Genomic DNA, 277,747 nt, shown 5'->3' with positions numbered 1-277,747 from the left:
CTCCAAAGGCAGAGGTCCACAGCTTCACTCCGGAGAGCAGGCTCTGCTGCTCCGCGTGCACCCTGGGCTCCTGCTCTGCGCAGAGGAGCGCGGTGGCCATGAGGGCTGATGACTCCCAGAACACGCAGCGTGGCGGCCCATCACGGCCATGGAGGCTCCCTCTGAAATCCCCCAAACCCTTTTAACATGTAACATGTTTTCCAGAATTCCCAAACATGTATGGCAGGAGCAGTCTACTTTTGGGGAGATTTCCTCAAAAGTTCAAGGTGGACTGGACTGGCTCTGTCTGCCCCTCCAAATTCTGGTCACCACCACCGCCGCTGCTGCCACTGCCATCTCGGTTCTCTCCTGAACACCTTTCCCACACAGTTTGTTTTCCAGAATTCCCGAGCATGTGCAGCAGTAGCAGTAAACCTTCAAGGATATATCTTTAAAATTATGAGGTGGATTGAATTGAATCTCTGCCTCTACCAAATACTGACCACCGCTGCCGCTGCCACAGCCATCTCGGTTCTCTTCTGAGCACCTTATTTACACAGCATGTTGTCCCAAGTTCCCGAGCATGTGCGGTGGTAGCATTCTACCTTTGGGTGATTTATTCAAAAGATCAAAGTGGATTGAATCAGATCTCTGCCTGTCCTGAATACTGACCGCTGCCATTACCACTGCTTCAACCATCTCCATTCTCTCCCAAACACTTTTCCCACACCGCATGGTGTCCAGAATTCCTGAGCATGCATGGCGGTAGCATTCTACCTTTGGGGCAATTTCTTCAGAAGGTCAGGGTGGGTTGGATCAGATCTCTGCCTCTCCAAAATACTAGCCTCCACAGCCACCGCCGCCACCGCCACCACAGCCTTCCTCCCGGTTCTCCACTGAGCTCCTTCCTTACAGAGTATGATGTCCAGAATTCTTAAGCATGTGCGGCAGGAGAAGTCACCCTTCGCGGGGATTTTTTCCCAAAAGTTCCAGGTGAACTGAATAGGATTTGTCTGCATCTCCCGAATCCTGGCTGCCGCCGCCACCATCTTAGCCCCTCTCCAATATATATATTTTTTTTAATAGAGAAGACAGTATGTGTGTTTTGAAGAGGTTGTGGGATCAAGCACTCAGCAGCAATGAATTTTATCTCCCCTCTAAGAGCGGAGGCCCACAGCCTCCCCGCGTAGAGCAGGATCTGCTGTTCCGAGTGCAACGTGAACCCCAGTGCAGCACAGAGGAGTGTGGCGGCCAGGCACGCCGAGATCCCCAGGACATGCTGCTCGGCTTCCCGTCTCGCGCTGCTGGGCTCCCTCCACCACGGCCGGATCATTTTTCTTACAAGGTATGTTGTTAAGAGTTCCCAGCATGCGCGGCTGAAGCGGTCTTTTCTCTAATCCCTTCTGGGATGTTCTTCCAAAAATCACTTTTCTTGTGTGGTGGGCGCCTCCTTGTCATCTGGCTTCTAATTCTGCCGATATCCACCCTCTGTGTATTCGAGATGGGAAGTCACGGCTGGAAATGTCTCCTTAAGTTGTCCCAATCAGATATTAAACCAAAATCTGGTGTCCAGGGCTTCTCCGAGGAATGAGTGTTCTTTTCGGCAGCCGCCATCTTGACCGATCTCCTCTGAGGTTGCTTATAAACCTGCCATCCTCCTGTCTTAGCTTCCCAAGTACTGAGATTACAGTTGTTCACCACCAAGCCTAGCTCAAAACATTTTTTGTTTGGTATCTTCTTTACAATCCATTAATCTCCTCACCAAAAATAAATAAATACAACTTTCCTTGATTTCCGCTCTAACTGGTTTTGCATCCTCTTTCACCGAGAAAAGAGAAGGAATTAGGAGAAAATGCCTACCGACCTTAGCTATATGTCTTCATTATTATTATAATGCCAGCTGGGCGAGGCGGCACACTCCTGTAACCCTCGTTCCTGGGAGATGAAGGAAGGAGAATAGCAGGTCCAAGGACAAGCTCGGCAAGGTAGGTGAATCTCAGCAATGCACCTGTGGCATTGATCCCATTTCAAAACAAAAAATAGGAAGGGCCGGGAGCGTAGCTCAGAGATCAAATGTCCCCGAGTTCAATCACTAAACCACTAAACAATAACAAAATAATAATTTTGTTGGGGGTTGATACTGGGGTTCCTGGAAGCCCTTCTACCTCCGGGCTACACTCCCAGACCTATTTTAACATTTTTATTTGGAAACAGGGTCTCCTAAGCCAGCGCGCGCGGCTGGCTTCGAACCTGCGCGATCCTCCTGTCTCTGCCTCCCAAGCACGGGGATGACAAGCGTGCGCCACCACGCCTGGCACAAAATAATAATTTTTTAAAGAGTTAAAGCCTAGTGTGGTGATACATGCCTGTAATGTTAGTATTTGAGAAGCGGAGGCAGGAGGATTGCAGGTTCAAAGCCGGCCTCAGCTGCTCAGCAACACCCTCAAAGGCTTGAGACCCTGATTCAAAATAAAAACTAAGAGGGCTGAGGGTATAGTTCAGAGGTAGAATACCCCTGGGTTCTATCTCTAGTAATGTCTACACACACACACACACACACACACACACACACACACACACACCATGACTCTAGTATACATACAGACTAATCATTTATTCAATATTTACTAACTAGCCGGCGTGGTGGCGCACGCTTGTAATCCTAACACTTGGGAGGCTGAGACCAGAGGATCGCGGTTCGTGGACAGCCTCTGCTACTTAGTGAGGCCCTCCGCAACTCAGTGAGACCCTGTTTAAAAAATAAAGAATAGCCGGGCGTGGTGGCGCACGCTTGTAATCCCAGCATTTCCGGAGGCTGAGACTGGAAGATCGCGGTTTGTGGACAGCCTTAGCTACTTAGTGAGGCCCTCCGCAACTTAGTGAGACCCGGTTTCAAAATAAAGAATAAAAATTAGGGCGGGGGGTGTAGCTCGGAGGTCAAATGCCCCTGGGTTCCATCCCCAGACCCACAAATAAATAAATAAATTAATTAATTAATTAAAATAAAAAATCAGGCTGGGGGGTGTAGCACAGAGGTAGAATGCTCGTAAGGTCCATCCCCAACACCACACACACACACACACACACACACACAAGAAAAATCAATCAAAGATAGAAAAAAAAAATCAGGTGATTCCCAGGGGATCTGAGACTCAGCGCAGCACCACAATAAACAGAGACCCAGTAACCTGCTTCCTATTTCCAATTTTGATTTACTCGTTCATTTATTTATTTTTCTGCCGTCCGAGGGATTAAACCAGGGGCACTCTACCACTGAGCAACACCGCCGGCTGTTTATATTTTTATTTTGAAACACAGTCTTGCTAAATTGCCCAGCCTGGCCTGGAACGTGTCATCCTCCTGCCTGGGCCGGAATAGCTGCAATTACAGGAACGCGCCACCACACCCAGCCGGAGTCACTTTTCTTGCCAAGATTTCGATTCGTGGCGGTTCCCATATACCTTGCTGTCCACACCGTCATTAAAAGCCAACTTCCCGTCCCTGGAGTAACGTCCTGCCCGCCTTTTCTGGAGCCGGTGGTGGGGAGGGCCTCAGGCATGAGAGGCAGGCCCGTGTCCCCTGAGCCCACCCCTCTTAGATCCGACCCACTCTGCCTTCGCAAGCATGTGTATCTGACGATTCTTTTTCTTTTCTTTTTTGGTAGTACTGGGGACTGGACCCAGATACACCCCCAGCCCGGTTTATTTTTTATTTTGAAACAAGTCTCTCAACGTCGTTGAGTCGCTGAGGCTGGCCTGGCATCTGTGATCCTCCCGTGGCAGCCTCTCCAAGCGCTGGGATTACAGATGGACAGTATTGTGCCTGGCGACCAATTTATCTTTTTTTATTTTTTTTTATTTTTTGGTGGTACTGGGGTTCCTGGAAGCCCTTCTACCTCCGGGCTACACTCCCAGACCTATTTTATATTTTTGAAACAGGGTCTCTTATGCCAGCGCGGCTGGCTTCGAACAGCGCGATCCTCCTGTCTCCGCCTCCCAAGCGCGGGGATTACAAGCGTGCGCCACCACGCCCGGCTTTTTTTTTACGTTTTTGAGAGAAGGTCTCACTATATTGTCCAGACTGGCCTTGAACTTCTGCCTCAGCCTCTGAGTAGCTGGGACAACAGGCTGGCATCACTGCCTAGTAAGATTTCCCTTCCTTTCGTAGTTTGTTGGTTTTTCATAATCAAGGGGCTAGATTTTATTAAATGCTTTTTCTGAAAGCCGGGCGTGGTGGCGCACGCTTGTAATCCCCGCGCTTGGGAGGCTGAGACAGGAGGATCGCACAGGTTCGAAGCCAGCCTCAGCTACTTAGTGAGGCTCTCAGCAACTTAGTGAGACCCTGTTTCCAAATAAAGTATAAAATAGGTCTGGGAGTATAGCCGGGAGGTAGAAAGCCTCTGGGTTCAACCCCAGTACCACCAAAAAAAAAAAAAAAAAAAAAAAAAAAAATTGGGTTAAAAATGACAACTAACGCCAGGCACGAAGGACCCAAGTCATAGCCCAGGCATCATCAAGGGTCATTCTCGTGAAGATGACAATCCACCTGCCGTGTCCACGCGGATGGAGAATGAAGAGGGACTCAACAGACAAACAGGACAGGAGTTGTGGGGAGAAGTAATGGAACGCTGCTTCCAGGAAATGCGGGAAGAGGAAGAAGACCAAGAGTGGTTCATTCTAGCCTGGGATCGCCCACAAGCCACGGCCCGAACCCAAGACCAGTTTAACGGTCTCGTTATCGGGGATGGCTCTTCTCTGGAAGATCCTGTGGTCCAAGGCGATCTGAATGCAAACGCAAAGGAGTTAGTTCCTGAGGCAAAGCACTAAAATATTTGAGTAGACGGAGCCTCTTTTGGCGGATGCGGCCTCAGCTCCGCACTGTGAGGCCGCATCAGAGACGGGGTGCAAACGCTCTCTCCTGCCGCGGGCTTACGCTCACGCGTCGCCAAAGTCCTTGTTAGTCTTGCATGTTAAATAAAAGTGCTGAGCCGGGCGTGGCGGCGCACGCTGGTCATCCCCGCGCTTGGGAGGCGGAGACAGGAGGATGGCGCAGGTGTGAAGCCAGCCCGCTGGCTTAAGAGACCCTGTTTCCAAATTTTATTTATTTATTTATTTATTTATTTATTTATTTATTTTGGTGGTACTGGGGGTGGAACCCAGGGGCTTTCTACCTCCCGGCTACACTCCCAGACCTATTTTATATTTTATTTGGAAACAGGGTCTCACTAAGTTGCCGAGAGCCTCACTGAGTAGCCGAGGCTGGCTTCGAACCCGTGCGATTCTCCTGTCTCCGCCTCTCAAGCGCGGGGATTACAAGCGTGCGCCACCACGCCCGGCTTGTTTCCAAATTTTAAAAAAGTATAAAAATAGGTCTGGGAGTGTAGCCCGGAGGCGGAAGGGTTTCCAGGAACCCCAGTACCACCAAAAAATAAACAAAAACAAAACCTCATATTTAACTAGGTTAAGCTGCCGTACGTGTTCAGTGTGAATAGCGTTTAAGTTGAAAATATCGTAAAAAAAATTACATTTTTTCAAATATTAAAAAAAAAGAACTGAAAAGAATTGGGTCTTGGGGACTCTGTCTTTTGCCTACTTTATTTTAGTTTAGTTGTGTGTGTGTGTGTGTGTGTGTGTGTGTGTGTGTGTGTGTGTTTTACTGGGGGTGGAACCCAGAGGCTTTCTACCTCCGGCTACACCACCAGACCTATTTTATATATTGGGAAACAGGGTCTCACTAAGTAGCTTAGAGCCTCACTCAGTAGCTGAGGCTGGCTTCGAACCTGCGCGATCCTCCAGTCTCCGCCTCCCAAGCGCGGGGATGACAAGCGTGCGCCGATTTTAAGTCCATAATTTGAGCGGTTATCTCGAGGCTGGCGAATCGTCCGGGGTGCTGGGCTCCAATCCCCTGGGACATGCATCTGCCCGCTCTGATCACCCTGGGGTGCATTTACTCCATCTGTCCTGCGGGAGGGGCCGAGGTTGGTTTTAATTCCCACACATCTAAGAGGCCCCGTATCTCGTGAACGTTCCCATGTTTTGTTCCTTTCGCGGATTGTTTATTTTCACTCTTTCCTTCCTAGGCCTTCAGCCCCAGCTGCCTGATTTTTCCAGCGCTTCCCTCCGCTCTGAGGGGGTGACCCGGGGGGGGGGGGGGGGGGCGACCCTGCCTACTGCGGCCGGAGCCGGCGCTCTAACCGCGCGGCCAGCAGGGGGCGCTGCTGCAGCGCTGCGCGGACTGCGGGGACGCGGAGACCCGGGGAGGCGAGTCCTGCGCACAGCGGAGGGTCTGATCTGTTCCCTCGCCTGTGGGCCCCTGCTGGGCCTCCCCAGGGGACGCCAGGCTGCGGCCCTCCCTGCTGCCCCTGAGACACAGGAGGGGCCAGGCCTCACTGCCATTGTGTCCTGGCAGGGGACCACTGGGTAAACAATGTCCAGTGTCACTTGGGTAAACAATGTCAAGCGCTTCCCCGGTTCTCAGCCGGCAGCACAGTCCTGGGCCTGGCGCCCGGCCCGTGCGTGACCCCGGCTGGGGCTCAGCTCCCTCCGCTGAGAAATGGGGATAATAATAGAATGTCTTCCCTGGCCACCAGGGCTTCGGGCCAAGATGGAGAGAGGACAATCGGGCTCCTCTGCTTGGAGTGTGGGGCGGGGTCTCTAACCTTCCTGCAGCCTATGGGGGGGCTTCTCCCAGGCAGAGGAGGAGGAGGGCAGTCCTGCCAGGGGCCAGCGCCCCGCTGGCGGTGTGCAAGGACAGGGGATGAGGCCCCAGGAGAGCCACAGACCCTCTTGGTTCTGCCCGGGAGCCTGTACATGGCGCCCCGAGGCGGACAGACGCGGGTTGGTAGAGCTGCTGGGAAGGGGGTGCTGGCTCTCCTGGGGTCACAGGGAGTTGGCTGGAGATCCCAGCACTTCCGGAGTCTTGGGCAGAGGCCCAAGTCACCTGCCCTGTGACACACACACAGGGTGTCGTCCAGCACAGGGCCTGGCCAGGACGAGGTGCCGGGCAGCCGAGGCCTGAGAGCACGTGGCATTGACCTGTGCGCTGAGACCGCAGCCCCGCGCTCTTGGGCTGCGTGTGGGCAGCACTTCACAGTTAGCAAAGTGTCTCCCTCTTTTTTTTTATTTTTTATTTTATTTTTGTACTGAGGATTGAACCTGTGGGCATTCTACCTCTGACCTTTTTTTTTTTTTTTTTTTTTTGCGGGTCTGGGGATCGAACTCAGGGGCATTCAACCTCCGAGCTATACCCTCTGCCCTGTTTTTTATTCTTTATTTTGAAACAGGGTCTCACTAAGTTACCGAGTGCCTCACTAAGTAGCTGAGGCTGTCCGCGAACTGCGATCCTCCAGCCTTAGCCTCCCGAATGCTGGGATTACAATCGTGGGCCACCACACCTGGCTATATAGTCCTAATTTTTAGTTTCTAGTTTGACACAGGTGCTAGCTAATTGCTGAGGCTGGCCTTGAACCTGCGCTCCTCCTGTCTCAGCCTCCCAAGCCCTGGGATGACTGGTGTGTGCCACCATGCTCGGCTTCCATTCTCTGTTTTAGGTAGAAAGGCCTGTGGGCCTCTGCCATGGCTGATCTGATGCCGGAACTCAGCTCCCCTCCTAAGGCCGCGCCTCCGTCTCTGCAGAGCACCACCTCGTGCGCCCGCCCGCCTGCGGTCTGGGTCTGGTCACCTGGGCTCCTGTGGCAGCTCCCTGGCTGAGCTTCCTGGGTGCAGCGCACACCCCGCTGCAGAGTAAGGTAACCGTAGCTCATGTGTCCACCCGGGTCTGCCAGAAAGACAGCCGCAGGTTGGTAGAGCCCGCTGGGGAAGGGGGTGCAGGCGCTCCTGGGGTCACAGGAGTCGGCCTGAGATCCCAGCACTTCCCGAGTCACCTGCCCTGTGACGCAGGGACGGCCTAGCTCATCCTGGGTGCTTCCCGCCCCCAGGCTGGCTTCTCTCATGGCGAGCAGTTCACCAGGCATGGGTTGAAAAGTATTTGTTGCCCACGCTGGGATGGGCTAGAACATCCGAGCATGACCAACCGTGAGTGGGAGAGGAGAGACCGCGCCAGGGAGAGCTAAGGGGAGGTGTGGAGAATCGGACCAGGGCTGAGCCGGTGCCCCGGGATGGCGGCTGAGTTTTTGGACCCAGGGCCACCGTGGGAAGACAAGACGAGAAAACGCAGCCCCTGTGTCCAGTAAAACGTCAGGCATCCAGCCAGACGTGGTGGCGCACACTTGTCATCCTAGCACTTGGGAGGCTGAGACAGGAGGATCGCAGGTTCACAGCCAGCCTCGGCTCCTTAGTGAGGCCTTCTGCAACTCGGTGAGATCCTGTTTCAAAATAAAGGATAGCCGGGCGTGGTGACACACGCTTGTCATCCCAGCAGTTGGGAGGCTGAGACAGGAGGATGGCGGTTCGAGGACAGCCTCAGCTACTTAGCGAGGCCCTTTACAACTCAGTGAGACCCTGTTTCAAAATAAAGAATAAAAAATAGGGCTGGAGGTGTAGCTCAGAGGTAGAATGGCCCTGGGTTCCATCCCCAGTAATACAGATAATAAATAAATTAATAAATAAATAAATAATAAAAAATAGGGCTCGGGTGTAGCTCAGAGGTAGAATGCCCCTGAGTTCAATCTCCAGTACTGAAAAAAAAAAAAAATCAGTCATCCCACCTTGACCCCCAGGGTTCCCCAAGGCTCGTTTTTGATGATATTGGCAAGGAGAGGAGTCACGGGAGGCCCTGGGGACCGTCATTGTGGTGATGGGCACGCTGGCGCTCACCAGGCCTTTGGGTCAGAAGTGGAGCAGGGCACTCGGGGCTGCTCTCAAAGCATCCCTACGACGGTCACCTCTTGTCTCAGTTGTAAAAAACTCAAGTAGCCGTGTGTGTGTGTGTGTGTGTGTGTGTGTGTGTGTGTGTGTGTGTGTGTGACTAGGGATTAAACCGAGGGACATTCTACCTGTGAGCTATGTCCTCAGCCCTATTTTATTTTATTACTTATCTCACTAGTTGCTGGGGTTGTCCTTAGACCTGCAATCTTCCTGTCTCAGCCTCCCAAGTACTGAGATTACAGGTGTGCATCACCGCATCTGGCTCAAGTAGCCACTTTTTTTTTTTTTTTTTTGTACCTGGGATGAAACCCAGGGGCTTTCTACCTCCGGGCTACACTCCCAGACCTATTTTTATATTTTATTAGAAACAGGGTCTCACTAAGTTGCTGAGAGCCTCACTAAGTAGCTGAGGCTGGCTTCGAACCTGTGCCTCCCATGCGCTGGGATTACAGGCACGTGCCACCACGCCCGGCTAAATAGCCACTTTTAAGAAGTTCACTAGTGAGGCAGTCGCTGGCCTGAGATTGCCTTCTGGGGGCGTCTGCCTGATGTCAGGGGCTGACTGTGGACTGGCAATGTCATGAACTTATCCTTTCAAAGGCTTTGCCCTTCGTGGAATCTGGGTCTGCTGGGCTGAACTGTAGCGTTCCTCTTGGGCGTTCTAGAGGGCCGTGATTTTCTTGTGACCCTCGGTCAGTGGTGGGAGTTGGTAGGTTTGGGTCTGCTTGCTTGGAGATCTTCCACCAGACAGGTGTAAAAAGTCTTGACGGTCCTCTGAGTTAGAGTTCCATCCCAGGCCCCAGAGTGGTCTGGCTTGATTGCCTGGGTCAGGCACGTGGCCACTGTCTCAGGAGTGATGGTATCGTCTGGTACAATCCGTTTTCCTGTAGGAGACAAAACTTTTCCTAGGATCAGCATGACGTCTTCCCAAGTCTAACAAAAATTGGGCCTAAGTTTAAGAATCTGTCTATGTATTTATCAGGGTCATCTGAGAACTGTTCCAAGTATATATTTTATTTCTCTGATACCCTTGAAGGAAAATGGCATGTGTACTTTTCTGGTACCAAACTCTGAATCAGATTTCTGTAGAAGCAACAGGCAGAAGGACCAGGGCCTGGAGGGGACAGGGTCTCAGCAGAGGCAGAGGAATCTGACACGGGCCACAGCGACCAGGCAAGATGTGTGGAATTAAAACAAACCCCAGCCCCTTCCGCAGGGCCCAATTCAGGACAGATGAACCCGGGCGTAATCAAAGCAGGAGGCAGAAGAGGGTCCCAGGAGATTAGCACCCACCACCCCAGAAGAGTCAAGGCCACCAGCCCACAAGATAAGCCCGAATGAAGGATTGAATTTGGCAAAAGACATTGAGCCCCTTAGACCCAGTACTAACCAGTCACAAAAGAACAGAGGGAAACAGACAGGAGGGGCCAGAGCTGCCCCTGGGGGCTCCCCACTGCCCCCAACAGAGCCCCTGCCCAGCGCATCTCGGCCCTTCTCAATACCATTCATTTTTTCTTTTCTTTTCTTTCTTTCTTTTATTTTTATTTTTATTTTTTTCGGTACTGGTGATGTAACCCAGGGGCATTATATCTCTGAGTTTCACCTCCAGCCCTATTTTTTATTCTTTATTTGGAAACAAGGTCTCACTGAGTTGCAGAGGGCCTCACTATGTAGCTGAGTCTGGCCATGAACTTGTGATCCTCCTGTCTCAGCCTCCCAAGTACTGGGATTACAAGCGTGCACCAACACATTGGTTCGAGGACAGCCTCAACAAGAAGTGAGACTCTGAGTAACCTAGTGAGACCCTGTTTCAAAACAAAAATAAAATAGAGCTGTGATGTAGATTGGAGGTAGAATGTGTCTTGATTCAATCCCAAGTACCAAAAAGTAAGAAAGGAAAGGAAAGGAAATACTCTTAAGATTTACAATAACATTCAGGTCTATTAAATGGGCTTCTAAATTGTTGGTATTTAGTAAAACAATATTTGTTTGGGGGCCTTTACTAAAGACAAAAAATCTGGTCGATATATAATTTTATATACAGTGTGTGTGTGTGTGTGTGTGTGTGTGTGTGTGTTGCTGGAGAATGAACCCAGGGGCATTCTACCTCTGAGCTAGACTCCCAGCCTTAGTTTTTATTTATTTATTTATTTATTTATTTATTTATTTATTTATTTTGGTGGTACTGGGGGTGGAACCCAGAGGCTTTCTACCTCTGGGCTATACTTCCAGACCCATTTTATATTTTATTTGGAAACAGGGTCTCACTAGGTTGCTGAGAGCCTCACTAAGTAGCTGAGGCTGGCTTCGAACCAGCACGATCCTCCTGTCTCAGCCTCCCAAGCGCGGGGATTACAAGCGTGCGCCACCACGCCCGGCCTTTATTTTTTATTTTGAAACAAGCTCTCACTAAGTTGCGGCGGGCCTCACTAAGCTGCTGAGGCTGGCCGCGAACCTGTGATCCTCCTGTCTCCGCCTCCCAAGTGCTGACATTGCAAGTGGGCACCGGCCGGGCGTGGCGGCGCACGCTTGTAATGCCCGCGCTTGGGAGGCGGAGACAGGAGGATCGCGCTGGTTCGAAGCCAGCCGCGCTGGCGTAAGAGACCCTGTTTCCAAATAAAATCTATAAAATAGGTCTGGGAGTATAGCCCGGGCGTATAGGGCTTCCAGGAACCCCAGTACCACCAAAAACAACAACAACAACAACAACAACAAAACAAGTGAGCACCACCATACCTGGCTCTCTATACAAAATTTATACATTGCTTTGATGGGGGCAACTATCCATTATCTTACCTGAAGCACCCAAAAATATCAGAGACACCGTCAGACCAGTGTAACGATCCTGAACAATCTTTAGCTATACAACTGCATGGATCGGGTCTGGGGATGGAACCCGGGGGCATTCTACCTCCAAGCTACATCCTCAGCCCCATTTTTTATTCTTTATATTGAAACAGGGGCTCAGTGAGTTGCAGAGGGCCTCACTAAGTACCTGAGGCTGTCCTCGAACCCGGACCCTCCTGTTCTCAGTCTCCCAAATGCCGGGATTACAAGCGTGCGCCACCATGCCCGGCTTTGCATGGAAATTCTTTAAACCCCTAGGGAAAGAGGCCAGACCGGGCCGGTACTGGGATCACAGCGCTGCCGAGCACTGGGCTGCGTATCCTGAGCCTCGTCCTCTTATAACTGGCCACCGTCCTTGGAGAACCGGACACAGACCGACTTGGGACATTTCCCTTGGGAGGCCAAGGGACGCCAGGGCAGCAGGAGTGGACGCGGCGAAGGAGAATGGGGTTCACGTTCCCGACCTAGAGGACGCCTCAGGGTGTCAGTGAGAGAAATCAAAAAGATGCTTTGAATTTTTTTGTCTTTCGATGAGGAACTCCCCATCTGCCAAGGGTACTGGCACCCCATTAGATGGTATCTTTCTTTTTTTTTTTTTTTTGGTGGTACTGGGGTTCCTGGAAGCCCTTCTACCTCCGGGCTACACTCCCAGACCTATTTTTACATTTTTATTTGGAAACAGGGTCTCCTAAGCCAGCGTGCGTGGCTGGCTTCGAACCTGCGCGATCCTCCTGTCTCCGCCTCCCAAGCGCGGGGATGACAAGCGTGCGCACCACGCCCGGCTAAATTAGATGGTACCTTAAGGATCGGGGGCTATGTTGACTCCCAGACACGAAAGAGAAAATGCCTACTCTTTTTCCGGGCCCAAGCTCGGTAATAGAGATTAAAGGCCCAGCAGGATGGCCACCGGACCATATACAAACGGTGGCACTCTCTCCCAGCTGCATCTGTTTTGCAGGAGAGTAAAGGGTCTGAGTTTGTGTTAAGGAAAACTCCATAGCTGTGCCAGCGAGGTAAGTCAGCTGTGGACCTTCTGGCTCCACTGATGGACGTAAATATGCCACACCGCCAGAACCCGAGACCCAATAAATAAACAACTATTATTTTGTTTGGGATTTTTATAGTGTGTGTGCACGCACATGTGTTTTACTGGGGATTGAATTCAGGGACAGTCTACCTCCAAACTACACCCCCAAAGATTTTCTTTTCTTTTCTTTTTACTTTTTTCAATTGAAACAGGGTCTCACTAGGTTGCTAGGAACCTCACATGTTGCTGAGGCTGCCCTCGAACCTGTGATCCTCCACTCTTAGCCTCCTAAGTACTGAGATTACAGGTGTGCACACCACATCCTGCGTGCTGTAGTGTATCTGGCGTCCTATTTATCTGTAACCACAAACGTGCCTACATCCGAGGGGCTTCTGAAACACAAGAAGGGAACACTTTACCAAGCTGACGGCACATAGCAAGAGCCGGTAACGGCGATAGCGTTTCCGGTTTTTATTGTGTATTCCTAATTGTATTATGACTGTCTTCTCTATGAAAAGTCACAAACAGGCTTGGTTTTGTTCCTGATAATTCTGGGGGTTTTTTGTTTTGTTTGTTTGTTTGTTTGTTTGATCTTGAGGGTCTGGGGATGGAACCCAGGGGCATTCGACCTCCGAGCTCACCCCCTGCCCTACTTTTTATTCTTTATTTTGAAACCGGGTCTCACTGAGTTGCAGAGGGCCTCACTAAGTAGCTGAGGCTGTCCACGAACCGCGATCCTCCTATCTCAGCCTCCCAAATGCTGGGATTACAAGCATACGCCACCAGGCCCGGAGATAGTTCTGTTTTATGTTTTCTCATAAACCTCTAACTGCTGGGCTGGGAGTGGTGGTACGTGCTTCTTTTTTCTCTTTTCATTTTTTCTTTTTCTTTTTCTTTCTTTCTTTTTTCTTTTTCTTTGGTACTGGGAATTGAACCTAGAGACATTCTACCTCCAAGCACAGCCCCCACCCTGATATGTGTGTGTGTGTGTGTGTGTGTGTGTGTGTGTGTGTGTTGCTAGGGATTGAACTCAGAGGCGTTCTACTTCCGAGTTATACCCCCAGTCCTATTTTTTTATTCTTTATTTTGAAACAGAGTCTCAGTTGCAGATAGCTTAAGGGAAATTTTTAAATATTTAACTGAATAAAAATGCAAATACAACATAATAAAACTATGGAAAGCACCTGAAAGTAGTTAGAGGACAGCACCTCTCAGCAACAGAGTCAACACTGGCTTGAGGTACCTCCCTGTGGCAATAAATTTCTGTGTGGTCAATGAGCTCACAGTTAAAAGTTCAGGCAAAATAAAGAAAAAGAAAAAAAAAGTCAGGCCATTTTCAGTTCTGTCTGGCCAATTACTGGTACTTTCTTTTTGCGTGTGTGGGGTACTGAGGATTGAAGCCAAGGACAGTTTACCTCTGAGCTGTACCTCAGCCCTTTTTATTAGTTTTGTTTTGAAACAAGGTCTTGCTAGGTTGCTGAGAGTCTAACTACTTGGTGAGGCTGGCCTCGAACCTGCCATCTTCCTGTCTCAGCCTCCCAAATGCCAGAATGACAAGCGTGCGCCACCACACCCGGCTCCACCTGGCCCCTTCCGAGGACAGCTGCAAAGCCGGTGCTCACAGCAGCCCCCACCCTAGCGCCCCACGCCGACCAAACCCGGGGGGAGGCTGGCCTGGGAGCTCCCCAGACAAGGATGCTGCGAGTTCCCACCGTTATGATGATTTTCGGCAACCATTCCGGTATTTCAGATTTTTACATGCCTCGATATTCAGAGTGCTAAAAGGGTTTTTTTTTCTTTCTTTCTTTCTTTTTTTCCGGCTTAATAGTTGCCTTTCCAGGAAGATGTCACCTCCTCACCCTGCCATTACTGGAATCGCCACCGTGCCATCCTCAATGAATAGCTGATGAATAAATGCGAGGCCGTTGCGATGTGTCTTCTGCCTCTGCTGAAGGGTCTCATCAGAAATGACCCGTTACCGCCGGGCGCGGTGGCCCATGCCCCGGCCCCCACACAGGTGCTGATGCAGGCCTGGTTCAGGTTTCCCTGGTAACGATTCCGTCCCTCAGGTTCCCTGGGTCTCGGGCAGGAGCTGAGGGGCGAGACGTGCCCGGCCAGGCTCCGGGGACGAGGGTGGCGAGGGAGAGAGACGGGCAGTCGCTCTCACTGACCCAGGCTCTGTGCCACCGAGCCGGTTCCAGGCTGTCTCGGAGGGGCTCGTGTGCCAAGCTTCCTGTGAACATGATGGATTGTTTTCAGGAAAAACCCCAGTGCTCACACCAGGGCCTCCCGGGACCCTCCGTCCTGCCCCCCTTCCCCCGGAGTTAGCTGGCCAGGACACGGGCTGGACGGTCCAGAATGTCTATTTTTAGGGAGTTTGGACACTGCTGGCAAGGGTGTGAATAGAGATAACTTCTTTGAAGGTCAAATTGGCGACAGCCATCGAAATGTAAAATGTGCCTGAGACACGGCATTTCATTTATGCAGATTTGGTTTCAAATATACTTTTCTTCACCGAAGCAAAAAAACCTTACAAATCCTCAAAATGACCATCCATAATTATTATGGTAAGCCAGGCACAGTAGGATATGACGTAATCCCAGTACTGGAGAGGCTGAGACCAGAGGATCGCAGGTGTGAGGCCACCCTCAGCAACTAAGTGAGGCTCTCAGCCTGGCGTGGTGGCGCACGCTTGTCATCCCCCACTTGGGAGGCGGAGACAGGAGGATCGCGCAGGCTCAAAGCCAGCCGCGCTGGCATAAGAGACCCTGTTTCCAAATAGAAATATAAAAATAGCCGGGTGTGGTGCCGCACACTTGTAATCCCCGCGCTTGGGAGGCTGAGACAGGAGGATCGCACGGGTTCGAAGCCAGCCTCAGCTACTTAGTGAGGCTCTCAGAAACTTAGTGAGACCCTGTTTCCAAATAAAATATAAAAAAGGTCTGGGAGTATAGCCCGGAGGTAGAAAGCCCCTGGGTTCCACCCCTAGTACCACCAAAAAAAAAATATATATATATATATGTGTGTGTGTGTGTGTGTGTGTGTGTGTGTGTGTGTGTAGCCCGGAGGTAGAAGGGCTTCCAGGAACCCCAATACCACCAAAAAAAATAATAATAAAATAAGTGAGGCTCTCAGCAACCTAGCGAGACCATGTGTATGCATGTGTTGTACTAGGGATTGAACCCAGAGGCATTCTACCTCTGAGCTAATACCCCCACCACCCTATTTTATTTTTATTTTCTGAAACAGGGTCTCACTAAATTGACGAGTGTCTCACTACCTGCTGAGGCTGTCCTTGAACATGGAATCCTTCTGTCTCCCTTATACTGGTATTACAGCCATGCACCACCACACTCAGTTGACCTTGTTTCTCAATAAAATGTAAAAAGAAGCCGGGCGTGGTGGCGCGCGCTTGTAATCCAGCATTTGGGAGGCTGAGACCGGAGGATCCGCAGTCTCAGTGAGACCCTGTTTCAAGATAAAGAATACAAAATATACCTGTGGGTGTAGCTTGGAGGTAGAATGCCCCTGGGTGCCATCCCCAGTACCACGCACACACACACACACACACACACACACACAAGGTAACATTATGAAGCTGGGTGTGGTGGTACAGGCCAGGAATCCCAGTACTTGTGAGGCTGAGACCGGAGGATGGAAAGTTTTAGGCCAGTCTCAGCAATGTGGCGAGTCACTTAACAACGTACTCAGACCCTGTCTCAAAATAAAATAAAAGGGCTGGGAATAGTTCAGTGGTAGAGGGTTCCATCTCTAGTACTGAAGAAAAAAAGAAAAAGACATAAAAGAAAGCCAGGCATCACGGAGCATGCCCATAATTCCAATGCTCGGGAGGCCGTGACGGGGGATCGTAGGTTTGAGGACAGCCTCAGCTAGTAGTGAAACTCTCATCAGTCTAATGAGACCTTCACCAACCTAGGAAGATTCAAAATAAATACAAATAAAATAGGTTTGGAGATGTAGCTCAGAGATAGAAGGCCCCTGGGCTCAATCCCCAGAAACACACACACACACACACACACACACACACACACACACACACACACACGTTGGGAGTATAGCTCAGAGATAGAATGACCTGTGTTTACCAGAACCAAAAAAAAAAAAAAGAAAAGAAAAGAAAAAAGAAACATTACAAGCCAAAGTCATGAAATCAAATTGAAGGAAACAAAAAGGAAACATAATATTTTTTTGAAACTGATGCACATAGAATGGATATGCACATTTGCATATTTACAACCCTGGGTCCTGGCGGGCAGGCGGTGTACAGCTATAGTTCCAGCTACTTGCTACACTAAGATGGGAGGATCATTTGAACTCAGTAGTTTGAGACCAGCCTGGGCCACGCAGGGAGACCCCCATCGCAAAATAAAATCCTAAATAAATCAGACGTGGTGGCGCTCACCTATGATACCAGTACTTGAGAGGCTGAGATAGGAGGATCCAGGGTTCAAGGAAATCTCAGCAATGTAGGAAGACCCAGCAACCTAAGGAGACTTTGCTTTGAAACAAAAAAAATCAAAGAATTGGGGATGTAGCTTGGAGATAGACTGCCCCTGGGTTCCATCCCAGAACCACAAAGTAAATAAATAAATAAAAACTCTGATTCTTACAATATCACAATTGCCCAATTTATTTATTTATTTTTATTTTTATTTTTGGTGGTACTGGGATTCCTGGAAGCCCTTCTACCTCCGGGCTACACTCCCAGACCTATATTATATTTTTGAAACAGGGTCTCCGAAGCCAGCGCGTCTGGCTTCGAACCTGCGCAATCCTCAGCCTCCCAAGTGTGGGGATGACAAGCGTGCGCACCGCGCCCGGCCAATTGCCCAATTTATAACATATTAGTATTGTTGCGTCTAGGGTGGCTTCCTGGTTTCCTGGGAGTTTAAGGTTGCCTTTCTTTTTTTTTTTTTTTTTTTCTTCCTTTTTAACTGAATTCAAGTTCTTACATACACATGCAACACTTTCAGTATGTCATGAAGAGTAATCAAAGCCACGTGTGGTGGCTCATGCCTGTAATCCCAGTACTTGGGAGGGTGAGTTAGGGGGATTGCAGGTCTGAGACCAGCCTCGCAGCAATTTAATGAGATTCTATTTATTTATCTACTTATTTATTTACTTACTTATTTATTTATTGGTACTGAGGATGGAACCCAGGGGCATTCTACCTCCGAGCTACATCCCCTGCCCTATTTTTTATTCTTTTTTTTGGAAACGGGGTCTCACTGAGTTGCGGAAAACTTCACTAAGTAGCTGAGGCTGTCCGTGAACCGCCATCCTCGGGTCTCGGCCTCCCAAATGCTGGGATTACAATCATGCACCACCATGTCCAGCTAGTGAGATTCTATTTTTAAAACCAAAAATAAAAAGGGCTGGGGGTGTAGTTCAGAGGCAGAACACCTCTGGATTCAATCCTCAGGAACACACACACACACACACACACACACCCCGAGATTTTAAGTGGACCCCTCCTGCACCACTGGACCTTGTCAGACCCTGTCATCCCTTCCTCCAGGGCCCCCATAAACCTAGGGCAGGACCAGTCTCTTAGCCTGGCATCAGACTGCAGGCACGCTCCCTAACAGCTAGGGCTTAACCCCTCATGCCTACAAAGAAGAACAGCACCACTCATCAAGGCTGAGCCGTGCAGGGAGGGCTTTGAACTGGGTCTCCCCTCCAGCCAGAACTAAATGCTCCATGCCTGAGGTGCCACAGCCCCAGGGTGCCACCTGCCCCGCTAGCAAGGACAGGGCAGTCCTCCTCCCGCCGCTCTTGGGGGGTCTGGGAGCCCCCCAGGACCTGGCCAACCTGCAGACAAAGCGGGTTGGGCTCCAGCTGCAGCCCCCAACCCTCTCCTTCCTCACAGGACCCGCTGGCTGGGAAGGATCCGGAATCAGGAATCGCCGGGTAGCTGCAAAGGCCAAAGGTCAGACAGGGGTTTCCGGCCCACCCCTGGGAACTTCCTCCTTCCAGACCCAGCACCCCACCTCCCCCCGGGCGGAGGAGCCGAGCCTGGCCCTGGAAGACCCCTCCCCGCTCTCGGTGCCAACGCCCTCAGCCCTCCCTCCCAGGCCAACGACCGCAAGGGACTGTGGCCCCTGCCCACCCTCAGCCCCGTCCCTCCCTCCGCAGCCTGAGACCCACCGGGCCGGGGAAGTCTGGCTCCTTGTGCCCCCAGACTGGGGGCTGTGTGTGCCCGGGCCTGGGTCCCATCCATCTTGGGGAACCCCAGCACACACAACCTGGGGCAAACAAAGAAATGATACCAAAAACTTTCCCCGGAGCTCCTGGGGGCAACGCTTTTCCTGAATCCATAGCTCCTCCATCCCGAAGACCCCCTCCATGCCCGCCTGGGGTTTTGCCACCATCCGCCACCAAAGGCCCTCAGGGGCTTTTGTGTTTCTTGTTTGTTTTGTTGTGGTGGGGGGGCCCTATTTTTGTTGTGGTGGGGGGCCCTATTTTTTTATTTTTCTCTTTAAAACAGGGTCTCATTAGGTTGCTGCAAGTCTTGCTAAGTTGCTGAGGCTGGCCTCCACCTTGCGATCTTCCTGTCTCAGCCTCCCTAATACCAGGATTATTACAGGCATCTGCCACCGAGCCAGCCCCGGTGGTTTTGTTTTGTTTTGTTTTGTTTTGTGTTTTGTGGTACTGAAGATGGAACCCAGGGGCATTCTACCTCTGAGCTACACCTCCAGCCCTATTTTTTTATTCTTTATTTTGAAACAGGGTCTCACTGAGTCGCAAAGGGCCTCACTAAGTAGCTGAGGCTGGCTTTGAACCTGCGCAATCCTCCTGTCTCAGCCTCCCAAATGCTGGGATTACAGGCGTGCGCCACCATACCGAGCTTCCAGTGCGGTTTTGAGCAGCAGGAAGAAGGAAGCTCAGCCTCCCCTATCCACGCTCCCTCTGTGCCATCTCATAGGACCCCGTGATAAAGAGAATAATAATAAGCCGGGCGTGGTGGCTCACGCTTGTCATCCCAGCATTCGGGAGGCTGAGACCGGAGGATCGCGGTTCGTGGCCAGCCTCAGCTACTTGTGAGGCCCTCTGCAACTCCGTGAGACCCTGTTTCAAAATAAAGAATAAAAAATCAGGCTGGGGGTGTCGCTCGGAGGTAGAATGCCCCTGGGTTCCATCCCCAGCACCACACACACACACACACACACACACACACACACACACACACAATAACAATGGCAAATGCTACTCGTGGCTGCCCGCCAGCCTTCTGGCCACAGGATAACCAGGCACTGAGCACACCGCATCTCGCTGGGAGGGAAACTGAGGCACGGGTGGCAAGGCGGTCCACGAGGCCGAGCGGATTGCTTCCACTTTTTGTACTGCTGCTTCTAGGGTCCTCTGTGCACCCCCACAAGCCACCAATTCACGGATGGTTTAGGACTGGCACTGCCACCCTCCCCAGACGGGCCTCCCGAGGCCCTCGGTGCCACCTCCAGGCCTACGACCCCCCAGTTTGGTGCTTTGAGTGTCTGGGCTCATTTCATCCGCACCACCCCGGCGAAGCACACAGTGGAGGGGGGGCTGTGGGACTGAACCCAGAGGCGTCCACCTCAGCCCTGTTTTATTCTTTATTTTGAAGCAGGTCTTGCTGGGTTGCAGAGAGTCTTACTAAATTGCTGAGGCTGTCCTTGAACCCGAGACCCTCCTGTTTCAGTCTCCCGAGTGCAGGGATTCAGGCAGAGACCACGACGCCCAGACACACAGGTTTGTAGCCCCTGTGGGGAGCTAAGTCCCGCTCTGGAGCTGGCACTGTGGGAGGGGCGTCCTCGCCCCCCCCTCGCCTCAGCCACGGGCCTGGGGTGCCTAAGTGAGATAATGCTTTTTTTGTTTTGCTTTTGTGGTGCTGGGGGTTAAACCCAGGGGCATTCTGCCTCTGAGCTACATCCCCAGCCCTATTTTACTTTTTCTTTTTTACTTTTTCTTTATCTATTTATTTATTTTTATGTTTCTAGGCACTGAACTCAGAGGCATTCTACCTCCAAGAACACCCCCAAACCCTATTTTTGTGGGAGGTCCTGGGGATTGAACCCAGGGGCATTCTACCTCTGAGCTACACCTCCAGCCCTACTTTTTTATTCTTTATTTTGAAACAGGGGCTCACTGAGTCACAAAGGGCCTCACTAAGCAGCCGAGCCTATCTGCAAACCAAGATCCTGCAGGTCTCAGCCTCCCGGAAGAACGCTGGGATTAAAAGCGGGCGCCATAGCCGGGCGTGGTGGCGCACGCTTGTCATCCCCGCGCTTGGGAGGCGGAGACAGGAGGATCGCGCAGGTTCGAAGCCAGCCGCGCGCCTGGCTTAGGAGACCCTGTTTCCAAATAAAAATGTAAAAATAGGTCTGGGAGTGTAGCCCGGAGGTAGAAGGGCTTCCAGGAACCCCAGTACCACACACATACACAAAAAAAGCGTGCGCCACCACGCCCAGCTTTATTTCCATTTCTCTTTTTTACTTTTTATCTATTTATTCATTTTTGTGGTTCTAGGCATTGAACTCAGGGCACAGTCTACCTCCAAGCGACACCCCCGGCCCTATTTTATTCCTTTTACTTTTTATTTATCTATTTCTTTATTTTGGTGGTTCTAGGAACTGAACTCAGGGGCATTCTACCTCCAAGCGACACCACCACACCCCCCCCCCCCATCAGCCCCGTTTTATTTTAACTTCGAAACAGGGTCTCGCTAGAATCGATGAGCCTCACTACTTGCCAAGGCTGCCCTCGAACCTGCGATCCTCAGGTCTCAGCCTCCCACATCCTGGGATGGCGGGCCAGTGCCTCCACCGCGCCAAGCCTAAGCCAGGTCCCTTTACAACCAGAGCTGATCACAGCGCCGGGCGCCGAGCCCAGGCCCTGGGGGGGAAACTGAGGCTCGCAGGAAGCCCGGCGCTAATCAGGCCCTGCAGCTGCCCGCCCCGCCCGCGCCGCCCTGGTGGGAGTGTTGTGATAACCCGCAGCCCCCGTTTCCTCCCGGCCAGGAAGGAGCCGGGCAGGGGAAGTATTCAGAGGGGTAATATAAACACTCCCCTGGCCGGCGAGGAGCGCGAGATGGGGCTGGCCATGGAGCGCGGCGCCTACGCGCGCGCGGGGGACGCGCCCCGCGGCTGCTGGTACTACCTGCGCTACTTCTTCCTCTTCGTCTCGCTCATCCAGTTCCTCATCATCCTGGGCCTGGTGCTCTTCATGGTGTACGGGAACCTGCACGTGGGCACCGAGTCCAACCTGCAGGCCACCGAGCGCCGCGCCGAGGGCCTGTACAGCCAGGTGCAGGGGCTGTCGGCGGCGCACGCCAACCTCACCAAGGAGCTCAACCTCACCTCGCGCACCCGCGACAACATCATGCAGATGCTGCTGAGCGCCCGCCGCGAGCTGGACCGCATCAACGCCAGCTTCCGCCAGTGCCAGGGCGACCGGGTGAGCCAGGCCCCGCCCGGCCTCAGTTTCCCCACGTGCGGCCCAGGGGGCGCCGCCCAGGGGCGCTTTATCTCCCCGGGCGCCACCACTCCCCAGCCCCTTTTATTATTATTATTATTATTATTATTATTATTATTATTATTATCATTATTTTATTTTGGATCAAGGTCTGGCCAAGTTACGGCCCCCGACACCCTCCGGTCTCAGACTCCCAATTCCTGTGATTAGGTGTTAGCTGCTGTACCCGTCCGAGGGTGCCTTTGCTTTTTTTTTATTTTTTATTTTTGTGGTGGTACTGAAGGTGGAACCCAGAGGCTTTCTACCTCCGGGCTCTACTCCCAGACCTTTTTTATATTTTATTTGGAAACAGGGTCTCACGGAGTCACTGAGAGCCTCACTCAGTAGCTGAGGCTGACTTCGAACCCGTGCGGTCCTCCTGTGTCTCAAGCGTGCGCCACCCACGCCCGGCTGCTTTATAAATATAAGCCCATGCAATATTTGAAACACAGGACTGAAATTAAATATATATATATATATGTGTGTGTATATATATATATACATATACATATATATATTTGTGTAATCTCAGCACTTGGGAGACTGAGACAGGAGGATTCCGGGTTCCAGGCCAGCCTCAGAAACTTGGTGGGGCCCTCAGGAGCTTAGCAGGACCCTGTTTCAAAATAAAAAAATAAAATAGGGCTGGGGGTGTAGCTCAGAGGTAGAACGACCCTGGGCTTAATTCCCAGTACCCAACAAAATTATTTGTTACCTGTCTTAGTCTATTTTCTGGTACTATTGCAAAATACCTGAGACCAGGTAATTTATAAAGAACAGAGATTTAATCGGAGTATGGTGAGACACGCCTGCCATCCTCGCTACTTGGGAGGACGGTGAGTTTGAAGCCAGCCCCAGCAACTTAGGGTGCCCTCGCCAACTTGGTAAGACCTTGCTTCAAAATACAAACGAATAGGGCTGAGGTGTAGCTTGGTGGTAGAATGCCCTGGTTCAATATCCAGTATCACAAATATAAAGAAATCAGTCAAAGAATAGGGTTTATTTGGGAAATGGTGGCACATGCCTATAATCCTGGCTACTTTGGAGGCTTAAGCAGGAAGATCGCAAACATGAAGCCAGCCTGAGGAACTTGGTAAGACTCTGATTCAAAAATAAACTTTCAAGGCAGGCATGATGGCGCACGCTTGGAATCCCCGCTCTCAGGAGGCTGAGACAGAAGGGTCGCGGGTTCACAGCCAGCCTCAGCTAGTCAGTGAAGCTCTCCGCAACTTAGTGAGACCCTGTTCCAAAAGAATAAAAAAAAAAAAAAATAGGGCTGAGGGTTTAGCTTAGAGGTAGAATGCCCCTGGGTTCCATCCCTAGTATCGCTAGTACAAAAAAAAAAAAAAAAAAAAAGTCAGCCCCAGCAACTTGGTAAGGCTCCCAGCAACTTAGCAGACCCTGTTTCCAAATAAAAAATAAAATAGGGGCCGGGTGTGGTGGTGCACGCTTCTAATTCCAGCATTTGGGAGGCAGAGACTGGAGGATTGTGGTTCACGGACAGTCTCAGCTACTTGGCGAGGCCCTTCGCAACTCAGCGAGACCCTGTTTCAAAAATAAAAAGACCCGGGCGTGGTGGCGCACGCTTGTAATCCCCGCGCTTGTGAGGCAGAGACAGGAGGATCGGGCAGGGTTGAAGCCAGCCGTGCGTGCTGGCTTAGGAGACCCTGTTTCCAAATAAAAATGTAAAAATAGGTCTGGGAGTGTAGCCCGGAGGTAGAAGGGCTTCCAGGAACCCCAGTACCACCAAAAAAAAAAAAAATTAAATAAATAAATAAATAAATAAATAAATAAATAAATAAAAATAAAAATAAATAAAAAGAGATAGAATGCCCCTGGGTTCTATCCCCAGTACAAAAAAAAACCAAAAAACAAAAAACCCAGAACTGGGTGTGTAGTCTGGAGGTAGAAGGCCTCTAGGTTCCATCCCCAGTGCCACAAAAATAGATAAATAAAATAAATTTTCAAAGGGCTGGGGGTGTAGAGCAGTGGTAGAATGCTTGCCTAGAACATGCGAACCCCTGGGTTCATCCCCAGCACCAAAAATAAAAAGAGACGGAGGTCCTGTTTCGCTCTCAGCTCTGCGGGCCGGAGAGTCCAACCTGCCGCTCTTGGGTTAGCATGGCGCAGGGCATCCCGTGGCCAGAGCACACCTGCAGAGAGCTCGACCGCACAGCAAAGCCACCCGCAGTAACCTACTAACCCGTTAGTCCATTGGCGTGGGCAGAGCTCCTGGCCCTCAGCACCTCAGGAAGGTCCTGCTGCCCAACATGGCGGCCTGGGGGCCACATTTCGAGCAGGTGGAGATGGGGGCACGTTCCGCCTCGTCTGTGTGGGATTACAGTGCAGCCGGGCATTCTGCGTGTGCGCCGGCAGCCCCAGCCCGGGACTTAACATCATAAAGCTCAAGACGTGGCAGCCAGGGCGCCCGAGAGAACAGGCAGAAGACAGTCAGTCCCTTCTTTCTCAGTCACCCCGTGTAAACGAGGGTGTTGGTTAGCGTTTGCCGAGCACACTGGAAGCTGTCTTCCAGCCCTAGCACCTCCAAATCATGCCGCTAACAGTATATTGGAATGGATGGCCTTTGTCTTCCGCTCGTGTGTGCTTAGAAACATCTACACCTGTAAACCCCAGTACTTGGGGGGCTGAGACAGGAGGACTGAGGGCTCCGGATGAGCCTCAGCAATTTAGCCAGACTCTCAGCCACCCGGCAAGACCCCATTTCAAACCAAGGGCGGGGTGGGGGGAGACCGCCTGGTGGTACACGCTGGTAATGCCAGTACTTAGGAGACTGACACGGGAGGATCGCAGGTTCACAGCCAGCCTCAGCAACTTGTGAGGCCCTCTGCAACTTAGTGAGACCCTGTTTTTTTGTTTTTTTTGTTTGTTTGTTTGTTTTTGTGGTACTGGGTGTGGGACTCAGGGGCTTTTCTACTTCTGGGCTATATTCCCAGACCTATTTTATATTTTATTTGGAAACAGGGTCTCACTAGGTTGCTGAGAGCCTCACTAAGTAGCTGAGGCTGACATCGAACCTGTGTGATCCTCCTGTCTCAGCCTCCCAAGCGCGGGGATTACAAGCGTGCGCCACCACGCTCAGCTTGTGAGACCCTGTTTTAAAATAAAGAATGAAAAATAGAATATAGGAGCTGGGAGTGTAGCTCAGAGGTAGAATGTCCCTGGGTTCAAATGTCCCTAGTACCACACACACACACACAACACACACACACACACACACACACACACACACACACACACGGCTGGGGGTGTAGCTCAGAGGTAGAATGCTTCTAGGTTCAGTCCCCCAGTAGAAAGAAAGAGAGAGAGAGAGAGAGATCTGGAAGTTGAACACAGGGAGGTGGAGAGTTGTTGTTGTTGTTGTTGTTGTTGTTGTTGTTGTTGTTTTGTGGGTCTGGGGATGGAACCCAGGGGCATTCGACCTCGAGCTACATCCCCTGCCCTATTTTTTATACTTTATTTTGAAACTGGGTCTCGCTGAGTTGCAGAGGGCCTCACTAAGTAGCTGAGGCTGTCCGCGAACCGCGATCCTCCCGTCTCAGCCTCCCGAGTGCTGGGATTACAAGCGTGCGCCATCGTGCCCGGCTAGGTGGGGAGTTTTGTAACCTTTCAGAGAAAGGAAGACGGGTTGAGAGGCAGGGGCAGGTGGCATCTGGGGACCGTCGCAGCCACAGATGGGGTCTCGTGGGCACTGCTGCCCCCAGGCCACGTCAAACACGCTGGAAAGTTCCCCTGTGATCTCTGGGGCCACCTCCTCTGGGGGTCCCCAACCTGGACACACCACAGGGAGGTGGCAGTGGGGATGGGAGTCCCTGCCTGGGAGCCCGGGTGAGGACAACCTCACGGTAGGTATCTGATTGGGCTGGAACTGGGTCTAGAGAGAATCCCCCCCCCAAGCCCTGATGGCCCGGCCACCCACCCACCCCTCCGAAGTGACACGCGCGGCTGCTGAGCTCTGCCCAGCCTCCTTCCTCTGCCCCCGGGGCATGGCCATGTCCCCCCAAAGACCCACAGCTGGCGTGGAACCCTCGGGCCCCCTGGTTGGGGCTCTGCCTCCCCGTGGACCCTGGGGCTGGGCAGGTCTCCTCACACCCTGAGAATGGAACGGGGCTCCCTTGAGGCCCCTAAAATGGGGTGAGTCCTGTCTCCCCTCAGACTCCAAGGATAGGGCTGTCGCCCTCCCCAGAACCCTAAGGCTGCTGTGTTCCCCGGGAGAAGCTCAGGGCAGGACACTGTCCCTCCCCTGAGACCCCAGAGCCTGGCATGGCTGCCTCACACTCCCAGGATGGAACAACACCCCAGAAGAGAGCGGGTGCCCCAGGCCCTCCGCAGGCCGAGCGCCCCCTCCCACCCGCAGTTCCTGGGAATTGGCCCATTAGGATTTTCCAGGATGTGCACGGCGTCCGGTCTAGGACCATTAAGTTTAGACATGCACGCCCCCGCAGCCTGCACAGCCCTGTTCCAGACCGAGATGCGGGGGCCCAGAAACCCAGATTCTTAATTTCATCTTATTTATTAATTGGTGCTGGGGACGGAGCTCAGAGCCCCCGCACATGCTAAACACGTGCTCCACCACCAAGCCGCGTCCTGCTTCTCATACCAGACATTTAAACCCTTAAAACTTGAAAAGCAGAACTTTTCTTTTTTTTTGTTGAGGTGACAAATACTTTTTTTTTTTTGGCAGTACTGGGGATGGAATCCAGGGGCATTCTACCTCCGACCTACACCCCAGCCCTATTTTTTTATTTTTTATTCTTTTTTTTTTTTTTTTTTTTTGTATGTGTGTGGTCCTGGGGGTGGAACCCAGGGGCTTTCTACCTCTGGGCTACACTCCCAGACATATTGTATACTTATTTGGAAACAGGGTCTCACTAAGTTGCCGAGAGCCTCACTAAGTAGCTGAGGCTGGCTTCGAACCCGAGCGATCCTCCTGTCTCAGCCTCCCAAGCGCGGGGATTACAAGCGTGCGCCACCACGCCCGGCTCCTTTATTTTTTGTTTTGAAATAGGGCCTTGCTAGGTTGCTGAGTCTTGCTACATTGCCAAGGCTGGTCTCAAACCCGTGATCCTCCTGACTCAGCCTCTCAAGAACTGAGATGGCAGGGGTGTGCCCCCGCACTGGACTAACTTAACAAGAGCAGTCTCACTGTGCAATCCATCTCTGAAGCTTAGTTCTCCTTTCTTTTTTTTTTTTTTGGCACTAAAGATTGATCCAGGGGCAGTCTATCTCCAAGCTACACCTGTAGTCCTAATTTCTATTCTGTATTTTGAAACAGCGTCTCACTAAGTTCCGGAGGGCCTCACTAAGTAGCTGAGGCTGGCCGTGAACCTGTGCGATCGATCCTCCTGGCTCAGCCTCCCACGTACATGCTTCCTGTCTATTTTATTTATTTATTTATTTATTTATTTATTTATTTATTTATTTATTTATTTTGGTGGTACCGGGGATGGAACTTTTCTACCTCCAGGCTATACTCCAAGACCTATTTTTATATTTTCTATTTGGAAACAGGGTCTCTTAAACCAGGGAGGCTGGCTTTGAACCTTCATGATCCCCCTGTCTCCACCTCCCAAGCGCGGGGGTTACAAGCGGGCGCCACCATGCCCGGCGCTATTTTATTTATATATTTATTTATTTATTTATTTATTTATTTATTTATTTTTGGCACTGAGGGTGGAACACAGGGGCTTTTTACCTCCGGGCTATACTCTCAGATCTATTTTATACTTTATTTGGAAACAGGGTCTCACTGAATTGCTGAGAGCCTCACTCAGTAGCTGAGGCTGGCTTCGAACCTGTGCGATCCTCCTGTCTCAGCCTCTCAAGCGCGAGGATTACAAGCGTGCGCCACCACGCCCGGCTGGCACGGGCTATTGAACCTTGGCGCACTCTACCCCTGAACTACACACCCAGCCCTTTTTATTTTTTTGTTTGGAAATAGAGTCTTGCTAGGCTGGTGGGATTCTTGCTAAACTGCTGAGGCTGGGCTGGAACCTTCCATCCTCCCATCTCAGCCTCCCAAGGACTGGGATTACAGGCGTGCGCCCCCAGGCCCAGGGCCTCCCCCCATAACGGAGAGTCCAGGGGCCCAATCTGGGCCCGCGCAGCCTCGGGGGTGGTGCTGAGCTCGGCCCTCGTCCCCGTGCCCGCGCAGGTCGTCTATGCCAACAATGAGAAGTACATGGCCGCCATCATCCTGAGCGAGAAGCAGTGTCAGGAGCAGCTGAAGGAGGCCAACAAGAGCTGCAGCGGTGAGCACTCGGCCGGGATGGGGCGGGGAGGGGCGCGGACTCCCCGCACAGTGCTCCCAGCGGCTCCTGACTCGCTGGGTCTCCCGCTCCTGCAGCCTCGCTGCTCATGTGGACGCAGAAAGCCAAGACGCTGGAGCTGGAGCTGGCCAAGGACAAGGCCGTCTGTGCCAAGGACAGGGAGGCCCTGCAGCTGGCCCGGCGCACGGCGGAGGAGCAGCTGGCCGAGTGCGGCCGGGCGCGCGCGCAGCACCAGTGGGAGCAGCAGCTGGCCGAGCAGCGGCTGCAGAAGGTGCAGGCGCTGTGCCTCCCGCTGGACAAGGACAAGTTCGAGGCCGACCTGCGCAACCTGTGGCGGGACTCCATCATCCCGCGCAGCCTGGACACGCTGGGCTACGGCCTGGGCTACCACCCCATGGGCTCGGAGCTGGCCGCCGTCCGCAGGACCTGCGACCACATGCCCAGCCTCATGAGCGCCAAGGTGGACGAGCTGGCCCGGACCCTGCGCATGGACATCGAGCACGTGGCCCGCGAGAACCAGGACCTGCAGCGCCAGAAGCTGGAGGCTGAGCAGGGGCTGAGGGCCGCGCAGGAGGCCAAAGAGAAGGCGGGGAAGGAGGCCCAGGCCCGCGAGGCCGGCCTCCAGGAGCAGTGCGCCAAGCAGACGCAGCTGGCGCTGGAGGAGAAGGCGGCCCTGCGGAAGGAGCGCGACGGGCTGGCCAAGGAGCTGGAGGAGAGGAAGCGCGAGGTGGAACAGCTGAAAATGCGGCTGGACGTGGGCAGCGCCTCCCTGGACACCTGCCTCAAGGCCAAGGTGCGAGACATGAACGGGATGGGACGGGACGGGATGAGGATGGGACTGGATGAGGATGGGACGGGATGGGACGGGACGGGATGAGGATGGGCGTAGGGAAAGGGTGTCAGGGAAAGACTAGAGAGGGCGGGAGCCCTTGTGGGGAAACACACCCGACACTCCCAGCGGGCGTGGGAGGCTGAGGCAGGAGGATGGCACGTTAGAGGCCGGCCAGGGCAACTTTGTGAGACCCTGTCTTCGAAGAAGATAAAGAGGGCTCGATTTTGTAAGACCCTCAGTGGCTTAGCAAGAGCCTGGTTCCAAAGAAAAAAGAAAAAGAGCCGAAGTTAGGTGTGGTGGTGCACGCCTGCGACGCCCGACTTGGGAGGCTGGGGCAGGGGATGATCGCAGGCGCAAAGCCAGCCTCAGCAGGTAATGGAGACCTCACCAGCTCGGCCAGGCCCTGGCTCAAAAAATTAAAAGAAGGACAAAGGGCTGAGAGTGTAGCTTAGAGGTAAGATGCCCCAGGGCTCAATCCCAGTAGCAAAAATTTAAAAATTATACAGACGCCTCAGTCTACGCCTCGGAAATGGGTGTCGTTCCGGGTCCAGTCCAAAACTGGCACGGTGCCCCTTGGGATCGGATTGCAGGGGTCGATTCACAGCCGGCTCTAGATTTCGCGCGTCTGGGGGCTCAGGGGTGGCGTTCCGGCTCGGGACGCAGTGGGCTGAAGGGGCAGCTCAGCTCTGTCTGGAGGGCCGGGGACGTGGGCGGTCGGTCAGCGGGAGCCATGGTCGGCGCTATAGGAGACTGAGGAACCGGCTTCACAGAGTGCTGGTCCCTGGTGTCCACAGGTCATCTGAAGGCTGGTGGAGACGCGGGGGGTGCTCGCGCCCTTCCTCAAGGGCCTTCCGCCTGCCCTGGCAGGAGCTTGGAGACCCAGGCCGCCAGGGGACAGAGGAGGACCCCCGCTCCCGGGGTTACAGCAACCTGACACTTTCTTCCCACAGTCCCAGTTGATGCCTCTGCCGAGACCCATGGGCCCGGCTCCCCAGCCCCAGCCCCAGCCCCTCGGTGAGTGACAGAGGGGGGCCAGAAGCGGGGAGGGGTCCTTCCCACCGTGCACCCCAGCCCTGCTCGCCCAGCCTCCGGGGGCTGCAGTCATGCCAGACCCCTCCTCTCTCTGCAGATCCCGCCGTCCTGGAGGAATTCAAGAGGAGGATCCTGGAGTCCCAGCGGCCCCCTGCGGGCCCCGCGATCCCGGCCAGGTGAGGCGCTGGGCAGCCCCGAGGGAGTCCCAGGACGTGGCGGAGGCAGGGCCGGGCTCGGCCCATCTCCCCCCAGCTGCGTTCACTGAGGACCCGCTGCAGGCCAGGGCCAGCGTCTTCGGGACGCTCACGGGGTACGCGGCAGCGAGTCGTGACCCCAAAAGCCGAGAGCCCTCAACGGTTAGGTGCTTGCTGTGAGCTCCGCACAGCTTGACCGGGTCAGCTTACTCATCCTCACGACCAGGTGGACGGATGAGCTAGAGTCGCCTACACAGGGAAGCGAGACGCAGACAGGGCGTGCGCTGCGCCCAGGGAGCACAGCCAGGGAGCGGCCAGGCTGCAGCATGGTCACCACGCTCTGGAGGGGAGGCGGCGTGGCCGTGGCAAGGGCGGGGAGCTGAGTTCAGGCAGCAGATCAGCCATGGCAGAGGCCCACAGGCCTGTCTCCGTAAAATGGGAGAATGGAAGCCGAGCGTGGTGGCACACACCGGCAATCCCAGGGCTTGGGAGGCTGAGACAGGAGGAGCGCAGGTTCAAGGCCAGCCTCAGCAACTTAGCTAGACCCTGTTTCAAAATAAAAACTAAACTAGCCGGGCGTGGTGGCGCACGCTTGTAATCCCAGGGCTTGGGAGGGCTGAACCAGGAGGATCACACGGGTTCGAAGCCAGCCTCAGCTACTTAGTGAGGCTCTCAGCAACTCAGACCCTTTTTCCAAATAAATTCTAAAATAGGGCTGGAGATATAGCCCGGAGGTAAAAAAAAAAAAAAAAAGCCCCTGGGTTCTACCCCCAGTACCACAGAAAATAAAGAAAGAATACAAATTAGGGCTGGGGGTGTAGCTCGGAGGTGGAATACCCCTGATTTCCATGGCTAGACCCACACAAAAAAATAAATACTAAAAAATAGGACTAAGTGGCCGGGCGTGGTGGTGCACGCTTGTAATCCTCGCGCTTGGGAGGCAGAGACAGGAGGATCGCGCAGGTTCGAAGCTAGCTGCGCGCGCTGGCTTAGGAGACCCTGTTTCCAAATAAAAATGAGTGTAGCCCGGAGATAGAAGGGCTTCCAGGAACCCCAGTACCACCAAAAAAAAAAAAAAAAAAAAAAAAAAAAAGGACTAAGTGTATCTCAGAGGTAGAATGCCCCCAGGTTCAATTCCCACTTTTAAAAAAAAGAGGGAGACACTTTGCTAACTGTGAAGTGCTGCCCACACGCAGCCCAAGAGCGCGGGGCTGCGGTCTCAGCGCACAGGTCAATGCCACGTGCTCTCAGGCCTCGGCTGCCCGGCACCTCGTCCTGGCCAGGCCCTGTGCTGGACGACACCCTGTGTGTGCGTCACAGGGCAGGTGACTTGGGCCTCTGCCCAAGACTCCGGAAGTGCTGGGATCTCCAGCCAACTCCCTGTGACCCCAGGAGAGCCAGCACCCCCTTCCCAGCAGCTCTACCAACCCGCGTCTGTCCGCCTCGGGGCGCCATGTACAGGCTCCCGGGCAGAACCAAGAGGGTCTGTGGCTCTCCTGGGGCCTCATCCCCTGTCCTTGCACACCGCCAGCGGGGCGCTGGCCCCTGGCAGGACTGCCCTCCTCCTCCTCTGCCTGGGAGAAGCCCCCCCATAGGCTGCAGGAAGGTTAGAGACCCCGCCCCACACTCCAAGCAGAGGAGCCCGATTGTCCTCTCTCCATCTTGGCCCGAAGCCCTGGTGGCCAGGGAAGACATTCTATTATTATCCCCATTTCTCAGCGGAGGGAGCTGAGCCCCAGCCGGGGTCACGCACGGGCCGGGCGCCAGGCCCAGGACTGTGCTGCCGGCTGAGAACCGGGGAAGCGCTTGACATTGTTTACCCAAGTGACACTGGACATTGTTTACCCAGTGGTCCCCTGCCAGGACACAATGGCAGTGAGGCCTGGCCCCTCCTGTGTCTCAGGGGCAGCAGGGAGGGCCGCAGCCTGGCGTCCCCTGGGGAGGCCCAGCAGGGGCCCACAGGCCCATCTGGGTTCCAGCGACTTCTTTAGAAACACGGGGTGCCGGTGACTGGGCAGGGACCTCACCACACTGGCCGGTGCCAACCCCTGAGCTTGCCCACCCCTTTTATTTTATTTTAGTACTGGAGATCGAACCTAGGAGCATTCTACCTCTGATCTACACCCCCGGTTCTTTGGTCTCACTACGTTGCTGAAGCTATCCTCAAATCTGAAAAACTTCTCAGCCTCCCAAGTACTGGAATTACAAATGACAAGAACCATACCTGGGTTTTATTTAATTTATTTACTTATTTATTTATTTACTTATTTATTTACTTACTTATTTATTTATTTATTTATTTTGCAGTACTAGGGATGGAACCCAGGGGCACTGACCTCCAAGATACATCCCCTGCCCTATTTTTTATTCTTTTTATTTTGAAACAGTGCCTAAGTAGCTGAGGCTGTTGCTAACCACCATCCTCCAGTCTCAGCCTCCCAAATGCTGGGATGACAAGCCTGTGCCACCAAACCCAGCTCCTATTTTTTATTCTTTATTTGGAAACAAGGTCTCACTGAGTTGCAAAGGGCCTCACTGAGCGGCTGAGGCTGGCCGCAAACCGTGACCCTCCGGTCTCAGTTTCCCAAATGCTGGGGTTACAAGCATGCACCACCAGGCCCAACTTTTTTATTTTATTTTGAGGCAGAGTCTCACTAGGTCAGCCAGGTTGGCCTCCAACTTACACATCCAAATGTGTTTTTTTCTCTTTTTTGGTGCTGAGAATGGAACCCAGGGTCACTCTACCTCCAAGCTATACCCACAGCCCTTTTAATTTTGAAACCGAGTATCACTAAGTTCCTGAGGCTGGCCTTGAACCTGCAATCCTCCTACCTCAGCCTCCCAAGTACTGAGATGCCACCCCCAGTCCACCTGCACTCATGGCACAGTGCTGGGCGTGGTCCTAGGTGTTGGGACCAGGGAGAACAAGACACAGAGAGCTCTGTGCTGCGGGGCTTGTAGTCTGTGGAGATGATACGCAAGAGGACCCCGTGTCCTTCCAGGGCCCCGTGGAAATGGGCGAGAAGGGACGGGGTGGGTGGGGAGAGGAGGCTGGACCCCTTCGTGGGAAACAGCATGGGTTTCGCCAAGGAGATGCTGTTTGACCAGAGACCTGGAGGAGGCAGGAGGATGCTGGGAAGGCTTAGGCACTGGGTGGGAGGCACAGCCCTTGCAAAGGCCCTGAGGCTGGGCAGCTCCGGGGAAGCGAAGATGGAGGACAAGGGAGAGAGGGTGGCTGGCTAGCAGTGGCTGAAGGAGGCTGGTCAAGAAGCCGCTGGATGAGTCCTGGTGGAGATGGGGCCTGGGAGGAAGGGGGACCAGCGCCGGCCAAGGAACCTGAGGCCCTGGGGCCCCAGGGAAGGGAGGGAAGGAAGGGAGGGCCAGCGGAAGCGGGACTTGGCTGCAGCCCCTTCCTCCCCCATCAGGAAGCAGCCTCAGCACCGACCCCTGACCCTGGGAGGACCTTGCCAGGCCTGGCGGGGGAGGGGCGCCGGGCAGATGACCGGGCTGGGCAGCAGCCCCGGCTCCTGGAGCTGCTGGACTCTAGTGGGTCTAGAGCAACCGTGGGGCCGCCTGGCCGAGGCCGAGGGGCAGTACTTGGGAGGCCGGGCCTGGAGGCTCGGGCTTTGGCTTGAGGGAACTGGGGAGCCATGGAGGGTGTGTAAACTGAGGTCAGGCTCACTAGGAAACTCTTCTGGGGCTGGGCATGGCGCTGCAGGCCTATGACCTCAGTGACTCGGGAGGCTGAGGCAGGAGGATCATAAGTTTGAGGCCAGCCTGGGCAACTTTGACCTTGTCTAAAATAGAAAGAAAGAAGCCGGGCGTGGTGGCGCACGCTTGTAATCCCAGCACTGGGGAGGCTGAGACCGGAGGATCGAGGTTTGCTGACAGCCTCAGCTACTTAGTGAGGCCCTCTGCAACTCAGTGAGACCCGGTTTCAAAATAAGGATTAAAAAATAGGGCTGGGGGTGTAGCTCGGAGATAGACTGCCCCTGGGTTTTCCCCCAGTACCGCAAGAGAGAGAGGGAGAGGGAGAGGAGAAAGGAGAGAGGAGAGAGAGAAGAGAGAGAGAGAGAGAGCAAGTTGGGCGCAGTGATGCACCTGTAATCCCAGCTCATGAGAGATTCAAGACCCTCTTTCAGAATGCGAAGGGTGCCGGGCGTGGTGGCGCACGCTTGTAACCCCGCGCTTGGGAGGCTGAGACAGGAGGATGGCGCAGGTTCGAAGCCAGCCTCAGCTACTTAGTGAGGCTCTCAGCAACTTAGTGAGACCCTGTTTCAAAATAAAGTATAAAATAGGTCTGGGGGTATAGCCCAGAGGTAGAAAAGGCCCTGGGTTCTACCCCCAGTACCACCAAAAAAAAAAAAAAAAAAGGGCTAGGGGTGTCACTCAGAAGCAGAACACCCCGGGTTCATCCCCAGTACCAAATTAACTAAACAAAAATGTAAAGGGCGGGATGTGTCCCAGTGGTAAAACACCCCGGGTTCAATCTCTAAGCCCAAAAGGGAGAAGACTGTTCAGTGGTGAGTGAGGGCCGGCGGGAGGCTGGCTAGGAAGGAGCTCCGGGGCCTCCCTGGGGAGCGGCCTGGACCTCAGTCTCTTCCTACATAATGGAGAGGGGGGTCCCCGAGCTACCCATCCTGGTGCTCGGTGAGTGGGGGCTCCCAGGGCGCTGAGCCCCACAGGAGAGGGGGTGTTGAGGGGCAGCCGGGGTGCTCAGGACGCGACTCCTGGCTGAGGGCCGGGGTCTCACCGTGTGCCTCTGACCCCTGTGTTTTTCTCTTCCCGCCCTAGTGGCTGAGGAGGCCGCGGCCAGGACCAGACCAGAGTGAGCGCCCGACACCCCCGCCGTCCCGCCCCGAGGCTCCCGCGACCATCACCCTTAACAGAGTCCATGGTGCCGTGACACGCAGACACACCGCTGACGATCACACGCGGATGGACATGGAGACGCTGCGCCCGCGTTGCACACCTCCCTTTACACACACGTTCTGCCCAGCCCCCCCAGGGCGCCGCATCCCCCGGGTCCCACAGGCCAAGGCACCCACAGCGCAGCCTGGTGTCCGCCATCCTCCCTCCTCCAACTTCCTTATCTCCCGGGGCCTGGCCCAGGAGGTGAGAACAGGAAGCTATTGGCCTCCACCCCGATGAGAGTTTCCAGGCCCCCCGCCTTTGAGAGTTTCCAGGCCTATCTGGTCCAGGGATGATGGTCCCCACTGCCACCACGTAGCCACCCTCCTTCCCCCCACACACCCGGCCTGCCTCGGGCCTGTCAAGCTATTAGTGCCACCTAATAAATGTTAGCTAACACTTCAAGGATGCCCGCTTTGTGATTTTAGCTTTGGGGAGGCACCACCTTGGCCGGGCACGGTGGTGCAGGCCTGTAATCGCAGGTTCAAGAAAAGCCTTAGCAATGTGGGGAGCTTCTCAGCAACCCAGCAAGACCCTGTTTCAAAAGAAAAAGAAAAGAAAGAAGAAAAAAGAAAAGGCACCATCTAACCAGGGTGGTGGTACACACCTGTCATCCCGGTACTTGGGAGGCTGAGACAGGAGGATCACAAGTTTGGCGCCAGCCTCAGTGACTTAGCGAGACTGTTTAAAAAAAAAAAAAAAAAAAAAAAAAATATATATATATATATATATATATATATATATATATATATATATATATAATGGACCAGGGGGGCAGCTTGGAGGTCAGAAACAGCCCTGGGTTCAATCCTCAGTAACACACACACACACACACACACACACACACACACACACACAACCTGTCCAAGGGAAAGCAAAACCTAGCAAGACGATTACTAGGAAGCTGGAGACCTCCCCTGGGCTCCAGGACCTTCACCCCACTCACAAATGGAGGCCCGGCCTCTGTGAGAGGAGAAGCCTGGGAAATCAGAGCCGCGAGGGGACAGAGTCCTGCCTGAGACTGCCCCTGTCCAACTGGGTCTTATATATAGGATGGCCGTGGGCAGCTCTGCTGCTCCTAGGATCGCAAAGAATTCCGGGGTTCTAACAATAATTGGCCAAACAAAACCAAAAAACCCAGAAAGCAAACCACAGGGCTAGTCCTCTCGAGAATCTCCCCAGGAGGAAATCACACGGGCCCCAGGCCATTTGTCCTGTTTTGCTTTTATGGCATGAAGGGACGCCCGGCCGGGCGTGGTGGCGCACGCTTGTGATCCCAGTTCGTGGGAGGCTGAGACAGGAGGGTCACAGGTTCAAAGCCAGCCTCAGCTCCTTAGTGAGGCTCTGGGCAATTTAGTGAGACCCTGTTTCCAAAAAGTATTTAAAAAGCCGGGCGTGGTGGCACAGGCTTGTAATCCCAGCATTTGGGAGGCTGAGACCAGAGAATCCCGGTTCGCGGTCAGCCTCAGCTACTTAGTGAGGCCCTCTGCAACTCAGTGAGACCCGGTTTCAAAATAAATAGAAATAGGGCTGGGGGTGTAGCTCGGAGGTCAAATGCCCCTGGGTTCCATCCCCAGACCTGCAAAAAAAAGTATTTAAAAAACTAGGTTTGGGAGTATAGCCCGGAGGTAGAAAGCCCCTGGGTTCCACCCCACTACCACCAAAAAAATAAAAAATTAAGGATGAACCAGACATGGTGTCACACGTCCGTAATTCCAGCACTTGGGAGGCTCCAGGCTGGCCTCAGTAACTTAGCAAGGCCCTCAACAATTTAGCAAGACCCTGTTTCCAAATTTAAAAAAATAAAATAAAATAGGGCTTGGGGTATATCTCGGAGGCAGAACGTCCCTGGGTGTTCCATCTCCAGTAATAAACACGCACGTACACCCCCCCCCACAAATCCTTTATCGGAGCCCCCATTCCTGGGGCTTTATTCCTAAGAAGGAAAAACTCCAGGAAATCAAGCAGCGGGCCAGGGAGGGGTCTAAACGCTGTGGCTCAGAACCTCAGCTCATTCCCAGCGCCCCCTGGGACCCTGCCCAGGGAAGGATGAGTCACGGAGCCGGCTGGCAGCCCCGTCTGCAGGGACAAAGGAGCGATATTTCCGGGATACGGAAACCTGGGGCGAGAGACGTCCCTGCAGGAAACACTCGGCTGGGGCTGGGGCTCCGCCAAGCTGGCCAGGGGGTCAGCGGGGCCAGGCCGCCCAGACGGGGCCTGCGGGCCGGCCCCGTGGAAAGGGAGACACACACCCAGCCTGCCGCTCGCGGAGCCCCTGTGCGTGCCGGAGGACACGGTGCCCCCCACTCCCAGGGACCCAGGAGGCCTGACCTGGGCTCCAGAGTAACTCGCTGGGCCTTGGCTCATCTGCTTGCAGCCTCTCTTTTGCTTCCGAGAAACGGGTATAATCGCGGTCATTTTATGTATGTATTTTTATTATTTATTTATTATTATGTTTGAGGTACTGGGGATGGAAGCCAGGGGCATTCTACCTCCAAGCTACAACCCCAGCCCTATTTTTGATTCTTGATTTTTTTTTTTTTTTTTTGAGGTACTGGGGGTGGAACCCAGAGGCTTCCTACCTCCAGGCTATACTCCCAGACCTTTTTAATATTTTATTTGGAAACAGGGTCTCACTAGATTGCTGAGAGCCTCACTAAGTAGCTGAGGCTGGCTTCGAACCCGTGCGATCCTCCTGTCTCAGCCTCCCGAGCGCGGGGATTACAAGCGTGCGCCACCACGCCCGGCATTGATTCTTGATTTTGAAACAGGGTCTCACTAAGTTGCAGAGGGCCTCGCTAAGTAGATGAGGCTGTCGCGGAAGCCGTGATGCTCCGGTCTCAGCCTCCCAAGCACCATACCCGGCTAATCATGAGAATTCTAAAGTCAGATGTACAGTGCTCGTTTACAATCTCAGCTACTTGGGAGGCAGAGGCAGGAGGATCACTGGAGTCCAGGAGCTTGAGGCCAGCCTGAACATCACAGCCAGACCCCATCTCAAAAACAGATTTAAAAAGCTGGGCGTGGTGGCGCACACTTGTAATCCCAGCATTTGGGAGACCGAGGCAGGAGAATCCAGGCTCCCGGCCAGCCTCGGTTACTTAGTGAGGACCTCAGCAACTTACTGAGACCCTGTTTCAAAATAAAGAATAAAATTGGGCCAGGGATATAGCTCAAAGGTAATATGCCCCTGGGTTCAATCTTCAATACTGCAAATAAATAAATAAATAAATTTTAAAAAAGGGCTGAGGGTGTAGCTCAGTGATGAATGCCCCAAGAGCCGCGCCTACTGCTCATACACTCCTCAAGACTCCCGTTATCCCTGAAACAAAGTCTAGCTCCTCGGCCTTCTGTGTGTGTGTGTGTGTGTGTGTGTGTGTGTGTGTGTGTGTTTGTGCATGTGCGCACTGGGCATTGAACTCAGGGGCATTCTACCTCTGAGCTACACTCCCAGCCCTCCTGTATTTTTTTTTTTTTTTGGTGGTACTGGGGGTGGAATCCAGAGGCTTTCTACCTCTGGGTTATACTCCCAGACCTTTTTTTTATATTTTATTTGGAAACAGGGTCTCACCAAATTGCTGAGAGCCTCACCAAGCAGCTGAGGCTGGCTTCGAACCCATGCGATCCTCCTGTCTCAGCCTCCCAAGCGCGGGGATTACAAGCGTGCGCTACCACGCCCGGTCTCCTGTATTTTTTATTTGGAAACAGGGTCTTAAGTTGCTGAGGCTGGCTGCAAACCTGCGATCCTCCTGTCTCCCCAGTACTGGGAGTACAAGTGTGCGCCACCACGCCTGGCTGGGTCCTTAACTTTTTTATAACCTCCCCCAACCACACACACACACACACACACACACAATGCAAGCCTTGCCTCTAGGTTTCCTGAATATTTAATTCTCTAGCTTAAGACTCGCCAAACTATCATGTGGGCAATCTACCTCTGAGCTATACCTCCAGCCCTATTTTTTATTCTTTTTGTGTGTGTGTGGTACTGGGGATGAAACTTAGAGGCATTCTACATACAAGCCACACCCCCCAGCTCTCTCTTTTATTATTTTGAAACACAGTTTCACTGACTTGCAAAGGGCTTCACTAAGTAGCTGAGGCTGTCCATGAACTGAGATCCCCCGATCTCAGCCTCCCAAATGCTGGGATTACAAGCATGTGCCACCACGCCCAGTTTTTATTCTTTATTTTGAAACAGGGTCTTGCTAGGTTGCTGAGAGCCTCACTAAGTAGCTGCGGCTGGGCACAAACCTTCGATCCTCCTGTCTCAGTCTCCCAAGTACTGGGATTACAAGTAAGTATATGCCATAACACCTGGCCAGAATTCCTTTATTCTTGCGGGATGAACGCCCGTTTCTCTAAGGCCTACTGCCAGAGACGCCTCCTCCAGGCGGCCCTCCTTCCTTCCTCAGATCCAGCCCCTCCTCTCTCCTAGGGCCCCCATATGGCCCCTGGCGCTCTCCAGCCCTTGCCCTGGAGTCCGGTGTTGCTCGCCTGTCCAAGAGGGACAGCATCAGCTGAATGCCCAGCATGCAGCCACCGGCAGACCCCTGACCCTGAGTCCCAGCCGCCAGGGGAGCTGCTGACTCTTTGGGGATTTCCTACGACCTCTATAAATAACCCCCACGCTGCTTCCCACAAGACGCCTCACCCTTCTTGGAAAAAAAGGAACCGTAGCCAAGGACCTCAGACCAGCTGTGTGCCAGGGCCCTGTGTTGGGTGGGGGTGGTGGGTCAGGTATCCTACCCTGGAGCAGCCAGCCCACCCGTGCCCAAGCGCCACGCATGCGCCTCCTGGGGGCCCACCAGACCCTCCCCACATTGAGCTCAGCACCATTTAACCTAGTTTTGTTTTTTTTTTTTTTCGCGGTACCCAGGGGCATTCTACCTCTGAGCTATACCCCCCCAGCCCTATTTTTTATTCTTTCTTTCTTCCTTTCTTTCTTTATTTTTGCGGGTTTGGGGGTGGAACCCAGGGGCAGTCGACCTCTGAGCTACACCCCCTGCCCTATTTTTTTATTCTTTATTTTGAAACCGGGTCTCACTGAGTTGCAGAGGGCCTCACTATGTAGTAGCTGAGGCTGTCCGCGAACCGCGATCCTCTCTCTGGTCTCAGCCTCCCGAATGCTGGGATTACAAGCGTGCACTACCACGCCTGGCTTATTCTTTATTTTGAAACAGGGTTTCACTGCACTCCCTCTCCCCCAGCCAGGATCCTTTTTTTTTTTTTTTGTACTGGGCTGGAACTCAGAGCCACTCTACCTCCAAGCCCTATATATGTTTTTATTTTTATTTGTTTTTTTTTTTTTTTGGGTGATACTGGCGTTCCTGGAAGCCCTTCTACCTCCGGACTACACTCCCAGACCTATTTTATATTTTTTATTTGGAAACAGGGTCTCTTAAGCCAGCAAGGCTGGCTGCGAACCAGCGCAATCCTCCTGTCTCCGCCTCCCAAGTGCGGGGATTACAAGCATGCGCCACCACGCCTGGCATTATATATATATATATATATATATATATATATATATATATATATATATTTTTTTTTTTTTTTAATTCTTCATTTTGAAACAGGGTCTCACTGAGTCACAAAGGGCCTCACTAAGAAACTGTGGCTGTCCGGGAACCACGACCCCCCTGTCTCTTCCTCCTGAATGCTGGGATTACAAGCGTAGGCCAACAAGCCCAGCTCAGCCCAGGATCCTTGTTACTGCTTTTCTTCTGGTCCTCGGTCACTTATCTGAAAAGTGGGTGCAGCCGGTGGTACTTGGAGGCTGAAACAGGAGGATCACAGAACAGCTTCCCCTGCCCCAGATGGGTGTTTGGGACCTTTTTTCCTGTCCTACAAGGTCTCAGCCAGAGAGTTTGAATCTTCCGCTGTTAGAGATAGTTTCCCTGGTTCTGCCACAGTTCACACCTGGGTAGAGGGGCGTTAGTTATTAGCCTTGTCTGTGCCCGCAGACTCCAGGTAGAGGCCAGGCACTGGAGGCGATGCAGGGCGGCTAGAGCCTCTTCTTGGGGCGTGGCGCCCTCTGCTGGCCGGTCGTCGCTACATCAGGCTCCGAGAACTCTCCAGAGACTGCAATTCAGAGTCCTCATCCTCCAGGCCCCCGCTCTGCGGTGGCCCAGCCTGGCTGGTCACTGTCCCCGCATCACGCCCCGTCTCTCTGGCCTGAGAATCTCTGCACGCACTGTGCCCTCGGCCCGCGATGCTTTCCCCAGCCCTCTCCAAAGGGCCCAGATCACACCCGCCCCGCCAACACCAGGTCCCTACCAGGTCAGGTCTCCGTGGCAAGTGGCCATCAAACCTCAAACCTCAAAGCAATGAGCCACAACTGCCTGGTCACAAGGGCAGGAGCAGCCGGGCATGGTGGCGCACACCTGTAATCCCCGTACTTGGGAGGCTGAGACGGGAGGACTGCACTTTGAAGCCAGCCTCAGCAACTGAGTGAGGCTCTCACAGCAGTGTGTGTGTGTGTGCGTGTGTGTGCGTGTGTGTGTGTGTGTGAGTGTGTGTGTGGTGCTGGGGATTGAACCCAGGAGGATTTTACCTCTGAGTTACACCCCAGCCTGAGTTTTTGTTCTTTATTTTCAAACAGGGTCTCACTAAATTGCAGAGGGCCTCACTAAGTAGCTGAGGCTGGACTTGAACCTGGATCCTCCTGTCTCAGCCTCCCCAAGTACTGGGATTACAAGCGTGCGCCCCCACACTCAGTTTAGCAATTTATTTTTATTTATTGACACTGGGGATGGAACCCAGGGACCTTCTACATCCGGGCTACATCTCAGACTTATTTTATTATTTGGAAACAAGGTCTCACCTAGTTGCTAAGAGCCTCACTAAGTTGCGGAAGCTGGCTTCAATCCTGTGATCCTCTGATCTCAGCCTCCAAAGTACTGGGATTACAAGCGTGCGCCACCACACCGGGCGGCGCTGAGCAATTTAGCAAAACCCTGTTTCAAAATATAAAAGAAGCCGGGCGTGGTGGCGCACGCTTGTAATCCCTGCGCTTGGGAGGCGGAGACAGGAGGATCGCGTAGGTTCGAAGCCAGCCGCGCTGGCTTAGGAGACCCTGTTTCCAAAAAAAAAAAAAAAAAATAGGTCTGGGAGTGTAACCTGAAGGTAGAAGGGCTTCCAGGAACCCCAGTACCACCAAAAAAATTAATAATAATAATAATAATAATAATAATAATAATAATAATGGGAAAGAAAAGAAAAGAAGTCTGGAGGTGTAGCCTGGAGGTAGAAGACCCCTGGGTTCCATCTCCAGTACCACAATAAATAACAGATAAAAATAACAAATTAAATAAAAAAAAATAAAAATAGGGCTGGGGGTGCACCTCAGAGGTGGACTGTCCCTGAGTTCCATCCCCAGTGCCAAAAAACAAACAACACAATCAAACAATGCGTCTCAAGATTTATGCTAACAAAAACCAATGACAACTTAGAGAGCCGCAGCCATCACACAATTTCTCTACAAGAGGCTCCTGCTGGGCGTGGCGGTGCACGCCTGTGATCCCCGGCACTTGGGAGGCTGAGACAGGAGGATCCGGGTTTGAAGCCAGCCTCAGCTACTTAGTGAGGCTCTCAGCAACTTAGTGAGACCCTGTTTCCAAATAAAGTATAAAATATGTCTGGGAGCGTAGCCCGGAGGTAGAAAGCCCCTGGGTTCCACCCCCGGTACCACACACAAAAAATAAATAAAAATAAAAAGAGACTCCTGCCGGGCTGGGTGCAGCTCAGTGAGAAAATAAAGGCTTAGCAATGCAGAAGGCCCTGGTCACACCCAACACCAACCAACCAACCAACCAGACAAAACAAAAAACCTGTATTCGGCTGATAGGTGCATCCCCACTGTGCAAACACGTAGAGAAAGTTCTAGAAGTGTGCTGTTAAGCTGTGACCTGGAGAGGGGAAGGGCGATCCCCACGCTGAAAGACACTGGATCATCTTATCTTTCACCTGCCTTTGATATTTGCAAAATAAACCAAAGCTCCCAGAGCCGGGGGTGCTGCCCTGGGCTTCGTCGGGGAAAAAAAGAAAATAAAATGAAGATGAAAGGACGACCCCGGGACCTTCTTAGCCCTGCGCGGGCCCTGGCTCACAGCCCAGCACTGGGGCAAGGGCGCTCCATCCAGCACTCCCGGCCGAGATCCCCTCGGGGCTGCAGGAGGCAGCGACTTGGGCCGCCCCGCGGGAGGGCACCCTCCTGGGCTCCGGCCGCTCACTTGCCCACGCAGAAGTCCCGGAAGATGATGTCCAGGACCTCCTCGGTGCCCCCTCCACCCGCGAGCAGCGCCAGGTGCCTCCGGGCGACGCGCAGGGCCTCCGCCGCCAGGGCCAGGTCTCTCGCCGGCGCGAAGTGGCCCAGGGCGTCCAGGCAGCCCTGGAGGTGATGCTGGTGCCTGGCGCGCGTCAGCAGGGGCGGCCCGGTGGACGGGTCCCCGCACCTGCCGGCGATAAGGCGCACGCTCTGCCTCTGCCTTGCCACCACCCGTTTGGTTTGGTGATACTGGGGCTCGAACCCGGGGTCTACCTCCGCCGAGCTACACCCTCAGCCCTTTTAATTTCGTGGTGGCGCAAGCTGGTAATCCCAGTGCTTGGAGGCAGAGACAAGAGGATCGCGAGTTCAAGGCCAGCCTCAGCTACTTAAGTGAGTCCCTCCACACTTAGTGAGACCCTGTTTCAAATAAAGAATAAAAAATAGGGCTGGGGTGTATCTCGGAGGTAGAATGCCTCTGGGTTCAATCCCTAGTACCTCAAAAAAAAAAAAAATAGGGCTGGGGGTGTAGCTCAGAGGTTCAATGTCTAGTAACACACACACACACACACACACACACACGAACACACATGAGTGGTCTGTGCATGTGTGCCTCTACCATCTATCACCTTGTATTCATTAAGATGTATGACTAAGCCGGGCATGGGGGCGAACGCTTGTAATCCCAGCATTCAGGAGGCTGAGACCGGAGGATCGTGGTTCGCAGACAGCCTCAGCTACTTAGGCCCTTTGCAACTCACTGAGACCTGGCTTCAAAATAATGAATAAAAAAATAGGCCAGAGGGTGTAGCTTGGGGCCAAATGCCCCTGGGTTCCATCCCCAGACCCACAAAAAAAAAAAAAAAAAAAAAGAAAAGAAAAAAAAAAGATGGATGACTACAATGCACCAATAAAAGAAAAAAAGAAACAGGGTCTCTAAGTTGTTGAGGGTCTCACTAAATTGCAGAGGCTAGCCTCGAACCTGTGATCTTCCTATCTCAGCCTCTCAAGCCTACAGGAGTAGGCCACCATACCCGGCAGCAACCACTTTCTGAAGGGGGTGAGATTGCACCCATTGGGCAGATACAGAAACAGGCGGGGGGTGGGGTGGGTCTGAGGCCTAAGCCAGGGGTTCAGCCTCTACGGGAACGTGGGTCACCGGACGCGGCACATGGACTCACAGTGTGGCCAGCTCCTTCTGCAGAGCCCCCAGGAGGCCGTCCAGGCCCTCCCGGGTCAGGCAGGACAGCAGCAGGTGCGGGGGCAGGCCAGGCCCGGGGCTCGCGGCCTCGGGGGGTAACAGGTCGCACTTATTCAGTACGAGCAGGAGGCGCTGGCCGCCATTGGGGTTCCCGGCCCCCAGGCGAGCTACCACCGTGTCCAGGAAGCTGCAGGTGGCGGGAGAGGCCAGGTCAGAGGAGTCCAGCACGGCAAGGATGAGGTCCGCTTGCTCCAACCTGCGGGCGCAGGGAGAAGCTGATGGCTGGCCAATGAAGACAGAGCAATGGGGTAACTGGGCGGAGCAAACACGAGGGGCGTGGCGGAACAGGGGCGGGGCATAGCCATCAGAAATAACCGCTGAACCTCCCCCCCATTGAGGGAGCTTAGCAGCCTTTTTTTTTTTTTTTTCCCCCCTTGGTACTGGGGATTGAACCCAGGGTTATTCTACCTTCGGGCTATACCTCCAGCCATATTTTTGTTTGTTTAAAATCAGGGTCTCACTGAGTTGCGGAGGGCCTCACTAAGTAGCTGAGGCTGTCCGCGAACCGCGATCCTCCAGTCTCAGCCTCCCAAATGCTGGGATTACAAACGTGCGGTACCACGCCCCTTTTTTTTTTTTTTTTTTAAACAGGATCTCACTAGGTTGATGACTCTCACTATTTGCGAGGCTGCCCTCGAACCTGTGATCCTCCTATCTCAGTCTCCCAGGTACTGGGATTATTTCAAGTGTGTGCCACCATGCGCGGCCCTGCAGCCTTTTCTGATTGAAGAAAAATGCAAAATACATGCTACAAGAAAAGGCAGAGGAAGGCCGGCACCCCCAAGGCCCGGCCCGCAGCCCCACCTCTCACGGGCTCGCCGCACGCCCTCCTGCTCCACGGGCCCCACGCCATCCCGCAACCCCGCGGTGTCGCTCAGCAACGCAGGGAACCCGGCCAGGTCCACGGGGGTCTCCAGCACGTCACGAGTGGTCCCTGGCTCTGGGGACACGATGGACACAGGCTTCCGGGCTGGAGATGAGAGGGGCGGGGCAGAAGAGAAATCGCCTCCTCCAGGCTCCACCCCCGCGGTCCCACAGAGGTTTCTTTTCTCTTCCTTTCTTTTTCTTTCTTTTTTTTTTTTTTTAAGAATTTTTATTTTTTTGCGGGTCTAGGGATGGAATCCAGGGGCATTTGACCTCTGAGCTACACCCCCTGCCCTATTTTTTATTCTTTATTTTTGAAACCAGGTCTCACTGAGTTGCGGAGGGCCTCACTTAGTAGCTGAGGCTGTCCGCGAACCGCGATCCTCCAGTCTCAGCCTCCCGAATGCTGGGATTACAAGCGTGCGCCACCACACTCGGCTCTCTTCCTTCCTTCCTTTCTTTTTTTTTTTTTTTTTTTTTTTTGGTACTGGGGATGGAACTCAGAAGCATTATACCTCCGAGCTACACCCCTAGCGCTATTTCTTATTTTTTTTTTTTTTAATTTTGAGACAGGGTCGCACTGAGTTGCAGAGAGCTTCACTTAGTAGCTGAGGCTGTCCGCGAACCGCGATCCCCCTGTCTCAGCCTCCCAAGTACTGGGATTCCAAGCGCGTGGCTCCAGCGTGGTTTCTCGGGCGCCAGCCCCTCCCCCTGACCTCAGGGCCGTCCCGGCTCTTGGCCCGCCCCGCCGCCCTCCACTCACTAAGCAGGTTCACGAGGCTGCTCTTGCCCGCGTTGGGGGGCCCGGTGACCACCACATGCGCCCCCGAGCGCAGCCGCTGCCCACGCCGGGCGTCGCGCAGGTGCGCCCGCAGCGCCGCCTCCAGCGCCCGCACGTCGCGGTCCGCTGTGGATGGGAAGGCGGGCGGAGGGGGGCGAGTCAGGGCTGTAGGGGGCAGACCCCAGCCCCCTTTCCACCCCGGCGGCCCACCTTGCTCCAGGACGCCCTCCTCCAGGTTGTCATCCTCCCCGAAGTCGATATAGGCCTCCACATGGGCCAGGGCCTGGGGCGAGGGAGAAGCGACTGCGTGAACCCCCAACCCACCCTCTCGCGTGCCCGGCCCGTCTAAGGGCAGGGGCCGTTCAGAGACCAGGAGACTCCCGGCGGTCCGGAGGATGATGGAGGGGCGGAGGGCTCGCCCGCAGGGATGGGCAGAGGGATGGGCGGACAGTGTCTTTGCCTTGGTGAGGGTCTCCGTCCAGCCGCGGCAAAGCTGGCCCAGCTCCCCGTCCAGCTGCCTCAAGGCCTGCCGCCGCTGCGCCTCGGTCTCCGCGTGGATCAGATCCGCCAGCCCCTCCACCTCGGTCAGGCTCAGCTTCCCGCGAGCGAAGGCGCGCCTGGTGAACTCGCCGGCCTGGGCGGGCCGCAGCCCGGGCACGCTGCCTGTGGGACGGGTCCTGAGCACGCGGGCCACCGGCAGCCCCCCCCCCCCCCGGGCCGAGACTCACCCAGCGCCTGCAGGACGCCGCTCACCACGGCGGGGCCCCCGTGCACGTGGAGCTCCACGCAGTCCTCGCCCGTGAAACTCCGGGGACCTCGTGTGGCCAAGAGACAGAATCAGGCGCCCGCTCGGGCCGGGCGGGCTCCGGGAGGGGAGGCGCCGCAGGGAGGCTGGGCCCCGGGCCCTCACCTGGAAACCACAGCACCAGCGCGCGGTCCAGCGGCTCCCCCGAGCGGGGGTCGCTGAGCAGACGCAGGCAGGCGCGGCGGGCGGGGGGCAGGGCCCGGGGCGCCGTGAGGCTCCGCAGGGCGAGGCTGCTGGCCGGGCCGCTGGCTCGGATCACGGCGACGCCGCAGCGCCCTTGGCCTGAGCTCAGTGCGAAGATGGTGGTCCCAGAGCCAAGGGCCGGGGATTCGCTGCTCCGGCGCCTGCAGGGTCTGGGGCGGGAGGGTCAGGTGAGCTCGATCCTAGGGGAGACGGACCGAGGGCTGGGGGGCCGCGAGGTGTCCCTGGTGGGGGTCTGCGGCTGGGGGGGCACAGGTTGGAGAGTGTGAGGCCAGAGGGCGTAAAGTGACCCAGACGCCGGCACCGCGGCGGGGGATAGACAGCTGGAAGAACCCGGGCGACAGTTCCGCGGTAGAGAACTGGGCCCCCAGAACCGATGGAGGGGGTTGGGGGCCCAAGCAGCGACCCTTGCTGACACATCCCTTCTGCGGGACAGCCCCACCTGTGAGGCCCGCGTGCCGCCCGGGCCACCAGGGTGCACAGCCCCCGCCACATGGATTCACCACTTGCAGCCCGCCTGCCAGGCCTTCCTTCCCAGCTTCAAGTCCGGGCAGGAGGCCCCGCCCACCCGACGCCACGACTGGCGAGGCATTTCACGATTCTCCACTACCATTGGGCCACCTAAGAGACGTCCCGCCTACCATCTGAAGACCTTTATCCCCATTGGTCGACCCAAGGGAAAAGGGGAGGGGAAGCCTTGGAGTAGGTGCACCGCAATGATATTTCCCCCCCGGGAACCTTCGACGGAGTTTTAAGGTCCTAGCGCGGAAAGAATCTGAGACAATAGAAATGAAGGGTGGAAGGGAGGAGAGGGCTTGGAATAAAGGAGAGCGGTGGGAACGGCCGCGGGGCCCGGGTTCGAGTCCTTTATCTCCCACCTGACCACCTCGGAAGCTTGAGCGAGTCCAGAACCTCGATGCGCTCAGGCTTCCCGTGCACACAGGGGGCTACGCCTCCCCGCGCCAGGCAGGGCCCGGAAGCCCAGGGCATCTCGGAGCCTGCCAGGGAGGAGTTCCGGGATCCCTGGCCCTGGACCAGGGAAAGTCTCCCCGCCGTTCCCCCAGCTCCGCGGCCTCCCCTCGTTTGACAAACGTCCTCCAGGCGCAGGGCCGAGCCCCTCCTCGGGGAGCCTCCAGCAGACCCGCACGCGGGCGTCTGGGAGGCGGCCATCAGGTTACCCCAGGACAGCGCCGGGCGCCCGAGGAGGCGCGGCCGGAGCGAGGCCAGGCGCGGTGGGCGGGGCCTCGGCGGCCGGGGCGCGGTGGGCGGGGCCTCGGCGGCCCGGGCGCGGTGGGCGGGGCCTCGGCAGCGCCGATTCTCTGGTTCTTGACCTGAGCGGGCGGGCGACGCCATCTGTGCTTGGAACAATCTGTTTTGCGCGCTAGAGCTCTAATTCCCTCGTGCCCCGCCCTGCGCAACTTCTTCCTCTGTACAATAGGAACGAGCGATGACATTCTCCGTTTCTGGTGATTTTAGTTTATAAGAAGTATGTAAGCCGGGCGTGGGGGCGCACGCTTGTAATCCCAGCATTCGGGAGGCTGAGACAGGAGGCTCGCGGTTCGCAGGCAGGCAGCCTCGGCTACTTAGTGAGGCTCTTTACAATTCAATGAGGCTCTGTTTCAAAATAAACAAAAAATAGGGATGAGAGTGTAGCTTGGGGGTGGAATGCCTCTGTGTTCCATCCGCAGTACTGCAAAATAATAATAATAATAATAAGTAAATATAAAAATAAAAAAGAGGAGCCGGGCGTGGTGGCGCACGCTTGTAATCCCCACGCTTGGGAGGCGGAGACAGGAGGATGGCACAGGTTCAAAGCCAGCCTCGGCTACTTAGTGAGACTCAGCAACTTAGTGAGACCCTGTTTCCAAATAAAAAAGTATAAAATAGGTCTGGGAATATAGGCCGGAGGTAGAAAAGCCTCTGGGTTCCACCCCCAGTACCACACACACACAAAGAGGACATCCGGTTAAATGTGAAGTGTGTGTGTGTGTGTGTGTGTGTGTGTGTGTGTGTGTTACTGGTGATTGAACTCGGGGACATTCTGCCTCTGAGCTACACCCTCAGCCCTATTCTTAATTTTTATTTTAAAACAGGGTCTCGCGAGGTTGATGAGAGTCTCACTGCTTGCAGAAGCTGTCCTTGAACCTGCTATCCTCCTGTCTCAGCCTCCCAAGTACTGGGATTACCAGCGTGTGTCATCATGGCGGGCTCTGAGACTATTTATTTTCTAAACTTGACACTGTTATTGGATTCCCCTCGCAGGGGGTTACCTCCTGAAGGGAGTCAAGGTTAAATGGGAGAAGAGGGTGTGGGCAGTGACTTAGGCAGTCCAACAGCACGTGCAAAGGGCCTGAGGTAGCACCTGCTATATTATTTAGTCCCCTCCCTGTTGGGGCGGTGGAGCTATTGTTCCCAGGAATCGGCCCCATCCAGGCCCGCCCCTTCCCAGCGTCCAATCACGCCCACCTTCGATTCCGCAGTTGGGAAACTGCGGCTCGCAGGAGTCGCGGAGACGGTGGGCGCCCCCATCCCAGGGCGCGGACCCGGACCGAGCCGGAAAACCGCGCGGGCGGCGACCCGAACCAGCGCGGGCGGGCGGGCTCGGGCCCCGGGTGACGCGCCGGCGGCGGCGGAGGATCCCGGCTGGACGCGGGCGGCGCCGAGCAGCAGCGCTGGGCCGCGAGGACGGCGCGCGGCGGCCTTTGTCTCCTCCTCCGCCGCGGCCCCGGCGCCCGCGCCCCGCAGCCCCTGCCCTGCCCCGGCCATGGCCGAGCCGGCCCCGGGCGCCGGGGGCGCGTCCCTGGAGGGGGAGCGCGGCAAGAGGCCGCCGCCCGAGGGCGAGCCCGCGGCCGCCGCGGCGGGAGTGCTGGGTGCGCGGGGCCCCGGGGTGCGGGCGCGGGCGCGGGCGGGGGCCGGCCGGGCGATCGCGCGCTGCGGGACGGCCGCGGGCGGGGGTCCCTGGGCGGGGGTCCCCGCCGGGCGCGGACACGCCCCTCCCGGGCCCGAGCCCCCGCAGCCGGGCGGGGGTCCCGGCGGGGCGGGGCTGCGCGAGCCGCTCCTGGGATGACCGCGGCCCGGGTTCGGATCCCGGCGCGGCGGGGTGACCTTGGGTGCGTGGCTTGGCCGGCCCCGGCCTCAGTTTCCTCGCCTGGAGCCGCGCCGGCCCCGGGACGGCCCTCGGCCGCCGGCGAGCGCGCCATGACCGCGGCCCGGGAGGCGGAGCCGGGCTCGGGACGGGGGGGGGGGGCTGGCAGGGAGGCCGGGGGAGGGGCGCCCCTGCCGGAGGCCCCGCGCGGTCGTCCGGAGAGGGGCCCGGCCGGCGCTGCAGGCCCCCGCTGGCGCCTCGGGGGGCCCGACCCTGACCGGCCGCCCCCCGCCCACCCCCCAGACAAGCTGTTCGGGAAGCGGCTGCTGCAGGCGGGCCGCTACCTGGTGTCGCACAAGGCGTGGATGAAGACGGTGCCCACGGAGGACTGCGACGTGCTGATGACGTTCCCAGGTACCCGCGCCGGGGCCCGGAGGACCCCCGCGACCCCCGCCGGGACGCGCCGCGAGCCCGGGCCCCCCCGGCCAGAGCCATCGGTCCCTGTGCGCTTCGTTGGCAGACACCACCGACGACCACACGCTGCTCTGGCTGCTGAACCACATCCGCGTGGGCATCCCCGAGCTCATCGTGCAGGTCCGCCACCACCGCCGCACGCGTGCCTACGCCTTCTTCGTCACCGCCACCTACGAGAGGCGAGTCCCGGGCCTCGGCCGCCGCGCCCCGCGCGGGCCCTCGGGGCGGCGGGGAGGGGGCCGGGCCCGCGGCGAGCCGCCTCCCTGCCTCCGCAGCCTCCTCCGCGGGGCGGACGAGCTGGGCCTGCGCAAGGCCGTGAAGGCCGAGTTCGGCGGGGGCACCCGCGGCTTCTCGTGCGAAGAGGACTTCATTTATGAGAACGTGGAGAGCGAGCTGCGCTTCTTCACCTCCCAGGTGAGCCCCGGTGTGCCCCCGGGGCGCGGCGCGGGCCCGCGGACCGCCGCTCAGGGCGCGCCCTCTCCCCCACAGGAGCGCCAGAGCATCATCCGCTTCTGGCTGCAGAACCTGCGCGCCAAGCCGGGCGAAGCGCTGCACAACGTGCGCTTCCTGGAGGACCAGCCAATCAGTGAGCGAGGCGGGCCGACACGCCAATCACAGGCAGAGAGTTGGGTGGTGCTCTCAGCGGACTGCCTATGGGCGTAGGGGGGCGGGGCCTAGACGACACCTGGCGGGGATTAGTCAAGAGTTGGGCGTGGCCTCCGGGGCCGGAGTGTTGGAAGGGGCGTGGCCTTTGAGAAGGGGCGGGGCTTGTGCCCTGGGTCCCGGCTGGGCCTTTTCTGGGACAGGACCATGGACAGCGCTCCAAGTACTGTTTGGTGAGGCCCCAACCTTGGTTTCCCATCTAGGATTCTAGACATCAAAAATTTGTTCACCCTCTAGCCGGGCGTGGTGGCGCTGGCTTGTGATCCCAGCATTCGGGAGGCTGAGACCAGAGGATCCAGTTCGCGGACAGCCTCAGCTACTTAGTGAGGTCCTCTGCAACTCAGTGAGACCTGGTTTCAAAATAAAGAATAAAAAAATAGGGCAGGGGTGTAGCTCGGAGGTCGAATACTCCTGGGTTCCATCCTCGTACCCGCAAAAAAAAAAAAAAAAAAAATTGTTAACCTGACACCAGCGTTGAACCATTCGAGGCCAAATGGCTTTATTTAAAAAAGGTTCTCTGGGCCGGGCGTGGTGGCGCACGCTTGTAATCCCCGCGCTTGGGAGGCGGAGACAGGAGGATCGCGCAGGTTCGTAGTCAGCCTCGCTGGCTTAAGAGACCCTGTTTCCAAGTAAATAAAAAATATAAAATTATAAAATAGGTCTGGGAGTGTAGCCTGGAGGTAGAAGGGTTTCCAGGAACCCCAGTACCACCAAAAAAAAAAAAAAAAAAAAAAGGTTCTCTGCCAGGCGTTGTGGCACATGCCTGCAATCCTAATACTTGAGTCTTAAACGGGAGGACTGCAAGTTCAAGGCCAGACTCAGCAACTTAGTGAAGCCCTCAGCAAATTAGCAAGATCCTGTCTCCAAATAAAAAATGGAGAAAGGGGTTAGGGGTGTGCATCATAGGTACAATGCCCCTGGGTTCAATCCCCAGTATCAAAATAATGATAGTAATAAAATAAATTAAAATGTGGCTTGCCATGGGGCCGCACCTTCCCCTGTACTTCCCAAATTCTTTCTTTTTTTGTAGTGCTGGGGATGGAACCCAGGGGCATTTTACGTCCCAGCTACACCCCCAGCCATATTTTTATTCTTTATTCTGAAAAAGGGTCTCACTGAGTTACAAAGGGCCTCAGTAAAGTAGTAGCTGAGGCTGTCCAAGAACCACAATCCTCCTGTCTCAGCCTCCCAAATGCTGGGATTATAAGCATGAGCCACCATGCCTGGCTCAGCAAATTTTTTCTTTCTTTTTTCTTTCTTTCTTTTTTTTTTTTTTTGTGTGTGTGTGTGTGGTACTGGGGGTGGAACCCAGAGACATTATACCTTCAAGCTACACTCCCATCCCTATTTTATTTTTGTTTTGAAACAAGGTCTCACTAGGTTGATGAGAGTCTCACTACTTGCTGAGGCTGTCCTCGAACCTGTGATCCTCCTCTCTCAGCCTCCTAAGTACTGGGATTTACCAGCGTGTGCCGCCACGCCCGGCTTGGCACCTCCCAAATTCTGAAGGACAATTAGATATTCTGCCCATCCAGACCTCCTCCTCTGGGAAGCGCCTCTGCGGGCTTGACAGCAGCTCCCGCCAAGGGAGGTGAGGCGGTTGGGGCACACAGGGCAGGGAGGGGATCGCTCACGCTCCTCCTCCCGCAGTCCCGGAGCTGGCTGCCCGCGGGATCATCCAGCAGGTATTCCCTGTCCACGAGCAGCGTATCCTGAACCGCCTCATGAAGTCGTGGGTGCAGGCCGTGTGTGAAAACCAGCCTCTAGGTGCGGCCCTGGTGGAGGGTGGGGCGGCATCCCCGAAGCAGGTGGAGGTGACTGGGACCCCCGCCCCGCCCTGTCTCCCTGCAGATGATATCTGTGACTACTTCGGTGTGAAGATTGCCATGTACTTTGCCTGGCTGGGCTTCTACACATCAGCAATGGTGTACCCAGCTGTCTTCGGCTCTGTCTTATACACGTTCACAGAGGCTGATCAGGTACAGGCGGGGGCTGGCCAGGGCTTCCTAGGGGCCAGGCACACCCTCCCCCCTGGGCCGAGTAAAGGCTCAGCTTTCCTCCGCTACCGCAGACGAGCCGGGACGTGTCCTGCGTGGTCTTTGCTCTCTTCAACGTGATCTGGTCGACGCTGTTCCTGGAGGAGTGGAAGCGGAGGGGAGCAGAGCTGGCCTACAAGTGGGGGACCCTTGACGCCCCCGGGGAGGCTGTGGAGGAGCCACGGCCCCAGTTCAGGGTCAGTTGGGCGCTGAGCCCACCTGGAATTCGGAGAACCCGGGGAAGGAGAGAGAGTCCACAGGGAGGTGTTAAATAGCGTCAGGAAGGAGAACGTGTCAGGCCAGGACGGTGAGGCTGAGGCAGGAGGATCACGGGGTTGGGGGCCAGCCTCAGCAACCTAGCAAGACCCTCGGCAGCTTAGCAAGCTCCTGTTTCAAAATAAAAAATAGGGCCGGGGCGTGGTGGCGCGCGCTTGTAACCCCAGCATCTGGGAGGTTGCAACAGGAAGGTTGTGGTTTGTGGCCAGCCTCAGCTACTTAGTGAGGCCCTTTGCAACTCAGTGAGACCCTGTTTCAAAATAAAGAATAAAGTGCCGGGCGTGGTGGCGCACGCTTGTCATCCCCGCGCTTGGGAGGCTGAGACAGGAGGATCGCACGGGTTCGAAGCCAGCCTCAGCTACTGAGTGAGGCTCTCAGCAACTTAGTGAGACCCTGTTTCCAAATAAAATAGAAAATTGGTCTGGGAGTACAACCCGGAGGTAGAAAGCCTCTGGGTTCCACCTCCAGGACCACAAAAAAAAAAAAAAAAAAAGAAAGAAAGAAAAAAAAAAATAGGTACGGGGGTGTATTTCAGAGATAGACTGCCCCTTGGGTTCAACCCCTGATAGCAGAAAGAGAGGTGAGGGGAGGGGTATGCGCCGAGGGGGAGGGGCGGGAGGCCGGGTTGGAGGCTCTGAGGAGGATGCGCGGGGCGCCCCTCGGGTCTCCCGCGGACCCCTCCCCCTCCATCCTCCAGGGCGTGCGCCGCATCAGCCCGGTGACGCGGGCCGAGGAGTTCTACTACCCGCCCTGGAAGCGCCTGCTCTTCCAGCTGCTCGTCAGCCTGCCCCTGTGCCTGACCTGCCTCGCCTGCGTCTTCCTGCTCATGCTCGGCTGCTTCCAGCTGCAGGTGACCCCCGGCCCCGGCCCCGGCCCCGCCCCCCGGGGGCCCCCCAGGCCCCGGCCCCGCCCAGGTCCTGCCCAACCTCCCCCTGCAGGAGCTGGTGCTGAGCGTGAAGGGCCTGCCGCGCCTCGTCCGCTTCCTGCCCAAGGTCGTGCTGGCCCTGCTGGTCAGCGTGAGCGCCGAGGGCTACAAGAAGCTGGCCGTGTGGCTCAACGACATGGGTAGGCCCGCCGCGCGGGGAGGGCCGCTGGGGAGCCCCTGCCTCCTGCCCAGAGCGGCCCTCACTGGCTCCTCGGCCCCTAGAGAACTACCGGCTGGAGAGCGCCTATGAGAAGCACCTCATCATCAAGGTCGTGCTGGTGAGCGGCCATCGCGCAGGGGTTGGGGGCGGGCTGGGGGGGGCGGGGTGGGCACGGCCCGTGCTGACACCCCCCCCCCCCAGTTCCAGTTCGTCAACTCCTACCTGAGCCTCTTCTACATCGGCTTCTACCTCAAGGACATGGAGCGGCTGAAGGAGGTGAGACCCCTCCCGGGGCGGCCGGGCGGACCTGTGTCGGGGGCCGCGGGCTCCCAGCCCCTCCCCCTCCTCCATCCTTCTCTCCTTTCTGTCCGTCTGTTCGTCCTCTCTGCCTGTCGCCCCCCCCATCTGTCCGTCCACCTGTCCGTCGGTCCCTCCACAGCTCCTGCTCGTCCTGTCCCTGTCCCAGAGCCTCGAGCGGCAGCTGCGGGCAGTGCTGGTCCCGCTCGCGGCCCTGCGATTCCGCCTGCTCCTCCTCTCCCTCCGGGGCCTCCTGCTCGCGGCCCGGGCCAAAGTACGGGCAGGTGGCGAGCCCGCAGGGCCTCGCCAGGGTGGGCAGCATGGGCACACCGGCTCAGGTGCATGCTGGAGAGAGCAGGCTGGCTCCAGTGATGCCGGGGCCTCTGCAGGCTGCAGCCCGCGCCTGGAGCCTGGCCGCCTGCGCTGCGGGGCCTGCCGCTGCTCGTGGCAGGTGGACGGTGGCCGAGCGCTGGGGCCTCCTCGGCGTCGGGGACACACACGGAGGGCAGCGTTACCCTGGAGGGTCGCCCCCGCCCCCCACACAGCCTCTCTGCGCCCTCCCGCCCCCAGATGCTGGCCACGCTGCTCATCACCCGCCAGTTCCTCCAGAACCTGCGCGAGGTCCTGCAGCCGCACCTGTACCGCAGGCTGGGCCGGGGCGAGCTGGGGCTGCGGGCCATCTGGGAGCTGGCCCGGGCCCTGCTCGGCCTGCTCAGCCTCCGGCGCCCCGCGCCCCGCCGCCTCCAGCCCCAGGCCGACGAGGGCAGTGGCGGAGGTGGGGGCCGCAGGTGTCTCAGCGGGGGCTGCGGGGCACCCGAGGAGGAAGAAGAGACCACCGTAGAGCGGAGGCCTGGGGGCGAAGGTGGGGAGGTGGGGGACGGGGCTCGCGGGGGCAAAGAGGACGAGGAGGAGGAAGAAGAGGAGGAGGAGGAGGAAGAGGACGATGAGGAAGGCGAGGACGGGGGCCTCCTGGACTGTGGACTCCGACTGAAGAAGGTCAGCTTCGCCGAGAGGGGGGCCGGGCGGCGGAGGCCCGGCCCAAGCCCAGAGGCCCTCCTGGAGGAGGGGAGCCCCACCATGGTGGAGAAGGGGCTGGAGCCTGGCGTGTTCACCCTGGCCGAGGAAGACGATGAGGCTGAGGGTCCTCCTGGCAGCCCGGAGCGGGAGCCCCCCACCATCCTGCTGCGCCGGGCGGGGGGCGAGGGCCGAGACCCGGATGGAGGCCCGGACGCCGAGCCCAGCTCTGCGGACTCCGCGGGAAGGCAGAAGCGGCAGAACCGGTCGTCTTGGATCGACCCTCCGGAGGAGGAGCACTCGCCGCAGCTCACGCAGGCGGAGCTGGAAAGCTGTATGAAGAAGTACGAGGTGAGGGGCGTGGCTCGTGGGCGTGGCCGGAGGGCATGTCGGTGGGCGTGGTTTCCGGGTGTGGCCTCGCTGCCCTGCACCTGTGGGGTTTGTGGGCGTGGCCTCTGAGGGCGTGGTCTGGCGGCATTGCGTCGGAGGGCGTGGTCTGCAGCCTAGGCTTGGGTGGTGTGGGCGTGGCCTCCGAGGGCGTGGTCTAGCGGGCATCGCGTCGGAGGGCGTGGTCTGCAGCCTAGGCTTGGGTGGTGTGGGCGTGGCCTCAGAGGGCTCACGTTGTTCTTGAACCCAGGCCCCAGGACGAAGAAGATGGTGCCTGTGTCTTGGCTGGGAATACAAAACAGGGAGCCTAAGATGAAAGCCCAGCCTGATGGGGAGGCCCTTGGCCTTGCCGGGTTTGAGGGCAGTGTTCTGCAGGCAGGCTTGCGCATAAAGGGGTCCGAGGGGGGTGGTCCGAGGCGAAGGCGCCCGGCCTGACGCCCGCCCGCCCGCAGGACACCTTCCAGGACTACCAGGAGATGTTCGTGCAGTTCGGCTACGTCGTGCTCTTCTCGTCCGCCTTCCCGCTGGCTGCGCTGTGCGCCCTCATCAACAACCTGATCGAAATCCGCAGCGACGCCTTCAAGCTGTGCACCGGCCTGCAGCGGCCCTTCGGCCAGCGCGTCGAGAGCATCGGCCAGTGGCAGGTGGGGCGGGGAGGGACCGAGGGCCAGCGGGGGGGGGGGGGGCGGGGAGGGACCGAGGGCCGGCTGGGGGGACGGGGCGGACCCCGCCCGAGCCTGCCCTCCGCTTCCCGTAGAAGGTCATGGAGGCCATGGGCGTGCTGGCCATCGTGGTGAACTGCTACCTCATCGGCCAGTGCGGGCAGCTGCAACGCCTCTTCCCCTGGCTGAGCCCGGAGGCCGCCATCGTGTCCGTGGTGGTGCTGGAGGTGGGCTGGCGTCCCGCGGGGGAGCCGGGTGGAGCGAGGGCGTCCCCAGGGCCTGCAGCCTCCTCTGTCCCCCGTAGCACTTTGCTCTGCTCCTCAAGTACCTCATCCATGTGGCCATCCCCGACATCCCAGGCTGGGTGGCCGAGGAGATGGCCAAGCTTGAGTACCAGCGACGAGAGGCCTTCAAGGTACCTGGCGGGCCTGGGTGAGCTCCTTGGCTGGTGGGGTTTCCTTGGTGTAGGGTGTCAGATCTCTGTGGCCAGATCCTTAGCATGAGGGGAGAGGAGAAGATGCACGGAGCCTGGAATAGCACAGCGGCCCCTCCAGCCCCTGGGTTCTGAACCCGAGGACTGCGCCTGCTGGAAGCCATAGTATTAAAAATTAAATTGCAGTCCACGCTGGGCGTGGTGGCGCAGGCTTGTAATCCCAGCACTTGGGAGGCTGAGACAGGAGGATCGGGCAGGTTCGAAGCCATCCTCAGCTACTTAATGAGGCTCTCAGCAACTTAGTGAGACCCTGTTTCCAAATAAAGTATAAAATAGGTCTGGGAGTATAGCCCGGAGGTAGAGAAGCCCCTCAGTTCTAACCCCAGTACCACAAAAAAATAATAATAGTAAATGAATAAATCGCAGCCCAATGTGGTACGCACCTGTCATCTCAGTACTGGAGGCTGAGACGGGAGGATCACAGGCTGGAGGCAGGCCTCAGCAACTTAGCGAGACCCTGTTATAAAACAAAGAATAAAAAAGGCCAGGCATGGTGACCTATGCTTGTAATCCCAGTACTTAGGAGGCTGAGACAGGAGGATTGTACATGTTCGAAGCCAGCCTCAGCTATTTAGTGAGGCCCTTGCAAACTCAGTGAGACCCTGTTTCAAAATCAAGAATAAAGAATAGGGTTAGGGGTGTAGCTCAGAGGTAGAATACCCCTGGGTTCCACCCCCAGCAACACAACACACACACACACACACACACACACACACACACACACACACACACACACAGAGTTTATATCTATACCTAACACATGTAGACATTTTTTCTTTAGTTCTTGTTTTTGTGGTTCTGAAGCCTGAATCAGGGCCAGTCTGCCTTTTTATTTATTTTGATTTGAAACAAGGTCTTACTATGTTGTTCAGGCTACATGTGTTGGGGGGGGGATGCCATACGGAGATTGAACCCAAGGGCATTCTACCTCTGAGCTACACCCCCCAGCCCTCTTTTATTTTTCCAATTTTTATTTATTTATCTGTTTATTTTTGTGGTACTGAGGATGGAACCCAGGGGCCATTCTACCTCCGAGCTACACCCCCAACCCTATTTTTATTCTTTATTTTGAATCAGGGTCTCACCGAGTTGCAGAGGGCCTCACTAAGTAGCTGAGGCTGTCCACGGACCGCGATCCTCCGGTCTCAGCCTCCTGAATGCTGGGATTACAAGCGTGCGCCACCACGCCCGGCCAGCCCTCTTTTATTTTCATTTTTTATTTTGAAATAGGGTTTCGGCAAGTTGCATGGGGCCTCAGTAAGCTACTGAGGCTGGCCTCCGACCTGCAATCCTCCTGTCTCAGCTTCCCAAGTAAGGGGATTGCAGGCATGCACCACCATGCCCAGCTCCAGGCTGGCTTTGAACTTCTACGCTCAAGGGATCCTTCTGCCTCGGCCTCCTAAGCAGCTGGGCCACGGGCAGATGCCACCATGCCCAGCTCAGACTTACTTAGTGTGGTGTATCAACCATTTACATAGCATGTGCATTATTCAGATATCCCAAATCTTCTAGACACGAATTCCCGTGAATGGTAAGACACAGCAGCACATTTACATTGTATCAGGTGTCCTAGGGTGCACACTGGCTCCGTGAAAATCCTGAACCATTTTATCTGAGGGCGTGAGCCTGGATTTTGGTGTCTGCAGGAGTCCTGGAAGCCATCTCCCTGGGATGCTGAGCCATGACTATAATCAGCGCCCTCAGAGGGCTGGTCCCTTCCACATTCTTGGTGGGATCCAGCAGCATGCTCTGAGGATATTCAGGCATGCACCTGCAGCCCGGCAGCTCGCTCATCCGGGCTAGGGACACAGCTGGTGCTTCCCGGGAAAGGGCCCAGCTCTCTGGAGTTCCTCCGGAGGCCTTTGGATATGGCGCTTCCCTGGAAGAGGGGAAGGTTTCATTTATTTGTTTATTATTATTGTTATTATTAGTGGTACTGGGGTTCCTGGAAACCCTTCTACCTCCGGGCTACACTCCCAGACCTATTTTTTTATATGTATATATTTTATTTGGAAACAGGGTCTCTTAAGCCAGCGCGGCTGGCTTCGAACCTGCGTGATCCTCCTGTCTCCGCCTCCCAAGCGCAGGGATGACAAGCGGGCGCCACCACGCCCGGCAAGGTTTCATATCTGTGTTGTCCAAGCGGCCCCCAGATACAGCTGGAGAACCAGCACTTTGAAATGAGCTGGGACACCTGAGGAATTCATTTTTATTTTATTGGAATTTTTTTTCAGTACTGAGGATGGAACCTGCGAGCTATACTCTCAGCCTTTTTTTTTTTTTTTTGGTGGGTCTGGGATGGAACCCAGAGGCATCTGACCTCCGAGCTACACCCCCTGCCCAATTTTTTTTTTATTCTTTATTTTGAAACAGGGTCTCACTGAGTTGCGGAGGGCCTCACTAAGTAGCTGAGGCTGTCCACCAACTGCGATCCTCAGGTCTCAGCCTCCCGAATGCTGGGTTTACAGGTGTGCGCCGGCATGCCGGAATCCCTATTTCCCTGTTACATTTTAACTAATGTTACATTTAACTAACGGGTGGCCCACGCCTTTCATCCCAGGTCTCGGGAGGCCGAGGCAGGAGGGCTGTAGGTTTGGAGTCAGCCGTAGCTTAGTGAGACCCTCGGTAGGACCTTGTTCTCGAAGCAGAGGCCAGCCCCCAGTATCTGCCTGCACCCTCCTGGTGCCGAGACCCCGTCGGCTCGCGGCCGGGGACAGGTGGTGGTGGCCGGGGCCGCGGGCGGACGCCCACTCGCCCTCTGCCCGCAGAGACACGAGCGCCAGGCCCAGCACCGCTTCCAGCAGCAGCAGCGGCGGCGGCGCGAGGAGGAGGAGCGGCAGCGCCACGCGGAGCAGCACGCGCGGCGGGAGCGCGAGGCGGGCGGCCGCGAGGAGGCGCGGCCCGACGGCCCGGGGCTGGACGGCGCGGCCGAGAGGCCGGCGGCCAAGGCCAAGGGCGGCGCGGCCGGGCCGGGGCCCGAGCGGCCCAAGCGCCCCGGCTCGCTGCTGGCGCCCAACAACGTGCTCAGGCTGCGGCAGATGATCCCGCTGCAGGGCCGCCTGCTGGCCGCCGCGCCCCCCGCCCGCGCGCCCGCGCCCCCCGCCGCCGACACGCGCCTGCCCGCCTTCCTCAGCTTCAGGTTCCTCAAGGCGCCCGAGGCGCGGGCCGAGCGCAGCCACTCGCCGCCCAAGGCCTTCCACGCCGCCAAGCTCTTCCCCTTCGCCGGCCGCGCCGACGCCAACGGGCCGCGGCTGGACGGCGCCCCCGCGGGCGGCGGCCGCGCCCGGGAGGAGGCGGCGGAGGAGCCCGAGGGGCCGCGGCCCGACGAGGACGGCCCAGGTCACCGGCCTTAGCGCGGGCGGGGGCGCCCCGGGCGGACCCGCCCCCTCTATGCAGAGCCGCCGGCCTCCCGAGCCGGCCGCCCCCGAGCCGGGAGGGGGCGCGGGCCCGGGGCGGGGCCCGGCCCGGAACCGCCGCTCTCGCCTCCGCAGGGACCGCGCCCCGCGCCCGCCGCAGCCGGAGCCCCGCGCCGCCGCCCCGGCCCCCGACGCCGCCCGCCGGCTGCTGGCAGTGGGACGCGCCCTGGGGCTGCGGGGCCGACGGCGCCGCCCCGCGCCCCGCCCCGGCCGCCGACTGCCCGCCCTGCGCCCTGGCCGGGCCCCCGCCCGCCCCGCAGACCCTGGCCGGCGGCGCCAGCTTCTACAGCCTCCCGCCGCCCGCCCCCGAGCCCGCCGCGGCCCCCCAGCCCTCGCCCAGCCCCAGCCCCCAGGCCGCGTGCTGGCCCGGCGGCTGGCACTAGCCCCCGCCCGCCTCCCTCCATCTGCAATACCAGTCGTTCAGGGGGTGCGGCCCGGGACACACCTCCAGCCACAGCCCCAGTATTGGCCGCCCTCCCGGGGGGGCCCTCTGCCGTTTTCCTTTCCACCAAGACGGGGCAAGGAAAGGAGACCCAAAACCCAATAGAACACACAGAATAGGCAATTATTTATTTGTTTTTAATTTATTTTGTCATATTTTTGTAAAACGGCAGAAATGCAATAAAAAGTATATTTCAACAGCGCCCGAGGTCAGCGTGGAGGGGCGCGGTGGGCCCTGCCACGGGCTGGCTGGGCCCTGGGGGCTCCCTGGCGGGCCGGGCAGACCTTGGCTTCAGCCACCCAGACTAGGGAAGGAGCCTCCAGGTGAGGGGCTCCCATGGGCCTCAGCCCGGGGTGGGGGTGGGGGTGGGGACAGCAGGAGGTTGGCGCAGCTGGGTGGGGAGGGGGCACTTCCTGGCACAGTTGCCTCCCAGGAAGCCGACTGGGAAGCCAGGGCGGAGACAGAACACGGGATATGGAAACTGGAAGGCACCCAGAGCCGCCATGTCCAGAGGACCGTGCATTGGGTGGGGAGGGGGGTGACCAGAACAGACATGGGCTGGCACCAGGGTGTGGCCGGGACGTCCCACCATGGGCAGAGGGGACACTGGGGCTTGCTGAGGCGACTTGGGCTGGAGCCACGGCCTGTCAGAGGCCAGCGTGTCCCTGGAGGGGGACAAGAATGGCCCCCTACAGATGCTGGCTGAGCCTGGGGTGGGCGCTGGCTTGAAGGGGCACTTCAGGGGTCGCTGGAGGCAGGGTGGCCTGAGGCAGAGGAGTGGGCATTTGTAAAGGCCAGGACTGAGGTGGGGTCAGAGGGCCAGGTCCTGGGGTGGTGGGAGCCCCGGGGGCTGGGCACAGGGGAGGCCAAGAAGCCTGGGCGGGCACAGCCAGAGGACCAACCCGGCGGCTGCGCACTTCACAGCACAGGAGACGAGCAGCGCCTCCTAGCAGGATTCGAAGGGCTTGCGACATGGAGGACGGGGAGTCTGCCAGGCTCCGCCTCCCTGGAACTGAGCCCAGCCCACGCCCAACTCCACCGTTACCCCTGCATCTTCTGTGCCCCTCCCCAGCGGCCCACCCCACAGTGCAGGGGTCTGTGTGGCCTACTGCGGGCTCTGCCACTCCCGCCAGCCCACCGAGCAGGGCCCCGGGAAGGAGCCCCACTGCGCCCTCCTGAGCTCTGGACCGCCCCCAGCATCGGCCCCAGCACCGCTGCTGTCCCCAGCCACGGACCCTCTGTCCAGAGCCCAAACTGCCCTCCATCCTAAGCTCAGTCCCAGACCTGGACTGGCAGGTGGAGGCCCCTAGAGTGGCTGCAGGTCACACTGACTGACCCAGGGCACGGGGGACACCTGCCAAACGCCATCTCTGCTGCTGGGAACCAGAGCTGCAGCCACCCGCTGCCGCCACCTCCTGGCTGGTGGCAGGGCTGCTGGGCCAGGCTCCAGCCTGCTGCCACAGTGTCCGTGGGCTGAAGGGTCCTGGAGGGCACCGGGGGGCTGAGGCCGGGGCTGTCCACTCGGGTCTTGGCCTTGGGCGCGCTGGGCTCAGGCGAGTCAGGTCCCGGCCCCGCGCTCCTCTGGGTGGCGCAGGATGTCTCGGGGCTCCGTCCTCCTGGCCGCGGCGAGCCGAGCAAGGACGCGAGGTCGAGTAGGAAAGATCCTTTATTGGGGCGGACACGGAGGGCTAGTCCATGATAAAATGCCTTGAGAGGAAGGTCGTAGGGCCGCCGCTCCCCTGCCCCACTCAGCCCGAGTCTGGGCAAGGGACAGATCCCAGGGCCCGGCGCCTGCCTGCGGGGAGGACGAGGCTGCCCGCCCGCCGCCCGCCCTGCCGGCACCACAGGCCCGGCTCCAGACTCTCGGGCACCGTGGCCCAAGGGGCGGGCGCTGGGCAGGGGAGGGAGAACAGCGTTTTTAAAAAGCATCTACTGACATCACACTACTGGGTCTGACGTCCCCTTTAACCAACGCTCGATACATGTTACAGCATAAATAAAAACTCAAGGAAAAATAAATACATCGCTCCTCTGGGGCAGGGAAGGCGAGGGCGGGGCGGCGGGGCGCTTACGGCGGGCGGGGCGGCGCGGCGCGTGTCCTAGGTGTCCTCGTGCATGTCGGGGCTGTCGGTGCGCGCCACCTTGCGCGGCGGGGCGGAGCTCTCGCCCTCCAGCTCTGCCTGCTCCTGCTCCCTCTTCTTGGCAGCGTTCTGGGGGGAGGGTGCGTTCTGGGTGAGTCTGCGCCTGCGCGGGCGGCCCCCCAGGGCGCGCACCTCGGGGACCCAGCAAGCCAGGGCCCTCAGTGCTAGCTGGGGAGAGGCGGCGGCCGGGGGCTGGGCCTGCGCCGGCCCTCCCAGCTCTACTCGACATGGCGGGTGAACAGACCACATTACTGAACGAGGTGTAGACCTCCATCACGAGAGGTGGCAGGGCAGGAGAGCAGAGGCTGAGGACGACCCTCCACTACCTTTGCACCCTTTCCTGTGACCTGGAGTTTAGTCATGTGTACCTTCTACCATAAAAAGGAAACTGAGCCGAGCACGGTGGCGCACGCCCGGAATGCCAGGGCTTGGAAGACTCAGAAGGGCCGACTGCGGGTTCAAGGCCAGCCTCAGCAACCTAGCGAGGCTCTCGGCAACTTAATGAGACCGTGATTCCAAATTAAAAAACAACGAAAAACAGCTTGGAGATACAATGCTCCTGAACACCTCCAAAAAAAAAAAAAACACAAGAACAAGAGACCCTAGGCTCTGGCGCAGCTCTGGTAGAGCCTCCTTTCCTTACCCAACACCTCACACAAGAAAAGGAAAAGAAAAGGAAAAGAAAGAAAGGAAAGGGAAGAAGGCAGGCAAGATCCTAGAGATTCTGGAACACACCTATGCAAACCCACAAAGGGGCAGCAAAACATCAAACAAAATCAGTCACCCAACGCGAGGGCCGCGGGAAGCCTCAGCGCGACACGGCCCAGCCTCCACCTCCCGCCTCCCCAACGGCACCACCCGAGGGCAACCTTGCTACCAGCATGCTCCTCCTCTATCCCCCGGCAAACTCCTCCTGGCAAACTCCTCCTCGCCCCTCCAGGCCCCCAGGAGGCCCGCCGGCACATCTCCCCCTGGCCCGGCACGCCGCCCCTCACCTTTTTGTCCCATTGCTGATGTAGGTAGCGCAAGAGGATGTTGGTCTTCTCGGTCACAATGACTGAGGAGAGAGAACATGTCAGTCAGGGCGGCGGGGGGCCACGACCCTCGGCCTGGCGCTGCCCCACCTGGCGCCCACTGTCTCCGCCTGGCGGCCTCGCGGGGACTCCAGGTGAGCTCCCCAGGGAAATGCCAGACACTGCTCCCGCTGAGCACGCAGCCGCCACCGCGCCGGGTGGGAACACGGCGGCAGCTTGTGCCCAGGGACGGGGCACCAGCCCACACAGCGCAGCCCAGGCTGCTGGTGGGCAACGCCTTTGTTAACTTGTTTGTTTTTGGTGCTGAGGACTGAACTCAGGGGCCTTCTACCTCCCAGGGCACCCACACACCCACAGCCCCTCCCTGTTCTTTTTTGTTTTTGCAGCACTGCGGATGGAACCCGGGGGCATTCTACCTCCGGGCTCCACCCCAGTCCTACTCTTTATTTTGAAATAGTCTCGCTAGGTTTCAGAGGCCGCACCAAGCGGCGGAGCTGCGATCCTGTCTCAACCTCCCAAGTACTGGGATGGCAGGCGTGCAGCACTGCGCGCAGACACGGCGGTGACAGCCTTGCCGAGGGCCTGTGGTTGAGCCCAGAGGCGTCCCCGAGCGGCACCCCGACCTCTGTGCGCCTCTTGTTCACACGCAGGGCCCCACTGTCCGCTGCTGAGCATCTCAGTATGCTGCTATTTTCTTCTCTTAGCCTCCCAAATATTGGGATTACAGGCATGTGCCACCAAACCAGGAGGGAGTGATGCCTTTTAAATTTTGGGGTGTGTGTGTGTGTGTGTGTGTGTGTGTGTGTGTGTGTGTGCGCATGATACTGAAGAATGAACACAGGGGCATTCTACCTCTGAGCTACAGCATTACCCCCCCCCCTTTTTTTTTTGGTGGTACTGGGGATGGAACCCAGGGGCCTTCTTCCTCCAAGCTACGCTCCCAGACCTATTTTATATTTTATTGGAAACAGGGTCTCTTAAGCCAGCTGAGGCTGGCTTCGAACCTGCACAATCCTCCTGTTTCAGCCTCCCAAGCGCGGGGATTACAAGCGTGCACCACCACACCCGGCTAGTGCTGCCCGGCTAGTCTTGGTAGGTTGCCAAGAGTCTAGCTAAATTGCTGAGACTGGCTTTGAACCTATGATCTCCTGTCTCGTCCTCCCAAGTACTAGAATTACAAGTATATGCCTCTATGCCTGGCTTGGACTGATGCCTTTTTAAGAGTTAAAATACAAATAAGAAGCCGGGCGTGGTGGCGCACACTTGTAATCCCTGCGCTTGGGAGGCTGAGACAGGAGGATCGCACAGGTTCGAAGCCAACCTCAGCTACTGAGTGTGGCTCTCAGCAACTCAGTGAGACCCTGTTTCCAAATAAAATATAAAATAGGTCTGGGAGGGTAGCCCAGAGGTAGAAAGCCTCTGGATTCCACCCCCAGCACCACACACAAAAGTAACAACAAAAAAGAGCTGGGCCTCTGAAACTTAGTGAAACCCTGTTTCAAAAATAAAGAATAGCCAGGCATGGTGGTACACGCTTGTAATCCCAGCATTTGGGAGGCGAGACGGGAGTATCACAGGTTCACAGACAGCCTCAGCTACTTACTGAGGCCTTATGCAACTCAGTGAGACCCTGTTTCAAAATAAAAAATAAAAAACAGGACTGGGGGTGCAGCTGGCAGTAGAATGCCCCTGGGTTCTATCCCCAGTATTACAAAAATAAAAATTAAATAAAAAATAGGGCTGGGGGTGTAGCTTGGAAGTAGAATGTTCCTGGTTTCAATCTTCAATACCACACACACACACACCAGCACCAGCCTTCTCACTGCACAGAGCCCCCAGGCCCTGCGGCCTTCTCCCTGTCCCACGGAGGTCGCAGGACCTGAGGACAGTAGGGAAGGGCAAGGCTAAGGGCACAGGCAAAGGCCCCCCCCAGGCCCCTGCAGGGCTCTGGATGCCAACATGTGGAAATCAGGAGCACCCAAAGTAAGCCAAGTTCCCACTGCCCCCAAGGGCAGGAGACAGGCCTCTGCGTTTGCGCCCCGTCCAGATCCTCCAAATCACCTCCCGCACGCACCTCCTTCAGCTCCAGCCCCAGCCCCAGCCGAGCAACCAGACTGCAAACCTGCGCCTGGTCTCAGGCCAGGCCAGGCCGCCCCGCCCCTCAGCCGGGACAGACCCGCAGGCCCACTTACTCTGCTCTGACGGGTACTCCCTCGTGGGCAGGTAGACTGAGGGGCGGCGGTTCTGCGGGGGTTGGGAAAAAGGCGGGTTAGCGTGGGCTGGCCTGGCACCCCTCCCTGGCTCAGCGCCCCCCTCACACACACCCAAAGACACAAGGGCATGGGGGCTGGCTCGGAGGGGGGCCTCAGCTCCCCAGGATCACCTGTGGGGTGCCCGGGGCCCTGGCAGCCCACACACTCACCGACGCTTTGCACACGGAGTCAGCATGAAATCGACTAAAATTGCTTTTGTTGTAGACGGGCAATCCTTTCAAAAAATCTGCCTAGAAGACACAGAAGACTGCTGTGAACAGCGGCCAGCGCCTGCGGGAGCAGCTTTCAGGTGACTCCTGGTTTTCTCTACTTTTCTGCTCAGAGCTGCCCACCCACTGTGTCCTGTCCTGACCACACGAAAGGCAAGTATGTGCTCTCCTGGGGTCTTCGGGACAGTCCACAGCAGGGACAAGGTGGGGAAACTGAGGCCCAAAGAATACTGCACGAGTAAGCAGCAGAGAGGGAGTCAGCCCAGGCCCCCCACAGCCCTGGTAAGGCAGCAACCTGCCAGGACGTGGGGCCCGCTGGCCTTGCCCCTCCAACCTCGCCACAGAGCCCTGAGGCAGAGGACCATCTGCTGACCCCAAGAACACCCTGGCCGCTGTCATAGCAACCTGGAGTGGGGAACAGGAGAAACCAGGAAATCTGAATTTCAATGTGTAATCTCCTTATTTTCTTTTTCTTTCTTTTTTTTCTTTTTTGTAGCTTTAGGGATGAAACCCAGGGCCTTGAACATTCTATCTAGCATTCTACCACCAGGCCACACCTCGGCCCCAAATACACAGGTGCAGCACTCCACCTGTTTCTGCAGCGCTGGGCTGGAACCCAGGCCATCCTGCAGGTGGAGGGTGCGATCAGGGACAGCACCCCAGCCACACCGCAGCCACACCCCCCAGCCACACCGCAGCCACACCCCCAAGCCAAGCCCCAGCCACGCCCCAGTCGGGATCCACAGGCTTCTAAAGCTGACTCCGCATTTTCAAAAACATTATGTTATGCCGGGCGTGGTGGCGCGTGCTTACAATTACAGCATTTGGGAGGCTGAGACAGGAGGATCACGGTTCGCAGACAGCCTCAGTTACTTAGCCAGGCCCTTTGCAATGCAGTGAGACCCTGTTTCAAAATAAAGAATAAGATAGTCATGGTGGCACATGCTTGTAATCCCCGTGCTTGGGAGCCTGAGACAGGAGGATCGCGCAGGTTCGACAGGAGGATCGCGCAGGTTCGAAGCCAGCCTCAGCTACTTAGTGAGGCTCTCAGCAACTTAGTGAGACCCTGTTTCCAAAAAAAATGTAAAACAGGTCTGGGAAGCTGGGCGTGGTGGCGCACGCTTGTAATCCCCGCGCTTGGGAGGCTAAGACAGGAGGATCGCACAGGTCCGAAGCCAGCCTCAGCTACTGAGTGAGGCTCTCAGCAACTTAGTGAGACCCTGTTTCCAAATAAAATATAAAAAAGATCTGGGAGTGTAGCCCGGAGGTAGAAAGCCTCTGGGTTCCACCCCCAGTACCACCAATTAAAAAAAAAAAAAGAAAAAAAACAGGTCTGGGAATATAACCTGAAGGTAGAAAAGCCCCTGAGTTCCACCTGCAGTACCACAATAAAGAAAGAAAGAAAGAAAGAAAGAAAGAAAGAAAGAAAGAAAGAAAGAAAGAAAAGAAATAGGGCTGGGGGTATCACTCAGAGGTAGAATGCCTCTGGGTTCCATCCAGTACCACAAAATAAATAAATAAATAAATAAATAATAAAAAATAGGACTGGAGCCGAGTGTGGTGGTGCACGCTTGTAATCCCCGCACTTAGGCTAAGACAGGAGGATCCCAATTCGAGGACAGCCTTAGTTACTTGGTGAGGCCCTTTGCAACTCAGTGAGACCATGTTTCAAAATAAAGAATAAAAGCCGGGCATGGTGGTGCACGCTTGTAATCCCCGTACTTGGGATGCGGAGACAGGAGGATCATGCAAGTTTGAAGCCAGCCTCAGCTGGCTTAAGAGACCCTGTTTCCAAATAAAATATAAAATAGGTCTGGGAGTGTAGCCCAGAGGAAGAAGGCCCCTGGGTTCCATCCCCAGTACCACAAAAAAAATTTTTTTTAATAAAATAAAGAATAAAGCCGGGCGTGGTGCACACGCTTGTAATCTCAGCACTTGGGAGGCTGAGACAGGAGGATTGCACAGGTTCAAAGCCAGCCTCAGCTACTTAGTGAGGCCATCTGCAACTTAAGTGAGCCCGTTTCCAAATAAAGTATAAAATAGGTCTGGGAGTATAGCCTGGAGCTAGAAAAGCCCCTGGGTTCTACCCCCAGTACCATAAAAAATAAATAAATAAATAAATTAATTAATTAAAAGAATAATCCGAGCATGGTGGTGCACATTTGTAATCCCAGCATTTGGAAGGCTGAGACAAAAGGATTGCAGTTAGGCCCTTTGCAACTTAGTGATACCCTGTTTCAAAAAAATTTTTTTAAACCCAGGCATGGTGGTGCACTCTTGTAATCCCCGTGCTTGGGAGGCGGAGACAGGAGGATCGCGCAGGTTCAAAGCCAGCCTCAGCTGGGTTACGAGACCCTGTTTCCAAATAAAAAAGTATAAAAATAGGTCTGGGAGTGTAGCCCAGAAGTAGAAGGGTTTCCAGGAACCCTGGTACCACCAAAAAATAAAAAATAAAAAATAAAAACAGTAAAATAAAAACAAAGAATAAAAAAAAATATATGGCTGGGGGTGTAGCTGAGATGTAGAATGCCCCTGAATTCCATTCCCAGTAAAGCAAAAAAAAAAAAAAAAAAAAATAGGACTGGGGGTATGAGGTAGAATGCTCCTGGGTTCAACTCCCAGTACTACCAAAAAAAAAAAAAAAAAAAATAGAAATAGAGAGAGAACCTCATGTTGTACCACAATAAACAGGTTGCGACCGGTCAGCTCAGGGTGGCTTCTAGGGCCCTGCCCAGGAAGCCGGCCACAGGATGTCCCGAGCCCGTCAGGAGAGCGCCTGGCACGGAGCAGCTGCCTCTGCTGCTTGGGACTCCGGAGTGTGATGTCTGCATGTGGTCACACATGCCACCTAGCCAGGAAGGAGGGGGCATCTCCCCATCCCAAGGCCAGGAGACTGAGGCCGTGAGGTCATCGGCGACTCATCCCAGGTCACTGAGTCTCAGGTTTGCCCAGCCTTAGAGATGGGCCCAACACTCAAGGGCTCGTGCCCCTGCCAGCTCCTGGGCAAGACCCAGTGCTCTCACCCGCAGGGGTCAGCTAAAGCCACCTCAGCAAGTGGTTGAGGTGGCCTCCCATCATCCTCTGGGGCAGGCAGGAGTAGCCAGGCCCTCTCCCTGAGGCCAGCTCCTCCTCTGCCGGCCCCAGTGATCCCTGAGCTGGACCGGTCAGCTGGGAAGCTGGAATGTGGCTGGGCAGGCTCCCCCTTCCCACCCAGGAGACTACCTCCATGTCTACACGACCTGCCGCCCCAGGGCCAGCTACAAGTCCTGCAACCCTGCCTCCTCCCCACCCCAGAAACCCTGCCTGGCTCATCCCCGATGGCGAGGCCCACCTCATCCACGCTCAGAGGTTTCTTCAGCCCCTGTTCAGTGGCACGCCCCGGCCAGGTTCCAAGACACTGGGCCAGCCCGACAGCCTGCCCTGGCCTGGGGAGAGCCCACCACACACAGACCGTGGGTGGGGGTCAGACAACCTGGGTGTGCATGGAATGGCTGTGAGGCGCAGGACAGTGGGGGGCGGAGGGGACTGCCCAGAGGAGTGATCCAGGAGGGACCCTATCTCTGCACAGCCCCCTCTTCCTACTACACCCCGCTCCTCCTTACACACCGCCAGCTCCAACCCTTCCTATCCCTTCCCTGACCCCTACCTCCTGCCCCAGTGAGAGCATCTGTCTACACCCCCTGTGGACAGGGTGGACAGGGTGGGGCAGGCTCAGCCTGGGCTCCAGGTGGCTCACAGCTGCAGAACACAGGAGTTCTGCACTCTATCCCACGCCCCTCCCGCTGGCGACCCGGCCTCCCGTGACCCAAGGCTCGCGCCACGCGGCCCCAGCGGCAGCAGCCTGTCTGCGCTGAATAGATGCAAGGAGACCAGCGGGCCCCACTTCCTGTCAGGCAAGCTGGAAAACAAGGCCTCAGGACACAGGGGACAAGTTCTCCCTGCAGCCTGACAGGCCCTGAGGCCATCGGCAAGCACTCCTGAACACCTGTGTCCCTGTCTCTGGGGGGGCAGCCCACCAGTGACCCAAACGGACAGTAAAAAGAAATGGTGCCTCCTGCAGTGAGGAAGGGCACTGCAGGCAGAGGAGCAGAGGTGCAAAGGCCCTGGGGCACTGGACCTTGTGAGGAAGTGGAAAAGTGGCTAAAACTGACAGAGGGGAGGGCTGAGGGGGCTGGAGGTGAGGTCACAGAGGTGGGCAGAGGATGTGAAGGTGGAGAGCGGGAGCTGGATTACAACAGGAAGCCTCAGGGGAGTTTTATAAATTAGAGAGTGGTACAACCTAATTTATGTTCTTTAAAAAGTCCTGATTGTAGGAGAAATAAACACTGGCAAGGGGCTGGGATAGAGGTCAGGAGACGAGGGAGGGGCCAGGGCAGGCATCCAGGCAGGAGGCGGCCGACCCTGGACTGGGGAGGAGGGCCATGCAGGGATTGAGGATGTCGGAAGACAGAGGCGGCGGGGGCCTCTCCCACTCTGGCTGCGGGTGGAGGTTGCAGAGATGGATCAAGAATGACAACAGGCTTAGGGAGGGTACACCAGGCGCCCACCTCCCCGCTCCTCCCTCTCCAGCGCTTCTCCCCTTTGCATCTCAAGGGCTGCAGGTCGGGGGCTGGGGGAAGGGGGCCTGGCCTCAGGGCTGGGGAGGGACCTCGGCCCCACTGAGGCGGGGCCACCACCCCTGTTTACAGTGGGGGGGGACCCCAAAGAACTGCAAGGCCCAAGCCCCAGGATGAGTGAATGGCCCAGAAGGGACTTTAAGCTCCCAGAATCCAGCTGGGATCACGCCCCACTGAGATGAGGGGACAGCCGGAGGGCGTGTCGCCACCCCAAGTTCCAGTGCAGGTGTTGAACGTTCCCTGTCCTAAGCACTTAAACACGGCAGTTCCCGAAACTGCCGCGACCCTGAGAGGTCCGACCACCGACACCCTCCCGTAACACCTCAGGGAGGCCCCGGGGCCAGGAGAGGTGGAAGCGGACCCTCGTGGGGGCTAGTGGGGGAGGCCAGAGCCCTGGGGAGCGGGGCAGCCGGCGATGTCGCACTTCCTACGGCGACAAAGCCCCCTCCCCCCCTGGACGCCCAGACCTGCCTTCCGAACCCTCCCACCCGGGGAAGTCGAGGCCCGCAGCCCCCAGAATCAGGCCGGGGCCGAGGGTCTCTGGAGACCCCACCCCAGCCCGAGCGATTTCCGGGGGGAAGCCGCGACCCGGAAATGAATGAGTTGTCAGGGCCTGGAAGCCCACAGAGGGTCAGGGGTCGGAGAAGGCGCCGCGATGAGGTGGGCTGGAAGCTCAGGGCGGGGTGGGGGGCCGGAGGTCACAGGTCAGGGAGGGGCGGGGACAGAGGGGCCGAGCAGGGCGGCGAGGGCCTCGGGAGAGGCCAGAGGTAGGTGGTCCCGAGGCACCATTTTGTCGTGGAGAAGGGAAGCGCGGGCCCGGAGGCTGTCCTCACCATCTTCAGGGTCCTCCGTCGCTGCCTCAGGCGCCGCCGCCGCCGCCGCTGCCGCCACCACAGGCGCCTTAGCAGCCGCCGCCGCACAGTAACTTCCAGCCGCCGCGCAGCTCACACTGATGGCGCCAGCGCCCGCCGTCATTGGTCCACACCCTAGCCCCGCCCCATAATATAGAGCCCATCCGCGTCTCTATTGGCCGCACCCCGAGGACTCGCACGCCCATTGGTTGACACGCCTCCTCCTTCACAGTCAAGTTCGGTGGACAAAGCAAAACCCCGCCCGGGGCTCGGGAGGGGAGGAAAAGACACCCGGAAGTGGGCGGGTGCTGCGCTCGCAAAGCCTCTTGGGAACTGTAGTTCGCAGCTCCCGGAGGCCCCGCAGGTCGCTCCTCTTACTGGAGTTAACTGCGCTTTTTCCTAGGGTGTCTCGTGAGGTTGCCACAGCAGTCCCGCAAGATGGGGACCCAAACACTCCTAGGTTCCTCCCCATGGTCTCAACTTAAGACGGTTCCCGCACTAAATGCTTGAATTACCTTGTGTGTGGCACTAGGGATTGAACTCAGGGGCATTCTACCTGTGAACTACACTTCCAGGCCTATTTTATTTTTTATTTTGACACATGATCTCATTAAGCCACAGAGGGCCTCGCTAAATTGCTGAGCCTACCTCCGAACCACACCTCCCCAGCCCTATATTTTAGTCTTTTTTTTTTTTTTTTTTTTTTGAGGGTCTGGGGATGGAACCCAGAGGCATTTGGCCTCCAAGGTATACCCCTGCCCAATTTTTTTTTTTTATTCTTTACTTTGAAACAGGGTCTCACTGAGTTGCAGAGGGCCTCACTTAGTAGCTGAGGCTGTCCGCGAACCGCGATCCTCCGGTCTCAGCTTCCCAAATGCTGGGATTACAAGCGTGCGCCACCACGCCCGGCTGAAATCTACTTCAAAATAAAGAATAAAAACAGGGCTGGGGGTGTAGATGGAGGTAGAAGGCTCCTGGGTTCAATCCCCAGTATTTCAGGGGTTAAAAAAAAAAAAGCAAATTAGTGCCGCTTTTTTCCCAAATACCTGATCCTGCTGGCAGGGTGCAAATCCACTTACCCTACTAGTCAGATGGGTCCATCAAGGCAAGGAATGGGCACCCAGCACATAGCAAGCAGTCGATAAATTGTCAATAAATGGACCCGTTGTGGTGGCACACTCCTGTAATCCCAGTGCTTGGGAGGCTGACATAAAATGACTGCAGGCTGGAGGCCAGCCTTAGCAATTTAGTGAGACCCTTTTACAAAAACTAAAAGGAGTTGGGGGTTATAGCTTAGAAGTAGAATGCCCTAGCCGGGCGTGGTGGTGCACACTTGTCATCCCCGCGCTCGGGAGGCTGAGACAGGAGGATCGCACAGGTTCGAAGCCAGCCTCAGCTACTTAGTGAGACTCTCAACAACTTAGTGAGACCCTGTTTCCAAATAAAGTCTAAAAAAATAGGTCCGGGAGTATAGCCTGGAGGTAGAAAGCCCCTGGGTTCCACTCCTAGTACCACACACAGACACACACACAGACTCACACAGACACACACACACACAAGCTAGTAAGTGGATGCTAATAAGTATTCTATTATTTCAACAACAGAGAAAGAAAAGGAAAGCCTCTTTTTTCAAGAAGCCCAATGAGCCTTAAGTTAAAAAGTTAAAGCTTTACCCAAGCAGCAGGTCCCCACAGCCCTCCCAGGCCTCTAAATAATGACAAATAACACAGTGGAAATCTGGACATTTAATGAGAATTAAGAAGTCGCTGGTAATTTGGGGGATAGGGTACGTTTTGTGATTATGTTTAAAGGGTCCTTATCTTGAGGAGACATTCTTAAATATTCACACAGGAAATCATCGGAAGCGTAAGATCCGTTTGGAAATAACTCAGGACGGGCCTGGACGGCTGGGGCCAGCGCTGCCCACCGGGCACACGGGCAGGCGTCTTGGAATTCTGCGGACGATGGCAGGTGTTTGAAATTCTTCAGAGTTCAGGAGCACAGCAAGAGGCTCGGCAAAGTCGGACGGCCGCTCCCCCAGGGCAGTCCCACTCGACTCCTGCCCTCGGGCCACCCCAGGACGCCGGTGCCGGTGTCTTGCCCGAGGCCGGCCCAGGCGGGGAGGGCTGCTCAGTGGCTCAGCGACTTGCGGCCCTTGAGCATGCGCCGCAGGACGACCTGGACGCCGGCCGGCGTGCTCAGGCGCCGGATCCAGCCGTGCTTGCGCTTGCGTTTGATGTTGCTGGGCTGATACTCGTTCCCGCGCGCCTTGCCACGAGCCTGCTGCAGGGAGGGGAGGCCCCAGGCGTCTGGAAGACCCAGCCAGACCCGGGGCTGGAACCACCTGCGGGGGTGGGGGGACCGGGAGAGGCGGTAAGAAAGGTCGGAGGGGCGCTGTGCGGCCTCGGCGCAGCGCTCGACCTCTCTGAGCCTTGGCTTCCCGAACCGCACTAGCAGAGCCTGGCTTGCAAAAAGCGCTGCTGCCTAGGTGCTCAAAGCTGGTTGCAGAAAGCGCTGCACCTGGCGCCAGTCCCCGAAGCCGCCCTTATCTCCAGGCTTCAAGAAGGAGTCCCCTAAGGACTCACCTGCCACCCAGCAGCGCCGCCGATCTACCGGCGGGGCGCAACAGGGATCCCGCCAAAGCAGCCATGCCCGGCTGCGGGTCACGCAATCTCGGCAGCCGGAGAACTTCGCAGCTGCGGAGCAAAGGCTTCTGGGAAGTGTAGTTTCTCCTCGGCCAATCAGCTTCGCCGTGGGCTGCTCCCGGACCTGCACTTCCGCGCCTGCGCACCATAAGTCTGACCGTTCGAGCCCGCATGACGGTGTAATTCTTCCCGTCCACCAGCAGGTGGCAGGCTAGTGGTGCCTCCTCAATTTGCGCGTGCGTACAAGACACTGTGTCCTGAGCGCTGCTGGGAGTAGTAGCGGTCCCTTCTGCTGTCTACCGGCAGAGGGCGCCCCCGAGTGGCGGTGGTGCGGCTGGCTGGTCTAACTCGGCAGGAGCCGGGCAGATGGTAGCACAGCTGGTTGGCAGCTTTTCTCTGGTCCAAGCCAAGTCTCCGCCCCTTGGCGGGGAGCCCAGGCGGCCTAAGCCCCAGCTACCTGGGTGTCCTTGAGGTAGTCCCTGCCCCTCTCCCGGCTTCAGTTTCTCAATCTGTAACGCTCTTGGATTGCAAGTTTGCCTTTGGTGATTTAGCATCCTGCCTGGCCCTAGAGGAATTTTCCTGATATTCAAATCTGAAATTTTCTCCCGCTCACACACCTTCTTTGGCTCCCTATTGCCCCAGGGGAAATACCCAGCTCCTCCTGGAAGCACGCAAAGCCCTCAACGCGGATGCGTCCTAAACTTGGGACATTCCACTTCTGAGCCATACCCCAGCCCTATTTTTATTGCTTTCTTTTAAACAAGATCTCACTAAGTTGCAGAGGCTGGCTGCGAACCTGTGATCCTCTGTCTCTGCCTGCCAAGTACTGGGATTACAAGCGTGTACCACCATGCTCGGCTCCCCCGGTCCCTTTCAAATCCGGTCCTTCGGGCCCTCTCCCTTTCTCTGCCCTCACCCTACCTGAGGGGTTTTTCCCCGAAGCTCGGGGAGCCCCCAAGAGCCAAGGCCGAGGCTGAGTCCCTAGAAGAGCATATCCCCATCTGGGGCGAGCCCAGCGGGACGTATGGGTGCCCGTGGCTGAATGAATGAACGGCGCCGTGTCCCAGGAGAGCCCTGAGTGGGCCGGAGTGGGTGGCTGGATCTAATCCAGCCCTGGCAGCAACTCCAGGGGATGGGAACCCGCAAGCTTAAGAGGCGTTAACCCCTTGTCTTCCGAAGCCCATCGGGCAGGCAACCCAAGCACGATGACCGTGCCAGCGAGTGCGGAGCGCTGACTCTACACGCCGGGCATCCGATGAATTCTTTGCCCACAGAGCAATTCCCCGAGGTCAAGGCCGGTGCACAGAAGTACCAAGGTTACCATCAGCAAAGGGCAGAAGCTGGATGTGAGCCCCGGACTCTGGGTCCCGAGCTGTCCTGGGGCTACGTGGGCTCAGCGGGGACCACGGAGCAGGGCGGCCGCCTCTGGCCGCCAGCCCCTCCTCAGCCCCGGCTGCTGTCCCTGGTTAAGCTGGCCAAGTGTGCAATTCCCATTCCCTAAAAACATCCAGGCTTTGGAATCACACAGCTGTCGGCTCAAATCCCAGCCTCGCCTCCGGCTTGACCTCTGTGAGCCTCAGTTTCCCCGCTCGCAATTGCCACAATGTGGGACCCTCTGATCCTAGAACGCAAAGGTCGACACACGGGGAGGGACATGGGGGCTCCCTCTGCAAGGGCAGGGCAGTTGGGCGGCAGGGGCCGTCTAGAGAGAAGGCCCGGGCTGCCCCCGCCCGGGAACCCCGCAGTGTCAGGGATGCAAACCCTCCTCCCCGGCCGGGCCCAATCCCTCCTCCCACCCCCCGGAGCCTCTGAAAGAGGAGGGGCTGTTGATCCCAGGGCCCGCCCTGTCCCGGAGCCACGGCCTCTGATTGGACACCTAACTAGGCCAGGTCGGCTCGCACCTGCGATAGGCCGAGATGCCCGCCCATCCTGGCGAGGTCCCGCCTTCCAGGGGGAGGGGCTTAAAGGGCGGGCGGGTTAGGTGGCCGCGGGATGCCCCGGTGCTGACCGCCCCCGGCCCGCGCCGGCCCGCGTCGACGCCCCGGCCCGACCCCGCGCCACCATGTAAACGGTGCCCACGGCGGACGCTGGCTTCCCCGCCCGGGACCCCTCCGCCCCGCCCCGGGCCCTCGGCCCTCGATGAGGTGAGCGGGTAGTGGGCCCCGGGCGGGGGGCTTCGAGGCCTCGGGGCCCAACACCCGGAGGGGGGTCCGCAGAGCCCGCCTTTCGGGCTCCTAGGAAGCCACGGAGCCCTAGCGGCCTCGACCTCGCCGCAAGGATGACGGCGCCCCAGGGACTGGGGCCGGGCGCAGGGGAGGGGGGCCGGTGCGGCGCATTTGAGCCGCCCTCTTTAATCGGGGTTAGGGCCCCCGTCGAGGTGGGGACCGCGGCCGGCTCCCCGCCCAGGATATCCCGGGGCCACCGCGGGCCGAATCCGGGCTTGCGTTAGCCCAGCAGCACCCGGGCTGCGGACGGGGAATGGGCTGGTCCCCTCCCCAGGCCCAAGACAATGGGGGTGCGCTGCGCGGGTATCCCCTGGAGTTATGTAACCGCGGCTGGTTGCCATGGACACGGGGTGGGGGGAGGTGGCCCAGGCAGCGGGATGGAGGCCCGGAGGCCCCCAGCCAGACCCTGGCCTTCATCCTCACCCTCAATCCCTGGCTCCTGTGGCCGACCCCAGAGCCCAGGGGCCAGCAGAGGGGGCGGGGCGCAGCTTCCTCCCGGAGAGCGGGGCCTCCTGCTCCTCAGCTAGACACAGGCCCAGCCGAGCCGGGCCTGGGGGGCTGGGGAAGGCCCTCTGGGGCTGAGTCCCCAGCCCTCTTCCCGGGGGCTTCTTCTGGAGCTGAAACTGCAGAGCAGAGGTCTGAGAAGGGGTTCCCTGGAGACCTGCGCCCTCTCAAAGGCCCTCGGAGGCCCTTGGCATGTGTGAATTAATGAAAAATGCGTTCAGGCATGCAAGGTGGATGGATGGATGGACGGACGGACGGTCCTAGTGGGCCCCAGCGGGTATAAAACAGCTAGTGGTGAAGGATGTCCTCAGGGCTGGCCCCTGAGCCACAGCGCCCCCTCCTCCGGGAAGCCCCCCAGGTGGAGTCCCTACTCCACCACCGTCCTGAGGCACGAATCGCAGGCAGGTCATGGGGCGCCTCCACCCCAGCTAGGCAGAGCATCCCTCCCGGCCTGGCTTCCCCACCCACTGCGGGGCAGGGTGGGGGGACAGGGTGGGCCCCCCCCCGCGTGGATGGCCCCCCCGAGCCGGCTGCTCCTCCCCTGCACAGGAAACACCATGCTGACCGGGGTGACCGACGGCTTCTTCTGCTGCCTGCTGGGCACGCCCCCCAACGCCGTGGGGCCGCTGGAGAGCGTGGAGTCCAGCGACGGCTACACCTTCGTGGAGGTCAAGCCCGGCCGCGTGCTGCGGGTGAAGCACGCGGGCCCCGCGCCGGACCCCACCCCGCCGGCCCCGGCCCCGGCCCTGGACGCCGCGCAGGGGGACAGGTCCGGCCTGGTGCGCTGCCAGCGCCGGATCACCGTGTACCGCAGCGGGCGCCTGCTGGTGGAGAACCTGGGCCGGGCGCCCCGCGATGAGCTGCTGCAGGGGCAGAACGGCGCCGGGGAGCCGCCGGCCGCCCTGGAGGTGGAGCTGGCCGAGCCCGCGAGCGGCGAGGCCCGGCCCAAGGCGGGCAGCGGCGGCCGGCGCAGGCGCGCCCGGCGCCCCAAGAGAACCATTCACATAGACTGCGAAAAGCGCATCACCAGCTGCAAAGGCGCCCAGGGCGACGTGGTGCTCTTCTTCATCCACGGCGTGGGCGGCTCCCTGGCCATCTGGAAGGAGCAGCTGGACTTCTTTGTGCGCCTAGGCTACGAGGTGGTGGCGCCCGACCTGGCCGGCCACGGGGCCAGCTCCGCGCCCCAGGTGGCGGCCGCCTACACCTTCTACGCGCTGGCCGAAGACATGCGGGCCATCTTCAAGCGCTACGCCAAGAAACGCAACGTGCTCATCGGGCACTCCTACGGGTGAGCAGCCTGGCCCCGCCCGGGCCAGCGGCAGGCGCCCCATCCCGCAGGCCGGGTGCCCTGCCTCCGGGTGCCCTGCCTCCGGGTGGGCGCAGTGGTTAGCGCGGCCCAACATGCCTGAGGCCCAGGGTTCCATCCCTAACGCTGCGAACGAGAAAAACGTTCCCCTGTGCCATCTGCAAGCAGCCGGGTGTAAGGATGCCCACCTGCGATGCCAGCAACCTCGGGAGGCAGAGGGAGGAGGATGGCAGTTCAAGGCCAGCCTGGGCAAATTAGCAGACCTTGTCTTAAAAAGCAAAAAATCTGTCAGCCGGGCGTGGTGGCGCACGCTCGTCATCCCAGCACTCGGGAGGCTGAGACCGGAGGATCGCGGTTCACAGACAGCCTCAGCTACTTAGGGAGACCTCTGCAACTCAGTGAGACCCTGTTTCAAAAGAAAGAATAAAAAAATAGGGCAGGGGGTGTGGCTCGGAGGTCAAATGCCCCTGGGTTCCATCCCCAGGCCCCCCCCCCAAAAAAAAAGGAAAAAAAAATCTGTAATGAGACAGAGACGCTACCATCACTCCCACTGTTCACACCGCTTTAGTCTTCTATTTTTACTAATTTTTACTACTTGGTACTAGGGATTGGGCCCAAGACGACTTGACCATTTGAACTACTGACACAGTGGCTAGAATGACAGGTCACTCTTCACATCTTTCACGAATACTTGGTTTATTTTACAATGCTCATCACACGCCCATCCTTCTCTAACTAAGCCACTGGCCAGATAGCACTTGGTTACCTGAGGCAAAGCGGTCTCCGCGGGTCACCTAGGTGCAGGGTCGCGGTCACAGCCGTTGTTGATGGCCGAGGTGCAGATGCTCGAGGTCCGGGGAGTCAGACGGGGATGAACCCGACTAGAGGAATCGTCCGGCAGCTACCAGAGGAATGTTTCCTTCTGGCTGGGCTAACTTCCAGCCTCTTAGACAGCTGGGTCAGAGCCGCCCATCTAGCCATTTGCTAGGTCTTATACACCCTAGGTTGATGTCACTGATCGCGCAGGCTCGTTGCTTGGACCGTCGTCTTGTTTTCCCAGCTGTTTCATCGTATGGACATATGTCCAGCATGTGCGTCCAGTTGTCCCATCCTGCAGATGTGTGCCGGGGCGTGTGTCCATTAATTTGTCTTGGGCACGTCAGTTACATCCTTCTTCTGCCTCATCTTCTTTGCATATCTGGCCAGTCCACCTATCCCTATGCTATACCTATATCCTGACATATATTTCATAGACTCACAACATTTTTTTTTTTTTTTGGTGGTACTGTGGTTCCTGGAAACTCTTCTACTTCCGGGCTACACTCCCAGACCTGTTTTTATACTGTTTTACTTGGAAACAGGGTCTCTTAAGCCAGCACGGCTGGCTTCGAACCTACGCGATCCTCCTGTCTCCGCCTCCCAAGCACGGGGATTACAAGAGTGCGCCATCACGCCTGGCTTTTTAAAAAATTTTTTTGAAACAGGGTATCACTAAGTTGCAAAGGGCCTAACTGCAATCCTCCTGTCTCAGCCTTCCAAATGCCTGGATTACAAATGTGTGCCACCATGCCCAGAGTATTCTTTTAATTTTTTTTTTATTTTTTTGTGGTACTGGGGGTAGAACCCAGGGGCTTTTCTAGCTCCAGGCTATACTCCCAGACATATTTTATACTTTATTTGGAAACGGGCTCACTAAGTTGCAGAGGGCCTCACTAAGTAGCTGAGGCTGGCTTTGAACCTGCCCGATCCTCCTGTCTCAGCCTCCCAAGTGCTGGGATTACAAGCGTGTGCACCACGCCAGCCTTTATTCTTTATTTTGAAACAGGGTTTCACTAAGTAGCAGAGGGCCTCACTGAGTAGCCAAGGCTGTCCACAAACTGAGATCCTCCAGTCTCAGCCTCCCAAGAACTGGGATTACAAGCGTGCACCACACACACATTGTAGCCCATCTATTTTTTACTTTGAGAAGGCTTGCCAAGTTGCCCAGACTGGCCTTAAGCTTACAATCCTCCTGCCTCAGTCTCCCAAGTACTAAGATTACATGTGTGCGCCACTATGCCTGACCCTCTTAAATATATTTTTAGCTTTTTTATTAACAACCAGGCCTAGTGGCACATGCTTGTAATCCTAGCATTTGGGAGGCTGAGACCTGAGGATCGTGGTTAATGGACAGCCTCAGCTAGTTAGTGAGGCCCTTTGCACCTCAGTGAGACCCTGTTTCAAAATAAAGAATAAAAAATAGGGCTGGGGTATTGCTCGGAGGTAGAATGCCCCTGGGTTCCATCCCTGGTATCACAAAAAAAAAAAAAAAAAAAATGTGTAAGGGTTCCATCCTCAGCTCCTCAGTGCAAAAAAAAAGTTAGCCAGGCGTGGTGGCACATGCTGGTAATCCCAACATTTGGGAGGCTGAGACAGGAGGATCCAGGTTCATGGGCAGCCTTAGCTACTTAGTGAGGCCCTCTGCACCTTAGGGAGACCCTGTTTCAAAATAAATAGGAAAGCTGGGCGTGGTAGCACACACTTGTAAACCCTGTGCTTGGGAGGCTGAGACAGGAGGGTAGCACAGGTTCAAAGCCAGCCTCAGCTACTGAGTGAGGCTCTCAGCAACTTAGTGAGACCCTGTTTCCAAATAAAGTATAAAATAGATCTGGGAGTATAGCCTGGAGGTAGAAAACCCCCTGGGTTCCACCCCTAGTACCACAAAAAAAAAAAAAAAATGGGGCTAGGAGTGTATCTCAGACATAGAATGCCCCTGGGTTCCAACCCCAGTACAAAAAAAAAAAAAAAAAGGAAGCTGGGCAGGTGCTGCACACCTAGAATCCCAGTACTTGGGAGGCTGAGACAGGAGGAGAGCAGTTTGAAAGACAGCCTCAGCTACTTAGGGAGATCCTGTTTTAGAATAAAATATAAAAAGGGATGGGGTTGTAGCTCAGAGGTAGAATGACCCTTGATTCAATCCCTGGTAGAAAGAAAAGAAAGAGAGAGAGAGAGGGGGGGGGGGCTCAGAGTATAGCTCGGTGGTAGGCGCCCTGGGCTCAATCCACTAAGACACAGAGGGGCTGCGGTGTAGTTCAGGGATTAGTTTTCCCATCGGGCGTCAGGCCCTGAGTTCCGTCCCTAGCACTGCAAAACAAACAAACAACATATGACGAAAACTGCTTTGGGAACTGGAGCTTCCTTCTTCCTTCACTATGTCGGCGGTGCTGCGGATGAAACCCCGGGCCATTCTACCTCTGAGCCACACCCCCAGCCCTATTTTATTTTTTATTCGGAAACAAGGTCTTGCCAAGTTGAGGTGAGCCTCACCGAGTTGCGGGCCCTGGCTGCACATCCTCCCGTCTCAGCCTCCTAAGGACTGGGGTCACCGGCGAGCGTCACTGTGCCCGGCCAGGCGGTCACTGCACGGCCCCGGCAGGCAGGCAGCACCTCGCCAGGGTGGCGGAATGCTCTGGCGGGATGCTGGCAGCCTCCTGGCCTCCGCCCGCCGGCTGCCGGCTGCTGGCAGCATCACCAGTGTCGCTGATCACAACCATCGCGCCTCTTCAGGTCCCGAGTGGGCTGAATCACCCCCGCAGGAAACCACTTCCTTAAGCTAGTTTCAAAATGTGGCTGCTCCGGAGATCCTGTGCAGTGGGCCGGGCTAATTGGATTCCCCTAAATCCTGCCATCAAGGCGTGGCGTGCTGGGAGTCACGGTACCACCGGCATTTACCAGGAGCTCACTCCGTGGAAGGGCCGGTCCTGAGCCCAAACACCGTAGGGTGGACAGTCTCTTCTTTACCCAGGAGGAGAGGTTAGATGTGTCAGCAGCCAGGCTGGGAACCACTCTGGTAGAGATCAAAGCCCATGCAATTAGATAAGAACAGAAGGAATTTTTTGCTTGTTTGTTCCGTACTGGGGATTGAACCCAGGGGCAGGCAACCTTGGAACTACACCCCCAGCCCATTTTATTTATTTATTTAATTTATTTATTTATTTATTTATTTATTTTGGTGCTACTGGGGGTGGAACCCAGAGACTTTCTACCTCCAGGCTATACTCCCAGACCTTTTTTTATATTTTATTTGGAAACACAGTCTCACTAAGTTGCCGAGAGCCTCACTAAGTAGCCGAGGCTGGCTTCGAACCCGTGCGATCCTCCTGTCTCAGCCTCCCAAGCGCGGGGATTCCGAGCGTGCGCCACCACGCCCAGCTTTATTTTTGTTTTGGAACAGGGTCTCACTAGGTTAATGAGAGTCTCAAGACTTGCTGAGCCTGTCCTCAAAGCAGAGGTCCGCCTGTCTCAGCCTCCCATGAACTGGGATTACAAGCGTGTGCCGCCACACCCAGCAGAAATAAGTTATGTGAGTATTCAAAACAAAAGCCAGGTGAAGCCAGGCGGTGGCAGAGGTGGCCGGTCTGATTGGTGTGTATGACAGCGTCGCCCACAGTTGATGATGTGATGAAATGCCACTCTGATTACATGAGCACCCACCTGTAGTAGTTCCTATGACCCACAACAGGGTAAGGAGGTCAGTACAGTAACTGCCTCACACGTGGGGAGGATGAAGTTCAGAGAGGGCAAGTAATTTGCCAGAGGGCACCCGGGAAGTGAGCTACTTACTGCTGCTTGTCTTCCTCTTTGCTGGGGTAGAACTCAGGGACCTGTGTATGAGGGCCTGTTCTGCTGCTGAGCCACACCTTGGTACCAGAAAGCCTTTTGCTCTCTTTTAATTTTTTTTTTTTTGGAAGATTTAAAGAAGTTTATTAGAAAGATAGAAATACAGAAAATAGAAATACAGCCCCATGCCAAAATGGCATGGGGGGTGATTTGAATACACCTCTCTTTTAATTTTTAAAAATTATTATCATTTTAATTTTTTTTTTTTTTGCAGGTCTGGGGATGGAACCCCGGGGCATTTGACCTCTGAACTACACCTCCTGCCCTAATTTTTTTTATTCATTATTTTCAAACCGGGTCTCACTGAGTTGCAGAGAGCCTCACTAATTAGCTGAGGCTGTCCGCGAACTGCGATCCTCCGGTCTCAGCCTCCCGAATGCTGGGATTACAAGTGTGCGCCGCCATGCCCGGCTCATTTTAATTTTCTTAATTGGGGATGGAACCCAGGGGCATTCGACCTCTGAGCTACACCCCTACCCTATTTATTTTTCTTTATTTGGAAACAGGGTCTCACTGAGTTGCAGAGGGCCTCACTAAGTAGCTGAGGCTGTCCATGAACCCTGATCCTCTTGTCTCGGCCTCCCGAATGCTGGGATTACAAGTGTGCAGCACCACAACCGGAATGTGTTCTCTCTCTCTCCGTACTGAGGATTGGACCCGGTTTTTATTTGTTACAGCGTCTCACTAAGTTGCTGGGGCTGCTCTAGAACTTCCAACCCTCCTGTCTCAACCTCCCAAGCACTAGGATCACAGGCCTACAACACCATGCTCAGCCAGAAAGCCGTGTGTGTGTGTGTGTGTGTGTGTGTGTGTGTGTGTGTGTTTGTGTGTGTGTGTGGCACTGGGGATTGAACCCAGGGGCATCCTACCTCTGAGCTGCACCCCTAGCTCTTTTTAGTTTTTATTTGCTTATTTATTTATTCGTGTGTGTGTGTGTGTTACTGGGGATGGAACCCAGGAGCATTCTACCTCCAAGCTATACCCCCAGCCCTATTTTTTATTCTTTATTTTATTTATTTTTTTGGTGGTACTGGGGATGGAACCCAGAGGCATTCTACCTCTGGGCAATACTCCCAGACCTTTTTTCTATTTTATTTGGAAACAGGGTCTCACTAAGTTGCTGAGAGCCTCACTAAGCAGCTGAGGCTGGCTTCGAACCTGCGCGATCCTCCTGTCTCAGCCTCCCAAGCGCGGGGATTACAAGCGTGCGCCACCACGCCCAGCTATTCTTTATTTTTATTTATTTATTTATTTATTTATTTATTTATTTATTTATTTTTTGCGGGTCTGGGGATGGAACCCAGGGGCATTCAACCTCCGAGCTACACCTCCTGCCCTATTTTTTATTCTTTATTTTGAAACCAGGTCTCACTGAGTTGCAAAGAGCCTCACTAAGTAGCTGAGGCTGTCCGCGAACCACGATCCTCCGGTCTCAGCCTCCCAAATGCTGGGATTATATTCTTTATTTTTTGAAACACGGTCTCACTGAGTTGTAGAGGGCCTCACTAAGTAGCTGAGGCTGCCTGCAGACCACAGTCCTACTGTCTCAGCCTCCCGAATGCTGGCATGCGTGGCCCTTTTTATTTTTATATGGAAACAGGGTCTTGCTGTTTTCATATAAAATATATATGAGAGTCCAATACTTGCTGAGGCTGTCCTTGAACCTGTGATCCTCCTGTCTCAGCCCCCTAAATACTGGGATTACAAGATTGTGCCACCATGCCTGGCTTCCTTATTTATTTACTAAACCCAGGGCATTCTAACTTCAAGCTACACCTCCAGCCATATGTTATTTTTTATTTGGAAGCAGGGTCTCATTGAGTTGCAGAGGGCCTTACAGCCTCCCGAGTACTGGGATTATAAGTTTGTGCCACCATACCCAGTTTAGAAAACCTTTTCTTATTGTTAGGGCCTGGTAGTAAATTTTTTTTGGTTTACAGGCTGTACAGTCTCTGTTGGAACTTCACAACTCTGCTGGTGTAGCATAAAAATAGCCAAGCATTGCCTATGTTCCAGCAAAACTTGATTTACAAAATACAAGAGCATTAGCCGGGGGTGCTGGCGCACACTTGTAATCCCAGCATTTGGGAGGCTGAGACCTGAGGATCACGGTACGTGGACAGCCTCAGCTACTTAAGTGAGGCCCTCTGCAACTCAGTGAGATCCAGTTTCAAAATAAAGAATAAAAAGTAGGGCAGAGGGTGTAGCTCGGAGGTCAAAGGCCCCTGGGTTCCATCCTCAGACCCGCAAAAAAAAAAAAAAAAAAAAAAAAAAAGCATTTGGGAGGCTGAGACTGGAGGATCGCTGTTCAAAGACAGCCTCAGCTCCTACTTAGGCCCTTTGCAACTCAGTGAGACCCTATTTCAAAATAAAGAAAGAATAAAAAATAGGGCAGGGGGTGTAGCTCAGAGGTCAAATGCCACTGGGTTCCATCCCCAGTACCAAAAAAAAAAAAAAAAGAAAAGAAAAAGCCAGAGGTGATGATGTACGCCTGTAGTCCCAGTACTTGAGGGGCTGAGACAGGAGGATCCCAAGTTCGAGGACAGCCTCAGCAAGTAGTGAGATTCATCAACCTAGCAAGACCCTGTTTCCAAATAAGAAATAAAAAGCCTCTGGGCATGGTGGCACACACTTGTAATCCCAGCATTCGGGAGGCTGAGACCTGAGGATCACGGTACGTGGACAGCCTCAGCTACTTAGTGAGGCCCTCTGCAACTTAGTGAGACCCTGTTTCAAAATAAAGAATAAAAAATAGGGCAGGGGGTGTAGCTGGGAAGTCCAATGCCTCTGGGTTCCATCCCCGGACCTGCCAAAGCCAAAGGCTGAGTGTGTCACTCGGAGGTAGAACAACCCTGGGTTTAATCACCAGTACCAGAAAACAAGTGACCTCTGATACTCAAATCTTACAAGGCCCGGGTGCCACAGCCCATCAGGTGCCGGGCCTCCGGGAGTCTAGGGGGGCTCCCCGGCCGACCGTGCCCTGCTGAACGCCCCCCACCCCGCCCGCAGCGTGTCGTTCTGCACGTTCCTGGCGCACGAGTACCCGGACCTGGTGCACAAGGTGATCATGATCAACGGCGGGGGCCCCACGGCGCTGGAGCCCAGCATCTGCTCCATCTTCAACATGCCGGCCTGCATCCTGCACTGCCTGTCGCCCTGCCTGGCCTGGAGCTTCCTCAAGTGAGTGTCGCGGCCCCGGCGGGGAGGGCGGCTGCGGCGACGCCCCCCCGCCGCACGAGGCTCCGACCGCCTCGTCCCCCTCCCCGCCAGGGCCGGGTTTGCGCGCCAAGGGGCCAAGGAGAAGCAGCTGCTGAAGGAGGGCAATGCGTTCAACGTGTCGTCCTTCGTGCTGCGGGCCATGATGAGCGGCCAGTACTGGCCCGAGGGCGACGAGGTCTACCACGCCGAGCTCACGGTGCCCGTGCTGCTGGTGCACGGCATGCACGACAAGTTCGTGCCGGTGGAGGAGGACCAGCGCATGGCCGAGGTAGGAGAGGACCCGCAGGGCGGCCGCACCTGCGCGACTCCCGCCCCCACCTGCTTCGGGGGTGGGGCGAGCCGGCGGGGGCGGGGCCTGTAGGGGCGGGGCGAGCCGACGGGCCCGCCTAGAGGTGGTGTCTCTCGTGGGGTGTGGCCTCTCGTGGGCGTGGCCACACAGTGCTTGTGATAGGCTTGTCTCTGGGTGGGCGTGGCTTCTGGGTGGGTGCGGCCTCTAGATGGACCTAGTCGGTCTCACCAGCCCTCCCCGGTATCGCACGCTTGGAACCCCAGTACTTGGGAAGCTGAGACAGGAGGATTGCGCTGGTTCGCGGCCAGTCTCAGCTACTTAGTCAGACCCTGTTTCAAAATGAAGAAAAAAATAGGGCAGGGGTGTAGCTCGGAGGTTGAATGCCCCTGGGCACAGTTCCCAGTACCGCAAAAAGGGGGGGCTGAGTGTAGCTTGGAGATAGAATGCCCCTGGATTCACCCTAGTACAAAAGAAAGGAAGGAATGATGGGTCGGGGCTCCCCTGGACAGGTGTTAGTGATTATGCACAGTCCCCTCTGCATGCAAGAAGACTCCTGGAAGCTGAGGTCTGTGGAAGCTTCCAACACTAGTTACACAGTATCTAGAGGTTCCAAAGGAAGGACCCCGGAACCCTTAGCACTGAGGATAATTGTGGACTGGCCGTTTCGGGGCTCCGTAGGGGGCACTCGGAAGGATGGAGAGACATTTCCAGGGGACGGACGTGGCGTCCTTTGGGTGGAGCCCAGGGATGCGGCTCAGCGTCCTGCGCGGCCCTCACCGCGAGGCACGACCCGAGGCCCAAACGCTAGTATGGCTGAGGTTGGGAAGGAAGGCCTACTCCGCACATAGGTGGGCGCGCACGAAATGCCGAATGAATGAATGAGTGGCTCAGGAGGGGAGGTGCCCGGGCGGCCTGGCCCGCGCCCAGCCCCGCCTGTCCCCGCAGATCCTGCTCCTGGCCTTCCTGAAACTCATCGACGAGGGCAGCCACATGGTCATGCTGGAGTGCCCCGAGACGGTCAACACGCTGCTGCACGAGTTCCTGCTCTGGGAGCCGGAGCCCTCGCCCAAGGCTCTGCCCGAGCCCCAGCCCGCGCCTCCGGAGGAGAAGAAGTAGCCCCGGGGCGCGGGGCAGCGCTGGGTGAGCAGATCCACGGCGGGAGGAGCCGGAGCCCGCGCCCGGCCCGCGCGGCCACCTGATTGGGCCGCTCGCGGTGGGCGGGGCCGGGCGGGCCACGCCCCCGGGCTGGCGGGCGGGGCGCGGCTTTGGAGGGAGCCCGGTGGACGCCGGGCTCTCGGCTGCCGTCCTGCGGAGCCCACCGGTGTTTCGGGGCCGCGGCCAGGACCCCAACGGAGGATGACCTTGTACAGGACCCCTTCCCCTCTCCAACGCCACAACCGAGGCAGGCCCCCCACCCCGCTCTCTGTCTTCCGTGTCGGCTGTGCTTGATCCCGGAACCCCCAAGCCCCGCGGGGACCCTCGGGGGTCCCGTCCCATTGCCCGAGAACATCCCCCCCATTCCTTGGCGCTGGGAGCTGTCGTTGCCCAAGGGGGGGGGAGGAGGGGCTGGGGAGGGGCTGGCGCCACCGAACCTGCACATCTCAACCTGTGACTCAATAAAAGTGACAATCGTGTCTCCGGACCCGCGGGTCGCCGCATGCTCGTGGGCCCTCGCGAGCCTGCCCCACCCACCCCCAGGGCCGAGCTTGAGAACATGGAGGGGCGGCGAGGCATGGAGACGTTTTCTTTTCCCAGTACGGGGGATGGAACCCAGGGGCATCCTACCTCTGAGCTACGCCCCCAGACCTTTTTGTCGTTGTTCATTATTTTAAAACAAGGTTTCACTGAGTTGAAAAGCACCGCACTACGTAGCTGAGGCTGGCTGTGAACCTGCGATCCTCCCGTCCCGGCCTCCCAAGAACTGGGATTACAAGTGTGTGCCACCACACGGGGTTCGGGGGACCTTTCTGACTGCCACACGGGGTCTGGGGGTGTGGGAGACTCAATGGCTTCTAAGAGGTCCAGGCTCAACACCCTACAGTGCACACAGGTGGTGCATAATCTGCCTTCGGGAGGCTGAGACAGGAGGATTATAGGTTCGTCAGCCTCTGCAACTCAGCGAGAACTTTTTTCTTTTTCGCAGCACTGGAGATTGAACTAGGGCCGTTCTACCTCTGAGCTATGCCCTCAGCCCTAATTTTTTATTCTTTATTTTGAAACAGGGCCTCACTAAATAGCTGAGGCTGGCCCTGAACCTGTGATCCTCCTGTCTCAGCCTCCCAAGTACTGGGATTACCAATCTGCTACCTCACCCAGCTAGGGAGATATATTTCTGCAAATAGAACCGGCAAGCACAGGGCACAGGCCACCCCATGGCAAAGCAGTGCAGCCCCAGATGTCATTAAAGCTGAGCTCAGAAAAGCCTGGCAGAGGGACCTCACCGCACTGGCTCAAGGTCCAACGCTCTTCATCCCAGGGACCTGTGAGGCCGAGGCAGGATGATCACAAGTTCGAGGCCAGCCTGGGAATTTAGTGAGACCCTGGCTAAAAGTAAAATATTGCAGGGTGTCCTGGGTTTGGCCCCTAGTGCCGAAAAAAACCCGTTTGAGTTCCTTTCCAGTAATTCGTAATTACATTGTGGATTTATCAGACTTGGCGTTTGGAGTCCTCTGGGTTTTTTGTTTGTTTTGCAGTACCAGAGATCTAACCCCAGGGGGCTACTTGAGCTACACCCCCCAGCCCTATTGTCTTCTTAATTCTCTTTAATTTGGGAGGGGGGGGCCTGGGGATAGAACCCAGGCGCCTTCAAGCTACACCCTCTGCCCAATTTTTTATTCTTTATTTTAAAACAGGGCCTCACTAAGTAGCTGAGGCTGACCTCGAACCACGACCTTCCTGTCTCAGCCTCCCAAATGCTGGGATTACAAGCGTGCGCCACCACGCCCGGCTTTTTTTTTTTTTTTTTTTTTTTTTTTGCGGTACTAGAGATGAAACCCAGGGGCATTTTACCACTGTGAACCGCAATCCTCCTGTCTCAGCTTTCACCACGCCTAGTTCTCTGTTTTTGAATGGGAAAAAAACAAGCTCCGGAAGCGGCTTCAGCAGCTCGATTATAAGCGGTGGAGCCCAGATCCTCCTGAGGCCAAGCCCCTCATTACAAGATCAGCACTGCCTGCCACCCAGAAATCCCAAACAGGTGGAAATCCCTGCAGAGCGCAGCCCGCCCCCTGCGGGACCAGGTTGGCTGAGCCGCGATGACGGGCAGGTGCGGAAGCCAATGAGGCAGCAGATCTCCCCAAGCCTGGGAACCTCCTGAGCTAGCCCTCTGGAGAAGCCACTTCTAGAAATTTAAAGGAGCCCTCCTCACACTCCCCAAAGGGACCGGCGACAGCACCGCGAGACCGTCTCACCAGGATGGCAGCTTGGCATTTACTGACGCTCTGGGCATTTGAAAACGGTCGGAAGTTGCATAGCACCGCTGGAAATTGGGGTTCCTCTCCCATTGGAGAGCGGGGCGACAGGTTCAGAGAGGCAACGCAAGGAGGCCCGGGTTGCACAGCAGCTGAGAGGGGCTGGCTTCTAACACCTGCACGACGACCTCTGCGGGCACATCTCCAGGCAGCTGGTCCCCTCAGAGCGCGCCCACAATGACAGACCTCAGGCTGCGCTCATGGTTCACTTGGGGAAACTGAGGCTCGTGCAAGTTACTAGCATGAGGCCCCCTGGCTGGCTCTGGAGCTGGGCGCAATCGCGTGGGGATCTGAGGGAGTTCATCCCGCAGTGCGGCCCCCACCCCCTGCATCTGGGAGATAAAGGGGCACTCGGTCCACACAGGAACCACCAAATGCCCAAGCACCGAGTGTTCCGAAGCACCTTCTGGCTCCCCACTTGCATTCCCTCCCCGGTGGGGAGCTCACTATCCCTCCAGCAGAAACATCTGCAGCCCGGTGTGGTGGTGCACACCTGAAATCTCAGTAACTGGGAGGCCGAGACAGGAGGATTGCAGCTTCGAGGACAGCCCCAGCAACTCAGGGAGACTTTCAGCAACCCAGGGAGACCTTGTTTCAAGATAAATAATAAAAGGCCTGGGGGAGCCGGGCGCGGTGGCGCACGCTTGTCATCCCAGCATTCGGGAGGCTGAGACCGGAGGATCGCGGTTCGCGGACAGCCTCAGCTACTTAGTGAGGCCCCCCCGCAACTCAGACCCTGTTTCAAAATAAAGAATAAAAAATTGGGCAGGGGGGTGTAGCTCGGAGGTCAAATGCCTCTGGGTTCTATCCCCAGACCCACAAAAAAAAAAAGGGGGGGGGGTTGGGGTTATGGCTCAGAGGTGGACTGCTCCTGGGTTCCATCCTCAGTACCACAAAAAATGTTCTTCCTCAGCCTGAGAGGGGGCTCTGTTGTGGTGCTGCACACACACACACACACCGCACACAAACACGGTACACACACGTGCTACACACACACACACCGCACACAAACATGGTACACACATGGTACACACACACACACACACACACACACACACACTTCTGAAGCCAGATATGGGGACGCTCTGCACCTGGCAGCTGGGAGAGTCCAACACCCTCATCTCCAGCCAGGCAGGTGGGTCCATCCTCTGCCGCTCAGCCCCGGGCCTGGATGTCCTGAGGCCGCAGCTCCCGCTCGCCCTCTGCCAGGAAGACTAGAAGGGCGCGGTGCAACAGGTGCACCCCCAGGCGTCGGCGCCGCGCCGGCGGCCAGCCAGCCACCACTCCGTAGTAGTGCCCTTGTTTCTTGTTGGTCAGCGTCCGGAGCCCTGGAGGGATCGACAGTGGGGTCACAGAGGCAGCTTTGGGGTGCCCCTTCACCAGCAGAAGTGTGTGAAAGCAAACCCAACACCGTAAGCCAGGCACCCACCTAGGGCGTCCACAAGGCACGCCTCCCGCGTGTACGCCTCCACAGGCACCACATGCTGGAAGCAGTGAAGAGATACGACGCCGCGGCCACTGTCCCAGATGTCCAAGATCCGGCGGACCTTGGGGCAGGCCTGGGGGCCGGGGCGGTCAGAGATCTGCCCCCAAGCCCCTCCTGCCTCTCCCTGCTCATGGCCCGGCTCCCCCTCCAGACCTGACCCCTGTCCTCACACCTCTTTTCTTGGCCGTCTGCGGCAGCCAATGGCCTCCCAGAGGTGGACGTCTGGCCGGGCACGAGTCCCCTTGCCCACGTAGAAGATGGCACGCACGAAAATCTGAAGGCATTCAGCCCGGGTCAGGGAGAAGGCTCGGGCTGGCAGGTCCTGAGTCTCCCTGCATGGAGGGGCTGGCTCAGGACAAGACCAGTGGCTAGTGGCCCCAGGGCCAGTCCCCAGTCACAGAACAACCTGGACCCGCACCCAGTCTCTCCTACTCTGTAGGACCAGAGAAGGGGGGCTCCATCCCAGGGATACCCAGGAGCTTGAGCTGGGTGTGATCGCCTTTTATAGGGAAATTGATAAACCGGGCATGGTGGCACATACCTGTCATCCCAGTACTTGGGAGGCTGAGACAAGAGGATCAGAAGTTCAAGGCCAGCCTCAGTGACTTAGTAAGACCCTGTTTCAAAATCATAATTTAGCCAGGCATGTTGGCTCATGCTTGTCATCCCCGCGCTTGGGAGGCAGAGACAGGAGGATCGCGCAGGTTCGAAGCCAGCCGCGCGCGCTGGCTTAGGAGACCCTATTTCCAAATAAAAATGTAAAAATGGGTCTGGGAGTGTAGCCTGGAGGTAGAAGGGCTTCCAGGAACCCCAGTACCACCAAAAAAAAAAAAAAAAATTAAAAGAAGGGCTAAGGGTGTAACTCAGAGAGATAGAATACCCCTGAGTTCCATCTCTAGCCTCAGAGACGGCAGTCCCTGTCCTAAGGACACACAGCAAATACGAACCAACCTCCAAATTTTCTTTCTTTCTTTTTTCTTTTTTTTTTGGTGGTACTGGGGGTGGAACCCAGAGGCTTTCTACCTCCAGGCTATACTCCCAGACCTATTTTGTATTTTACTTGGAAACAGGGTCTCACTAAGTTGCTGAGAGCCTCACTAAGTAGCTGAGGCTGGCTTCAACCCGTGCGATCCTCCTGTCTCAGCCTCCCAAGCGTGGAGATTACAAGCGTGCGCCATCACGCCCGGCTCTTTTTTTTTTTTTTTTTCCTAAAAAAATCCAGGGGCTTTTTTACCTCCGGGCTATACTCCCAGCCCTATTTTATACTTTATTTGGAAACAGGGTCTCACTAAGTAGCTGAGGCCGAACCTGTGTAATCCTCCTGTCTCAGCCTCCCAAGGGCTGGGATTACAAGCGTGCGCCACCACGCTCGGCTATCAACCCCCAGATCTTCTAGCTTCGATTTCAGGGTGTTTCCTGCGGCGAGTACCTGGGGTCCAGCAGCAGGTATGTGAAGCAAGACTTCACGACCCCCTCCCGCCACCTCTTCGTGGGATCTGGTCGCTGGAATTGCTGGGCCAGCGCATCCTCGTCTGCCTGGGAATCTGGAATACGGCCGGTCCGCAGGGCCTCAGCCAGTTCTGGGCTGTGCCCTGAAAAGTCCGAGGCTGGGAGGTAAAACTGGGTCAGGCGGGGCAGAGGAAGAGAAGACTCTTGGAATTCCCAGGAGGTAGGTGCAGGCCGGATTCTCCAGAAAATTCTGAGAGCTCCCTGGACTCGGGGTGCCTGGGAGACACTTACCAAGAGCTTCCTGGGCTTCTCGAAGACGCCGGAGATAGTGCTTCCGTGTGAAGGGGGTGACGGGGCCCGGGCTCTCGCCATGTGCTCTGAGCGCCTGCAGCAGCTCCAGGTCAGACTCGACAGAGACCGGCAGGTGCTGGCAAGAGACAGGGTCCCGGCCCTCGGAGCCCCTCTCCTCGCCCTGTGTCTCCTGGAGGGCTGCCGGGCCACTGTCTCGGGACGTCTGGGCATCTGCCGGGCGGTGGTGGTTGGGGGATCCTAGCGGTGGCCCCAGTGGGTCTGGGAGGGTTGTGAAGGAGGCGGTGCCTGGGGGGGTCAGAGTCAGGGCCCGCAAACGGGCGCTCAGCCCTGCCGCCCCGCACGCCAGCCCCGCTCCGTGAGGCCGCCCTGCCGCAAGGCTTGCTGTCCTCTCAGCAGGATGGACACCAGCCACGGACTGCGAAAATGACCCGGCCCGGGGAGCAGCATCCAGGGCTGGGTCCTCTGATTCAGAAGCCTCAACTGCAGTAACGAAGGAGGAATCGGAGGTGCAGTCCCGGCCCCCCACCGGGAACTCGGAGTTCCCATGCTTATTTGCAATTTCAGGGGGGCTGGGGGGGCCGGGGCCATGCTTCAGGACCTCGTCCCTGCTGTCGGCTCTGCCCGGCTCGGTGTCTAGTGCTGGGGAATCGAGTGTTTCATCCAGAGGCCCCTGGCCACCTGAGCCCAGAAAATAGAGGGAGAGACAGGGATGGAAACAGGGTCAGAAAGAGAAGGGAGACTGGAGCCAGGCACACCTGCTCAAATCCCAGTAATAAGGAGGCTGAGACAGGAGGATCACAGGTTCAAGGCCAGCCTCAGCACTTAGCAAGACCCTCTTTCAAAATAAAAACTAAAACCGGAAGTGGTGGCACATGCCTGTAATCCCAGTACTTGGGAGGCTGACACAGGAGTATCATAGGTTCAAGGACAGCCTCCAGCCTCCGCAATTTAGGGAGGCCCTCCACAACCTAGTGGGACCCTGTAAATAAAATAGGGCTGCGCCAGGCCTGGTGGTACACACTTGTAATCCTAGTACTTGGGGCTGAGATAGGAGGGCAGGATTGAGGATAGCCTCAGCTACTTAGTGAGGCTCTTAGCAACCTAGTGAGACCCTGTTTCCAAATAAGAAATACAATTGGTCTGGGGGGTGGAGCTTGGAGGTAGAATGCCCCCGGGTTCAATTCTCAGCACCACAAAAGTAAACCGGGCATGGTGGCACATGCCTGTAATCCCAGTACTTGGGAGGCGGAGACAGGAGGACCATAGGGCTGAAGATGTAGAGAGTTAGAATCAAGCCTAGGCTAAGCCGGGCGTGGTGGCGCACACTTGTCATCCCCGCGCTTGGGAGGCGGAGACAGGAGGATCGCGCAGGTTCGAAGCCAGCCTCAGCTGGTTTAAGAGACCCTGTTTCCAAATAAAAAATAAAATAGGTAGCCGGGCGTGGTGGCGCACGCTTGTAGTCCCCGGCTTGGGAGGCGGAGACAGGAGGATCGTGCAGGTTCGAAGCCGAACTGGCTTAAGAGACCCTGTTTCCAAAAAAAAAAAAAAAAAAAAAAAAAAAAACTATAAAATAGATCTGGGAGTGTAGCCCGGAGGTAGAAGGGCTTCCAGAAACCCCAGTACCACAAAAAAACAAAAACAAAAACAAAAGAATCAACCCTGGGCTCAAACCCCAGCACCAAAAGGAAAAAGAAAAAAAGAAAAAAGAAAAAGTCAAAGAAAGGAGGCCAGGGTCCAAAGGAGAATGCAGAGAACCGGCCAGAAACAGAGGCTAAGATACAGACCCAAAGCCCGGCGTGGTGGGCACGCTTGTCATCCCAGCATTCGGGAGGCTGAGACCGGAGGAACGGTTCGCGGACAGCCTCAGCTACATAGTGAGGCCCTCTGCAACTCAGTGAGACCCGGTTTCAAAATAAAGAATAAAAAATAGGGCAGGGGGTGTAGCTCGGAGGTCAAGTGCCCCTGGGTTCCACCCCCAGACCCGCAAAAGAAAAAAAAAAAAAAAAAAACCAGCAGGTGTGTCTGTGCGTGCGTCCCTAGGGGAGGGAGTGGTCCTCTGGTCACAGGATATAGCTGGTGGTACAGGGACCCCGAGGCGGTGCCCTCTAGAAGCCACCTGCGGGTAAGCCCACTCACCGCCCGGCCCCGGCTCCGCGGCCTCGCCCCCCGCTCGGGTCTGCTCCTCCAGCTCCCGCAGGGCGCGGGCACAGTCCAGGTGCCCCTGCTGCAGCGCCAGGTCCACGGGCCGCAGTCCGTCCTGCGGAGGCGGTCAGCAGGGGCGCCCAGGCGCTCCCCCCTCGGGACCCGCCCCATCCAGCCCCGCAGCGGCCCCACCTGGTCGCGCAGCGCGGGGTCCGCTCCTCGGCTCAGCAGCAGCTCCAGGCCGCCGCGGCAGCCCCAGGAGGCGGCCACGTGCAGCGGCGTCAGCGCCTCGGCCGACCTGGGGCGGGGGCGCCAGAGGGGTCACCAGAGACCCCGCCTCCGTCCGCGCAGGGACCTCGATCGCGGCTGGGACGCGGGGCCTCGGACCCCAGACTCCCGACCCAGAACCCCAACCTCTGCCGCGGAACCCTTGGGGCTGCCAGGCCGGGGTCCCGCCGTGGCCCTCGCGCGATCTGGAGCCCAGCCCCACTCCTGGGCCCTCGGGCTCCCCCCAGGACCCCGGGGCTCGCCTCACCGGGCATTGGGGTCCCCGCCTCACCGAGCATTGGGGTCCCCGCCTCACCGAGCATTGGGGTCCCCGCCTTGGCGCAGCAGGGTCCCGAGGCAGAGCAGCCCGCGCGGGTGTCGGGCGCCGGCCGCCAGGTGCATGGCCGCCGCGCCATCCTCCAGCACCAGGTTGGGGTCCGCGCCCCGCCGCAGGAGCTCCTCCACCGCGCTGCAGACAGAGGGTCAGAGCCGGCCCGGCCGCCCCCGGCCGCCCCGCCCCCGGGCCCCGCCCTCACCGCGGCTCCCGCTCCCGCAGCGCCGCCCGCAGCCGCCGGGCCAGGCGGAGCTCCGCGCCCATATCCAGGCGCGCCGGGCCCCGCCGCCGCCCCTCCGATTTCAAGTTTCCCGCGGCGCCTGGTGCGCACGCGCGGCCCCGCCCCCCCCCCCCCCCGGGCCTGCAGGCTCGGTGTCCGCGGCGCCCACGACACCCACTGAGCGCGCTCGGGCAGGGCTGGGGACACAGATAAGGCCTCGGGCGGGCGTCCGGTGGGTGTGCCGCTCTCACCCCAAAACCAGGAGGGACGCCCCTGCTGGGGAGGGCGGGGCTGCGACCTGGGACTCAGCGCAGGCCCCCGCCCTGGGAGACGCTGCTGGAAGCGCTGCAGGCTTGTTTTGTCCTTGTTTTGGAGGTACTGGGGACTTAACCCAGGGTGAGCTGCCTCTGAGCTGAGCTATACCCCAGCCTTTTTTTTTTTTTTTTTTGGTGGTACTGGGGGTGGAACCCAGAGGCTTTCTACCTCCGGGCTATACTACCAGACCTATTTTATATTTTATTTGGAAACAGGGTCTCACTAAGTTGCTGACGCTGGCTTTGCACCTGCACAATTCTCCTGTCTCAGCCTCCCAAGCACGGGATTACAAAAGTTTGCCACCACGCTGGACTTACCCCAGCCCTTTTTATTTTTAGTGGTCCTGGGGATGGAACCAAGAGGCTGGAGGATCGTAGGCTGGAGGCCGGCCTCAGCAACTGAGTGAGACTTTTGGCAATTTAGGAGAAACCCCGTTTCAAAATAAGAGCTGGGCTACAGCTCAGGAGATGCCCCTGGTGTCAGAGAGGACGGAGGACTGTGCGTCCCCCTTTTTTTCTGTGGCACTGGGGATCAAACCCAGAGGCATTCTACTCTGGGCCAAACCCCCAGACTGATTTTATTTCTTATTTGAAAACAGGGCCTCACTAAGTCGAGGGGGTGCTCATTAAATTGTCGAGGCTAGCTTCGAACCTGTGACCCTCCTGACTCAGCCTCCCAAGCCTGGGATGGCAAGCATGTGCCAGCACGCCCGGCCTGTGCACCCCCTCCTTTGCTCCATGTGAGGGGGGTCCGCCACTCGCAATCAGCACGACCCCAGTGAACATGAAGTGTTGGCCACCTGGATTAGGGATTCTCCGATATTTATTTTGATGACAAAAATCATAAGAAAGAACAAAAATGACAATTGAGAAGCCAGGAGCGGGTGAGGGCTGGGGGCCATGGTGGGTGAGTGCCCAGAGCTCCTGGGAGGCCGGCTGGAACCCTGGGTTTCTTCCCCGGCCCCCCAGTTAGTTGCCCCAGGTGCCTCCTGGAACCCCTAGGGGTCCCGCAGGGCTCACTTTGAGAACTGGCCGGCCCAGGGCGGGTCACACAGTGGCCTCCACCTCGGAGGCCTCGTCGTCCTCCAGCAGGCTGTAGGAGGCATGGCCCTGGCAGGGCCGCTGCAGCGGGTGGGCCAGCAGCTTGGCCATGCAGTTGTGCAGCTCGAGGGCCGGCCCGGCCAAGGCCACCTCGTACTTGTAGCTGGTCCCCTTGGTGTCCAGGCTGCCCATGAAGGCGAACATGTCCTGTGGGGGGCAGCGCGGGGCTGGGGACGCAGGGCCACACAGACACACAGACACACAGACACAGACACAGATACACAGGCACACAGACACACACACACACACACACACACACACACACACACACACACACACACGGCCAAGGGGAGCCAGCCAGAGAGCCGCAGGCATCCACCCCGCAAACCTTCCCTGAGACCCGCCTGGTACATATGGGGCAGACACATCCCCAGCCCACAGGCTCGGCCTTCTTGGGGCACCAGGAAGACTCCCCAGGAGGAACTTTTTTTTCTTGCAGTGCTGGGGATGGAACCCAGGGGCATTCTGCCTCTGAGCTACACCCTCTGCCCTATTTTTGAGTTTTTATTTTGAAACAGGGTCTCACTGAGTTACAAAGGGCCTCACTAAGTAGCTGAGGCTAGACTGTCCTCTAACCGCCATCCTCCTGTCTCAGCCTCCCAGACGATGGGATTACAAGCGTGCGCCACCACGCCTGGGTTTTCTTCCTTTGGTACTGAGGATTGAACCAGGGGCATCCTACCTCTGAGCTACACCGCTAGCCATATTATACATTCTTTATTTTGAAACAGGGTCTCACTAAATTGTGGAGGGCCTCGCTAAGTAGCTGAGGCTGGCTGCAAACCTGCGATCCTCCTGTCTCAGCCTCCCAAGTACTGGGATTACAAGCGTGCGCCACCACGCCCAGTTCTTTTTATTCTTAATTTTAAACAGGGCCTAAGTAGCTGAGGTTGGCCAAGAACCTCCAGTCCTGTCCTCAGGCTCCCAAGTTCTGGGATTACAAATTGCACCACCACGACTGGCTCAGGGAGAGATTTTGACTTGGGTATTGAAGAACGAGTAGGAGCTGGTCTCAATTCCCGATTCATAGATAAACTGAGCAGAGAAGCAGCCCCATGGCCGGTGTGGGGCTGGGCTGTGCGGGGCGCAGAGCTTCGAGGCAGGGAGGGAGGCGGGGTCCAAGCAGAGGGCCGCACTCAGGAAGAAGCACGGAACTCTGGGCCAAATGGGCAGGCCCCCAGGCCCCCAGCCCCGCGTCTCTCCCGCGGTCACCCAGCTCACAGCGCACGCGTGGGAAACGTTTGTTGAGTGAGTGAGTGACCGCTCCCGCAGGACCAGGGCGGGGCGGCCAAGGGCAGTGGGGTGGGGCCTCTCACCTTCCAGCTGGTCTCGTCCTCCTTCTCCTCGGCGCCATTGTGGATGTACACGACATCGAAGAAGAAATACGGGCATTGTAACATTTTCTACGGGAAGAGCACACCGCCGGTGGGGTCCCGTCCCTGGCCTGACCACAGCCCGGCTCCTCCCCGGCCTGGGGCTCCCCAGCCGCCCGCACCTTCATGGGCTCGGTCGGGGAGAACTGCGGCTGGCGCGGCGGGCGGCTGTACACCAGGATGGCGCGCACCACGTAGGGCGGCGGGATGGTCTGCACGTTCTCCGTGACCGGGAGCTCCGTCTTCTGCTGGCTACGTGGACCAGAGCAGGGCGGCGGACACTGGGGCCGGGGTTCCGCCTCCGGGGCCCGCCCCGTGCGTCCTCGAAGCCAGCACCTCCCCGTCCCCTGCGCCAGGGCCCCTTTCTACCAAGGAGTGTCCAGGGTGTGTCTGAACCCCGGCCAGGTGGCGCACACTTGTAATCCCAGAATTCGAGACAGGAGGATCGCGGTTCGCGGCCAGCCTCAGCTACTTGGTGAGGCCCTTGGCAACTCAGTGAGACCCTATTTCATGTTTCAAAATAAAGCATAAAAAATAGGGCAGGGAGTGCAGCTCAGAGGTAGAATGTCCCTGAGTTCCAGCCCCAGTACCGCCAACAAAAACAAAACAAAAAAAAGGACATGTCTTTAGGAAGAGCACCTTGGCCACCATGTAGACAGCTAGAGGCCGAATCGCCTGGCGGCCTCGGGAGGGTCCTGGGAAGGGCGGCGCGGCCCTGGAGGGGCACTGGGATGAGCGTGTGGACAAGACAGAGACCGCAAACCCGGGGAGTCCCGGCTGCGCAGAGCGGGAGGAGGCAAGAGGCCACCCCGACTCCCTCAGCCTCAGCGCTGCCATCACGCTGGGACCCACCTGCCTGGCGGAGCGCGCCGCCCTGCCGGGGCTGCTACAGTGGGACCGCTCCGGGGTGTGTGGCACTGCGGGGCCAGCCCAGGGCATTCTTCCTCTGACCTCGACCCCCGCCCCATTTATTTATTTGTGTGTGCGTGTGCGTGTGTGTGTGTGTGTGGTACTGGGGATGGAAGCCAAAGGCATTCTACGTCTCAGCTGTATCTTCAGCCCTATTTTAATTTATTTATTTTTTGTTTGCGGTACTGGGGATGGAACCCAGGGGCATTCTACCTCCGAGCTAAACCCCCAGCCCTATTTTTATCATTTTGAAACAGGGTCTCACTGTTTGCAAACCTGCGATCCTCCAGTCTCTGCCTCCAGAATGCTGGGATTACAAGCCTGCACCACCACGCCTGGTTTTTATTTTGAAACAGAGTCTAATTGCAGGGGCCTCACAGAGTTGAGGCTGCCACAAACCTGCGATCCTCCTGCCTCGGCCTCTCAAGGGCTGGGATGACAGGCGTGCGCCACCACGGCTGGCTTAAATTTCTTTTAAGTTTTGAGACAGGGTGTCACTGAGCTGCCCAGGCCGGCCTCCAACTTGGCATCCTCCTGCTTCCGCCTCGAGCCCCTGGGAGGCTCTTCCCCTCCACAGACAGCTCTGCTTCTCCGCAGCACTAGTGACAGAACCCAGGGCCTCATTCCTGCCAGGCCATCGCCCCAGAGCACGCACGGGGGCAACTTACATGAGGCTGAAGAGGCCTTCCAGATCTGGCGGGGTGCTAAGGAGAAGGCGGGCGACAGGCACGTGTGGGCAGGGCTGCGGCTTTCCCAGGAGAGCCGGCACCTGAGGCAGGCTGTGTGGCCCCGGCCTCCTCGCTTGCGCTCTCTGGGCTTCCCTTTCCTCTGGGCACAGATCACCGCACAGGGTGTGGGCACCGGACCCCTCCAGACCCTGGTGTCTGAAGCTCCTGTCTCCCACAGGGTTGGGCCTCTCCTTCCCACAGAAGAGCCTGGGGGGCTCCGTGCCCTCCCCACTCGCCAAGGACCCCCTTCCTCATTCACAGAGACCATGTTCCACCTGGGTCACACCTGACCCGTTAACATAAACGTGTCAGCCAGGCAGGGTGGTGCACGCTTGTAATCTCAGCACTTAGGAGGCTGAGACAGGATTTTCAGTTTGTGGACAGCCTCAGCTACTTAGTGAGGCCCTTTGCAACTCAGTGAGACCATTTCAAAATAAAAAGAAAAACCCACGCGTGGTGGCGCAGGCTTGTAATTCCAGCACTGGGGAGGTTGAGACAGGAGGAACGCGGTTTGTGGCCAGCCTCAGCTACTTAGTGAGGCTCTCTGCAACTTAGTGAGACCCAGTTTCAAAATAAACAATCAAAAATAGGGCAGGGGGTATAGCTCAGAGGTCAAACACCTCTGGGTTCTATCCCCAGACCTGCAAAAAAAAAAAAAAATTTAAATAAAAAACTGGGGTGGGGATTGGGTAGGGGCTAACTGGGAGATGTGTACATGTATGTCTACACAAGTTTTTAGCCCACTATGATGTATGAATACAGTGTACCAATTAAAAACCTGAAAAAAAAAGAAAAAAAAGTTAAAAATTAAAAAAGGAAAAGAATAATAATAGGGCTGGGGGGTGTAGTTCCAAGGTAGAATGCCCCTAGGTTCTATCCCTAGTACTGAAAAAAAAAAAACCCCAAAAAACCCACAGGTGCCGCGCCGGCTGGGGGTGCAGCTCAGCGGTAGAGAGCTTGCCTAGCGTGCATGAAGCCCTGGGTTCAATCCCTAGTCCTTCAAAAAAAGAAAAAAGAAGTAAAAGCACGCTGTGCCCGGTGGAAAGAGCTGTGGGGCAGATGCGACTCTCCAGTCCCACGCCTGTCACTGACTCGGCGCTCACGGCTCCCCTCGTGGGCGGGCTGCGGAAACCCAGAGTTGGAGCCACCCAGCACTGCGTCTATCGCTGAGCAACGCTGGCAACTGCAGGCTTTGGGATTGTGGCTGTTTTAAGATTTGGAATATCCGCATCTCCAACGAGATGTCTAAACGCAAGACTCATTCGCGGTTCAGATGTTCTGGGGCTCACAGGCGGGGGCAGGTCCATGGGCTACCGCAAGTGCCTTGGGCATGGACTCTCGGCCTGTGGGGTCTGTGGGTGCTTGAAAAGTCCCACATTCGCCGGGCGTGGTGGCGCACGCTTGTAATTCTTGCGCTTGGGAGGCGGAGACAGGAGGACTGCGCTGGTTCGGAGCCAGCCTCCCTGGCTTAGGAGACTCTGTTTCCAAATATAAAATAGGTCTGGGAGTGTAGCCCGGCAGTAGAAGGGCTTCCAGAAACCCCAGTACCACCAAAAAAAAAAAAAAAAAGAAAAAAAAAAGAAAAGTCCCACATTCTGCAGCCTTCTGGATCAGAGATGAGCAGCTTAGATTCTTACCTTTTTGTGTGTATTTGGTATTGGGAACTGCCAGCCCTATTCTCTATTTTTAGTTTTGAAAGAGTTTTAGTAAGTTGCAGAGGGCCTCACTAAGTAGCTGAGGCGGGCCAAGAAGCCACAACTCCCTGTCTCAGCCTCCCAAGTACTGGGATTATAAGCGTGTTCCACCGCTCCTGGCTTATTTTTTACTTTGAAACAGGGTCTCACTAAGTGGCTGAGGGTCTCACTACATTACTGAGGCTGTCTGCGAACCTGCGCTCCTCCTTCCAGACCTCCCGAATGCTGGGATTACAAGCGTGCGCCACCTCGCCCGGCTCCTGGACTCTCTTCAGGGCACAGACCATTCTGCGCTCCCCCGCCGCTGGGGGGACGAAGGCTCCGAGCAGCGCCCGCGGGCATCAGCGCGGGCTGCGAGGGGCGCGGGCGGAAAGGATACTGAAGGTGGAGCAGGAGGCCGTCTCCAGGTCGTACAGGCAGCTGCAGAGCTCCCGGGGGTCGCAGGTGAGGCCTGAGAGCTGCAGAAGCACAGGCTCAGAGGCGCCCCGTCCCGCCCCCTCCCCCAGGCCCCGCCCTGCCCACAGCCTCACCAGGCCCCGCCCCCACAGCTTCACCCAGGCCCCGCCCCCGCCCCGCTCCTCCCAGGCCCCGCCCCCACAGCCTCACCAGGCCCCGCCCCCTGCCCAGGCCCCGCCCCGCCTCACCCAGGCCGAGTCGTCGTTGACCACGACCAGCGCGAACTCGTGGCTCTTGTCGATCTTGTGCTTCGTCCTCACGAACATCTCGATCATTTTCTGGGACACATTGAGGGCGTTGGTTTTGGAGCTGGGAGGGGCAGGGGGAAGGCGCACTGAGGCCCCGTCCCCGCAAGGCCCCGGGGCCGGGCATGTGGCAGGTGCCCGCCCATGCTGCCCTGCGGCCCCAGCGGAGTGGGGGAGAGCTCCCTCCTCCCAGAGGCGTTCTACCTCCGAGCTACACCCTCAGGCCGATTTTCTTTCTTACTTGGAGACAGGGTCTCACTAGGTTTCTGAGGCTGTCCTTGAACCTGCGCTCCTCCTGTCTGAGCCTCCCAAGCACTAGGATTACAAGCGTGCACCACCACACCGGCCTTGCGGCCTTTTGTCCGCGGAGGGTCCTGCTGTGGAACCCAGGCTGGCTCTGGCAGCACCTCCCGAGTGCCGAGTGCCGGCCGTGCTCCTGGCCTGCCGAGGCACCTGGCTCTGGGCATGCGGGTGTATGCCACCCTGTCCTGCTACCGTGACACTGCGAAAAGTCGCTCTGATTCTGAGTCCCCTCATCTGGCGGGGCTCATCTGGCTCACACAGTCAGAGCAGAGCCTGGATGGGCCCCGGGTCGACCAGTGTCAGGGGCCGCTGCTCCCCTCTGTTACTGCCAGGCTCGAGGCCAGACCCAACTCCTACAAGTCTCCAAGTGAGGACCCTGGCACGATGGCTCACGCCTGAAATCCTAGGACTCCAGAGGCTGAGGAAAGGACCTCAGGTTCGTAGCCAGCCTTAGTTCATAGCAACTTAGGAGTCACTGTTTCAAATTAAAAAATAAAACAGGAAGCCGAGCATGATGGCGCACACTTGTAATCCCAGCATTTGGGAGGCTGAGACCAGAGGATCACGGTTCGAGGATAGCCTCAGCTACTTAGTAAGGCCTTTGCAACTCAGTGAGACCCGGTTTCAAAGTAAAGGATAAAAAAATATGGCTGGGGGGGGGGTAGCTCAGAGGTAGAATGCCCTTGGGTTCCCTCCCTAGTACAGCAAAAATAAATAAATAAATAAAATTCAATACAATAAAATAGGACTGGGGATATAGCTCAGAAGTAGAATGCCCATTGATTTAATCCATACTCCAAAAAAAGAAACAAAGAAAGAGACAGAGAGAAAGAGAGGGCAGCCTGGACTTCTGGGGCCTCTCCAGCCATGGCCCAGCCCCTCACCCATTGAACGACTCCAGCTGGGGCAGGGACATCTCCTCCGACAGGTCCAGGCAGATGATCTGTGAGGGAGCGAGGGGCAGTGATGGACACTGGGGCACAGACACTGCTCCCGCACCGCCAGGCGGCCGTCCCCAAGGAGCCCTGTCTGAAAGACTGCATGGTGACCCCAAAACCCCAGTGCAACCGTCTGCTATGGAGGTCAGTAACTCGGGGGAAAGTGGACTGAAGGTCTCAGTGGCCACAGGCATGAACAAACCAAAGAATGTTTGACTCAGAAATATGACAGTGGGGGTGGTGGTGCACACTTGTAATCCCAGCATTCGGGAGGCTGAGACAAGAGAATCGCAGTTTGAAGCCAGCCTCAGCTACTTAGTGAGGCCCTCTGCAACTCAGTGAGACCCTGTTTTAAAATAAGAATAAGAAATAGGGCTGGGGGTGTAACTCGGAGGTTGAATGCCCCTGGGTTCCATCTCTAGTACCGAAAAAAATAAAAAGAATCCCCAGCCACCAAGTGTGCAGTAGCCTGTGGCAGCCACAAGATACAAAAACTGGTACAAAACGGATACAAAACGCAGGCATGTTTAACCCTGGGTCCCCGCACCCGGGAGCCTCAGGCCCCATCCGTACTTACCACCTTTTCTGGACAGTTGACCCTGGGGGTTCGAATCTGGAGCTCAGGGGCTGGCGGTGGCACCTGCCAGGGCTTGGGGCCAGCTCCGGCGGGGTTGGGGGCCCCGTCTTCGGCGCTGGCCGCCTCTCCCTCTCCCTCGCTGCGGCTGCCCACGCTAGCCTGGGCCCCCAGCGCCCGGTCCTCAGCCCCCTCAGGGTTGGAACGAGTTCGGGGTCGAGGCTCAGCTGACGGCTCCTCTTCCTCTTCCTCCTCTTCCTCCTCCTCAGGGGGGCTGTTGGGCTCCGCCACTTCCATGGCTCCTGTGTGGCCGGGCAGTGCAGAGATGGGAGAAGCCAGGACCCTCCTCTAGAAGTTTTAGAAACAAAGCGCCCACTAGGTATGAGTCTGTGATCTTGGAAACTCGGTGCCCTTAGCTGTGGGACGGGTCCCTTTCAAACCTATTAGGCCAAGACCCCACCTGACCTAAGGCACTATGTCTCTTATTTTCCTGCAGGGCTAATTCTGCTCCTCCCCCTAGTTTGGCCAATGAGCAAATTCGGGGTCTCTGGCCACTGTGAATGGCTCAGAGATATGCCCAACACGATACGGGTCAATGAGTAGCAAATCTGGGCCTCCTGAGAGAGACATTCGGGTAAAAGAGACTCGCTTTAGGACTGTAGAGCTGAGAAGACACAAGTCGTAGCTGTCAAATGCCCCTTTTGCCTCTAAGATGGGAAAGAGAACCCCCCGAAACGATACCCAAACAGAAAATGGCAGGTCGACCTCTGAGCACCTGGATCCAGCTATGCCTGAATGCAGTCCATTTACCACTCACTTCTGTTTCCTACTGAAGCCAGACTGAGGTGGGTTTTCTGCAACCTGGAATTGGAAGTGTCTCGGTGAATAAGGGAATAATAACCTCCGGGCTCTCCGTCGTGGGCGCTGGGCTCCTGGAGAACGTCTGCACAACGAGACGCGCCGATCTGGATACCACAGTCCTCTTGGGGAGAGACGGACGCCGGTGGAACCGTCTGCCTATCCAGGCAAGAGCGCGGCTTCCCGGGACGGGCTCCGAGACTTGCAGCCCGCCGCGCAGTCTCTACGGAAATCAACGCATTAGTCTCAGCAAGAATGGAGGCGAGACCGCGGGAGCGAGGAGCTGAGACGCGGTGTCAGCAAGGCGTGCGCTGGGCTTCTAGGGACTGGCCGCGCACGCACCCATCACCCGACTTTTACTCACAGTAGCCCAGCCCTTCCTCCAAGGCTCTAGGAAGCCGCCATCTTTGTGGCCGGAAGTTGTGGCGCGCGGCCGTGAGGCCTCCTGGGAAGAGTAGTTGAGCGGACCTCCGCTCACGCAGGAAGTTAAGCGGACTGGGAAGCTGATAGGCTGGATCGTGCTAGAGGGGTGGGCTTATAGTGTGATTGACGGGAGCGGGGCGGGATCTGGGATGTGGTAGGCTGCCCTGGGAGCGAGGACTAAAAGATGATTGGCTAAAGCGAGATTAGGCTGCGTTGTCCTGCTTCTGAAGGTAGAGGCCACACTGGCCAGTGGTTCCTCTGTGATAGGCTGGCAGGAGGCAAAGGGGCGGGAGAAGGCCGAGCGTGCAACTTGATAGGCTGAGACTGACGTGGGCGGGAATAAAGGGGAGAGGCGGGGTTGATTGATGATTGATGGGTCTGGGATGGGCTCAGTGTGGGGCGGGCTATTCAGATTGGGTGGGCGTGGCCCGAGTCCCAAGGCCCCTCCCAACCTGCCACCTGGGGAACCCTCCTGTGTGTGGTACTGGGGATCGAACCCGGGCATTCTACCTCCAGGGTATACCTCCAGCCCTATTTTATTTTTGTTTTTTATTTTTCGTGATACTGGGGATTCAGCCGAGGGGCATTCTACCTCTGAGCTACACCCCAGCCCTATATTTTTATTTTTTATTTTAAAACCGGGTCTATATCGGGCGTGGTGGCGCACACTTGTAATCCTCGTGCCTGGGAGGCAGAGACAAGAGGATCGCGCAGGTTCGAAGCCAGCCTTGTTGGCTTTAAGAGACCCTGTTTCCAAATAAAAATATAAAATAAGTCTGGGAGTGTAGCCCGGAGGTAGAGGGCTCAATCCCCAGTACCACCACCAAAAACAAACAAACAAACAAACAAAAAACTAACAAAACAAAACAACAACAAAAAAAGAAAAACAGTCTAAGTTGGGGAGGGCCTCACTAAGTAGCTGAGGTTGGCCTCGAACCTGCCATCCTCCTGTCTATGCCTCCCAAGTACTGAGATTACAAGCGTGCGCCACTATGCCCGACTAGACCTTTTTATTTATTTATTTCTTTATTTGAGGGTCTGGGGATGGAACCCAGGGGTATTTGACCTCCGAGCTATACCTCCTGCCCTTTTATTCTTTATTTTGAAACCGGGTCTCACTGAGTTGCAGAGGGCCTCACTAAGTAGCTGAGGCTGTCCACGAACCGCGATCCTCAGGTCTCAGCTTCCCGAATGCTGGGATTACAAGCGTCCACCACCACATCAGGCATTTATTTATTTATTTAGTTAGTTAGTTAGTTAGTTAGTGTTACTAAGGGTAGAACCCAGGGGCTTTTCTACCTCTGGGCTATACTCCCAGACCTATTTTATACTTTATTTGGAAACAGGGTCTTACAACTTGTGAGAGCCTCACTAAGTATCTGAGACTGGCTTTGAACCTGTGTGATCCTCCTGTCTCAGCTTCCGAAGCTCTGGGATTACAAGTGTGCGCCACCACACCGGGCCTTTTTTTATTTTTATTTATTTAGAAACAGGTTCTTGCTAAGTTGCTGAGGCTGGCCTCGAACCTTTGATCCTATCTCAGCTTCCAAAGTACTGAGGTGACAGGCCTGTGGCATCCTGCTCTATTTTTATATATTTTTGCATACAGTATAAGGTACCAAGCCTGGGCTGACGATACAGCTAGTGGTAGGTGCCTGCTGAGAACGTGCAAGCCCTGGGTTTCTTCCCCAGCAAAGCAAAAAAATAAAGAGGAGGGGGAGTGAGAGGGGGAGGAAAAGGCCACTGTGAGCCGGGCGATGTGGCTCAGGCTTGTAATTCCTGTGTTTGGGAGGCTGAGACAGGAGGATCGCACAGGTTCGAAGCCAGCCTCAGCTGGCTTAAAAGACCTATTTCCAAGTAAAAAAAATATAAAATAAGTCTGGGAGTGTAGCCTGGAGGTAGAAGGCCCCTGGGTTCCATTCCTAGTACTACACACACAAAACAAAATCACTGTGAATTGGTTTATTTATTTAAAAAATAAAAAAAGCTGGGCGTGGTGGCGCACACTTGTAATTCCAGCTTTCAGGAGGCTGAGACAGGAGGATCGTGGATCGCCTCAGCTACTTAGGCCCTTTGCAACTCAGTGAGACCCTGTTTCAAAATAAAGAATAAAAAATAAGGCTGGGGGTGCAGCTCGGAGGTCAAATGCCCCTGGGTTCCATCCCCAGACCTGCAAAAAAAAAAAAAAAAAATAGGAGCCGGGCGTGGTGGCGCACGCTTGTCATCCCAGTGCTTGGGAGGCTGAGACCGGAGGATCATACAGGTTCAAAGCCAGCCTCAGCTACTGAGCGAAGCTCTCAGCCCCGGGTTCCACCACTAGTACCACAAAATAAATAAATAAATAAATAAATAAAGTCTTGTTATCAACGCATAAGGCATTTATAGTTTTTTATTTTTTGTGGTACCAGGGATTCTACCTCCAAGCTACACCCCCAGCCCTATTCTTTCTTTCTCTCTTTCTTCCTTCCTTTCTTTTCTTCCTTTCTTTCTTTTTGTGGTCCTGGGAATGGAACCCAGAGGTCTCTATCTCTAGGCTACATCCTGACCTATTTTATTTGGGAAACAGGGTCTCACTAAGTTGCTGAGAGCCTCACCACGTAGCTGAGGCTGGCCTCGAACCTGTGCGATCCTCCTGTCTCAGCCTCCCAAGCGCGGGGATTACAAGCGTGCGCCACCACGCCCGGCTGGCAATTATACAGTTTCTTTTAGTTAACTCTAGGATCTTCAGATTTCCCAGGAATTTGGGAGTTTCGGGCCTGGGAAAGAGAACTGGTTTGAGAAGTAAATTCTGACGCACTTCAGCTCCAGCTGCTGATGATTCTTCTTCTTCTTCTTCTTCTTCTTCTTCTTCTTCTTCTTCTTCTTCTTCTTCTTCTTCTTCTTCTCCTCCTCCTCCTCCTCCTCCTCCTCCTCCTCCTCCTCCTCCTCCTCCTCCTCCTTCTTCTTCTTCTTCTTAGGTCTGGCGATGGAACCCAGGGGCACTGTACCTCTGATCTACACCCCCAGCCCTATTTTTTTAAGTTTTTTTTTTTTTTTGAAACAGGGTCTCACTGAGTTGCAGAGGCCTCACTAAGTCGCTGAGGCCGTCTGCAAACCCAGATCCTCCTGCCTCATCCTCCCGAGTGCTGGGATGACAAGCGTGCGCCACCACGCCCGGCTCCAGGTTCTTATATTAAAGTTACATTTTTCTTTTCCTTCCTGTCAGCCTCCTTCCTCCCTCCTTATTTCTTCTATCCTACATCAAGACCAGGACAGACAGACATCTCAGGAGCTGAACTCAAGTGTCCCCACACTCCCCTTGGGGCAGAGGAAGCCCTCCGAGGAGGAAACGGCACAATAGCACGTCCCTGGCCAAGGAGGGGCTTCCTGTTTCCTGGCCCCTCCCAGCCCAGGGCCGGTGGGGAGGGTGACCCCAGTGCTGGGAGCTCAGGCCTCCAACCACGGTGCCCAGAGGGACGGAGAGGGAGAGAGGCCCCGGGGCAAGCCCGAGGTGAGGACCTTTGGTTCTGCAGGGCCCTGGGGAGGAGCGTGGGCTCTGGGGCGCCCATCCTTTTCCAGATAGCAGGAGAAGGGGAACAGAGAACCAGGGAAAGCTTAAGGAGCCAGAGAAGAGGGCATCCAAGCAAACTGGACAGGTAGTGAGCGGCCCGTCGGGGTAAGCATTCAAATGTGCCCAAGCAACATTAGAAGCTCAAGGTCCCTTCCAGGGGGCGAAGCCACACGGTGTTTCCCAGGAGAGGGAGCGAGGCTGCCCTTTGCCCAGGACGGCCACGGCCTGTGTTTTCAGGGCTGTGGAAGGCAGGAGGCAGAGCACTGGTTTCTGGACAGCAATGAGCGCCCGGGCCGCTCGGCCCCGCAGCCGGCGAGGGAGGCCTCCTCCGCCCGTAAGTGTCCCCCTCTGCCCCCCACACCCAGCCCCGCGCGCCCAGCACCCGGGCCGGCTCAAACTGGCCTGGGCGTCATTGCAGGTTGAGCTGGACCCCGTGGCTGAGAGCTCAGAGGAGGTGGAGGCCACGGGCGGGAGCTCCCAGCCCAGCCCTGTGCTCCCTCGGGAGACGGGCAGTCCCCAGCTGTTGGGCCCCGCAGCGGAGGTCAGCGGCCAGGGACAGGGCAGCAGGTAAGACCCGCCTGGCTGTGCCCGGCGCCCCACCCCGGGCCCATCTTTGCCACCTGTAAACCCGCCAGTGTTCCCCGCGCCCCTGCTCGCACACCTGCCATGGCGCCCTATTGCCCTCCTCTGCCTGAATTCCAAGCCCCTGCGTAATGTGGTCCTGGGCTTGACACCAGGCCTGCCCACCCCAGATGATCCCGTTTCCAGAGCCTTCTGTGCCTTCCGCCTAGGCCTTTGCCCACGCACTCCTTGCAAACCCCAGCTCACTGCTCAAGGTGCTTCCAGCCCCAGGCCTCCTGGACCAAGTCCCCTCCTCCCTGCACTTGCAAGCCCGGTGTGACCCAGGGACACCAGCCCAGGACAGGAGACCGTGACAGCCCAGCTGGTCACACTTCCCGGGACCGCGGTTCCGTCCCAGACCTCCCTGCTGGTGCCCAGTGGCTCAGGGGCTGGCTTGGCCTTTGCAGGACCGAGCTGAGCTCTCTGGAGGACTCTGGTGGGGGTCCAGCCTCAGCCGCGGAGAGACCACAGGAGCCCGCAGTGCAAGCCCCCCAGGCCCCGGAGGCAGACCTACCCCAGGGGGAGACTGCCCCCACCGGGACGGGGCCCCCCGATGTCTTCCAGAGCCTCCAGCACACCCTGAGCTCACTGGAAGCAGCTGCCTCTGCCTGGCGTCACCGGCCCCCAAGCCGTCCAGGGCCAGCAGAGGCGGAGGGCAGAACCGGGGTGCTGCCGGGGCCCACCAGGGATCAGGAGGGGCCCGGGAGCCGCTGCCAGCAGGAGGCAGCGCGCCTCGCTGAGAGGAATGGCTGGCTGCGGTTGGCCCTGGGCAGCCGTGTGGACGAGCTGCTCCGCACGCAGCGCTCCCTGCAGGCCCTGCAGGCCGAGAAGGAGACGCTGCAGAGAGAGGTGAGTGGACGGCCCGAGCCCCCCGCCCAGGCTCCCCATCTGAGGGGGGTGGCCTGGCACAAACAACATTTGCACATTTAGTCACTCAACAAACCCTGATGGAAGCCGGGCGTGGTGGGCACGCTTGTAATCCCAGCATTTGGGAGGCAGAGACAGGAGGACCGCGGTTCGCGGACAGCTCAGCTCTTAGGGAAGCCCTCTGCAGCTCAGTGAGACCCGGTTTCAAAATAAAGAATAAGCCGAGAGTGGTGGCGCACGCTTGTAATCCCCGCGCTTGGGAGGCTGAGACAGGAGGGCCACGCAGGTTCAAAGCCAGCCTCAGCTACTTAGTGAAGCTCTCAGCAACTTAGTGAGACCCTGTTTCCAAATAAAGTATAAAATAGGTCTGGGAGTATAGCCTGGAGGTAGAAAGCCTCTGGATTCCACCCCAGTACCACCAAAAAAACAAAAATAGGGTTGGGTGTAGCTCGGAGGTAGAATGTCCCTGCACCCCCTACCCCCACCCCCGTCAAAAAAAAAAAAAAGCTAGCTTGGATGTAGAATGTCACTGGCTTAATAGAAAGAAAGAACGAACAGTAGGAGGCCCAGGGGAAGGGAGAGAGAGGGCAGGAGGAGAGCGCAGGGCGCCAGGGCAGGTCCCCGCCTGGGGGCTGCGGCCATGGGCTTGCTCGGGGTGAGGTACAGCCGCAGGGGTTGGGCAGGTGCGCAGGGCGCCCTCTGGCGGCTGCGGGGACAACAGGCGGCCCGGGTGGGGGCAGAATCCAGGGGCTGCGTGATACCTGGTCCAGGCCTCGAGGTGGAGAGTCTGGAGTAGCAGAGGGGAGGGGCTCCTGGCCGGCATGGCGGTGCACAACTGTTATCCCAGTACTCGGGAGGCTGAGACAGGAGGATCGCAGGATCGCGGACAGCCTCCGCAACGTGGTGAGACTCTCTGCAACCTAGTGAGACCCTGTTTTCAAAATAAAAATAAGGCCAGGCGTGGTCGCACACACTTGTCATCCCCGCGCTTGGGAGGCGGAGACAGGAAGATCGCGCAGGTTCGAAGCCAGCCGCGCTGGCTTAAGAGACCCTGTTTCCAAATAAAAATATAAAAAATAGGTCTGGGAGTGTAGCCTGGAGGTAGAAGGGTTTCCAGGAACCCCAGTACCACCACCAAAAAACAAAAACAAACAAAAAAAACCCAAAACAAAATAAAGAATAATAAGTAGAGTTGGGGGTATAGCTCAGAAGTAGAATGCCCCTCATTCCATCCCCAGTACTGCAAAAAATTAAAATAAAAACAAAAAGTAGGACTGATGGTGTAGCTCGAAGGTAGAATGAGGTTCAATCCTTAGTACCAAGAAAGAAAGAAAGAGAGAGAGAGAGAGAGAAAGAGAGAGAGAGAGAGAGAGAGAGAGAGAGAGAGAGAGAGGGAGAGGGAGCGAGCGCCGGGCGTGGCAGTGCACGCTTGTAACTGCAGTACTTAGGAGGCTCTGGTAGGAGGTTTGAGACCAGCCTCAGCAACTTATCAAGGCCCCTAGTGCCTTAGTGATACCCTGTTTCAACATTAAAAAAAGAAAAAAGAGCTAGGGATATAGCTCAGATGAGAATGTTCCTTGGTTCTCGCCCCTGTGCCAAGGGGGGGTAGACGGACAATACAGACAATATTTGTAGACCCTGTACACATCCGCCTGTAGACATTGTATCACCTCCAGATGATTTAAGATACCTGATTCAATATAAATACTGAGTAAACAGTGGGTACCTTGTATCGCTTGGAGAAGTCACCTGATATGATGCACACGCTGCTTATGTAGTGGTTACATTGTATTGTTCTTTGTTTTATTTATTTATTTTTTGTGGTGCCTGGGATGGAACCCAGGGGCACTCTACCTCCAAGCTACACCCCAACCCTATTTTTTATTCTTTATTTTGAAACCGGGTCTCACTGAGTTGCAGAGGGCCTCATTAACTAGCTTGAGGCTGTCCGCGAACCGCGATCCTCCAGTCTCGGCTGGAATGCTGGGATTACAAGCGTGCGCCACCACGCCTGGCAGCAATCTCCTGTTTTGAGTATTTTGGGTCGCTCTTTGGCTGAACCTGGGAACAGATATGGAGATTTTTTTTTTGGTGGTACTGGGGGTGGAACCCAGAGGCTTTCTACCTCCGGGCTATACTCCCAGACCTTTTTTAAGCGTGTGCCACCACGCCCGGCTTTATATGGAGATTTAATGCTTGTGCTAGCCCAGTGCTCAGAGCAGACACTTGGGTGTCCCGAGCACGTGGGTGACATTGCGTGTCCGGTGACTGAGCACGATAGCAGGAGGAATCCTCGCCTCCGGCCAGTAACTAGACTCACTGCATGTGGAATTCATGGGTTTCATCTCCAGCACCCTCCCAAAAATGAAGTTCCCTTTCCTGAGCGTAGGGGCTTGCACCTGGAGGCCCAGCCATGCAGGAAACTGAGGCAGGAAGATCGCTGGAAGCACCTTGCAAGACCATCTCAGCGAATAAGCTGGGCATGGTGGGGGCGTGCCTGTAATCTTATTACTTAGGAGGCTGAGACAGGAGGATCGCGGGTTTGAGACCAGCCTCGGCAACTTAGCAAGCCTCTCAGCAACTCCGTAAGACTGTTTCCCAACAAAAAATAAAAAGAGCTAGCTGGAGCCAGGCGTGGTGGGCACGCTTGTAATCCCAGCATTCAGGAGGCTGAGACCAGAGGATTGCGGTTCGCGGACAGCCTCAACCACTTAGTGAGGCCTTCTGCAATTCAGTGAGACCCTGTTTCAAAATAAAGAATAAAAAAATAGGGCTAGGTGTCACTTGGAGGTAGAATGACCCTGGGTTCCATCCCCAGTACCACACACACACACACAAAAATAAATAGATATAAAAATAAAAATAGCTGGAGGTGTGGCTTGAATGTGGAACACTCCTGGGTTCCATCCTTAGGACCACAAAGGAATACGTGTAAACAAGCAGACTCCTTCTTCTAGCACAGTGGGGGCCGTTTTTCTGTTGGAAAAGATTATTGAGTTACAAAGGTCATGTCAAGGTCATGCAGCGAGGGTTTGGGGGTGAGTATCTGGGCTCCTGTCTTCCAGCCAGGACTCTGACCGCTGGGAACAGCCTTGGGGTTGGCTGGCAGGTGGCTGGCCCAGCCTCATGTCGGCCCTTGTCCCTCCCAGGCCCAGGAGCTCCAGGATTCCCTGACAAGGCGGGAGTCCTCCACGCCCTGCCACAGCCAAGCCGGCGGCCCAGGCAGTGACTCGAGCAGCTCCGGGCCAGAAGGGGAGGCCTGGGAGACTCGGGTGAGCATTACAGGTTCAAAGCCCTGGTCCTAGCCAGGTGCAGTGGCGCCTACCTGTAATCCCAGTACTTGGGAGGTTGAGACAGAAAGATCGCAGGTTCGAAGCCAGCCTTGGCAACTTAGTGTGGTTCTCAGCACCCCAGTGAGACCCTTTTTCCAAATAAGAAATAAAATCAGACTGAGGACGTGGCTCAGAGGGAGGATGCCCCTGGTTCCATTCCCAGTACCACACACACAGGCACACACACAAAATCAATCCTGATCCCGATGTCCTTAATATTTAGGGAGAATGAGATTCAATTCCTGTTCATAAGATCCAATCACATTTGGGATGGGAAAGGCCTAAAACCAGGATCCTGGGCTCTTAATGATATAATAATCTGGGTAAATCAAGTCACCTCTTTCTGGCAGGATTCCTCTATGGCACACCCTCTGCTCCGGCGTCTCCGGAGTCATTCCAGTTCCCACACCCTTGGGTTCCTTCCCGTGCAGCCCCTTTCCCCCGAGATGCACGTCATGGAAGCCCGGCTGGAGCAGCTCCGGGGGTAAGGGGCACAGATGCTGAGCGCTTAAGGGCACTGCCCCCCCCAACCAGCTCTGGGCCACAATCCTGGGAATCTGAGGCTAAAACGGGACGGAGGCGGGTGGGCATCGGACCCTGGCCACCGGGGCGGCCTCGTACTGTCCGTCTTTTCTGCCTTCGGAGGTAGAAGCATGGAGAAGCTCAAGTGCTTCAACCGGCTGCTGCTGGCTGTGCTCCAGGGGCACAAGGGCCGCTGCGAGGGCCTGAGCATGCGGCTGGGCCAGCGGGAGGCGGAGGCCACAGCTCTGCGCCTGGCCCTGCAGTACAGGTCAGTGCACCGCCCAGAGGGACGGGCTGCCCGGGACGACCCCGCCACGCAGGCAGGCAGGGCCTGCGGCAGGCTGCACGCCGCTCCGGAGGTCCCCTTGAGGCAGTCTTGGTGCAAGGGCTGCTGGGGGAGTGCGGCTGTCGAGGGAGGACGGGGCCAGGAGCGCTGGGTCCGGAGCTGCCCAGCCAGAGGGGGCCGGGTGTCCGGCAGCAGCGGCGCTCAGAGCTGGTGTCCACAGCGAGGACTGCGAGGAGGCGTACAGGGTGCTGCTTGCTCTGCGGGAGGCCCCCTCGGGAGCAGGGGACGAAGCCCCCAAGGGTGACCTGCAGGTGGTGGAGAAGGAAGCTTGGAGACTGCTGGCACAGGAGGAGGCTGCCATGGATGGAGGGACGGCACAGCCAAGGTACCCCTGGGCGCCATGCTGACCAGCACGTAAGGTTCCGGGTGGGAACGCGGTCCTCGGGGATGGCGGCCTGCCTGTTGGGTTCAGCCTGGCTGCACCCAGCAAAGTTGGCACTGAACTGACCATGACTGGTTGGCATGCCGCCCGACGGACTCAACTTAAGGGCAGAATGAAACTCAACAACGGGCACCCACACGGGTGGTACTAAGCGGTGATCACCGATCACAACAGCCATGACAGTGCCCAGTGGGCTTGGCCTGATGCCTGTCAGTACCCACCAGGGTGGGCACGATGCTGCCCAAGCAGTTAGCAGACTGGCTGACGGCGCCCCTTGGGCCGGCCACGACGGTGCTCTCGGGTGGATGCGGTGCTGTCTGCCATGTTGTCATGAGATGGCACCCACAGGTTTTGCTGTCATGGCGTCCTCGTGTGGGCACGAGCGTGGTGGCCCTTGGTTGGCCTGATGGTGTCTGCCGTGCTTTGCTGATGGGGTCCACTGGAGTTGGTGCGGCGGTGCTGAGCACACCATGATGGCCTGGGGCCCAAGCTCCATCCCGTTCAGGAAGATAGGGACTTCCCAGGCCGCCATGCCCCTGCGCCAATGCAGCGCCCCCTCCTGTCTCCGGCAGCCCGGGGGACAGCAGCACGGATAGGCCCGCAGCCCAGGAAGCCGCGGCCCGGCTCCGAGGCTACATCCAGCGCCTCCAGGAGCGCCGTGCTCTGGTGAAGATCCCCCCAGCGCCAGCCCCCACCTCGGCCCTGCCGCTCACTGTGCCCCACGCAGAAGCCATGGTGCAGGCCATCCTGGACACCCAGCCCGGCCTCGCCCTGCCCCGGCTGGAGAAGACGCAGATCCAGCAGGACCTGCTGGCCACGCGGGTATGGCCGGGCAGAGGTTACCGTGTGGGGCTCCCCGGACAACTTTGCTGAGGCTGAGAGGGCTGGGCAAGGGATCCTTCTAGCACACTGGGGGCAGGTTTCTTGGAAGAAGGAGAATTCGACTCGAGGTTTTGAGGGATGAATAGGAGCTGGTCCCATGGGAGTCAGTTTCTCATTAAGATTCCGAATCAGCCTTTTCCAAATGCTCTGCCTAGAGCCGGGCGCGGTGGCGCTCGCTGGTAATCCCAGCATTCGGGAGGCTGAGACCTGAGGATTGCGGTTCGAGGACAGCCTCAACTACTTAGTGAGGCCTTCCGCATCTCAGTGAGACCCTGTTTCAAAATAAATAATAAAAAAATTGGGCAGGGGGTGTAGCTCGGAGGTCACATGCCTCTGGGTTCCATCTCCCCAGACCCGCAAAACACACACACACACGTATATATGTGGCGTAGCTTGGAGGTCGAATGCACCTGGGTTCCATCTCCAGACAACACCCCTCCAAAAAAAAGCGCTATTTGTGGCCGTGAGGCTTTGCCTGGCCGGCCCTCAGCGGGCGCCTCCCAGGACCTCAGTTTCCCCTGCGGTTGACCTTAGTCACAACTTCTCTGCCCTCGCACGGTCCTGCAGGAGACCCTGGCCGACCTGACCCTGCGGCTGCAGCTGGTGCGGCGGGAGAAGCGCGGGCTGGAGCTGCGGGAGGCCGCGCTGCGAGCCCTGGGCCCCGCGCATGCGCTGCTGCTGGAGCAGATGCGCTGGGAGCGCGCGCAGCTGGGGGCTGGCGGGGCCCAGAGTAGCGAGGGCCGCAGCAGTGACGACGACAGCAGCGGGGACGAGGACTGGGCCCAGGTGAGCCACCCAGGCCTGGTGGGGGCTGCAGCAGCTCCAGAGCCCCACCTGGTGGCGTGCCTGTGGCTCTGGTCGCCGGGGAGGCCGAGACAGGAGGATCGCAGGCCGAAGCCAGCCTCAGCAATTTAGGGAGGCACTGTTTCAAGAGAAAAACTAGCCGGGCGTGGCGGGGCACGCTTGTAATCCCAGCATTGGGAGGCTGAGACAGGAGGATCGCGGTTCGCGGACAGCCTCAGCTACTTAGTGAGGCCCTCTGCAACTCAGTGAGACCCTGTTTCAAAATAAAGAATAAAAAATCGGGCTGGGGGTGTAGCTCAGAGGTAGAAGGCCCTTGGACTCAATCCATTGCACAAGGAAGAAGAAAATAAAAAAGAAAGAAAGAAAGAGAAAAAAGAAAGAAAGGTAGGTAGGGAGAGTAGTTTGGAGGCAGAACACCCCTGGGTTCAGAACTCCCTCCATCCATTAAAAAAAAAAAAAAAAAAAAAATCTACCCTTAAACTCCCTTACACTTGTTTCTGTATCAAGAACAAGTTGTAGTGGATGCCTGTATTTTGTAGGTTTTCTTTGAAGGTACTAAGCCAGACTAGCTGTGGCTGCGAGCTTCCCCACAAGGGGTTTAGGGTGCCCGCTCAGCCCCGCACCTCCCTCTCAGAGCCCAGCCGGTGCCCTGGCCCTCCAGTTTCCGCTTCCTGTTTATTTATTTTTTGTTTTTTATTTTTTGCAGGTCTGGGGATGAAGCCCAGGGGCATTCGACCTCTGAGCTACACCCCCTGCCCTATTTTTTATTCCTTATTTTGCAACAGGGTCTCACTGAGTTGCAGCGGGCCTCACTAAGTAGCTGAGGCTGTCCACGAACTGTGATCCTCAGGTCTCAGCCTCCCGAATGCTGGGATTACAAGCGTGCGCCACCACGCCCGGCTTCCTTTTCCTGTGTAATCCTGACTTTACTCTGCTTATTTTTTTTATTTTTTAAATTAATTAATTAATTAATTTTTTTTGTGTGTGGTACTGGAGGTGGAACCCAGCTTTTCTACCTCCGGGCTACACTCCCAGACCAATTTTCTATTTTATTTGGAAACAGGTTCTCACTAAGTTGCTGAGAGCCTCACTCAGTAGCTGAGGCTGGCTTGGAATCTGTGCGATCCTCCTGTCTCAGCCTCCCAAGCGCTGGGATGACAAGTGAGCGCCATCACGCCCGGCTTTACTCTGCTTAAAGAGAGAGTCTTTGGTGATTTACAAAACCCTCAGTGCCCAGCATCACCATCATCATTACTATTATTAATTATTATTATTATTAATTATTTTGCAGTTCTGGGATGGAACCCAGTGGCATTCTACCTCTGAGCTACACCCCCAGCTCCATTTTTTATTATTTTGGTTTTTTATTTTTATTTATTTATTTTTGTGGGTCTGGGGGTGGAACCCAGGGGCATTCGACCTCCGAGCTACACCCCCTGCCCTGTTTTTTTATTCCTTATTTTGAAACAGGGTCTCATTGAGTAGCAAAGGGCCTCCCTAAGTAGCTGAGGCTGTTGGAGAGAGTCGATCCTCCGGTCTCAGCCTCCCGAATGCTGGGATTACACACGTGCGCCACCACGCCCGGCTTCCTATTTTATATTTTATTTGGAAACACGGTCTCGCTAAGTTGCTGCGAGTCTCACTGAGTTGATGCAGCTGGCCTTACACCTGCCACCCTCCTGCCTTGGCCCCCCAAGTACTGGGGTGACCGGCAAGTGCCACCGGGCCCGGCTTCATCAAGTCCTTGGCCTCTGTCCTGAGCTCAGAGTCCCCTCCTCCAGGCCGCCCTCGGGGACTGTCTTGGAGGCCGAGGGTCTGTCTAGTCGCTCAGGCCCATTTTGCCCCATGGGCGTCTCCCCACCTTGAGGGCCTCTGCCGCGCGGTGTGACCGCTGTCTGACTGCTGTGGCCTCTCCCTCTGCCCCCTAGGGCCCTCGTGCTGTCCCCAGCGGCCCTGGCGACGCAGATCAGGTGGGCCGAGTGTGGGACCCGCAGAAGCGCGCCGGGGAGCTGGACGCCTCGCTGGCTCGGTGCGCGCCCGGGCTGCGGTGGGCAGGGCGCGGGGCGGCGGGCGGGCGGGCGGGGAGGCCGTGAGTCCCTCTGCCCACCTCTGCTCAGGGCCCTGGACCTCCGGGAGCGGCTGCAGGCCCTGCGGGAGCTGCTGGACCGCGAGGCCCAGGAGGGGCGGGCCCGGCGCGCGCGGAGCGCGGAGCTCCACGGCGACTTGTGCAGGGCTCACAGGTGCGCGCGCAGCCCGGCCTCCCTCCCCGGGCCTCAGTTTACCCCCTGTAGGATGGGCGACCAGCCCCACGGCCCCCACACCTCCGCGGGTGCTCCCCGGAGCTCACACGGCCCCCCAGCGCAGGCGCCGGGGTGTCGCTGGGGCCCTGGGTGGGGCGGGGTGGAGGCCACCCCCTGGTTCAGCCGCCCGCCTCCCCCCGCAGCGCCCTGGTCTCCGCCTTCCGGGCGGCGCACCGGAAGCAGGAAGAGCAGCGCCGGAAGTTGGAGCAGCAGGTGGCGCTCATGGCTGCCAGGCAGGCCGAGGAGCTGGCGAGGCTGGAGGCCGCCGCCAGAGCCCTGGAGACAGCCCGGCCTCCGCCGCCGGGGGAGACTCTGCTGTAGCCCCGCGTCGGCCCGGGTGTGCCAGCGCGCAGACTGTGCCCTGGAGGGAGGCTGGCGTGGGGGGTGACTTCGTGGGGCCATGCACAAGGGGTGCGGGGGCCCTGCTGGGGGAAGGCTGGGCGTCAGAAGAAGGCTGTGTCCTTCACCTGCCACCACGGAGGGCCTGGACTTGACGTCTTGGGCCACGCCCAAAGCAACCTGGATGGGGGGACAGGGACCCCCAGACTGGGACATCACAGTCCCGGGTCAGTGATGTAGCGGGGCCAGGGCTGAAGTCCTACCTGTTCTCTCTGTTTGGAAGCCCAGATCACACCTGCCATCCCAGTGCTTGGGAGGCGGAGACAGGAGGATCTCAGGGTCAAGGACAGCCTCCTCAACTGACCGGGACTCTTGACAACTTATTGAGACCCTGTTTCAAAATAAAAAATAAAGCCAGGCATGGTGGCACATGCTTGTCATCCCAGTTCTTGGGAGGCTGAGACAGGAAGATCTGGGTTTGTAGATAGCTTCAGCTACTTAGTGAGGCCCTCCGCGGCTTATTAAGAATTAAGAATAAATAAAGCTGGGCATGGTGGCCCATGCTTGTAATCCCAGTACTTGGGAGGGTGAGACGGGAGGATCGCAGACTCGAGGCCAGCCTCAGCAACTTGGGGAGATTTTTCCGCAACCTAGCAACCCTGTTTCAAAACCAAAAATAAAAAAATGGCTGGGGGTATACCTTCGAGGTTGACTGGCCCTGTTCAATCCTCAACAGCACACACATGCACGCAGAATTGAAGAGCTAAGGTAAGGGGGTTCTAGCGCGGGGGCTTCTGGGAACCCAGTGTGGTCCGGCCTCCTCCTGGAGGAATGGAAGCTGTGGGAAGTGTTTTTGCCGGGTTAGTAGTGAGCAGCTGGTCAGCATCTCGTTTGCATAGGCCACACTCACACCCTGCAGATAATTTGCATAAGCCACACCCAACCACCACAAACCAGGGGCTGGGTTGGGTAAGGGGGACGGGAGCCCTCCAGCCAGGCTGAGATTAATGGCCATCTCCTGGGCGGGGCCTTCGGGAACCCAAGAAAAGGATTAGAAAGGATGGTCCCCAGCCTGAGCAGGGCTCCAGGCCGCACCTGTGCAGGTGCGAGGGGGCTGGCAGGTCAGCCCCCCATCAGCCTGGGAGCTGGACTCCAGAACCAGAGGGGTGGGATGCTGGGGCTGATGAACTCTCCTTTGAAAAAAGCAGGGAAACTGAGGCGGGTGGCCCCCCCGCAGGCAGCAAAAGAGCTGGCTTCACACCTCCTTCCCTGCCTCCCCAAGGAGCTCTGTGCCCCAGGCCCCGGGTGCCCTTGTGGCCTGGGGGGGAGAGCAGGAAGCCAAGGTCACCTGCGGGGGGCGGGGCAGGTTCCCAGGCTGGCTCAGCAGTGTCTGGCAGTTCCCACGGGTGCCCCCACAGCAGATGGGCCCAGGCCCCTTTGTCCCTGGTCCCCAGGCATCACAAGGTCAAATGTCACCGCGGGGCCACGGGCAGGGGTCAGGGGGGCGGGGCCGGGCTTCAGCTCACCCCCAGATGGGCCCCACGGGCCTGTGGGGGTGGCGGGGCCACTGAGAGAATTCTGGGAGGTCCGGGGGGGCCTGGAACCACCCCATTCTGGGGTCAGTGGAAAGGGGGGTCCTACCTGCTCTGGCCTCCCATCCAGTCCCAGCCCCTCCCCAGACTCATCTCTGGGAGGCTGTCCGCCTGCCTCCCCAGTCCTGGCTTCCAGAGCCTTCTCTCCCTCCCAGAGTCCCCTGTGATCCATCCTCTGAGACACCCCCACCTCTAAAGAGGCTGGCAGGTCCAGGCTGTGGCCCGAGCCCCTGTCCTTACCCTAAATGACCAGCCAAGGCCCCAATCGCCTCGAAGCTGGAGACCCAAAGTGTCCTCACCTACCAGGCCCCTCCCCATAGGCCGGACAGAGGACTGGATCCAGTCGGACGCTTGGGAAGCCCTCACTCCAGCTGCAGCCTCCTGCCCTCCATTTCACCAGGCCTCACCTCGCTGGGCCAGGCCTTCTGGGAGGCCGCGCCGGCTGTCCCCGAAGCACGGGCTCCCTTTCCTGAGTATCATCTCTGACCCCCCCCCCCCCCAGGCGAGGCTCCTCTGGGGAGGGGGAGGCCTGCCCAGAGCCCCCAGCTGAGAGGCCACAGGGGCAGAGCCCACTGCCGCTCTCAGGCCCAGCCCCGGCCCGGTGTCCAGCTCAGGGCCTAGGGCTAGGCTGGAGAGCACGCTGGGCCGCCGGACCTTCTGGACTCTGGCTGGAGGTGAAAGGTCACTGGAGGAAGGGCTCTTCCGGGCAGTTGCATCGAGCAGGCCTGGAGACCCGGGCCCAGGCCTCCCGGTGCCCCGTGGGGGCCCCGTGCAAGAGGTGTTGGAGCTGGTGGGAGCCTGGTCTGGCAGAGGACACCGCGGGCGGGGCGGCAGCTGCGGGCGGCTTGGCGGGGCCATCTGCGGGCCAGCCGGGGCCGGGCCCAGGCCTTTCTGTCACTCACGGGCTGGAAAGGAAATGAAGGGGGAAAGAAACAGGCCGGGGCGCTGGGCCTTCTGGAGAGAGGCCCCTGACCTCACAGCGGGGCCGCGGGGCCGGATCCCCGCATCCCTCGGCCCTGGGGGCTCCGGCACCAGGTGTCCGCCCAGGCAGAGAGGGCGGGGAGCGGGGCGGGCCCGCGACTTGGTGCCAGAGAGAGCCACCGCGAGCCGGCCCGTGTGCGGGTGTGCGCGGGCGTGCGCGGGCGTGCGAGTGTGCGGGTGCGCGAGTGTGCGCGGGCGTGCGCGGGTGTGCACGGGCGTGCGAGTGTGCGGGTGTGCGCGGGCGTGCGAGTGTGTGCGGGTGCGCGAGTGTGCGCGGGCGTGCGCGGGTGTGTGCGGGCGTGCGCCGCGGGGGCGGCCCGGCCACGCTCCCGCCCGGCCCGGACGCGCGGGTGGGGGAGGGCGGGCCCGCAGGGGTTAAGGCGCGGGTGGGGGAGGCTCAGCGGCCGGCGCCCCGCCCCCGCGGCCACCCATGCCCTTATAAGGGCGGCCGTCGCCGGGGCAACGCGCCCGCCCCCCGCCCGCGGCGCCCCGCCCCCGCCCGCGGCGCGGATGGCCCGGCGAGGGTCAGGCGGCCGCGGCGAGGCGGGCGGCCAGCGCAGGCCCAGCCGGCCGGCAGCGCGGCGGGGGGCGCAGGCCGGGGGGGGCGCGGGCGCGGGCGCGGGCGGGGCGGGGGGCGCGGGGCCCTCCCCCGCGAGTCGCGGCCAAAGTTTCCCCGCGCCGCGCGCGCCCCGATGGCGGCCCGCTGAGCGCCCGGCCGGCATGGCCCGCGCGCCCCCGCCGGGGCCCCAGGGCGGCGCGGCGCGAGTCCCCGGGGCCCCCGGCCTCTAGCGCGGCCCGAGCCGGCCCGACCGGTTCCGCCGGGAAGTTGCGCGAAACTTTTCCGGGGCCGGGGCCGGGGGCGCGGGGGGCGATGGCCATGGTGGCCGGCGGCTGGGGCGGCCCGGGCGGCGGCGCCAACGGCGTGGGCCCGGCGGGCGGCCTCCCCCGCGCGGCCGAGGACGACGCGGCCTCGCCCCCCGGCGCCAGCGACGCGGAGCCGGGCGAGGAGGAGCGGCCGGGGCCGCAGGCGGACTGCGTGGTGTGCGGCGACAAGTCGAGCGGCAAGCACTACGGCGTCTTCACCTGCGAGGGCTGCAAGAGCTTCTTCAAGCGCAGCATCCGCCGCAACCTCAGCTACACCTGCCGGTGAGCGGCCGGCCGCGGTCACCTGGGCCCGCGGTCACCTGGGGCCGCGGCGTGCAGCCCCCCCCGCCCCGGTCGGTGGCCCCGCGGCGGCTCCCGCCCGGCCCCGCGCCCCCCCCCGGCCTCACTTCGCTCTGGGGAGGGGCGATCGCGGCCCCGAGAGGGGCGGGGGGCGCTGTTCGGGAACGGGACCCCCGCCCCCGGGCGCCCCTTCTCTCGGGGACGAGCGCGCGGGACCCCCCGCGGGACTCGAACGTGCAACTTGGACGCGCGGCCCGCGGCGTCCAGGGCCATTGTCTGCGGCCGCGCGGATCGATACGGCGCGCCCTTGGGGTCAAATATCACTTCCAAAGTCGCCCCGGCGGCCGCGGCGGCCGGGAGGAGGCCGGGCCGGCCCCGGGCAGTCTCCTCCCCGCGGAGGGCCCGGCCGTGGACGGGGAGCTGGGCCTGCGCGGCACGGCCACCCCCAGGGTCACCGGAAACGGCCGCCGGAGGGCCGGCAGGGCCACCGGAATTGACCGCACCCCCACACCCCCGGGCTCCGCGCAGACCCGGGGTCCTGGACCCTCCCATAAACTTTGGGGCGGCCCGGGCCAGATGGGAGTCACGTGGCTGAGGCCCCTGGGCCGTCCCGGGCTGGAGACCCCCTCTCGCAGGGCGTGGCCTCGCCAGCCATCCTGGTTGGTCCCCTGGAGAAGGGGGTTGGGTGTCCGGCCCGGATGGCGAGTCCCCTTTCCCCCCCTCTTGATATTGGCAGGCCCTGCACCCCCCAGAACCGTGCCTGGTCTCTGCAGGACAGCCCACTTGCCCAGGGCAGAGCTGAGGTCGCAGGGCACACAGCCCGCCTGGCTGAGCCCCGGCGCCTGTGGGGCTGGGGGCCTGTGTCCCCAGGGCAGGGCTGATGGTGGGGGGGGCTGCGCGGCTGCCGAGTGGACCCATCCCGGGCAGGGCCGTGGGGGGCCGGGGAGGGGCGGTGTCCTCCAGTGCTAACTGGGTTAGACTTTGCCCTCATTCCCACACTCCAGTGAGCTCGGGCTGGGTCTTTGGGGGGGCAGCAGGAGAAGGGGGGGCTGGAGCTGTCTTGGGGCCCCTGGGGGCAGCACCGACAGGGGCGATTCCTGAGTCTGAGCTGTGTGACCTAGGCAAGTCACCGTCCACTCTGAGCCTTCAGTTCACCCAGCCATCAGCATGGGTCTGAAGGAGGCAGAGGTCCCCCTGCGATTTCAGGGAAGGAGTGAGGGGCTCCGCCTGGGGGTCAGGCTGGCTGCAGGAGGCCGCAGGGGAGCAGGGCCAGGCCAGGCAGAAGAGCCCGGGAGCGCTTAGGGGCGCACCGGGGAGCCGTGTTGTAGATGGGATCACAGGCACATGCGTCTGCCATGCGGGGCCATGGGGAGCCACAGAGGGTGTGTGAGCAGGGGAGGCTGTGACCAGTTGGACTGGAGGCCGGTGCAGGGCCGCGTCCTGTGGTCGTGGAGCCCAGGAGGACGGGTCAGCTTGGGCAGCACCGCGGGGCTCCTCAGGAGAAGGAGGGCTGGGCCGGAAGCCAGGGCGCAGGCCGAGTCGCCGTGGCTGGGCAGAGCACCTATTCGCAAGGATAGATAACGGGAAGAACTCGCGGGTTTTCCTCTGTCCACCTGAGGAGGCAGATCTCAGCTCCACAGAGGGGGAAGTCGAGGCAGAAGCTCAGGGCCTCCTGGGCTGCGGGGGTGGGGGCGGGGGAGGCCCAGCCGCAGGCCTGGCAGGTTCTGCCCCGCTGCCTGGACCCTCCCACTGCCCGCCGCCCGCTTTGTCCAGGTTCCGCCCGAGTTCCCTCCGCCCTAGGGGGGCTCAGCCAGGGCCTCCATCGTCGTCCTGGCCGCGGCCGGGTGCCATGCCGCCCCCGGGGCCCCGGCCAAGCAGATGGTGTGTGGGTTCCGTTTCCTGATGGGGAAACTGAGCCTCTGCTGCGGGCTGGGTGCAGGGGATGCGCGCAGCGGCCTCCTCTGATGGCCGGAGAGCTTGCCCTTCTGTTTGTCACTGGGGCCCCTTGGCGAGGGGCTGCCTGGCCCGGGGCGAGGCGGGGGACGGGAGCTCGCTGCCCGTCCTGGAAGGGGCAGCGGCCGTCCCCGAGGAGGCGCTCTGCTCAGAGGAGGGGAGGTGGCGCGGGCCTTCCAGGGGACCAGGGGCTCCTTCGTTTACTGATTCATTCATTCAAGCTGGGGCCCATGAGCAGCTGGCCCTTGGCCCGGCCCAGTCACCTAGGGCACAAAGTCCAGCCCCGGCCCGGCCCTCCTCTGCCCTCACCCGCACCCTTGAAACAAAGTCCGCCTTGCAGCCTGACAGAGACCGAGTGACATGAGCCTGTTTGGTTCTGTTTTTGCATCCCACACCTTTGTCTGGATGGAGCGCGGCTTCTCTAGTCGCTCGGGGAAACTCCTACTCATCCTTCAAAACCCAGTTCCAAGGGTCTTTCTGGTGTGCTCATCTGCTTCTCTCGAACACTCCTATTCATCCGTCAGTGCCCATCCCAGTTGTCCACCTTCCCTTGCAAGCCTGCACGCGGAGCCGCGGAGCAGCACCTCGCGAGTCCCAGGGGCCACTTCCGTAGACAGCTCGTGGGGTGGCCCGGGGCGGTGGGTGTGGGTGTCACAGGGAGCGCTGGCTTGTGTCCCCAGATCCAACCGGGACTGCCAGATTGACCAGCACCATCGGAACCAGTGCCAGTACTGCCGCCTCAAGAAGTGCTTCCGGGTGGGCATGCGGAAGGAGGGTGAGTGGGGCTGCCGGCCTCGGGCCCCTCCTGTCCTCGCCACGCGGCCTAGGCTGCAGGAATCCAGTTACGCCCTGCCGCTTCCGCCCGCTTCCCAGCAGCCCCTGCAGGGCCTCCAGGGCCAGCGCCCAGCCCTGACATCTGGGTGACCTCCCGGCCCTCTCTGAACAAGGATATAGTTTTTATTTGATTTGCTTTCCTCCGCCCAGTGCTGCGCTGTTTGCCCAAGGCTGGGCCTCGGCCAGATTAAGGGGAAAGGTGGCTTGCCCTTGCTCCTGACCCCGGGTGCTGGGAGCCCAGGGGACCTGGTGGACAGATGCATGCTGGGTAGCTGGGCCTAAGACTGCCAGACACCCTCAGAATTCAGGAGGAACCGCAGCCAAGCCTGGTGGCTCACGGATCATCCCGGTATTTGGGAGGCTGAGTCGGGAGGATCGCAGGTTCAAGGCCTGCCTGGGTAGCTGAGTAAGACCTCAGCAACTGAGCAAGGCCCTGCTGCAAAAACCAAGAGGCTGGGGTGTGACTCAGAGGTGGAGCATCAAATACATAGATAAGCACGTTAGATAAGGAGGGTTCAGGTGGAGCCCAGAGATGCCAGCCCAGAGCCCTTGGCCGGGTCCCTGTGCCGGGCCACGGCCAAGCTGACCGATCTTTCTAAGATCTCCTGTTTAAAGCCGGTTTCCTCTTGCCAGGCCTCTAGGGGAAGCTGGGACAGGCTGCTGTAAAAACCATTTGACTGCCGGGCATGGTGGCACATGCTTATCACAGGGCACAGGCCTGGGGTGGCGCTCCGAGGGAGAATGCCCCTGGGTTCAATCCTCAGTTCTTAAAAAATAAATAAAAGCCATTTGTCATCGGGTGCAGATGACAAAGCCCGTAATCCCGGTGACTTGGGAGGCCGAGGTAAGAGGAGTGCAAGCTCCAGGCCAGCCCGGTCAGCAAAGACATGTCAAAGTAAAAAATGAAAGCCTGGTATAGCGGCACTTACCTGTAAGCAGGAGGATTGCAGGTTCAAAGCCACCCTCAGCAACTTGGCAGGACCTCATCTCAAAGTAAACACAGGGCTGAAGGGCGTCTCGGTGTTGGAGCACCCCTGAGTTCAAGCCCCAGTACTGCAAAAGTAAACCCCAAACCGACCTCCCAAGCCCCTTAAGACTCCCCAGCTGTTTGGCATTTGGTCGCTCTAAGTCTAGAGCGACTCTCTTGTCCCTCCTTCTCCAGCCTGGATTTTGCCCCTATTCCATTTGATTTCAGACCCTGACAGGCCTCAAGTCAGGACCCCTGGGCTCCAGTCTCAGTGGTGGGGAACTTTTGTGACCATGCTTGTGCTGCAGTGCTCTACCTCAGGGCCTTTGCACAGGCTGTGCCCGTGCCCACAGTGCTCTCCCTCTGGATCTCGGCCTGGCTCCCTCCTTCCCTTCCTCACACATCGCCTCCCCATCCACCTTGCTCTGTAATCTCCTGACCCCCTCACCAGGATGCTGGGCAGGGAGTTTTGTGTCTTGTTCACACAAGCTCGGGGCCTGGTATACAGTAGGCGCTCAGTGGGCAGTTCCCGGTTTGAACCACTAGCCCTTCCCTCGTGGCAGTAGACGGTATCTACGTGGCTCACCCAGGTTCTTTTTTAAGTTGGTGATGGCGCTGTCATGGTATTATCTGCATCTTACAGATGAGGAATCTGGTCAGGGAGGCCTCGTGCCAGGACCGGGGCGCGGGCTGGGCTGAGATTGGGGCTGGGTGAGCTGTGGAGCTGGTGACCCCGCCCCGGGGGCGGCTGCAGGATCCCCCTCCGCCAGCTCCACTCTGGGTTGACCCGGAGTTCACAGGGCAAGCCAGCTAATTAAAGCCCATTAATTAGCCTCGCCTGGCACCCTGCCCAGGCAGCTTCTTTGCCTGGCCCTCTCTGGCACAGGCCAGGGCCTCGCGCACGCAGCCAGCTCGCCTTTGTGCCTCAGTTTCCCCCTCCCACCCCCCTGGTGGTCACCCGGGAACCTGGACCCAGGTCGGTAGCATGGCAGGACTCCTGGGCCCGCTGCTCCTGTTCTGTGGCGGACTTGCTACGCCTGAGCTGTGCCCCGGCCCTTTTAATTTTTTGTTTTGAAACAGGGCCTGCTGGGCATGGTGGTCCCAGAGCTTGGGAGGCTGAGACAGGAGGATTTGGGTTCGTGGCCAGCCTCAGCTACCTAGGCCCTCTGCCACTCAGTGAGACCCTGTTTCAAAATAAGGAATAAAAAATAGGCCTGGGGGTGTAGCTCAGGGGTTGAATGCCCCTGGGTTCCATCCCAGTCCTGGGGGGGGGGGACAAAAAGAAACGGGGTCTCTAGGTTGCTGAGAATCTCACTTAAGGCGCTGGGGCTGGACTCAAACCTACAATCCTGACTCAGCCTCCCAAGTACTGGAGTCCAGGCGTGTGCCAGCACCCCCAGTCCAGCTGTTAATTATTGAGGGCCCCTGGCGGCCGGGACCCCACTCCCCACACTGGGCCCGGACACACCACACCTGCCTAGGGGGCCCCCGGGCAGGCGGGGGAGCCCAGGGAAGGAGGGGGAACGGGAAGAGCCCCCGCGTGGGGTCCTGGCCGCCAGCTGGGGTCAGCTGGGGACCCGTGATGGGCGGAGGGGGGGTCGTGGCCCACACCTCGGGCGAGCCCAGCGAGGGGTGGGCGGGGACGCGGCGGGGGCCGGGGGCGCCCGGTGACCCCGCCCCGCGCCCTCTCCCCGCAGCGGTGCAGCGCGGCCGCATCCCGCACGCCCTGCCGGGGGCCGCGGCCTCGGGCAGCCCCCCGGGCCCGCTGGCGGCGGCGGGCGGAGACCTGTTCCCGGGCCAGCCGGTGTCGGAGCTGATCGCGCAGCTGCTGCGCGCCGAGCCCTACCCCGCGGCGGCCGGGCGCTTCGGCGCGGGCGGCGGCGCCGTGCTGGGCATCGACAACGTGTGCGAGCTGGCGGCGCGGCTGCTCTTCAGCACCGTGGAGTGGGCGCGCCACGCGCCCTTCTTCCCCGAGCTGCCGGTGGCCGACCAGGTGGCGCTGCTGCGCCTCAGCTGGAGCGAGCTGTTCGTGCTGAACGCGGCGCAGGCCGCGCTGCCCCTGCACACGGCGCCGCTGCTGGCCGCCGCGGGGCTGCACGCCGCGCCCATGGCCGCCGAGCGCGCCGTGGCCTTCATGGACCAGGTGCGCGCCTTCCAGGAGCAGGTGGACAAGCTGGGCCGCCTGCAGGTGGACTCGGCCGAGTACGGCTGCCTCAAGGCCATCGCGCTCTTCACGCCGGGTGAGCCGCCGGGGGGGGGGGCTGGGGAGGGCGCGCGGACCCGAGGCTGGGCCCAGACCCCCGCTCAGGGTCCTGGAAACCCCTCTCACCTAGACACCCGGCCCAGGCTCCACCCCACGGCCCCAGAGCCTTCAGGCCCCGCCCCCGAGTTCCTGACCCCTCTCCCAGCCCTGGCTCAGCACTCATCCCCAGGCCCCGCCCCTAGGTCAGAGACCCCGCCTCCAGGGCCTCCTGACCTGGACTCTGCACCCCAAGGCTCTAGACCTCCGGTGCCCCAAGACCCAGCCCCTGCTTCCTGGACCCTCAACCCGCACGCAGCCTGCTCCTCCTAAGACCCTGGACGCGGACCCTGCACCCCGTGCTCCCTGAACCCGGCGCAGCCCCTGAGGCCTCCCGCTGCTTGATTCCTGCCCCCCCCCCCCCCCGGACCTCTGACCCAGCCCCCTGCCCCACTACAGCCTCCTGGTAGCCAGGGCTGCCTGGGCACAGGGTCATGGCTTGGAGGCCCCGTCCACAGAAGCCCTTAGTAGACCCGGTGCCCCTGCCACTCTGCAGGTTTTGGGGGGCGTTAGGGGCGGGACCCAGGGTCTCTTGCATGCCATCCCTTTTTATATGTTCTCTAACCTGGCCTCGAGCTTTCGGGCCTCCTGCCTTAGCCTCCTCGCGGGCCCTGTGCCCCCATCTCTGAACACAGCCACAGTGTGTGCAGAACCCGGGGGGCTCTGCAAGCTCCAGCCGCCCACCCTCTGACCCTCCCCGTGTCCACCCAGATGCCTGTGGCCTCTCGGACCCTGCCCACGTGGAAAGCCTGCAGGAGAAGGCGCAGGTAGCCCTCACCGAGTACGTGCGCGCCCAGTACCCGTCCCAGCCGCAGCGCTTCGGCCGCCTGCTGCTGCGGCTGCCCGCCCTGCGCGCCGTGCCCGCCTCGCTCATCTCCCAGCTGTTCTTCATGCGCCTGGTCGGCAAGACGCCCATCGAGACGCTGATCCGAGACATGCTGCTGTCGGGAAGCACCTTCAACTGGCCCTACTCGGGCCAGTGACGGCCGGCGCCGGATGGAGGAACCGGACGCTCGGGAACCGGGGCGGCCCCCGGCTTCCCTCCTGACACACCTGTTTTTTAAAGACTGTAAAATGTTTGTCTTTTCTGTTTTTTAAATCATCACCAAACCAAAAAGAGACTGATTTTCTGGACCCCAGCCAGGTCTTTCCTGGCGCCCCCTGGCCGGGGCGATCCCAGAGCCACCTGGGCTCTGAGCGTGGACCGGCGGCCGGCCCTGCCTGATGGTCAGGGCCTGGTGTCTGGACCGCGGGGATGGTGTGTGCCCGGCGCTTGCTCCGGACACTGACACACATCGGACACTACGTGACAAGCCCGTGAAGGCGGATAATAAAGGTGTTTCCTACCTGCACAGCCTCCCTCGGCATCCTTTGGGGCCCCGCCCAGTGCAGCGTGGCTGACAACTGCTGCATGTGCCTGGCCGGTGCCGTTTTGTTTCTGTTATTGGGGGATGGACTCTGGGCATTCTACCTCTGAGCCAAACCCCCGGCCCTAGTTTACTTTTTCCTTTGAAATTCGGTCTAAGTTGCTGAGACTCCTCACACCTGTGACCCTCCCGGCTCAGCCGCTAGTGTGGTGGTTGGTGTTTTTGTTGGGCAGGTGGGCAACAGGCTGGGGTGGGGAGTGGGAATGAGGTTAGCGCGTGCGTCCGGATCTGAGTGAGCTTGTGCTAGTGAGGGCGGGCCTGGCGATGACCTTCACACACGCCTCGGACCGAGCACTGTCTCTTTGGCCGGTGGTTTACCAGTCACACTGATTCGTAATTAAAGAAAGAGATGGGAGAGAAAGACCAGTTTCTCCGGGTGCCTTTGGAGCCTCTGGATTGAGCCAGACCTGAAACCCTTAAATTCCACGAGCCCAGATTTCCTCCTTTAGCGCCTGAGCCAGCTTGGGTGCAATTTCTTCCCACCAACAAAAACAAAAAAACAAAAAAACCACCGAAAACTCTCTTGGTTGTTTCTAAATTGGCACTTGGAAAGAGGACAGCTTGCGATGGCGTTGATTTTCTCTGGGGATTGGAGCCGGGTGTGCTCTACCTCTGAGCTACACCAGGTGTGCTCTACCTCTGAGCTACACCAGGTGTGCTCTACCTCTGAGCTACACCAGGTGTGCTCTACCTCTGAGCTACACCAGGTGTGCTCTACCTCTGAGCTACACCAGGTGTGCTCTACCTCTGAGCTACACCAGGTGTGCTCTACCTCTGAGCTACACCAGGTGTGCTCTACCTCTGAGCTACATCCCGGCCCTTTTTATTTTGAACGCGGGCCTTGCTAGGTTGTGGGTCAGTGGCTGAGACCGGCGGCCACCCTGCGATGTCTCCGCCCCCCCAAGTACCGGGGTGACCACCATGCCCAGCAGCTGGGGGCTTCTTGGGAGCAGTTTCTGTTCCCGTTCCCCCTCTCTGTTGCTGCGGGGCTGGGGATGGAACCCAGGGGCACGCTACTTCCCAGAGGCACCCCCAGCCCTATTTTTTTATTCTTTATTTTGAAACCGGGTCTCACTGAGTTGCGGAGGGCCTCACTAAGTAGCTGAGTCTGTCCACGCACCGCGATCCTCCTGTCTCAGCCTCCTGAATGCTGGATTACAAGCGTGCGCCACCACGCCCGGCTTCCTGGTCCTCTTTGGTTCTCTTGGGAGACCAAGACTCAGGCCGCATCTGGTCCACCACCACAGAGCCGCACCCTGGCTGTCCCAGCTTATGACCCGTGCCCGCGCATGCCCGGCGGCCCTTCCCCGTCCAGCCCAAGTGCCCAGAGAAGTGGAGACTGGAGATGCCACTGCGTAGGAGCAGGGCCTCCTCCAGGTCCTGAGGCTGGGCATGCCCATCTGAGGCGCCCCAGAATTGCACCGCGCAGATTCTGTGGGGGGCTGCCGCGGTGAGACTCGGGGGTCCCCTGTGCCCCCCTCCTTGACATCCCTTCTTGGATCTGCAGAAATGTGCCCCCTGGTCTCCCCAAGAGCCTGGGCCCTTAGTGAGGCTGAGGATCGGGGACCCAGGGACAAGGTGGGGCTCCAAACCCTGCCGGAGACCCTGGGGGGGGGGTCTGCCTCAGAGCCTCTTGCTTTTCTCCTCTGAAAAAGAGGAAAGTTTTTGGAAATAACGGAGGGAACTGGGAGTGTCAGGTAGCTGGACACAGCAGGTGTTAGTGTTTATTCCACTGGGTGGGGAGCACCGGCTTCTGATGGGGGGGCCCGACCTGCAGTGTCTGTGGGGTGCGGACAGGCTGGGGCTCCCAGGGAGGCTCTGGGAGGGCTCCCTGGAGGAGGAGGAGAAGTCAGCTGACCCACGAGGCCAGGGGCGCCGCAGGCGGGGCACAGAGCAAGCGCACGGGCCGGCGGTGAGGAAGAAAAGCAAGAGACCCTGCTCCTGGGCGGCCTCTGGCCAGGACACTCAGAAGTACACGGAGCCTTCACTGTCCCCGGGGTTATCGAATTCCTGGATCTGGGTCTTCAGGTGTCTTAATTTGCCCTTCAGGTAGTGACAGCGTGCCTGCTTGTCCCGGAAGCCAGGGTCCTGGGGGCGAGAGCCAGGAAGCCTCTGCAGCGCTCTAACCTATGGTCTGCGGTCTATTCAGCCCTTTAAAGCCTTTCCCCTTCCGAACCCTACTCTCTCCTGGAAACAGGGCACAAGTACCCTGGATTCACAGCCGCACCCAGGGCCAGGCCCAGACGGGGGGACTCCGGAGTCCGACTCACCACCCGCTTCTTCTGAAACTCCCTCCAGACGCGCTCGGCAACTCGGGCCTCCTCCTGCAACACCAGGAGGAGGCGGCTCAGGAGAGCTGAACCCAAGGTCAGCTGGGGAAACTGAGGCTCAGCCGGACAGAGCGAGGGCCGTCCCTGGGCACACACTGGGTGCCCAGCCTGCCTTGTGGGAGACGGAGGCCCAGAGCTGGGCCAGGGGGCGCTGCCTGGTGCTGACCTGGCTTCGGGGTGGGGGCAGGGAGCGCAGCAGGGCCTCCAGCTGCTGGAGCTTGGCCTGCGCCGCGGCCACTGCCTGCCGCAGCTCCAAGAACTCCCCGTACTGGTCCCGGAACACTGCGGCGTAGCGGCTCCGATCCCTGCCACTGCTCACCGCCGGGTACTTACTGTTGGGTTGAAGGGGTTCAGAGAGTGAGAATCTGGACCTCCATCTTTCCCCCTTAATCTCTATAATTCATTTTTTCCTGGTTCCCACTGAGGCCCCTACTCAGGATGCCCTTTTCCTCGTTGGCGAACTCTTATTCACCCGTCAAAGCCCCGGGCGGTGCTTCTGCCGTTTCCAGGCACCAAGAACCACTTTGGGGGGGGGCACTCACAGCACATAGTCTGGCACTGGCTGGGGCCTGGGCGTAAGCCCCCCAGGGCCGGCTCCAGTCGACTTCTTGGCCTCCAGGAGGGGCTGGGAGGGTAGCTCATCCTCAAAGACAATCTTCTTGGGCCTTTTCTTGGCCCCTGGCTGGGGCTGGCGCGGAGGGTGGCGGGCGCCGGCTTTGTGGCCTCGAGGAGGCACCATCCTCTGCAGACGCCGCGGGAATCACGGGGCGCGGTAAACGGGGTGTCAGCCGGGGGGCTGCTGAGCCCCGTGCCCGGCCCGGCAGGTGCGCCCCACCCGGCCACACTCACCGGGGGTCCGGGGCCCGGAGGGCGGGGCTGCGGGCTCCCCCGGGGGCCGCGGGCCCGAGGGCGCTCGCGGGGGGCCATGGGCCTCGGGCCGGCGCTGCTCCGGGGCCCCCGCGCCGGCGGGCGCGGTGTGCGGGCGGCCTGCGGGCACAGGGAGCCGCGGGCTCCAGCCGGCCTCCGCGGGGAGGCGCCGGCGCCGCGCGATTTGCATAGACGCACGCGGTTGGCCCACCGCGTGCCCGGACCCCGCCCCGCCGCCGAACCCGGAAGCGTGAGATGCAAATGAGCGGTGAGGTCACCGGCAGCCCGGGGCGGGCTCGCGTTAACCCCCCTGCCGCCGGAGGCTCGTCCTTTGCGCGCCGGGCGCCCTGGTCACCGCCTCTGAGCATCCCGGGGACCCCCACCCCGCCTGCGGGTCGCAGCGACCACCCCTGCCCCGTGTCACCTGCCCCAGCGCACGGGGATCCAAGCCTGGGCCTGCAGTCCGGAAGGCCGAGTCCGGGTTGCGCGTTAACTTCGGGCTGGACCCGATCCCCGGGGTCGCTGAGCGGGGCGGGGCCGGGGCGGGGCCTAGGAGGGTGGGCGGGGCTCCGCGCGGGGTTCCCATTTCCCGCAGACGCTCTGCGTGTCCGGGAGCCAGGGGTCATCCTTTTTTGTTTGGAAAACGGGGTGGATTTTAGCGAGCGTTGGCTTTTTGACAATTACAATATTAAAATATATCTTTAAGTGACCAACAGGAAAATATTCGAAAACTCAAAAGAACAGACATGTAGGGCAAACCTCAACCAGGCTCCAGGGTGCACACCTGTAATCCCAACCGCTCAGGCAGCCTAGACCGGCCTCTAAATGAAAAGAGCCGCGGGCGGGGCTCAGTGGGACAGCGCTCGCCCAGCAGGCACCGCAGAACGACAGAAAAACCCAACCCGTCCCCAGAGGCAGCAGTTAATTCTGACTCCCGGAGAGACGGGGATTCAGTGACGACCAGATGTATTTTCTGCAAACACTTGAGCCAGGTGTGGTGGCGCACGCCTGCGGTTACAGTTTGGGAGGCTGAGACCAGAGGCTCCCAGGCTGCAGGACAGCCTGAGCAAACTGGTGGGATGTTTCCAGATAAAACAATGAAACAGGGCTGGGGGTGTAGATGAGCTGCAGGAGAGGCTGCCCCTGGCTTCAGTCCCCACAACTGCAAAACAACAAACAAAAAGATGAGAAAACTCCTCTGGCGGTCCGGCTGACCTGGGGGGGGGGCGCTGTCCTCCCTCTGGGCCGGGGTCCTCCCTCTGGGCCGGGTTCCTCCCTCTGGGCCGCGGTCCTCCCTCTGGGCAGGGGTCCTCCCTCTGGGCAGGGGTCCTCCCTCTGGGCAGGGGTCCTCCCTCTGGGCCGTGGTCCTCCCTCTGGGCCGGGGGGTCCCGCAGCCTCGGCCACGACTGCTGGTTCCAAGTGGGATTCCCAGGGACGAAGTCTCCACACCGTTGGCGTTTCGTTTCCTGTTTCTATCTTGCACATCCCTGGTTTTGGAAGTCAGTCAAGCAGCCAGCCTCCTTTGTTTTTTTTGTGGTGCTAGGGATTGAACTCAGTGGCATTCTACCTCCGAGCTGCCCCTCAGCTCTATTTTGCTTTTTTAATTTGAAACAGGGTCTCACTAGGTTGATGAGTCTCTTGACTTGCTGAGGCTGTCCTCAAACTTGCGATCCTCCTGTCTCAGACTCCCAAGTACTGGGATTAACAGGCGTATGCCACCATGCCCAACTTGTTGTTATTGTTTGTTTGTTTGCGGGTCTGGGGATGGAACCCAGGGGCATTCGACCTCCGAGCTACACCCCCTGCCCTATTTTTTATTCTTTATTTTGAAACCGGGTCTCACTGAGTTACAGAGGGCCTAAGTAGGTGAGTCTGTCCGCGACCCGCGATCCTCCAGTCTCAGCCTCCCGAAGGCTGGGATTACAAGTGTGCGCCACCGCGCCCGGCCGGCTTGTTATTATCATCAGTGGGATCTGTCAATGTATGTTTCAGCTATCTATGGGTAGTACATAAAAAGGAATTTTAAGTTTTAATTTTATTCTTTTTTTTTTTTATTTTGCTACTGGGGATTGAGCCCCCAGGGGCAATCCCCAGGGTGTGGCGAAATTGCTGAGGCTGGCCTCGCATCTGCGGCCCTCCCACCTCAGCCTCCCAAGTCCGGGGGCTGCGGGCACGCACCGCCCTGCCGGCGGGCCTGGCCCTCACTTGAGCTTGGGCATGATCCGGATGAAGAGGATCACGCTGATGAAGATGAAGCAGACGACGATAAGCATGGCCCAGAGCAGCCAGTTGACGGACTTCTGTGTGTGCTGCTCCAGCCGCTCCGACTCCGTCTTTAGCTTCTCCAGGTTCTGGTCTGCCATCTTGAGGGAGTGGGACAGCGTCTGGGGCGGGGTGGGAGGCTGCCATGAGGGCAGGGGCCGAGTGCAGCCTCGCCCAGCTACCCCGGGGCAGGCTCAGGTGTCTCGACCCTTGCCCTCTGCTGGGAATGCCATTTTGAGGGGCTTTCTACCAAACTCCTGTTCACTCAGCAAAGCCCCAGGCACGATGCCCCTGTCCCGATCAGCTGAAGCGCTCCCAGTCCTCGTACCTGGTTGTCCTTCTTTATGACGTTCTGGGCGGCCAGGGTGTTGGTCTTAAGGCTCCGGGCCAGGCCCAGCATCTCCTCTGACAGTTTTTCCTGGAGATTCTGCTGCCGCTGGAGGACAAGGTCCAGCTCGGCTGCCGACTGCTTCTCGTCTGCCGGCCGGGCTCCCGCTGCCCCGCTGCTCCAGCACCGGGGTGGACGGGGGAGAGGAGGAGACCGCTGGGTTCCCGAGGGCCCAGAGGTCCCGGCCGCGGCTCCCGCCCCCGCTCGGGACTCTGTTTCCCCGGGCTGTTTGGCTTCTGGGAAGAGTGTCCCCGGAAGTGGCTTGGGGGAGGCTTAGATGATTTTAGGGGTGCCCCCCCAGTGTCCCCACCCCCCGGGGGCTGCAGACACTCACGTGCGCTTCCGCAAGTCCAGCTCAGGCTCTGGAATAGAGCGGGCCCGGCAGCAGGGAGGTAGGTCAGTGTCCTGTCCCCTGCCTCCCACCCTTTGTCCGTGCCCGCGTTGCTACCCGGGACGCGGTTCCCTCATCCGGGCCGCTGCCCTGTGCGCTCCTGATCATACTTCAAAGCCCTAGTTAGAATGCCCCTTCTTGTGGCATGTCCTCCCACCGCGGACTGGGCTCCCCCAGCGCCCCCTCGAGCCTGGCCTTGGCCCCCGGGCACCGTCTCTCCGGGCACCTCCGGTGTCCTGCGCTGTTCTGAGGTGACCCCGTTCCCTGCGCCCCGAGTGCACAAAGGGGGCAGGGACGCGCGCTCCTCCCAGGTGGCCGGGCCAGTCCCGTCCTCACCTCCGGCGTAGTCCTGTGGGAAGAAGAAAGGAGCGGCGCGGTGGCCCCACCTGCCCGTCCGCTCTCAGCCCCGGCCTCCTGGGGCCCTGGGCTCTCCCCGTGACCCCGACCGCAGCTTCCCCGTCTGTAAACCGTAACGGCAGCCATTCACATTCATTTTACTTTTTTGCGGGTCTGGGATGGAAGCCAGGAGCACTTGACCTCCGAGCTGCACCCCAGCCCTAATTTCTATTCTTTCTTTTGAAACCGGGTCCCACTGAGTTGCAGAGGGCCTCGCTAAGTAGCTGAGGCTGTCCGCGAACCGCGAGCCTCCGGTCTCAGCCTCCCCAATGCTGGGATTACAAGCGTGCGTCACCACGCCCGGCTCCAAATACTTTTTTAGTTTGAAACAGGGTGTCACTGAGTTGCGGAGGTTGGCCTCAAACCTGTGTTCCTCCAGTCTCAGCCTCCCAATGGGAGCAGTGGGAATACAGGCGTGCGGCACCACGCCCAATGCGCTACAATACACATTCTGAACAGCTGGACCTGATTCAACTGCTTAGAGAAGCGTTTCTCATTTTACTTTACAGAGGAAGAAACTCACCCATCTTGCAGCGAGCTGCGAACCAGGAGCCAGATTCCGCTCTGGGCCCAGCTGTGGGGCCTGACCACACACACCTCACATCTGCTCTGAGCCCGCGACGCCCGGCCCCTTCCCTGGGAAGCCTGGTCTATGGGCTCTGCACTGCCCGTGCCGCTGCCCGCCCGGCAGCCCTCAGGGCTGGCAGTGCCGTCGCCGCGCGAGGGCCCAGCTACAAGGAGGGCGGCCTACCGTGCCGAGCAGCTCGCTCCGCATCTCGCCGGTGTACCGTGCCCGCGACTGCAGGTGCACGGTCTTGGTGACGGGCACCCGCTCCCTGGCTGTGGTGGGCACGCGGCCCGGGGTCAGGAACTGGTTGGCTAGTGCCTTCTCTGAAGAGGAGGTCTGCAGAAGGGTGAGAAGCGGGGTCACAGGAGGGCGGGTGCTGGGGACCCCAGGGACCCGGATGCAGGCCGGGCGCAGGGCCCCCCGTGCGCACCAACTTCTCCGCCTGTAGCATCCCCTTGAGGAAGTCCACCTTGCGGGAGTACTCGCCGATTACCTCCGAGGCAGGCTTGCTGGAAGGTGAGCAGAGGAAGAGACCTGTGCGCTGGCCCCGCTCAGGGAAGGCACCCCAGACACCCCAGAACCCCCGCTTGGAGCCCGAAGCCGCCTGTACGCACCTTGCTTGGGCTTTCAGGGCCTGCAGCATGTCCTCCAGGGCCCCCACATACTGGAGAGCAAAAACGGGGTGTTAACTGGGTCGCACCCCCCAGACCTGCACATAGGGGTCAGAGCCAGGGAGGTGGCGAGTTCAGAAAACGGAAGTGGAAAGCCGGGAGTGGGGGACACTTGTAATCCCAGCATCTGGGAGGGGTTCGCGGTTCGAGGCCAGCCTCAGCTACTTAGTGAGGCCTTTTGCAACTCAGTGTTCAAAATAAAGAATAAAAAAGCCGGGCATGGTGGCGAACGCTTGTAATCCCAGTACTTGGGAGGCTGAGACGGGAGGATCACGGTTCACGGCCAGCCTCAGCTACCTAGTGAGGCCCTCTGCAACTCAGTGAGACCCTGTTTCAAAATAAAGAATAGAAATTAGGGGTGGGGGTAGAGCTTGGAGGTAGAATGCCCCTGGGTTCCATCCTCGGTACTTCAAAGAAAAAAAAAATATATATATATATATTAAGGAATAAAAAAATAGGGCTCGGAGTGTAGCTCAGAGGTAGAATGCCCCTGGGTTCCATCCCCAGTTTTACAAAAATAAATAAAATAAAATAAAATCAGCCAGGCATAGTGACACATGCTTGTAATCCCCGCTCTTGGGAGGCTGAGATAGGAGGATCGCACAGGTTCGAAGCCAGCCTCAGTTACTTAGTGAGGCTCTCAGCAACTTAGCGAGACCCTGTTTCCAAATAAAAGTATAAAAATAGGTCTGGGAGTATAGCCTGGAGGTAGAAAGCCTCTGGGTTCCATCCCTAGTACCATACACACACACACAAAATAAAAAGCAAGTGGATTTGAATTTTCAGAAAAACCAGAAGAAAAGAAATTGCATTGCATTGCAGAATATCAAAGACGCAGAGCATGATGGAGCGCGACTGTTATCGCAGTCCTTGGGGGCTAAGACAGGAGGATCGCAGGTTCAAGGCCAGCCTCAGTTACTTAGAGCCTCAGCAACTTAGTCAAACCCTGTTTCAAAGTAAAATATAAGATTGGGCTGGGGATGTAGCTTGGAGGTACAATGCTCCTGGGTTCAGTCCCCAGTAAAAGAAAGGAAAGAGCCGGGCATGGTGGTGCTGGTTTGTGATCCCAGCATTCAGGAGGCTCTGAGACTGGAGGATCGTGGTTCACAGACAGCCTCAGCTATGTAGGCCCTCTGCAACATAGTGAGACCTTGTTTCAAAATAAAGAATAAAAAATAGAGCTGGGGGTGTAGCTCCTGGGTTCCATCCCCAGATCCGCAAAAAAAAAAAAAAAAAAAAAAGAAAGAAAGAAAGGGAGAGGAGAGAGAAGAAAGAACAGAAAGGGAAGAAAGGGAAGGAAAAGAAAGGGAAGGGGAGGAAGGAAAATCGCACAAGGGGAGACAAAAAACGCAAGAGATTGCCGGGCATGGCGGCGCACACTTGTAATCCCCGCATTTGGGAGGCTGAGACAGGAGGATCGCGGTTCGCAGACAGCCTCAGCTACTTAGTGAGGCCCTCTGCAACTCAGTGAGACCCTGTTTCAAAATAAAGAATAAAAGCTGGGCGGGTGTGGTGGCACACGCTTGTAATCCTGCGAGGCTGAGACAGGAGGATCGCGCAGGTTCGAAGCCAGCCTCAGCTACTGAGTGAGGCTCTCAGCAACTTAGACCCTGTTTCCAAATAAAATAGAAAATAGGGCTGGGAGTATAGCCCGGAGGTAGAAAGCCCCTGGGTTCCACCCCCAGTACCACCAAAAAAAAAAAAAATAAAAAATAGGGCAGAGGGTGTAGCTTGGAGGTCGAATGCCCCTGGGGTCCATCCCCAGACCCGCAAAAAAACAAAAACAAAAACACAAGGGGCGGGCTCGGCTGGACGAAGGCGTGGCTTGGGGTGGGCGTGGCTTCCCTACCGGAAGGGGTGTGGCCGGGGCTGTGCGGGCGGGGAAGGCCGCCGGAGGCCCCGGGCCCCAGGAGCTACTTCCCAGGGCTCGGGCGCTGGCGACAGCGTGACATTCCCTCACCTTCTCCAGGCGCCACTCGTCTGGGTCCCGCTTCTCCGACGCCATTGCCTCGCAGCGGCAGAGCAGCCTAACCAGGTTCAGTTCCAGTCTTGATGCCGCCATCGCCACGGGGCGGTACCCTGCGCCTTCCGCCGGCGCCATATTAAGTGAGGGCGGAAGTGCCCCTGCCCAGTCCTTCCGGCCGACGTGTCTCCTTTTTTATTCGTCGTCCCATCTTTGGGGCGGAAGTAATATCTTGTTTCTAGGAAAGGCGCCATCCCGTCCGTGTTTATTTCGGGTGAAATCGCTGGCTCTTCCTGGCTGGCATCTTAATGCTCTGGGGATTGGAAGGGCCGTGTCCTGTGTCACACCCGCGTGCAACGCACCCTCTGGATTTTCAGAATGCCTCCCCACACCCACTCCCGTCTGGTTTCTTCCCACGCCGAGTTCTCCGCATCCAGACAGGCTTCCTAGGTTTCTCTTCTGGAAGAAGCCTGGAGCCGGGCATGGCGCACGCTTGTAATCCCAGCTCTTGGGGGGCTGAGACAGGAGGATCACGGACTCAAGGCCAGCCTCAGCTAGCGAGGCCCTCCGCAACTTAGTGAGACCCTGTTTCAAAATAAGGAATAAAAAAATCTAGGGGTGCAGCTCTGAGGTTGAATGCTCCTGGGTTCCACCCCCAGTATGGAAAAAACAAAACTCTGGCCTGGGCCTTCAGACCCAGGGCTGTCCCAACCCTGGCTTTATCTGTCAGAGAGCTTATCCATACTTAGTGGGTGGTATACATTATGAGGCCAGGTCCCAGCCCCGTCTCATCTTCAGCTATGGCCTGGAGCTAATTCCTCAACTTCCCTGGGGAGCAATCGCCTCAAGGAGGGGGACTCAGCCAGCTGCAGGCAAGTGGCGAAGCAGGGTCACCTCTGGTGCCTAGACCCGGCCGGCCCATCCAGGTTCCCAAAGCCACAGTCCCGGAGGGCCGCAGCCTTTCTTCTGAGGTGGAGGTCGTGAGTGGAGGTGTCCCGGGGATCACAGCCCAGCCTGCACCCATCTCCCTACCCCTCAGGACCCTGGCGTGCTTGGGAAGTGCCGTGGAGACCAAACTCAGGGCCCACAAAGGGGGCCTCCAAGCCAGGCCTGATAGCCACGCCTCTCATTCCAGAGACTGGGGAGGCTGAGGGTGGCAATTTCAAGGTCGGCCTGGGCGACTTTGCAAGACCTATTAAAAGATAGGAGCCAGGCATAGTGGCACATGCTTGTAATCCAGCACTGGGGAGGCTGAGACAGGAGGATCATAGATTCGCAGACAGCTTCAGCTACGTTGCAACTCAGACTGTTTCAAAATGAATAAAAAACAGGGCTGGAGTACACTGTAGCTTGGAGGTAGAATGCGCCTGGCTTTCATCCCTAGTACCACACACACAAAAAAAAGAAAAATAAAGAATAAAAATAAGGCTGGGCCGGGTGTGGTGGAGCACGCTTGTAATCCCTGCGCTTGGGAGGCTGAGATAGGATCCCGCAGGTTCGAAGCCAGCCTCAGCTGGCTTAAGAAACGCTGTTTCCAAATAAAATATAAAATAGGTCTGGGAGTGTAGCCCGTAGGTAGAAAGCCCCTGGGTTCCATCCCCAGTACCACCAAAAAAAAAAAAAAAAAAAAAAAAAAAAAAAAAAAAAAAAAAAAAATAGGGCTGGGATGTAAGGTAGAAGGCCCCTGAGTTCCATTCCCAGTATTGAAAAAAAAAAAAAATTCTGGGGGTACAACTCCATGGTGGAGTGCTTGCCTAGCATGTGGGAGGCCCCGGGACTCAGTACCACAAAAGCAAACCCCAGGCCTCTTCCGTGTGAAGAGCGTGAGACTAACAGAGGCGGGGGCAGCAGCGCTGCCAGAGGACCAAGGGCCGGGCGAGGCCTGTGCTCCCGACCAGCGGCGCAGGAAGGCGCAGACACGCTCCGCAGGCACTTCTTTATTCCACACGAGAGCAGGGTGCCCTTGTCCCAGGCCTGCGGCCTCGTGTCCACGTGTCTGGGGAGTGGGTGGAGCCGGGAGTCCCACTGTGGGGTCCCCGGCTTTGTCCTCGCCGCTCATCGGCCACGATCCTGGTCCCTGGCCCTTGTAGGACGGGCAGGCAGTGCCGGGCAGCCTCTTCCGTTCCCTCGTGTCTAAGGCACGGTGATGAGGTGAAGACGACCTTCGGGCGTCCCTGGCACGTGGGGCGAGGAGAGCCCGCGGGGCGTCCCGGCTCCACCACCGCCCGACCCCGCTGTCCTGGAGGCACGTGGGCGGCGGCTGCTGCCGGGGCTCTACGGGGTGGCCAGGTGCTCAGGAACCCCGGCCTCACACAGTCCCGGCCACTGGCCACCCTGACCGCGGCAGGTGGCCGGGTCTCTGCTCCGAGGACTCAGGGCCGCAGGGGAGAGGCACAGCGTTAACACAAAAGTCCGAACATACATATATAAAAAAAAGATTTGGTCTTCAGTTAAGGCCGTTACAATTTAAAGTTATGTAAACCACGTACAAAGAAACAGTTACCATAAAAACATACAAAAGGGGCGGGGAGACAGGCCGCAGAGCTGCGGGCGGGCAGACCCCCTGCTCCGCTCTGCCGGCGGCGCGCCCCCGGGGGCTCTCCTGAAGCTTCGCCATCTGGATCCTTCTGGGCCCCTCAGCCATTGGCCTGGCCCGAGGCGGGGGGCAGGCAGTACGTCGGGGGGTCGGAGTACCTCCGCCGGACCCCCGGGGGCCGCTCGCCCTCCCCCAGGGGCTCCGGGACGCCGAGCGCCGGCTGGTCGGGCCCGGGCGCCACGTACACCGAGCGCACCAGGTCCGGGCGCCGCGCGGGGGGCTCTCGGCGCCGCACCGGGGCGGTGTCCAGCGCGCGGGGCGCCCCGCAGGCCGGGTGGGAGGGCAGGCCGGGCGGGAGCTTGATGTTGGCGGTGGGCATGACGGGCGTCCGCCGGGGCGTCTTCACTCTGACGGTGATGAAGGAGGTCGGCCTCCGTCGGGGCGGGGCGGCCGCCGCGGGGAGGGGGCTCGGGGCGGGCGTGCGGGGGCAGGGGAGAGCAGGCGCGAGGGGCCCTTTTAAGAGACAGACGCCGGGTTACTGCCCCTCGGGCGGGCAGATGGACCCTCGCCCCGGGCCTGCGGGCTGCCGGGAAGAGTGGCTGCGACCTGACCTAATACTGACCTTCCGCAGCCCCTCGCGCCTGCGCCTGCCGCTCCTCCAGCAGGCTCTCCGTGCTGGCCGAGGTCTCGGAGTCCAGGTTCTCCTCATCGGAGCCCCTCGGGTCCAGCTCTGGCAGCCGGTAGGTGATGTCCTCCCTGGAGGGCGGGGTCACGGTGTTCAAGACCATCCCAGGGAAAGTACTGGGCAGGGAAGGCTGTCCTGCTCCTCCGGGTCTCCCGGTCCCCAAGTTCCCTCCCACCCAGGGCACTCCTGGCTAAAATTCCCTTGGCCGCGTGGAGTCCACCTGGGCAGCGGAGGGAGGCTGAGCCAGCCAGAACTGCTGCCCCCGGGCTTTTGCTGGGCCTTACTTCTGCCTGGCATCCTCCCCGGGCCTAGGACTATGGTGCCCAAGCACCTGGCCCACCTTTCCTGGCATTAAAGTGAGAGCCCAGGCTGGCCTCACACTCCTGGCCCAGGGCAATCCTCCAGCCTCGCCTGGCCCAGGCAAGCTCCACCCTCGGGCTGCGCCTGCCCGTGCCTGGGCTTTAAAAAGCTTGTACAGAGGCCTCGCTGTCAAGTGTCAGACAGCAGCTGGCCGGCAAGCAGAGTTCTTTCTGCAGCGTGCTAGGGACAAGCAGACAAGGCCTGCTGAGGCGGCAGCGGCCATCGGCCCCCTGTAGGCCGCTGGCGGGCCTGGGCTGTGGCAGGGGGTGAGGGGCTGCGGGGACACTTGCTTCTCCTCCTTGATGGACTGGATCCGCTCTATGAGGATCTCCTTTTCCCGGTCCTCATCGCCGCCGCCCGCATCCTCCTCCGGCAGCGCCTCCAGCTCCTCCAGGCTGCTGCCCCGGCTCACTGGGGCCTTGGGGCTCTTGTTCTGAAACACAAGAAACTCTGAGCGGACCTTCACGTGGTGGGGCTGGCGTCTCAAGGCCAGAGGCGGAGCTTGGTGTTCCGAGGTGAGAGGGGGTTGGTTAGTTCTGGCGCCTGTGCCGGGACTTGTCCAGGAATTGTGCCGGGACAGAGTGGCCAGCGCCTGGCCAATCGGTGGCCCTCAACACCGCGGCTCAGCAGGCGAGGGGCCTCCCCCGGCATGCAGTGCAGTTAGGACATGCTCCATCTATCCTACAGGACCCCAGGGGCTGAGAGCGCCCCGTGCGTACCACACCCCGAGACATGCACCGCGGCCGAGCGCGTACATACCAGGACCCCCTCATAGGGAGACGAAAACCCCAGTTTGAGAGGCCATGGCTGGGGAAGAGATGAACACAGAGTGAACTGATGGGCCAAGACCGCAACGCAGATGCGAACCCGGGACAGCGCAGCCCGCAGGCAGCCGAGGGAGAGGGGCTGCCTGGCTGCCACGAGCCAGGCCTGTTCCCTGCGACCTGCCCCCGGGTGTCAGGCGGCTCTGGCTGCTGGGGGACATCTCCCTGTGAGTGAGGCCCAGGTGGCCCAGGGACAAGGCCAGCACGGTGGCCTGCGCCGCCACGTGGTGACAGACTACGGTCTGTGAGTCGAAGCAGAAACTCTGTCCCTACCTGTGGGGTCCTGGGGCCCTCCCAGGCCGGAGCACCCAGGTTGAATGGAGTGGGGAGGGGTACCGGGGAAACGAGGCCCCGCCCACAACACCGGCCAGGCCCGGCTCACAGGCCGCCCCACAGGCACTCACCGCGTTCTGCCGCAGGAGCGAGAGCCTGCGGAAGGCGATGCTCTCCGCAGCCTCCAGCTGGCTGATCTCCTCCATCTTCACCTTGTACTTCCTCATCTGCTCTTTGATCAACATCTCCACACACCTGTGGAGAAGGCCCCGAGGCGGAGGCTCGACCACCTGTCTGCAGGTGTGTCCAGGGCCATGGGAGCGCCCAGGCGCCTCCGGCTCCCATGCTGCGTGACTGGGGCACCTCTGCGTGGAGAGTCCCCGCCTGCGCACACCTCCTTAGGAGTCAGGGCAGCATGGTGGGTGCTATCCACAGAGCACGGGGCACCAGGGTCAGCCTGGGTGCCCAGGCCCAGAGCGACTCGGCTCCGAGTGATGGGCACCGGGACGAGGGAGACAGCCGCTACCCAGGCTTATTATCACGGTCATGTGAGGGAAGAGGCAGCTGAGCACCATGGCGCGTGCTTTCATCCTGGCTACGTACGTGGGAGATTACCAAATCTGAGGCCAGCCCAGGCGACTTAGTGAGAACCTGCCTCAAAATAAGAAAACAAAGCTGGGCATGGAGGCGCACACCTGTGATCCCAGTGTGTGGAAGCTGAGACAGGATTGCAGGTTTGTGACCAACCTCAGCAACTTAGTGAGACTCTCGGCAATTTACTGTGACTGCTTCAAAATTAAAATAGCGCTGGGGTGTAACTTGGAGGTAGGAAACCTTTGGGTTCAATCCCCAGTACCACCCCCAAAGAAATAATTAAAAGGAAATAAAAAGGGCTGGGGATGTGGCTCGGCAGGAAAGTACTTGCTTGGCAGGCAGGAGGCCCAGGCGCCATCACCAGCACCACAAGGGAAGGAAACGCGAGCAGGGCAGAGAAGGCGCGCGCTGGACAGGACTCGGGCCGCCGCCTGGTCAGCTGCCACGCGGCCATCACAGAGACGACGTGGCTGTGTGGCGGCAGGTCCCTGGCTAGCCCAGGAGGGCGGCACGGGGTCGGGGTGGCCTGCCCGGCACTCACGTGGTGATCTTGAGGACGTCCCTCATGCTGCTCAGCGGGTCTGAGTTGTCGGGGCAGCGCAGGAGGCAGGGTGCGAAGACGATGGCCAGCGCCCCCGGTGACATGCGGTTCACGTCCTCCAGCAGGGCCACCCTGCATGGCGAGTGACAGTTAGGGGTGCTGTGGCCCAGAGAGGAAGGTCTCAGGGGCGGCACAGGGGACCCCGGGCAGCCCCCCAATCTGGAGGGGTGGGTCGCCTCCCAGACCCAAGATGGCCACGCCTCGGGCGGGAAGGCACTTGCTTGACCAGGTGGAAGACGAGCCGCTCCAGGGCGTTGTGGTTGGCTGCGGGCAGGTGCTCCAGGACGGCGTAGATGGCGGCCAGCTGCTCCTGCTTCTCGGGTAGCTCTGGGGGGGCCGAGTGTCAGTCTCCGTGCCTGCTCCGTCCCTGACACGCCCCGGGGCAGGGGAGCCGCCCCCCACAGGACATTTCACGGAATGAAAGCCCAAAGGTTGGGGGGTGCCCAACCCGAAGTGGGGGCCCGTGGCCTGGATCCCCCTCCCCTGGCTGCAGCAGGCTCTGGGCGCCTCCTGACCGGACCCCGCGGCTGGCGCTGCCGCCGCCACCCATGTGTGCGGCCGAGGGGCTCACCGACGGCCCGGAGGAAGTCGCCGTACTTGGCGAAGGTCATGAGGGGCTCCGGCAGCTCCCGCAGCCACTGCTTCAGCACCCCCGTGATGGCGTGGATGGGAAAGTCCTCCAGCCGCACCGCCGCAGGGTCTGCGGGATGGGGTGGTGAGCGCACAGGCAGGCGCGGGGCCTCTGTCCGCGCGCCCGTGGCGCCCACCCGCCTGCCCGTGTTGTCCGTCTGTGGCGTCCACCTGGCAGCACTTTCTCGCAGCGTGCGGTGCACTCCGGCATGGGCATCTACCCGCCTGCGGCGCCTACCTGCCTGCAGCACTTGCCGAAGCTCCCGGGTCCGGTTGGCAGCACCTGACTTGCGGTAGAGGCCCTCGGTGTACAGCCCGTGCATCTCTACGTGTTCCAGAAGCTTCTCCAGCACGACGGGCACAGACACCTTGTCGCTGGTCAGACTGTCCACGTATACGCCGAAGTGGCCCGGCTCAGCGCCTGGCTCGCTCTGCAGTGAGGGCCGGGTCTGCGCTCACGGTCCCCTCCCGGGGCGCAGAGCCCTCGTGGCTCCGCCCTCCCTGGCCCTTCTGACGGAGGCAGGGGTGTAGGCCTCAGTCATGGCCCTTCCCTGGGAGTCGGACCCCACAATCCCTGGGAGAAGAGGGCCCGACTCCTGCTGCAGCCCAGCACTTGAGACCCCACGTCTCTCATCATGGAGTGGGAGACCTGGGACGCTCCTTGGAGGAGGCAGAGCAGGGTTGGGGTCTGACACACACACACACACACACACGCACACACACACACGCATGCACACCCAGCCCCGCCCTGGGGCCTCACACAGAACCAACCAAGGCCAGGGAGGGATTCTGCTGCACACGGGCGCCTGCTGCGTCCCCGGCCACGCAACGCAACTCAACAGCGCCGCTCCCCCAGTGGCCTGGGCAGGGTTCTGGGAAGCCCAGGGGCCGCTCACCTTCCTCCCACTCGTGTAGGAGCAGAAGCTCTGAATCTTATGCACGCACTTCTTGTGGCAGGTCATCTTGCACACTAGGAGGGCACGGGACGGGTCACAGAGCACGCCAGGGACCCCACGTTCCTAGGGCTGCCCACACCACTCTCTAAGGGCCCCCCACTGCCTTTAAAATGGCACTGCAGCCAGGCGTAGTGGCGCACATTTGTAATCCCAGTACTTGGGAGGCTGAGACAGGAGGATCGCAGGTTCAAGGCCAGTCTCAGCTACTTAGTGAGGCCTTCCGCAACTCAGTGAGACCCTGTTTCAAAACAAAGAATGAAAAGCAGGATTGGGGGTGTAGCTTAGAAGTAGAATGCCCCTGGGTTCAACCCCCAGAACCACAAAAAGAAAAAAAAAAAAAAGGGTTGGAGGACGGAGATTCTAGGTAGAAGCCACTTGGCTTCAATGCCCAGCACCACAAAAGCAAAAACAAACAAAGAAAAAACCCCATATATATATATATTTTGCATGGCAGGAATCTGCAACCTGATTCCCACAATGTGCAGGCAGCCTTTCATAGCTGGTGGCTGTTAGCGCCTTTGGACCCAGCCTGGCCACTGGGACCGAGGACAGCCTCTGGGGCGTCTGGGCCCTGGGCTGCTGGGAGGCAGCTCTGGGGACTCGGTGGCCCACAGGAGGCTGCTTCTGCTTCTCCCGAATGCTAGTGAGCCTCAGTGCACTGGACATCGTGTTTTGTTTTTTTGCGGCACCAGGGGCATCTACCTCTGTACTACACCTCTAGCCCTACTTTTTATTCTTAATTTTAAAACAGGGTCTCACTAAGTTGGGGTGGACCTAGTAGCTGAGGCTGGGCATGAACTCAGCTCCTCCTGTCTCAGCCTCCCAAGCGCTGAGATGACAAGTGTGTGCCACCACGCCTGCTTGTGCTGAGTTTTTCTGGAGACAGACTCTGCTAGAAGGGAAGGGGCTGCCGGCACGCTCGAGGTGAGGCGTGGACGTGAGGGTGGCTGGGTTCTGCAGTCTCAGCCCAGGGCACCGATGAGGCCCCTGGACAGGCGGGGGAGAGGAGGGCTGATGGGCCCAGGCTGCCGTCCCAGCGGAGCGCCACGGCGCTGGGCGGCTCGTGAGGCCCGTGGGGCCGATGGTGTGGGTGCCCAGGGGCCAGCGTCATCATCCTGGGCTCTATGTGTCTCTCCCCTGGGTCCTGGGGGGGGGGCCAGCGGTCCCCTCTTTTAGGATTCCTGCAGGCAGCATGCGGGGCACAGGCTGACAGCTGGGGCAGGGACCGGTGTGCCGGGCCCTACGTGGTGAGCGGGGGCGAGCACCGAGCTCTGCTCCGGGAGCTGCGGAGGGCGGCAGTGTGGTGCAGACGCGGCGGCCGGGCTGGGCACTCACCGCTGCAGAGCAGGGCCTTGTCCATGAGCCAGATGTAGGAGAGGCAGTGCTCGCAGGACTGCGGGATGCTCACCTGGTAGCTGGCGAAGACGTGCCCGTTGTGCTCCTGCACCTGCAGGGGTGGAGGGGTGAGAGGCGCGGCCTTCCCGGGGTGGGGCCGCTCACTCCCAGGGGGCACCTTAAGTACTGGGAGGTGATACACACGTGTGCTCACACACCCAGGGGCACACGCGTACATACGAGCACATGCTTCCGCGCGCATACTCACGGAGCGCTCCTGCTTCCGCTTCTTCTTCTGAGCTTTGCTCTGCAGGGGGGACACAAAAATGATGTTTGTGTGGGGACACCTGGCTGCCCGGTTGCCGGGGGGGGGGGTGGTCATGAGGAACACTGCCCCTCATGAAGAACGTTGGAGGCCCCAGGGCTGTGAGCCTGCCCTCATCTGGAGCGGCACCCTGCACCCTAACACCGGCTTCCTGCCAAAGCCAGAAACCCCAAGGCAGGGAACCCTGCCAGGGAGTCAGGACGCAGGGCTCAAGGCCAAGGTGGGTGTGTTGCAGGTGGTAGGGAAGGTGTGGGGCCAACTAAGGCCTGCCAGGGGGGTGGCCGAGGCGTGAGCGGGCGGTGTGGGCGTGGCCTGGAGGTTGTGCGTGTGGCAGAGGTGGGGGAGGGAGGGAAGTGTGGCCGGGAGGATGTGGGGGTGGTCAAATCAGGCAAGATGGCAGGTGGCGGGCTGGTGGAGGCAGGTATGGCTGCGCCAGAGGACGTGGATGTGGTCGGCTGCGGCCGCAGGATGTGGGCTGGGGGAGCCACCCACCTTGGAGGGCTCAAAGTCACTCTTGGTGTAGCCGCGCGTGAACTCGTCCAGCAGGGACTGGAAGAGGTTGAGGACCAGGTTGGTGTCCTTCTCTCCACGCTCGGTGGCCAGGTTGTTGACGACGATCTGGTAGTTCTCCATCAGGTCCTTGTAGCCCACGTGGATCTTCCCGTTCTGCGGAGGGAGGGTGCGGAGTCAGCCCGGGCCCGCTGGGCGGGGTCACGGAGGGGTGGGAAGGTCGGCCACTCACAGGGACGGAGTACATGGTTTTGATGTTGCTCCTGAATCTCTCCGTGGCTTCGATAAACAAGCTCTCGATGGGCGTCTTCTGGGACCGCAGGTCATTGATCTGCGAGGAGAGAGGAGTTGCGCCCTGCGGTCTTGAGCCTGGGCCCTCCTCTGGCCTCACAGCTCACAGTCAGCCCCTGCGGCTAACCCGGCCAGCGCTGCGGCTGCGTGGGCCTGCTGGGGCCGTCCTTCTCATGGCAGTGCGGTCCTGGGCCTGGAGTAGCATCCCGAACGGGGCCCAGGTGCCAGTGGCGCCCTTGCTCCCAGCCACCAGGTCTCCTGGAGGTCAGGCTCATCCTGGGTGAGGGCAGGCTGGGGCCTGCGGCGCTGGCTGCCCAGCCACACTCAGGACAGGGCAGCCCCGAGACACTGCCGCGCCTGGCAGGGCTCCTGAGCCTTCAGTGTCCCTGCAAGCTCTCTGCTCGTCACAGCTCTGCCTGCGTGCGCGGGGTCGCTGTGGCCAGAGCAGGCTGGCTCCAGGCCACCAGGCTGGCTCATCGCTACCTCTGTCTGCCCGAGATGGAAAGCACTGTGGAGAAGTGTAGCTTAGATAGACCGAGGATGCGGAAGGGGTGTGGGAGACCCGGGCGACAAAGGGACGGGCAGGAGCGCGTTCTGTGCTGCTGCGCAGCGAGGCGACTAGGGTTACGGTTTCAAGGAATTCGGAACAGCCAGAACAGAGAATCGGCTTTGTTTTATTTTTTTTGTTTTTTATTTTTATTTTTGGTGGTACTTGGGATGGAACCCAGGGGCCCTCTGCCTCCGGGCTACACTCCCAGACCTATTTTATATTTTATTTGGAGACAGGGTCTCTTTTTTTTTGGGTGGTACTGGGGTTCCTGGAAGCCCTTCTACCTCCGGGCTACACTCCCAGACCTATTTTATATTTTTGAAACAGGGTCTCTTACGCCAGCGTGGCTGGCTTCGAACCTGCGCGATCCTCCTGTCTCTGCCTCCCAAGCGCGGGGATTACAAGCGTGCACCACCACGCCCGGCGTGGAGACAGGGTCTCTTAAGCCAGCTAAGGCTGGCTTCGAACCTGCGCGATCATCCTGTTTCAGCCTCCCAAGCGCAGGGATTACAAGCGTGCGCCACCATGCCCGGCTATAATAATAATTAAAAAAATAAAAGTAAAAAATAAAAGGGCTAAGCTGGGCGTAGTGGTGCCCGCTTGTAATCCCAACATTCGGGAGGCTGAGACTGGAGGATCACAGTTCGTGGACAGCCTCAGCTACTTAATGAGCCTCTCTGCAAGTCAGTGAGATCCAGTTTAAAAACAAAGTATAAAAAAAATAGGGCTGGGAGTGTAGCTCGGAGGTCGAATGCCCCTGGGTTCCATCTCCAAACCCGCAAAATAATAATAATAATAATAATAATTTTAAAAATAAAAAAATTTAAATATTTATTTAAAATATTTAAATATTAAAAAAAAATATTCGCACAGGTTTGAAGCCAGCCTCAGCTACTTAGTGAGGATCTCAGCAACTTAGTGAGACCCTGTTTCCAAATAAAATATAAATGGGTCTGGGAGTATAGCCCGGAGGTAGAAAGCCTCTGGGTTCCACCCCCAGTACCACCAAAAAAAAAAAAAATATATATATATATTATTATTAATTTGCGGGTTTGGAGATAGAACCCAGGGGAATTCGACCTCTGAGCTACACACCCTGCCCTATTTTTTATTATTTATTTATTTATTTTTTGGTGGTACTGGGGTTCCTGGAAGCCCTTCTACCTCCGGGATACACTCCCAGACCTATTTTTTACTTTTTTATGTGGAAACAGGGTCTCTTAAGCCAGCAAGGCTGGCTCCGAACCAGCGTGATCCTCCTGTCTCAGCCTCCCAAGCGTGGGGATTACATGCGTGTGCCACCACGCCCGGCTTATTCTTTATTTTGAAACCGGGTCTCACTGATATGCAGAGGGCCTCACTAAGTAGCTGAGGCTGTCCTCAAACTGCGGTCCTCCGGTCTCAGCCTCCTGAATGCTGGGATTACAAGCGTGCGCCACCATGCCTGGCTACCTCTAGCTCTTTAATTTTTTTTTTTTTTGAAACAGAAGCTGGGTGTGGTGGCACGCTTTTAATCCCAGCATTCGGGAGGCTGCGACAGGAGGATTGTGGTTTGCGGACAGCCTCAGATACTTAGTGAGACCCTGTTTCAAAAAAAAGGATAAAAATAGGGCTGGGGGTGTAGCCCGGAGGTAGAAGGGCTTCCAGGACTCCCAGTACCACCAAAAAAAAAAAAGAAAAAAAAAAAGGATAAAAATAGGGCTGGGGGTGTAGCTTGGAGGTAGAATGCCCCTGGGTTCCATCCCCAGTACCAAAAATAAATGAATAAATAAGAAAAGTTAAAAAATAAAAAAAGAGACTCTTGCAAGATTGCCAAGAATCTTGCTAAACTGCTGAGGCCGGCCTGGAACCTGTGATTCTCCTGTCTCAGTCTCCCAAGTCCTGAGATTAGAGTGTACACTGCCGTGCCTGGCTGGACTTTATATTTTTATATTTCTTTTTTTTCTTTCTTGCTACTCAGGACTGAACCCAGGAACATTCTACCCGAGCTACATTCCCGGCTGTTTATTTTCTGACTTGAAAACAGGGTCTTGCTAGGGTGGTGACAGTCTTTGCTGGCGCTGTCCTCAAACCTGTGCTGCTCCCGTCCCAGGCTCCCAAGTCCTGGGATTACAGGTGTTCACCAGCACACCTGGGTGCACTCTGCATTCCTGATCTGCAGGGGCAGGGGCGCGGGCGTCCCAAAGCCGTCCTGCCGTGCCAGTGCTAGGGGTCAGGGGGACTCTGCCCCCGGCCCGCCCCACGGCCTCACCTTGTTGAGCAGAAACTCATCTAAGTACTTGAGCTCGTTGGCGTTGGTGATCTTGCGGAACACCGACTCCCGCCACTTCTCGGACACGGTGATCTTGCCGACCTTGAGGTTGCGGTTCTTCTTGCCCTTGGCGAGCTTCTCGGGCCCTGGGCGGTGCTGGTGACCTGAGGGGGCTGTGGGGACACGGGCAGCGTGAGGGTGGGTATCAGGGAGGCTGAGGTCCTCGCGTGGCACCACCAGAAGGGAGGGAACCCGGACCCCAGGCTGCGCGCCTCGGTCCGCACCTGGGGACGGTCGGGGTTGTGGGGACCGACCTTCTGGACCCTTCTTTGTGGCCGTGGCCTCCAGCACCGCATGGCCGGACGCCGAGTTCTCCGTCTCCTCCACACCCTCCAGGCTGTATTTTTTATCCTTGGTTTTGTGCAGGAAAAGCCTCTTAAATGTGGATCTGTGGGAGAGTAAATAGTTTCTTCTCAAATCCTTTTAAAGAAGGCTGGGCGCGGTGGCGTACCCTCGTAATTCCAGCGTTTGGGAGGCTGAGACTGGAGGGTCACGGTTCGCGGACAGCCTCGGCTTCCACCCAGTGAAGCCTTTGCAACTCAGTGAGTGGCTGTTTTAAAACAAAGAATAAATAGGGCCGGGGGTGTAGCTCAGAGGTAGAATGCTGAATTCCACCCCCAGTACCACACACACACACAAAATAAGTTATTTTTAAAGAGACTTGGTATTACCAGGCACGGTAGTGCATGCCTGTCATTACAACTACTTGGGAGACTGAGGCAGGAGGATCAAAGGTTTGAGGCCAGCCTGGGCAACTTAGGGAGACCGGGTCTCAAGATAAAACCCAAAAAGGGCTGGGGTATGGCTCAGTGGTAGAAGTCTTGGGCTCAATCTCCAGTAAACCCAGTAAACCCTTTATGGGCACAGGGTTAAAAAAAAAAAAAATCAAACAGAACGCCAAATTGTAAACTATGGCAGCTTGGTTTTGTGAGGGGAATAGTCACCCCCGAAAAATGATGTGTTCCAGCAGGCATGGTAGCTTATATGTATTATCCCAATACTTGGGAGGCTGAGAAGGGAGGATCAGAGATTTGAGGCAGCTTCAGCAACAGCAACTCTCAGCAACTTAGCGAGACCCTGCTTCAAAACAAAAATTAAAAAGGGCTGGGGGTATAGCTTGAACGTCCCTGGGTTCAATCCCCAGAATTGAAAAACAAAAAGCAAAAATTAAAAAAACCAGTGTGTCCCAGGGCCAATGGTAGGGGCTGGGTGTGACCTGAGCTGGGGACGGCTGAGACTGAGCAAGCAGAGCCCCTGGGGATGAGGTCACCCTGTTACAAGCTGCCTCCAAACCCCGCGAGGAGACAGCCGCCTCACAGGAGCCAGAAGTGGGAGGCCACGGGGAGAGAAGGCCGTCAGGCCCGCAGGAGGCGCCCGGAGCCCGCGATGCGCAGAGGGAGCCCCCAGAGCTGCGGGAGGGGCGGCCCTGCCAATGTAGGCCAGCACCTTGGGCTCCACCTCCAGCACTGCGAGGTGAACTGTGCTCCCGAGAGCAGCTCTGCTCCTAACCCCAGGGAGCGCCTTCCTCGGCTCCTGCCTGGGTTTGGATCAGGCCTCACCTGTTCCACGGCCCCTCCGCTCTGCTCTGAGGCACCGTCTCGAGCATTCTGGCAGGGCTGTCTGGGGACAGAGCTTTGGCCTGGTTTGTATTATCTGAGGACCTAGAAGGGGTTCACAGGAGTGGGAGATGGATCTGACCCCATTAAAGAGCCAAGCGGGAGCTGTCCGTCTGTGGACTCGGGCGGCGCTGGCTCGAGGCACCGCTGCACCACCCTGATGCTCGAGGTCCCGGCCTGGGCTGTGGGCAAGGCGGTGCGTGGCTTTGAGGAGGGGCCTCGGGAAGCTCTGTGACTGCAGCCTTTCTTCATGGATTTTTCTTTTTGTGGTACTGGGGATGGAGCCCGGAAGTGTCCTACCACTGAGCTGAACACCCTGCCATTTTTATTTGTTGACAGGGTCTGGCTAACTTGCTCAGGTTAGCCTTGAACTTGTGATCCTCCTGCCTCAGTCTCCCGAGTCACTGGGATGCCAGGCGGGCAGCACTGCGCCTGGCTCCCATGGAATTTCTACTGAGCAAACACCTGCTGCGCTCTGCCAGTGACTGTTAAGCATCCCAGAGGCAGGGTGGGGGGCTGGGTGGAGACCCCGAGTTCCCCCAGCTCCCTTACTTAGAGTCGGCCTGGGAGCCGGACAGCCCCATGTCTGGGCCAGAGGCTGCGTCGCCCGACTTCTTCTTCTGGATGGCTGGCTTCCTCAGGCTCGGCTCCCCGTCGGTCTCTCCTGGAGGCTGCAGGAGCAGGCGGGAGAGGGCTGCGTGAGGCCGCTGCGTCCCCGTGTTCCAGCCCCCCTTCGGGTGGAAGAGAACTTGGCTCCTGAGGAACCGGCAGGAGCCGTGCGCGGCAGCAACGTTACCTGTGCCTTGGCCGGGGACAGCCTGGAGACGTCGCCGGAGGAGAAGGAGATGCGCCTCTCCCTGTGGGAGCGCAGACACGGGCTTTACCCATCGGGGAGGGAGCCTTGCTCTCCACGGGATCCCTCACCCCCCAGGACACGTGGTGGTGTCTGGACAGTTTTGGGTGTCAAGATGGGTCGGGGGAGGGAATGGGTGCCTCTTCTGGCGCCTGGTGGGGAGAAGCCAGGCCCCCAAAACATCCGACGGTGCCCAGGATGCTCCCGCCAGGAAACGCAGCCCCGGGGGGTTGGTCAGGCACAAGCGAGCTACTTCCCCTCAGCAAGGGAGACCTTCTTGCCCGCCTGTCAGCTGTCTCTCCGTCTGCCACGCGGAACCACCTGCTCCGCACCTCGCTAACCTCGGTCTGCCTGTGTGCCCACGTCAGTCTGCGTGTCTGCGCAGCGCTGTCTGCGGCCTCCCTGTACCCGTCGTCTCTACTGACCCTGCTCCCCCGCGTCACCTCAATTTACTCACCTGTCCCTCCATCAGTTCGCCCACCTGTGTACTCATCCTCCCATCTGTCTGTCCACCTGTCCAGCAGGTGGACGGATGAGGGAGGGCCAAGTGCCCATCGCGCACAGGACACGAGTGCTGGAGAACGGTCCAGGCCCATGGTGCTGGCGCGGAGGGCCCGAGCCTGCGAGCCTCTGTCTCCCAGCTACGTCTACCTAGCATCTTAATGTATCCATCCGCCCGCCCGTCCGTCCTCTCTGTCTACCATCTACTGTCAACAGCGCTCTCCCTCTTTCCCACAGCTACCATCTGTCTCTCTTGTCCGTGTCCACCGCCTTCCCGTCTGGCCTGGTGCCAGTAGCGCTGGGTAGCGGAAGCCCTGCCGTGGCTGGGGGCGGCCTCTTCCTCTTTCCTTCTGTCCAGCAGAGGGGAAGAGGGGGCTGGGGCTTGGACGCCCTGAGATTTAGCAGAGGCTCAGGAAGGGCAGAGAGGAGCCGCCCCCTACGGCCGGCGGGGATGTGGGGCTTACTCCGTGGGTGTGAGGGAGGCCCCTAGGGCCCGGTGCCTCTCGCTGAGGTCCAGGGACTGGCTCAGCATGGTGCTGGGGCCAGCAGACATCAGCTTCTTGCCCCGCCACAGCTCCACGGCGTTGGCCAGCCGCTCGGCGTCCGGGTGCTGATACCGCTGGATCTGGGCAGAGCCCCCGGGGCTCTCTGGTTGGTCCTGCGCCCGTGGACTGCCCCCAGGCCTGCTCTTGCTCCTGGGGGCCCCGGGGGTGCTGCCAGGTGCCGGGGGACCCAGCCTGCTGTCCAGGGCCAGGCTGGTTGGCCGGTCCGCATGGCCAGGCCTCAGGCTGCCCCCTGGGGGGCCCTTCTCGACCTCTCCAGGGTCCCTGCTGGGTGCCTCGGCCTGTGGGCGCGGCTGCTCAGGAGCTGCGCTTGGGGCCGTGTCTTGGCTCTTTGCTCGGCCGCCCGGCTCGGGGCTGGCCCTTCCGGAGAGTTCCCTGAGGGCGCTCTCCTCCTTACAGGCCTGGACATGTCTGTTCTGCAGTTCCACGTGCTCTAGCCCGCGCTGCCGACGCGACTCCCGCTTCTCCCGGCTGCTGGGGGCTCGCTCGGGGCCCTCGCTGTTCAGCGGTAGGGGCGCTTCCTCTGGCGGGGAGGCCCCTGGCGTGGCCTGGTCGCCGCCGGGCTGCACTTCAGGCTCCGCTGCTGGCTGCTCGCTGTCGCCTGCTGGCCCCGGCTGGCCCACCTGCTCCTCGCCCTCGCCCTCCACCGTCTCCTTGCTGGCAGCCTGCTGGGCCTCCCGCAGTTGCTGTTCTGCCTTCTGTTTCTCTGAGACCATCTGGCTGAAGCTGGGTCGAGAAGAGTAGAGGGCACGGCTCAGAAACAAGCATCCAGCTGCCCAGGACCCAGGCACTGAGTGCCGGCAGAGGGCCTGCCACCCGTGTGCCGGGCTCTGCCTCTGCCTCTGCCCAGTGCCCTGAGAGACACCCTGGAGAGGCGAATCTCCCCTCAGGAGGGGCACACGGGGAAGCCCATGTTGTCACTGCCCTGGTCTGCCTGGCCAGCTTGTGGGTCTGCGGTGGGTGGTTTCTATTAAGAAGTCCCAGAAGCCGGGCGTGGTGGCGCACGCTTATAATCCCAGCATTTGGGAGGCTGAGACCAGAGGATCGCGGTTCGTGGACAGCCTCAGGTACGTAGTGAGGCCCTCTGCAAGTCAGTGAGACCCGGTTTCAAAATAAAAATAAAATAATAAAAAATAGGGCAGGAGGTGTAGCTCAGAGGTCGAATGCCCCTGGGTTCCATCCCCAGACCCGCAAAAAAAAAAAAAAAAAAAAAAAAAAAGAAGAAAGAAAGAAAAGAAAAAGTCCCGGAATTCTAGTGCTGGGACACCCATCATTCCAGCCGTTTGGAGGCCGAGACAGGAGGATCCTAAGTTCGAGGCCGGCCTGGATGAATTAGCAAGACCTTGTCTCAATGTAAAATAATAAAAAGGGCTGGGTTGCGGCATGTTCTAGTGGTTAGGACTTGCCTCACATGTGTGAAGCCCTGGCTTCCATTCTTAGCAAAAAAGAAAAAAGAAAAAATCCTTGAATTCTCTCTCCTAGCCCACTTTATTTTTCTTGGTAGTGGGGATGGGACCCAGGGGCATTATACCCTTGAGCTACACCCTCAGCCCTAGTTTTTACTCTTTTATTTTAAAACAAAGAACAAGGTCTCACTAGGTTTGCAGTGGCCTCACTAAGGCTGGCCACAAACCCATGATCCTCCTGTTGCAGCCTCCCGAGTACTGGGATTACAAGAGGCACTGTACCTGGCTTCCTGTGGCCCCCACCTTTTTTGTGCAGTACTAGGGATGGAACCAGGGGCAGTCTACTTCTAAGCTACACCCCCAGCCCCATTTTACTTATTTATTTGGTGGTACTAGAGGTGGAACCCAGGGGCTTTCTACCTCCGGGCTATACTCCCAGACCTATTTTATACTTTATTTGGAAACAGGGTCTCACTAAGTTGCTGAGAGCCTCACTAAGTAGCTGAGGCTGGCCTTGAACCTGCGCGATCCTCCTGTCTCAGCCTCCCAAGCACAGGGATTATGAGCGTGCGCCTCCACGCCCGGCTTCATTCCTTGTTTTGAACAGGGTCTCACTAGGTTGCCGAGAGTCTCCTAGGTTGCTGAGCCTGTCCTTGAACCTGTGATCCTCCTGTCTCAGCCTCCGAAGTGGTGGGATTGCAGGCGTGCACCACAGTGCCTGGCTCCAAAGTTTTCTGTGTCTGCTGGGGGCTTTGTCCTGGGCCCCTTCTCCTGGAGGCCTTTGCACATGTGGGTAGCGCTTACATGGCGCCTGTGCCAGGAACTGAGCCAAGACTCAGGGCAGAGGGCTGGAGCCGTGGAGGGGGAGGGGCCACAGGGCATCTGCTTTGGAGAAGCCGGTCTCAGAGCCATGGACACCTGACCGGCAGCAGGAGTCACTGTTGTCCTGTGTGTGGGGGGGTCTCAGCACCCTTTGGACACCACCTGGCAGGGTGGCACTCAGGCAACTCTTCGGTGAGGAGTTCTCTTGGCTCCCACCGTTCTGGGGCGCACTCACCTCCTGCGCTGCAGGTGCCCCCGGCACAGGCTCTGAAGGCGGATGATGCCCTGTCTCCGGCGGCGGTAGGCCTTCCGCTGCTGGTAGCCCCGCCACGCAGCCTGCAGGTACACGGCTGCCTGAGTCCTCTCCAGTGCCCGGCGGACGTGGTAGGAGCGCCAGCAGGCCTGGATGGTGACGGCCGCCCGCCTCATCTGCAGGAAGCGCCGCCTCTCCAGCGCCATGCGAAACCAGCTCTGCAGGAGCAGGATCTTGCGCACGACCTCCCGGTGCAGCGTCTCCTGTAGGGCCTGCCGCTCTGTCTCCTTCAGGAAGACCTGGAGGCAGGTCGGGCAGGGTCAGCCAGAGCCAGCCAGGCCACCGCACAGCTGCCCGGGAGTGACAGCGGGCCGGCGTGCCCACCCACTGACCAGGCCTTACATTTTTTTTTTTTTTTGGTGGTACTGAGGGTGGAACTCAGGGGCCTTCTACCTCCGGGCTATACTCCCAGACCTATTTTCTATTTTATTTGGAATCAGGGTCTCACTAAGTTGCTGAGAGCCTCACTCAGTAGCTGAGGCTGGCCTCGAACCTGCGCGATCCTCCTGTCTCAGCCTCCCAAGCGCTGGGATGACAAGCGTGTGCCACCACGCCCGGCTTCAGGCCTTACGTTTTTTTAATAAGTCAAGACAGAAGGCACATAGAATAAAATTCGCCATCTCGAAGGACACAATTTGGCGGCATTCAGCGTATTTGCGGCGCTCTGCGGTCATCACTTCCCATTCAGTCCTGCTACAGTTCCATCCCCTGGAGAGGAGACCCCGTCCCCACGATGTCGCCCCGTCCCCCTCCCCCGCCCCAGCAGCACAGACCCACCTGCTGTGTCTATGGACTCTCAAGGTGTGGTGTGGGTAGAATCACACCCTGCCTGGGCTTGGTGTCTGGTGGCTTCCTCTCTGAATATTGTTATTTTTCTTGTGTGTGATATTGGGGGTTGAACCCAGGGGCAGTCTACCACCAAGCTACACTCCTAGCCCTCTTTTTATTTTTTGTTTTGAAATGGTCTTGCTAAGGTTGCTGAGCGCCTTGCTACCCTGCTGAAGCTGGCCTTGAACCTGTGACCCTGTCTCAGCCTCCCAAGTATTGGGATAACAGGTGTGCAGCACCTGCCCAGGGGCCTCTGCATTATTTTGAGGTTCACCACACTGTAGCAGGGGTCAGTGCTTCACTTTTTTTTTTTAAGTATTGGGGAGTAAACCTATGGGTGCTCTACCACTGAGCTACACCCCTGGCACATTTTTTTTTTTTTTTGCGGGTCTGGGGATAGAACCCAGGGGCCTTCTACCTCTGAGCTACACCTCCAGCCTGATTTTTTATTTTTTATTTTGAAACAGGGTCTCACTGAGTTGCAGAGGGCCTCACTAAGTAGCCGAGGCTTCTGGGAATCCCAATACTCCTGTCTCAGCCTCCTGAATGCTGGGATCACAAGTGTGCGCCACCACGCCTGGCGTTTATTTTATTTTGAGACAGGGTCTCATTTAAGCTGCACAGCGGGCCTTGAACCTACAATCCTCCTGCCTCCACCTCCCAGGTAGCTGGACTGCAGTTGTGCCTCTCCTGTTTGGCCTGCTCCTCCCCTTTATGGCTGAATACAAATATCTGCCTGCCTGGATGGGCCGCACCGAGCTGGCCCATTCATCCATGCGGGCTGTTCCCACCACATTCTGGGCACTGTGAATTCTGCTGCGATGGACAGCTGTTTGTGTGGGCAGGGCACACACCGGGAGCGGAGTTGCTGGTTGCAGGGCTGGTTGTCTCTAACACGAGGAGGCTGCCGGCGGGGCACAGGTGAGTGCTGGTGATACACAGGCAGCCAAGCAGTGCCCCAAACACAAGAGGCAATGACCCTACCCCCAGATCCGTGGTGCTGGGAGGGAGACAGTGAAGGCCGCCTGCCAGACCCTGTGCTTTGCTCTGGGTGGGGTCACCCCTGAAGGGTCATGTGCTGGAGGCTTGGTCCCCAGGGTGGCAGTGCTGGGACCTTTAAGAAGAGCATACCTGGGACACGGTGGGACACGCCTATAATCCAGCCACTGGGGAGGCTGAGGCAGGAGGATTGCAGGTTGGAGGCCAGCCTGGGCAACTTAGCAAGACCCTATCTCTAGATTAAAAATAAAAAGGGCCAGGGGGTGTTGCTCAGGGGTTGGCCCTTGGCCAGCACCTGTGAGGCCCCGGGTTTCACTCCCAGCACCACAAACCCAGCAGGGTGTCGTGCAAAGTGATGAGTCTCGGGCTCTGGCCTTGGGAAGGGTTAGCGCAGCCATCCTGAGGCCCTTGCACTCTCACGAGTTGTTCTAAAAGAGTGGTGGGCGCGCTTGTAATCTCAGAACTTGGGAGGCTGAGACAGGAGGACCGCAGGTTCGCGGCCAGCCTCAGCTACTTAGGTCTCACAACGTAGTGAGACCCTGTTCCAAAATAAAGAATAAAAACAGGGCTGAGGGTGTGGGTTCCATCCCCAGTACCACAATCATCAACGACGACAAGGAGCGAGGGGTCCCTGGCCCTTTCTCCGCTTCCTGCCGCCGGCGCACTTGTCTGCACTCCTTGTCCTGATGCCACGTGCCCCACGCGCGGCCGTCTCCAGAGGGGAGCAGCCTCTGGACGTGCAGACCCGGGAGCGCAACAAGCCTCTTTCCTTGTGAGCCCTCAGCCTCAGGTATTAGGCCGTGTCAACGGATGATCAGAGGCCACTGCCCGGCTCACTGCCTGGCCTGGACACCCGCCCAACGGCACGGCCGCTGCTGTCCTACCCGTGAGCACACGTGTGACGGAGGCTGAGTAGCGAGCGGTGGCCGGGGCGTGGCCTCAGCAGTCCCAACCCTGGCTGCGCTACTGTGTTCCAGGAAGGAATGAGAGCGCTGGCCCTAAGGGACCCCTTGCTCCTCCCGAGCCCTGCAGTATTAGAGCTTGGTGTGAAGCGCGCGGAGACACGGGTGGGCCCTGCACGGGTCGCGGTGGGCGTGCTGACCTTGGTCTTCCCGATCTGGTAGCTCCTCTTGTCTACAGCCATCTTTTCCAGGAGGGCGGAGATGACCTCCCTGCAGGGCTGAGCATCCTTGGGCAGCAGCACCTGGAACTGCTCTGTGAAGTCCTAGGGGATTTGGGCCGAGAACAAGGACCTATGTGAGCCTTTTTTTCCTCCTTGTGTGACTGGGTATGGAACAAAGAACCTTGTGCATGCGAGGCGTGCGCTCTATTGCTAAGCTACAGACCTGGCTTGGGCTTTAGTTTCTACACTGGGAAAACAGGCACAACGATCTAGCTGGTGGCTGGCAGGATAAAAGAGCTGGGTATAAAAGCACCGGGGAGGTGCTGAGTGGTTAGCACTTGCCTAGCACGGAGAGGCCCCAGGTTCTACCCCTGGCACCACAAAATTGAAACAAAACGACGAGAAATCAAATTAACACTGATACAGGAGACACTTAATAAAGGCAGCTGCAGTTCCTGGCTTGGTTTCACAGTGTATCTCTGGGTTGGGGCCAGCCGCCTGTGCCAAGGGAACTTGTGTCCCCGTGAGAGGGACTGGTCTCTTCCCAGAGCTCACGGTGCTGTGCTGGGAAAGCCTGGTCATAAAGTAGCTGCTGGGTTTAGACTCTGGAGAGAGGGAGCTGCGGGCCCCATCCTCGGCTGCGTCTCTGTGGTCCCGTGTGCGCTTGTGCGCGGCCCACCTGGAAGGTGTACTTGGCGCTGTAGCCAGATCTCCGGATGCGCACAGTCTCCAGCATGCCTGTGTAGCGCAGCTGCTGCAGGACCAGCTCGTCGTCGAAACACAGTTCTTTCTGAAATGGATGTGTGAGTGGTAAGGCCGGCGCCCTTGGCCTGGCAGGATGCCTGGCAAGTCTAGCACACAGGGACAGAGGACCAGGATGAAGGCAGATCCCGCGGGATTCTGCACACAGAAGACAGAGTGTCCCGGGGCTGACCTGTTGCTGGGGAGCAGGGCGGGCAGGCGGGCAGCCTGACTGGGTGTGTGGCACGGACCACAGCTCATGGCCCTGGCTTTGGGCACGATGAAGAGCCGGCTCCGGTGCCAGCAGCAGTGTCACAGGGGCAGGGAGGGCTGGGGACCGAGTGGCAGAGATGGAGGGGTGAGCGAGGGAGGGGAGGGCGCGCACTGGCACCCATGTGGAGCCCGTGGCCCCTGTGTGAGCAGCGGCTCAGCTCCAGGACTCTAACCTCAGCCTGGCTGCTGGTTGGGGCCTACGCTGGCTGCTCTTGGGGCCTACGAACACCCTCCGCTCTCCCTCCGGTCAGAGCTGCACCTTCCAGATGGCGTCCCTGTTTGGGGCCGGTCCTTGCTGCTGCCTGTTGACGCCCACGGCGTCACGGAGGGCACTCAGCCCCAAGGCCTGTCCTGGTCCCTGAGCGGGCCCTGGTGATGCTCCCAGTCCCTGCGGAGGCCGCCAGAGACAGGAGTGTCCGGGGCGGGTCTCCACCACACCACAGACGCTCACCTTTTCCGCATTGGAGCGGATACAGCGGATGAAGAAGGGCTCCGCCTTCCCCAGCGCCGCCAGGAGCTTGTTCAGGGAGGCCTGGGGAAGAAGAGAACGCTGAGCCTGGATGCCAGGAGGGCAGGCGGGCGGGGATGCGTGGCCGGGGCAGGGCGTCTGCTGCAGCTGCGCTTCAGCCAGAGACTGCGTAGAGGAGGAGGGCTGTGGTCCTCTGGCTGACAACTGCTTCTTTTCAGGGCCCAACTCTTATCATCTTTGCCTCATGAGGAAGGTGAAGGCCAGGGAAGGAACAGATTAAACTCCGGTGATTTTTTTTTTTTTTTTGGTGGTACCATGGATTGAGCCACAAGCACCCTACCTCTGAGCTACATCCCCAGCGCTATTTTTATTTTGAAATTGAGTTTCACTAAGTTAATGAGAGTCTACTTGTTGAGGCTTACCTTGAACCTGAAATCCTCCGGTCTCAGCCTCCCAAGTACTGGCATAGCGAGTGAGTGCCCAAACCGCTAACTTAATAGCTGGGCGTGGTGGCGCACGCTTGTAATCCCAGTGCCTGGGAGGCTGAGACTGGAGAATTGCACAGGTTCAAAGCCAGCCTCAGCTACTTAATGAGGCTTTCAGCAACTCAGTGAGGCCCTGTTTCCAAAATAAAGTATAAAATGGGTCTGGGAGTATATCCGGAGGTAGAAAGCCCCTGGGGTCACTGGGCATGGTGGCGCACGCTTGTAATCCCCGCAACTTGGGAGGCTGAGACGGGAGGATCGCACAGGTTCGAAGCCAGCCTCAGCTGCTTGGTGAGGCTCTCAGCAACTTGGTGAGACCCTGTTTCCAAACAGAATAGAGAATGGGTCTGGGAGTGCAGCCCGGAGGTGGGAAGCCTCTGGGTTCCACCCCCAGCACCACAAAAAACAAACAAACCAACAATAACAACAACAACAAAAACCCTCACAACAACAAAAAACAAAACCCCTAACTCAGATTACAGTGACTTAAGATACATGTTAGGTTGGGTGGTGCACGCCTGTAATCTCAGTATCTGGGAGGCTGAGAGAGGAGGATCGCAGGTTCGAGGCCAGCCTCAGCAACTTCATGAGGCCCTCTGCACTTGGTGAGACTCTGTTTTGAAATAGTAAGATAACCCGGAGGCGGTGGCGCACGCCTGCAATCCCGGTACTTGAAAGGCGGAGATGGGAGGGCTGCAGGTTTGAAGCCAGCCTTGACGAGTTAGTGTGGTCCTCTGCAACCTGGTGAGATCCTGCTTCCAAACAGGAAACTCAGGCTGGGGATTTAGCTCAGAGGTAGGATACCTCTGGGTTCAGTGCCACAAAAAGAGAGGAAGGAAGGGAGGGAGGGAGGGAGGGAGGGAGGGAGGAGAGATGGATGGATAGATGGAGGGATAAAAAGAGCTGCAGATGTAGCCTGGAGGTAGGAGGCCCCTGGGTTCAATCCCCAGCACCACAAACACGGACACGGACATCAGACTCAGGAGGGACCACAAGAGGTGGTGGTTTTGGTCTCTTGTTTGTTGAGGTGCCAGTGATGGAACCCGACCTCTTGCCTGCTGTTTCCGAAAATGACGTGTAAGTGCTCCCACATGTGTAGGTGCTCCCACATAAGGCCGTTACCAAAAAGCTGGGGAGGGAACTGAGCGCTAATGGTGAGCAGGGTGAGTAGCTTACAAACTCCCTGTCCCTGCATATAAGTGTGTCCTGAGTTTCCTGGCAGCCAGGGAGAAAGGGGGAAATGCGAGCCGAGGCCACGGTTCAGTGCTCATGTTCGCTGACGTGCTACCTCCGGGTCTCAGCTGGCTGACGGTGCTCCCCGGGAGGCCTTGGAGGCCGTGGCCGAGCGCTGCTGGCTTCCGCTGGGCCAAACCCCTTGCAGCACACTGAGCCAGTGCCGCGTGCCCGCTGGGCCTGGGCTCGGCTGCTCACCTGGAACTGGGCGCTGATGCTCGGCGGCTTCTTCTTCTTGTGCAGGTGCAGCAGGGACTTGGTGGTGCGGTCGTGCAGGGTCATGCTGACGATGAGCTTCAAGGACTCGGAGTCCAGCAGGTTCTAGAACAGAGGCATCGGGTCTGGCCTGCCCGCCACAGCCCACACATCTCCGGGGCGGGGGGACGGGACGGGTGCCTGGTGGGCGGCCTCAGGACCGAGTGAGGGCAGAGCCAGGGGAATGAGCCTGGCGGCACCCACGGCACTGGCTGGGTGGGGGGAGTAACCTCTTTCTTTTGTTGTTGAGACTCTGGGGAATGAAATTAGGATATTCCAACACTGAGCCGTAGCCCCTCAGCCCTCTGCATTTTTTTTTTTTTTGTGTGTGTGTGTGTGGTACTGGGGATTGAACCCAGGAGCATTCTGTCTCTGAGCTACACCCCTGGCCCTGCTTTATATTTATTTGGAAACAGGGTCTCGCTAGGTTGATGAGAGTCTCACTACTTGCTGAGGCTGTCCTTGAATCTGCAATTCTCCTGGTCTGAGTCTCCCAAGTACTGGGGTTCCAAGTGCGCACCGCCACGGCCAGCTGAGGCCTTTGTATTTTACTTTGAGACAGGGTCTCACTAAGTTTCTGAGGCTGGCCTTGAACCTGTGCTCCTCCTGCCTTAGCCTTCCGAGAGGCTGAGATTCAGGCATGCACCCCCACACCTGGCTGACAGCCTCTTTGTGGCCCTAGTGCCGCCTCCGCTGGGTTAGTGGAGGAAGCCAGCGCTGCCGTGTCCAGCCTGCCCGCTGCATGTCACCCTGTGGCTCAGGCCCAGGGACACCAAATCCTTTCTCCCGGCCGGCACGTGCCGGCCAGCAGTCAGCTGCCAGGAGGACCTGGCCCGTCCTGCCTGCGGACTGGATTGAGAAGCTCTTCTTGGACTCCTGTTAATTTTTTTTTTAAATGGCACTGGGGATTGAACTCAGGGGGCATTCTACTTCTGAGCTACACCCTCAACCCGATTTTATGTTTTGTTTTGAAACAGGGTCTCACTAGGTTGATGAGAGTCTCACTATTTGCTAAGCCTGTCCTCGAACCTACAATTCTTCTGTCTTAGCCTTCTAAGTACTGGGATCACAGAAGTGTGGCTCCACACCTGGGTGTGTGTGTGTGTGTGTGTGTGTGTGTGTGTGTGTGTGTGTGTGTGTGTGTGTGACACTGGCAGTTGGAACAGGGTTTTGCTAAGTGGTTGAAAGCCTCACTCACGTTGCCGAGGCTGCCTTCAAACCTGTAATTCTCTTTCAGCCTCCCACGTACTGGGATTATAGGCATATGCCACCACACCCAGCTCTATTTTACTTGAAAAAAAAATTTTTTTTGGCAGTACTAGGGATGGAAGCCAGGGGCATTCTACCTCTGAGCTAAACTTCCAGCCCGATTTTTTATTCTTTATTTTGAAACAGAGTCTCACTGAGTTGCAAAGGGCCTCATTAAGTAGCTGAGACTAGCTGTGAACCGTGATCCTCCTGTCTCAACCTCCCAAATGCTGGGATTATAAGCGTGCGCCACCACGCCCGGCTCACTTTTTTAAAAAAATTTGAAACAGGGTCTCACTAAGTTACTGAGGGTGGCTTGAATGTGTGACCCTCCTGTCTCAGCCTCCCAAGTACTGAGGTTACAGGTGTGTACCACCACGCCCAGCCTACCACACCCTTCTATAGAAGGGACTTGGGCACCTGTAGGCTTTAGTACCTGGAGGTCCTAGAGCTGTCCCCCATGAATACCAGGGCTGAATGTACATCAGGCTAGCTGGAGCGCCCGGGAGAAGCTCTGCCTGTCCCCCAGCAGTGGCCTGTGGCCAGTGACAAGCTCAGGGCAAAGGGAAGGGTCCCTGGTATGGCAGGGCGAGCTCTCTGGGGCATCAAGGCTCCAGGCTCCCAGTGGGATCAGAGCAAGGAGTGGCTTCAGCCGAGCTGAGCCTGGCTTCTTCCTCATCCCCTGGGCGCCCCGACACCCCATGTGCAGTATCCCAACTCAAGCCCTACTTCTAGGGAACCCCAGGAGATATACCTCCGTACCATTTCACCATGGGAAATGATTGTTATTTCTGCGGTGCTGAGGATGGAGCCCAGGCTCTGCGCACGCGAGGCAGGCTCTAACCCGAGCCACATCCCAGACCGGGCGGATGGTGGGAGGGAGGGGACAGCGAGCCCCAGGGGGTTAAGAGCACTCCTCCTCGTCCCTTCCCGGCCCAACCGATGTCCTGAGCCAGGCGCGCCGGGGACGGCAAGGATAGGCAAGGCGTCTGTGCGCAGCCGCGCGGGTTTTACCTTTGGAATGCTCTGCTTTTGTTTGATACCTTTACTCTTCCTGTCAAAATATTAAAAACGGTTTTGTGAACACAAGAAGCACAGCGCGTGGATCTGGGTTAGTTCAGCAAGCCGCGCCTCGTGGGTTAGACAGCAGAGGGGAGAGCGTGAGACAGAGGAGTGCAGTGGAGAACGCCGCCGACCCCACGCCGCCCGCACCGCCCTCTGCCGGCTCGCTGGCCTCAGCGGGTGGAGCACGCCCGAGGGGCGGCTGTGGAGGGCGCGTTCTGCCTCCGAGCTACACCCCCAGCCTTTTGTTGTTGTTGTTTTGAAACAGGGTCTAAGTTGCTAAGGCTACCTCAAACCTGCCAGCCTCCTCTCTCAGCCTCCCAAGCTCTGGGATTACAGGAGTGCCCACCACGCTTGGCTCCTAGGGAGACCCTGACCGTGGCCCCGAGGCCGGCAGGGCGAGGACTCTCCGGCAGAGGACCGCGGGCCCCTTTGAGTTGTTTGCAGTGGGGGAAATGGAGCTCCGCGCGCTCTGCCACTGAGCTGCACCTCCAGCCCTTTTTCTTATTTTGAAACAGAGTCCTGCTACATTGTCCGGGCTGGCCTGGAACTCAAGATCCGCCTGCTTCAGCCTCGTGACTCTGGGTGACAGGTGCGGTCACCAGGAGGCTCACCTCTGTGGATTATGCTAGGCCCCTGAGGCTGCACTAGGCTTCATCTAAGTCCCCTGGGGTAAAACAAGGCACCACACAAACAGATTTAAAGATGTGCTCTGGGCAGGCCTGGCGGTGCGCGGCTGCGTCCCAGGCCCTCGGGAGGCCCAGGCAGGAGGAGCGCTTGAGCCCAGGTGGCCAGCCTGTGCAGCGGAGTAGGACACCATCACGGGAAAAAAGAAAAAGACAGGCTGTGTTGGGCACGGGCACCGCCCCCAGGCAGCCTGTGCCCGAGGGGCTAGGGCCCCGCTGCCACCCAGGGGCGTCTTGCTGGCCGTGGCCGCCGCTTTAGGAGGGAGGCTGATGCTGAGTGCCCAGGCCTCATGGTGGCGGAGCAGGAGCCACGCCCGGCTGGGCCTTCTGGACCCTTCCAGCTGTTCCGGGCCTGGCCGGGGCTCAGGTGAAACGGCTCCTCTGAAGCTCAGAGGGCGAAGCAGGTGAAGCAAGCTACACCCCAGGTCAGAAAGAGAGTGGTCCAGGGAGGAGCGGCCTGCGGCGCCCTGGAGCAGAGCGCAAACTCGGGGAAGGTGCACGGAGGCCGAGGCTGGCGAGCAGCGGCTGGCGCGAGGGTAGAACTGCAGGCAGCGCAGCGTGTGCGCCGCCGCCGGGTCCCAGGCAGGGGCGGCGGTCAGCGGCTGCACTTGGAGGGGACTCACAGGACGAAGGCGCGGGGCTTCTGGAGCCGACTGAGGGACTGCAGCAGCCCTCGGGGGTCCTCGCCCTGCCAGGGCAGTCCTTTGATGCTCCTGATGATTTGGTTATGCAAATCGCTGAGGGGAGGGGCCAGTGACAGAGAAGGCGGGTTAGAGCCTGGCCCACCACCGGAGGCCCAGAGCCCACAGGGAGGCCCCGGCCACTGGAGCCAACACATGCAGCTGGGGTGGGAGGAGGCTGGACGCCTGCCGCCCATCAGTGGGGCTGGGCTAGGCGTGGTCGCTGTCTCCATGCCCAGCACACAGGGCCTGCAACCGGTCGCTGGGCTCGTGGAAACATCTTTGTATGCGTATGTGTGTGTGTGTTACCCAGCCCTTTTTATTTTTTTTAAAATTTGTTATTATTAATTTTGGTGGTACTGGGGTTCCTGGAAACCCTTCTACCTCTGGGCTACACTCCCAGACATATATATATATATATATATATATATATATATATATATATATATAAAATCTTTTTATTTGGAAACAGGGTCTCTTAAGCCAGCAAGGCTGGCTTCGAACCTGCCTTTTTATTTTTGAAACAGGGTATTGCTAGGTTGCCAAGAATCTTGCTATGCTGCTGAGGCTGGCCTTGAACGTGCAGCCTCCCGTGTCAGCCTGCTGGAAACTGAGGGGGGCGGGGCAGGGCTGAGGAGAGCGGACCAAAGGCCTCCGTGCAGGAGCAAAGGACCTCATCTCCACAATTCTGGGGCCGTGTCACCCTCCTGGCCGGCTTTGCAAAAGGTCTCAGGCGGAATGAACTTGAGTCCTTGAGCCAGGAGACGGACTCCGTGGTTCTCCCTGGCCCCTGCTGTCTCTCTCCAGGGACGGTCATGACTCGGGGCAGGTGCTGGGGTCCTCTGGCGGTTGGTGGCCAGGGACACTGCTCAGCACCCTTTGTCAGTGTTCAGAGAACGGCCTGTCACAGGCCAAGGCACGGAGACCCTAGCCCAAGACACAGTGAGCCCGCTCCGTTTGCCTTCGGGGCCGGCCGTGGGCATGCACTGTAGGCCTGGCATGGGTACCCGTGCGTGAGAACGAGAGCGGCTAGGGGTGGGACTCAGAAATGACCAGGAGCCCCCAGGTGCGCTGGTGCACACTTGCATGTCCTGCCAGGACTCGGGAGACTGAGACGGGAAGGTTTCAAGGACAGCCTCCAGCAAGTAGCGAGACTCTGAGCAACCCAGCAAGACCCCGGGCTGGGGTAGCTCGGAGGTAGAACGACGGAGTTCAATCCCCAGTACTGCCCCCAAACAAAACGAAACAAAAACCCCAGCAATATCGAGCACCGAAGTGACAGATGTCTCTGACGGGACTTCTGGAAGTGAGATTCCTTTTCTTTTGAAAATCTCTCCCATTCCAGCTGTGGTTGCTGTCCAGGTGCTGGGGCACTGGTCCCACAGACGCTGGGCGAGCGCTCCGGCGCGGAGCTGCGCCCTGGCCCCGTCCCTATTCTAGAGGCATGTCTGGGCTCCACTGGCCTGGGGCCCCCTGGCAGCAGTCTGTGTTCCATGCACCATGCCGGGTGCCCAGGCCGCACTTACCTGCTCTCCCTCGCCCTCCAGGGAGGCACGGAGCAGAAACGACAGAGCGTGGCTCCCTCTGCTCTGAGAGGCCCCCGCGTGGCCCACCCTCCCGAGGCCTGGCAGAGGCGCTGCGCTCCGGGCCGCGGCCCGCTCTCCTGGCGTGGGGACGGCTCCTGCTGGTGTGCCTCCCTGGGCTCAGGTTCGAAGGCCCTTGTGTCTACTTACTTCTTGCTTTCATAGAAAGCAAAGATGTCCTCAAAAGCGTTAATATCGAACTCCTCAGAGCAGTCAAATGAGAAATCTAGCATTGAGCAGCTGCAAGGGAGAATCTGTATAAACTTAACGTGTTCTGGGGCAGGACGTGTGGCCAGAGGGCCAGGGCCCTGGGGAGGACACTGAGAGTGCAGGCCACGGGCTGCCTTTCAGGGCAAAAAACAAAAGCAAAAAACCCCGGAAAGCCCTGCGAGGCAATGGCTCTCCTTCTGCTCACTTTTCGGTAAAACAGTCAGTTTAATTTTTTGGTACTAGGGACTGAACCCAGGGGCATTCTACCGCTAAGCTGTACCCCAAGCCTGTCTTAATTGTCTTACTTAGAAACAGGGTCTTGCTAACTTACCGAGGGTCTTACTAAGTTGCTGAGGCTGGTCCTAAACCTGTAATCCCAAGTACTGGGATAACAGACACGTACCACTGCGCCCAGCTGGAAAAGTCAATTAAAAACCCGCCTTCGATGAAGCGGGAAAAATGCCAGACACCGTTGGTGCCTGTGCCTCTACTGCACCGCATGGCAGGGTCAGTGGCGCCAGCGCCCCCTCTACCCTCACGCCTTCAGGGGTCACTGGAGAAGGCACTGTTCTAGAGGGCTGGGAAATTTTAGGGACTCCCTCCTTGGGAATTTCTGAGTGTGGAGAGGAAAGCCGGCCTGGTGCCCTGGGGCATCTGCACGGGTGGCCCTACTGAGCCAAGGCACGCGCTGCCTGTCTTGTCTGGCTGAAGGAGTCCCCCCCTTTTTTTGAGGCAGGGGTCTCGCTATGTTGTCCCAGCTGTCCCCAAACTCTTGGGCTCAAGCGATCCTCCAGCCTCAGCCTCCTGAGTAGCGGGGACCGCAGACGCCGCCACCGCACCCGAAGCAGTGCTGATAACCACTGACAACGCGCGGGCCTGCTCACCGGTAAAGCTTTTCTGATGGGGTGCTGACTCCTCTTGGCAGCTCTCCGGGGTGGCTTCGGGCACTGGGGCTGGTCGCATCTGCTGAGGACACAGAGCAGGCGTTCCATGGGGCGGGTCTCCCCCAGCCTCGCAGTCCCCACTTCTCCATACAGATTCTTCGTTTCTTTTTTTTTGGGGGGGGTGATACTTGGGGTGGAACCCAGAAGCTTTCTACCTCCGGGCTATACTCCCAGACCTTTTTTAATATTTTTTTTGGAAACAGGGTCTCACTAAGTTGCTGAAAGCCTCACTACTAAGTAGCTGAGGCTGGCTTCGAACTCGTGTGATCCTCCTGTCTCGGCCTTCCAAGCGTGGGGATTACAAGTGTGCGCTACCACACCTGGCTTAGATTCTTCGTTTCTTTAACCTGGATTTTTTTTTTTTTCTTGTTTTGATGCTGAGAATGGAACCCAAGACCTCTGGCACTCTAAGAAAGTGCACCACCACTGAGCAGCATCCCAAGTCCCATTCACTTTATGTTTTAATCTCTCTATATATATTTATTTGTGGTCCTGGGGGTGGAACCCGGGGGCTTTTCTACCTCCGGGCTATACTCCCAGACCTATTTTATACTTTATATTGAAACAGGGTCTCACTAAGTTGCTGAGAGCCTCACTAAGTAGCTGAGGCTGGCTTCGAACCTGCCAGATCCTCCTGTCTCAGCCTCCCAAGCGTGGGGATTACAAGTGTGCGCCAACATGCCTGGCTAATCTTTATATTTTTGTGGTACTTGGGATAGAACCCAAGGATATTCTATCTCCAAGCTACACCCCTAGCTCACCTGCCCTCCTTCCTTCCCTCCCTTCCTCCCTTCCTCTTCTTTCTTTCTTTCTTTCTTTCTTTCTTTCTTTCTTTCTTTCTTTCTTTCTTTCTTTCTCTTTCTTTCACGGGTCTGGGGATGGAACCCAGGCGTATTCGACCTCCGAGCTACACCCCCTGCCCTATTTTTTATTCTTTATTTTGAAACAGGGTCTCACTAAGTTGCGGAGGGCCTCACTAGCTGAGGCTGTCTGGGAACTAAGATCCTCCAATCTCAGCCTCTGGATTATTTTTTTGTTTTGAAACAGGATCTCACGAGCTTGCTGAGGCCTAAGTTGTATGTGAGCGTGTGTGCGTGCACACGCACACGCACACACATACGCACACACCTCTCACTCTCTGAGAGGATGCCCATAGGTTTGTGCACGCACCGTTTTATAGAAGGGGTTGAGTGCCCTGGGTTTTGGCGCCTGGGGGTCCTGGACCCATCTCCCACAGACGCTGAGGGCTGACTGCATAGAACACAGGGTCTCCGGGCAGAGCGGAGCCTGGCTGACGGGGTGGTGAGCAGGGACGCGGTGGCCCTGTCCTACCTGCGGCCTTTTCCGCCCTCTCAGCACGCAGGCGCCCAGCCTCCCGCAGCACAGCCATGGCCCGGATGGCGGCCCGCAGCACCGCCCAGCGGAACACGGCCACGGGCTCCATGCCGATGAGCTGGCGCACATAGGAGCTGTCGCTGCCCCGCAGGAGTGCCACGATGTCGGGCCGCATGTAGTCCATGTTCTTCTCCCGGAAGTCCTGGAGGGAGGACGCAGGTGTCGCCAGCAGCACGAGGTCCAGGGCTGGGGCCCCATCATGACCTGACGCGAGGGGTCAGGCCCGGGCCATGCCAGGCGTCCCCAGGCCGGCCACGGTACCTTGATCTGGTACTTCACTTTCCCCGCGAAGTGCTGGATGATGAAGGCGGGCTCCAGGACCGGGGTGCCCAGGAAGTACTTGTTGTCTTCGTGCTGCTGCTTGAACTTGGCCAGCAGTGTCTGGCTCGTGGCATGGGGGAAGCTGGGGAGAGAGTGGAAGCTCAGGGGCCCGCCAGGGCAGGCCGCGGGGGCTCCGGGGGGGAGAGAAGGCAAAGCAAGGGAGGAAACAGAGAGGCAGCGAGCCAGCGCGCACCCACAGCCTCAGGCCACAGGCAGCACAGGCCGCGGTGACCCTGCCACCTGCCTGTGACGCACCTGCTGGGGACCAGGGAAGGGGCAGAAGAAGCCTCGCTCGGCCCCGCGGCCCCGGGATGCCCTCTCTCCTCCCCACGTGGCAGCAGGACAGAGGGAGAGGGAGCAAGGGGAGAGAGAGACAGAATCGAAGGGAAGTTAGAGAGCCCCCCCACCAAAATGCAGTGACCACAGCCAGGTGCAGGGGCGCATGCTTCCCAGCTGCTCAAGAGGCTGAGGCAGCACGATCAAGGTTCAAGGCCATCCTGGGCAACTCGATGAGAGCCTGTCTCAAAAAATAAAAAGAAGCCGGGCATGGCGGCGCACGCTTGAAATCCCAGTGCTTGGGCCGGGCGTGGTGGCGCACGCTTGTAATCCCCGCTCTTGGGAGGCTGAGACAGGAGGATGGTGCAGGTTCGAAGCCAGCCTCAGCTACTTAGTGAGGCTCTCAGCAACTTAGTGAGACCCTGTTTCCAAATAAAATAGAAAATAGGTCTGGGAGTATAGCCCGGAGGTAGGAGGCCTCTGGGTTCCACCTCAGTACCACCAAAAAAAAAAAAAAAAAAGAAAAAAAAAAAAAAGAAATCCCAGTGCTTGGGAGGCAGAGACAGGAGAATCGCGCAGGTTCGAAGCCAGCCGTGCTGGCTTAAGAGGCCCCGTTTCCAAATAAAAAAGTATAAAAATAGGTCTGGGAGTGTAGCCCGGAGGAAGAAGGGCTTCCAGGAACCCCAGTACCACAAAACAAACAAACAAACAAATCAAACAAATAGGGCTGGGAGTGTAGCTCAGTGGTAGGGTGCCCCTGGGTTCAATTCTTACACACACACACACACACACACACACACACACACAGCTGGGTGTTGGTGGCACATGACCGCAATCCCAGAACTTGAAAGCTCAGACAGGAGGATTGTGAGTTCCAGGATTGACTCAGCAATTTAGCCAGACCCTATTTCAGAATAGAAAGTAAAAAGGAGCTAGGAGTATAGCTCAGAGGTAGAAGAGCCCTAGGGTTCGAAAGCCGTGTGAGGTGCCGCACGCTTTTAATCCCTGCACTTGGGACGCGGAGACAGGAGGATCACGCAGGTTCGAAGCCAGCCTCAGCTACTTAGTGAGCCTCTTGGCAACTTAGTGAGACCCTGTTTCCAAATAAAATATAAAATGGGTCTGGGAGTATAGCCTGGAGGTAGAAATGCCCACACACACACAAAAATAGTCCTGGGGTTTCAATATCTAGTAGACACAGACACACAAAAGGAAGGAAGGAAGGAAGGAAGGAAGGAAGGAAGGAAGGGTGGGTCGGTCCAAGACTACTGGATGCAGCTATGAGCCCAGGACTCCAGAAGCTGGAAGAGGCAGGTAGGGTCCTTCCCCAGAAGCTATGTGGGGACATGATCGTCAGACACCTCGACTCTGGACTTCCTGCTCCTGAGACTGGGAGACTCTAGTGTACGGTTCTATTCATTTTTATTTATTTATTTGTTTATTTGTTTTTGTGGTGCTGGGGATGGAACCCAGAGGCTTCTATCTTTGGGCTACATTATCATACCTATTTTCTATTTCTGTGCCTGGCGTATTTTTTATTTTCTTGTGACACTGGGAATTGAACACGGGACATTCTACCTCTGAGCCACACTCCCAGCCCTACTTTATTTGTATCTTGAAACAGGGTCTCGCTAGGTTGATGAGAATCTCACTACTTGCTGAGGCTGGCCTTGAACTTGCAATCCTCCCATATCAGCCTCCCATGTACTGGGATGACAGGCGTGCGCCCACGCCTGGCCCCGGCGCGGCGCTGTTTTCGGCGGCCTGGTCGGTGGCTGTGTGCGCGGCCGCAGGGAGGTAACTCAGCTAGCCTGCTTCAGTGACCGCCCGCGTCATGGCCGAGCGCCCACTGCCGGCACCACCAGCTCCGTTCCCAGTTTAGAGAACTCGGGCCCTCAGCCCTTCGCTGAGCGCTCCCGGCGTGGGAGCCTCTGGGAGCACGATGAATCCCGGGCCGTGGCTGCCATGGCGAGCGGCAACCACGTGTGTTTTATAAGCGCGAGCTGGGTCTGCGCCGGGCGTCTGGGCGGCCTGGCCGGCGCCCGGAGGGGGGACACTCACTTGCTCTCCTCGTCCAGCAGGTAGAAGAGGCCGGTGGGCTTCTTGCTGATGAGCTGGATGCAGCCCACGTTGTCCGTGTAGTCGATGTTGTGCCAGGCTATGCCTTCCCCCTGGTACTCCTCCTACGAGTGGGGCGGCAGGCACGTTACTTCAAAAACACTGTGATGGTTTTTCTTTTTTTGTTGTGGGTCTGAGAATGGAACCCAGGGGCATTCTACCTCCGAGCTATACCCCCAGCCCTATTTTTTATTCTGAAACAGGGTCTCACTAAGTAGCTGAGGCTGGCCGAGAATTGCGATCCTCCATCCAGTCTCAGTCTCCTGAATGCTGGGATTACAAGCATGGGCCGTCACGCCTGGCTAAAACTGTAACGTCTCTTTTCTTTTTTGTGGTACTGGGGGGTGGAACCTAGGAGCTTTTCTACCTCCGGGCTATACTCCCAGACCTAAATTTTTTTGCAGGTCTGGGGATGAAACCCAGGGCATTCAACCTCCAACCTACACCCCCTGCCCTATTTTTTTTTTTTATTATTTAATTTGAAACAGGGTCTCACTGAGTTGCAGAGGGCCTCACTAAGTAGCTGAGGTTGTCTGCGAACGCCATCCTCTGGTCTCAGCCTTCTGAATGCTGGGATTACAAGCATGCGTCACCATGCCCGGCTACCCCAGACCTATTTTTTATACTTTATTTGGAAACAGGGTCTCACTAAGTTGCTGAGAGCCTCACTCAGTAGCTGAGGCTGGCTTCGGACCTGTGCGATCCTCCTGTCTCAGCCTCCCAAGTGCGGGGATTACAAGCGTGCGCCACCACGCCCGGCCTGTGTTGATTTTTAATACCTTTTTTTTGGTACTGAAGATTAAACCCAGGGGCATTCTACCTCTGAGCTACACCTCCAGTCCCTACTTTTTTGTGATAAGGGGAATTGAACCCAGAAGCATTCTACCTTCTGGGAAGCCCCACCTTCCAGCCTGATTTTATTTCTTACTCTGAAACAGTCTCATGAGGTTGATAAGCGTGTCGTTACGTGGCTGAGGCGGTCCTCAAACCTGTGACCCTCTGTCTCAGTCTCCCAAGCACTGGGATTATGGGAGTGCGTCACTACGCCCAACTTGTCTTTGTTTTGAAACAGGGTTTTGCTAGGTTGCTGAGGCTGTCCTTGAACCTGCAATCCTCTTCTCTCAGCCTCCCAAGTATTAAGATTATATGAGTATGCCACCACACCTGGCTGACATTTTTTTGGTGCGTGTGTGTCGGGGGTACTAGGGATTAAAACCAGGGCATTCTATCTCTGAGACCCCCCCAGCCCAATTTTTTATTCTTTATTTTGAAACAGGGTCTCACTAAGTTCCAGAGTGGCTCACTAAGTACCCGAGGCTGGCTGTGAACCCGTGATCCCCCTGTCTCAGCCCCCCAAGTCCTGGGATGACAAGTGTGCGCCATGCCCAGCTCTTTTTTTTTTTTTTTTTTTTTTTTGTAGTACTGGGGAATAGAACCCAGGAGCATTCTACCTTTGAGCTTCACCTCCAGGCTTATTTTATTTCTTATTTTGAAATAGGGTATTGCCAAGTTGGATGGCCTTGAGCTGACAATCCTCCTGTCTTAGCCTCCCTACTACAGGGATTACAGGTATGTGCCACTGTGCCTGGCTCAATAATTTTTATTTTATTTTTTGGTTGTGCTGAGACTGGAACCGAGGGTCTCATGCAGTCTAGGGAAGTGCTCTGCTGCTGAGCCAAGCCCTGGCCCTGAGAGGTTAACATTTTCTTTTCTTTTTCTTTCTTTCTTTCTTTCTTTTTTGATTTTTGCAGTACCTGGGATTGAATGCAGGGGCATTCTACCTTTGAGCTACACCCACAACCCTATTTTACTTTTTATTTTGAAATAGGGTCTCACTAAGTTGTGGAGGGCCTCACTAAGTTTCTGAGGTTGGCTGTGAACCTGCGATCTTCCTGTCTCAGCTTCCCAAGCGTGAGCCACCATACCCTGCTATTTATTTATTTATTTATTTATTTATTTATTTATTTATTTATGCGGTACTAGGGATGGAACCCAGGGGCATTCGACCTCTGAGCTACACCTTCGGCCCTATTTTTTATTCTTTATTTTGAAACGGGGTCTCACTGAGTTGCAACTCAGTGTGCGCCAACACGCCTGGCTTCATGCCCAGATTTATCAGTTAGCATTTATATGACATACGTACACAAGGGATCTGCAGATACTAAAATCCACGAATGCGGCCGGGCGTGGGGCGCACGCTTGTAATCTCAGTGCTTGGGAGGCTGAGACAGGAGGATCTCACGGGTCCGAAGCCAGCCTCAGCTACTGAGTGAGGCTCTCAGCAACTCAGTGAGACCCTGTTTCCAAATAAATTATAATAGGGCTGGGGGTGTAGCCCGGGAGTATAATGTCCCTGGGTTCCATCCCTAGTACTGCAAAAATAAATAAATAAATAAATAAATAAATAAATAAATAAATAATTAGAGCCAGGCGTGGTGGCGCACACTTGTAATCCCAGCATTCGGGAGGCTGAGACCGGAGGATCGCGGGCGGACAGCCTCACCTACTTAATGAGGCCCTGTGCAGCTTAGTGAGACCTTGTTTCAAAATAAAAAATATAAAAAAGGGTAGGAGGCATAGCTCGGAGGTCGAATGCCCCTGGGTTCCACCCCCAGAACCACGCCCACACCCACACAAAAATAATAATAAATAAGTAAAATCCATGGCTGCTCAAGTCCCTGCTATAACACGCAGTCATATTTGCATACATTTACATATGACCTACAGGCATCCTCCCAGGGAATGTGAATCATCTCTAGATGACTTAGAATATCTAACATAATGCAAATCGTATGTAAATAGCTGCTACACTGGACTGTTTAGGGAATGATGACAAAGGAGTCTGTGTAACTTCCTGTGGCGATGGGGATGGGCTCGGGGTGCTCTCCACTCTGCCACATCCCAAGTGCTTTTCCTTTTCCATCTTGAGACAGGGTCTTGCTCACTCGCCCGGGCCAGCCTTGAACTAGCGATGCTCCTGCCTCAGTCCCGAGTCGCTGGGATCACAGGTATGCTACTGTCTGGCTAGCCGCCCTTCCTTCCTTCTTTCCTTCCTCCCTCCCTCCCTCCCTCCCTTTCTTGTACTGGGGATGAAAATCAAGGGCATTCTACCTCTGAGCTACACCCCAGCCCTTTTTATTTTTTATTTTGAAATAGAGTCTCCCTAGTACTCTGCATTCTTTCCCTAGTTACTAAAGGGCTTAGTAAGTTGCTGAGACCGGTCTTAAAAATATGTATGCTCCTCCCGTCTCAGTTTCCCAAGTATTGGGATTACAAGTGTGTGGTACTAGGGATGGAATCCATGGGCCTTCTGCCTCTGAGATACAGCTCCCAGGCTATTTTATTTTGTGTGTGTGGTACTGGGGATTAGACCCCAGGTCATTCTACCTCTGTGCTACACCCTAAGCCCTATTTTTTAAATCTCTATTTTGAAACAGGGTCTCATTAGGCTGATGGTAGTCTCATTACTTGCTGAGGCTGCCTCTGAATCTGAGATCTTTCTGTCTCAGCCTCCCAAGTACTGGGATTACAAGCGTGCACCAGCATGCCTGGCCCTACCTCTGTTCTTACAAACGAATACATTCCATTCATTTAAAATATAATGCCAGCAGTATTCAAGACAGAAAAAGATTAAGCATTTTGTCTTCTTTTTCTTCCCTTGCAGTAGGACTTTACAGTCAAGCATCCATCTTGTGTTTCCCATGTAGCTCAGTCTGGACCACACGTCTTCCAAGTGCCCAGTGGCCACAGGGCCTGATGGTAAAATCATCTCAGCGTTTACAGAAACCCGCCAGGGCCTCTCCCTGCTAGGATGACCAGCGTGGAGGATAACATGTGAGTAGGATGCTGGCCAGTTAGCAGAGAACACATGTACGGTGCCTTACCACCATCGGCAGCCAAATCAAACCCTTCGTAAGGTAACCGTGCTTCTCTCCCCTGGAAGGACTTTCCAGGTCTGGTCACGGGAGGTCCAAAATTGGCCGGGCCTCAAAGCACCCGGACGTTTGTTCCATCGTGGGTGGCTGGGATTTTGTTCAACTTTCCCTTTGACAGAGAAAAATTTGAGGGCAAGTTTGCCGGTGTCCTGGGCCCCAAGGGGGATTCTGGTTCTAGCTCGTTCCATGGGCTGGGAGAGCAACGCAATTCTCTATCTTTGTGAAGTGACTTCCCCAAGTCCTAAACCAGAATGATCACAGGGCCCAGCAGGCCCGCTTTGGACTCGCACACAACGGAATTAAGAGCGGGGTCTTACGGAGGTATCTGCACACCTGTGTTCACAGCAGCATTATTCACAACAGCCAAAACATAGAAGCAACTCAAATGTTCACTCGATGGGTGGATGGACACACAGTGCCTGCCCGCCATCATCCACCCACCCCCCCACCCATCCAGGGGAATATTATTCAGCCTTAAAAAAAGGAAGGCAACCGATTCTAACACTTTCTGCAACACGGATGAACTTTCAGAAACACTGTGCTGGGTGAAATAAGCCAGCCAGAGCCAAATACCACAGGATTCCACTTACAAGAAGACCCGTGAGTTGTCATAGAGACAGGAAGTGTAATGAAGGTGCCAGGGACTGAGTGAGTAGGCTGGGAAAGTACTGGGGACAGTTTCGGTTTGGGAAGGAAGTCAAGTTTTGGCGGTGGGTGGTGGAAAGGTTGCACAACAGAGAGAGAGTAGCTGGTTCTCTGTATCCATCGGTTCCCTATCCACAGCCACTCACAGGTTGACAAGATGTGAAGAGAAAAAATGGGAGTCTGAGCCGGGCGCGGCGGCGCACGCACGCCTGTAATCCCAGTACTTGGGAGGCTGAAAAAGGAGGATCGCGGGTTCAAGACAGCCTCAGCGCCGGGCGTGGTGGCGCACGCTTGTAATGCCCGCGCTTGGGAGGCTGAGACAGGAGGATCGCACGGGTTCGAAGCCAGCCTCGGCTACTGAGTGAGGCTCTCAGCAACTCAGTGAGACCCTGTTTCCAAATAAAGTATAAATAGGTCTGGGAGTATAGCCCGGAGGTAGAAAGCCTCTGGGTTCCACTCCCAGTACCACCAAAAAAAAAAAAAAAAGACAGCCTCAGCAACTTAGTGAGGCCCTCCCCAACTTGGTGAGAGCCCGTTTCAAAAATAATAAATAAAATAGGGCGGGGGTGTGGCTCGGGGGTAGATGTCCTGGGTTCACTCCCGGCGCCACACACAGGCCTCGAGTCTGTTCTGAACATGCGCACTTGTTGCCCTCAGTCCCCAGGTGACACGGGTGACGACTGTCCACAGAACCGACCCGCTCCTGGCGCCTGAAGTGCTCTAAAGATGATTGAAAGACTGGAGAAGCCGGGCGTGGGGCGCACGCTTGTAATCCCAGCGCTCGGCAACTCAGTGAGACTCTGTCAAAACCAAGAATAAAAAATAGGGCCGGGAGTGTAGTTCGGAAGTAGAATGCCCCCGGGTTCCATCCCCAATACTATAAAAAAAAAAAGGCTACGGAGGATGTATGAAGCGTCTGTGCAAACACCATGCCCATGCCACTTTATACAACGGACTCGGGCACCTGAGGATTGTGAGATGCGTGGGATTTCTGGAATAAACCCTCTGGACGTCAAGTCGCAAAACTGTACTCCGCGTAACCAAACTGTACACTCAGACGTGACTAAGATGGCTCTTTTCTTTGGACTGGGGATGGAACCCAGGGACCTTCTATCTCTGAGCTACACCCCCAGCCCTATCTTATTGATTCACTTTTATTTTTTGGTATGGGGGATTATACCTCGGAACTACACCCCTAGCCCCATTTTATTTTTATTTTTGAAACAGGGTCTTGCTAGGTTGATGAGAAAGTTTCACTACCTGCTAAAGCTGTCCTTGAACCCGCGATCCTCCTGTCTCCGCCTCCCCAGTACTGGGATTACAAGCGTGCACAACCATGTCTGGCTTTAGACCCTGTTTTTTTTGTTTTGTTTTGGTGGTACTGGGGGTGGAACCCAGAGGCTTTCTACCTCTGGGCTATACTCCCAGACCTATTTTATATTTTATTTGGAAACAGGGTCTCACTGAGTTGCTGAGAGCCTCACTCAGTAGCTTGGGCTGGCTTCGAACCTGCGCGATCCTCCTGTCTCTGCCTCCCGAGCGCGGGGATTACAGGCGTGCGTCACCACGCCCGGCCCCTCAGCCCTTTGAAAAAATTTATTTTGGCCGGGCGTGGTGACGCACGCCTGTAATCCCCGCCTGTAATCCCCGAGCTCGGGAGGCGGAGACAGGAGGATCGCGCAGGTTCGGAGCCAGCCTCGCTGGCTTAAGAGACCCTGTTTCCACATAAAAAAGTTAAAAGAAAATAGGTCTGGGAGTGTAGCCCGTGGGAGTGTATCCCGGAGGTAGAAGGGCTTCCAGAAGCCCCAGTACCACCAAAAAAAAAAAAAAAAAAAAAATTTATTTTGAACAAGATCTAAGTTGCCGAGACTGGCCTTAAGCCTGAAATCTTTCTGTCTTGGTCTGCCAAATATTGGGATTATAGGCCTGCATTACTATACCCCGCAAACAATAAATTTTATGTTATGTGCATGTCACCAAAGTAAAAATTCAAAATTCAAGGTTTGCTCCGTACCTGCTCGAGTTTGAAAATGTGCTGGTTGAAGTAGTACTGGAGCTGCTCATTGGCATAGTTGATGCAGAACTGCTCGAAGCTGTTTCTCTCAAAGTCTTCAAAGCCGAAGATGTCCAGGACGCCGATGGACAGGCACTGGGGGGACAGGAGCGGTCACGCCGGCAGGCCTCTGCGGGCGCCGCTGTCCCGGCGGCACGGGAGCCCCAGGCCTGGGTGGACGCTCCGGTCACAGTAACTTATTTTTTTTTAGACAAAGTGTCACTGTGCTGCTCAGGCTGGCCTCAAACTTGTGTCCATCCTGCCTCGGCCTCCTGAGTGGCCGGGGTGACGGGTGAGCACCACAGCCAATGGCTCTCAAGAGACCCTGGCTTTTTGTCTTCTTTTTTCTGCAGGGCCGGAGACGAACTGAGGGCCTTGAACACACTGGGCAAGTGCGTTCCGCTGAGTGTGTGTGTGTGTGTGTTTCAGGGAATTGAACCTAAGGGCATTCTACCTCTGAGCCACACCTCCAGCCTGATTTTACTTTTTATTTGCAAAAAGGGTCTCACTAGGTTGCTGAGAACCACACAGAGTTGCTGAGGCTGGCCTCGAACCTGCGATCCTCCCGTCTCAGCCTCCCAAGTGCCAGGATCCCAGCCCTGCTCCACCACGCCCGGCACAGGTCTGTGCTTCCTTTCCGCCCTGGGCCCTTCAACTGTGTCCCCTGTCCTGTGCCCTGGGCCTGCCCGTTGGAGGAACCGGCCTCTAGCCCAACAATGACTAGCGGTTGGGTTCCTTGGCCGGGGCTGCGTCCACGGCGCCCTCTCCCCGGCCGAGCGTGCTCACCGAGACCGCCCCCTCCATGTCCTTCTTGTTGAGGAGGGCGTGGTTGATCCGCAGCACGATCCAGTCAAACAGGGCGCTGTACAAGGACTTGGCCATGGAGTCGCGGGCAGTGACGGCCTGTGGACAGAGGGACGGGAGTCTACTGCGGGGCCGGCTTGTACAACAGCCCCCCTTGAGCGGCCATTCTGGTCACCTGTGGTCAAGCACGGTCTGAAAATATTCGGTGGAAACAGGCAAACACGATTCACAAGCTCAGAATCGTGTGCCGCTCTGAGTCTCGTAATGTACTCTGGAGATGAGTTCATCCGACTCATCCCTGCGTGCAGCGGATCCTCGCCGTATACGCTACCTGCCCGGCAACTTTCACTAATAGCTCTTATTTTACTTTGTAACACCCCCAAAGTATAAGAACAGTGATGGTAACAATTCAGATAGGACACACAAGCTGTCAAGCCCTAACAGGGCTTTAAGTAAAAAAAAAAAAAAAAAAAAAAATTAAGGTTAAGTTTTGATTATTTTTTTTTGAGTGGTACTGGGGATTGAACCCAACGGTTCTACCACCAACATGTACTTCCAGCCCTTTTCCTGTTTAGACAGGCTCTGCAGTTGCCCAGGCTAGCCTTGAACCTGTAATTCCCCTGCCTCAACTTCCCGAGTTGCTGGCATTACAGGTGTTGGACACTATGCCCGGCACAGTGAGACGTTTTGAGAGACTCTACATTCATGTAGTTTTTTATGAGAATGCATTGTTGGCATGGTTTTCCTTTATTTTTAAAACATTTATTTATTAGTACTGGGAATTGAACCTGGGGGAATTTTACCTCCACACTCCACCTCAGCCCCGTTTTACATTTATATATTTTATTTTTTATTTTTTTGAGGGTCTGGGGATGGAACACAGGGGCATTCAGTCCCCAAGCTACACCCCCTGCCCTATTTTTTATTCTTTATTTTGAAACCGGGTCTCACTAAGCTGCGGAGGGCCTCACTGAGTAGCTGAGGCTGGCCGCGAACTGCGATCCTCTGGTCTCAGCCTCCCAAGTGCTGGGATTACAAGCGTGCGCCACCTTGCCCGGCTCTGCTTTCTATTTTGAAGCAGCGTCTCACTGAGGTGCCGAGGGCCTCGCTAAGGTGCAGAGGCCGGCCGCCAGCCTATGATTCTTCTGTCTCAGCCTCCTAAGTGCCAATATTACAGGCAAATGCTACCTGGGACGCAGCTGTCCTCTTTCATTATTAGTTGTTAATATCTATTTATGCCTAGTTTATACCTTGAGCTCTATCCTAAGTGTGTACAGAAACACATACAAGGCCTGTAGGGTTTGCTACGCCTGTGGCTCCAGGCACCTGCCGCCGGCAAGCAGCCACCCCAGGGGCTCAGGCGCACGGCAGGCCTCGCCGGCCCCATGTGCACAGGAGCAGGGCCCGCATTCTGGGCCCAGCTCACTCACCTCGCTCAGGCTGTAGGGCAGGATGAGCTTGTCGTTGACGGTCACCGCTTTTCTTTTGGTCAGAACCTCCACCAGGATCTCTCGCTTCACCTGCTCGGAGGCCCGGGAGGGAGGAAAGCACAGGAGGTGAGCGCTCAGCCAGCAGGTCTTCCACCGCCCGGCCGGCCCAGGGCCTGAGGGAGGAGGGAGGCAGACCCCGAGGGCTGCCGGCCTGGAGTGCCCTGTGCCCACGGCAGCACCTGGAGACCCGCACGCAGAGCTGTGGCTGCTGCAGAGGGTGTGTGTGTGTGTGTGTGTGTGTGTGTGTGTGTGTGTGTGTGTGTTTTGTGTGCGGGAACAGCTTTCCTGGCTCTCCCAGTGGGTGCACACACACCACCAGAACTCAAGCGAAGCTGGGGCCTGAATACATTTTCTTCATAAAAGGCTGCGCACAGCCTTGTGCACACGCCTGTAAGCCCAGAACTTGGGGGGTGCTGGGGCAGGAGAATCCCAAGTTTGAGGTCAGCCTAGGCAACTTAGTGAGGGCCTGTTTCAAAATAAAATAAAAGAGCCAGGCGTGGTGGCGCCTACTTGTAATCCCCGCGCTTGGGAGGCTGAGACAGGAGGATCGCGCAGGTTCGAAGCCAGCCTCAGCTACTTAGTGAGGCTCTCAGCAACTTAGTGAGACCCTGTTTCCAAATAAAATATGAAATAGGTCTGGGAGTGTAGCACGGAGGTAAAGGCATCTGGGTTCCATCCCCAGTACCAGATAAAAAAATAAAACAAAATAAAAGGCTTGGGAAGCAAGTCAGTGGCAGAGCGTTTGGCTGGTGTGTACGAGACTCTGGGCTCATCCCCAGCACCATTTGAAAAACAAACAAGAAGACGGAAAGATGGCAGAAAACAGAAAATTGCCCTGCTACCATGCACACTCGGGTCTGGGCGCCCTGGCCCTGGAGGGTGTTCTGTGCCGTGTGGGGGACTGAGCAACATCTCTGACCCCCACCCACCAGATGCCAGTAGTGACCTCCTGGCTGGACAACTAAAAGGCCTCCAGGCGCTGCCCAGCTTCCCCTGCAGGACGGACTCGCCCCAGCTCAGATTCCGGGAGCAGCGCTGATGAGACAGCGGCCTTGCCTATCTATGACTGCCCTGGTGGCTGGCTTGTTTTTGGGACCAGGCTCCCCTGTGTGGCCCGGATGGCCCTGCACTCCTGGGCTCCGGAGATCCTCCTGCCTCAGCCTCTGGAGCATCTGGAGCTAGAGCCACGGGACACTGCCCTGGGAAGCTGTGGTTTTTCTTTTTTCTCTGTTTTGGTCCTGCAGATCGAAGCCGGGGTGCTCTACCTCTGTGCTACATTCCTACCCCTATTTTATTTTCACTGATATACGGTCTCACTGAGTTGCTGAGGCTGGCCTCAAACTTGTGATCCTCCTGCGTCAGCCTCCTAAGTACTGGGATTACAGGGATGCGCCACCATGCCTGGCTTTCACGTCTGTGTGTTTTTTTTTTTTGGGTGTGTGTGGTATTGGGGGTGGAACCCAGGGGCCTTCTACCTCCGGGCTATACCCCTAGACCTATTTTGTTTTACTTGGAAACAGGGTTTTGCTAAGTTGCAGAGGGCCTCACTAAGTTGTTGAGGCTGGCTCTGAACCTGCGATCCTCCTGTCTCGGCCTCCCATGTACTGGGATTACAAGGTGCACCACCATGCCCAGCTCCACCTATGTTTTTAAAGAGCCTTTGCTTCAATGGCTGAAGTGGGAGCTCATCAGAAATGAGGACGGGCCACAGAGAAGGCGCGGGAGGAAGCGGGCATGCGGGCCATGGCTTTAGCCTTGGCTGGCAGAGGAAGGGCCGGCACTTGTTCCGGCATTGAGAGGCGGCCAGCGCCTCGAGCTGGACCTGACCGTTGGACTTGGCTGAGGGCGGGAGGCTGGTGTGCGGAGGGCCGAAGGCGGCCGGCAGTACCTTCAGGAGCCGGGACAGCGTGTCCAACACCTCAGGGGGCCCGACCTCTAGGCCTTCGTCACGGCCTGTGGCTCTTTTCTTGTAGGTGACGTTCCCCAGGTACAGGATGGCGGAGAGGACGGAAAAAATCCTGGGAAAGAGAAAGGGCGTATGTTGGGGCGGTGTCTGTGCATGCCGGACAAGAGAACTTCCAGGGTACCAGGCTGAATTCCGAAACCCAGCAAATGCCAGTGGGAACACACGGAATCGTGCTTCTCTCTGCGGAGAACGCTCTCTGGGGAACGTGACTTTAAATTTTTTTTGTTTTTGTTTTTTCCTGGGCGTGGTGATGCATGCTTGCGATCCCAGTACTTGGGAGGCTGAGGCAGGAGGATGGCGAGTTCAAGAACAGCCTGAGCTCAAAGTAGGGAGACTCTTATCGATCTAGAGAGGCCCTGTTTCCAGATAAAAACAAAACAGGGCTAGGAATATAGCTTGGAGTTAGAATGCCCCTGGGTTCAATCCAGTGCCACACACACACTCCAAAAAAATTTTTTTTTTCTTGGTGCTAGGGATTGAATCCAGAGGCATTCTTTGAGCTGCACCTCCAGCCCTATTTTTATTTTTTATTTGGAAACAGGCTCTCACAAAGTTACTGAGGTTGGCTTTGAACCTGCAATCCTCCTCTCTCAGCCTCCCAAGTACTGGGATTACAGGCGTGTGCCACCACACCCAGTTTACAGATGGTTATTTAGACTTCTTTTTTTTTGTTTTATTCTGTGGTACTGGGGATTGAACCCCAGGAGTGTTCTTCCTCTGAATTCTACCCCTAGCCCTATTTTTCCTTTGAAACAGGGTCTTACTATGTTGCCAGGGGACTTGCTAAATTGCTGAGGATGGCCGCAAACCTGTGATCATCTGTCTCAGCCTCCCAGGTACTGGGATTACAGGAGCGCACCACTGCTCCCGGCTTTGACTTCCTTTTTTGATGTTTTGGTGGGGGGGATAGAACCCAGGACACCTCATAAATACTAGGCAAGTATATGAGGTACACCCTGAGCCATATCCCCAGCTTTCAACCCCCCCCAAAAAACACCTTACACTGTGTTAAAACACGCATAACTTAAAATTTACCCTCTGAACCGTGTTTCGTAGTGTGAAGCACTTCTGCCTCTTTCTGGGTCGGTACCTCAATGACTGGTGGCTGGATACCTCTCATGTGCCCATGGGTACGGGCTATCCTGCTTTCTGCTGGGCTGAGGGTCAGATCTGGGGTGGGGGAGGGTGCCCTCTGTCGGCCACGGTGGCCGGCCCACCCACTTACTGCCTCTTGGTGGCAGGGAGGAAGCCCACCATCTCCATCGCCTGCTTCAGTCTCTCGAAGTCGTGTTTCAGGTCTTCTCCATCTTCGATCTTCAAGTTATGCTGAAAGAGACCGCGGCAGGCGCTGGCATCGTGGGCGCTTCCGGGCTGGCGGGGCGTGTGCGGGAGTGGTTTTGGCTGGAGCGCACGGGCAGGGCCCCGGGCTCAGGGAATAAATGGACTCCTTTATGCCGCCTCCTCCGGCCCAAGGCAGCCTCTGACCTCCCGGCAGCTCATAAACAGCCCGGGGGAACAGAGGTGGTGTTTGTGGCCGGGACTCGTGGCTGTTTACCTGGTTGAGGTAGAAATAATCTTCAGGCTGCTTGAGCTGAAATTCTTGGCGCTCTTCCTCGCTGACGCCGAGGAGTAAATAATAAAACACGTGGTAGTTCCTGTGGGTCAAAGCGGGAGAGAAGCCATTTTTGGAGGAGAAGCAAAGCTGCCTTTGCAAACCACTACTAATGTTTCTTTGGAGACCATACTAGGGAGAAGGAAGCACTTTATTATTTTATATTATTTTTATTTTGGGGGTACGAGGGCTTGAAATCAGGGACGTTCTACCTCTGAGCTACACCCCAAGCCCTGTTTCATTTTCATTTTTTACTTTTTGTGGCACCAGGGATCGAATCAGGGCATTCGAGCTCCGAGCCACATCCCCAGCCCTATTTTTAATTCTCTATTTTGAAACAAGGTCTAAGTTGCGGAAGGCCTCACTAAGTAGCTGAGGCTGGCCGTGAATCTGCCATCCTCCTGTCTCAGTCTCCCAAGTACTGGGATTACAAGTGTACACCACCAAACCCGGCTTCATTTTTACTTTGAAATAGGGTCTTTCTAGGTTGCTGAGTCTCACTACTTGCTGCAGCTGTCCTCAAACCTACGATCCTCCTGTCTCAGCCTCCCAAGTACTGGGATTATAGGTGTGGGAGTACACGCCTGGCTCTCTGATTACGTTTTACAAGAAAACTGAACTTGTTAACTTGTGGGGAACTGGGCATACGTCCTGCTCACTTGTCAATCACAGATGTTTATTTTTCCTTTCCTTTTGTGGTACTGGGGATAGAATCCATGGGCACTCTACCACTGAGCTACACTCTCACCCTTCTTATTTTTTTAAACTTTGAAACAGGGTTGTGATAGGCTGCCCAGGCTGGCTTCAAATTTGTGGTTCTCCTGCCTCAAACTCCCAGGTTGCTGGGATAATAGGCATCACACCCAACAATCAGAGATGCTTCTGTGTGTGTGTGTGTGTGTGTGTGTGTGTGTGTGTGTGTGTGTGTGTGTTGGATGGGTAATGATGGAACCCAGGGGCTTTCTACTGCTGAGCTACACCCCCAGACCTATATTCATTCTTTTATTTTGAAACAGGGTTTCACTAAGTTGCTGAGGCTGGCTGCAAACCTGCGGTCTTCCTGTGTCAGTCTCCCAAATCCTGAGATGACAAGTGTGTGCCTGGCTGAGATGTTTCGTCGTCCTCTTCTTTTTTTTTTTTTGTGGTACTGGGGGTGGAACCCAGGGGCTTTCTACCTCCGGGTTATCCTCCCAGACCTATTTTATACTTTATTTGGAAACAGGGTCTCACTAAGTTGCTGAGAGCCTCACTAAGTAGCTGAGGCTGGCTTCGAACCTGTGAGAACCTCCTGTCTCAGCCTCCCAAGTGCTGGGATTACAAGTGCGCCCCCACGCCCGGCCAGGAAAACTCTTAGAGAGGCACAAGGAGCGCGGGCTTGAGGTGGGGACGGGCCTGGGGAGGCAGGTTGGGCTTCCCCCGGGGTTCCTTGGACCATGGCTCCTTTGCCTGTTCCTGTGTAGGAAGAGGCTGTCTGGCGGCTGTGTTCAGAGACCCCAAGGGACCACCCGTACCTCTCATCCTTCTCCTGAGAGACCAGCCGAGACTTTTCGAGCAGGTATTTCTCGACGACAGCTCTGTCATTAAAAGAAAAAAGAAGGAACAAAAGGTTAGGTATTTTAGTATTGTTTTAATGCTCACGTTCCCCACCCCCAGTGCTGGGAACTGAACCCAGGGCTTCTGATCTCTATCCTCAGTCATACGTGGTTTCTTCAAGACCTAGAGCTTTTGCTGGGCATGGTGGCACACGCCAATCCCAGGACTTGGGAGACTGAGACAGGAAGATTGCAGGTTCACAGCCAGCCTTAGCGACTTACCAGGGTCCTCCACAACTTAGTGAGACCCTGCTTCAAAAACAAAAATTAGCCAGGTGTGGTGGCGCATGCTTGTAATCCCCGGGCTTGGGAGGCGGAGACAGGACTGCACAGGTTTGAAGCCAGCCTTGCTGGCTTAAGAGACCCTGTTTCCAAAATAAAATAAAATAAAATAAAATAGGTCTGGGAGTGTAGCCCAGAGGTAGAAGGGTTTCCAGGAACCCCAATACCACCAAAACAAAAAACAAAAAATAAAGTTGGGCATGTTGGCACACACTTATAATCCCAGTACTTGGGAGGCTGAGACAAGAGGATCAAAGGTTTGAGGCCGCCGGGCGTGGTGGCGCATGCTTGTAATCCCCGCTCCCCGCTCTTGGGAGGCTGAGACAGGAGGATCACACGGGTTTGAAGCCATCCTCAGCTACTTAGTGAGGCTTTCAGCAACTTAGTGAGACCCTGTTTCCAAATAAAATATAAAAAAGGTCTGGGAGTATAGCCTGGAGGTAGAAAGCCTCTGGGTTCCACCCCCAGTACCACCAGAAAAAAAAAAAAAAAAAAAGGTTTGAGGCCAGCTTCAGCAACTTAGTGAGGCCCTCTGCAATGTAGCAAGACCCTACTTAAAAAAAAAAAAAGCGCACACTTATAATCCCAGCATTTGGGAGGCTGAGACAGGAGGACCACAGTTCAAAGATAGCCTCAGCTACTGCCCTTAGCAACTCAGTGAGACACTGTTCCAAAATAAAGAATAAAATATAGGAGCTGGGCGTGGTGGCGTAGGCTTGTAATCCCAGCATTTGGGAGGCTGAGACCAGAGGATCGTGGTTCGCAGACAGCCTCAGCTACTTAGTGAGACCGTTTCAAAATAAAGAATAAAAAATAGGGCAGGGGGTGTAGTTTGGAGATCAACTGCCCCTGGGTTCCATCCCCAGACCTGCAAAAAAAAAAAAAAAAAAAAAAAAAAAAAAAATAGGGCTGGGCATGTAGCTTAGAGGTAGAAAGCCCTGGGTTCCATCCTCAGTACCCAAAGTAATAAAATAAAATAAAAGGGATGGGTGGTATAACTCAGAGATAGACTGCCCCTCAGTTCCAGTATCAAAATAAATAAGTAAGTAAATATATGTATAACAAGAGCCAGGTGCGGTGGCTCATACCTGTAATCCCAGTACTTGGGAGACTGAGACAGGAAGATTGTATAGGTTGGAGACTAGCCTCAGGAGCTCAGTGAGACCCTGTTTCAAAATAAGATATAAAAAGGGCTTGGGGTGTAGCCAGGCGTGGTGGCACATACTTGTAATCCCAGCATCCAAGACACAGACAGCCTCAGCTACTTAGCGAGGCCCTTCGCAACTCAGTGAGTGAGAACCTGTTTCAAAAATGCAAGGACTGAAAACTAGGGCTGAGGGTGTAGCTCACAGGTACAGTGTGGTACTGGGCTCCACCCCCAGTCAGTACCACAGAAAAGAAAAGAGCCTGGAGTGTAGTCTGGAAGTAGAATGCCCCTGGGTCCAATCTCTAGTACCAAAAATACAAAAACACCAAAAATATCAGGGCTGGGGTGTGGCTTAGAGCGCAGAGGCAGAATGCCCCCGGGTCCAACCTCTAGTACTAAACAAAACAAACCAAACAAACAAACAAACAAAACTCCAGCTTTCTATCACATGTGCCACCATGGCGTGGCCAACTGTAATTCCCTTGATGTGCCATAAATAAATGCAACGGATGGCACCTTGCCCTCTGCGTATCAACCATGAAAAGGAGGAACCTGGCTGAGGACTGCTGCCACCAGAGCTTGGGGATGAGCAGGGAAGCCAACGGGCACCATGGGAGGCCCCCCCGGGGCTGGGGCAGGAGAGGCTGAGCGTGCTAGTTCCAGGGTGAAGGTGCTCCCCAGCCCCGCCTTGCCAGCAATGAAAGGTTCTCTCTCTCTCTCTCTCTCTCTCTCTCTCTCTCTCTCTCTCTCTCTCTCTCTCTCTCTCTCTCTCTCCCCCTCCCTCCCTCCCTCCCTCCCTCCTTCCTTCCTTTCTTTCTTTCTTTTGTGGTACTAGAAATGGAACCCAGGGGCATTCTACCCCGAAGCTATACATACCCCCAACCCTACTTTCTATTCTTTAATTTGAAACAGGGTCTCACTGCGTTTCGAAGGGCCTAACTAAGTAGCTGAGGCTGGCTGCAAACCTCGATCCTCCTGTCTCAGCCTCCCGAATGCTGGGATTACAAGCGTGTGCCACAATGCCCTGAGAATGAAATGCTTTCTAATTGCATAAACAGGACTTTTTGCTGGGCGTGGTGGCGCGTGCTTGTAATCCCAGTACTGGAGAGGCTAAGACAAGCGGGTCGCAGGTTTGAGGCCAGCCTCAGCTACTTAGTGACTTAGAGAGACTCTGTTTCAAAATAAAGAATAAAGCTGGGCGTGGTGGCGCACGCTTGTAATCCCCGCGCTTGGGAGGCGGAGACAGGAGGATCGCGCAGGTTCGAAGCCAGCCGTGTGCTGGCTTAGGAGACCCTGTTTCCAAAAATGAAAATGTAAAAATAGGTCTGGGAGTGTAGCCCCGAGGTAGAAGGGCTTCCAGGAACCCCAGTACCACCAAAAAACAAAACAAAACAAAACAAAATAAAGAATAAAAAATAGGGCTGAGGGTATAGCTTGAAGGTAGAATGCCCCTAAATTCAATTCCTAGTACTGCAAAAAAAGGTGTTTGTTGTTTAGATTAGGTTTATGACTTAATTTTATTCATTTACTTATATAGATTCCAGCTGAAAATTTAAAGGTAGGATAACATTTCAATAGTTACATAGATCATTCATACACAATAAACTGCACATCCTTATTTTTGTGTGTGTGTGGTACTGGGTATAGAGCCCAGGGCAGTCTACCTCCGCGCTACACCGTAGCCCTATTTTTATTCTTTTTTTGTGGTACTAGGGATGGAACCCAGGGGCATTTTACCTCCGAGCTATATCCCTAGCCCCATTTTTTATTCTTTATATTGAAACAGGGTCTTGCTGAGTTGCAAAGGGCTTAAGTAGCTGAGGCTAGCCTCAAACCAAAATCCTCTTGTCTCAGCCTCCCAAATGCTGGGATTACAAGCATGTGCCACCACTCCCCGCTTCTATTTTTCATTCATTATCTTATTTTTTTTTTTTTATGTGTGTGGTATTGAGGGTGGAACCCAGGGTCTTTCTACCTCCAGGCTACACTCCCAGACCTATTTTATACTTATTTTATACTTTATTTGGAAACAGGGTCTCACTAAGTTGCTGAGAGCCTAAGTAGCTGAGGCTGGCTTTGAACCTGTGCGATCCTCCTGTCTCAGCCTCCCAAGCGCGGGCATTAAAAGTATGCGCCACCACGCCCTGCTTTTATTCTTTTTTTTTTGGGGGGTCTGAGGATGGAAACCAGGGCATTCAACCTCCGAGCTACAGCCCCTGCCCTATCTTTTTATTCTTTAATTTGAAACAGGATCTCACTAAGTTGCAGAGGGCCTAAGTAGCTGAGGCTGTCCACGAACCACAATCCTCTGGTCCCAACCTCCTGAATGCTGGGATTACAAGTGTGCGCCAACATGCCCGGATCCTGGTTTTTATTCCTTATTTTGAAACAACGTCTCACTAAATTGCAGAGGGCCTAAGTAGTTGAGACTGGCCGCTATTCTGCGACCTTCCTGTCCAGCCTCCTGGGATGACAGGTTTGCACCACCACCCCTAGCTGCATATACTTTTTGTTTTGTTTTTGGTACTGAGGATTATTGTGTGTGTGTGTGTGTGTGTGTGTGTGTGTGTGTGTGTGTGTTACTGGAGATGGAACCCAGGGGCATTCTAATATGTAAGCCACATCCCCAGCCCTATGTTTGTTTTATTCTTCATTTTGAAACAGGGTCTCACTGAATTGCAGAGGGTTTCAGTAAGTAGTAGCTGAGGCTGGCCGCGAACTGGGATCCTCCTGTCTCAGCCTCCCAAATGCTGGGATTACAAGCGTGCGCCACCATGCTCAGCTGGTACTGAGGACTGAATCCAGGGATGTTCTACCTCTGAGCTACACTCTCAGCTGTATTTTAATTTTTTATTTTGAAACAGGACTCTCTGGGTTGCTGAAAGTCTCACTAGATTGCTGAGGCTGGCCTCAAACTTGTGATACTCCTGCCCTAGTCTCTTAATACTGAGATTACAGGCATGTGTCACCATGCCCGGTACACAATTAATGCCTACAATTTGATATTTTAACACATATAAATACCCGGGGATCTGCTGCCAGCATTGAAATAACAAATAACTATCACCCCAAAAGGCCTCCCTTGCCCTCGTCATTCCTCCCTACCTCCCACCCCGCCTTCACGCAGCTGCCGGTGAGCTTTCTGCCACTATGATTCGTTTGCGTATGGGAGAATTTAAAAGAAATATTGCGCCGGGCGTGGTGGCGCACGCTTGTCATCCCCGCGCTTGGGAGGCGGAGACGGGAGGATCGCGCAGGTTTGAAGCCAGCCGTGCTGGCTTAAGAGACCCTGTTTCCAAAAATAAAATAGGTCTGGGAGTGTAGCCCGGAGGTAGAAGGGCTTCCAGGAATCCCAGTACCACCAAAACAAAAAACAAAACAAAACAAAAAACCAAAAAGAAATATAATTACGCAGTAGGCCCACTTTGTCTGGCTTCTCATATTCAGCAGTGATTCGGAGATTCAGCCATGCTGTAACGTTTATTAGAACCTCATTCTCTTCTATTCTTTTCTATTTTGAGACACTGGGTATTCTTTTTTGAACCCAAGTATTCTACCACTGAGCTGCATCCTAGCCCTTTTGTTTTTTATTTTATTATTTTTTTGTGGCACTGGGAATGGAACCCAGGGGCTTTTCTATCTCTGGGCTACACTCCCAGACCTATTTTATAATTTATTTGGAAATAGGGTCTCACTAAGTTGCTGAGAGCCTCACTAAGTAGCTTAGGCTGGCTTCGAACCTGTGCGATCCTCCTGTCTCAGCCTCCTGAATGCTGCGATTACAAGTGTGCGCCACCACGCCTGGCTTTTTTTTTTTTTTTTTTAAAGAAAGGCTCTTGCCAGGCGTGGTGGCGCACGCTTGTAATCCCAGCATTCAGGAGGCTGAGACCTGGAGGATCACAGTTCACGGATAGCCTCAGCTACTTAGTGAGGCCCTCTGCAACTCAGTGAGACCTGGTTTCAAATTAAAAGAGTAAAAATTAGGGCAGGGGGTGTAGCTGGGAGGTCAAATGCCCCTGAGTTCCATCCCCAGACCTGAGAGAAAAAAAAAAAAAAAAAAAAAAAAAAAAAAAAGGAAAGAAAAGAAAGGCTGTGTGTGTGTGTGTGGGGGGGGTACTGGGGTTCCTGGAAACCCTTCTACCTCCGGGCTACACTCTCAGACCTATTTTATATTTTTATTTGGAAACAGGGTCTCTTAAGCCAGCAAGGCTGGCATCGAGCCAGCGTGATCTTCCTGTCTCCGCCTCCCAAGCGCAGGGATTATTAGCGTGCGCCACCACGCCTGGCAGAAAGGCTCTTGATAAGTTTCCCCGGGGCTGGCCCCAAACTTACGATCCTCCTGCCCCAACCTCTTGAGTTGCTGAGATTATAGTTGTGCACCCATCAGATTTTTACTTTTTTTTTTTTGTGTGTGTGTGTGTGGTATTGGGTTGGAACCCAGGGACATTCCATCTCCGAGCTACATCTCAGCCCTATTTTTCATTTTTTTATTTTGACACAGGGTCTCACTGAGTTGCAAAGGGCCTCGCTAAGTAGCTGAGGCTGTCCTCGAACTGCGATCCTCCTGTCTCAGCCTCCCAAATGCTGGGATTCTAAGCGTGTGCCACTATGCCCGGCTTGCCAGTGTCTTCTGAAGAGCGGGAGACTGGTCCACCCCAGCACTAGGTTGGATCCAGACAGGCTGGTGTCCTGTTCCCTTGTGCCAAACAGTGAACGCGTGCCCTCCGAGCTGCGTTCTCGTAGGCCTTGTGAGAGGCTTGTGGCATCACAGGGGGCCCTGGTGCTAAAGGTTATGGGGGTGCTGGAGTAGGAACTGGGGGGCCTCTGCCGCGCAGTCTCAGTGCCACACAGGTGGAGTAGCCTTATCCGAAATGTTTGGACCCCAAATCCAGATTTTGATGTTTAAAAAATTGGTGTCTCTCGGCATTTATGTAATGAGCTACCTTGGGGATGGATCCCAGCCCAAACATGAATTCGTGACTGTCTCGTACACCCTTCCGTGTATCCTGAAGCTTGACTTGGCGCCATGTTCCGGTGCGCCTGTGTGCTACCTGCGCCCAGCCCAGGAGGCCAGGAGTGAGGTTTCCACCCGTGACGTGCTGATGTCCTTTGAGTTTGGAGTGTTTCTGATTTCAAGGTTTTGGATTGGGCTACTGGATCCGCAGAAGCGAGGGCAAAATGTTTCCTGAGGGCCTGCTCCGTCCAGGTGCGCCTCTGCGGCCCTGCTGATGGCCAGGAGCTGAGGCGTTGAGAGCCCGTGTACTCCAGGACCCCACGCAGGCCGTAGACTCCCCTCATCTGAGCCACCCTGTGGGAGCAGCTGGGCCCGCGGGGCAGCAGGGCTAGGACCGTGTGAGGCCTGCTCCAGGGCCCCCTGGACTTCGCTCGTCTCTGCACATGGCGGGCTTCCATCGGCAGGCCAGACGCACGCTTGTAATCCCCACACTTGGGAGGTGGAGACAGGAGGATCACGCAGGTTTGAAGCCAGTCTCTCTCTGGCTTAAGAGACCCTGTTTCCAAATTTAAAAAAAGTATAAAATAGGTCTGGGAGTACAGCCCAGAGGTAGAAGGGTTTCCAGGAACCCCAGTAGCACCAAAAAAAAAAGTAAGAAATGCTTTTCTGCTTTTCTCTCTTCCTTCCCAGCTATAGCCATCAGCGCTGGCTCCTCCCCAGCGCCTTTTCCTGGGCAGAGAGGCTGTATTTGGTTCTGGAACCACTCGTGTCTGGCACCGAGGCTGTGTCCTGGGTGTGGAGGAGGGCCTGTGTCCATGGGGAATCTGCCAGCACCTGCCGCCCTTTTCTCTCAGTTCTCAGGCCCCCTCCCCTGCAGGGACCCAAGGTTCCTCCCGCACTGTGTCCTGAATGCACAGGAAGATGAAACCCTACAAATTGGGGAACCGGAGGCAGGCTTGGACTGCCTCTGACCCTTGGCTCCAGACGGAAAGGCCTGGAGAAAGGTCACCTTCCCTAAAGCGGGCAGAAGCAGGCCCGGAGCAGGCACCCAGGATGGGAAGTGCCTGCCCTCCCGGGCCAGGACGGGCCATGCTCAGCTGCTGTGCAAGTCAGGGTGAAAACCCCTTGCCTGGGTCCCAAGCTGCAGACAGGTGTGGTGGTGCATGCCTCTAACCCCAGTACTTCGGAGGCCGAGAAAGGAGGCTCGTAGGTTTGAGGCCAGGCTCAGAAACCTAGCAAGAGTCTCAACAACTGAGCAAGACCCTGTTTCAAAATAAACAATAAAAAAGCTGATCCAGAGATCCGGCTACCCAGAGACATGTTCCGGGCAGGGTAGGCACTGGGCCCGGTGGGCCTCGGCGGACGTGCCAACAAGGTGGGTGTGAGATCACAGCACCACGCCTCAGCCTCGAATCACAGCCCACAGTTGTCATCCACCACTAAGACCTGAGAATACTAAATGAAAAATTCCAGAAAGAAACAATCCATACTTTATTTTTTGGTGGTACTGGGGATGGAACCCAGGGGCCTTCTACCTCCATGCTACACCTCCAGACCTGTTTTATAATTTATTTGGAAACAGGGTCTCACTAAATAGCTGAGAGCCTCACTAAGCTGCTGAGGCTGGCTTTGAGCCTGCGATCCTCTTGTCTCAGCCTCCCAAGCTCTGGGATTCCAAGCATGTGCCACTACGCCCGGCTCTGAGTTTAGTTTTTTTCCCCCGGTAGTGGGATGGTACCCAGGGGCATTGTACCTCTGAGCGACACCCCCAGCCCTATTTTTTTAGTCTTTTTATTTTTTTAAAACAGGGTCTCACTAAGTTGCAGAGGGCCTCACTAAGTAGCTGAGGCTGTCTGTGAACCGTGATCCTCCATTCTCAGCCTCCCGAGTGCTGGGATTACAAGCATGAACCACCACACCCGGCTGAGTTTAATATATATATATTTGGTGGTACTGGGGTTCCTGGAAACCCTTCTACCTCCGGGCTACACTCCCAGACCTATTTTTATTTGGAAACAGGGTCTCTTAAGCCAGCACGGCTGGCTTTGAACCTGTGCGATCCTCCTATCTCTGCCTCCCAAGTGCGGGGATTATAAGCGTGCGCCACCACGGCCGGCTGAGTTTAATTTTTAAGAAAAAAATTTTTTTTTGCAGTGCTGGGGATGGAACTCATGACCTTGTGTGTGCCAGGCAAACTAACTGCTAAGCTGCTACACGCCAGCCCCCATGACATATACTTTAATACAAAATCTTGGGGGTGGGGAAAGAGGCCAGGGTCTCCATGGAGAAAGGCAAGGCTGGAGGAGAGACTTCCCCTGGAGCCCGTAACTGCCGAGGGGCCTCATGGTGGCTGAGGCCACAGGAGAGCCCGGCCTCGCACCAAGCGTCACTGACCCACTGCCTCATCGTCACTGCCAGGCTGAGAGCGAGCCAGAGGCAGAGAAATCTGGGAGAATACTCCCGGTTGTGTCCCAGGACAAACTGTCCAGGGTAATGACTGCTGACCAGGTTCAGACAGACAGAACAGTTCTGTCCACATTCTGGAGCCCTGATGGACCCCATTGCCACCGCAGACCCTCACACTGGCATCTGGGGCTGGCAGAGGGTTCCATGAGCGGCCAGGCAACAGAACCTGCCGACAGGCCATCCCGGGGCTCGCCCACAAACCTGCCCACCCAGGCTCAGCGGAGCCACTGATCAACTGGCAGTGCCTGTGTGAATCCAGCTATTCGTGCGTCTACCCATCAACCTAAGCATTTACTCGACCCTTACCCAAGGATCTACCCATCCACCAGCAAGTCCCCCCATCCCTGAATCTACCCAACTACCTTCCCCGCTGACAACTCCACCCTTCTGTTCATAAACCCTTCCATCCATCTACCCATTCATCCACCCATCCACAAAGCTACCCATCCACCCACAAGCCACCCATCTATCCAAGAATCTCTCCATCCACCTACTCATCAAATCTATCCATGCATCCACCCACTACCCATAAATCTCTCTATCCACCAAAGTCCACCTATCCTCGAATCTACCCATAAACTCACTCAGCCATCCATGAATCCACCCACCCACCCACGAATTTACCCATCCGTCCACTCATGAATCCATCTTTCAATCCATGCGTCTGTCTATCCTTCTACCCACCCACAAACCCACCCACGCATGCATCCGTGACTCTAGCCATGTGCCTATCCACTCACCCACCTACCTGAAACTGCCACACGTCCACTCCCAAATCCCTCCTGCTGCCCACCCACCCTGCGCACCTCCCCGGACCGCCACTCACCAGCCGAGCGCCTCCTGCCGGCCGAAGAGCGCTAGTCTGGCCAGCGCCAGAGTCCTCACGCACCCTCCTGGGTCGGCAAGCTCACCAGCACCAGCACCTTCGGCTGTTCACATCCATTCCGTCAGGACGCCCCCCACCCCCGCCCCGCTTACCTCTGCCCCCAAGACTGACGGCCACGCTCTGCGCGTGCGCGGACTCACCCTCGCACGATGCCGCTCTCCAGGTAGTTGACTTGGATGAACTTGCCGAAGCGGCTGGAGTTGTTGTTGTGCGCGGTTTTGGCGTTCCCAAAAGCCTGTGTGGAAGACAAAGGCAGGTTCGGGTTCAGAGCACAGGGACGGGATCCGCGGCTCCCCCTCACTGTGCCCTCGCCCCTCACCTGAGGCTGGAGAGGGGCCAGGAAGCGCAGAGGTGGCCGCCCTGCCTCTGTCTTTGGTGTTGAAAATGCCCGCCTCCGGGCTGGAGTGCAGCTCAGTGGCAGGGCGCGCTTATCCGCCATGTGCAGGCCCTGCGTTCCACCTCTGCCGCGCAGTAACCGGCCAGCAGAGCCGGCTGTCAGACCTGTCTTTACTGCCAGCCCACCACATCCACGGGGCTGGTTCCAGGTCCCCCGAGAACACAGAGTCCTGGGACGCTCAAGTCTCTTACACGGCTCGACGCAGCAACTGCCTGCAGCCTTCGCACAGCCTCTTGCAGCTTTCGTGTGTGTGTGTGTGTGTGTGTGTGTGTGTGTGTGTGTGTGTGTGGAACTGGGGCTTGAACCCTGGGGTCTTTTACTTCCAAGCGACACCCAGCCCTTCTTATTTTGAAACAGTGTTTTGCTAACTTGGTGAGGCTGGCCTTGCACCTTTCATCCTGCTGTCTCAGCCTCCTGAGTACTGAGATCACAGGTATGGGCCTCCACACCCTGCTTTCTACGTGTGTGTGTGTGCACGCGAGCGTGTGTTTGGTGGTACTATGGATTGAGCCCAGGGGCATTCTGCCTCTGATCGACACTCCCAGCCTTATTTTATTTTTTATTTTGAAAGAGTGCCTCCCTAAGTTTCAGAAAGCCTTGCTAAATTGCTGAGGCTGGCCTTGAACCAGTGGTCCTCCCATCTTAGCCTCCCAAGTACTAAGATTAAAATTATAGGCGTGTACCACCACATCTGGCTAAAAGTCACCATTTTAAAGTACGTAATTCAGTGGCATTCAGCATTCTCACAATGTGCAGCCACTGCCTCTATCTTGTTCCAGAACATTCCATCTCCCAAAGAGGAGCCCCCATCCCTAGCAGCCGCCATTCCCCATCCCCTCCCCAGCAGCCCTGATGCGCTTCCTGTCTCTAGACTGGCATCAATGGGGTCGCACGCCACGTGGCCTCTTGTGCCTGGCTCCCAGCGCTCGGCATCATCAGGGCCGCGGAGCTCAAGGGCGCTGTGCAGCTCGGCAGGGCCCAGCAACCAACACTCAGGCTGAGACAGAGACCCCCCAGCCAGGGACTGGGATGCCCTGCCCCTCCCACCGAGAGGAGGGCAGGGCCTGGTGAGCGTGGGATGGGCAGGTGCCCAGGCCAGCAGACAGACGGGGGAGAGGCGATGGAGCGGTCCAGAGCCTGGGGCCCAGCTGGGAAGCCGTGCCCCCGGTGGCTGAGGAAGCGCACACACGGGTGACTTGCTGGAGACACACACAGGAAGGGAGGTCTGGAGGCAGAGAGAAGTACAGGGAGGCCAGGAGGAGGCCAGGCCGCAGCAGTGAGGAGGTGGCAGGGCCCTTGCCAAGGTCTGGTGTGGGGTTGGGGTAGAAGGGGCAGGCTGGGGGCGGCAGCCGAGCACGCGGCTCTCAGCACAGATTCTAGCAGAGGGGATGGAGCCCTCAGCATGCCAGGCAGGTGCTCTGCGCTGAGCCCCGCCGCCCCGCCCCGGGTCCTTCTTGGTCAGGCAGTCCTGTGGACGCTGGGGTGATGAGCAGCGCGCCCGCTGCCCATCACGATGGGAGGAAGCAGGAAAGCAAATGTCCCCAGAGCTCCCCAGCACACTCAGCTACGAAGCACCAACGCGCAGCTGGCCTTGGCGGGTTTGGCTTCCCTAGAGCACGGCATGAGGACGATACACACTTTTACCCTGAGCTGCCGTCTGCCATCCAGAGACCAGCAGACAGGAGCTCGTGCACAGGCTCCTGGAGCACCGAGGGCCCGAGTGCCCACAGGGTCCCGGATCTCCTTCGGGTCCTGAGAGATGGCAGCAGTAAGGGGCTTGCGGGGCCGGGTTCTGGGTCCTGGGGCCCTTCACCCCGATGAGGGGCCCGTGCGCGTTATCACAGCGCTGAGGCAAGAGAGACGCTTAATCTCAGGTTTCCCCAAAGCTCAGCCATCCAGGATGCTGGCACTGTCCTCTCTTCCTGGAGGCTCAGGAGGCCCTGCAGGGCCCTCAACTCCAGCAGACGTGTTTTAGCCCGGGGAGGAGTAAGAGGCCTGGGATGGGCTTCCTCCCCACTCCGTGCTGAGGCTGGAGGGAGCTGCTGTGTGGCCTCCTGGATCTAAAGTGAACTCCTGCGAGAGCCCTGTCAAGCCACCTGCTGTGCTAAGTACAGGCAGTGGCAAGGGGGTGCCTGCTTGTGTGGGGCTCCGTGTTGCATCTGAAAGAGAAACAGGCCCATCTGCTACAGAGGTAGCCACAAATGTCCATCTGCAACCCACAGGGCCACTGAGCTTGCTTTCGACCCTGGGGGACAAGCCTCCACAGTGACTTCCTTTGCTGGGTACGCTGGGGCTTAAAACCAGGGCATCCTACCTCTGGGCTATGCCCCCAGCCCTATTTTGAAACAGGGTCTCACTAAGTTGCTGAGAGTCTTGGTAACTGGCTGAGGCTAGCCGCAAGCCTACAATCCTCCTGCCCTGTCTCCTGAGTGCTGGGATTACTGGGGTGTGCCGCCATGCCTGGCTCCACAGGGACTTCTAACAGCCAAGCCTGGGGGCCTGGGGACAGACCGGAGGGAGCGCTTTTGGGAAGCGAGGGGCTGGGGGCCTTCAGGAGCTGTGCTCCCCGTGCTAAAACCATGGCGGGCTAGCTGGCTCTGCTTTTGCGATTACCCTGACGGACAGGCTGCTCCTGGGCCAGCTGACCTCACGCGTCTGGTATGCGCTCTCTCACACTGCGACTTTTCAGAGCCCGTCTAAAAATATCCGGCTGGTGCTATTACCCATCCAAGCAGGAAGTGCGGCCCGCGAGGGGCACCATTGTACAGCTGCTCGGGTGGCTGCCCCAGGGCACAGGACAGGCATCATGTGGGTTGAGGGTAGTCAGGAGGGAGGAAGTGGGACCCGGGAGTCAACAGGCCAGATGCTAACGCCACTGTCCTGGGCCAGAAGCCCCTACCCCTGGCAAGATGCACGTGGGAGAGTGGCCTCTGTCTTCATGGAAAACGTCTCTCTTTTATAATGGAAAAGACACGCTGTAACCTAAGTTAACAATTTGGAGAACGTACAACCCAGCTAGACCACTGCTGGGCATGTATCCAAAGGAAATGAAATCAGCACGTGGAAGGGACGCCTGCCCTTCCCCCTCCACGGCAGCAGAGTCCCCAACAGCCAAGAAATGGGTAGACGCGCAGGGTCTACACGTGGTCCACATGCGCACTGCAATGCGCTCTGCCTTAAACAGCCTGGCCGGGCGAGGTGGTGCCAGCCTGTAATGACAGTACTTGGGGGGCTGAGACAGCCTCGGGGGGGACAGCTTCAGGAGCTTAGTGAAACCGTTTTTTAAAAAGGGGGAACAGGGGTGTTGGTGCCTCAGCCTCACGAGTCGCTGGGATGACAGGTGTGCACCACACACCCAGCTATAACGTTTCTTGAAATGTTAAGGAGTGAGTTGGTGAAACTTGTTAAGGCATAGTAAAGGAAATTTTTGGGAGCCATTATGACAGGTACAGGGACCCCTGCCATGGGGTCTTGTGGTGGACAGAGAATGGGCCGGGCCCCGATACAGCAGTGGAAATTGGGACCTGGGAGCTGAGGGGCAAGGGCACAGGTCAGTAGGGCTGTGACTAAAGTGACCCGACAGGATTCCTGCTGGACAGGCCAGGGTGATAAGGCCTTACCTTGGGCGGTAGAGCACAAGGAGCCTGGTCAGATCCCAGGTGAGCGGGCACAGTGTGTGTGTGTTTCTTGCTAACCTGACTTAGCCGGGCTCGGTGCTAAAACTGGATTTTACAAGCAAGTACTGGCTTTCAATTTACGGAAGGGTTACGGTCCAACGTAAGCTGAACCTATCATAAGGCCGCAAGCGTGTGGGGCCAGCCCCACCACCGTGCGCCAGCGCTTCGGCGCACAGCACACCGCAGAGTGCCACCGGAGCCCCAGGAAAAGACCCCAATCCACTCCACCAGGGGCAGCTGCCACCGAGCGTGAGCACGACCACCTCTGCAGCGCCGTAAAGCCAAAAGGCCCAGTGTCCAGCCATCCTAGTCAAGGCTGGCTGCACACAGATGGGCCTGGGAGAAGGTTCTGGAGCCCCACAGCTCAGCCCTGCCAGGGATCTTTGTTAGGAGACATTCAGGGTTGCACGCCCTACTCGGACACAAATTCTAGATGGCACATTTCCCTTTGTTTTCGTGCGTGTCTGTGTCTGTGTGGGGACGGAGCCCATGGCCTCACCCACGCCAGGCGGGTCCTCTACGCGGGTCCCACCCCCATCTCTCGCTCAGTCATCGCTGGTGCTGGGGACGGAACCCAGGGCGCACCATGCATGCGTAAGCACACGCTCTACCTGGGCTCTACCCTGGGCCCTAGATGGCACGCTTCTGTCTAGAATGACAGCTCTTCTCTGGGCGGAAAGCAGTGCCAACGACTCGGTATCGTGCTGGGGTGCTGGCCCGATCGGGCATATGGTACCAGATCTGGGAACCTCTCCTGCGTTCACGTTTCCTGAGACTGACCAATCTCCAGTCACACGGGGGAGGACTCTGCTTTTTTTTTTTTTTTTTTTTTTTTTTGGTGGTACTGGGGTTCCTGGAAACCCTTCTACCTCCGGGCTACACTCCCAGACACCTATTTTTTATATTTTTATTCGGAAACAGGGTCTCTTAGGCCAGCGCGTATGGCTTCGAACCTGCGCGATCCTCCCGTCTCCGCCCCCCAAGCGCGGGGATGACAAGCGTGCCCACCACGCCCGGCTAGGACTCCACTTTTTAAATCCCCCTGGGTACACCGTGCGTCGCATTTTCCTTAGCCCGTCATTCACCGAGGGCTCCTAGGCGCCGCCCAGTTCGGGGCCGTCGGGAGCAGCGCTGCACGCACGCGTCTCTTCCGTGGCCTGGCACCCCTCCTCTGGACACACACCAGCACTGGAATGGCTGGTGAAGGGGCTTTCTACTTTTAGCTCACTGAGAAGCCTGCACGTCCCACCCCGCCTCGGGCATCAGGGGTGTGTCCTCCACACGGCCACTGGGCACGTGCCTGTCGCCTGAGGCTGCCCCCTCACGCAGACAGCAAGGGCAGAACCAAAACGAAGCCATGGTTGTAACGGCATGCTGGTCAGTGACGGGGCACACACAGCGGTGGTCTCCTGTGACAAACAGAGCTGGAGACCCCGGGGCCTAACGGAATCTCAGCTGCCGCACACCGGTGAAGCGCGTCCCTCCCGTCTGCGATGATGCCGGCGTAAACAACCCGCCTGGGGTTGCCGCCAGCCGTGAGGTGATGACACCCACAGGACGCAGACAGAACCTCACACCTGATGGAAAGTGACGGCTGCTGGTTTACTGTCCTAGACTTTTTAATCACTAATCATTGTGAGGCGGAGACAGGAAGATCACAGGTTTAACACCAGGCGCAGCAACTCTGTAAGATTCTCAGCAACTAGCAACTCTGTTTCAAAACAAACAAACAAACAAACAAACAAACAAACAAACAAACAAACGCTGGGAAGCCGACCGCAGTGGCGCATGCTTGTAATTTCAGTACTTGGGAGGCTGAGAGAGGAGGATCGCAGTTCATGGCCAGCCTCAGATACTTAGTGAGGCCCTCTGCAACGTCTGCAACTTAGCGAGACCGTTTCAAAATAAAGAGTAAAATATAGGGCTGGGGGTGTAGCTCAGAGGCAGTATTCCCTGAGTTCAATCCCCAGTACCGCAAACAAAACAAAACAAAAACAAAAAATGGGCTGAAAGCCGGAAGTGGTGGTCAACGCCTGTAATCCCAGTACTTGGGAGGTGGAGACAGGGGGATCACAGGTTCACAGTCAGCCTCAGCTACTCGGTGAGATTCTGTTTCAAAATAAAGGACAAGCTGGGCGTGGTGGCGCACGCTTGTAGTCCCCGCACTTGGGAGGCAGACAGGAGGATCGCGCAGGCTTAAAGCCAGCTATGCTGGCCTAAGAGACCCTGTTTCCAAATAAAAATATAAAATAGGTCTGGGAGTGTAGCCCGGAGGCAGAAGGGTTTCCAGGAACCCCAGTGCCACCACCACCACCAAAAAAAAAAAAAAAAAAAAGGGCTAGGGGTGTAGCTCAGAGATAGAATACCTCTGGATTCAATCCCCAGTACCAGAAAAAAGGGGGGCTGAGGGGTGTGAGTCAGAGGTAGAATGCCCCTGGGTCCAATTTCCAGTATCACACACATACAACTTTTTATTTTTTTGCAGTGCTGGGGATCGAACACAGTGCCTTGCATATTGTAGACAAGTACTCTACCACCAACCTACATCCCTAGCCCCAATTGGTTTTTTGCTAGCATTTGGGATTGAGCCCAAGGGTGCACTAGCACTGAGCCACACCCCCAGCGTTTGTATTTTGATTCTTGCTAAGTGATCCAAGATGGCCTCTGCCTCCTACTTCAGCCTCCAGAGTCACTGGGATTGCAGGCGTGTGCCACCGCTCTGGATCTCCATTAACAGGTCCCTCCTCCAGAAGCCAGAGCGGACGACAGGCTAGGAGGAGGCCTCGCCCCTGGGACACGGCAGTAATGCCGGGTGAGCAGCGCGGGCGGAGCGCCATTTGGAGCTGACTGGGCTCCGGGCATGGAGGGGGCAGACAGAAGCAGGCCCAGGAAGCATCGAGGGCAAGATGGGCGCACAGGGTCCCATGCCCAAGGGAGAGCCGGGTGAGAGGAGACAGAGTCCTGCCCTGGAGACGTGGGAATTGGAGGGGAGCAGAAGGTATGGCAGGAAGGAGGGCGGTAAGGGGACCGCAGGCGCCAATGCATTCTGGCGAGCGCTTCCGCTTCCAGGAGCGCTGCTCAGGGTGGGGCAGCGGGCTCCGCAGGTTGGGAAGGGGAACCCGAGGCGCATCTGAGGCAATGGCGGGGGAAGACAAGGAAGTGGGCGAGAAAGGGTGGCGGTGCCGGCGGGGGAGAGGAAGCAGCACTGGGCTGCGGGAGGGACGGGGCCCCGCACCCTTCTCACTGCGCAGGTGGCAGCTGCAGGCTGCTCCCGGCCAACCTAACCTGCTTTCAGAGGAGGAAGTGGAGGCCCTAGACGGCCTGGTTCAGGCCCAGCTTCCGCTGGGTTCTGTTCTCTTCCGGTTGCCCAAGGGGCTGGGGCACCCATAGGCTCTTGAAAGCCAATCCCCCAATCCTGGGATGAGCGGACAGATAGATGATCCCATAGACAACATGGACTCGCAGGGAGCTGATCCCCCCCTCCCCCAGCGACCCCATCACAAGATGCCACTGTCAGCAACAGCTGCCAATGGAAATGCAGTCTCCAGAAACGCAGCAAGAACACCCAGAGCCAAGGCCAAGTCCTTTGGGATGGACCACTTCCCAGCCAGGACCGGGAGGGAGGCTCAGACAGCAGGTTTGGGGCTAGCCCCAGCAACTTTGCAAGACCCTGTTTCAAAAATAAAAAATGAAAAGGGCTGAGGGTGCAGCTCAGTAGACCCCTGGATTCAATCTCCAGCATAAATAAGTAAATAAAAAAATAAACAAGTAGGCTGGGGGTGTAGCTTGGGGATCGAATGGGCTTAATCCTCAGTCCCAAAAAAAAAAAAAAAAAAGGATCAGTTCCGAGCAAGGGCCGGGTTCTCGCAGGACCTTGAGGTGGTAACAGAATCTCACGGCACCAGCTATGAAGCCTCACATATTTCTCCGAGGTTTGGTTTGGGTTATCACCGCACCACGCGGCAGATCACAGGGCAGTAGAGAACAAGCTCAGCTTTGATGGGGAGGCTGCGCCCCGGGCCGTGGAACCTCTGAGGAATCTGTCAAGCTGCCCGAGGGCTCACCGTACGCACTCCAGGTCCAAATCATCCTCTGGGAGTCCACTTTGTTCTTTTTCTTTTCCTTCTTCAGTACTGTGAATCAAACCGAGAGCTGTGTGCCGGCCAGGCGAGCGCTCCAGCACCGAGTTCCACCCCTACCTAGGCCTTTTCAGTTTTGAGACAGGGTCTCAGTTAGTTGCTCAGAGTCTGGCTAGGTTGCGGCGGCTGGCCTTGAACCTGCAACCCTCCTGTCACAGCCTCCCAAGAGATGGATTACGGGTATGCGCCACATGCCAGGCTGAGACTGACAGTTTGAGTTGGGTATTTTGTAAAATGTCCTTCAGTCTGGGTTTATCTGCTATTTCTCTCCCATCACCTATTTTTGCAAATAAAGTCTTACTGGCACGTGGCCACACTCGTTCATTTCTGTGCTGTCTGTGGCTGTCTGCTCTAAAACCTGCAAGTTGACCAGAGTCATCCCTCAGTGTCCACAGAGTGGGCTCCAGAACCCCTTGAGGACAGCAGTATCGCATGTTCAAGCCCCTTCTCTAGAGGGCATGGCACTGCACACAACCAGTGCCAGTCCTCCCGCAGACCTTAAATTACCTCTAGAGCTGCATGATACCCAATACAATGCAGGTTCTATATGCACAGATGTTACACTGCATTGTTCAGGGCTTGAGGCCTGATACACTGAAGACCCCTGTACACAGCTGTTACACTACTGTTTAGGGAACCCTGACAGGAAGTGTCGGGGTGTTCAGTCCCTCTGCAGGGCTGGAGTCTCATACTGAGCTAGGAAGGGCGGATGCGCTAACAATTGGGGCTGCAATGTACAGTGGGGCACTTAGCCCGTCCCTGATCCGCCAGCAGGGATGCCAGGGGCTTCCCTCCCCAGGCACGATGACCGAGACGGTCTCTCCATGTTGCAAAGGTCACCCAGGGCAGAACCGGCACCAGCTAGGTGGACCCGGCACGCTGCATCTGTGCAGCACACCCCACCATAACTCACTGTCCGGCAAGTGGATGGTGACACCGTCCTGTGTCTCCCAAGAGCCCACCTCAGGGCGGGCTCGGACTGGAGCTGCTCAGAGGCTGGCGGTGGGGTCACTGGCCAGCCGGTGACTCAAGGTCACAAAGAAGAATTCAGGGGGCGTCCAGGATGTCTGCAGTGGGTGGCTTCCTCTGCTGCCCCACTGTGGTCACCAGGAAGCGAACCGGACACCTGGCTCCATGCTTGGCTGCCACACAGCTGCACTCTCAGCCCAAACACTGAGGCGGGTGACAGAGGGCACCCTGTCACCTTCAGCCTGCTGTGGCAAGACCCCAGACGTTCAGAAGGGGGACAGACGTCTGCGGCAAGGTGCCCTGACCTATGCTTTGGCTGCTTTATGTTTCTGATGTTTGGTACAGGGGACTGAGCTATACTCCCAGCCCTATTTTATTTTTCTTTTAACTTTGAAACAGTGTCTCACTACATTGCTGAGGCTGTTCTTGAACTTGTGACCCTCCTGTCTCAGCCTCCCAAGTACTGGGATCACAGCGCGCCACGGCACCTGGCCTAAGCTTTAGCTTTTTCTTTTGTGGTGCTGGGTGAGCCCAGGGGCATTCTACCTTCAAGCTACACCCTTAGCCCTATTTTATTCTTTTATTGTTAGTTGCTGCGAGCCTGCTAAGTTGCTCAGGCTGGCTTCGAACCTGGGATCCTCTTGTCTCAGCCCCCAAGTCCTGGGATTATAGGCATGTGCCACCACGCCCAGCTAACTGTTGGCTCTTAATCAATCTTTCCTTCCATTCCCAAGGAGCGCTCTTTGGGCACTTAAAATATAACCCGTAATTTTACTCCTCTCTTAGATGCGGCATTCCCCAAAATATAACTTTCCCTTTCATCTAAAATAGCCTGGGATCATTCCAGAACATCAGGCTCTACCCTCTCATGGCGAGCCCCAAAGGCAGCCCAGGGTGTCAGCAAGGCGTGGCAGGGGCAGGCAGCGCCCAGCACCAGGGCACTCTACACCCCAACCTTTTTTCTATTTTATTTTAAGATAGGGTCTTGCTAAATTGCCCAGGATGACCTTGAACCTGTGGTCCTCCTGCTTCAGACACCTAAGTAGCTGGGGTGGCAGGCAGGGTCCCCAAACCACTGTAGGACATTTGGTCATCACAGCTGCAGGGCAGAGGCAGGCTGCCGGGATCTGATGGTGGGGACTTGGGATGATTTCAGGTGGTGACCCCAACTGCCTGTTACACTGCGGATGGGGCAGCCCAGTGCAAACTGTGAGGAGCAGCCGCAAAGGTGTCTGTCAAGTGCCCGCCTTCGATGGGTTCTGGAATGTTCTATGTGCATACAGAAGTGCAGTCATCCCTGGAATTGGCAAGGACTGGTTTTAGGACACATACCAAAATGTGCTGATGCTCAAGCCCCGTATGTAAAACAGTGCAGTATTTGTACGGAAACCACGTATGTCCTCACACAGACATTAAGTGATCTCTAGGTGACCTAGAATACCTAACACAATACAAATTCTATGCAAACGGTTGTTATATTGCTTAGGAAATAAAAATAAGAAAAAGTGTATATATGTTCAATATAGATGCAAAAATAATTTTTTTTTATGTTTTTTGGTGCTGGGGATGGAACCCAAGGCCCTCATGCATGCTAGGTCAGCACTAACCACTGAACCACACACTCCCAGATGCAGTTTGTGTCCTCAAGGAGTCAATCCGCCACAAATATTTGAGAACGCAGATAGGCAAATTACAATTATAGGCGCACGCCTGGATTCCCAGTACTTGGGAAGTTGAGATGGGAGGATTGCAGGTTCGAAGACAGCCTCAGCAAATAGTGGGATTCTCATCAACCTAATGAGACCCTGTTTAAAAATAAAAAATAGGGCTTGGGATGTAGCTCAGAAGTAGAAAGCCCCTGAATTCAACTCCCAGTTTCACAAAAACAAAACAAAACAAAAAAGTTTAACCCACAGTGAGTTAAGTCTGCGGGACCTGAAGATACAGAGCACCACTGTCCTGGAGAGCAAGCTTTCCCTCTACTGGGTTGGTTAGTACATACTTTGGGCTTTGTGGGTCCTCTGGCGTCTCTGTCTAATTCCTCAGCCCTGGCATGGCAAGGAGGGAGCCACCAAAGACAATATGTAAATGTGTGGGTGTGGCTGCCTGCCAATAAAACTTTATTTGTAGAAGTTCGTGCTGGCAGACTTGATCTGCGGGCTGTAATTTGCCAACCCTTGGTATATACAAAAAGAAATGAAACCCTGAATTAAGAAAAGGCGCTGAAAGCCAATGGAGCATTACAGGAGGGGAAGAGAGCAGGCCTGCTATGAAGTGTATCGGGGGTTCGCCACAGTGGGGACCTCCGGACACTGACACAGAGACGCATGCCTGACAGTGGCTCAGGTTTCTTTCCTTTTGGGGACAGGCCTGAAGAAGCGAACATGTAATCCCAGTACTTGGGAGTCTGAGACAGGAGAATCACAGGCTGGAGGCCAGCCTCAGCAGCTTAGCAAGGGCTGGTTTCAAAATAAAAAATAAAACAGAGCCAGGCATGGTGGTACACACTTGTAATCTCCACCCTTGGGAGGCAGAGACAGAAGGATCATACAGGTTTGAAGCCAGCCTCAGCTATTTGGTGAGGCTCTCAGCAACCAAGGAAGATCCTGTTTTCAAATAAAATATAAGCCGGGCGTGGTGGCGCACGCTTGTGATCCCCGCGCTTGGGAGGCGGAGACAGGAGGATCGCGCAGGTTCGAAGCCGGATGCACTGGCTTAAGAGATCCTGTTTCCAAATAAAAATATAAAATAGGTCTGGGAGTATAGCCCGGAGGTAGAAGGGCTTCCAGGAATCCCAGTACCACCAAAAAAAAAAAAAATAATAATAATAATAAAAAAATAAAATAAAATAAATATAAAATAGGTCTGGGATTGTAGCCTGGAGGTTTAGTACCACAAAACAAACAAACAAATAAATAAATGTTAAAAAGCAACAGGGCTGGGATATAGCTCAGAGGTAGAAGGCCCCTGGTTTTGATCCCTGGTACCTACCCTATAAGGACATGAACCACAGCCAGCACTAGGCACGGGCTTATTTTTTTTTCTTTTCTTTCTGTGATACCAGGAATGGAACCCAGGGGCTCCGAGGTGCACGCCCAGATTTATTTTTTATTCTTTATTTTGAAATCAGGTTTCACTGAGTTGCAAAGGGCCTAAGCAGCCGAGGCTGTCTGCGAAGCGCATCCTCCTGAATGCCAGGATTACGAGTGTGCGCCATCACGCCCAGTTTAGGTATGGGTTTAAACAGTTGCCTCGGGGAGACAAGGACGGAGGTAAGGAGCAAATCCAGCATGCACACAGGGCGGGCCCTAATGGTATCAGAAAACTTAAAGAAGTGTGTGTGTGTGTGTGTGTGTGTGTGCGCGCGCGCGCGCGCGCGCGTGTGTGTGTGTGTGCGTGTGTGGCACTGGGGATTGAACCCAGAAGCATTTTACCTCTGAGCTAAACCTTCAGTCCAATTTTATTTATTTTTTCTTTTCTTTTGGTGGCACAGGGCTCGAACTCAGAGGCATTTCATCTGTTTCAGCCTCCCAAGTACTGCGATTACAAGCATGTGCCACCACGCTCTCGGCTCCCGATTTTATTTTTTATTTGGAAACAGGGTCTCACTAAAGTTGTGTAGGACCTTACTAAGTTGTCGAGGCTGGCTTTGAACCTGCAAGCCGCCTGAAGTATGAGATTACAAGCACGCACCACCATGCCCGGCACTTAAGGACTTTGAGGACAGCAGGCCCCATGTGCAAAGAGGGTATGTCCCAAGACCCCCAGATACCAGTTGATGTGGACAGCACCAGCCCCTACACACACAGTTTCCCCCCAACACCTGCAGGGTGCAGTGTGGGTATGCAGGACAAAGTGATGGCTCCCATCTCGGGCAGGCTGGTGAGATCTCATCACGCTACTCAGAACATGCTACTCAGAACAGCACAAAATTTAAAATGTGTGACTAGCTGGGCGTGGTGGCGCACACCTGTAGTCCCAGGACTTGGGAGGCCGAGACAGGAGGATCGCAGGTTTGAAGCCAGCCTAAACAACTTCGTGAGGCTCTCGGCAACTTAGTGAGACCCTGTTTCTAAATAAAAAATAAAGTAGGTCTGGGGATGTAGCTCACTGGTGTGTGTGTGTGAGATGTATGGACAGTTTATTTCTGGAATTTCCCATTTAGCATTTTCAAACTGCAGGTTAACCATGGGTCACTGAAGCTGCATCAATGAGAACCACGGAGGGCGGGGTGGGGGGACGACAAATGTGTGTATGTATTTGAAAGAAAATTCACTGGGAACTTCTCAGCAGTAGAGAGCAGATGTGATTTGGGACATCGAATTCTTAAAATGACACTGGAACGCCCCTCGAAGCCAACCCGGAAGGCCAGACTCATAGGTAGCACCACACCCTTGGCCCGCAGCAGAGGATGGGCTGTGGACAGTGCCCGGCAGGGAACTTGGCTTAGAACAGGAAGTGTGACCTTTGTCGCGTACCAGGGCCACTGTCACCCCAGTTTGTGTTAGCAAAGACACATGAGGCAGGCCAACCCTCCAAGGTGAGCAGGTTTACGGGGCTCACAGTTTGGGGCACGGGGGTCAAGGTGGTGAGGGCCCAGCACCCCACTGCAACTGTGAAGCCACAGGAGAGGTAGCGCCCACAGTCCCTTGCTGGGCAGCACCCCCAGCGACCCAATAAGCCCCCACCATCCCCCTCACCACCCTGGGACCATGTCCAACATGGCCCATGTGGAGCACACACAATCACAGCCAGCCGCGGAGGCCCGGGCCACGCACTCTGTAAAGCCCGCCACAGAGGCCAGGCCGTGGGAGTCGGCACCACGCTGCTGCCAGACTGCTTCCTCTGTCACCGGGTGGCTCAGTCTGCGTGCCTCAGTTTCCCTGAGGGTTAGGTGGGGTGGTCAGTCTGCCCAGGCCAGGATATAAATGACATGAAAAAGTGCTGGGTGGGGGGCTGGCCCATCCACATCTCACCTGACGGTCTCGGGGGCGGGAGACAGGCATGGCAGGTCACAGGACAACGTGGCAGTGGGCTGCGCCTGGGGAATCTGGCTTTGTGGTTTCCCTAAGGAGCCCTGGGGTCTGGCACGGTGGCCAGCTCAGGACCTGACCCAGGTCTGGGGCCCCAGAGCTCCTGTGCTGAGCTGTTGAGGTCTGGCCGTGGCGTCTCTGTGCCCAGAGGCCCGTCACGGTCACCATCTCTCAGCTAGTCCCCCCTTGGCCAGGCCACTGTGGCTGAATGGAGCTTGAGCCCCGGGGAACACAGCCCGGTGAGCAAAGATCCTCATTTCTGCTTTCAAAAGAAACCCACGCATGCTGGCGCATGGCCGTGGCATGTAAGGGCCTGGGGAAGACAAAGGGGGCCCACCCGTGCCCAGCCCAATGCGGGCAGCAGAGCCGGGGACTCCAGGGCTGCGGGCCTAAGGAGGGCCATGCCCTGGTGGCCCTGTGTGAGCCCAGCAGCGCGGCTTGCAGACTGCTTGACCTAGGACCATCAGGTTGTCAAGCGGCCCCCACGATGCATGAGACCCACCACACAGGAAGGAGCTGGTACCCCGCTAGGCTGAGATGACAAACGGGCCCCTGCAGATACCTGTTTCTAGACCTGGGGCAGCGTGGAGGACATGCTGCTTGTAATGGGCCGAGGCCTTTGGCCCCACTACCTGATGGCCTGCGGGACATGGCAGCCCCGCTTCCCGCAGTGGGCGGCACGGCAGCAGGCTGGCCCGGCTCTCTACTGTGCTCCCTTCCTGTTTCTGACCAGAACTGTGGAGTGAGGCAGCAGCCCGCACCCCGAGAGGGGTGCCAGCAACACCCTCACCTCAAAACAACTCAACTTCTCCTTTCTGAAGGAGCTGAGAAAAAGCCCCGAGCACTGCAAATTGCGTAGACCTTTGGCCTTCTGCAGCTGGGACAGGCGGGGGAGAAGTTTTCAAGATACAGGAGAGGTGGGAGGCAGGAGGTGGGAGGAGAGGGCGGGCAGGGCCCAGAGCCAGGTAGAGCTGGAGCCGCCTGCGCTGGCCAGCCCAGGGAGTCCACTTGCAGCGGGCGTCTATGAACCCCCAAAGACATGCCAAAGCCCTGACCCCAGGGGCTGTGAACGTGACCTCCCTTGGAAACCGGGTCTTTGAAGATATAATTACATTATTTTTTATTTTTTGGTGGTACTGGGGCTCCTGGCAGCCCTTCTACCTCCGGGCTACACTCCCAGACCTATTTTTTACATTTTTTAAATTTGGAAACTGGGTCTCCTAAGCCAGCGCACGCGGCTGGCTTTGAACCTGCCTGATCCTCCTGTCTCTGCCTCCCAAGCGTGGGGATGACAAGCGTGAGCCGCCACGCCCGGCTGATATAATTACATTAAGGATCTTAAAATGAGGTCACGAGAGAAGGAGAAGAAGGCTAGAGACACAGAGGGGAGAAGGTCACACAGAGACAGAGGGAGAGATGGGGGACACACCTCCAGGCCAGGAGAGAAGCGGGGTGGAATCTCTCTCGGCACCTCTGGGTGAAACAGCCCTGCCAGTGACGCCCTGACTTCAGACTTCCAGCTTTCAGAACTGTGACGGTAAATTCCCGTTAGTCCTAAGTCACCCAGTTTGTGGCGGCGGCCACTGGAAGCGAGCATGGAGGTCAGCTCTTTGCGGCTCTTTCCTGTCTTTCCGTCGTTATCAGGACTGGAGATGGAACCCCGGGGGAGTTCTACCACTAATCTACACCCCCAGCCCTTTTTTTTTTTTTGGTGGTACTGGGGTTCCTGGAAGCCCTTCTACCTCCAGGCTACACTCCGAGACCTATTTTATATTTTTGAAACAGGGTCTCTTACGCCAGCGCGGCTGGCTTCGAACCTGCACGATCCTCCTGTCTCCGCCTCCCAAGCGCGGGGATTACAAGCGTGCGCCACCACGCCCGGCACCCCCAGCCCTTTTTATTTTTTATTTTGAAACAGGGTTTTGCTAAGTTGCGGAGATTATTGTTCACTTGCTGAGGTTATCCTTGAACCTGCACTCCTCCTGTCTCAGCCTCCCAAACACCAGAATTACAGGCATGCGCCAATGTACCCAGCTTCTGGTCTTAAAAATGGGCAGAGCTACTCAGTGGATTCAGAGAGCTGATGGGAGAAAACCGTGCACCCACGGAGGCCCAAGACACGACGAGGAGGTGGTCCTGAGTTAGAAAACGACCTGGGATGGCCGGGAGGGGCTGGACTTGTGCGTGGTCGCTGTGTGCCCCGCACCTGGGCCTCACAGCTCTCACCCAGGAAGGTTGTGTCCCTGGGGGCACAGGCAATGTCCGGGGACGGTTTTGGCTATCACATTCGCAGGGGGAGCGCGCGACTGGCTTGTGACGGGTGGGGCGAGGGATGCCCCTCCGCACCAGGTGGTCCCCGCCAGAGAACGAGCAGCATGGCCCCGCGTTAGAGGCGCCTGGCTTCTGAGCTCAGCCCCGTGCCCCTGTGCGCGTCGCCCTGGAAAGGACACTGTCGGCAGGACGCAGAGCTGGCTCCGCTTCACTTTGGAAGCCATGCAGGTACTGCCCTCAGGTCGCTCGTAACTGCTGGAGAAAATTGGCCTCAGAGGGAGGCAGCCTGGGGAGATGAGGCGCCTGACTCACTGAGGGTGACTAACAGCTGTTCAGGACGTCTGAGACAGCTTTCCAGAACCCCGTGGAGCCACTGTAGGAGAGGAGGCGCACAGGCTGGCAGAGCTCTGGCAGCATCGGAGGAGGAATGAATGACCAGGCCCCAGACAATGGTGGTGCCAGGGAGGCCCTCAGGGACGAGGGTCCCGAATGCCACCAGCTGTTATTCCAGGGGACTACTAGGACCTAGTTGTTTCTCCCCCACAAGAGTTACGTCCACAACCTCACCCCCAGGTTGTATCGGTCTCTTTCCCACTGCTATAACAAAATACCTGAGACTGGGTGCTTTATAAAGAAGAGAGCCAACTACCCTATCCGGAGCCCACAAGCACATTCCCCCATTCCCTGCCGTGAACCACAGGGCAGCCTTGTGCCTCAACTCCGAGGAGCCTGCTTCCTTCCTTGGCCTCATCTGTTCATATCCCCGAAAGCCAGGACAAAGGCCCTTCCCTATCTGCCTCCCAAGCAACCCGGGTGACACCGTGGCTTGGGAACTCTGCCACCAACTCTCCTCCAGGGCGGTTATCTCCTGACCTGTTGGCCTGACCCCATGTGAGCGATGGAAACAACTCTTCCCCCCGCGGTGCTGGGGCTGGAGCCCGGCTCCCCGCCCGCCGCAGGCTCACCTCCAGGACCGGGCCGGCCCCCAGGATGGTCCGCTCCACGCCGCTGGCGTAGCCCTTCTGGCTGAGCGCCGTCAGGCAGTGGATCAGGAAGTTGGTGCTCTGGGTCTTGCCCGAGCCGCTCTCGCCGGAGATCACGATGCACTGGTTGCGCTGCTTGCGCAGCATGGCGTAGTAGGCCACGTCGGCCAGCGCGAACACGTGGGGCTCCAGCTTGCCCAGCTGCTGGTTCTCGTACATCTTCACGTACTTGGGGTTGTAGATGGGCAGGAACTTGAAGGGGTTGATGGCCACGAGGATGCTGCCCGCGTACGTGTAGATCTTCTGCTGCAGGAAGCGCTGCCGCAGGTTCTTCAGGAGGTTGTCCTCGGTCAGCTCGGGCAGGTTGCACAGGTCATCAAAGTCCGCCTGCGGTCGCGGCAAGAGCCCGCGCTCCACCAGGCTCCGGGCGGCCTCCGCCTGGGCCCCCGGCTGCGCGTGTGCGTACTGGATGGCCCCGTCGGCGCCGCGCTCCTGCAGCAGGAAGTAGTAGCCGTCCTCGCGCGGGTGCTCATCCCGCGCCCGCCGCGGCCACAGCAGCACGCGGTGCACCGGCGCGTCGGTGGCGTCCAGCACCCACTCCTCGCCGCCGGCCTCCTTCACCTCCACCAGCACGTAGCGCTTGCTGCCGTCCAGCCGCAGGCTGGCCACGGCCTCTCTGATGACGTCGGACGAGCTGCTGTCCTTGCTGGCCGGCACGTGGCATGAGGCCTGGCTCTCGCCACCCGACAGCTGGGGGTAGATGTGCAGCCGGTAGGCCGCGTGCTCCGGGCCGGAGGGGCCCGCCTCGCGCACACTCATCCTGCCGGCCGCCTGGCTTCAGCATGCCGCCCGGGCCCGGGGCGCGTGCCTCCTGGAGCTGCAAGGGAGGACAAGGGAGGGCACGGTCAGCGTGTGGGAGGAGACGCTGCGAGTCCCCAGGGCGGCAGCTGTGGCTCCAGGGCAAGTGGAGAAGAGCCTGCCAGTTTCTTAAAAGTTTACTTGCAGCCGGGCGTGGTGGCTCACACTTGTAATCCTAGCATTTGGGAGGCTGAGACAGGAGGATCGCGGTTCACAGCCAGCCTCAGCTACTAATTAGTGAGGCCCTCTGCAACTCAGTGAGACTCAGGACCTAGTGTACGATGGGCAAGTGCTCTGCGCCGGCAGCACCCGGCCCCTCACCCGTCCCGCCCTTTTGTACTGGGGACTGAATTCAGGGACAGTCTACCTCCCGGCTACACTTCTGCGTTTGTTCTGAAACACTCTCACTAGGTTCCTGGGAACCTCACTACGTTGCTGAAGAGGCTGGCGGTCTTGAATCTGTAACCCTCCTGTTTCAGCCGCCCAAGTGCTGGGATTACAGGCCTGCACCGCCATGCCTGGCCCACCTGCCCTTTGTGTACGGTACTGGAATTAAAACCTAGGTGCATTCTACCTCTGAACTCCACCCCAACCCTATTTCATTTTTTATTTTGAATAAAGTTGCTGAAAGCCGGCCTCCCTAAGTTGCCGAGGTTGCTCTTGAACCTGCGATCTTCCTGTCTCGGCCTCCCGAATATTGAGATGCCAGACTGCACCACAGCGCCTGGCCCCGCCTGCCCTATAATGGCACCTTTGACCTAAGGACTGTGGCTCTTACTAGTGACATCACCACACCTCCAGGAGCAGCCCGCGCAGCCTCCTGCTCCTGCACTCCACAGGCCGCGTCACCTTTCAGCTCAGCCCTTCCCTGCCCACATCCTTCCTGGCCTCCGCCTCCAATGACACCTCCCCAGCAGCTGCCCTGGCGGATGAAGACTTGGTCCCAGGGCCTCCGCCGCGGCCCCGCAACACACCCCGGGCGAGAGCACTAGGGTAGGGCAAGACCAAGCCTGCCCGCAACCGGGGTCCCCGAAACCCAGCCGAGGAGGATGAAGTCAGGGCGAGCCGCTGAGGACTGGCTTGAGAGGGCCCCCCGGGATGTGCCTGCTTCTGGAACCTTCGACCATAAGGCCGCCCAAGACTGCCGAGGTTGTGAGCAGCAAGGGAAACCCAGGGGGACTCTGAAGCCGTGGGTCCTGAGAAAGGGATCCCCAAGTAGAAAAGAGACAAGAAGGGACGAACCGTGCCATGGGGATAACGTCAGGGGGCTTGCGCTAATGCCAGTGACTCAGGTGTGAAAACGTGCTACGATGTTCATTCGGGGAAGCTAGCTAAGGAGCTCAGGGGGCCGCTATGCGCCCCCACCCCAGAGGTTCAAGTATCGGAAGCTCAGTGCCCTGCTGCGATGCTGACGGGTGGACCTTTCGCCGGCGGGGCCTGGTAGGAGGGGACCAGGTCACTGGGGGTTGCAGCTCTTGAGGGTTCCATTAGCTCCCTTCAGACTGGCCATTAAGCCAGGTGTGGTGGTGGACACCTGTGGCCCCTGTACTTAGGAGGCTGAGAAAGGAGGATCTCAGGTTCAAGGACAGCCTCAGCAACTTACTGAGATCCTTGGCAATTTAGCAAGACACTCTTTCAAAATAAAAAATCAAGCTGGGTATAGTGGCCTACACTTGGAATCCCTGTATTTTTGGGAGGCCGAGACAGGAGGATTGCAGATTTTCAGCTAGCCCCAGCAACTTAGAAAGGTCCCTCTGCAACTCCCTGTTTCACAATAAAAAATAAAATAGAGCTGAGGGTATAGCTCAAAAGTAGAACACCCCTGGGTTTAATCCTCATTATCCACAACAAAATAAAAATAAAAATGGCTGGGGTATATGAATCAGAATGCTTCTGAGTTCAATTTCTAGTACCAAAAGTAAGTAAATAAAGTGGTAAATTTTATATTGTGTGGATTCACTTCAATAAAATTTAAGAATCCAGGCTGTATAATTTTAGAAAATAAGCCGGGTGTGGTGGTGCACACCTGCAATCCCAGCACTCGGGAGGCTGAGACAGGAGGATCGCAGGTTTGAGTCCAGCTTCAGCAACTTAGCGAGACCTTCGGCACCTTTCTGAGACCCTATTTCAAAATAAAAACCAAAAAGGGCTGAGGGTATAGCTCAGAGGAAAGATGGCTGCGTTCAATCCCTAACCAAAAGTAAGCAAATAAAGCAGTAAATGTTATGTTGCGTTGTTTCACTTAAATAAAATGTAAGAGACCGGGCTATAGAATTCCGCAGCCATAAAATTCTAGAAAATAAGTGAGGCATGGTGGCGCCCATGTGTAACCTCAGCACCTGAGAAGCCGAGACAGGAGGACTATAGGTTTGAGACCAGCCTCGGCAACTCAGTGATACCTCAGCAACTCAGCAAAGCCCCATTTCAAAATTAAAAAAAAAAAAAATAGAATAGGGCTAAGGATGTGGCACAGAGGTAGAACATCTCTGGGTTCAACCCCCAGGACCAAAAACAAAACAAAACAAAAATCTAAGAATACAAATGAGTATAGAGACAGAGACAGAGCACGAGTGTGAGTACACGCGCCCAGTGGCTATGGGCGGGAGGGATGAGCCCGGGAGACTTTCTGGGCGATGACGGGTGACCGTGACCTTGACCACAGCGCTTGGTCAAGCGTGGCACTTGGCAGATGGCGCACTTTAAGTCTGGTTTGTCTTATGACAGTTATGCTCTCATGAAACTGCTTTAACAATTACCTCAATCAAGAAAGGCTCCATTTCCCCAGAAGGCATCTTTTAGAATGTGTGTGTGTGGTACCAGAGTTCAAACCCGGGGGCGCTCTGCCTCTAAGTTACATCCCCGGTCCTTTCAGTTTTTAATTTTGAAACAGGTCTTGCAGGGTTCCTGAGAGTCTTGCTACGTTGCTGAGGTTGTCCTCAAACCTGCGATCCTCCTGCGTCAGCCTCCCGTGGGCTGGGATTGCGGGCACGCACTAACACGCCCAGCCCTCTGTGGAACGTCTTGCTGTTTTCCAAGCCTTCCTGCCTGGAGCCCAGGTGGGTGGGAACGTGCGAGCCCTCGGGCGAGCGAGCTCGAGTCATCACAGCAACACAGGGGGCCAGGCTGCCTGTTAGGGACAGCCACACTCGTGCACGTGGCATGCATATGCGTGCGTGCCTGCACAACACACATGACATTTGTGCATGAGGACCTCTTGGTTAATGATGAAAGGCACAGGCCACGGTGCTCCCACGGACCTACGGCCCAGGGACGGCGCAGCCGCCGACGCACATGCGCTCGTGACGTCCACAAACTGACAGGACTCCCTCCAACTAACTCCAAACGCGCCCCTAAGTGACACGTAACTGCACACCTGCGCCCGTGTGCACATATGCAGACACACGTGGGACAAGCAAGCACACACCCACACCTATGCACACGCAGGAGCAAGCACACATCCACACAGCCAGCCTCCTGCAGGTGACAGCGAGCGCCCACGGCTCCCAGGAGCCTCCCAGCTCCTGCCTGCGAGCTGGGGACGGTCTCAGGCCAAGCAGCCTCGACACAGGTGGGCGAGACCACACATGCGGCCTGCCTCTCCGCAGCACACACTGCCTCCCCGCGAGACCCCGGCAGCCCCAGAGACAGTATTTCCTGCTGCCGCAGGCGGCCCCCACCCCACACGCCGTCCCTCGTGGGCCTCACTCACGGGGAAGGCTGCAGGGCCCAGAGCACCTGGACCACCAGGCCCCGAGCGCTGCTGGGAACAGGACTGGGGGCGTCTCCGGCTCACCCTGGAGGGGAGTAGAAGGCAAAATGCTCAGGAAATGGCCCCCCCCCAGACTGAGGCTGTGGGGACAGCTACAGTCCCCCAGGTGGGAAGGAAGTAGACAAGGGTTGCTCAAGGCAGCCGCTGCCCAGGACAGCAGGGAGGGGCGGTGGAGAAGGTGCAGAAGCCCCAGGGCCACGCTCCACGCCTGCCCTCGCGGTGAGGAGCCAGCCCGTGCCACCGTGTCTGTGCCTGGACAGCCTCCGCCCACCTGCCTCCCCCTGGCCCTGCCTCCTCGGGGGTCTGCACTTGATTCTCAGGGTCCGCTGGCCTGGGGAGGCTCCTGCCCTGTAAGCAGAGGCACCAAGGCACTCCATCGTCTACCCAAGCCAGGCGGAGTCCTGACCTCCTCAGGTCCCGCCAGAAGATGCCACCGAAGCCCCGGTCTCACTGCTCACCGGGGCCAGGCTGGCCTGCTCACAGGTCCCACAGCCCCGGGGTAGACCGTGTCCCCTGCATCTGCCCCTGGAAGGACTCCTGTCCTGCCACCAGCTTGGCCAGGGCTGATGCTCTACCAGGGGCTCAGGGGTTGAGCTCCACTTCTAGCCCACCGCCACCCCTCCCTGGGGCCAGTTCCCGGGCTGTACACCCATCCAGGCCCACCTGTTGCTACTGCAGGCCCAGCTGGTCAGGACGGGGCTTGGCAGACCCCTACCTGACTCTAACCTCTGCACCGTTGTGTGTGTGGGGTCTCCTGCAATTTCTGATCTGAGTGGGCCACCTTGGCACAAAACCCCAAGGGTGCCCTGCTGCCAAACCTCAGAGTCCAGCACTCAGAGCCCGCGCTCCCTCAGCCCCTCTGCCACGGGCCTGGCCCCGCTCTCCCTTCCAGAGGCCCAGGTCCTCAGAGCAGCCCGCTCCTGCCCCGAGTGTGGAGGCCAGTCCCCACCCCCACCGCCATCTCTGCCCTCCAGTGGGAGTGGCCTGAGGGTCCCGGCTGCTGGTCAGGAAGCTTGAGTGTGCCATCCCCTCAGTCCCCAACAGCAGAGGCGAAGCCCTGGCCCGGCGCCGCCCCCTAGGCAGCCCTGTACTGTGGGCTAAGCGTGTGCCCCAAAAAGTCACAGCGAATTTGACGCCGCTACAACAGTGCTGGGAAGTGTGTGGGTTGTGGAGGTGGTGTCCGCACAAGATGGGTTAATGCCTCTCACAAGGGAAAGGGGAGCTCCCTCAGACAGTCACCCCGGCCTCTTCTGCACGCATCTACCGGCCCATCTGCTTTCTACCATGAGCAGAAGGAACATAAGGCCCTCACCAGGACAACGCAATGCCTTACTCTGGGCTGCCCAGCCTCCAGAAGTGGAATCAAAAGCCAACCTCTTTTCTCCATAAATCACCCCGTCTTGGGTATTTGGTTATAGCAACAGAACTAGTCCAAGACAATGTGTTGTTTCACTCATGATGCAAGATGATCCCTTCTACCAAGGCCCAAACCACTCTCCTGGCAAAGGCCCTGATCCATTCTGCAAAACTGCCTTCTGGACAGGCCCAGCCCAGGCACAGGTACCCTGGAAAAGCACAGGAGAACGCATCTCACAGCATCCTCGCCAGCACCGGTGTTAGTACTTTTCTCAATTTACAGGCATCAGTGAGCACAAGAGACTATCACTCATATTTCTTTAGCGTTGGGCTAGGTTTTTAGGAAATTATGCAGATCCAGCAACTATTTTTTCTGTTTCTGTAAACTACTCATGTCTCTTATGTCATTCTTTTCTACAGAATCTTGTTTTCTTCTACTTATCTTTTTGTTCTGAGAGTTCTTCCTAGAGAAAGTATTAACACTTTGTCATGCTTGATAAAATCAATTCATACGAATCTAGTTTTACTTATGATATGTTTTGTCTGTGTGTTTTGTGGTGCTAGGGATGGAACCCACGGCCTCACGTCTCAGGCAAGCGCTAGGCACTGAACAGCACCCCAGCCCTGCTTATGGTACTTTCTTTTTTCTTTTATTTTTTGTGGTTCTGGGGTTCCTGGAAGCCCTTCTAACTTAGGGCTACACTCCCAGACCTATTTTTATATTATTTTTTATTTGGAAACAGGGTCTCTTAAGCCAGCGCGGCTGGCTTCGAACCTGCGCAATCCTCCTGTCTCCGCCTCCCAAGCGCGGGGATGACAAGCGTGCGCCACCAGGCCCGGCTATGGTACTTTCTTTTGAGGGGAGAAGTTCTGGGGATTGAACCCAGGGGCATTCTACCTCCAAGCTACACAATCAGCCTTACCTTTTTATTTTATTTTTTGGTGGTACTGGGGTTCCTGGAAGCCCTTCTACCTCCGGGCTACATGCCTAGACCTACTTTTTTAATATATATTTTTATTTGGAAACAGGGTCTCTTAAGCCAGCGAGGCTGGCTCCGAACCAGCGCGATCCTCCTGTCTCCACCTCCCAAGCGTGGGGATTACAAGCGCCACCATGCCCGGCTTTTTTTTTTTTTTTTAATTTGGAAAAAGTCTTACAAAGGTGCTGCGAGTCTAAGTTGCTGAGCTGGCCTCGAACCTGTAATCCTCACTTCAGCCTCCCAAATACTGGCGTGTGAGCCACAGCGCCCAGGACGGACTCCACTTTTTTGGTATCCTCTGCCTCCTCAGTCATTCTTTAAATTTAAGCCTCGGTCTGTTTAGAAATTATGCTGCAAATAACTAGTTCCTGTGGCTACTGAACTTTAAAGCTGAATGGAAACAGAAATGGCCTCATCCAGTCCTGGAGGGAAGAGGAGGGGAACCTAGGTACGCGCGGGGCTGGGCGCCCTGGGCCCGTGGGAGAACCTGCCCATCCCCTCTGCTGGCTCCGGTGATTTCTCCCGGCAGCCTCCGGCTTGTATGTACGTGACCCCAACTTCTGCTTCCATCAGCAACCACCCTCTTCCTATAAACATGCCGGTCACTGAACCTGGGTGAGCTCATCTTGAGATCCTTAGCTCATGACATGTACAGTGAACCTTCCAAACAAGGCTCCTTTCTGAGCTTCTGTGTGGACATGAACTGGGGGGGCTCTCCAACGGAGCCTGGTGTAGACAGAGGTGAGGAGGGGCCCCACTGGAGCCTGGTGTAGACAGAGGTGAGGAGGGGCCCCACTGGAGCCTGGTGTAGACAGAGGTGAGGAGGGGCCCCACTGACCGTCTCTGAGTAGCAAAGCGACTGTTTCGACCTGGCTTTTTATGTAGGGTTCTCTTTCCCCTGACTGCGGGGCCTGTTTGTTAGCTGCTGGATCTCGAGTTACTTTTTGTATGAGGTTGGCCTGCAGAGGCTTGGGAGCCGCCACGGTGTTTTGCTTATCACAACTTCAGAGAATGTTCTTATAAAATGGTATGTTTGCCGGGCTTGGTGGTGCACGCTTGTAATCCCCGCGCTTGGGAGGCGGAGACAGGAGGATCGCGCAGGTTCGGAGCCAGCCGCGCTGGCTTAAGAGACCCTGTTTCCAAATAAAAAGTATAAAATAGGTCTGGGAGTGTAGCCCGGAGGTAGAAGGGTTCCCAGGAACCCCAATAACAACAACAACAACGACAAAAAAAAAAAGGTATGTTAAACAGGCACAGTGGTACTCACCCTTAATCCCAGAAGTTGGGAGGCTGAGAAAGGAGGATCACAGGTTGGAGGCCAACATCAAAACTTTAGTGAGGCCCTCAGCAACCTAGTGAGATCCTGTTCCGAAACAAAAAAGGTTGAGGCGTGCAATGCACCTGGGTTCAATCTTCAGTGTCGCAAAAACAAACAAACAAACAAATAAACAAACAAACGGCATCTTAGCCAATCATGGTAGCACATGCCCGTAATCCCAGTACTTGGGAGGCTGAGATGGGAGGGCTGCAGGTTCAAGGACAGCCTCAGCTACTTAGTGACACCCCCAGCAACTCAGCAATAACCTGTTTCATGACAAAAAGGGCTAGGGATACAACTCAGAGGTAGAATGCCCTTGGGCTTAATCCCCAGTGCTAATAAACGCTGGGCGTGGTGGCACACACTTGTACCTGGGAGGCTGAGACAGGAGGACCACAGGCTCACGGCCAGGCTCAGCTACGTAGTGAGGCCCTTTGCAACTCTGAGACCGTTTCAAAATAAAGAATAAGAATAGGACTGGGGGGGGGGTAGCTCAGAGATAGAATGTCCCTGGGTTCCATCCCCAGTACCGCAAAAAGTAAACAGACAGACAGACAAAAATGGCTTCGTCCTCTGCGGAGCTCTGGCCGAGTCTAGCTTCGGGCCCATAAGTCTGATGGAGCCGGGACCTGGAACTTAGTCACACTGTGGTTCAAGATCTTTGTCACAAGTGGATGTGAAACTCGTACTTCGAGAATCCCCTGGCTGTGCCCAGAAGGAAACGAAGCAGATCGGGGGCCACAGAACGGGGGCCCGGGGTCCGTGCGGAAGCTCAGCCAAGGGGCCAGCTGGGCAATGGCCACGTGTCAGAGCAGCAGGTCCGAAGTGTCCTTCCTTAGTCGGAGTAATCTCACCCATGACCCCAGACTGGCACGCCGGCCCCACCCGACCACCCGCCACATCGGGTGCCCTGGGGAACAAGAAGCAAAGTACAGCCCGCAGGCGCCTCCGCGTCCCAGCGCCGCGGGAATGGAGGAGCAGGCTCCGCGCTCAAGGCCGGCCCAGGCACTTAGTAAAATCCCACGGCCAGCGGCAGAGCGCCCCACTGCTCAATCCCCAGCAGGACACGCACAAAAGCAAAACACATTACCAAGCTGCCGGGATCAGCTAACCAAGGACAAGTATAAGGACAATCCTCAAAGCCGGGCGTGGTGGGCACGCTTGTCATCCCCGCACTTGGGAGGTGGAGACAGGAGGATCGCGCAGGCTCGTGAGGCTCTCAGCAACTTAGTGAGACCCTGTTTCCAAATAAAATAGAAAATAGGTCTGGGAGTATAGCCTGGAGGTAGAAAGCCCCTAGATTCCACCCCTAGTACCACAAGAAAAAAAAAAGGCAATGGTTTAAAAAAAATCCTTCTGAAGTTACCCAGGACAACTAGAACCATGCTCTCTCTCAAAAAAAAAAAAAAAAAAAATTCCTGTCACTACACGGGAATTGAACTGGTAGACTATGAAAACGCCCAGCTGTCTTAAGACAGCTTGACGGCGGAACGGGAATGGAAATGCCCACCAGTGGATGAGTGAGTAAACGGGTCGCAGTCCACCTACCCAACAGAGTGCCATGCGGCCACACACAGGGCATGAAGGTCCAGTCCCCGCTGCAGCGAGGGCCCTGCACAGCCGCCGAGCGAAGGCGGCCAGGCGCCACAGGCTGCGTGGTGCCCGCCATAAAGCGACCGACTCGCTGAGCGGTATGTCCAGAACCAGCAAGCCTAAAGGCCGACCGGTGGTGGCCCGGGCTGGGTGCAGGCAGGGAGCGGCTGCTAAGGGGAACAGGGCCTTCTTTTAGGGGGACAACGACATTCTAGCACTAGCCGGAGGCAGTGACTGCACCGCATCGTGTAGCTGCTCAAGGTCACCAATGGTAAATTTGATGTTTCGTGCATTTTATGATAAACAGGAACCCTCCTCTTAAAAACCTGGAACAAAAAAGGGGCAGGTTCCGCAGCAGCAGTTCCCATACGCTTTCTGTGCTCTGAGGAGGGAGCCCCAGTCCAGGGCCTTGCGGGGAGGAGGCACGAGGAGCCGGTGAGGTGATGGAGACCGGAGTCTCGGGGCCGTGCATGGCCGGAAGCAGCATCCTGGAGGCCTGGCGGGGCCTCGTGCGCCAAGAGCCGAGTCTGACCCTCGTTCCGGCGGAGGCTGCAGAACTCACTGGGGAAGGAAGAACGGGGCCCCTGAGTGTAGCGCGGCAGCTTCGTTTATATAAGGCCATAATTTGAAGGCACATGTTTATCGGATGAAATCATCCTCTAGCTGAAGGAGCGGGCTAGCGTTACCGCGGGAGCGTGTAGGCAGCACAGCGTAGCGCCCGGCATGTTTCTATCATTCCTGCGCGCTCCCTGGAGCCTGCCGAGAAGATTCTTTTTTTGCTTTGTTTTGTATTTTAGAAGAAGCACGCCATGGAGCTACGGGGAGGCTGGAGGTGTGGACGAGGAGCTACGGAGCCAGAGTGTCGGCCCTCTGCGGCGAATGGGGCTGGAGGACAGCGCCCAGCTGCCCTCGTCCCAATATCGCCGCCTCAAGCCTGAACATGAGCTGCGCGTGCTGGAGCGCAAATTGGGAGGAAGGGGGAACTTGGGAGAAAAAGCCTCACAGTTAGACTCTTAGGTGGAATGGCCTGGCATGACAGGAGGGGGGCTGAGAGCCCTTCTGGGGTGTTTTAAAATGGGGATAGTGCCATGAATCACTGTAGGACGAACAGGTCTGAAGTAGGACATCACGGAGACCAAGGCATGACTGGGGCCTGGACCCCCTGAGGGCCAGGTCCTAGGATGCCATCAGGAACAGGGCAGGGCACTGCAGCCTCTTCGGGAGCACTGGGTAAGCCGGTGGGCACACGTGGTGCAGAGGAGGGCCGGGCCAGAGAGAGCACCCAGTAGGGCTGGTTAGTGGCCTAGAGCCTTAGAATGTGACTGTCTTTGGAGACAGGGCCTGGCAGCGTCAAGAGCTGAGCTGAGGTATACTGGGATCGGGCCAGGTGGGCCTCAAGTCCAGTGACTGGTGCCCTCAGAAGAGACAGGCGAGGGCGAGAAAATGATGCGTAAACAGAGACAAGGCGGGCGGCCACAGCCAAGGAGGGCAGGAGTCCCCAGGCGCCGGGGCGGCAGAGGCTCCTCCCCACCCTCAGCACAGCACAGCACAGCCTCAGCCCTGGACTCAGGGCTTCTGGCCCCAGGCCTGGGGCAGAATTCCCTCTGCATCCCACTCCGTGTCTGTTTATTACGGCAGCCCCGGGACACTTGTGGACGTGCCTGGTGCAGACACTGGAGCCCCACACGAGGCCGGTCCTAGAAGGTGCCGCTGACCAGCGGTCGATGCAGCCTTTCTTCTGCCTGGCTTGTTTCCCTAAGAAGCTCACCCCAAACTGCACCAAAGGGGCCTCTGAACTTGTCCACTGAGTTCGTCTTTCTTCCAAGACCATCCTTCCCTGTGGCCCCGCATGGGGAGAGCCCCTCCCGTGTGTGCTGGGGCCACCCCCACTGGCTGGGCCAGGCTGGTGTGGGCTCAGGAGAGGGAGGACGTGAAGGAGACTCAACCGGGGAGCCCACCAAGAGGAGGCGCCTGCAACACCACTGCGCATCCAGGAGGGCCACTCTGCCCGAGCCAGCAGGGCGCTCATCTGTCAGCCCAGTCCTCGGGAGGCTGGGACAGGAGGACTGCAGGTGTGAGGTTGGACTCAGCAACTTGGTAAGACCCCACTTCAAAATTAAAAATAAAACAGGGCTAGGGTGTAGCTTGGCGGTAGAACACCCGGGGTTCAGTCCCTAGTCTGTCTGTCTGTCTGTCTGTCACACACACACACACACACACACACACACACACACACACACACATGTTCCCGAGGCACTCCCAGTCAGCCCCACTTGGACAGCGGCTGCTCCGGGCCCTGGTAGGTGCAGGCGGGAGCTGCGGTGCACCCACCGTCCGGGGGCACAGGACAGCACAGAGGTGGGAGAGGCAGGAGGCAGGGCTGGCCTGAGCCCCGAGCAATTCCAGGAGCCAGACATCCGAGGCTGGGGATGGCAGCCAGGCCAGGGGTGAGAGGACACGGCTGGTCGGGCTGGTCCGGGAACAAGGAGCCCAGTGTGGCAGAGCGGCAGCCAGCAAGGGCGGGCGGGCCTCACAAGCCCACAAACATGGAAAGCTGTTCACACAGTCATGGCGCTAGGCGGGGGAGCCCGAGGATGGGCTGGGGCTCCAGGACCAGAGACGACATTAGGCTGTGTGGACCATGGACTCCAGGATGCCTGGGTGGAGAGGGGCGCCCTGCAGCGGTGCCAGCAGGCCTCTGGGGGGCAGATGGCAGCAGGTGTGTTCCGGTCCCTCCTGGGCAATCCAGGGGCTCACAAATGAGGACGGGGAGGGCAGCCGGGAAGTGGGTTCAGACCAGCAGCGCAGAGCCCTCCGCGGCCCCTTCTTGAGCTCATGGCGGCCCCTGCCCCGCCATTCCCCAGGTGCGGAGTCACCGAGGGGGCCAACAGCGACGGCTTGCCAGTGCCCTCCTTGAGATCCAGTGCTACAGTGTAGACAGCCACATTCCAGCTGTGGTGTAGACGGCTGAGAGCTCCAGATGCGCTGTCCCCAGAAAGCTACTCTGGTTTTTTTGTTTGTTTGGTTTTTTGGTACTGGGGATGGAACCCAGGGGCACTCTACCTCTGAGCTGCACTCCCATTCTATTTTAGTATTTCATTTGAAACAGGGTCTCACTACGTTGCCAAGGGCCTTCCTAAATTGGTGAGGCTGCACTCAAAACTGCAATCCTGTCTCAGCCTCCCAAGGACTGGGGTCTTGGTGTGCACCACCATGCCCGTGCCCAGCTTTTTTATTTTTTTGGAGATGCTGGACCTCACACACGGTAGGCGAGTGCTAACCACTGCGCGGCACCCCAGTCCCCTGGGTTCTTCAATCATGCCCCGTTGGCTTATAAAGCTCTTTGAAACAGCACTGTCTCCTTCTCACCGAGACGTGTGTGTTCGTCTTTTACTCTACAGCCACCCGTGGCATCCACAGGATTAGTTCCAGGATCCCCATGGATGCAAAAATCCAGACAGTCAAGTCCCTTATTTAATGAGGCGTAGTACTTTCACAGAACCTACACACATCCTCGTGTAGACTTTAAAGTATCTCTAGATAGTGCCGGGCGTGGTGGCGCACGCTTGTAATCCCCGCGCTTGGGAGGAGGAGACAGGAGGATCGCGCAGGTTTGATGCCAGCCGCGCTGGCTTAAGAGACTGTTTCCAAATAAAAATATAAAAATGGGTCTGGGAGTGTAGCCCGGAGATAGAAGGGCTTCCAGGAACCCCAGTACCACCAAAATAAATAAAATAAATAAAGTCTCTCTAGATGACTTAGAAACACTGAATACAACGTACATGCTATGCAAATAGTATGCTGTGTTATTTAGGAACAAGAAGATCCTCTACAATTCAGCACACTCTCCCTGTGGAAGCAGTGGATGTGGAAGCTGCAGCTACGAGGCCAGCTGTGCTCACACGTATGTGCAACTATCACCACGTCACAGAACATTTTTTTTTTTTTTGCAGGTCTGGGGATGAAGCCCAGGGGCATTTGACCTCTGAGATACACCCCCTGCCCTATTTTTTATTCTTTATTTTGAAACAGGGTCTCACTGAGTTGCAGAGGGCCTAAGTAGCTGAGGCTGTCCGCGACCTGCGATCCTCGGGTCTCTGCCTCCCGAATGCTGGGAAGACAAGCGTGCGCCACCACGCCCGGCTACGTCACAGAACATTTTCATCACCTATAAAAGGAGGCGCGATCAGCCGTGGCCTCACGCACCCCGAGTCCTCCTCTGTTCCCCACTCCTGCTGGCCTGCCTAGGCTGCCCGCTCCCATCCACCTGTGACCCTGGACTACACAAAGGCTGCTCCCCCCCCCCCCCCCCCCGGCCATGACGCACACTCTGCCCAGTTTCTTTGAAAAGCCATGGGAAGCCAGGCGTGGTGGCCAATGCCTGTAATTTTAGTACCTGGGAGGCTGAATCAGGAGGATCATAGGTACTGCAAGTAACACACACACACACACACACACATACACACACAGCCATGGTTCCTGCTTCTACCCACGACTCAACGCGATCTCCATCACCCAAGAGAACAGTTCTAACCAGGAGAGCCACCTGTGCCAGGATGTGCCCGCCTGTGCCTTTGTGTCAGCCACCACCCAGCACCCTAGAAACCCACCCGAGCCCCGGGGCTCAGCGTTCATAAAACAAGAGGCAGAGGGCAAAGCCTCCCACAGGCCGGCCACAGACACAGAGCTCTGCCTGCTCTCGAAACGCGTGCAGTGACGCATGCTCGCCATGCCAGTCACGCAAGAAGACTGAGGCAGGAGGATAAGCCAGGGCAACAATTTTATTGTCTCAAAATAAAGAGGGCTGGGGGCGCAGCTCAGGGCTGAGCACCACTGGGTTCCATCTCAGTATGAGCAAGAGGGGAGGGGGTAAAAAGAAGAGTCAGCACACCACTGGGCCCGCTCTGCCCCCAGAGAACATTTGACAAGGCCGGGAGACTTTCTTTCTTGTGTGTGTGATGCCAGCGATTGAACTCAGGGGCATTCCGCCTCGGAGCGCCACCTCCAGCCCGATGTTTTTATTCTGATTTTGAAACAGGGTCTTGCTACGTTAACGAGTCTCACTACTTGCTGGGGCTGTCCTCAAACCTTTGATCCTCCTGTCTCAGACTTCCAAATACTGCGATTACAAGTGTGCACCACACCGGGCGCACCCTTAGCCTTAGCCCTGGACTTGTTAGTGTGGGTGGGAAAGGTGGTAATGTGGATACGCTCTGGCCGGCAGGCAAGAGACCCGCAGCAAAGCCCCACTGTCCACCACCTCCCAGAGGCACCTGCCTGTGAGGCAGGACCCCCGTGGTGGATGGCAGGGCATGCCCTGCCATAGGTTGCCTGCCACTGCTGCCGGGCACCTCCGAGTTCTTGCCAGGCTGTTAATTTGACTTCTGCGGGCATGACTCCCGGCCGGGCAGACCAGGACCACTTCTATTCCACTCAGTGTCCCCAGGGCCAGCTCCAAGCCTAACTCCAAGTCAACACTTCTCTTTGGCAGAAGAATTTTATGACCTTCCAGAAACTTTTGTCCAATCACCTGGGGCAACGGTTGGTGCTGGGGTTTCTTGGGCCCATTAATAGAACTGCTTCTGGCCAGGCGTGGTGGCGCACGCTTGTAATCCCTGCGCTTGGGAGGCTGAGACAGGAGGATCGCACAGGTTTGAAGCCAGCCTCAGCTACTTTGTGAGGCTCTCAGCAACTTAGTGAGACCCTGTTTCCAAGTAAAATATAAAATAGGTCTGGGGGCATAGACCAGAGGTAGAAAGCCTCTGGGTTCCACCCCCAGTACCACCAAAAGAAAAAAAAAAAAACAATAGAATTGCTTCTGGACGCCCCCTCCCCAGACCATGGCAACACTGAGAAGAGACCCCACCATCCCCCACTTGTGCCTTTCATCAGGATCACCGGCTAGGCATCTGTAACCCCCTAACTTTGGCACTAAAACACCCCCTTGCGAAAAATCCCATGAGATCCACTGCTTCCTGGGCGGGATCCCCACCTCTCAGCTACCCCAGAATATACAAGTGTAAGATCTGGAAAATTCCGCCGGGCGTGGTGCGCACGCTTGTCATCCCCGCGCTTGGGAGGCGGAGACAGGAGGATCGCGCAGGTTCGAAGCCAGCCGCGCGCGCTGGCTTAGGAGACCCTGTTTCCAAATAACGATGTAAAAATAGGTCTGGGAGTGTAGCCCGGAGGTAGAAGGGCTTCCAGGAACCCCAGTACCACCAAAAAAAAAAAAAAAAAAAAAAAAAAATCTGGAAAATTCCCTAGCAGGGAGCTTCCAATGTTGATGTGGCCAATCGACTTGCCCGATGCTTACAGCATTTGTTTAAACCCGTGAGAAGAGATAAACATACACTTTTTGGTACAACTGTTTCCTCTGCTTTTTTTTTTTTTTTAACTATCTAAAGTTGAAGTTTGCAATGCGCTTGGTGGCACATAACCCAGTATTTGGGAGGCTGATACAGGACGATTACAGGTTTGAGGCCAGCCACGGTAACTTAGTGAGGCCCTCGGCATCTTAGCAAGACTCTCTTTCAAAGTAAAAAATAAAAGGGATAAGGATGTAGCTCAGAAGTAGAATCTCCCTGTGTTCAACCCCCAATACCAGATAATTATAATACCTTTTTTTTTTTTTTTTTTTTTTTGGCGGGTCTGGAACCCAGGGGCATTCGGCCTCCGAGCTACGCCCCCTGCCCTATTTTTCATTCTTTATTTTGAAACCGGGTCTCAGTAAGTTGCAGAGGGCCTCACTAAGTAGCTGAGGCTGTCCGCGAACCGTGATCCTCCAGTCTCAGCCTCCCAAATGCTGGGATTACAAGCGTGGGCCACCATGCCTGGCTAATATCTTTTTTTAAATGAATTTTGTCCTTGGCCCAGAATGATGGGCTGGAGCGTGCCCCCCAATAATTAAGACCAAAGTCCTAAGCCCCGGCACTTTATGCAGTGACTGTGGTTGGAGATGATTTTTTACAGTGAAGAATAAGTTAAAAGGAGGTTCTTGGGGTGGACTTTCATCTGTGTGACTGGTGTCCTTATAATTGGAAACAGTCAAGTGTGGTGGCATATGCCTAAAAATCCTAGTACTTTGGAGGCTGAGACGGGAGGGTCACAGGTTCGAGGCCAGCCTTGGCAACTTAGTGAGATCCTGATTCTAAATAAACAAGAAAAAAAAAAAAAAAGAAAGGACTCAGGGTATGTAGCTCAGAGGTAGAATGCCCCTGGATTCAGCCTTGGAAACGGGGCCACAGAGATATTTAGAGGGAAGCAGGAATGAACACAGGAGTGCCGCCTACGAGCAAGGGAGAGGCCTGGAGCGGCTCTCAGGAGTGTCCAAACCTGCCAACACCTGGAATCTGGAATCTGGACCTCGGAACTAGGACACAACACACACCCGCTGTTTAGGGCCCGCCAGCCGGGGGCACTTTGTGCAGGCAGCCCTGGCAGTCGGAGGCAGCGGGCGGGCGCGGTAGTGAACCAGCCCAAGCTGGGCTCCTGCTGGATCCACACAACCCCAGGCAGCGGGGCCGGCTGGAATCTCCTCGATGAGTCAGCCGGGGAGGGCTTATTCATCGCCGGCCGAGCGGCGGAGCGAGCCGCGGGCCCAATCCCTGAATCACTACTTTATTTATCATCAGACTCAGAAAGTGTTCACTAGGAAGTGAGTGGGACCCAAGCTCCCCAGCTGCATTTCTGAAACATGCCTAATGGCTGAGGCCTTCCCAGCCCGAGGAGGGACGGGCTCCTCCAGGCCGCCCTCGGTGGTGGTGGGCTCCGCGGAGACAGGGCCCTTTGTTCTGCCTCTGGGAGGACAAGGGCAGAAGAGAAGGGCCTGTCTTGCTCTGGGGAGGCCACGCCCGGGCGGCTGAGTGGCGGGGCCGCGCAGGGGCTGCCTGGCACAGTGGGGTTGGGGATGCTGGGCGCACAAAAGGCAAGTGGGTGGGGCGCCAGGGTAGCACCGGAAGGGATGAGCGGCCCCAGGAGCCCAGAGCGGGCAGCCTCCCCGCACAGAGGAGAGGCATCGGTGCCACGGGCGGTCAGGAGGCAGGTGGGAAGGACAGGCAGAGGAAGGGACGGCAAAGGGCACGTGCACCAGTAACAGCCTTAAACAGTGTGTACTTGGGGGCGGACGGGCACCTCGAGGCCCACAGGAGGAGATAGCGCGGCTCACAAAAGCTACACTGATCCGGAGTGACCTGCAAAGTAGCTTTTGAGAAGAGCACTGGGTATCTCTAATCTCGGAAGAAAAGCCACAGTGCGTTCCCAGGCAAGGACGGTGCCCCCAGAAATCCAGATCAGTGGTGATACAAAGGAGCCCAAGACAATGGCCCCCGCTCCCCGCGGGTTCCTCCCTCACCGTGCACCCTGGGGTGCACTGCCTGCTGCCTCCTCCGGTCCCTTCCCACAGCTCCTCCTCTAAATACCCACTCCCCCTCCAGATTAGGGACTGACTGACGTCAGAGCTGAGGGGCCGGGGCCTTCTGCCAATGCCAACCTCAGAGGACAAGCACCAAAGCCCCACCGAGGCCGGGGCGGGCCTCGCATGGGAGTGGACTTCAGTACCGAGCATCATTCCTGCCTTGCAGCCACGCTATGTCCCCCACAGAACATGTGGCCACATCTGGAGATATTCTGCGTTGTCACAAGTTGTGGGGAAGGGAATCCCACTGGCATCTGTTGTTGAGCAAAGGCCAGGGATGGTACCCAACATCCTACAGAGCACGAGATGGTCCCCTCAACACAGGACCACCCAGCCGGTGTCAGCGATGGCGTGGCGGGGAAATTCTGCCCCAGAGATTTGGTCTTCTGCAGTTTGAGGCTACTCATGTACTCACAATCCTTTCCAGTTCTAAAAAGCGCAAAAGCTTCCTCCAGTCATTACCTGCCTGGTTTTTGTTTCAGGAAAACAGGAACAAGGACCCTCTTGCTAGTGGCTGGCAGAACGAGAAAGCTGGCACAAATCGATGCGCCCACAGTGGCAAGTGCTCGGAACGGGCACTGCCCCGCGACCCCGCCCTCACAGTGTCCTCCTGGTGTGGCCTGGGGTCAGCCACGTCTTCCGAGGAAACCTGCTGAAATCCCCCGGGTCTCAAAGCTCACGCCGGTCACCCCCAACTCTGCCCCATGACATGGAGCGCTGCCTCTATCACCGCCCTGAGCGCCTGCTCTGAACTCCATCCTTTCCACGTGGGGGAGATGCTAGACGTCCTTCCTCGGGGAAACCAGGGCTCATCTCTGTCCTCGGGTAGCAGCCAAGTGCCTGGCAGGACCCACCCTTGCTTAACGAACTCTGTGCCCACCTAGCGCACACCACCACCTGGGCAAGGTGCGCAACGGGAAGAGGCAAGTGATGAGCCGCCCCTGGGGAAGGAAAATGGGTCCTAGGACCAGATGGAAAGGGGACATCCCCAGGATCCCCGCCTGATCCACAGAGTCACCAGGCCAGACTCGAAGGAGGATCTTCCCAGGGATTTCCAACCAGAAAGCGGCAGCCAACGCTTTGGGGACAGGTGCCATATGCGAAAGTGTATCTGACACCATCATTTCTGCTCAGACAACAAGGGCTAGGGGTGGAGCTCAGCAGTCGAGTGTTTGTCTAGCATGCATGAGGTCCTGGGTTTGACCCCCAATACTGCTAACAAAACAAAAGAAGGAAGATAAAAAATGCAGTGAAGCCAGATGTGGTGGTGTACACTTGTAATCTCAGTGCTTGGGAGGCTGAGACAGGAGGATTGCAGGTTCAAGACCAGCCTTAGCAACTTAGTGAGACTTGTTTCAAAACAAAAAATAAAGTAGTGCTGTGGGTGTAACTCAGAGGTAGAATTCCCCTGAATTCAATCCCCAGTGACACACACACACCAGAAAAAAAAAAAAAAATCACAGATGTAAAGTATAAAAGGAAAGCTGACCCGGGCGCGGTGGCGCAAGCTTGTGACCCCAGCGATGGGGAGGCTGAGACAGGAGGATCGCACAGGTTCGAAGCCAGCCTCAGCTACTAAGTGAAACTCTCAGCAACTTAGTGAGACCCTGTTTCCAAATAAAGTATAAATAGGTCTGAGAGTGTAGCCCGGAGGTAGAAATGCCCTTGGGTTCCACCCCCAGTACCACAAAAAATAAAAGTTAAGCTGAACAAAAAAGTAGAATTATTGCAGCAGGAATTTGAGAGCTGGGGCTACATAAAACCTAAAGGCGGGCGTGTGCTGGAGACATGAAAGTTAATAACAGGGGCTGGGTTAGGAAACAGGCTGACAGAGAGCAACCCATTCATTTCGCAGGTGAAGGAACATGTAAGGAGACTTGTAGGAGGCAGCAGTGTAACCATGGAGGCGATGGGAAGACCCCGGTGCTATTCACTGGGGTGTCTTGGCCAGAGCAAACCCAGGGTCACTGTCTACAGGAGGCACGACTGTGGGTTGTGTCCTGAGGCAGGCAAGGCGGAATGCCTTCTTCTTTAAAGGCCAGCACATACTAGAACTTAAGGGTGGCGATCTAAGGCCTTCTTCATATTCGAACTATCTCCATCCATCTCCTAAATGGGCTACAAGCCTGGCCCCCCTTCTGGCAGATCAGATAAGGTGCCTCTCAGTCGGGAAAGAAGGAAATCAATGCCAATCAAAACCACCTGGCTGGTGGCCCTTGCCAGAGCAGAGACAGGCCTGTGACACAACTTTCCAGTTGGCAGGTCACCTCCAGCTGCTCCTGGACACCTTAGGAATCTGGAGACTCCAAGACCACAAAATGCCAGGGGAGGAAGCTAGGCACTGGGATGTGCCAGCTCCCACCCCAGCCAAAGAGGATGGAGAGGCCTTCTCTTAAAGACCCTGGGGCTAGGGGGCCCCAGGAAAGAAGGGAGGGCACGTGGCTACCCAGCACTCACCACCGCTGGGCGAAGAGATTTCCTGTATGTCATTTTACCCACTTAAGTCCAAGGATGTACGTCTGAGGAGGAGGTTACAGCCCTGCACAGCAGCACCCTCCCTTCTGAACACATCTCAGGGCCCCAAGGCTCCTCCTTTGCTCTCAGAGACACCAGAATCTGTCCAGCTCTATCTTAAGAGGAGAATGGTACCATTTCCAAGATTGGAAGACAGACCCAGAGAGCGCTGGGACTTGTCCCCAAGTCACCCAACTGCTCCTGAGTGTGAAGTCAGGAAGTAGATGAATCAAGAGAGGAAAGGAGGCTAGGCCTGGTGGCGTGTGTCTGTAATCTCAGTATTTGGGAGGCTGAGGTGGGAGGATCGCAGCCTGGAGACTGGCCTCAGCAACCTAGTGAGACCCTGTTTCAAAATAAAAAGTAATTTTAAGCGGGACTGGAGGTGTAGCTCAGAGACAGAACACCACTGGGTTCAATTGAAAGAGGGAGAGAGAGAGGAGAACTAAGTGTGGGGGCACAATCCTAGTTCTTAGGACATTAAGACAGGTTTGAGGCCAGCCTCAGCAATTTTGCAAGACCTCCCTCGGCAACTTACTGAAACCCTGTTTCAAAAATGAAAAACAAAAACAAAAAAAAGACGGGAAAGAGGACTAGGGATCTCCAGGGGCTGCACCCCAACATGGAGGCACAGGGCTACTCTAGCCCTGTCCTCCCCTCTCTTTCCCTGGCCCGCCACCTTCCCTCCGTTCTTGCCACACTTCTCCCCTTTCGTCTGCCCATCCAGGCCCCGCTTTCCCGCTTCCCGATAGCCAGCCATCAGGAGGTTCCGAAGCGCTCACTTTTATGGAGCACCCATTGGGTGCCCAGCGCCCACAGGACGGTCGGGTACCCCTTCCCCCCCGACCGCACCCCAGTTGTTCCCCAGGGGCCCAGTCCGTCACCCGCCCAGGGCTCTGCACCCCGCCTCCTCGTCTTCCCCGTCTCGGCCCCGTTTCCTGCGATCCCCCAATTACCACCTAAGCCACGTCCTCTCCGGAGAAGCTGCTCAAAGCCGCAGGCCCCCCCACGCTCCCGCAAGCCCCTCTCGGCCTCAGCCCACGCCCCCAGCGCTAGGGACCTCTCCTCCCGCGTCGGGCTCTCACACCGCCTCGCACCTCCCCACGACCCCCGGGCTCGTTCCCGCCCCCTCGCCCCTGCCCGTCGCGCCTCGTCCCGGTCCTCAACACCCCCCACGCCGGGGCGCCCTCGGAGCCTGAGTCCCCACCCACAGCCGCCGGAACTCACCTGGGCCTCCGCCGCCGCGCGCCGCCGCTCCCGGGCCGAGTCTCCACCCCGACGACCGCCAGCGCGCCGCCCGCCCGCCGGCCGCTCGGCCAGCCGCTCCGCCCCGCCGCGCCCGCCGCTCCCCCGCGCGCTCCCACTTCCGGGTTGGAAGGGCGGGGCTTGGGCGTGACGTCAGCGCGCCGCGGGGCGGGGTGCGACGGAGCCACGCCCCCTGTCACGGGCAGGCGACGCCGAGTGTGAGCAAGGCGGAGGGGGGCGCGTCAGCTGCGCGCGCAGCGGGCTGGCTCCGGAGCGCGGCCACGCCTCCTGCGGCTGCGCCGTGCGGCCCAGCCCGTCGCGAGGGGGCGGGCCCGGCCTTAGAGCGCCGGCCTTTGAGTGGAAGGCGGGAAAATGGCGGACTCCTCGGGGCGCAGCGCTGGGTGAGTCGAGGCGCCGCGGGCCTCGGTTTGCGCGTCGCGGGGGGACGGCCTGGGCCGGGGCTGGCCCTTGGGGCGAGTCCAGATGTGCCCCGTTGGGATCCACTCAGACCCCTGGAGGCCTCGGCGACGGGCGGCCTCTGCGCATGCTCGGGAGCCCGGGCACCCGAAGCCTTGAGTTCGAGACCCGCGTCTTCCGCTTTGGTGCCGGGTGACCTGGGGCGAGTGTCTTGACTCCCTGCGCTAAAATCGCGCGCCAGGCCACTGAAGCTTTTCTTTTATTGCTTCCTGCCCCCTTATTCTGTTCTTCCCACTTACAGAGGAAGTCATGGAGGCTCAGGGAGGGGGGGTCATTTCCCAGGGACCCACAGCAGGAACAAGAAAGACACCGAGAGCATTTGGCGGGTTCAGGGCAAGACCCTGCGTGTCCAGTCTGTTCTTTCAGCTCCTGTTGATTGTGCTGGGGCGGGGGGGGGGGTGGGCTGGGATAGGCCGTAGGGAGGGGCCAGTTATGTTTCCTGCACCGCCCCGCACCCCAACACTGAAGTTGACCACAGCATCACTGATGTACAGGTGACTGGCCTGAAATCAAGAATGAGACCACCGACAGCAGGTGCAGTACTCCGAGGCAGATTTTCTGTAGGGAGGAAAAGCTTAAGCTTAACATTTAAAACAGCCCTCAACCAAAGAGGGAGGCGCCTTGAGCCAGAGCACCACAGCTGTCTTTTTTTGTGTGGGGGGGATGGAACCCAGGGGGATTCTCCCTCTGAGCTACACCCCCAGCCCTATTTTTTAGTCTTTATTTTGAAACAGGGTCTCACTATGTAGCTGAGGCTGGCTGCAAACCTGCGATCCTCCTGTCTCAACCTCCCAGGTACTGGGATTACAAGCGTGCGCCACCACACCCGGCTCACAGATGTCTCTTGACAGGGTTTATTCTGGCTGTACCCATTTTAGGTCACTCGGATCCCCCCCCCACACACACACACACATACACTCCTGGGTTTGTTTGTTTCGACTTGTTTTTCTGAGCTCCAACTTGGGTTGTTTTCTGCACTTGTTTTATTTTTTTTATTTTTTTAATCAACTCGTAGCTGATTAGTGGATGACTGCAGAATGTACTTTTTCCTGGACCTTCTCCCTCTCTGCCTATATTTTACTCACAGTTTACTGACTCCCCTAGGACCCGGAGTCCATCTGCTTTGACTCCAGAAGGAATTCCTGCATGGTCCCTTCCTGATGCCTCCTGCGCGGCTGTCTTGGTTCCAGTCTTCTGGCTCAGACAGCAATCCTAGTGTCATCCCAGACTCCCTTCCCCCACAGTGGATCTGTCAGCGATTCGTGGCCCAAGGGTTCTTTTTATTACATCAGGCATCACTCATTCTCTTATTAAGTTGAGGTAAAATGCAGTAGCGTGTCAGTGACCTGCAGTGCCCTAACGGTTTGTGAAATCATCACCCATACTCTAGATTCAGAACGTCTTTATCACTTTGAAAGAAAACTGGCCGGGCGTGGCAGCGCACGCCTGTCATCCCAGTACTTAGGAGGCTGAGACGGGAGGATTGCATCACAGGTTTGAGATCAGTCTCAGCAATTCAGGGAGACTCAGGAACCTAGCGAAACCCTGTTGCAAAACAAAAAGGGCTGAGAGTATAGCTCAGAGGTAGAATGCCTCTAGGTTGAACCTCCAGTACCACAAAGAGAGAGAGAGAGAGAGAGAGAGAGAGAGAAGAAATTTATCCCCATTAGCAGTCATGCCCTATTCTGCTCCCCAGACCCTGGCCACAAAGAATATAGTTTTTTTGTTTTTTGGTTTTTTTTTGGTGGTGGTACTGGGGTTCCTGGAAGCCCTTCTACCTCCAGGCAACACTCCCAGACCTATTTTTATATTTTTATTTGGAAACAGGGTCTCTTAAGCCAGCGAGGCTGGCTCCGAACCAGCGCTATCCTCCTGTCTCCGCCTCCCAAGTGCGGGGATTACAAGCGTGCGCCACCACGCCCGGTATAGTTTCTTTTGGGCATAGTTTCTTTTTTCTTAGCGTCATACTGGGGATTGGACCCAGAGGCATTATACCTGATTTCTTTTCTTTTTTTTTTTTTCAGTACTAGGGATGGAACCCACAGGCATTCTACCTCTGAGCGACACCCCCCACCCCGACCTAATTTTTTATTCCTCACTAAGTATCTGAGGCTGTGTGTAAACCGCCATCCTCCTGTCTTGGCCTCCCAAATGCTGGGATGACAAGCGTGCGCCACCACGCCTGGCTGGCCTGGCTCCGATTTTATTTCTCATTTGGAAACAGTGCCTTGCTAGGTCTCACTGCATGCCGAGGCTGTCCTAGATCATTCTCCCAACTTTTCAAGCTAAAGAATACACTTTCTGTCTCAGAATTTGCCTGTTCTGGGCATTCCTTCCATACAGTGCAGTCTTTGTATGTAGTTTCTTTTACTTAGCACAGTGTTTTCAAGGTCCATCCTTATCGCAGTGCTTTAGGACTTTATACAGTCCTTTTGAGGACTGAATAGCACTCGGGCTCCCTTCTTTCTTTCTAGTACTGGGGGTCGAACCCGGAGGCATTCTACCTCTGAGCTATACCCCAACCCCATTTCATTTTTTATTCTGAACTGGTCTTTCTAAGTTGCTGAGACTGACCGCAAACCTGCGCTCCTTCTGCCTCGGCCTCCCCGGGGCTGAGATTACAGGTGTGCACCACTGCACCCAGCTTCCTTCCTTCTTGAGAGGAGTTCTGCAGCACTGTGCTTTCTCAGATTTCGCTTTGTGTTGGGGCTCCTGTTTCCCACCGGCCACTCAGCAGGCCGGGGGCTCGCCGCCTGAGCATGGTGGACATCTGGTGCCAGATCATCCTGTGGTTGGCATCCTGGGCCCTGTTGAGCAGATTCCCGGGCCTCCGCCCACCCTGGCAGCGTCGCTTCCTCTGTTGTGACTATCTGTGACGTCATCCGATCCCGCAGGATTAGTGTGTTTATGGGAAGAGTCGCTGGGCTGCTGGCCCGCTCCCACTCGCCCTATGCCCACACGCTGGCTGGGCACAGCCGCCGCCTCCACACCAGGGAAGCTCCTGCTCACGACGCCTGCCTGGCCGCACTTTGAGCTCATGCTCCTGACCTCTACAGCATGAGAATAAGTGTTTCCTGTTTAAGCCACTGGGCTGTGGTATTTTGCAGCCCAAGCTAATACATAGGCCCAGAGGCACAGCGAGGGGTGACAGCAGATAGGACCCTGGCCTTTCAGGGGCCCTAGAGCCCTTCTTCCTATGGTGGTCCTCATGGGACATCCCAGTGACACCTTCCATCTCCTGTCTTGAAACACTTCCCCGTGTTCCTACTGCCCAGAGCAGAGCTTGACAGGCTGCACCTGCTGTGGAAGGCATGCCCCCCTCCTTTGCGTGGCTGGTCAAGTACCAACGGTTTGTGTGTTTTGAAATGGTCGTTTAAAAAAAAATAAAAAAGCCGGGCCTGGTGGCGCACGCTTGTAATCCCAGTACTTGGGAGGCTGAGACAGGAGGACCGCAAGTTTGCGGCCAGCCTCAGCTACTTAGTGAGGCCCTGTTTTTTTTTTGTTTTTTTTGTTTTTTTTTTTTGCTGGTACTGGGGTTCCTGGAAGCCCTTCTACCTCTGGGCTACACTCCCAGACCTATTTTTACATTTTCATTTTGGAAACAGGGTCTCCTAAGCCAGTGCGCGCGGCTGGCTTCGAACCTGCGCGATCCTCCTGTCTCTGCCTCCCAAGCGCGGGGATTACAAGCGTGCGCCACCACGCCCGGCGAGGCCCTGTTTTAAAATAAAGAATAAAAGGCTGGGCGTGGTGGTGCACGCTTGTAATCCCAGCACTTGGGAGGCTGAAACGGGAAGATCACAGTTCACAGACACCCTCAGTTACTTAGGCCCTTTGCAACTCAGTGAGAGTCTTCTTTTTCAAAATAAAGAATTAAAAAAATAGGGCTGGGGGTGTAGCTCGGAGGTAGAATGCTCCTGGGTTCCATCCCCAGTATTGCAAAAATAAAAAAATAAAAATAAATAAAAAATAAAAATCAGAGCTGCAGGTGTAGCTCAGAGGTAGAACGCCCCTGGGTTCAATCCCCAGATTCCCAGGACCACCAAAAAAAAAGAAAAATCAAAAGCTGGCTCAGTGGCATATCCCTGTAATCCCAGTATCTGGGAGGCTGAGACAGAAGGATCACAGGTTTAAGGCCAGGCTTAACAACTTAGTAAGATGCAGTTTCAAAAGTTAAAAAAAAATAAAATAGGTCCATCCCTAATACCACAAAACAAATGAAAAGAACATTTTGTGACATAGGAAAGCTGTATATAAGATCCAAATGTCCCTGTAAATAAAGTTTTACTGGGAAGCCCGTCCATCCATGCCTGGAGTGGCTGCCTGGGGACTCAAGCGGCCACCCGCCCTGACTGTAGGACCAGGCAGAGCCCTCAGGCCGGACCCGGGATTCCTCAGCCCTCTGTCCTGGGCTTCCTACCCCTGCATCTTCTCCGCTGAGCCTCTCACTGCTCTGTCCCACCCGAAGCCTTCTCTCCCACCCAAGGAGCCTCAGCACGTGCTTCGTCACAGCCCTGTGCCCCGTGTTGTTCACACGCTCCCACATACCCCCACCTGCTCGGCCCCGTGTCACTTGCCTGGACGGGACACCGGCTCCTCCTCCAGGGAGGCGCTCTGGGTTCTGGACACGCAAACATCCGAGAAGCGTGATCACCCACGGCTAACCTCAGGGCTTCACACTTAAGCAAAACCTTGCTCTTTTCCACGAAGCTCTTGCTGTTCCATTCCCAGCCCAGGGATTTGGCTCTGCCGTGCGGCTGCCGCTCTTCCTGTCAAGGTGGGCCACCTCGCTGAGCACACTGAGATGGTGCTCGGGCAGTGCGTGCCCTGGGCTGTGCCCAGGAAGTCCTAGCTCTAGTGGGTGGAAGGTCCTGCAGGCTGCCTTGTTTCCCCTGGGCCGAGGTGACCAGCCCCCTCTCCTTGCCCTCAGGATGCCCTCCACTGCTGGCCCCAGCTCCTCGGATGGCGCCAAGCCGAAAGGAAAGAAAGTACAAGGTAAGTAAGCACCCTCAGGATTCATTCAAACGCAGGACAGTTCTCTAAGTATTTTGGGGGGAAGGAAAAGACAGGCCACAGGAAGGGGTGCCACTTTATCATAATCACAAGCTCCTGGGAGCTTGTCTTTGGGAGAAGCAGACAGACATCCCCAGTTCTCAGGAGCCTGTCCCTCGGGAGAGGAGATGGGCACGCAAAAGAGAGAGACCAGATAGGGGGCGCACGCCCGTCACCTCAGTACGTGGGAGACTGAGACAGGAGGATCGCAGGTTCTCGGGTAGCAACATAGACTCTCAGCGACCTAGTGTGACCCTGTTTCAGAACAAAAAGTAAAAAAGACTTGGCGTCAGCCAGGCGTGGTGGCGCACGCTTGTGATCCCAGTACTTGGGAGGCTGAGACAAAAGGATCACAGATTTGCGGCCAGCCTCAGCCACTTAAGCCCTCTGCAACTTAGTGAGACTCTGTTCAAAAATAAAGAATAAAGCCGGGCGTGGTGGCGCACGCTTGTAATCCCAGCATTTGGGAGGCTGAGACAGGAGGATCACGGTTCGCAGACAACCTCAGCTCCTACTTAGTGAGGCCCTTTGCAATTGAGTGAGACCCTGTTTCAAAATAAGGAATAAAAAACAGGGCTGGGGGTGTAGCTCGGAGTTAGAATGCCCCTGGGCTCCATCCCCAGTACTGCAAAAATATAAAAATAAAAAATAAAAAAAGAATAGCCGAGTGTGGTGGCGCACTCTGGTCATCCCTGCATTCAGGAGGTGGAGACCTGCGGATTGCAGTTCAGGGACAGCCTCAGCTACTCAGTGAGGCCCTTTGCAACTCAGTGAGACCCTGTTTTAAAAATAAAGAGACTAGCCGGACGTGGTGGCGCACGCTTGTAATCCCCCGCGCTTGGGAGGTGGAGACAGGAGGATCGCGCTGGTTCGGAGCCAGCCTTGCTGGCTTAAGAGACCCTGTTTCCACATAAAAAAGTTAAAAAATAGGTCTGGGAGTATAGCCCGTGGGAGTGTATCCCAGAGGTAGAAGGACTTCCAGGAACCCCAGTACCACCAAAAATAAAAAATAAAAAAATTAAAGAGACTAAAAAAATAGGGCTAGGGGTGTAGCTCCGAGGTAGAATGACCCTGGGTTCCATCCCCAGTACCAAAAAGGAAAGAAAGATAGATACCCTCCACCCTCAGGTGCTTGTCCTCAGGAGAGGCTGGTGACACCCTAAAGCCGAGTGAGACAGTGGCCGTTGCTGTGGACAGAACCACGGGGTGGCCGGGCTGCTGTGGCCTGAGCTGCGGGTCCAGCCTGGGGCAGGGACAGGGGCAGGACCCCTGGGCGCCTGGGGGGCTCCTGGGCCTCAACACTGAGGGAGGAGGCTGGCCAGGCCATCTTAGCCCCAAGGGGCAGCCCAGAGGCCACCGGGGAGGGCTCCGGGAGAAGGTAGCAGGCGCTGTGGTGTGGCTTGGGTGAGCGGGACCAGGGCAGGTGGTCAAGGAAGCCCTGCCAATAGTGTGGGTGCAGTGGTGGGTCTGAAAGGCCACCAGGGGTCGGGGTGGGTGGTGGTGGTGAGAGCAGGGCTGGGGGCACTAGAAGAGCAGCAGGGAGGTGGGGAGTGGCCCAAGTGGCTGGTGTGGAAAGACTTAACAGTGGGATCTGGCAGAAGTGGGGTGCAGTGTGGGACGGAGTGGCTAGGAGCTTCCCAGTCCAGGTGGGGCTGGGCTCTGGCACCCTGTACCTCAAGGTTGTCCAGGGGCAAGGCGGAGCTGGACCATCCTGTGTTCCCAACGGAGGGCAAGCAGGCCTCCAGCTGAGGCTGAGGGTGGTGGCTCGGGCTGGGGGAGCTGGAGGAGGGAAGGGAGGGGAGCACCGCTGTGAGTGGTCACCGCAGGCTGGGACAGCCTGGCCAGAGCAGGCCTGGAAGGGGGCCTGGGGCTGGCTGTCACCAAGGGCTTTGGCTGTGTCAAGTGGGAGGACCCTGTGCTCTGTGGCAGGTGGGGCGGAGAAGGGACAGGAGCGGTGGTACTGTGATTGGGTCATAGACACAGCCAGACAGGGGAGGGACTATTTGTGTCCTGACCGCAGGGCGAGTCAGGGAGGAAGCAGGAGGCCAGAGGCTGCCTTTCTTTCTTTCCCTCCCTGCCCGAGTGCACCTGTTGTTTTAACTGTTGGGCATTTCCCTCTCCTTGAACATCTTGACCCTAGCTCCTCTGCATAAATCTTATCAATGGTCCTGCGTCCAGTCGGTGTCCCGTGCGTGCTTGAGGAATCCGAAGGCCACAACCGGGGAGGAGGGAGGGCCTGATCCTGGGCAGGCCTGTCGCACCTGGCCCCGGAGCAGGGCCTGGACAGCGGTGGGGTCTCGCGGTCCATTGTCGGGTTGTGCTGTAAACTGCAGTGTGTCCCCACAGGTGGAAGAGTAGTGGAGTCCCGGTACCTGCAGTATGAGAAGAAAGCAAACAAGAAGGTAATCGAATACTCAATTTAAGCCTGCAGCCATTCCCACCGGACTGCCGAGCCACTTGGAACTCTGAGAGTAGTCAGCCGAGCTGGTCACAACCTTGGCGGGTGCATTTTGGGGCCTTTGAGATCTCTGGCCCTTTACCTGTGAGTCTGTCATGAGGGGCTGGTGACTTTAAAAACCCCTCTGTAAAGCCGGGCATGGTGGCGCACACTGGTAATCCCTGTGCTTGGGAGGTGGAGACAGGGGGATCGCGCAGGTTCGAAGCCAGCCGCGCACGCTGGTTTAGGAGACCCTGTTTCCAAATAAAAATGTAAAAATAGGTCTGGGAGTGTAGCCCGGAGGTAGAAGGGCTTCCAGGAACCCCAGTACCACCAAAAAAAAAAAAAAAAAATTGGGCTGGGGTGTAGCTCGGAGGTAAAATGCCCTTGGGTTCCGTCCCCGGTACTACAAAAATAAAGAAAGAAAGAATAAAAAAATAGGGTTAGGAGTGTAGCTTGGATGTAGAATGGCTCTGGGTCCATCCTCAGTACTTCAAGGGAAAAAAAAATTTATATATATATATATATCTGCAATGTTCTAGAGAAAAACTGGGAAAAGTGACATGCTTAACTTACAAAGTATTAGAGAAGGGGTTTAGTAAGCTACGGTGCAGCCGCGCCGCGGAGCCAGTGCGCAGAAGACCTTACCGTGAACACGCTCTGTGGGGTCTGGCGGGCCGCCAGCAGGTGCCCCACGTGCGGGTTTTGTTTCCGAGGCGCCTGCTGAGAGCGGGCCATTCCCTCTGCTTTCTCAGGCTTGTGTTGGGGTAAGTGAAATTGTGTTAGCCCTCATTTCTGCTGCCTGCCTTTTACGGTGTATAGAGTGGGTGGCAGGTTCCTGAGAAGGCAAGTTAAGGTCTGGCTTGAGAAAAGGAATATTTTGCCACAAACCAACTGATAACACTTGGTGTGATTTTCATTTTCAACAAAAGGTCTCGATTTTAATGTTGCCTTGAAAGCTCTGTGGCGGCGCGCCCCCGTGTGGCTGTACTCTGTAATGTCTTAGACTTCACAGACCTTTGTTTTCTCGTGGTACTCGGTATCTACACCCCAACCCTTATTTTTTAGTTTGAGCTAGGCCCTCACTGAGTTGCCCAGGCTGGCCTTGAACCTATGACCCTCTGCCTCAACCGCCTAAGTAGCTGGGATAACAGGTGTGGCCACCATGCCCAACTTACTTTGGTTCTTTACAAGGATTTTTATTTTTTGTCCTTTCTTAGTTATCATAATTACATGAACAGTGCCGGGGTACATTTCTGGCTTTGAGGGAGGAGGGTAAGTTTTGAAGATTAATGCCTGCATAAAAATTTTGATTTTCTTTCTTTACTTATTTTGGTGGTAATAGGGATGGAATCCAGGGGCTTTCTACCTCCGGGCTATACTCCCAGACCTATTTTCTATTTTATTTGGAAACAGGGTCTCACTAAGTTGCTGTGAGCCTCGCTAAGTAGCTGAGGTTGGCTTCGAACCTGCGCAATCCTCCCGTCTCAGCCTCCCAAGTATTGGGATTACAAGTGTGCATCATCACGTCCGGCTAAAATTTTATTCTTCCTAAAGATCAGAGTAATAGTACCTCTAGAAAATAAGCAAATACTGAAAGGTATACAGAAAATCAGCCACCTGTGCCCTTCTGTCACAGATAACACCTGCAAGCTTTGCAGTGGTTTTCTCTCCCTCTGCACATGAGCGTCCCTTTTCTGACAGTTTACTTGTCCTGTGAAAATTTCAGAACTCCTAGCCAAGCATGGTGGCTCACGCTTGTGATCCCAGCATTCAGGAGGCTGAGACTGGAGGATCGCGGTTCGCGGACAGCCTCAGCTACTTACTGAGGCCCTTCGCAACTCAGTGAGACCCGGTTTAAAAAATAAAAAGACAAAAAATAGGGCTGGGGGTGTCACCTGGAGGTAGAATGCCTCTGGATTCCACCCCCAGTACTGCAAAAAAAACCAAAAACGGAATTCCTAAATCTCCCCCTTGCCTCAAAGTCAGAGCAGATACCATCAGCATGGACCTCACCAGGTGCCTGTGGTGAGAGCGTGTCGTCCTGACTGCCGTGTGTCCTTTGACAGACTCTCACAGCAGACCCGCTGAAGCTCGGTGGGAAGATGCCTGAAGGAGGGAGGAGAGCCGCCCTGCTCCAGAAGAGCAAAGGTGGGAGCCAGCCCGGGCCTGGGGCGCGGGCGTGCGGGGACGTCCCTTCTCAAGGGGCAGGGGGCGGGCAGAGGACCTGCTCGAGGGACGGGCGGGGCACAGGGGTCACTTCCGTGGCTCACCACAGCCTCAGCTCCCCTGCACAGTGTCTCCCCCGCCCTTGAGCTGCTGTCAAACGCATTGAAGACCTTCTAGTTTTACTAATAGTGGGCATGATGTGTCTTCATTATAAAAAATGGAAAATGAGGGCCGGGTTGGGGTTCTCTTAGTCAGCTTCCTGTCACTATGACAAAACACCTGAGGCTAGGGTGTGTGTGTGTGTGTGTGTGTGTGTGTGTGTGTGTGTGTGTGTGTGTTACTGAGGATGGAACCCAGGGGCAGTCTACCTCTGAACTACACTACACCGACAGCCCCATTTTTTATTATTTTTTATTTATTTATTTATTAAAAAAAATTTTTTTTTGGTGGTGGTACTGGGGTTCCTGGAAACCCTTCTACCTCTGGGCTACACTCCCAGACACCTTTTTTTATATTTTTATTTGGAAACAGGGTCTCTTAAGCCAGCAAGGCTGGCTTCAAACGTGCATGATCCTCCTGTCTCTGCCTCCCAAGCATGGGGATTACAAGTGTGCGCCACCACGCCCGGCTCTATTCTTTATTTTGAAACAAGGTCCCTCTAAGTTGCAGAGGGCCTAAGTAGCTGAGGCTGTCCTCAAATGCGATCCTTCTGTCTCAGCCTCTCAAGTACTGGGATTACAAGCTCGCACCACCACGCTCGGCTGTAACTCATTTTTTAAGGTTTATTTACTGCTCAGTTCTGGAAGTCCAAGAGCACGGCCCTGGCATCTGCGTGGCTTCATGTGGGGTCCACGTGCTGCTCCGTGCATGGCAGGAAAGAGGGAAGGGCTGAAGGAGCTTTCCAGCTTTAGGCCAGCCTGCTCCTGGGAGAACAGTCCAGTCTTCCGAGGAAGACAGGAATCCCGCTTACAGGCCCGCGGCCTCCCAGCGCTAGGTGAGGACAGCCCCGTGCAAGTCCTGCTGGGGGCTAACCATGACCCGGCCACGGCAGGACGGTGCCTGCAAGACTCCGTCCTCCTCTCATTTCCATGCCTCATCTTCTCAGCTGCATGTGGTTCATTAAATAGTCATATGTTTAGCTCCTAACACGACAGTGTGCTGTGCACGCCATCTGTTGACGTTGCAGTCCCCGGGGCCCCGTGTGATGGCAGGAGGCGGTACGCCACCCCCGTCGTTAGCCGGTATAGAGTAATTTCACAACTTTGAATACAGGCTAAAAGAGGAAGGGAGCGGTCAGGAAGATGGATGGCCCGAGGCTGCAGAGACCGGGAGAGTGCCCGGGAGGCAGAAGGTGGTCGTGCTGTCAGGCTCTCCAGCATCGTGTGGGCTGGGCAGGGGGCTTCTTCACATCTTCCTAGTTATAAAGAACATCTTTCAGCTGGGCGTGGTGGCACACACTTGTAATCCCGGCATTCAGGAGGCTGAGACGGGAGGATCGCAGTTCACAAGCAGCCTTAGCTACTTAGTGAGGCTGTCTGCAACTTAGTGAGACCCTGTTTCAAAATAAAGAATAAAAAATAGGGCAGGGCGTGTAGCTCAGAGGTCAAATGCCCCTGGGTTCCATCCCCAAACCCGCAAAAAAAAAAAAAAAAAAAAAAAATCTTTCAGCCAGGCATGGTGGTGCATGCCTGGAATGCTAGTGCTTGGGAGGCTGAGGTGAGAGGACCACAGGTTCGAGGCCAGCCGTGGCAACTTAGGCTCTGTTTCAAAATAAATAAGCCGGGACCAGGTGTGGTGGTGCACACTTATAATCCCAGTACTTGGGAGGCTGAGACAGGAGGATTCGCAGGTTCGCGGCCAGCCTCAGCTACTTACAACTTAGTGAGACCCTGTTTCACAATAAAGAACAGAAGATAGGACTGGGTTATAGCTTGGAGGTAGAATGCCCCTGAGTTTAATCCCCAGTACCACACAAATACACACATACGTACATACGTTACATACATACATACATACATACATACATATGTAAGCACACAAACAGTAAAATAAAAAGGGCTAGGGTTGCCGGGTGTGGCGCTGCACGCTTGTAATCCCCGCATTTGAGAGGCAGAGACAGGAGGATCGCGCAGGTTCAAAGCCAGCCGCGCTGGCTTAAGAGACCCTGTTTCAAAAATATAAAAAATAGGTCTGGGAATGTAGGCCGGAGGTAGAAGGGCTTCCAGGAACCCCAGTACCACCAAAAAAAGGGGGGGCTAGGGTTGTAGCCTAGCTAGATGTAGAACGCCCTTAGATTCAATCCTTAGTACGAAAAAAATGAGTGACATCTTTCTTTTCTAGTTCACAGGTTAAGCCTCCTTAATCTGAAATCTGAAGTGCTCCCCAATCTGGAACTTTCTGAGCATTGACATGACACCACAAAAACCTTATTTCGTGCACAAAATTATTAAAATACTGTGTAAACTTATCTTCCGCCGCATATGCTTCTAAGGCATCTGTGAGACATCCGTGGGTTTTGTGTTTAGCCTGCGTCCCATCCCCAGGATACCTCATCATAGAGCTGCAGATGTTCCAAAACCTTAAAAATTTTTTTGCAGTACGCTTTTGGTTCCAAGCGTTTCAGACAAAGGATTCCCAACCTGTCTTTGTAACAGGTTGGCCAGATGTGGTGGAGCATGCCTGGACTCCAGCTAGCAGGAGGCCGAGGTGGGGAAATCACAGGTTTGGGGCCAGCCGCAGCAACGTAGCAAGACCCTGTCTCAATAAAATTAAAAGGCTGGGAGTGTAGGTCAGTGGTAGAGGTTCCTGCACACCCACAGCTATTTAAATATGCACACATATATAAATCTGCAAATGTGTATATGCCTGTGTACACATATACAGGTATACATACACATATGTACACATATATGTATACAAATTGATGGCTGGGAATTTTCTAATACGTAATTCAGCCTTTCCTACTACCTAGGAAGAAACTGGGATTTTTGGAAGCTAGCGGTATTGTACAAGAATGTTGTCTGCCTTACGCACGGAGTGTCTCACTGCCGGGTGGGGCTGACATGGGTGTTCTTGTCCTGACAGCAGACGGCAGTGGGATCGGGAAGGGAGACCTGCAGTCCACGCTGCTGGACGGGCACGGCACAGCCCCGCCTGACCTGGATCTCTCTGCCATCAACGGTAAGCCCTTCACCTCACCCCACGCCGGCTTCCACGGGAGGGGCGCCCCGACTTACCCTGGTTTCACTTAAGATTCTAAGCCCTCATGGTGGTGTGAAAGCTCTCCACGCTGAGTGGACACCCTACCTTGATTTGTGAGCTTGGATCTTTCCTGGGGGCCGCCCCTCGAGAGCCTGGGCGGCGAGCGCCCTCCTCGGGAAGGCGGCGCTGGCGTCTCCGTGCGTCGGGCGGGTCCGCGCCTTTGTTCTTTACATTCTTCCCTCACGGTGGATTGTTAGCGCCTCGCGCCATCCTACACGCGTCTTCGTCAGAATGCCCTCCTTCATCTTAGACAAAAGCTTGGTCAGAAAGATGCCGCAGTTAGAAAAGACGATGTCCAAGAAGCCCGAGTCCACGTCATTTTCCAGCCCCCGGAAGAAGAGCCTGGTAAGTGTGGCGCAGAGGGTGGTGCCCCAGACCACACACATCGCTGCAGCCGTGCCAGGTGCCCCCCACGGCCCGCATGCCAGCCTGCCCTTAGGACGAAAACCAGGACCACAGGGATCCTTTTTTTTTTTTTTTTTTTTTGCAGTACCAGGGATGGAACCCAGGGGCATTCTACCTCTGAGCGACACTCCCAGCCCTGTTTTTTATCCTTTATTTTGAAACAGGGTCTCACTGAGTTGCAGAGGGCCTCACTAAGTAGCTAAGGCTGGCTTGGAACCTGTGCGATCCTCCTGTCTCAGCCTCCTGAATGCTGGGATTACAAGTGTACGCCTCCATGACTGGCTTCCACCGGCATTCTTAAACTATTCAGAGGATAAGTGCAGAAATAGCAGTGTGGAAAGGGAGCTTGGGGGCTGGGGTGCCATTCGGTGTTAGCATTGGCTCCAGCATGCGTAAAGCCCCGGGCTCCATCCCCAACACCACAAAAATACAAAGTAAATTGGGCTGGGCGTGGAGGTACATGCCTATAATCCTAGTACCTGGGAGACTGAGACAGGAGGATCGCAGGTTCATGGCCTGCCTCGGCTACTACTTAGTGAGGCCCTCCACAATTTAGTGAGACCCTGTTTCAAAAACAAAGAATAAAAATAGGGCTGGGAAGGCTGGGCGTGGTGGCACACACTTGTCATCCCAGCATTCGGGAGGCTGAGACAGGAGGATCTGGGTTCGTGGACAGCCTCAGCTACTTGGTGAGGCCCTTTGCAACTCAGTGAGACCTGTTTCAAAATAAAGGATAAAAAATAGGGCTGGGGTGTAGGCCGGAGGTAGAATGCCCCCCTGGGTTCCATTCCCAGTATTGCAAAAAAAAAAATAGGGCTGGGAGTTGGGTGTGGTGGCACACGCTTTTAATTCGATTAGTTGGGAGGCTGAGACAGGAGGATCCAGGTTGCAACCAGCCTCAGCTGCTTAGGCCCTCTGCAACTTAGTGAGACCCTGTTTCAAAATAAGACTGCCGGGCGTGGTGGCGCACGCTTGTAATCCCCGCGCTTGGGAGGCAGAGACAGGAGGATTGTGCAGGTTCGAAGCCAGCCACGCGCGCTGGTTTAGGAGACTCTGTTTCCAAACAAAAATGTAAAAATAGGTCTGGGAGTGTAGCCCGGAGGTAGAAGGGCTTCCAGGAACCCCAGTACCACCAAAAAAAAAAAAAAAAGAATAAAAAGTCGGGCTGAGCCTGGCGTGGTGGTGCACACTTGTAACCCCCACGCTTGGGAGGCGGAGACAGGAGGATCATGCAGGTTCGAAGCCAGCCGCGCTGGCTTAAGAGACCCTGTTTCCAAATAAAAAAGTATAAAATAGGTCTGGGAGTGTAGCCCGGAGATAGAAGGGTTTCCAGGAACCCCAGTACCACCAAAAAAAAAAATCAGGCTGACGGTGTAGCTCATAGGTAGAATGCCCCCTGGGTTCTGTCCCCAGTACTACACAAAAGGGGGGGAGGCTGGAGGTGTAACTCAGAGGAAGAATGCCCCTGGGTTTGATCCCCAGTATCACAAACATTTATTAAAATTAAATATGAAAAGAACTAGCTGGGTGTTGTGATGTTCAGCTAAAATCCTAGTACTTGAGAGGCTGAGATGGGAGGATCGCAGGTTTGAGACCAGCCTCAGCACGTAGTGAGAATCATCAGACTAATGAGACCCTGTTTCAAAAGACAACAACAAAAAAAGAATGGGGCTGGGGGTGCAGCTCAGAGGTAGAATGCCCTTAGGTTCAGTCTCCAGTACAAAAACAAACAAAACAACTAAATCCAGGAAGTCCGCGTAGGCTCGGGTTCCTCGCGCCCAGCCAGCAGGGTTTGCACCAACTCAACTGGAACTCAAAGGACCTTTCATTGTCCTAAGGGGCCCTCTGAAGCCATGGGGATGATGGAATCCCAGACGTTACTGCTGACGCTTCTTTCGTTAAAGGTGATGGCAGCGCCCCGTCCTGTGCTGTGGGTGGGTGGGTCCACCGGGCCTCAGCCAAGGTCCCCCCTGAGCTTCTGTTACCATTTAACAGATTGAGAACAGTCTTGCCGCATTTGAAGAGAAGGCAGAAAAGAACTTGCTGATCGTGTGCAGGGAGAAGGAGGCGCTCCAGCAAAAGGCCCACGAGCTGAGGCGCAGGCTCCTCCTGTGCCAGAGGACGCGGGAGCTGGGGAGCCTGCTGGACGCCCAGGTCAGTGAGTGCCGGGCCCCAGGGTTTCCTGTTCACAGGGACATGTTGCTGCTCCCAGGCTGCCGGTTCTGTGTGGGGTCTCAGTGTCACGAAGGGGTGGCAGCCCAGTAAGACCAGTAAGGGGAGCCACGTGCCAGAAGCCCTCAGACACCTCGCAGTCCTGATCTAGGGCCGGGGTGCTGACGGGAGCCATGACCCGTCCTCCTGCTGTGTGGTCAGTACAGGGACATGGATGTTGATGCCGAAAAGGACACATCGAGTCCTTGGAAAACAAAGGGCTGGCAGGTGTGAGGTAACTGTGTATGAGTTAATTGTCGCTGCTGTAACAAAGCCACTACCCTGTTGGCCGCAGAGCTGAGGTCCCCTCCCTCCTACAGGCTGTGGTGAGGTCAAGGCGCGGGCAGGCTGGTTCTGTCCGGGCCCCTCTGGCCCTGGGCTGTCTCCTCACTGTCCCTCATGCGTCTCCTCCTCGCGCGTCTCGCTTTCCTTTTTTGAGGTCAGGCAGCGGATTGGGGACCACCCTACTGACTCACTTGACCTTGACCGGCCCTGAAAGCCCTGTCTCCACAGGAGGTCACACCCCGAGACACTGGGATTGAGGCCCTGGGTGTGAATCTCGGAGGACTCCTTAGCCCATGACACCAGCATGTTCCGTGGGTCCCCGCAGCCCGGCCCGGGCCCAGTGCACACGCGGTCCCGTCCCGTGGACTCTTGGTGAACGTAGAAGATGATCAAGGAAGCGAATGCGCCTGGCCGCCCTCGGGTGGGGCGGCCTGCACTTACGGAGCGCATGGCCTGTGCCGGGCTGGTCCTGTGGGAGCAGGCGCTTGCCCTCTGCTCCAGAACAGCAGGGCCCAGCCCTCCTGGGCCTGCCACCGCCCCAGGCACGGGAACTCACTAGAAGGCAGTCTCCTGAGTGTGGTGAAGGGTCTGGGCCCGCTCTGGGCAGAGAGCGCGGGGAACGCCCACAGCACCTGGGTACCAGTCCTGCCCCGCTGTGGGGATCCCCGGAGCAGATGGAGGAACATGCCTGGCCCCAGTGCCTGGCTGGCCTGCTCAGTGGTTAGCGACCGCCTCGCTGCGCCAGGGCCTAGGTCTGTCACCAGCACGGGGGCCCCGGGTCCTGTCTCACGGCCCCTTCCTCCTTGCAGATGGAGATGCTCGGCCCCTTCGAGGCAGTGGCCGAGTGCTTCAAGCAGCAATACAAGACATTCGCCACGGCGCTGGACACCACGAGGCACGAGCTGCCCGTGAGGTCCATCCACCTGGAGGCAGGCGGGCAGCAGCTCCTAGGTAGGACGCCATGTGTGCGGCGCTTGTGTGCCTGACACCGGTTCCTTGTGACAGATGCCCTCCCCCAGGGCAGCGACAGGGATGCTGGGGCCTCTGGGCCACGGGGTTCACAGCGGTCTCCTCTCCTGCTGAAAGGCATTCTTGGGGCAGTCCAAAGGCCCCTCAGGCCCACGACGAGCCTTGGGCAGCAATGTCACCAGCCCCCCCAGACTTGGCCTGGAGGTCGAGTGGGAGAGCCCTGTCCACACAGTGCCTTCCTGCACCACAGGCCAGAAAGTGCTGCACCTGGCCTAACAGCCCTCTTAGGGACAGGTGACGTCCCCGAGCAAGTTTTCAGATGCTCTAGAACTCTGACAGGTGCCCTTTACCGGGGCAGCGGCAGCGATGCTGGTGGTCCTGGTGCAGGTGGCACGGTATTGCCACCGCGTCCCTCTGCTGGGGCACATGGGGCACTAAGAACAGGCGTACCTGCAGAGGGTTCTCGGGCTGCTCCAGTCTGGCCGAGAGGTGCCAGCAGAGGCCCCACCACACAGCCTTTGTCGCTTGACTGTCACCTCTGGCCTGGTTTCTGTTGACAGCTGTGGCATGTCCCTGTGGCTCCCGGTGGTGGGCACACCTGTCTCGGGACCTTGGGCCACTTGGTTCCCCGGCTGTCTGAGTCAGCTTCCTCTGCTATAACAGAGTACTAGAGGCAGGTGATTGGTATTGAGCACAGAAGTCTCGGCTCCTGGCTCTGACAGCAGGAGGTCCAGCTTCAAGGGGGCCTCAGCCAGAGCCGTCTTGCCACGCCGTGTCATGGTAAAGAGGAGATTGGCCACCTCCAGCCCTGTAACCAGCATCTGCTCATAATGGGGAGCCCTCCAGGCCTAGTCACCCCACAGTCCCTCCTCTCAACATTGTGGCATTAGGAATTTTGTTTCCAACACGTCCTTTTGGGGGGACCCATCCAATCCATGGTGCCGCCCAGGGGACAAAGAAAGGTTCCAGCGCTCAAATGTCTCCCTTGAGCTCTGCTCATCAGAGCAGGAGAATGAGAGGGAGAGCGCCGCCTGCTGGTCCACACGCTGCGCGCAGCGGGCCCGGCAACCACCCTTGACGGCCCTTTTCCCCACAGACGCCCTGCAGCCTGAGCTGATGGCCACGCAGCGGCTGCTGGGAGAGCTTGGCGTCAGCAGCGAGGGCGAAAACGGGCAGGTGCTGGACTTGCTGAGTGAACTCAAGGATGCGGCCCTGAGAAAGGATCTGGAGCTCCGAAGGTATTCCAGAAATAAGGAGAGTCTGGGAGGGGAAATGCCCCCGAGTTCAGGCCCCAGTACCACAGAAACAAAAGCTTGTGCCCTGGCCTGGGCGGGGCTGGGAGGCGCTTGGCTCTGCAGGGCAGAGGGCCCAGGCCCAGAGGTCTGAGCTCCCCGCTCTCCCCCCAGACGGCTCAGCGCCGGGGCGGCCAGCAGGTGTCCCTGTGCTTGCCGTGTTAACAGTATTTGTCCCCGAGCACCTCCGTTCTCTTTCTTCCTCAGCCCATATTTGAATCTGCGGATTGAACCCAGAGGCATTCTAGCTCTAAACTATGCTCTCAGTTCTTTTAATTAAACTAATTAATTAATTAACTTTTTTATGGTACTGGAGATTGAACCTGGGCATTCAACCTCCAAGCTACACCCCCAGCCCTATTTTTTATTTTTTATTTTTTTGCGGTAGTAGGGATGGAACCCAGGGGCATTCTGCCTCCAAGCCACATCCCCAGCCCTATTTTGTATTCTTTATTTTGAAAAAGGTCTCACTGAGTTGCAAAGAGCCTCACTAAGTAGCTGAGGCTGGCCGCGAACTGCGATCCTCCTGTCTCAGCCTCCCATATACTGGGATTACAAGCGTGCGCCACCACGCCATGCTCCGATATTACATTCTAAAAAAAATTGCATCTGCACTAAGCATGTATAGACCTTTTCTCCTGTCTTGATTCCCTAAAGAATTCCATGAGAGCTGGGAGTGGTCACGCTTGTAATGCCAGCATTCGGGAGGCTGAGATGGGAGAATCGCGGTTCGAAGCCAGCCTCAGCTACTTAGTGAGGCCTTGGCTACTTAGACCCTATTTCAAAATAAAGAATAAAAAGTAGGGCTGGGGGTGTAGCTCAAAGGTAGAATGCCCTGGGTTCCATCTCCATTACCAAAAAAAAAATTTTTTTTAAATAATAACAAAAAGGGCTAGGTGGCTGGGCGTGGTGGCGCACACCTGTAATCCCAGTACTAGGGAGGCTGAGACGGGAGAAACCCCAGGTTCGAGGGTTAGCTTCAGAAACTTAGCAAGATCCTGTTTCACCAAAAGGGGTCCTGGGGTGTAGCTTGGAGGAAGAACACCCCAGTACCACAAAAAGGGCACCACTTCTCTGTTGACACTGGCCTACCAAGCAGCCGGGTGCCCCGACTCTGCTTTCCCGCACTGCGCCCCTCCTTCCCTCCAAGGGCTCTGGTTTCTCCCGGTTCTTAGAGAGCACAAGCCCTTCCTCCATTCCCTTCCCGTCATAGGCTCTTCGCCCAGGTGCTGGAACTTTCTGCAGAGGCGAGTAAAGAGGCAGCCTTAATCAACCAGGAAGTCTGGGAGGAGGTCCAGGGCCCAGCGACCCCCAGCCACTGGTACTTCGGTCCCGACAGTGGCATCTCCGGAGACCCTCGGGGTGAGCCAAGGAGCACAGGCCTCTCTGGGGACGCTCCACATGCCCGGTGAACCAGGCGCAGGCAACACCCTCCTTCAGGTGGCTGGGGAGAAAACGCGTTCCCGGCCTCTTGTTCAGGGAGGGCTGGGAGCGGCCCGTATGTGACATTGGAAACACCTGAGCACTTTACGTCCAACTTCAGCAGTGGAGTTCTTTTGGTATGATGCCCATGTTTGATGTTCAAAGAATAAAACTTTTACATAATGAACTTTGTCTTTTTTTGCAGAAAGGGACATTTGGAAAGCCCCTGTGGTACACCTCTAGTTACAGTTCTTGGGAGTCTGAGACAGGAGGATCACAGGTTCAAGGCCAGCCTCCGCAGCTTAGTGAGCTCTTGTTTCAAAATAAAAATAATAGCTAGGCACGGTGGCACGTGCCTGTTATCCCAGTACTTGTAAAGCTGAGACAGGAGGATCGCAGGTTTTAATCCAGCCTCCACAACTCAGCAAGACCCTGTTTCCACATAAAAAATAAAACAGGGCCGGGCCCTGTTTCCCTTCAGTCTGCACCTGTACAATAAACACCAGCCAGATGAACAAATTTAACAGACACCCTGAAAATCATGCCCAGTGCCTAAGGGCTGGATTTTATTTTATTTTTTTGCGGGTCTGGGGATGGAACCCAGTGTCATTTGACTCTGAGCTACACCCTCTGCCCTGTTTTTATTCTTTAGTTTGAGACAGGGTCTCACTAAGTTGCAGAGGGCCTCACTAAGTAGCCGAGGCTGTCCGCGAACCGTGATCCTCCTGTCTCTGCCTCCCAAGTACTGGGATTCCAAGCGTGCGCCACCGCGCCCGGCACGGCTGGATGTTTGTTGCTGCTGGGTGCTGTGCAGCCGCAGGCAATGCCTTCCCCTCCCTGTGCCTATAGTATCTCCTCTGTAAACATGAGCATAAATCCTGGGGTGCACCTAGTATGATGGCGTGTGCCCGTGATTCCCAGTACTAGAGAGGCTGAGACAGGAGGGTCTCAGGTTTGAGGCCAGCCTCAGCAATTAAGTAAGTCTCTAGGCACCTTATCCAATCATCCAGGCACCTTAGACCCTGTTTCAAAGTCAAAGATAAAATAGGGCTGGGGGTGTAGCTCCGAGGGGGAATGCCCTTGGGGCAGCAGGAGATGTTTAAGCAGTGTGTGAGTCCACTGCAACATGGTAATTTTTTTTTTTTTTTGTACTGGGGATGGAACCCAGGGGCATTCTACCTCCGAGCTACACCCCCAGTGTTGCAGGGGATAGGTTGGGGGGGGGTGCGTGGTGTGTGTGTGTGGAGAAGTAACCCCCCACCATCACCACACAGACAGACAAACAGAAAAACCGTGGATTCTTGTCCTAAGCTAAGAATAAGTATTCATCGCTTGGACAGCTGACGAAGATTTAAAGAAGTTTATTAAAAAGATAGAAATATAGAGATAGTTACAGCCCCGTGCCTGGAGCGGGGCACAGGGGGGCAATTCGAATGAAAATGCCAACGAACTCCAGTTTACTGAGTTTTTATCCTAAGTCCAGCAGGTCCCTCTGATTTTTGGAGGTCATGTTACCCCTTATCTCCAACCCCGGCTCTGCTTCTGTTATCTCTCCAGCAGAATTTATGGCCTAAAGGGGGAGACATCTCTGTCTCCAAACACAGGCTCAGATTTATGGCCTGAGGGGGAGGCATCTCTGTCTCCAGACACAGGCTTTTACCTTTCGTCTTGTCCCCCAAAATGTGTTAAATTGTTCTTAGGAATGCAAGGACATGTTAGTTAACCCTGGCTTTCTTAGTAAAGAAGATATATTTTAAAATTGGACATCTTTCCCAGTATTGACACATTAATACATTTTAAACCCTCTTCCCAATACCAGTACACCCAGCCCAATTTTTTATTCTTTACTTTGAAACAGGGTCTCAGTCAGTTGCAAAGGGCCTCACTGAGTAGTTGCTGAGGCCGTCTGCGAACCGTAATCCTCCTACCTCAGCCTCCCAAATGCTGGGATTACAAGTGTGCGCCACCACACCCAGCTTTGCACATGGTCATTCTAACACCGACAGGTCACGGTCAAGAGCCAGGCGTGCTTCTGCCGGCCTTTAAGCTAAAGGACATCATGAGCCCCACTTCCCAGCAGAGGAAAGCGAGGCCCAGAGAGGGCAAGCCGCTTGCCCAGCTCTCTCTGCATCGACGTGGAGGACACAGAACTTGAGCTTGTGGACTCTGGTGCACACGCTTCAGAGCGAGCGCAGCCACTGCACGCCACGGGGCGGCAGAGGGAGGCGAGAAGCCTTTATCGTCTCATTGGCTCACAGGTTAAAAGCCGGGGCCGGGCGTGGTGGCGCACGCTTGGAATCCCAGCATCCGGGAGGCAGACACCGGAGGATCGCGATTCGCGGACAGCCTGAGCTACTCAGCGAGGCCCCTTGCATCTCAGTGACACCGTTTCAGAAATAAAGAATAGCTGTTTGCCTTTTCTCCGCCATCGTGGTTCGAGCTCCCGACTCGCTTCCCCACCACGTCTTCACATAAGACTTTGAGGATCAAGTGATTCCTGGCCAAGAAGCAAAAGCAAATGGTACCATTCCCTAGCGGACTCAGATGAAAACTGGTAATCAAGTCAGGTACTGCTCCAAGAGGAGACATTGGAGCAGAACCAAGCTGGGTCCGTAAGGAATTAGACAGGAGCTGGCACACATATTTATGCTGGATCAAGGTCGAGACCATCTTGCCACATCAGGCTGAAAATGAATCTGATCTCCAGCTATGAAAGATATGTAGTACTGGGCTCGGTGGTTTCAATAATAAATATGTGAAACCTTTTAAAAATAATAAAGAATAAAAAATTAGGCTGGGGGTGTCACTCAGAGGTAGAATACCCCTGGGTTCCATCCCCAGTACCGCTAAATAAATAAATAAAAGCCAGAGGCAAACTAAAAGAGTCTTTCAGGCAAACGGGAAACAATCTTCTAACTCAGGGCAGGAAGGAGGTAAGGACGGGTGTGGTGATGGGGTGGTGAACTGTCAGCCCAGTTCTTGGTGGATGAATTAAAATAGAGTTTGGGGAGATTGCGAAGGAGGCAACCACCAGCCAGGTTATTAACAACGGCTTTAACCAAGCACCTGGCACCTTCGGGGAGCCGTGTGTCCGGAGAGTCCTGCGTAGTCCTGGAGCGGAAGTACGGGTGTTTTATAGGCATGCTGATTCTCTCGCGACATCTGTAGTCGCGTGACTTCTGGAGTCTGTCTCACGATGTTTGGAGTCTCGAGGCACCTGGATTCTTGCTTATCTCTGCTTCTGACTTCCGGGGTTCCACCTCCTATACCCGCTGCAGGGTCACGTGGGGGTAGGGGACCCGACCTATCACTTGGAAGGTTGAGAAAGGAGGACCACAGGTTCAAGGCCAGCCACAACTTAGCAAGGCTTTCAGCAACTTAGTGAGACCCTGATTCAAAATAAAAAAATAGAGCCTAGCCAGGCGTGGTGGCGCACGCTTGTAATCCCCGCGCTTGGGAGGCAGAGATAGGAGGATCGCATGGGTTCGAAGCCAGCCTCGCTGGCATAAGAGACCCTGTTTCCAAAAAATATATATAAAAAATAGGTGTCTGGGAGTGTAGCCTGGAGGTAGAAGGGCTTCCAGAACCCCAGTACCACCACCAAAAATAAAAAATAAAAAATATATAATAATATGGGCTAGGGATGTATGTCAGAGGTAAAATGCCCCTGGGTTCAATCCCCAGTACCACACATAAATAAATCCCACACTGGTGTGCACTGGGGTTTCTCCAGGGAGAATTCTCAGTCCCAGCAAGCGCTCCTAATTGCTTATGGGGGGTCACAGAGCTAATCCTCCAGGCCATGTTGGGGCCTCTGCCCTCCCCAAGGGGGCTTCCAGAATTCCTAGAGCCCCGTCAAGTCCAATTAGCCCGCAGTGCAGGAATGTGAGCTGGGCCGCAGCAGGGACCCACTCACTCCTGGGAACCTGCCACAGGCGGAAAGTGTTGCCCTGGTTGTGTGTGTGTGTGTGTGTGTGAGAGAGAGAGAGAGAGAGAGAGAGAGAGAGAGAGAGAGAGAGAGAGAGAGAGAAGGAGAAGAAGAAGAAGAAGAAGGAGGAGGAGGAGGAGGAGGAGGAGGAGGAGGAGGAGGGAGAGAGAAAGGGAAATGGGGATTAACCCAGGAGCATTCTATCTCCAAATGCCCCCGCCCTTTTCTATTTTCCAACAGGGTCTCACTAAATTGCTGGGGCTGGCCGCAATCTGTGAACCTCGTGTCCCAGCCTCCCAAGTACTGGGACAACAGACATGTACCACCACACCCAGCTACCCCAGCCCATTTTTTTATTTTTCAACAGGGTCTCACTAAGTTGCTGAGGCTGGTCTCAAGTCTTCGATCCCCCTGTCTCAGCCCCCCTAGTTCTGGGATGACAGGTGTGTGCCGCCATGCCCGGCTCCAGGCCTCTTTCCTCCTCCTCCATCACTTTCCATCCTGCATCTTCTTTGACGTGGAGCTGCAGCAGATTTTACCTCCGTGAGCCAACTCCTAATTAACCAGGCAGGGGCCTGTCACCAGGTCCCCGCTCAACACAGCCAGCCCGAGGTGGCAGGCTGCATCCTTCCCTTCCCGTCATGGACGCAGCAGGTGCCCGCGGCTGGTTCTGGGTTCCCATGAGTGACTCCAGGGCCAGCCCCGTCTCCTGCCCCGCTGTGGCTCAGCTCACATTCTTGCCCAGCAGGCTAATCGGACTTGATGGGGCTCCAGGGAGTTCTGGAAGCCCCCTCCCCCTTGGCAAGGCCCTGATGTGGCCCGGAGGATTAGCTCCACGACCCACCAACCTGAGCAATTAGCGCTTTGGCAGGACCGCGAGCTCTGGCTGGGGGACCAGGGAGTCAGCCAGGGTACCCGCTGCGGACCCGCGTGGGATTTAGACGTGCGTGCTGCGTCCTGGCAGCCGCTCCCAGGCCCGCTCCATGGGGCCTTCTGCCCTGAGTTGCAAGGTTCTGGTTCACACTGGCCTGAAAGACCCCTTTAGTTTTTCTCTGGCTTTTAGCTTGTGAGAGAACCAGACAGCTGCCTTCTTTCCCCCAGAACCTCCCTGTGACACGAAAAGGCACACTTTTCCTTCTCCTTCCTGTAGTACTGGGGATTGAACGCAGGCACGCTCTGCCACTGAGCCACACCCCAGCCCTTTTATTTATTTATTTTCGGGTACTGGTGGTGGAATCCAGGGGCTTTTCTACCTCCAGGCTATACTCTCAGACCTATTTTATACTCTTTGGAAACAGGATCTCACTAAGTAGCTGAGGCTGGCTTCGAGCCTGTGCAATCCTCCTGTCTCAGCCTCTCAAGCGCAGGGATTACAAGCGTGCGCCACCACGCCTGGCTGCCCTTTTATTTTTTAAGACAAGGTCTCATCAAGTTGCTGAGGCTGGCCTCGAACCTACGATCCTCCTGTCTCCCAAGTGTTAAGTAAAATTTTAAAAATGTGAAGTAAAATAAAAAATATGTGAGTACGGCGGAGTGTGAAAAACACGAGAGAGGTCCGGTACACGTGGCATGTAAAGTTTTAATGGCACGGCTCTCCCGGGGATCAGGGCGAGGCACCGTGGAGCCCGCGTGCCTGTCCCAAGCTAGAGGACGTGGGCCCTCCTTTTCAAGGTATGCATCGCGCGAGATGGGGGGGTTTACTCGCGGGAACACCCAATTCTCACTGGGGTTTCACCCCCCCCGCCCAAGCAGAGGTCATGTGACACAGTCACAAGAGTGCAGGACCCAACTTATCATCCCGGCCTTTTGATGGTAGGGATAAGAGATGACGATTGGACCCTCTAGCTACTTCCTGCTGTCAAGGGGGTATCGTCAGGGGCCCCAGGCCGGGAGGAGTCGGAGTCCAATCCCCCAAAGGGGGGGGGGCAGGTGGGTGTGGCCGCAGCGAGAGTTGGAGGCTACCCTGGACAGCTTGGTGATGTGGTTTGAGGAGACTTTTAACAGGCAAGGTGCTATTAAAGAAAAAAGAAATTCGTGAGATTGAGGAGGCGACCAAAAAGGAGACCGGCTTACTCACAACCTGGAGAGCTAGCCTGGGCTGGCAAGGAGGATGGAGGTTGAGGGATCCAGGAGCCGTCAGTCTTCAGCCAGGCCGCGTAGGGCCAGCAGCGGGGCCTGGTCTGGAAAGGTGGTCCCCTGTGTTGAGGCACCTGGGGCTCACCCTTTTCCAAGGGCACTGTTCCAGTGTCCCTCCTGGCCGCACACCCGGCACGGTCTAATTGGTGGGCGTGGCTTTGCCCCACTTCAGGCAGGCTCCTGGAGGTGGTCGTCATTGCAGTCCTCCACCCCTAGGTGGCGCTCCAGAGGGCTGAGCCGCCACCGCCAGCCGACGGGCAGCTACAGGTATCTGCCTTTTGGCGAAGTCGGAGTACACTCCATCTCCGCCTGTTCTTCTCTGGAATTAAAACTTTAAATGCCATGTTAACCAAGTCCCGGATAGGGGTTTGAGGACCATCCTCAGCCTTTCTAATTTTTTGAAAAGCCTCCTGAGTTGGTTCTGTCAGCCGCGACGGACGTACACTCACACACAAAGAGAGCGAGTCCCGGGGCGGGTGCCCGGCAAGAATGGCAACGTGAGCCGGGCGTGGTGGCGCATGCTTGTCATCCCCGCGCTTGGGAGGCAGAGACAGGAGGATCGCGCAGGTTCGAAGCCAGCCACGCGCCTGGCTTAGGAGACCCTGTTTCCAAATAAAAATGTAAAAATAGGTCTGGGAGTGTAGCCCGGAGGTAGAAGGGCTTCCAGGAACCCCAGTACCACCAAAAAAAAAAAGAATGGCAACGCGGACTCCCCATGGGCAGCCAGAAGGTGTCGCCCCGGCCCCGGCCCCGGCGTTTCCCACAGGACCTAGGGTGCACCCGAGCGGGCCGGAAAGGGAGCCAGAAGCCGAGCGCGTTTAGGACTGTGTGGAGCCGGCCGGGAGGCCACCCAGCAAAATTGCAGTCTGGCGTGGGTCAAGATGGCAACTGTGATGTCACCAGACTATGTGCCATCAAAAAATGGCGGCTGGCAGGAAAATAAATGGCAGCTGATGGGGAAGAGCATTTGGAGGGATACCAGACCGCTTATAAAAGTGCCTAACTATTCCTGGGCCACCGCCACCCATCTCCCAACTCGTATCAAGGCCAGACAGGCGCTCAGGGCATCTGCTAGTTTAAAGGTTCAACTTCCCATAATTGGTTCGAGGGTGGAAACGAAGAACAGGAAGTGGGCGTCCCTGATCTCCCTGTTCAAACCGTTCAGACATGGGGGGTTAAGAGAGGGGAGGACGTCTCCAACCCTTCTCAAAAACCCAGAGGATGACCTGGTCATCCGGAGGGTGGCCCCAGTGGACCGAGGGACAGTGGGTCACCAAGCACTTGGATTTCGGGGTCCCAGGGGGGACCGGAAGACCCACGTCCAGAACCTGCTAACCAAGGGAAGGAGGCAGCTTACCGGAGTGAAGCGTTGCTGGTCAACACCGGCTGCGGCAGAAGCGTTGAGAAGCTGCTGGGGGCGCGGTGGGGGCGCGCGGATGAAGGTGCCTGATGTGGGCGGTGCTGGCGGCTGGCGCAGGCGGAATCAGCGGGGGCACACAGGCTGTATGGCTTGCCGGCCCCGAGGCGTGGAGACAAAATGGCTTCCAGGCACACTCCAGATGCTGAGGCTGGGCCCCGAGGAGCACCGCCAGTGAGCCTGGCTTGGGGCGGGCAGAACGGAGCAGCAGCAGCGAGTGAGGCTACGCCTGGCGCGGGTGGCCGAGGCGGACGCCGGGGTGGCTGTGCACCGCCCAGTGAGCCTGGCTGGGGTGGGCGGGGCAAACCGGCCAGAGGTCCCGGCGGTGACCGGAGCGCCGAACGGCGGCTTTAGGGGGTCCAAGCTGCAGGCAGAGGTCCTGACCCGCACAGGTGGTCGGCAGGCATAGCAGGTGCCAGCATCACCCAAGGAGCCTGGCTTGGGGCGGGTGGAACTGGCAGCCTGGTGGCCAGCACAGTCTGTGCGCCCCGGCGGTGGTGGCTGCGGCAGTGGCGGGAGCAATTCCTGCTAGCAGAGTGCTGGTGTGGGACCTGGCAGTTGAGCTGCTGGCGGGTCGGAAAGTCAGAAAGTCCAGGGCTCAAAAAGAGAATAAAAATAAAAAGAGAAAAAAGAAAAAAAGAAAAAAAGAAAAAAAAGGGGAGGGACCCAAAAGTCCTCCCGGTTTGGCACCAAATGTTAAGTAAAATTAAACAAGTGTGAAATAAAATAAAAAATATGCGAGTACGGCGGAGTGTGAAAAACACGAGAGAGGTCCGGTACACGTGGCATGTAAAGGTTTAATGGCGTGGCTCTCCCGGGGAACAGGGCGAGGCACCAAGGGGCCCACGCGCTTGTCCCAAGCTAGAGGACGCGGGCCCTCCTTTTCAAGGTATGCATCGCACGAGATGGGGGGTTAACTTGCGGGAACACCCAATTCTCTCGGGGTTCCCCCCCCCAAGCAGAGGTCATGTGATGCAGTCACAAGAGTGCAGGACCCAACTTATCACCAAGTAACTGGGATGGCAGGTGAGCACCACTGCACTGGGCTGTGGGATGTTTTTGTAAATAAAGTTTTATTGGCCTAGGGCCACATTTTATGCATCGTCATAGTGTCTGGGGCTGCTTTCACATGTAATGGCAGCATTAACTGTCATTAAATGTGAATTTCCTATCTTAAACTCTTTTCTGTTACAAGACCTCAAGTGAGCTGGGCGTGGTGGAGCATGCCTTTGAGTCCATCAATTCCAGAGACTGAGACATAAAGATCTCAGGTCTGAGGCCAGCCTCAGCAACTTAATGAGATCTTGTTTCAAAAAAAAAAAAAATAAAATAAGCTGGGCGTGGTGGCGTACACTTGTAATCCCAGCATTCAGGAGGCTGAGACAGGAGGATCGTGGTTCGAGGACAGCCTCAGCTACTTAGTGAGGCCCTCTGCAACTCAGTGAGACCCTGTTTCAAAATAAAGAATAAAAAAATAGGGCTGGGGGGTGAACAAGTAGTGAGTCATCAACCTAGCAAGAACCTGTTTCAAAATAAAAATAAAGCCGGGCGTGGTGGCGCACGCTTGTGATCCCAGCATTCGGGAGGCTGAGACTTGAGGATTGCGGATCGCGGTTCGCGGACAGCTTCAGCTACTTAGTGAGGCCCTCCGCAACTTAGTGAGAACCCGTTTCAGAATAAAAAATAAAAAATAGGTCAGGGCATGTAGCTCAGACGTCAAATGCCCCTGGGTTTCATCTCCAGACCTGCAAAATAAATAAATAAATAAATAAAAATAAAAATGAAATAGGGCCAGGTCAGGGGGAGGTAGCTTGGAGGTAGAATGCCCCCCACCCCCGTTCAATCCAAGCCCTGGTACCACGAAACAATCTAAAAAGGATTAGGGGTGTAGTTTAGAGGTAGAAAGCTCCTTGGCGCATTCCCAGTTTCCTCTCGGTGTGGCACGAGTGTGTTCACTAACTGCCCCCCCCCCCCCCCCCCCCGTTTGGCTGATTAAAAATGACTCGTGTGTTCCTGCCCGGAAGCACCCTGGAGATTTTCTGAGCAGTCCACACCCCCTCTAGCAGCAAGGCGCCCCAGGCCCATCCAGCCAGAGCCCCCTTCTCCCCTGCAGAGCACTTCCTGGACAACCGGGCCCAGAGGCCCCAGAGGCAGCTACTCAGGAGATGTCTGATGATTTCAGAAAACAAGCGGGTCGGGGGGTCACGTCCATCAGCTCCCCGAAGGGCCCCACGAGGAAGGCCCCAGCTCCTTCACCTCTTGCAGCAGCGCACCCCAACCCCGAAGAGACCCCGGCTTTCTGTTTTTATTGCCTTTTTGCGAGTTAGCTCAACTTACAAACCACACAGATATTTCCCAGTCAGCCTCTCAAACGTCCCGCTGAGGAGCTGGAGGCCCCGCTGTGCTCTCTGGCCTCTGGGTCCAGAGCTGAGCTGGCCGGGCGCCAGTGATGCGAGCGGTCCCGCGGGGTCCTGCAGGGGCCAGAGGCAGCCGGAGGCCAAGGGACTCGGCCCCTTGGGAGCAGCCGCCTGGAAGGGACAGAGGCGTGGAGTTACTCAGGCAGCCACCAAGCTTAATGTGATGTTTAATGTGGAATTACAAAGGCGTTTTATGCAAAACGCTTCGTGCAATAATATGGTGTCTCTTGCATAAAGAAACGCAGTGTAACTTTTTTTTTTTTTGGTGGGGGGACGGTACTGGAGATTGAACCTGGGGGCATTCTACCTCCAAACTACACTCCCAGCCCTATTTTTTTTTTATTGGTATTTTTTTTTAATATTCGTACATCATTTTTGTTACGGTTTGAAATGGCGGGGTTCTTTTTCTTATTCAACTAAGGCTGGTTGAACAGAAAACTTAACGGGCCACTCAGTGCAGCTGACCCGCATGCTCGGGAGCCCGAAAATGGAACTCCGGCCCCTTTTGGGGACCCCAACCCTTAAATAGATTTTGTGTTGGTATCTTTCTCATCAGCGTTACCAAGGCAATGGGCTAGTTACTTATTCCTCAGCCAGGTGGTGCCTCTTTGTCTCCGGACAGCGCACGTACTAAGTGCAAGGGTCAAGAATCTACCTGGCTCTCGGCTCTATTGTACTGGGAAGTACTGGTTGCTCATCAACCAGGGTGATTTGAACCACACACAAAGTTTACCTTTCCTATGCCCAGGCTGGGTCCCAGAGGAGAGGAGGTAAACAGAGGCACCGGTTGCCTCTATTGTAATTTTAGGGCTAAAGGCTTCAGTCGACTCTAAGGCTTTTACTATAGGTTAATGATTAGAATGAAGGGCAAAGACAGAGAGGACCTCTGCGTTGGAATCGCGGCAGCCCCCTCCCTGCCTGGGTGCCTGCACAGCACCTAGGTTCTGACTATATTTTACATTTTGGAAATTATCAAAGCAATTTTCCAATACCAGCACATTAATACATTTTGATGCTTCTTCCCAATACTGGCACAATATTGGGGTAAAAAACTTGTGTGTACATACATGTACACATCACTGATTTAACCCCTACCCAAGGGCCTCACTAAGTAGCTGAGACTATCCGTGAACGGTGAGCCTCCTGTCTCAGCCTCCCAAAGGCTTGGATTACAAGTGTTCGCCACCACACCCGGCTTACAGTTTAACTTTTTTGTTGTTGTTGGTACTTGACATTGAACCCAGAGATATTGTACCTCTGAGCTATACCCCCAGCAGTACTGGAGATTGAACCTGGGGGCATTCTACCTCCAAACAACACCCCTGCCCTAATTTTTATTCTTTATTTATTTATTTATTTATTTTGGTGGTACTGGGGGTGGAACCCATAGGCTTTCTACCTCTGGGCTATACTCCCAGCTCTATTTTATATTTTATTTGGAAACAGGGTCTCACTAAGTTGCTGAGAGCCTCACTCAGTAGCTGAGGCTGGCTTCGAACCTGTGGGATCCTCCTGTCTCAGCCTCCCAAGCACGGGGATTACAAGCCTGCGCCACCACGCCCAGATATTCTTTATTTTAAAACAGGGTCTCACTAAGTTGTGGAGAGCCTAAGTAGCTGAGGCTGTCCACTAACCATGATCCTCCTGTCTCAGCCTCCCGAATGCTGGGATTACAAGCGTGCGCCGCCACACTTGCCCGAGATTCCATTTTAAAATAAAAAAAAAAGTGGAGATGGGGTGTGGCTCAGAAGTAGAATGCCCCTGGGTCCAGTCACCACCCAAAAGAGGAATATTACTCAGCTAAAAAAAAGAAAAAAGTTTCCATTTTTGCCATGTGGATGTGTCTCAAAGACCTACTAAATCCCAGCATTCGGGAGACTGAGACAGGAGGATCATGGTTCGTGGACAGCCTCAGCTACTGAGCGAGGCACTGTGCAACTCAGTGAGACCCTGTTTCAAAATAAAGAATAAAAAAAAATTAGGACTGTGGTGTAGCTCGGATGTAGAATGCTCCTGGGTTCCATCCTCACTATGGCAAAAATAAACGAACAAATAAATAAGCCAGGCACGGTGGCACATGCCTGTAATCCCAGTGCCTGGGAGGCTAAAACAGGAGGATCACAGGTTCACAGTCAGCCTGAGCTACTTAGTGAGGCCCTCTGCAACTTAGCGAGACCCTGTTTCAAAATAAAGAATTAAAGCCGGGCGTGGTGGCGCAGGCTTGTAATCCCCGCACTTGGGAGGCGGAGACAGGAGGATCGCGCAGGTTCAAAGCCAGCCTCCCTGGCTTAAGAGACCCTGTTTCCAAATAAATAAAAAATATAAAATAGGTCTGGGAGTGTAGCCTGGAGGTAGAAGGGCTTCCAGGAGCCCCAGTACCACCATAAATAAATAAATAAATAATTAAAAATAGGGCTGGGGAGCCAGGCGTGGTGGCGCACGCTTGTAATCCCAGCATTCGGGAGGCTGAGACTGGAGGATCGTGGTTCGCAGACAGCTTCAGCTACTTAGTGAGGCCCTCTGCAACTTAGTGAGTCCCTGTTTCAAATTAAAGAATAAAATAGGGTAGGGGGTATAGCTTGGAGGTTGAATGCCCCTGAGTCCTATCCCCAGACCCCCCCACATACAAAAAAAAATAGGGCTGGGGGTGTAGCTTGGAGGTAGAATGCCCCTGGGTTCTATCCCCAGTACCACACCCACCCACCCACACCCACACCCACATAAATATAAATAAAAATAAATAAATAAATAAAAGGTCTGGAGATGTAGCCCATAGGTAGAATGTCTCTGAGTTCAACCTCAAGTAACAAAAAAATAAGAAATAGCCGGTCGTGGTGGCGCACGCTTGTAATCCCCGCGCTTGGGAGGCTGAGACAGGAGGATCGCGCAGGTTCGAAGCCAGCCTCAGCTACTGAGTGAGGCTCTCAGCACCTTAGTGAGACCCTGTTTCCAAATAAAATAGAAAATAGGTCTGGGAGTATAGCCTGAAGGCAGAAAGCCCCTGGGCTCCATCCCAGTACCACCAAAATAAATAAATAAATAAATAAATAAAAACAAAAAGGAACCTGCTCAAAACCTAAGAATCAGCCAAGGATGTTTGACACACAACTACAACCCCAGTACCTGGGAGGCTGAGACAGGAGGATCACGGGTTCCAGGCCTCAGTAACTTAGTGAGACCCTATTTCAAAATAAGAAACAAAATAGGGCTGGGGATCTGTCTGAGAAGTAGAAGGCCTCTGGATTCAGTTCCCAGTACCACAAAGAGATGGATTAAACAAAAAAAAAAAAGAGTCAGCTGGGCATGGTGGTACACGCCTGTAATCCCAGTACTTGGAAGGCTGAGACAGGAGGAGTGCGGGTTCAATGCCAACTTCAGCAATTTAGTGAGTCTTTTGTTTAAAAAACAGGGCTGGCTAGCCGGGCGTGGTGGCGCACGCTTGTCATCCCAGCATCCGGGAGGCTGAGATCATAGGACCGCGGTTCACGGACAGCCTCGGCTACTTAGTGAGGCGCTCTGCAACTCTCTGAGACCCTGTTTCAAAATAAAGAATAAAAAATAGGGCAGGTGGTGTAGCTCGGAGGTCAAATGCTCCTGGGTTTCATCCCCAGACCTGTAAAATAAATAAATAAATAAATAAATAAATAAATAAATAAATAAGAGAGAAAGAAAGAAGAAAGAAAGAAAGAAAGAAAGAAAGAAAGAAAGAAAGAAAGAAAGAAAGAAAGAAAGAAAGAAAGAATAGGGCTGGGAACCGGGCTTGGTGGTGAGGAGGTAGAAAAGAAGCAGGCAGGTAGGGAAGAGGCCTCGGTAGAAAAACTTAATTTCCTGAGGGGCGACGAATACTAATTAACTTCCAAGGCTCCTAAAAGAGACCAGCTCTTCCAAGGTTCAGAGATAAGAATGACCAAAGCTTCACAAAACCCTCTGTTTACTAATCAACAAACCCAGGAGACATCCCTGGAGCAAGTCTGACACCTCTACTGAAAGGAGACCCCTCAAGGACATGAAAATACCCTATGCAGATTTTAAGAGCTGACTCCAAGTAATAGAAGACATGCAGAGATATATAAACCCCTAGACCAGTCACCAGGGTTACCCACTCTGGGAACCTCTCCCTTTTGAGATCAGTTCGTGTTAGCTTTGAGAGAAGGCACCTGGCCCGGGTTACACTCGGGTAGTGACCTGAAGGCCTCCGCTGGACATCAAGGCCGACCAGGGCCCCTAGGGGTGACCTGCACTTCTTCTCTGGCAGGTCGCGTGGACTCTGGGAGAAAGCAGCTTGCAACTGAAGGCACTTGGCCCGGGCTACCCTCAAGTATTGTCCTGAAGGCAGCTGCTGGGCACCAGAGTCCTGACAGCCCTTAGGGGTGTTCTGCCACTTTCCCTATTTCCTGCTGTTGCCAATAAACTTCTTGCTCCCCTTCCTGCCGTCTGCGGGCGTCATTCTTCCCTCGCCACAGACAAGAATCCGGTAAGGAAATGCCATGCTTCTTCTCAAGAAACCCCGTTTAAGGGGTGCACGCTTGTAATCCCAGCGTTGAGGAGGCTGAGACAGGAGGATCACGGTTCGCGGACAGCCTCAGCTACTTAGTGAGGGCCTCTGCAACTCAGTGAGACCCGGTGTCAAAATAAAGAATAAATATTAGGGCTGGGGGTGCAGCTCAGAGGTAGAATGCCCCTCATACTACAGTAAGTGTGATGCCGACCTGGGGAAAGACCCAGGTTTCCTCTGGATGGCAGCCTCGGGAGGTAGGTGCCCAGAGTATCTGGGAGGGGTCTCCCTGAAATCAGGTGGGATGCTGTACCCCAGACGGGCACGGGTGGCACATGCAGATGCTGTGGTATAGGTGAGGTTTTGTGTGTTCCTGCGTGGCTCCAGGAAGCCAGTCACCTAGGGTTTCTTGCAGTCAGAAGCAAACACACACACACACACAGGATTGAACTCACTAAGTTGCTAAGTTCTCACTACGTTGTTGAGGCTGGCCTCACACTGCCATCCTCCTGTCTCAGCCTCCCAAATACTGGGATTACAGGCATGTACCACCACACCCATCCACGCTCTACTTCCCTTGACGGGCTCAACAGGGTCCTTTGCACACGCATCACCACAAACGTGTACCCTGCTCTGCTGCGATGTCACGCCACGGCAGTGTCCTGGTGACCACCAGGAAGCAGAACTTTCCACCACAATCTTTTTTTTTTCTTTGTGGTACTGGGGGTGGAACCCAGGGGCATTCTACCTCTGAACTACACCCCCCAGCCCTATTTTTTTATTCTTTATTTTGAAACAGGGTCTCACCGAGTTGCAAAGGGTCTCACTAAGTAGCTGAGGCTGTCCTCAAACCGCGATCCTCCTGTCTCAGCCTCCCGAATGCTGGGATTACAAGCGTGCGCCACCAGGCCCGGCATCTACTTTATATTTTATTTTATTTTATTTTATTTATCTTTTTTTTTGGTGGTACTGGGGTTCCTGGAAGCCCTTCTACCTCCGGGCTACACTCCCAGACCTATTCTATACTTTTTTAAAATTTGGAAACAGGGTCTCTTAAGCCAGCGCGGCTGGCTTCAAACCTGTGCGATCCTCCTGTCTCCGCCTCCCAAGCGCAGGGATGACAAGCGTGCGCCACCACGCCCGGCCCTATATTTATATTTTCAAACAGGGTGTCGCCAAGTTGCTGAGGGCCAGCCACCGCGCCCAGCAGCTCATTGGCTTTTGCGGTTCTGGGCAAGGAACCCAGGTCTCATGCCTGCCAGGCGAGAGTTAACCTCTGGGCAGCCCGGGGCTGCGGGCCTGCTTTGAGGGGCTCTGTCCTGAGGATGACCCCTGGCCTCCTGGGGGTGTGCCCGGCGGGGGGCGCCCCGGGGCTGCTGCGATCCTCCAGGAGTCCCGGCTGGCCCTGGGCCCTGCACACCTCCTCCTCCGGCACCTTCTGCCCGGTCCCAGGGTTACATGCCCAGGCCACAGGTCACGCCTGTCCTGCCCCGCAGCGGTCAGCCTGCAGGACCACTCACTCCACCACCCAGCGTGAGAGCCAGCCCGCTGCTGGACGGGAAGGGGGTCCCGGAGGCCCACTCGGGGGCCTGGCTAAGGGCATTCGAGGGCGGTCAGAGACGGCTGGCCTGGAAGGTGTGACTCCTGGCTAGACTCAGTTTACCCAAACGGTCCCCCAGACTGCGCAGAGCTCCGGGTCCTGGCGGGGTAGAGAGGAGGTGGAGGGCGCAGCGGC

At 56.6% G+C, this 277,747-nt stretch overlaps 13 protein-coding genes across 17 annotated transcripts; 5 read left to right on the top strand and 8 right to left on the bottom strand.

Annotated features, from left to right (window-relative positions):
• Window positions 1–21,765: 21,765 nt before the first annotated feature.
• On the top strand, window positions 21,766–41,452 carry PLVAP (plasmalemma vesicle associated protein; the record flags this gene model as incomplete). The annotated part of the gene is made up of 9 exons (XM_080715422.1): window positions 21,766–22,131; window positions 28,361–28,457; window positions 28,553–29,268; window positions 30,258–30,321; window positions 30,437–30,515; window positions 30,623–30,695; window positions 33,959–34,096; window positions 35,328–35,648; window positions 41,408–41,452. 9 exons carry the CDS (start codon window positions 21,766–21,768, stop codon window positions 41,450–41,452), a joined length of 1,899 nt encoding a protein of 632 aa, XP_080571548.1.
• Window positions 41,453–43,671: 2,219 nt separating this feature from the next.
• Window positions 43,672–48,114, bottom strand: GTPBP3 (GTP binding protein 3, mitochondrial; the record flags this gene model as incomplete). 3 transcript variants are annotated; one of them, XM_080715960.1, is made up of 9 exons in its annotated part: window positions 43,672–43,897; window positions 44,889–45,164; window positions 45,773–45,938; window positions 46,596–46,739; window positions 46,824–46,896; window positions 47,074–47,276; window positions 47,342–47,428; window positions 47,524–47,771; window positions 48,062–48,114. In XM_080715960.1, the coding sequence occupies 9 exons, from the start codon at window positions 48,112–48,114 to the stop codon at window positions 43,672–43,674; spliced, it is 1,476 nt and encodes a 491-aa protein (XP_080572086.1). The 3 variants fall into 3 exon arrangements, with proteins under 3 accessions (XP_080572086.1, XP_080572087.1, XP_080572085.1); XM_080715961.1 differs by having other exon boundaries at window positions 44,889–45,101; XM_080715959.1 differs by having other exon boundaries at window positions 46,596–46,896.
• Window positions 48,115–50,383: 2,269 nt separating this feature from the next.
• On the top strand, window positions 50,384–61,890 carry ANO8 (anoctamin 8; the record flags this gene model as incomplete). The annotated part of the gene is made up of 17 exons (XM_080715421.1): window positions 50,384–50,489; window positions 51,008–51,118; window positions 51,225–51,592; window positions 51,668–51,764; window positions 53,492–53,608; window positions 53,693–53,820; window positions 53,913–54,074; window positions 54,851–55,003; window positions 55,092–55,218; window positions 55,301–55,356; window positions 55,440–55,514; window positions 56,106–56,900; window positions 57,389–57,580; window positions 57,694–57,825; window positions 57,903–58,013; window positions 60,860–61,430; window positions 61,583–61,890. 17 exons carry the CDS (start codon window positions 50,384–50,386, stop codon window positions 61,888–61,890), a joined length of 3,609 nt encoding a protein of 1,202 aa, XP_080571547.1.
• Window positions 61,891–64,048: 2,158 nt separating this feature from the next.
• On the bottom strand, window positions 64,049–73,197 carry DDA1 (DET1 and DDB1 associated 1; the record flags this gene model as incomplete). The annotated part of the gene is made up of 7 exons (XM_080715420.1): window positions 64,049–64,159; window positions 65,086–65,147; window positions 67,317–67,368; window positions 67,547–67,627; window positions 68,164–68,232; window positions 72,530–72,594; window positions 73,056–73,197. 7 exons carry the CDS (start codon window positions 73,195–73,197, stop codon window positions 64,049–64,051), a joined length of 582 nt encoding a protein of 193 aa, XP_080571546.1.
• A 2,006-nt stretch (window positions 73,198–75,203) lies between these two features.
• Window positions 75,204–75,723, bottom strand: MRPL34 (mitochondrial ribosomal protein L34; the record flags this gene model as incomplete). The annotated part of the gene is made up of 2 exons (XM_080714964.1): window positions 75,204–75,417; window positions 75,659–75,723. 2 exons carry the CDS (start codon window positions 75,721–75,723, stop codon window positions 75,204–75,206), a joined length of 279 nt encoding a protein of 92 aa, XP_080571090.1.
• Window positions 75,724–79,004: 3,281 nt separating this feature from the next.
• ABHD8 (abhydrolase domain containing 8) lies at window positions 79,005–89,036 on the top strand (the record flags this gene model as incomplete). Its single annotated transcript, XM_080714901.1, has 4 exons — window positions 79,005–79,735; window positions 87,422–87,592; window positions 87,683–87,899; window positions 88,866–89,036. The coding sequence occupies 4 exons, from the start codon at window positions 79,005–79,007 to the stop codon at window positions 89,034–89,036; spliced, it is 1,290 nt and encodes a 429-aa protein (XP_080571027.1).
• Window positions 89,037–92,545: 3,509 nt separating this feature from the next.
• On the bottom strand, window positions 92,546–97,644 carry ANKLE1 (ankyrin repeat and LEM domain containing 1; the record flags this gene model as incomplete). Its single annotated transcript, XM_080715419.1, has 10 exons — window positions 92,546–92,718; window positions 92,820–92,949; window positions 93,049–93,208; window positions 94,306–94,483; window positions 94,617–94,922; window positions 95,043–95,276; window positions 96,702–96,894; window positions 96,972–97,077; window positions 97,363–97,515; window positions 97,583–97,644. The coding sequence occupies 10 exons, from the start codon at window positions 97,642–97,644 to the stop codon at window positions 92,546–92,548; spliced, it is 1,695 nt and encodes a 564-aa protein (XP_080571545.1).
• Window positions 97,645–98,961: 1,317 nt separating this feature from the next.
• BABAM1 (BRISC and BRCA1 A complex member 1) lies at window positions 98,962–106,532 on the bottom strand (the record flags this gene model as incomplete). 2 transcript variants are annotated; one of them, XM_080715750.1, is made up of 8 exons in its annotated part: window positions 98,962–99,162; window positions 100,332–100,418; window positions 100,511–100,640; window positions 101,966–101,990; window positions 104,099–104,177; window positions 104,364–104,484; window positions 105,608–105,666; window positions 106,239–106,532. In XM_080715750.1, the coding sequence occupies 8 exons, from the start codon at window positions 106,530–106,532 to the stop codon at window positions 98,962–98,964; spliced, it is 996 nt and encodes a 331-aa protein (XP_080571876.1). The 2 variants fall into 2 exon arrangements, with proteins under 2 accessions (XP_080571876.1, XP_080571877.1); XM_080715751.1 differs by lacking the exons at window positions 101,966–101,990; window positions 104,099–104,177; window positions 104,364–104,484.
• Window positions 106,533–111,346: 4,814 nt separating this feature from the next.
• Window positions 111,347–121,443, top strand: USHBP1 (USH1 protein network component harmonin binding protein 1; the record flags this gene model as incomplete). The annotated part of the gene is made up of 13 exons (XM_080715418.1): window positions 111,347–111,400; window positions 111,485–111,633; window positions 111,890–111,961; window positions 112,095–112,536; window positions 115,704–115,826; window positions 116,237–116,370; window positions 116,536–116,676; window positions 116,915–117,079; window positions 117,709–117,958; window positions 118,586–118,804; window positions 120,751–120,851; window positions 120,940–121,062; window positions 121,266–121,443. 13 exons carry the CDS (start codon window positions 111,347–111,349, stop codon window positions 121,441–121,443), a joined length of 2,151 nt encoding a protein of 716 aa, XP_080571544.1.
• A 3,462-nt stretch (window positions 121,444–124,905) lies between these two features.
• On the top strand, window positions 124,906–132,234 carry NR2F6 (nuclear receptor subfamily 2 group F member 6; the record flags this gene model as incomplete). Its single annotated transcript, XM_080715283.1, has 4 exons — window positions 124,906–125,180; window positions 127,832–127,926; window positions 130,650–131,192; window positions 131,963–132,234. 4 exons carry the CDS (start codon window positions 124,906–124,908, stop codon window positions 132,232–132,234), a joined length of 1,185 nt encoding a protein of 394 aa, XP_080571409.1.
• A 2,409-nt stretch (window positions 132,235–134,643) lies between these two features.
• Window positions 134,644–136,243, bottom strand: OCEL1 (occludin/ELL domain containing 1; the record flags this gene model as incomplete). The annotated part of the gene is made up of 6 exons (XM_080715417.1): window positions 134,644–134,766; window positions 134,949–135,002; window positions 135,175–135,340; window positions 135,551–135,750; window positions 135,844–135,995; window positions 136,087–136,243. The coding sequence occupies 6 exons, from the start codon at window positions 136,241–136,243 to the stop codon at window positions 134,644–134,646; spliced, it is 852 nt and encodes a 283-aa protein (XP_080571543.1).
• Window positions 136,244–138,076: 1,833 nt separating this feature from the next.
• On the bottom strand, window positions 138,077–142,652 carry USE1 (unconventional SNARE in the ER 1; the record flags this gene model as incomplete). 2 transcript variants are annotated; one of them, XM_080715211.1, is made up of 6 exons in its annotated part: window positions 138,077–138,259; window positions 138,466–138,640; window positions 140,023–140,216; window positions 140,311–140,389; window positions 140,495–140,544; window positions 142,512–142,652. In XM_080715211.1, the coding sequence occupies 6 exons, from the start codon at window positions 142,650–142,652 to the stop codon at window positions 138,077–138,079; spliced, it is 822 nt and encodes a 273-aa protein (XP_080571337.1). The 2 variants fall into 2 exon arrangements, with proteins under 2 accessions (XP_080571337.1, XP_080571336.1); XM_080715210.1 differs by having other exon boundaries at window positions 138,466–138,681; window positions 140,064–140,216.
• A 2,498-nt stretch (window positions 142,653–145,150) lies between these two features.
• Window positions 145,151–220,418, bottom strand: MYO9B (myosin IXB; the record flags this gene model as incomplete). Its single annotated transcript, XM_080714900.1, has 39 exons — window positions 145,151–145,563; window positions 145,673–145,802; window positions 146,382–146,528; window positions 146,855–146,902; window positions 147,324–147,447; window positions 148,328–148,459; window positions 148,609–148,714; window positions 148,959–149,087; window positions 149,256–149,448; window positions 149,914–149,987; window positions 151,309–151,420; window positions 151,577–151,615; window positions 152,126–152,299; window positions 152,376–152,474; window positions 155,236–155,408; window positions 155,550–155,683; window positions 157,464–157,582; window positions 157,708–157,768; window positions 158,730–159,554; window positions 161,292–161,608; window positions 164,299–164,421; window positions 164,999–165,109; window positions 165,785–165,865; window positions 167,719–167,841; window positions 170,038–170,077; window positions 171,395–171,508; window positions 174,129–174,207; window positions 175,521–175,725; window positions 175,845–175,986; window positions 178,242–178,363; window positions 184,893–185,027; window positions 185,718–185,834; window positions 187,166–187,255; window positions 189,114–189,243; window positions 190,417–190,517; window positions 190,747–190,846; window positions 192,315–192,377; window positions 202,271–202,365; window positions 219,582–220,418. 39 exons carry the CDS (start codon window positions 220,416–220,418, stop codon window positions 145,151–145,153), a joined length of 6,357 nt encoding a protein of 2,118 aa, XP_080571026.1.
• Between the last annotated feature and the right edge of the window lie 57,329 nt (window positions 220,419–277,747).

The sequence above is a fragment of the Muscardinus avellanarius genome (genome assembly GCF_963383645.1).
Source record: "Muscardinus avellanarius genome assembly, chromosome: 18".
Lineage (NCBI taxonomy): Eukaryota > Metazoa > Chordata > Mammalia > Rodentia > Gliridae > Muscardinus > Muscardinus avellanarius.
Note: the sequence above shows the minus strand (reverse complement) of the source record. Positions and strands in the feature narration are given on the sequence as shown.